The following is a 243,793-nucleotide window of genomic DNA, read 5'->3' as shown; positions in this document are numbered from 1 at the left end:
TATACTGGTGTCATAAAAAATAAGTGTCCATGCTATTTATACTTTGAGAAATCAGAAGGAAACAAAGGAATACGTGTTTGTATATAAAACCTCTCTCTCTCTATATATATAAACTTTGTGTAGCACAATAAAAGGACATAATACTCATATCAATCTACGATTGACAGGAAATATCTGAGAAATTCAGTTAAAGATAGAGGTTTTACACAACTATGTCAAAGAAATCTGAAAGCGAATCTGAAGTCCAGTGGCACTTGCCACTTCTTTCTATTTACATTGCCAATAAATGCGACTCCCTGGAGCCGGGCACTTCTAATTGGCTCTCTCTCTCTCTTCTATTTGGTGTGTGTTTTCTCCTTGAAACAATGAACGTGTTTTTCCCTGGCTTCTTCCCCTCCCGCCACCACCGCTCTGCTTCACCTCAGGGCTGCCTGTCCCCTCCCCTCCCCCCCGCGCCACCTTTCCCGCGAGGGCGGCCCAGGAGCCGGGCTGAGGCGCGGGCCCAGCGGCGGGATGACACAGAGAGCCGGGCGGGCTCCCCTCCGTCAGAACTCTGGCACTTCCCAACGGCTTCATTCCACACAGCCACGCACAACGAGAGAGCGAGAGCCTGCACAGCACACGGCGTAGGAGCTCCGAGCAGCAGCTCAGCCAAAGGAGGGGGAGGGAAAAAAGGGGGTACGGCAGCGAGAGCAAGACCTAACCTGGATCAAACCACCAGCGGAAGCGGCAACTGTGATTCTATCTACCAGCGAGCAGACCCCCGCCCCCTCCTACCCCGGGACTCCTCGCGGCACCCTGACCGCGAGCGCCGCCGGCTCCCGAACTATAAACTGACAGTTCCAACGGCTTCCACCCGCACTGCGGCCGGAGTCCTGCCGCACGCGCGCAGTCCCGCGGGCAGATCACTTTATTGATTGGGGGGGGGGGGAGAAGGGGGCGCGCATACAACCGTCCTCTCCCTCCCCCTCCCCACCACTCATCACTACGGATTCCGTTCCGTTTCCTTCCAGGCTCGCCGGCGCGTGGGAAGCGGACGGTTCCTTCCCATCCCAGCCCCCCCCCCAGCCAGGAGTTGGACTAACCCCTACCACCCCGTAGGGACCCGTTGGACAGAGAGGGAGCCGGAGAGTGAAGGAAAGCGGCGGCGGCTGCTGCAGATGCGGCCGCTGTGAAAACTTTCTTAAAGAAACAGTAACGCTCAGCTGCTCACCGCTGTGCACTTTACGCTTATTTCTTTTTCTTATCCTTATTATTACGTTTTTTCTCTACTAAAGGGATGAATTCTCCCTTCCTTTCTCCTAACACAAAAATCACTTTCTGTTTTAAAAAGGTGATTCTATACAAATTTGAACGTCTGAGGGAATAAAGAGCTGTTTTATTTTCTTTTTCTCTTTACGATTTTTTTTTATGGGAAGGGTTTGGACGTTGGAGAATTCTGTTACTATAAAATAATTGTTCTCTGTTTTAAAAGGGTCTCCCCTCCCCATTACTGGAAAGGGAGCTCAGGTGTAAAAAAAAAAAAAAAATGTCAGAAAGTGGTTTTTAGTTTACCTTCCTCCTCTTTAAGAGAGCCTGGCAATACACAGTAGCTCCCCTGACCTATGATGAAACTTCGGGGTTTATAAGATACATTTGAGCAAAACAAAAAACAAAAAAACCCAAAAACCTGAGGGAATATAAACTCATCTGGCTGGGCAATTCTCCAGTCCTATTGATTCTGCCCTATAACTGACCCTGCGAGAGCCCTCTCTCGCACTGCGCATGCTCCAAGCTGGACAGCTCCTGAGAGGGAAATTTAAAAACGGTTTGAAGACAGACTGCAGTTAAATTACAAAGAGAGAGATCCCCCATAGTAGAAGAGAACAACACATCTACTCCAGGTATATTAGGATTTGTATTCCTATTATTTTCTTTGTAGTTTACATTTATTGTGTGTTTCAAAATCATAAAAAAGGTAATCCATAAGCTTCACAATTAGAAGTTTCATATTTATTTTAGATCATTTAGGTAGTGCTTATAATGCACACGTTGAATCAGTTTTATGAAACCTGTCAGGTTTTTACAGTTTGATTTAAAATAATGTTGCACAGACAGTTACTTATTAGTGCAAGCCATGAATGATTACATTTGTAAGACTGTTTATCAACTTTCTAAGTTTAAGTTAGGCTTTTAGTAGAGAGAAAATAAATCTTTATTTGTATGTTCCTATATACATCTGAACCCAAAAGTTTTGCTCTGTTTTTATTTTAAATTATTTTAGAAAATATATTTTTCCAAAGTTCTGACGTGTTCTTTTCTAATGCATTTTTTATTTCTCAGTTTTTCCATGAATACTCCATTATTTGTTGTCTTTCCTTATTAGTGTCTACATCATATTGGATTATGGTGAAATGTAACATTTAATAACAATATGAAAATCAGATTTTACTACATTTTACATGAATTTTGTTCATTTCTGACTTAGTAGTGCTGAAATGTTGGATAGCAGTTTTATACTTAAAATATGTTTTCTCTTCTTCTCAAAGGAGATGATAGAGAGTGACATCTCAGCCATAATGTCAGGAATTATTCGAAATTCAGGCCAAAATCATCACCCTTCCAGTCAGGAGTACAGGTGAGCAATTTTATTCTATTTAAGGACATTAACCACTATAATTTTAACAGTGTAGATAAATATTTCTAGGAGAAGAATTAATTGATGTTCTTCTCACAGTTATTAAAAAATATTATAATTAAAGTTCTTTTGATGAATGATGGTCTTAATGCCATTTCATGGCTCTTAAATCTGCAGCATCTGAGGTAATGTTTTTCAAAACTTTCAGGGGTCCCCAAACAAGATAAGGTTCGGTTTTCAACTAGAGTTTTAAAACCACTTTTAAAGTTTCTATTAGCAGTTTTTTTTTCATCATGGTTTGACAAAATACTGTATATAAAACATTTATTTTGTTTGATTTGAATTTTTACACAGTTGGGTGATACACTCACTTATCAAATAACAATTAGGAATATTCTAATAAAACTGCTTATTACACAAAGTCTGTTATAAAACAAATTGACTAGTTACTTTCTTATCAATTGATCAATAGTGGGCATGGGATTTTTGTTAACTTCCACAGTTGTATTTTGATACCTATGTGTTAAGTATATCAGGTACTATGATACGCATTAGTTGCAAATATATGGTACATGTGTCAAAATACATTGCCAATCTCTTTAAATAAGTGGCTAATGACCCACAGACACAGTGGCTGTTTTTGTTATTGCTGAATAGCTTAGATAAAAGCAGACATGTCAGGTATTTCAGGGATAGCAAGCAGTTATTGAAACTGCAAACTTCTCATTATACTTCTTCAATGCCTAAACAAGCAAGTTATGCTTTGTAGAAGCCATCGTGCAGGAAAATTTGTCAAACCCTTTTTCCCTCCCTAATAAAGCGCTTTCCATGCTAGCAATTTTCTAAGCTTTGTTTGTAAAGAAAGGATTCAGTTGTTAATGAAGGGTGTATGTATGACCTCTGTCCTTAATGACAGTTCTCCCTTAGAGCTCTGTGAAATATAGCACCTTAACAAAGATATTGAGGAGGAGAGTCCTTTTTCTTTTTTATTCAAAGCAATAGGAAAATATAGTATTTCTGTTTTATTGTTATTAAGTACTGTTTTACACTATAGCTCAAGAGGTCCAACAGTTTTTACAGTAAATACGTTAAGTAATTTCTTAACTTTTTATTCATTCGGTTTATTTATATTTTAAGACAAATTAAGCATTCTATAAACATGGGAACCAAGAGCTGAAGCACTATCACTAGCATTTGTATTACTTCATGAGAAAACACTTTGAATTATGGAAAAAGAAATCTTTCAGACTGCATGATTTTAAGAAAAGAATAGACCTGTCAAATTCTATCAGCTCTATTTACTCCCCTGCTGTCATCACAGCCCAGGACTGGAACCCACAGTCCTGAGTTCTCAATGGGGAGCATCAAGGCTCCTTATAACGGGATTGGCCTCCAATTAGTGAGAGGGAGGTGGCTGCAGACCATTTCTCTTTTTCCTGCATTAGAATTTTTCCATTGTACAGTTGTACTTTGTTGAGAAGGAACTAGGCTTCTCAGAAAGTCTAGAAAGGAAATAGTTCAAAGGGTTTTCATATTACATGAAAAGATTTAAATGAAGCCATCTATTAAATGTATATTATGAATCTTGAGATACTACTACTTATTTCAAAAAGTGATTTTCATTTGATTTTCATTTTCATTAAGGACTTTATTAGCCTTCAAATCATAGGACCTGAGCTGTGAAAAAGTGATACATTTTGTGATACATATTGGTGATATTTAGCTCACACCTTATTTAACATGTTTAAATTAATCACTTTTTGCTATAATATGCTAATCTGAATTGGAAGCTTTAATAAAAAATTGTGTTAATGGGGTGCAATTAATTTATTTGATATTTTATTCAATTCATTAAAGGAGATGGGTGAAACAATTGAGCTAATTTTTTAATACAAGAGATTATAGCCTTTCTTCAAATTCCAACTTCTATAAAAATTTGTAGAAAGTTTGATGTAATAATAGCTTTGCTGATTCAGCTAGGTAAAGTACCTGTTTTGTTGGCATACCTTTACTCTTTCCTCCCTAGTAAGAGAGGATATAATGACTCAAATAAATGAAGAGTATCTGTGCACAAAACAGTAATCTAATCTAATAGTAATAGTCTGTTTTAAATTATAAGCACATTAATAGTAGCTAATACTTTATTATTCAAGAAATAAATCAAGAATCAAAAATAAAGTAGAACCAAATTAGATTGCAGTAATATTTATAAGTCCTACATGACAAAATTTAGTATCATCACTATGACCAATCATACTGTCGCTACTGGCCACTAAAGCCTTCATTTCTTACATTTAATCATAGGTCATGTGTGATTACATATTTTTTTGTACATTTTTTCTTTTTGCAATTAAAAAGTTATTACTGATCTTAACCATTGAAATCAGTTCATCTTCTTGTTGCATGAACTCCAACATGGTCTGTGTTTCGTGGTCTGCATCAGAGGGTATACAGGAGTGCCTTCAAAGTTGTTATAAAGTCCAATGTTTATTGTTGCACAATGGACTCATTATTTATCAAATCTGTTCAGCATCTCAAATTTCTTTAGTGCCGAAATTACCCAAATTCCGGGTAATTTCTGCATGAAAGGGATTAGACTCCTAATGTGGAACCTTGCATTATGGAGCTGTAATTTGGGTTACTCTTCTGCATTGCTTTATACTTGTCTACATTAAATTTCATTTGCCATTTGTATGCCCAGTCTCCCAGTTTTGCAATGTCTTCTTGTCCTTTCTCACAATCTTCTTGTGATTTAACAACCTCTGAATAATTTTGCGTCATCGGCAAATTTGATCACCTCACTTGTTGCTCCCATTTCCAGGTCATTTATACATATATTAAAAAGCAGTGGTCTTAGAACAGAGCCCTGGTGCAATTCACTATTCACCTTTGTCCATTGGGAAAATTTACCATTTAGCCCTACTCTTTGTTTTCTATCTTTTAACCAGTTGGCAATCCACAAAAGGACTCTGCCCCCCATCCCATGACTTTTTAATTTCCTAAGAAGTCTCTTGTGAGGGACTTTGTCAAATGCTTTCTGGGAATCCAGATACACTATATCAACCGGATCAACTTTATCCACATGTTTATTTATACCCTAAAAAAAATGTAGCAAATTTGTGAGGCAAGACTTCCCTTGGCTAATTCCATGTTGGTTTTTTCCCATTAAACTATGCTTATCTGTATGTTCAGCAATTTTATTCTTTATGATAGTTTCTACCATTTTGTCTGGCACGACATCAGATTCAGTGGTCTGCAGTTTCCTGGATCACACCTTGATCTCTTTTTTTAAAAATTGGCATTATATTGGCAACCCTTCAGTCTTCAGGTACCATAGATAATATTACTGATAGTTTACAAATTTCCAATGGCAGATCCAATGGTATTCTTTCAGTATTCTGGGATGTATACCATCTGGTCCAGGTGATTTGCTACTTGTTTGTTTGTCAATTTGCCCTTCAAGTAATAACTTTTTAATTACAAAAAGAAAAAATGTACAAAATAATTTAACATGATCTATGATTAAATGTAAGGCAATGAAGGCTTTAGTGGCCGGTAGTGCCTAGTATGATTGGTCATAGTAAAGATACTGAATTTTGTCATGTAGGACTTATAAGCTAATATTTTAATAATATTCTTCTGTGCTTTAATGGATACAGATGATTCGTTACTTAGATGTGCTCCTGAACTGGATCTACATTTTTATTGCAAAATTTATTTCAGTAGTATGCATATCAGAGAGTTTTGATGTAATTCTGAAATTGTTTAATTTTTTCCCTCTAAATTGTTGCTTGTATGGGATGGAACTACAGGATAGGGTATATCAGCATTAGAGACCATATAAATTCAATTGACCTAACCAGCATTTTCTTGTGTAATCTCATATAAAAGGCTCATGATTATTTATTGTCTAGAATAAAATAATTTCCAACAACTAACCACGAGAAAGCAGGCAACTTGATAACGCAAATAGATAATATAATCAATAATTATTTAGCATTTCCTGTGCTGAATATCAGTAATATGGGCACCCGTGACCACACTTGCTCGTCCCCCTCCATTCACTTCTCAATAATTTCCAGCAGACATTAGTTGGGTTAAATAAGGCCGCAGCTTTATTGATACACAGGCCCGAGCCATCATTTGACAATATACAATGCATCCTGGTTTCAGCATCTAGCTACCCCCCCGACCATCCGCTGCTCTCCGGCAGGATGGTCGCTACCAGCCGTCCGGCTCGCTGATCCAGCCTCACACCCCCGGTTCGGACTCCCGCCACCTGCCTGCAAGGAGCCGAACCCGGGTGGGCTCCTGCCGCCAACCTGCAAGGAGCCAGACCCAGAGTCTCCCGCCACCTTGCCAGCAAGGAGCCCCCATCGCTGACAACAGCCCCCAGTTGTCAACCTCCGTCCCGTACCAGCTGAAACCCCCATAGTCTAACAACAACAAACATTATGGCTCGGGCCAACCGCCATAGACACGGGTATCTCATGCCCCGTGCCCCCCCAAAGATGCGGCCTCTAACTAACGCGGGAACAATTCCTCTAGGACCTCCTGAATTGAAATCAGAAAGAGGTCCATCCCCAGAAAGGAAAGGTGAACACCATCCTTCCGGAACAACCCCGTGACCTTCCCCCAAGACCACTCGTGCCGGATATGCCGGCCACCCAGCCGGGCCAACCAGGACCCAATCTGCTGGTTGGCCTTCGACCGACTCATGCGCCACATAACCTGGTCCCCCACCGCCGGTCTCACGATGATGTCCGACCAACACAACACGGTGGTCGGCAACAGAATAGAAACGGTCATCAAGTCCTTCCGGACTATATTAATAAAGTGCTTCCCTGGCATTGTACCCCAATCGTTGCCCCCCAGATGGACCACCAGGGCCCGCGGCGGCCCCAGCCGCTCGCGTTCCCTGCGAACACATGGGATCAACTCGTCCCAGCCCATGCCCCGCCGCCCCAACCAATACACCCGCACCCCTCTGCATGTCAAGTCCAAGTGTGGCCCGTAAGGTCGTCCGCAGGCATGTCTGTAGGCCCAGTGCACATACGAATGCCCCAAGATCCATACGGACGTCCCTTCGGCCGCCGCACCTGCAAGGAAACAAGCGTTAGTCTACCACCAGGAGCACCCGTGCCCCGGGCGAATATACCCCTGGAACGCCTGCGAGCGCCACCTCCCAATCCGCTGGATTACCCCCTCCGCCAGCCCCGCATGCGCTGCCGCATTTGCCGCCCCGATCCTAAAGGAATGAGTCCCAAAACCTCGCGCATCCAGCCCCACAGCTAACAACGCCCGGCGCAATAACGCCTCAAACTGATACCGAGTGAGCGGCCGCCGATCCCTATGCACCAGAAACGCCGCCGGAGCGAGCGGCCACACCTGGCAATAACTAACCGCGTTCGCCACCGGACAAGTCCGTAACCCGGGGACCGCCGTAAGCGCCACCGCCATCCTCCTGCCTTGCTGGTCCATTTTAGACCGCGGGATCCGAATCACCACCGATCTGCTGGTTACCACCACATGACAAGCCAGCAGACCCGGACAGTCCTCACTTCCCGCCGATCTGGCCACCAACTCGCTAACCCGAAAGGCGCCAAAAAAGGCGAACACGAACGCCACTCGGAATAGTGACGTTTCGTACCCCGATGAACACAGACCCGACAGCACATCCCATAGCTGCAATAAAATGTCGTGCATAATAGGTAAGCGGCTGTCCCTGGGGCGCCCCGCCATGCGCAACCAGCCTGCTAGCATCCGCCGTACCACAAAGCGACCCGAAGGGAAACCCCACCCGTGGGCCCGCATAAAAAATGAGAAGCCCGCCAACTGCCTCCCCACCGCCGCCCTAGAGCGACCCTCGCTCCTGGCCCTCACCACATAATGCGCCAACGCCACGTCCGATACCGGTCCCCCCGGCCACCCCAAGGCCGAAAAGAACTCCGCCACCTTTCTGGCACCCCCTACGTAACCTGACCATGTAGATGGGGCTAGCGAGGCCCGCAGCAGTTCCCATGCTTCAGGGCACCGAACCTCCATAGGGAAGGCGGCACAGGAGCTCCGCACAGGTCCGCCTCCGGCGCCAGCTCTCGAAACAACTCCCACTTGAAACGAGAAAGGGAGTCAGCCACACTATTGTCCAAATGGTCACGTTAATCAACATACAACGCAATACAAGTTCCCGCAACAATTCGGACACCAGCAAACACCGAGCCGCCCTCTTGTTGATGACCTCCACGACTCCCTGATTATCGTACCAGAACACCACCCGCGTGCCCCTCAGCCGCTCCCCCCAGACGTGCAGGGCCACCATGATAGGAAACAATACCAGGAACGTAATATTACTGGTGACCCCCGCTGACGCCCAGTCCTCCGGCCACCGTGCCGCACACCATGCACCCTGAAAGTACGCTCCAAACCCCACCGATCCCGCCGCATCCGTCCACAACTCAAGATTGTGATTGGCCAATGGACTCGATTGCCAAATTGCTTCCCCGTTGAACTTCTGGAGAAACGTGTCCCACAGCCTCAAATCCGCGCGCATCGGCGCCGTTATCCGTATCCGATAATGCCACCGACAAACCCCGGACATCGCGTGCGACAAACGCCGTAAGAACGCCCTTCCCATCGGGATCACCCGACACGCGAAGTTAAGACTCCCCACCAAAGATTGCAGTTCCACCAGCATCAACTTGGGCCTTTCCTGTGCTGCCTTCACTGCCCCGCGCAGCCTCTCCACCTTATCCCGAGGCAACCGCAACACCATCTCCACCGAGTCCAGTTCTATCCCCAGGAACACCAGCTTGGTCCGAGGCCCCTCTGTCTTCTCCGCTGAGAGCGGAATCCCGAACTCCTCCGCCACCAACTGAAAACAACCCAGACTCTTCTGGCACGCCCCACAAAGAGGAAGTCGTCCAGATAGTGCACGATATTCGCCGAACCCGACCGCTGCGCCACTACCCAATGGAGGAAAGTACTGAACGCCTCAAATACGTGCACGCAATCGAGCAGCCCATAGGCATGCACTTATCAAAGTAAAACTCACTTTGAAAGCGAAAGCCCAGCAGATGAAAACTCTCCGGATGCACCGGCAGCAACCGAAACGCCGCCTCCACATCCGCCTTGGCCATCAAGGCCCCACGGCCACACCGCCGCACCACCTGCACCGCCGAGTCGAAGGAAGCGTACCGAACCGCACACAACTCCTGGGGAATCCCGTCATTCACCGAACGCCCCTCGGGAAACGAAAGGTTGTGGATAAGCCAAAACTTTCCCACCTCCTTCTTAGGGATCACCACCAACGGGGAAAGCACCAAATTAGGAAACGGAGACACCGCGAACGGCCCCGCGATCCGACCCAACTCAACCTCCCCCCGTAATTTGTCCCGCACCACCTGCACCAGCCGCCGTACCGAGGGACAATTGACCCCCCTGCCCGCAATACCCCCCTCCGAACACGGAATCCGGAAACCCGCCGTGAACCCCCCCAACAACAGCTCCGCCACCTGCCCCACCGGATACGACCGAAGCCATGGAAGCATAGCCGCAACCCGCACAGGCGTGACGGCTAGCCGCAACCACCTATTTTCCGGGGCCTTTAGCGGCGGGGGCAGCTCCAGCGCCCTCAGCCGGCCGCTTCCCGCAGCGCACGGCGGGGTGATTCGCTCCGCAGAGAGAACAGGCATGCCGGAACTTGCAGTCGGGGAAGATGCAAGTGGCTCGATTATACCGCCAGCAAACATCTCTGCGTCCCGCACCCATTTTGGCCGCTCCCCCCGCGGGCGTCCCACTCCGAAATGGCCGCGTTCCCCCTCCCACCCCCGCCGACACCCCCAGTCCGGAGGCCCCCGGCGACACCTTGGCAGCCATTTGTGTTAACCACAGCCCCACGTCCTGTGAACCCCAGGACATAAACCTGTTCTCCTCCATACGATCGCGAAAACGCTCGTCGTAGTTTAACCACGACCAGCCCTCGTACATTTTACTTGCCGCCAGTATCCCGTCCGCGTAAGCTAATAGAGGCCCGTACTGCGTCGGATCCCTATGTCCCACTACGCTGGCCAAACGCAGGAACGAGTGCATCCAATTATGGATCGTACGCGCCACCTTCTGCGGACCACCCCCCGCCCGCTCACTCTTCTTTCGCCGCTTCTTCCCCTTCCGGCGCCCCCGGTGCCCCTCCAGTAACTGAAAAATATCTATGAACTGGCGTCGCCTAATCCACCGCCGCAACGACCGTGGCATCTCCTCCCACAGCTCCGTAAGGGCCACTAGCGCGGGAGCGCCGGGCACCGCCGACCCCTTTTCCTTAACGGCCGCCGCCGCCGCCTCCACAGAGGAGGAAGACGAAGATGACGACGAAGAGGAGCTGGACGACGAGGAGTCCGAAGAGCTCCCCCTGTCCCGTCTCCGGCGCTTCCGGCCCTTGCCCCTCCTACCCCCCCCCTCTCCTTGGCCCCCTCCGCCGCCGCATCCGACCCCCGCACACCGCCGACACCCCGGACGGCCCCCGCTACCCCTCCGACCCTCACCGCGCCAGGATCCGCCCCTTCCGCCCCCGCTGTCACACCCCACACCGGGCGCGGGAAGATGATTGACTCACCTGCCGCCACAGGGTCACCCAGCCCTGCTCCTGTCCCCGGATTCTGTGCCGCCTGGCCCGGCCGACCGGCGCCACGTTCCTCCAAGCCTCGTGACTGGACAAACCCGCCTCCGCGAGGTCCTCCTCCGTAGCAGCCTCCTGCAACGACAGTACAGCAAGCGACGGGGAAGGCGCCCAACCCGCCCCATCACCCCACTCCTCCGCCGGACTGCCACCTACCCCCCCCCCCTCCCCCTGCCGAGAGGCCCGACCCCATCAGGACACCCCTGACCACCCCAAACACACGGGGTCCGCCTCACCGGCCCCCAGCCTGCTCCGTCCACCCCTCCCCCCCCACCGCCCGCAACACACCCCCGCCGGGCTACCGCCCGCCTCTCTCTGCCCAACCTGCAGTTGCCGCGGCTCGAACCTCTGAGTCGGCCGCCCCTCCCCTCTCCTTCTGACACCCCCGGGTCCCTCGCCCCCGACCTACCCCTGGCTCCCCGCTGCCCGCAGCTCCCTTCACAAGCCGCTCCCGGCTCGCACGCCGCCCGGGCACGCCTGCCCCAGCCCCCGGCCTCTCGGCTCTCCGCTCCCCACAGCCCCCCTCACTCCCGCATCTCTAGCCCCTCCCGGCCTGCCCAGGCCCCCCCGCAGCACTTCCCCCACGCCCCCTCACGCCGTCCCCCCTCTGGCCCCCGCGCCTCCGCCTGGCACGCCAACGACTCAGACCGCCCCGCCTCCTTGCCCCGGCCGTGCGCCCGTGCACGCGAGACCCTCGACCCCAGTCCCCGGCCCTGCCTCTCAGGCTCAGCCTCGCGCCGCGGCCCCGAGCTCCCACGTGCGTCAACGGCGCCACCCCCCAGCTCCCCCGAGCTCCCAGCCAGCTCCCCCAAGTCTCCCCAGGCCTCTGCCGAGTCCACCCTCCTGCTCACCCGATCCAGTGCCGCCATGCCACGCCTATAAACCGCCATGCCGACAGACTCCTCCTCCGACTCCGCGCTGGCCTCCTCCGCGATTCCAGGTACCCACGCCGCCTCCTCAGACTCCGCGCCGCTCGGGTCCTCGTCCGCTCGCTCTCGGGCCGCCATGGCACTCCCGATCCGCCGACTCACACGGAAACCGCGCCAAAAACGCCGCCCGATCCGCGCCCCGCACTGCTCCCACAGAACAAAACCCAGCCGCTCTTCGTTGCGCCGCCGCGCGAATTCGCTCGTCGAGCGCGCGCCCCCAAGATCCCCCATCCCGTCCCCTCACGTGACCCCACCCCGGCCAACCCTGGCCTATCGTTGCCCTGGCAACGCGCCCTGGTGGCCAATCGCCTGCCCCTCTCCGGCGTCCCTTCCTAACCCCCCCCCCCCCCAGCTGACCGCGCGCCGACCCGGACCCTTGCTGCACCCCCGCCTACCCCCCCCCCCTTTCCCCCTCTTTCCTATCTCGCGGAGGGCACGGGCCCCACATTACCTTGCCGGTCGAGCTTCCATAACTAGTAATTAGAGCTGGAGTAATGGGACATGAATTATCTTCTTGTGATTGTGGAAGATAATCCACTCAATTAAATGTTAATTTTGTTAAATATTATTCCAAAGTTCTAGGTGGGGTACATCAAAATATTTGTAATAAAACAAATAAGTCAGACTAATTGAATGACAAAACGCTTGCCACAAAATATGCAATAAAATATGCTTTCCATGCTACTTTTAATAAGCCAAGAGAGATTCAAATGTAGTCTTTTCCTATCTCCTCAAGCCCATGATTTATCACCAGATTAATATAATGCCACAAACGCTTGCGTGAAAAGAAATGCTTTTAGTTATTTCCTGAAAGCCAACTTTCAATGCATTAGGAAGTGAATTCCATATTTGAGGACCAGTGACCATAAAGGTTCTAGCTGGAGTTTCACATAATCAACCCATTTATATTGAAAGTATAAAAATGTGGGTATTACTTTATTATTCATAGTAATTTAGTAAAGAAACACGGAGGAGGTAATTTCTAGGGACATGATCAGGGATGAACTTGGAGAGAGAAAGGGGTGAATTGAGGAGACTGCCCTGGGCCCACACTACTGCACATCTACAACTTGTTTGCCACTCATCCAAAACAAAGCTCTTCCTTGTTGTATTGCTACCCCATGGTAATGCTTGTAGCCTCTTCCAACTTCACTCCTCTGGGCATGATCCTGTCCCTAACCTCTACCCCAGGCACAATTTCCTCCCACCAGCAGGAGGAGTTGGAGAGCAGCACTTCTTACCTGCAGTTGCCTCCTTTGCTGAAGTCTAAATCATGCAGGGCCATAAGCTTTCGCAGGACACACTGGTCCTGCACAGTTCAAACTTCAAATTGAAGCCAGCATAGGAGGAAGCAGCCCAGATAGTAAGGGCTGCTATTTGGCAGGAATGGATTATGCCTGGGTGTTGGGGAGAAGGAGCGGAAGAGATGATGATTGTGTAGGGAAAGGGGAGAGAGGAAGATTGTGCTGGGGGGGGGGGGGACCCAGTCCCCAGTCCCCAGTCCCCAGTCCCATCTTAGGATCAGACCTGGTCTTAATCATGAAATATTTATAGCAATGACATGTACGAAGAGAAAGTCAGACATATCGATAGGTGGTGCTAAATAGTTTTCTACTTCTTTGGTTTATGTTACCATTAAAAATGCTACACCTGGCAGAGGTAAGGATGCTGCGGAGGCAGCATTTTTAGACTTTGGAGCAAGGGGAAGAGGGAATCCCACTCATTGAATAGCAGTGATAGCTTTGGGTGGAATTTAAGGTACACATATACAGGATTCTGAAGAAATCCATGGCCTGTAGCCCCTTCCTAATGAGATTTGTTGCTACTAGGGCTGGGATTATGTAAGGAGACAGGTGGAACCTAATCTGACAAAATTCCTGGCAGCCATGAATAAGGGCCTGGCACTTCACTCTCTGTCATCAGTACCAGTAAGTGAGGATTGGACAGGTTCCAGCTAGCCTGGAGGCTCAGATATAGAGGAAGATAAGCCATGCCAACAGCAAAAAAATTACATCTCCAAAAATGTTATAGTCAATATTTTGAGCCTCCTTTAATGTCTTCTTTTCATTTTTAAATGGGGGGAGGGACAACATTGTAATTATCTACAAAGGAAGGCATGAGAGAATAAGGAAATGACATCACATAGTTTCACAAAAAGAAGAAAGTAGCACTCAGAATTGGCACTTCAATAATTAAAGTTGCCTGTCCATAATTTCAGTTATTTTTGGACATGTAAGCAAGAAGAAATGATAGTTGGTCTGATCAACAGAGTGCCAGGCTCCATGGTCAAGCAGCAGTGTTTCCTCTTCCCTTTTGAAGTTCAGATGCCAAGTGAAAGTATGGAAATTAATTGCAGATCAGTCCATGTATGAGAAGACACGTATTGTATGTTTTTATGTATGTTCAGCTTGGAGAAGAGATAGCTGAGGGATATGATAGAGGTCTTTAAGATCATGAGAGGTCTTGAACGAGTAGATGTGAATCGGTTAATTACACTTTCAGATAATGGAGGGACTAGGGGGCATTCCATGAAGTTAGCAAGTAACACATTTAAGACTAATCGGAGAAAATTCTTTTTCACTCAATGCACAATAAAGCTCTGGAATTTGTTGCCAGAGGAGGTGGTTAGTGCAGTTAGTGTAGCTGGGTTCAAAAAAGGTTTGGATAAGTTCTTGGAGGAGAAGTCCATTAATGGCTATTAATCAAGTTTACTTAGGGAATAGCCACTGCTATTAATTGCATCAGTAGCATGGGATCTTCTTAGTGTTTGGGTTCTTGCCAGGTTCTTGTGGCCTGGATTGGCCACTGTTGGAAACAGGATGCTGGGCTTGATGGACCCTTGGTCTGACCCAGCATGGCATGTTCTTATGTTCTTAAACACATACAAGAGTCAAGCTGGGATGAAAGCTGCTATAAGACTATGATAATGTATTATAATTAATGCCTCCCTTGCATATGGTCCTGTGCATATAGAGGGGTAGATTTTAAAAGAAGCGCATGCGCTCACACATGGATGCACCAATTTTATAACATGCGCGTGCATATTATAAAATCCGGGTGCTGTGCGCATGTGCGGGCGGCGCACTCAGGGGGGCCCTAATATTACAAACATACGCGCGGCGACGAGATTGAGCCTCTCCCAGTTCCCTCCCAGTCTGCGCCATTTGGACTGGGACAGCGGCCATTAGGCCCTGTCTTGCATGTGCTGGCAGCCGGCCGGCATGTGTAACTTACTTCTGCTCCAAAGGAGCAGGTAGATTATAAAACAAAAAAAAATTAGGGTAGGGATTAGGGGGAGGAGAGGGGAAAAGGTAGGAAGGGTAGTTAGAGGGATAGGAAAGTTCCATCCTAGTCTGTTCCTTAATTGGAGTGGACTGGGAGGGAACTGGGAAATAGTTGGATAGCATCGCCGCACATATTTAAAACCCCCCCCCCCCCCCCCCCAACGTGCGGGAGTGGGCACCTGCGCGAGTCAACACAAAATTGGGTATGCATGTGCGCGTGGGCAGATTTTATAACATGTGCATGTCGGTGCGCGCATGTTATAAAATCAGTGTGTCCATGTGCACGTGCTGGGAACCACACGCACATGGACGCTCACGCGTTTTTAAAAAAATCTACCCCATAATTCTCATCACTTCCTTGGACATCCCTTGTGTTTATCCTACGCTTCTTGAATTCAGATACTGTGTTTGTCGCCACCACTTCCACTGGGAGGCTGTCCCATGCATCCACCACCCTTCTCTGTAAAAGAAACATTTCCTAAGATTACTCCTGCGTTTACTTCCTGTCAACTTCATTGCATGACTCCTCATTCTAGAGCCTCCTTTATGTTGAAAAAGGCTCACTACCTGTGCATGGAAACCTTTGAGATATTTGAATATCTTTATCATATCTCCCCTATCTTGCCTTTCCTCTAGGATATATATGTTTAGATCTTTATCCCCATATGCTTTAGAACAAAGACCTTCCTTTTCCTGCTGACCATTTTTCTCCCTATGCAGCCAAGCATCTTTCTGGCTTTTACTGTGGCTTTAGCCACCTGTATGGTCACCTTAACATCATAAGATACAATTACCTCCTGTTTTCTGGTAGTGTGACACTTCTGTTTACCTATATTCCCACTTCTGCCTATGACCAGAACATGTCTTATGCTTTTCAACACCTTTGTAACTTGTCCCACATTATGTATGCACAATACAGTGTGAGTTCTTCTGCTGACTCTTAGTTTTCCTCTTTATTTTCCTGACTTCCTTCACTCTCCTGGTCACGTATATTGCTTATACCCTGAAGCTTAACACTCCAGATCCTGCTCTTTGTACTTAGAAGAATTTCACTTTCAATACTGTATCTTTCCCTTGGGTTTTTGCATCCTAAATGCATTACTCTACATTTTGTTTTAGCATTGATTCTTATCTGCCAGATCTTTGACTATTCCTTGAACTTCACTAGATCCCTCCTCATGTATTCCACATCTTCCAGGCTGTCCACCCTGTTACAGATTTTGGTATCATTGGCAAAAGACACATTTTTCCCAACAATCCTTCCATTATGTCGCTCACAAAAATGTTGAAAAGAACTGGTCCAAGGACCGATCCCTGAGGCACACTGCTACCGTAGTAACAACCCTCTCCTCAGAGACAACTCCATTTACCACTACCCTTTGTCACCTCCCACTCAACCAGTTTCTAACCCAGACAGTCACTCTAGGATCTATACCAAGGACACACAATTTATGTCTTCTGTGCAGAACCGTGTCAAAGGTCTTGCTGAAATCCATGTACGCTACGTCTAGTGCTCTCCCTTGATCCAATTCTCTGGTTATCCAAAGAAATTGATCAGATTTGCCTGACAAGATTTACCTCTGCTAAAATTATGCTGCCTTGGATCTTGCAATCTATTGGATTCCAAAAATTGCACTCTCTTCTGTTTTAGCAGCAATTCCATTAATTTGCTCACCACAGAGGTTAGACTAACTGTTCTATAGTTCCCAGCCTCCTCCTTCCACTTTTATGTGCAAGCATTTTATATCCTGCAGATATCTGTGGCTTCTTAAAAAATTAATATGAAGTAGTAAAACCTAATTTTAGAAGGCTAATACTAGCGTTCAGGGCTCCACCGTTAATCACTACTGTAGACCTGCTTTTTTATTTGGCTGTATGGGGCTTCCTGCTTCCTGTGGTGCTCAGCTTTTTAGGGCCTGTGGCAGGATGGGCATGGGCATGGGCATGGCAATGACTGACTATTTTATCAGCACAGCAGGGGCCTTTGACTGGCATAGGACAGAGCTGTTTACTATTGATTAAAAGAATGAAACACAGAATATTTGCAGATAAGGACCATGAGATCCATCTGGTTTGCCCAGTGCAACTCTTGTTGAATTTGTCCTAGGCCTCAGTTGATCTCCATCTTCCCATCATTGTCGGTGTCAAAATCTGTATTTGTCAGAGATTTCATCACCTTCACCGCTCAAGTGGACCATTTAAATTCCAGTCAAGTTTAGGTCATTGTGAATTAATTTAACTGGATTATATCAACTCTTGGGCAGGTTTTAAAATTTCATTTGTAATTATTTTATTTATTTAGACATTTTATATACCATTGTTCCATGTAAATATCACAACGGTTTACAATAACAACATTCATAGGTATAAATCAGCAAATATTGACGGGTTACATAGGAGGTATTCATAAACAGGCATTAACATCTATCAATTCAATTGTTCAAATACATATTAATTAAAGATCAAGGACATAAGATGTGCAGTACAGAAACAAATAAAATAAATTTCACATATTATGTGCGTTGTATTGAGAGTCTTTCAATCTCTTGTTAATGTGTTTCTCATGGATCAAACATTATCTCTTGTCCTACTTGTTATTGTAGATCTCTACATTCAGATGTTTTAAATTAGGTTGTATGCATTTTTGAATAGCCATGGTTTTAGTTCTATCATTATATTAGCATTAATACAATTGTTTCTTGATCCTCAAATTCTTTGACTTACAAACTGTTGATAAGATTAAATATTTATAAATGTCTTACATTAGTTATGGGTCTAACATTAGTCAGGTTTCTTGTGAAACATTTAAAAGAATATTATAACATAACTGACTAGAAGGTAACTACGTTTTTTTTCACTGGTGTAATACAGCATTATAATCCTTTCTGAGGAAGAAATAACTTTTCCAAGGAGTGGAGTTGTGCTTGATTCTGTGGTCAATCAGAGATCTACAGAAGGAGCACATAATTTGATTTGAGATTCAATGCCAAGAAGTGCAAAGTCATGCATATGGGGAGTGGAAATCCGAATGAACTGTACTCGATGGGGGGGGAAAGGCTGATGAGCACGGAGCAGGAGAGGGACCTTGGGGTGATAGTGTCTAATGATGTGAAGACAGCGAAACAATGCGACAAGGCGATAGCAAAAGCCAGAAGAATGCTGGGCTGCATAGAGAGAGGAATATCGAGTAAGAAAAGGGAAGTGATTATTCCCTTGTACAGGTCCTTGGTGAGGCCTCACCTGGAGTACTGTGTTCAGTTCTGGAGACCGTATCTACAAAAAGACAAAGACAAGATGGAAGCGGTACAGAGAAGGGCGACCAGGAAGGTGGAGGATCTTCATAGGATGACGTACGAGGAGAGATTGAAGAATCTAAATATGTACACCCTGGAGGAGAGGAGGAGCAGAGGTGATATGATACAGACTTTCAGATACTTGAAAGGTTTTAATGATCCAAAAACAACGACAAACCTCTTCCGTAGGAAAATAATCAGCAGAACCAGGGGTCACGATTTGAGGCTCCAGGGAGGAAGATTCAGAACCAATGTCAGGAAGTATTTCTTCACGGAGAGGGTGGTGGATGCCTGGAATGCCCTTCCGGAGGAAGTGGTGAAGACCAGAACTGTGAAAGACTTCAAAGGGGCGTGGGATAAACACTGCGGATCCATAAAGTCAAGAGGCCACCAATGAAGAGTGGGTGACTCGCCAGAATGATGGCTATTGACACAATACCCTTACTAAATAAACATACACATGCTTACTGTGACTCCTACATCGCTCTAAGCTTCAACAGCAAGAGGTAATGGAAAAAAGGATTTGCACTCATAAAGAGGGGAGTAGCTGGCTTGTTACGGCGGTTACTACCCCAAACCAAATATGCCTGATACTTCACTTTCAATGCATATACAGCATAGCTCTCTGCTTCAATGACAGGGGAGAAGAATAACTGATACTTCACACATCCAGCAGAGCTCTCTGCTACAACGGCAAAGGAGAAGAAAAAGGGTTCGCACTCAAAACGCGGGGAGTAGCTGGCTTGTTACGGCAGTTACTACCCCAAACCAAATGTGCCTGATACTTCACTTTCCATGCATATCCAGCATGGTTCTCTCCTGCATCGGCATGGGAGAAAGACTGATACATCACGCATTTCCAGCATAGCTCTCTGCTTCAAGGGCAGGGGGGGAAAAAAAAACAAAAAACCTGATGCTTCACGCATATCCTGCATAGCTTCAACGACAGGGGTGAAGAAAAAAAAGGATTCACAATCACAAAGCGAGGAGTAGCTGGCTTGTTACGGCGGTTACTACCCCAACCAAATGTGCCTGATACTTCACTTTCAATGCATATCCAGCATGGCTCTCTGCTTCTACAGCAGGGGAGAAGAAAAAAAAAAAAAAAAAAACCAACAAGAGCTGTACAACATAGTCTAGGTAAAACAAATAAGCATGGGTGTAGCTTGCTTATCGCGGCGGTTACTGCCCCTACTACCCCTAACTAATCAAGCTAGATATTTCACTTGCATGCAGCTCCATCACTGCTCTCTACATTAATGGTGGGGGTGGAAGGGGAATAGAACAAGGAGCTAAGAGTAACAGATAAGAATGAGAGAAAAAATGTGTGAGGCTTGCTGGGCAGACTGGATGGGCCATTCGGTCTTCTTCTGCCGTCATTTCTATGTTTCTATGTTTCTATGTTTCTATGTAGAATGGGGCTGGAGTACTAGCTCAGAGGTATCAAACATCATAGGAAAAGTATTTTAAACATGTTTTATAAGATTTTTTCTTCAACAAGATATATTTTATATAGCATTAAATCATAACATCTGTGGGAGAGCATTTCAATATAGCTTCCTCTTTTGCCGTATTGGAATTACATTATACAAATCAAAATGAACAGATATGACATTTTATAGTTCATTGCATGATTGTGGTCATAACTTTTACCAGGGATCACTCTCTTACCGTATAATTATTGAATTGTTTATTCAGTTAATATAACTAACTTTTCATATATTTACTTAACATATGTTGGCAGGAAATGTAGAGTAGGTACAGAGCTTAGGCAAAATTACATGTCCAATCCATATTTTCAAACCGCTCAATAAATCACTTATTTCTAATGGGGCCTAGTTCAGACCTCTCAGTCTAATTGTATCTTTCTGTTTTGGATGAGTTACACAACTGGATATGAATAAGATTGTACGTGCTATTTGCTGCTTTAGTAGACTGCTCTTTTCATCCTTCAAATAGTGATCTGAAGTAGATCTGAAGTAGATTGGGATTTATCTACTATTTGATTGCAGACTGAGAAAGCAGAATCTTAATTGTATGCAGGTGGGAAGAGATAGCTACTCAGTGCTGATTACTCCTTTAAAATCCATTTACCCACCTAGACTGTGATTTATAGAAGTTACTTGTAGGTTAGACTTTTAACTGAAAGAACATAAGAGAGTATTGCTACTTGCTGTCTGTACATGTGAAGTATGAAGGTACTGATTTTTTGTCTTAGATTTAAACAAGTTTTAAAAATTGACAGTATTTGTAATTTAGCTTTGCAAATATAGGGACTCATTTTCCAATATCGCATTGGTATCGCATGTGATACCAAAAAGGGGTGTACCTTATGCTAATAAGCATGTGTATCGCAAATTGCGATATCAGCTATGCGAAAAGCTATCGCAAGTTGCACTATTAGCCCAATTATTGCCAGTATATATCGCTGTTCACGATGTTTCCGGACAGGCCTGTTTCAGTAGGGGGGGGGGAAGAGAGAGAGAGAGACTTGCTATAGTGCCTCCTCCCTAGACAGGTATTTGTATCCCTATGGGAGGCCCACCTAGTAACTCGAAGTGAGGGTTAAGTATTAGTGTAGGGGGTAGGGGCCACTTTGACATTCAACGTGAGATGTACGAACAGAACAGTGGTCTCTTGTGAAGATTTGCTGGCCTTCGGAGTGAGGAAACTCACTCCAAGATGAGATTTGGGCAAGGTTCTCTCAACCTAGCTTGATGTTACCCAGGTAGAGAGTCCCTCAAGCTAGGTTGAGAGAACCTTGCCCAAATCTCATCTTGGAGTGAGTTTTCTCACTCCGAAGGCCAGCAAATTCGCGCCACCGCAGCATCAGTTGCACACTTAAGTAAGGTTCCATTGATTGAGATCTGCAAAGTGGCAACATGATCGTCAATTCATACTTTCACATCGCATTATTGCCTCCAACAGCAGGCGACCTCTGATGCGGCACTAGGCACAGCAGTCATCTCATCACTAAAAAGAACATGAGTGTCTACCACTTCAAAGGTTGATGTCCTAACATAACAACAATAAATATACATGGCTAATTCAGCCCTGCTATCGACGGGAAAAAGCAAGTTTGCTTACCCTAAACGGTGTTTCCGTAGATAGCAGGATGAATTAGCCATGCTGACCCACCCACCTCCTTAGACAGTCTCAAAGAGTCAGACACACCTTCTGAACTTACCTCTCGCTTGACTACAAAGAAACTGAAGAGGTGAGGGAACCGCGCTGGAAGACGACCGCGCAGACGCACAGAGTTCAAAACTCTGTGATCAACTAAGAGAAACTCCGCCTACCCGGGATCGTGGCGCTTCCCAAACAGCATGGCTAATTCATCCTGCTATCTACGGAAACACCGTTTACGGTAAGCAAACTTGCTTATCTCCCCTCAACCATCTCTTCTCCAAGCTGAATAGCCCTAACCTCTTTAGCCTTTCCTTAGAGGTGAGCTGTTCCATCCCCTTTATCATGTTGGTCACCCTTCTCTGTACCTTCTCCAGTGCAACTATATCTTTTTTGAGATGTGGTGACCAGAACTGTACACAGTACTCAAGGTGCGGTCTCACCATGGAGCAATACAGAGGTATTATGACATTTTCCATTTTATTCACCATTGCCTTCCTAATAATTCCTAACATTGTGTGCTTTTTTGACGGCCGCAGCACACCGAGCTGACAATTTCAATGTATTATCCACTATAATGCCTAGATCTTTTTCCTAGGTGGTAACTCCTAATATGGAACCTAATATTGTGTAACTACAGCATGGTTCACAGAATCTCACGATTGGGATACGGCAATACCGGGCTATAACGTGTTAAGGAAGGACAGAGCAGATAGGAAAGGGGGAGGCGTGGCTCTTTACATCAGAAACAATATCCAAGCATCTGAGTTGCAAGGAAGATGGGGCAATGAAGAAGCACTATGGGCCAGCCTAAAAAAAGATGGGACATCCATTTTTATTGGAGTGGTTTACAGGCCTCCAAACCAAAAGGAAGAGCTGGACAGAGATCTAGTTGAAGACATCCAAAAGATGGGAAAGAAAGGAGAAGTGGTGATTGTTGGAGACTTCAATTTGCCGGATGTAGACTGGAGAATCCCATCTGCAGAATCAACAATAGTAGAGAAATAGTGGATGCTCTGCAAGGAGCTTTGTTCAAACAAATGGTAATGGAACCCACAAGAGAGGGAGCTATACTCGATTTAGTGCTCACTAATGCAGATAATGTCTCTGATGTGCAGGCGGGCACCCATCTCAGCACCAGTGATCATCAAACGGTATGGTTTAATATCACAAAAAGGATATGGAAAAGAAGCACACGAACCCAAGTTTTGCAGTTCAAAAACACGGACTTTGATGAAATGGGGAAATATCTGGAGGAAGAACTTGTAGGCTGGGAGAACGAGAGATATGTGGAACAACAGTGGACCAAACTAAAAGCAGCAATTACCAAGGCAACTAATCTTTATGTTAGAAAAGTAAAGAAAAGCAAAAGAAAAATGAAACTTATCTGGTTCTCCAAGGAGGTGGCTGACAAAATAAAGGCTAAAAGAACAGCATTCAACAAATATAAAGGATCCCAAAAGGAGGTGCACAAAGCAGAATATCTGGTAGCACTGAGGGAGACAAAGAAAGTAATCAAGACAGCAAAAAGTCAAGCGGAAGAAAGGATTGCCAAAGAGATTAAGAGAGGTGACAAAACATTTTTCAGATACATCAGTGAAAGGAGAAAAGTTCAAAGTGGTATAGTGAAATTGAAAGGTGAAAAGGATCAATGTGTGGAGAGAGACGAAGAAATGGCAGAAATATTAAACAAATACTTCAGTTCTGTTTTCACTAAAGAAGACCCTGGAGAAGGACCGTTGCTAGTTAACAAACTAGAGGGGAATGGAGTAGATGTAACTCCATTTACAGTAGAGAATGTATGGGAAGAGCTGAGGAAACTGAAAGTGGACAAAGCCATGGGGCCTGATGAGGTTCATCCCAGGATACTGAGGGAGCTCAGAGATGTGCTGGCGGGTCCGCCGTGTGACCTGTTCAATAGATCCCTAGAAACGGGAGTGGTGCCGAGTGACTGGAGAAGAGCGGTGGTGATCCCGCTTCACAAGAGTGGAAACTGTGGTAATTACAGACCGGTTAGCCTCACCTCGGTGGTGGGAAACGTAATGGAGTCGCTGTTAAAAGAAGGAATAGTGAGCTATCTATAGTCGGAAGAATTGCTGGACCAGAGGCAGCATGGATTCACCAGGGAAAGATCCTGTCAGACAAATCTGATAGAGTTTTTTGACTGGGTAACCAAGGAATTGGATCAAGGAAGAGCGCTCAATGTCATCTACTTGGATTTCAGCAAAACGTTTGATACGGTTCCGCACAGGAGACTGGTGAATAAAATAAGAAGCTTAGGAGTGAGTGCCAAGGTGGTGACCTGGATTGCAAACTGGTTGACGGACAGAAGTCAATGTGTGATGGTAAATGGAACTTACTCTGAAGAGAGAGCGGTGTTGAGCGGAGTACCGCAAGGGTCGGTATTGGGACCGGTCCTGTTCAATATCTTTGTGAGCGATATCGCGGACGGGATAGAAGGTAAGGTTTGTCTTTTTGCGGATGACACCAAGATCTGCAACAGAGTGGACACGCCAGAAGGAGTGGAGAGAATGAAACGGAATTTAAGGAAACTGGAAGAGTGGTCGAAGATATGGCAGCTGAGATTCAATGCCAAGAAGTGCAGAGTCATGCATATGGGGGTGTGGAAATCCGGAAGAACTGTATTCGATGGGGGGAGAAGGGCTGATGTGCACGGGGCAGGAGAGAGACCTTGGGGTGATAGTGTCTAATGATCTGAAGTCGGCGAAACAATGTGACAAGGCGATAGCTAAAGCCAGAAGAATGCTGGGCTGCATAGAGAGAGGAATATCAAGTAAGAAAAGGGAAGTGATTATCCCCTTGTACAGGTCCTTGGTGAGGCCTCACCTGGAGTACTGTGTTCAGTTCTGGAGACCGTATCTCCGAAGGGACAGAGATAGGATGGAGGCGGTCCAGAGAAGGGCGACCAAAAAGGTGGAGGGTCTTCATCAAATGACTTATGAAGAGAGATTGAAGAATCTAAATATGTACACTCTGGAGGAAAGTAGGAGCAGAGGTGATATGATACAGACTTTCAGATACTTGAAAGGTTTTAATGATCCAAAGACAACGACAAACCTTTTCCGTTGCAAAAAAATCAGCAGAACCAGGGGTCACGATTTAAAACTCCAGGGAGGAAGACTCAGAACCAATGTCAGGAAGTATTTCTTCACGGAGAGGGTGGTGGATGCCTGGAACGCCCTTCCGGAGGAAGTGGTGAAGACCAAAACTGTGAAGGATTTTAAAAGGGGCATGGGATAAATACTGTGGATCCATAAAGTCTAGAGGATGTGAATGAAGACAAGAGGCATGGGGGTGGCTTGAGGGAATGTTGGCTACTACCTGGAGATGAATATCCTTATTAAAAAATGCGACTCCAACATTGTTCTATGCTTCAATGGAAAGAAGAAATGTGGAAAAAAGGATTTGCAACCACATAAAAGCAGGGGAGTAGCTTGCTTGTTACGGCGGTTACTACCCCAAACCAAAAAAATACCTGATACTTCACTTTCAACGCAAATCCAGCATAGCCCTCTGCTTCAACGGCAGGGGAGGAAATTTTGTCAATTCACGCATATCCAGCATAGCCCTCTGCTTCAACGGCAGGGGAGCAAGTCTGATATTTCACTTTCAATGCAAATCCAGCATAGCTCTCTGCTTCAATGGCAGGAGAGGAAATTGTTGTCAATTCACACATATCCAGCATGGCCCTATGCTTCAACAGCAGGGGAGGAAATTGTTGTCAATTCACGCATATCCAGCATGGCCCTTTGCTTCAAAGGCAGGGGAGCAATTCACGCATATCCAGCATAGCCCTCTGCTTCAACGGCAGGGGAGCAATTCACACATATCCAGCATAGCCCTCTGCTTCAATGGCAGGGGAGCAATTCACCCATATCCAGCATAGCCCTCTGCTTCAACGGCAGGGGAGCAATTCACGCATATCCAGCATAGCCCTCTGCTTCCACGGCAGGGGAGCAAGTCTGATATTTCACTTTCAAAGCAAAGCCAGCATAGCTCTCTGCTTCAACGGCAGAGGAGGAAGTTTTGACAATTCACGCATATCCAGCATAGCCCTCTGCTTCCACGGCAGGGGAGCAAGTCTGATATTTCACTTTCAAAGCAAAGCCAGCATAGCTCTCTGCTTCAACGGCAGAGGAGGAAGTTTTGACAATTCACGCATATCCAGCATAGCTCTCTGCTTCAACGGCAGAGGAGGAAGTTTTGACAATTCACGCATATCCAGCATAGCCCTCTGCTTCAACGGCAGGGGAGCAAGACTGATATTTCACTTTCAATGCATAGCCAGCATGGCTCTCTGCTTCAACGGCAGGGGGGAATGAAGAAAGGTGGATCTATATTCAGGAAACAATCAACAAGGACTGAATTACATAGTCTGAATAAACACATAAGCATGGGTGTAGGTTGCTTATAGTGGTGGTTAATACGCCTAACTAAATTAAGCTATTTCACTTAGATGCAGGACCAACACTGCTCTCTACATTAATGGCGGGGGTGGAAGGGAAATAGAATAAAAAAAAAAAAAGGTTACTAAGAACCAAGAGAAACAGATAAGTATGTGAAAGAAAAAAAAGTGCGAAAGCTTGCTGGGCAGACTGGATGGGCCGTTTGGTCTTCTTCTGCCGTCATTTCTATGTTTCCCAAAGCTATACTTACCAATCCTCTTCAACCACCATTAATTTGATCTTCACTCAAGAATTGAAAGATTTGAGATTCATGCACCATTAGGCGTGTGCTTCCGGTCCTCCTCTACTGCAAAGGGTGCAGGGCCTCTGGAAGCTGCAGCTGTGGAGTTGAAAGTCTGGATCGCTCGCTGTGACTTGTGGAGTCCGCTCCCGGGGGATGCTGGGAGCAGTATGTAGATGAGCCTTCCAGTCCTCTTCTACTGAAAGGGTGAGGAGCCTCTGGAAGCTGGGGCTGTGGAGTTGAAAGCCTGGAACGCTCGCTGTGACCTCTGGAATCCTCTCCCGGGGGATGCTGGGAGAAGTAATGCAGATGAACCTTCCGGTTCTCTTCTATTGCAAAGGGTGTGGGGCCTCTGGAAGCTGGGGCTGTGGAGTCGAAAGCCTGGATCATTCGCTGTGACCTGTGGAGTCCTCTCCCGGGGGATGCTGGGAGCAGTATGCAGATGAGACTTCCGGTCCTCTTCTACTGCAAAGGGTGCGGGGCCTCTAGAATCCTTTTCTAATAACCCTCAAACATAATTCCTCCATCCCTGCTGATTCTCTTATGGATCAAAATGCAATGACCATAACTTTCAAACAACTCCACGCAGTCACATGGATATCTATGATAATTTTTATAACCCGCACATATCAGATACACTTCCATTATAAAATATGCATTTGTCTGTGTTATGAGCATGGATGGTGCTTGGGAGTGGACATTATTAGAAAGGGAATGGTGAATAAAATGGAAAATGTCAATGCCTCTGTACCGCTCCATGGTGAGACCGCATCTTGAATACTGTGTACAATTCTGGTCGCCGCATCTCAAAAAAGATATAGTTGCGATGGAGAAGGTACAGAGAAGGGCGACTAAAATGATAAAGGGAATGGAACAACTCCCCTATGAGGAAAGACTAAAGAGGTTATGACTTTTCAGCTTGGAGAAGAGACAGCTGAGTGGGGGATATGATAGAGGTGTTTAAAATCATGAGAGATCTAGAACGGGTAAATGTGAATCGGTTATTTACTCTTTCAGATAATAGAAAGACTAGGGGGCACTCCATGAAGTTAGCATATGGCACATTTAAAACTAATCGGAGAAAGTTCTTTTTCACGCAACGCACAATTAAACTCTGGAATTTGTTGCCAGAGGATGTGGTTATTGCAGTTAGTGTTGCTGTGTTTAAAAAAGGATTGGATAAGTTCTTGGAGGAGAAGTCCATTACCTGCTATTAATTAAGTTGACTTAGAAAATAGCCACTGCTATTACTAGCAACAGTAACATGGAATAGACACAGTTTTTGGGTACTTGCCAGTGGCCTGTATTGGCCACTGTTGGAAACAAAATGCTGGGCTTGATGGACCCTTGGTCTGACCCATTATGGCATGTTCTTATGAGCTTAAGTCCTTGGGCCAAGGCACAACCCTGGGGCAAGGCTTCAAGGAATGCACCATGGGTAAGTGGACGCATCCGGGCATGGGCTGAACAAGCTTGGAGACTTGGAACACTCAAACGTCCGCTGAACCTACACATACAGGAGTGAGACTCAGCAACGCTGGTTTCTGGGGTAGCCCTTCAGCCACTCTGAAAGCCCTTTCAGACTTGCCGCTTGGAATGGCTTGAGTGTCAGGACAGATGGGGGTCAAGGACAGTAGATGACTCTGGTGAAGAGGATATGATAAAGACACTGAAGACGGAGGAGACGAAGGATCTGAAGGTGTCTGGCACCACTGCGTGCCCTACACATCCCAAAGGCTGGTCGCAGATCATGACAATAGCAGTGCAGGCACTGGGCTCAGGATCAAGGTGGAAGCTGGAACAAGACTCCGAACACCGGGGACTGGACACAGGAATGCAGATTCAGGTTCAGCAACATAGACACAGACTTTAAAACCAAGGGTGGACTTTTGGAAAGTAGATCCAGCAGGAAGACTCTGGACAGGACGAAGACTGGAACACCAGGAACTTCACTGAAAACTTGTACAGGACTCAAGAAGCAGGAACAGGCTGAAGACAAGGAACACTGGAGCAGTATTTGACAAGAGATCAGGGCCATGAAGACCATTGATGATTACAGGAACAAGGAAGACCTTGCGAAGACAACAAAGGACAAAATGAAGAGCCCTTTTATAGGGATGGCTGTAAGACGAGGCAAGATGTCATCAGAAGGGGTCACAGGGTTTTTCCTGACATAGGCCCTGCAAATTGGAAACTGAGGTGCGCGTGTGTGCCTAGGGACGCTGAGGCAGGAAGTCAGCGGCATCCAGGCCGCGAAGAAGAGCTACACTGGATTACTAGGAGTGGCAGCCAGTTTAGTGGTGTCGGCAACTGACTGCTGCGAAGAGCAGGGACATTGGCAGCAGCTCTTCACTTCGAAAACCACAGGCAGCATCCAGGAGGTCGGTGGCACTTCAGGCCGCATAGAGGCAAGACATCGGGGTGAGTGTGTCGCTCGCGGGCCTGTCAAGCAAGCGGAATCACAATAGTCTGCTTCTGTGTAAACACAAGTAATGTTTTGAAAGCGAGTATTTTAATGCATCGAATACACATTTTTCCTATAAGCCCAACTATTTTATACAGAAAAAAAAAGTAGGACTTGCTCACATAAAACCCAATTTGCACAAGAAAGTCGGTATTTTTAAAAATATGTACAAGTAATTACCAGTTTTTTTGATTCCTCTACCAATTCGCCCAGTCCTTCACCAGGTCATCACAACCCTCTTGGTTTTTCATCCTGAACTTACCTCTGTTCACCCAGACTTCCATCCCAGTCAATAGTACAATAAATAAATTTGCTACCAATTATGTAAGATAATTAGCAAGTGTAAAATTATGTATGTTGCTAAATGCATGCACGCAGGTGTTTTATAAAATAACAACTTATTCGTGTAACTCTTGGTCCCGCCCCAGAGTGCTTTTAGACTGCCTCTTATAGAATTGTGCAAATGCAGGCTACTTACATTATATATGCTAATTTTTAGACTGCTATGTTTTTGATGTTTTGGTATATGTGCATTTTGATTTATTGTTGCCGGTTGTATGAACTAAATGGATCGTTTTTTATTTTATTTATTATTTGGTTTGATTTATTCTATTTGAGATTTTGTATGAGTTGATTATGTTAGGATAAATTGTTTTTGGTCATTTTGGTCACAGATTATTTTATAATTATACTTTATAATTATAACTAGGATAGTGTATTACAATTACATATGTAACTCCTTTGAAAATTACCTCCTTAGGGCATGATTTTCAAAAGTAGATACACACTTAAAATTGGGTATTATATATGTAAATACACTTTACACATGGATTTTTGAAAATTGCTACACTATGGGGCAGATTTTCAAAGGGGTACGCGCGTAAGATATGCGCATACCCCCCCGAAAACCTGCCCCCAAGTTCCGCCTGCGCGCGCCGTGCAAGCCCCGGGGCTTTCCTGGGGGGGGCGTGTCGCCGCACCGCGTCATCCGGTGGTGGGGTTGCGGGTGTGGTTCCGGCCCGGGGGCGTTTCAGGGGCGTGGCTGAGGCCTCCGAAACTGCTCCCTGGCCAGGGAATCGCGCAGCCGGAGCGCGCGAATTACGCCTGCCTCGGGCAGGTGTAACTCTTCAAACAAAGGTAGGACGGGGTTTAGATAGGGCTGGGGGGGTTAGGTAGGGGAAGGAAGGTGCGGGGGTGGGGGGGTGGAAGGAAAGTTCCCTCTGAGGCCGCTCCGATTTCGGAGCGGCCTCGGAGGGAACGGAGGCAGGCTGTGTGGCTTGGCGCGTGCAGGCTGCCGATTTTGCACAGCCTTGCGCGCGCCTACCCCGGATTTTAAAAGATACGTGCTATCTGTTAAAATCCGGCGTGCTCTTGTGTGCGCCTGGTGAGCGAACAAAAGTATGCGCGGGCGTACTTTTTTAAAATCTACCCCTATATTCCATTGAATTGTCAATAGGTTTTACCCGTGTTAAATAAATTTAACAGAGGCTTTTGAAATTTGCTACGATAGTATATTATAGTTACATGCATAACTTCTTTGAAAATTCACCTGTTAGCGCGTAGATTAACACCCTTAAGTTACACCCTGCAAAAAGCAGGTTTAACTTTGTATAGATGAGTTTCTGCATGTAATGTTGCATAATTTTCAAAGCAAATATGCACATCAGTTTACCCGCAATGTTACAAAATTATCTACAATAAACTTGATTTAGCCTTTAGAAGTTTTGAAAAAAACAAGTAGACCACTGAATATGTCAGAAAGCGGAAAGAGTAGTCTTAAATTCACATTGTGTAGGATCTCATAACTATAAAATCTAACCCTAACATTAAACAGATATTAAAGCTAAACAATACATACCCTGGCCTTTTCATTTTAATTATGTAAAATATATATATTTATTAGAGATGTGCTTCGGGTCTAAATATTGTGTCGGGCTTCATTTCAGGGCCCCCCCGCGGGAATTTCTTTTTTCCTGCGGTTCAGGTTTTTTTTTTTCGGGGGCCCCGATTTTTGGGTTAGTGCGCACTAACTCCAGATAGAGCGCACTAACTCTGCCACAATTGCACATCCCTAATATTTATACAGTATTTTTTTTTTTTTATAATTTTTTGTTTATGGAATTTTTAAATGTGTACACATTCTAAACAAAGAAAACAAGTAATGCAATATAGGAAAACACAGTTCCATAAGTATTACAACACAAAAAAACCAAATCTGCTTACTTTTACATATACCTGTACATATAATCAAATATATATTTTTTAAATGAGAGGTTCAGTCTTCCCAATTTGGACAGAGTCCAAACAGTTTCAGACGGCTGCGACCACTAATGCTCACCTTTTTCTTTGCTGCCTTGTCATCTCTGGGAAGAATGGCGGTCTCCGCCATCCCCCGCCGACCAGATGGCATTCCCGGGACAGTGTGGGCGCTCCCGACCGCCATCTTGTTTCAGAAATTACCTAGTTGCACGCGCGGACGGGCCACCTGTGTACACGTCATGGCGGGAACCTTGGCGTCCCCTCCGGATGACATCATCCATCTGTTGTACTTAAGCTGGCTGGCCCTTTGGTTTGACGAGTTAGCAAGGAGTTCCCTTGTTGCTGAATTCCACTCCATCCTTGGACTTCCGGTTCCAGACTCTACACTTGGCGTGAGACGCTATGGGTACCCGCTCCTCGGGGGCCCTTCCTCGTCTCTGGCTGTCCGCTCCTTGGAGGGCCTTCTTGCCTTGGACTCCTATCTGGCCTGCTCCCCGGGACCTCTCCTGGAACTACCTTCCTGTGAGTACCCTTCTTCTACGGACTTCAACTATACCAAGCCTCATTGTGGGATCCTCTTCGGTGTGCTGCAAGCCACTACCGGATCTGCTTGTCTGAGGTAATTCTACACTACTGAGAGACTTCCTGGCGTACCCCGCTCTGCGGGCCACTACCGGATCTTCACATCGGAGGTATCGCCCTGGGGTATACCCCTCTGCTCAGAACTATACTTATACTGCACTCCCACTCCGCGGGCTGTGCCTTTCTCCTCTCTTGAATAAAGACTCTTTTCCTTAGCTGTGTCTGATACCACTGAGACCGTGCCTACTGACAGTGAGGCTCACAGGGCTCCTCCCTGTGGGCGGAGTCACCTCTCACCTCAGCCCAGGGTTCACACTTTTACAAATTATAACAGATTGCTAACTCCATGGACCCGGCTCAGGTCTCAGCCCTCCAGGCCATCCCTGGCCTGGCCCAACGGATCTCAGAGCAACAAAAGGTATTAGAGACTTTGGCTAATGCCATCAATCAGTTAAGCTCTCGGCTGGACTCTGCCTCGACGCCTGTCAAGCCCACTTCCGCTTTACATGCGCTGTCTGTATGGCTCTCTGTGCCCTTGCCTGCACCGACTCGTTTTACAGGTGATCCCATGTTATGTAGGGGCTTTCTGAATCAATGCTGTATGCACTTTTCGATGCAACCTACCTACTTCCCGGATGTAGTGTCCAAAACTATGTACATCTTGTCCCTTTTGGACGGGAACGCCCTGGCCTGGGCATACCCTGTGGGAACAAATGGATCCAATTCTCAATGATTTGACAGGATTCCTTGCTCTATTTTGTTCTGTATTTGACGATCCTGCTTGCAAGACTGTCACTGGATCTGCACTCCTTCATTTACATTAAGGTACCAGACCTTTGACTAAATATGTGATTGAGTTTAAAACTCTGTCCTCGGAACTATATTGGGATCTGGGTTGCCTACGTGCTATATTCCTGGAAGGTCTCAATTCACGCATCAAAGACGAATTAGCTGCACGTGAGCTTCCCGAGACTCTGGACTCTCTCATTGACCTTGCTGGTCGCGTTGACCGTCGCCTGCGCGAGCGATCCCAGGAGAATAAGGGGCCCAAGAAGACGTCCTCGGGACTCCCGTGCTCTCGTCCAACACCGGTCACCCAGACTACTCCCATGCCCAGTATCGAGGAAGAGGAACCCATGCAAATGGGCCGCAGTCACCTATCTGCTAAAGAGAGATGTCACTGGCAAAGATCAGGCCTCTGCATGAACTGCGGTCAGCCAGGGCACGCTGTGCCCTCTTGTCCTATCTGTCCGGGAAACTCTCAGACCTAGGATCCGCTGGAGGACTCCTCCTAGGTCTCACCTCTCCATCTCCTCCACTGACACTTCCAGTCTCCATTAACTCAGATACCCTTGAATTCCACACTTTAGCTCTGGTAGATGCTGGTGCCAGTGGGAACTTTATACTCAGACAACTCGTGGAGCACCTATGAATCCCCACCATTTGGACACCTACACCTCTGCTATTGTCATCAATTCATGGCGAGCCATTACCTGGTGAAGTCACCTATTCCACTCAACCTATCCGACTCCGCACTGGATCTCTGCACATGGAGACCATTTCCTTCTTGGTCTTAGATAAGGCAATACACCCTGTGGTACTCAGACTGCCATGGTTACAAATACACACTCCCCAATTCGATTGGAGCACCCTGCAACTGTCCCAATGGGGCAATCTATGCCATGGAAATTGCCTAGAGACTGTGATTCCTATGCCTTGCCTGACCACCACCACATCTCTTCCGGGTCTACCTCTTCAGTACTCCTCTTATCGAGACATATTCTCTAAAAAAGCGGCGGACACTTTACCACCTCACCGATCTTTTGACTGCACCATAAAAGTTACTACCCAACACCGAACCCCACAGAGGAAGGGTGTACCCACTTTCTCTGACGGAGACCAAGGCAATGTCTGATTCTATTCAAGAGAACTTGGCGAAGGGCTTCATTTGGCCTTCTAAGTCTCCTGCTGGAGCCGGATTCTTTTTTGTGGGAAAGAAGGATCGATCCCTTCGCCCATGCATAGACTACGCGGCTTAAATGAGATCACTATGAAGGTCTGCTACCCATTACCATTGATCTCTGAACTCTTTGATAGGCTCCAAGGGGCCAAAATATTCACTAAGCTGGACCTCATAGGGGCGTACAACTTGGTCTGGATATGTTAGGGCGACAAATGAAAGACCGCATTTAATACCCGCGTCGGCCATTTTGAATATTTAGTCATGCCCTTTGGCCTTTGCAACGCCCCGGCCGTTTTCCAAAACATGATGAATGAAATCTTCAGGTACATGCTTTACAGCTGTGTAGTAGTATCACTAGATGACATACTGGTCTTCTCTCAATATCTCCAGAGCCATCAACTGGACGTCGTTAACGTCCTGCAGAGATTAAGAGACAACCACCTATATGCCAAATTGGAAAAATGCTCCTTTCACCAGGAGTCTGTCCCCTTTTTAGGCTATGTGGTATCCAGCAAAGGGTTCTAGATGGATCTGTAAAAAAAAAAAAAAAAAAAAAAAAAGTATTTGGGACTGGCCACAACCCATTGGTCTTAAGGCTCTGCGAAGATTCCTAGGGTTCACTAACTACTACAGATCATTCATTCACCATTATTCTACATTAACCGCGCCTCTTGCGCCCGTCAGTCGCAGACGGCTGCGCCCTCTATTGCTCACCTTTTTTCTGCCTGATTCAGTTCTTTTCAAGAAGATGGCTGCCTAGTCTTCTCCATGCTGACCCCTCCGGCGTCCTCGGTCCGGCATGGGCGATTGCGTTTGCCATCTTTCTCCCAGAGTCACCTAGGGCACGTGTGCTCGCACGCAGCCCCGTCCTTTACGTGCATCATAGCGGGAACCTCGGGGGCATCCCCACCGCATGACGTCACAAGCTCTGGTATTTAATCTCCATTCATGATTCCGAATAAGAGTTAGCAAGGAATCCTCCATGCTGATCTCTCTATGGTACCAGACGGTCCCGCTCTGTGTACTCTCGCTCCAGGATGACTTAGGTACCTGCTCCACCGGGGCCTTGCCTCGCTCCTCTACACCCTTCGGGGTTATCTACTACCAACAAGGACACCTAAGGTGCCCGCTCCTCGGGGGCCTTGCTTTGCTCCTAACTACCCTCTGGGGTTGCCTACCATCTACAAGGACGCCTAAGGTACCCGCTCCTCAGGGGCCTTATTTCGTCCCGGACCTCCACTCCTCGGGGTTCTCGTCTCCTACAACTGCCAGCATCAGAGTGAGTACTACCGCTCCAGTTCTGTCTCTTCATTGTCTCACCTCTCTCTCCATAGATCCTCGGCCTACCCCGCATCGTGGACCACTATCGGATCTACTCTCATTGGCCTTCCATTGTGGCCTGGGTTCTCTGCCTACCCTGCATCGCAGACCACTACCGGACCCATCTTCCTCTCAGGACCTGGTGAGATTGTGAAGCTGCCTTCTCCACTCTGCAGCCCTCAGATGGAACATTGCCATTAGACATCTCCTCTGCTGGCTGGGATCATTACCCGTTCCTCGGGTTACCATCTACATTGCAGTATAATAAAAACTAACTTCTCTGTGTCCATCTCTGCTCAGGAGCTAGCCTATCACTGGAAGTTCCCGCAGGGCTCCACCCTGTGGGAGGTGCCATCTCTTGCAGCAACCAAAGGCCCACGCTTCAATGTCCAAAGTACAACAGATTGCTAACTCCATGGACCCGGCTCAGCTCGCCGCCTTGAAGGCCATTCCTGGCCTGGCCCAGCGGATGACAGAGCAACAGAAATCTCTGGAGACACTAGCCGCCGCTTTCAACCAGTTGGATGCCTGACGGTTCCAGACGCCTGACAGTTCCAGAGAAAAATTCTTCTCCTCAAGTGGTTGCAGTCTGCACCACTGTACCGCTTCCAGCTCCTTCACGGTTCTCTGGTGATGCCCAGATGTGCATGGGTTTTATTAATCAGTGCTGTATGCACTTCTCGTTGCAACCGAACTACTTTCCCACTGCTGTTTCCAAGACTACCTATATCCTATTGCTACTCGATGGAAGAGCCCTGGCTTGGGCTTCACCTCTCTGGGAACGCAGCGACCCTGTTTTAAATGATCTGACTGACTTCTTGAACCTGTTCAAATCGGTGTTTGATGCTCCAGGACGTCAGACTATCGCAGGGTCTACTCTTCTTCACCTTCAACAAGGAAGTAAGCCTTTACCAGACTATGTTATTGAATTCAAGACACTAGCATCTGAGCTCCATTGGGACTTGGGATGTCTTCGTGCTATATTTTTAGAGGGCCTCAACTCCCGTATAAAAGATGAGCTAGCAGCTCGTGATTTACCAGACACCCTGGAATCTCTCATTGATTTGGCTGGTAGAGTTGATTGCAGGATAAGAGATCGGACTCAAGAGGCAAAGTGTCTAAGAAGCACTCTACGGGAGGTAGTCGCCCTTGAGTCATGCACACGACTTCAACCCAATCTTCTGTGCCCAGTGAAGAAGAAGAAGAACCTATGCAGCTAGGACGCAGTCACCTGACCTCTAAAGAGAGACATTTTCGCAGACGCTCAGGTCTCTGTATGTACTGCGGCCAATCTGGCCATGGTGTCTAGACCTGCCCTATCTGTCCGGGAAAAGGCCAGACCTAGGATCTGCTGGAGGACTCCTCCTAGGTCTAACTGCACCTTCTCCTCCATTATCTTTTCCCGTCTCTCTCATCTCTGGGAACCTTGAATTTTCAACACTCCGCACTCGTGGACTAAGGTGCGGGAGGAAACTTTATGCTAAAGAGAATTGCAGACCATCTGCGAATTCCTACTACAACAATAGCTACCCCCTTACTGCTGTCTTCTATACATGGAGAACCACTTCCAGGGGAGGTCTCACTTACCACGCAACCCATATGCCATATGCCTTCGCACAGGGGCCCTACACACAGAGAACATCTTTCTTCTCCTTGAGAAGGCCATTCACCCCGTGGTACTCGGCCTACCATGGCTACAGAAACACACACCTCAGTTCAATTGGACCACCATGGAGCTTTCTGAGTAGGGCCCTGGCTGCCATGATCGTTGTCTAGCCAAGGTTTCACCACTACCTTTCACTCTTTACCTGGTCTACCACTGCAATATGCATCCTTTCAGGACGTCTTCTCCAAGCAAGCAGCAGATGTATTACCTCGCACAGGACCTTTGATTGTGTAATAAATCTCAAACCTAACTCAGAGCCTCCCAAGGGAAGGGTATACCCCCTCTCAATAACAGAGACTGAGGCCATGTCAGCCTATATCCAGGAGAACCTGAAAAAAGGGTTCATTAGACCTTCTAAGTCTCCGGCTGGCGCGGGGTTCTTTTTTGTTGGGAAAAAGGACGGATCCCTTTGCCCTTGTATCGATTACAGAGGTCTCAATGAAATTACCATCAAGGATCGCTACCCTCTACCGTTGATAACCGAGCTGTTCGACAGACTCCAGGGGGCCAAGGTGTTTACTAAGCTGGACTTAAAAGGGGCCTACAACTTGGTCCAAATCCATCACGGGGATGAATGGAAAACAGCTTTTAACACCCGTGACGGACACTTTGAATACCTAGTCATGCCCTTTGGATTGTGCAATGTACCAGCAGTGTTTCAGAATATGACGAATGATATTCTGCGAGATTTACTGTACCAGTGCGAGGTGGTATATTTAGTTGACATCCTGATTTTCTCTCAGGACCTCCAGACACACCAGGCAGATGTGATAAAGGTACTATAAGGGCTACATGACAATCGCCTATATGTGAAGCTCGAGAAGTGCGCTTTCCACCAGGAATCAGTGCCCTTTCTAGGGTACATCGTTTCCAAGAACGGCTTTCAGATGACCCTCAAAAGCTGAAAAGCAGTCAAGAGTGGCCTCAACCCACTGGCCTAAAGACATTGCGCCGTTTCCTAGGCTTCACAAACTATTACCATACCTTCATCAAGCACTATTCCACCCTAACAGCACTACTCACAGCCATGACCAAAAAAGGGGCTGATCCATCTCGATGGTCTGCTGAGGCTGTAGCGGCCTTTCAAACTCTCAAAGAAGCCTTCCTAACCAAGCTTGTCTTCATCATCCCAATCCTTAGCATCCTTTCATTGTCGAGGTTGATGCCTCCGAAGTCGGCATAGGAGCAGTACTAAGCCAATACAGCAATGCCAATGTCCTCCATCCTTGCTCTTTCTAGCTATAAAATTGGCTTTTGAGAAATGGCGTCCATTGTTGGAAGGTGCGCAGCACCAAATAACGGTGTATACCGATCATAAAAATTTGGAATATCTACGACATGCCCAACGCCTTAACCACCGGCAAGCGAGGAGGTCGTTGTTTTTCAACCGCTTTGACTTCCTACTAAAATATCGTCCTGCAGAAAAGAATGTTAGAGCAGATGCCCCTTTCGTGCTCCTCTACGGTGGATGTACCCGACAAACCTCGTCACATCATCAGTCCGGAGGAGGTGGTGTTAGCAGCCACTCACGCCGTCCCCACTGGGAAAACTGTGGTGCCGCTGGGAATGAGAGAGAAATTACTAAAGTAGGCCCATGACTCCCGACTGGCCGACCATCCCGGGCAAGGTCATACATTAGCCATGCTTCAATGTTTCTATTGGTGGCCTTCCATGAAGACAGATGTCCAAGCCTACGTGGCCTCCTGCGCGAGACAAAAACCTCCTGCCGGACATCCCTGGGGTCTCCTCCAACCTCTCCCTGTGCCAGAGGAACCTTGGACACACATTGCGACCGACTTCGTGGTGGACTTACCCCCTTCTACCGGAAACAATACAATCTGGGTGACCGTTGATCGATTCTCGAAAATGGCACATTTTGTGGCCCTGCCAGGATTACCATCTGCTGCTGAATTGGCTAAATTATTCGGGAAGCACATCTTTCGCCTCCACGGCATGCCCAAACACATTTTGTCTGATAGAGGCGACCAGTTTACCGCAAACATCTAGAGAGCTCTGTGTCGGAAGTTCGACATCGCGTTAGATCTGACCTTGGCCTATCACCCGCAGTCCAATGGCCAAACAGAGTGAATGAATCAGATGCTCAAACAATTATTACGCTCTTATGTGAATACTAGACAAAGTGACTGGGAAGAATTATTCCCTTGGGCCAAATTCGCCCCAAACTCACGTCCTGCTGCCGCCACGGGATCAACACCTTTTGAAGTGGTGTATGGTTGCCAACCATTACCTCTGTTACCTCTGCCATTCTGTCACGTCTCCAGCAGCTCAAGTCACTGCAATAGAATTGCAACAGTTGTGGAAACAGACTAAGGATCTTCTCCTTAAGGCAGGAGAAAGGGCCAAAAAGACTTACGATGCTCACCATGGGAAGGCACCTCAATTTCAACCTGGGGATAAGGTATGGCTTAGTACAAAGTTCCTCCACTTAAAGCTGCCCTCTGCGTGTTTCGCTCCGCTGTACGTCAGACCTTTTGGTGTCCTCTGACGCCTTGAGAATTTGACTTACAGTTTGAAGCTACCGCCATCCATGAAGATTCATAATGCCTTTCACATGGCACTATTGAGACCTCTCGTCTTGTCTGAATTTTCCAACAAAGCCCCGAAACCAGCACCGCTCGATACAGAAGAAGATATTGCGTATACTGTTGATGACATACTGGACGTACGGAAGAGAAGTAAACGTTGGGAGTACCTTATCTCCTGGAAGGGATACGGACTGGAGGAGAACTCCTGGGAGCCCTTGGCTAATATCCTGGATAAAGACATGATCTGTCACTTCCATCAGTCTCATCCTCTTAAGCCGAAACCCCCTGGGGAGGGGTGTCCTTGGAAGGGGGGGTACTGTTATGCCCGGTCACAGACGGCTGCGCCCTCTATTGCTCACCTTTTTTCTGCCTGATTCAGTTCCTTTTGGGAAGATGGCTGCCTCTGCTTCTCCACGCCAACCCCTCCGGCATCCCCGGTCTGGCATGGGCGATTGCGGTTGCCATCTTTCTCCCGGAGTCACCTAGGGCACGCGCGCAGCCGCATCCTTTACATGCGTCATGGTGGGAACCTCGGGGGCGACCCCACCACATTGTGGCCTGGGTTCTCGGCCTACCCTGCTTCGCGGACCACTACTGGACCCATCTCCCTCTTGGGACCTGGTGAGATTGTGAAGTTGCCTTCCCCACTCTGCAGCCCTCAGACGGAACATTGCCATCAGACATTTCCTCTGCTGGCTGGGATCATTACCCGTTCCTCAGGTTACCATCTACGTTGCAGTATAATAAAAACAATGAGTTACTGGCAATTAAATTGGTATTAGAGGAATGGCGTCGATGGCTCGAGGGTGCACAACATCAAATCACGGTTTACACCGACCACAAAAACCACCGAATATTTACGTCATGCGTAACGCCTGAATCACAGCAGGCCCGCTGGTCTCTATTTTTTAATCGCTTCGATTTCCTTTTGCGATACCATCCCGTGGACAAGAACACCCGTGCTGACGCAATCTCCTGTTCCTTTTCCATGGAAGATGTTCCTGATACTCCGCGTCATATCATTGACCCCACAAGAGTACTCCTCTCTGCTACCCACACGGTTCCGGCCAGGAAGACTGTGGTTCCCCAAGCACTCAGGAAAAAGATCCTCAGATGGGCGCATGACTCTCTGCTCGCAGGTCATCCTGGACAAGCCAGAATACTTTCCACTCTGCAAAGATTCTGTTAGAGACTCCGTGAGGAGTTAGCAATCTGTTAGGAAAACTCTGTATTAGTTAGACTGCAGAGATAGCAATCTGTTCTTATTGGCTCCTAAAGGAGGAGTCAGCAATCTTGTAGTGTCTCAGATATCGTCTTGCTAAAGAGTAGCAATCTGTAATGAATCTGATATAGTTGTAGGTGGATCCCTGGGCCTGTGGCAGATGACTACGCCCCCGGGAGGATATCCCAAGAGGGACCACCGGCTAGGCTTGAGTATGGAGACAAACACACATTAGTTCTTTTATTAAACAGGGTTTTTGAAACCACCAGAGGTGGCAATAGTAAGCTGATATGCCTGGCAGGGCTGTAGTCCCTCAGGTACTGGAACAGCGATCCAGGATGGCTGAGCTGTTGAGAAACTGTAGAAAGTGAGGAGGCAGAATAGGCAGAGTTCATGAACAGAACTAGATGACAAAACTCACATAAGGTCTCAAGGAAGCTCAGGAGCTGGAAAGGTTTAGGCCCTTGAGGAGCGAGTACCTGGTTCCAGGGAAAGCTCTGAGAGAGCGATGGTAACTCACAAATGTTTGTAGCAGCTATAGCTTCCAGGCAGTAGAGAATCTTCAGAGTGTCCAGGAACATGGGCCCTCGAGGAGCGAGTGCCGGTTCCTATCTGTAATCTGAAAGTAAAAAAAAGAGCGAGGCCCCCGAGGAGCGGGTACCCCTGGTAAGTCCGAGGAGGCAGAGTAGCTAGGTTAGCCGAAGTGAGTCCTTGCTAACTCACTTTGTTAGTGATAACAAAGACCTTTAAATAATGGAAGTGGTTGATGTCATCTCAGGGGAACGCCCCTGAGGTTCGCGCTCTTGCTGGTACTTCAATCAGAGCGCGCGCGCCCTAGGTCTTCAGGCAACATGGCGGATCTGCAACGTCGAGCCGGTCCGGGGACGCCGGAGGGAGACGGCATGGGGACGCCGCGGCAGCCAGCAGTCCATCAAACCCGAAGGGAGTCGCCACTGAGGTAAAGAGGGCGGAGTGAGGATGTCGAGCTGCGACGGTCGCAACAGTTTCTACTGGTGGCCCACCATGAAGAAAGATGTCCAGACCTACGTAGAGTCGTGTCCTACATGTGCTCAACAAAACACACCGGTTGGTCGTCCCTGGGGACTTTTTCAGCCACTTCCCGCACCTGGCGAACCGTGGACGCATAGAGCCACGGATTTCATTGTTGACACCTGTATCCAACAGCAACAATACCATCTGGGTCATTGTGGACCGCTTTTCAAAGATGGCTCATTTCGTGGCACTACCCAGGTTACCTTCAGCTCCAGAATTAACGAAGCTTTTCATCCGCCACGTCTTTTGCCTCCATGGCCTGCCAAGACACATCCTCTCCGACCAAGGGGTCCAATTTACAGCAAAATTCTGGAGATCCCTATGCAAAAAATGTGATATCTCACATCAGCTTACCATCCGCAGGCCAATGGACAGACAGAGAGGACGAACCGTACGCTAAAACAGTTTCTCCGGGCATACATTAACTCCAGACAGAGTGACTGGTCCGAGTTGCTTTCCTGCTCCGAATTTGCGTTAAATTCACACCAGTCTGTTTCAACCGGATCTTCACCTCTCCAAATCATCTACGGACATCAACCCTTGCCTCCTCTTCCAATGCCTTTGTTGGTGTTGCCTCCTGCAGCACAGGCTTTGGCACAAGAACTGCACAAACTCTGGGAGCATACCAAACAACTCATCCAAAAGGCTGGGCCAAAGGCTAAGAAGTTCTATGACGCTCTCCACTGAGCAGCTCAGCAGCTGCATCCCGAAGACAAGATGTGGCTCAGCACCTGCTTCATCAGCTTAAAGCTGCCTTCCGCTCGATTTGCGCCCAGATACATTGGACCTTTTTCAGTACTTCGCCGCCTGGGTCCAGTCACCTACAGCCTTCAGTTGCCCTCTTCACTTAGAATCCACAACGCCTTCCACATCTCCCTTTTAAAGCCACTCATCCTCTCAGAATTCTCGAAGAAAACACCTGAACCCCAACCTCTTACAGCAGAAGAGGACATCACTTATCAGGTTGAGGATATACTGGATGTAAGAAAATGTGGAAGGCGCTGGGAGTATCTCATCTCATGGGAAGGATTTGGTTCCAAGGAGAATAGTAGGGAGCCTGCAAGCAACATCCTCGACAAGGAGTTGTTCAGACAATTCCATATTTCTCATCCTAGGAAATCAAAACCCCTGGGGAGGGGCCCTAAGAAGTGGGGTACCGTTACACCTGGTCGCAGATGGCTGCGACCACAAATGCTCACCTCTTTCTTTGCTGCCTTGTCATCTCTGGGAAGAATGGCAGTCTCCGCCATCCCCCGCCGAACAGCCTGGCATTCCCGGAACGGCGTGGGCGCTGCCAACCGCCATCTTGTTTCAGGAATTACCTAGTCATGCGCACGGGCACCTTTGTACACTTCATGGCGGGAACCTTGGGGGCATCCTCTCCGGATGATGTCATCCATCTGTTGCACTTAAGCTGGCTGGCCCTTCGGTTTGACGAGTTAGCAAGGAATTCCCTTGTTGCTGAATTCCGCTCCATCCTTGGACTCTACATTTGACGTGAGATGCTCTGGGTACCCGCTGCTCGGGGGCCCTTCCTCATCTCTGGCTATCCGCTCCTCGGAGGGCCTTCTTGCTTGGACTCCTATCTGTCCCGCTCCCCGGGACCTCTCCTGGAACTACCTCCTGTGAGTACCCTTCTACTACGGACTTCAACTATACCAAGCCTCATTGTGGGATCCTCTTCGGTGTACCCCGCTCTGCGGGCCACTATCGGATCTTCACATCGGAGGTATCACCCTGGGGTATACCCCTCTGCTCAGAACTATACTTATACTGTACCTCCCACTCCGCAGGCTGTGCCTTTCTCCTCTCTTAAATAAAGACTCTTTTCCTTAGCTGGTCCGATACCACTGAGACTGCGCCTACTGACGGTGAGGCTCACAGGGCTCCTCCCTGTGGGCAGAGACACCTCTCACCTCGGCCCAGGGTTCACACTCTTACAAATTATAACACCTAGCAAAGGTCAGGTGGTAGGGGATTAAACAACCCTCCCCATCCATGTTATACAGCTTCTCAAAAGTAAAGGTGAAACTGTCCTCAGCTTATGGCTCAGAACTTAGGAGTGAATTTCAAGGGAGTTATGCATATAAAAGTAACATATCATAGCAATTTTCAAAAGCCCGTTTACATACATAAAACCTTTTGAAAATTCAGTCCTATGGAGTTAAAGGAGAAATGATTGATTAGAGTTCCAGATGGATCTTTATCTTTTGATTCTTTGTTGTGCCAACTTCAGTGTAAGTAGCTTAAACAAAAATGGATAGGTCTATAATACTTTTGAATATTGTTCTGAAAGGGTACACATGTTGTTTAGTTTAGTGGGAAGAATGAATTTTAATCTTCATGCCACATAGAATCTGAAGTTTTGAGATCTGTAGATAAAAGTGTGTATTTCACATGGATGGGTAGTCCTGAAGGCAGACTGGAGAAATAGTTTCCAGGCAGAAATGCAAGAAGCTCCTGGTGAGGCAGTGTATCCTGTGACTTGCTCTATTTGTTTTAGTAAAAGTGTCAGGCTGAGACTGGCAAGAAGCAGCTAAAATAAACTTACAGCTCACCCTGATGCTAGAGTACTAAACTATAGTGGCAGGCCATCACTAACATGGAATACTATGTCCAGTGTAGTTTGCCAGGAACTGTGTTTTGCTTTTTTATTTTTCTACATCCAAGGAACGTGTTTAATCACGGTCTAAAACAGGCTTGACTTTTAAATAAATTCAGTGGATTGGCAGCTCTACATATTTCTGCTAAAAGGTGGGTTGGTAAGCTGTCTTTCATGCAGTCATATCCCTGTGTAAACACTTTAGATTTATTAGCTAAGAGTTTGTCAGCACCTGGATCAGGTTACTGTACCTCAAGCAAATGTGAAAAAAAAAAAGTAACCACTGGAACTCAGAGGAAGCACTGCAATGAACCCTGGCCAAATCACAAAATTTGTTTGCAAATTGTTTCTCAAACTCATTCATTGTGTGACTGAAATGGAAATGAGTTTAGTCAAATGCAGAGCTCTAGGGAGAGGGTGTGTTTTTTAAAAAAGACTTTAGGGAGTAATTAAATCAGTTTTTATGTCAGTACCATATGCGCAACACCTATAAATACGTTTTATTTTAAAACTAAAGCATTTTCAGGACGCTCCCTCTCCTGCATGCCTTGTTTGGCTGTTCGGCACAAAATCTGTGTGGACACAGACTGATCTAGACTTGGAAACACACAGATATGAAATTAGTTTGTGAGAACAGGAACCTTGAATGAATTTCCTGTCCTTAACAGAGCTGAAAGAAAACAGTAACTACATGTGTCTTAGCGGGATTAAAATGGAAAGGGGGTAATTTTCAAAAGGATTTACATGCATAAATGTAACATATTAGCAATTTTCAAAAGCCTATTTACATGTGTAAAACCCAGTTTTAAGCGTGTAAATCCTTTTGAAAGTTACCCCCAAAGTGTACATGGGTTTGAAGCAGACTTTATTTACAGCATTAAGATGTTACTATAACTCTGCTGGCACTGAAAGAAATGCTGACTATTTTTAATGAATAAAGCACATTTTGACTTGTAGAAACTGCCTGATTATTGCATGTATGCTTACTAGCCTTTTCTGAATATATTGCCAACAAAATATCAGCGCACAAAGAGTTTTTTAAAATGTAAAGAAAAGAGTAGAGGAACTTGCCAAGAGAAGAGTAACTTTAATTGGTAAAGAGCAGGGGCCAGAAAGCTATCGAAGTTTAGATGTTCTGTAATGCTATTTATGGGTAATATAATGTATTTTTTGGCATGTAATGGAAGGGGAGTGGAATGATATTTTAGAACTAATTTTTTATCTGATTCCTCTTACAGTTTAAATGTACACATGAACCACAAATTTTTCAACTATTTCAGATTCGTAAGAAAGAAGCCAGAACTCAGTGGCACAGTGTTCAAGTTAAAGTTTAGGGGCATATTGACAGCAATGTTATTGTATTGTATGTCATTATACCAGGGCAATTATTTATTTTTCCACATCCCAACAGAGTACAATAAAAGGTGTGGTTTTGTAAAGGAAAAAAATTGCTTTAGAAAAACTGAAGTCTCGATTTCGTAAAATAATCAGAATGTAAATGGGGAAAGCATTTCCATCTTTTGCCCATGCTGAGGAGCAGAAACAGAGCATGTGACAGATTCATTTCTTGACAGGAGGCGTGTGCAGTGGGTTCTGACCCAGCCGCCCAGATGACCCCATTAGTTGTTGAAGGGGCTGACTTGTCTGGAAGGACTGGCAGGCACTGGAGTGCCAGATGGCATCTCTTTATGTGCTGTGTGTCGGCTGTCATTCAGCCAGATTAATGTGAAGTTTGTAAAGGAAGGGAAAAAAAAAAACAATTAAGCAGGAGACCAAAAACAATGGGGTGGAGTGGGGGGGGGGGCGTGCCACGTGCCACCGGGTAACAGTCGTTTGAAACTCAATGGGCTTATCAGCTTACAATAGATGGGCCAACTGTTGCAAACAATTTGGGCCTGCCCATTTTTCAAATTGTTTAATGCTCTTGTTTACCTACAATTCTGCCAATAGCAGTAGCAGGAAAGTGGTCACCTGATGTCCTTTCTTGTACTTAAGTCCCTAGCCCAGCAAAATAACCGAATAGTGTTAGTGACCATGGCAACACTAATTATTGCCCTATAACTACACTACAGGAGCAGGGAGCATTGATCGGCTTTACCAAGCATTCTGGTTTGATTAGTGTTCAGGAGAGTCCTATGCTAAAGAAACCTGGAATAATGAGTCGGCTCTGATACATACTTCTGAAAACTTTGAAAAGACACTGGCGGTTGCATTTGCCTGGACTCCTCCACACTGGTATTTTGGCTTGTGGTTAAGCCGGTTTAGCCTCTTGTAAAAGAGGAAACAGTATGAAAGATACTTCAGCGAAGACCAGATTTTCTGAACTACTTCAGCTCTCAACATTTTATGTGGCTTACTCATTAACACTACTGTCTAGCTTTATTTTCACCAAGTGTATTTTAAATTAATTTCTGTTTGTAAGGTGCAGCTTGTGGCTAGCGAACCTAAAAGAGGTAATGTACTTTCAAAACACATACACTTAATGGTAGCCTTTAACTTTGAAGTAGATAAATACATGCACAGAGACTTTTATTTTTGTTAATTGCACTTTTTTTTTTTTTCCAAAGTAGCAGTTTAAGATCGAATTGAAAATACACCTTAGATAGTTTCTCATGCAAATCTCATGTTCCACTGAAAAGGATGTGCTAGTCTGTATACCATCTCACACTTCTAATAACTGAATTTTCAGTGTTTCATACATAACAGTATAGATTATTCGAAATAATACCTGTGATTAAGCAGTGCAATGCTTATTCTATTTAGTATTTGTTTCACTGGATCATAGAAATGTTCTCAGCAGGTAACAACAAAAAACATACCACATTTAGGTGTACATTACAGTTTACAGGAGAATTAAATAATTCAAAGTAAAAACACCAATATTATCACAGTTATCATCCTAAACATAAAATAAGCTACATCTAGCAAGAATCAACATTAAATTCAATGCTTTTGTGGGCAATATATAGCTTTTTGTGATTTGCCAAACCTGATACAGAAATTTCCACCTGTCCTTTTTAAATGCTGTATTCAGTTCAGAATAGTACTCTTTCTACATTTGAAGCCGTGGCGATTGGTGCTACTTCTCACAAGTGTTATCCTTGTGCTGATTCAGCTTCTTTTTATGTCTGCTAAAATCTGTGAAATTCAACGGTCATTTTTATCTTGAAGTGCACCCCTGAAAGTCCTCTCCATGCTTCAGTGTAACTATGTTAGCAAAAAAAAAAACCCACCTCACACATGACGTAACATTCATTGAATACTGTAAGTCCATATGGATTGTGATGTTACAAATGATCTCTCACATTCTGTATGAACCAATTGAGATCATTTATGAGATTATTCCAAACATGCCTACTCCCAAGGGAGTCACAGAAAAGCATTTAAAGCAGTTCAAAACTAATATGAAACAAGTAGCAGAAGTGTCCTTGGCTTGTATCTTGCACAATTTTGAAGCAGTTAACTCACTTTTTAAAACTATATTATATAACCAAATACTTAAGTTCTGATAGAAAGACATGAACTGCTCATTAAAATGTGCTACTTACGGTATAATGTTTTGTATTCTGTAATGTCATGGGAATGAACATGGCATAAAGCTTCTCTCTTTTTTAGGCCAATATACTAATCCACAAGTGGGTTCAATGAAATGGGCCAGTAAAGTTCCAAAAAGTGTGAACTTTACTGGACCATTTAAATAAACTGCAAATTGTTGGTATGGCAATGTTTTGCAATAAAGTTAGCATGAAATCACAGGTTGTAAATGGGCCGCTAAAGTGCACCTGCCTGAGGTGTTTAGTAAAAAAAAATAAATTTTGGGTTTTGTGAAATTTTTCACAAATGCATTTAATTCTACTGCAAAATCACTAGTGATCTAATTTGTATGAATTTTTCAGCCATTAGCAAGTTTGCTTAATTTCTTGTAAATGGCTTTGCAAATGCAAAGTTATGCATAGAAAAACAGCCAACAGCTGTTTTTCTGTGTGAAATTGCATTTGTAAAGCTATTCGCATTTTAGTATACTGTATCTGCCTCTGTCTCTTCAGAACTTGGCCCTGGATCACTAAGTTATGATTATTAATGCAGGAAAATGAAAACTGTTATTCCTCCCTCCACCACATATTTATTATTTTTGTATGGCAGGTTGTTTTATTGTGAGCATGAATCAACATTATGAGAATTCTATAGCAACTATTTTATAGCAAAATGCTTCAATTTATTATTATAAAACTACAGACTTAGAAATCTGCTTTACAATAAGTTTCAGATTGGGCAGAATTACAAGTAGCAATGTGATATGATATCGCACCTGCTCCAGAATCTCTTTATGCTGGTAACTCCATTCAGATCCCAAGTTTTTTGACACTTTTTACTCACTCATTATATATCATGACCTACAGAATCCTGACTTCTGACCCCTCCCACTTAAGTGAAGATGATCTTCCTGGTGATTTACAATCCCTCTCATGGCTGACATCTGTTGATGTTCCTCGCTTACAGCAGATGGCCAGTGGAAGAATGGACTTTAGCATCAGTTCCCAGAATTCAGTGCTCCAGCAGACAGGTAACTTCACAACAATAAATGAGTTTTATACATTCGCTGTATGAAAAGTTGTAGAGGGAATAAACCTAAATGAAGTTGCTGCCTTCCATCCGTTTCCTTTCTAGTACTTGGTATACATTTTGATTGGTGGATCTTTGTTGGATGGGTTAATTAGCTGCTTCATTTACCTTTACCACTTTAATTTAAGAAAAACAGAGTTCAGATTAATCTAGTACTGCATATGCAGGTACATTATGCAAGTATTGTATATATGTAAGCAAAGTAGATGCCCATGCATAATATGCCTATAGGCCCCTCTTCCCAGTGGCACTAAAGGCTTAAAGATAGATTTTTAAAGGGCCATGCATGCCCATAAATGAGCGCATCTCATCGCACACAAAAATATGCACTATTTTATAACCTAAGGCACGCATGTCTAGAGCTGTATGCACAAAGATATGTGCGCCACTTTGCAACTGCTGCTTTTTAGGCACAGGAGTTCATTGGGGGTGGGGGGAGAAAGAGAGAGAGCACCTCTTTATAAGGTATCCTGGGATTCATGAGGGGTCGCTGGAAGGCTGGAGCCAGCTGGATGGGCCGTCGCGGCGAGACCCTCTCCCGAGATCTTTCTTGGAAGCATAGATCTAATCGGATTGCCAGATGAATTAATTCTTCTAAATTTTCTGGAATGTCACGGCCTGCCAATTCATCTTTAATGGATTCAGAGAGTCCCTTGCCGAAATATGGCCATGAGGCTATCCTCTCCCCAATGGAGTTCTGCTGCCAATGTACGGAACTGAACTGCATATTCTCCTACAGATCGAGTTCCTTGTCGGATTTGGAGTAATTCTGCCGCTGCCGAAGAGGAGCAACCAGGTTCATCAAATATGAGACGGAAGTCCCTCAAGAAATGGTCCAAGTTGTTTAGTAGCGAATCCTCTTGCTCCCAAAAAGGAGAAGCCCATGCCAAGGCTGGTCCCTCCAAGAGAGATAGAATATACGTGACCTTGGTTTTGTCAGTGGAAAATAATGCAGGCTGAAGTGAGAAATGCATGCGACATTGGTTGATGAATCCTCGATATAGTTGAGGGTCTCCATTAAATTGTGGTGGTGGTGCTAGACGTAAGACAGGAGTAGGTGTGGGAGGGGCCGGAGTCGTGACTGAGAGGGCGTCCATTCTAGCCACCAATCTCTCCAGAACACCCATAACTTGATTAAGTTCCCCCTGATGCTGCTGGATGTGAGAAGCTAACCCGGGAATAGCCTATAGTGCTGTTAAATCCACGGGATCCATGGCCTCAGCTAACTGTTACAATTGTGTGAATCCTTGATGGACAACAGTCTTACCTTAGGCCGTGATGGAAAAGTCGAGGTATCTGGCACAGGAATGTCCCAAACTAGACTCAGTTCAGTAGATAGGAGAGGCAGTCCAATTCCAAATCAGATCGTAGACAGGCGGTAAGCAAGGCAAGTCCAATTCTGGTACAGGTTGTAGGCAGGCAACAAAGGATATTCAGAGGACAGACTGGGGTCGTGGCAGGCAGCAGACAGAGCAAGTCCAATTCCGGTCCGGGTCATAGTCAGGCGGCAAACAGGATAGCCAGAGGACAGACCGGGGTCGTAGCAGGCAGCAGACAAGAGCAAGTCCAATTCCGGTCCGGGTCATAGGCAGGCACAGACAGAATATCCAGAGAACACCAAGATTAGGGCAGGCAGCAGGCAAGGAATATCACAGGCAGCCCAGGTCAGGCAAAGAGGCAACAATCCAAACGAAGCACCAGCACAAGCAAGCCTGTAGCCGAGGCAATGCTGTGCTGGGCTTCGGGCTTTAAATAAGAAAAGTTCCCGTGCAATTGCAGGGCTTCCGGGAACTGACGTGTTTAAAGGGGGCGGGGCCTGAGCCCAAATCGCGTCAAGGAGCACTGTTGCCGACTGCCGCTGCTTTGCGGTGAAACTGAGGAGGACCCGGGGCCATGCCGACCTTGCACGGTAACAGATGTGAATTAGCGGCCCAATGGAAAAAAACCTCTATCCCTACTAAAGATAGGGTACTTCTGCGCCTAGGCCACACTTGCTCTTTGTTCCAGTTGACGGTGCTGAAGAATCATAATATGTCTAATTTTCAGAGGACATGGAGTCCTTATTTGACATTGAAGCAGGAATAGAATAGTCGGGAGCTTTACTCTTGGAGCATAAGGGTCCAGAGTCTGGATAAATGGGACGATATCTATAACCCCACAATCAACTATATATATTAGGGCAGTCAATTAGCACATGTTAAGCTTCTCATATTATGTGTAAAGATAACACTTGAGCTTGATGTATAATTTATATTTTCAGTAAACAACCAGGGGTGGATAACAGGGGGAGGGGAATATTACATATTATACTCCAGCGAGTGGGGATCAAGCGTCAACATTGCATATCATGAGGATGGAAAGAAATGAGGGATCAATACATTGTAATGGATGAACAGTATATCTGAGTTTTGACGTTATGTACCATGTTATGATACTATTTCTATAATATAAAACTGTTATTTACAAAAAAAAAAAAAAGACACAGCAGAATTAGAAAAGGTACAGAGAAGGGTGACCAAAATGGTACAGGGAATGGAAGAGCAAGTTTTCTTACCGTAAACGGTGTTTTCCGTAGACAGCAGATGAATTAGCCATGCTTTCTGGGACGTCCTCCCGTCCTGTAGGTGGCAGAGCTCTCAAAGCAAAGTTCTAAGTCTTGCTACAGTGTGTGCCTGCTTGGCACCTCCCCCTCCTCTGTATAGAATCTCCTCAGTTCGTAATTAAGCAAGTATATAGTGCAAGACTGTCTGGGGAGGCAGGAGGGTCAGCATGGCTAATTCATCTGCTATCTACGGAAAACACCATTTACGGTAAGCAAACTTGCTCTTTTCACGTAGATAAGCAGCTGAATTAGCCATGCTGTCTGGGAGTCCCCAGCTATCAATTTGAGCTGTTTTGATGTTGTTCTTGATGTGGGTGCTCAAATTGCTGAGGTAGAGTGCGGACAGTCTCTTGTGGTGTTTGAGGTACCCACTTGAAAATATGTTTACCCATGGAGGCGTCCGACGAAGTCAGTTTGTCTAAACAGTAGTGAATGGTAAAAGTATGCAGTGAGGACCAAGTGGCCGCCTTGCAAATGTCCAGGATTGGAACCTCATGCAGATGGGCAACAGAAGCTGCTACTGCTCTGATTTGGTGTGCTTTAGGGTTGGACGAAAGTTGTGTCGACTTCGTCTTGTAGCAGAAATGGATGCAATTTGTTATCCAGGTTGACAAAGTTCTTTTGGAGACTGGTACTCCTGGTGCATTCGGATTAAATGATAGAAATAGTTGCGAAGATCTTGAAGGAGAGGTTGTTCATTGTTTATAATATGCCAGCGCTCGCTTACAGTCTAACGTGTGCAAACATCATTGAGCCTCATCCGTGTGAGGACGAGGGTGGAAGGTTGGTAGAGTGATGGATTGATTGAGATGAAATGATGGAACCACCTTGGGAAGGAAAGATGGGTGTGGTCGAAGAACCACTTTGTCGTGATGAAATACTAGGTAAGGTGGGTAATGGACTAGCGCTTGTAGCTCGCTGACACGTCTTGCTGAGGTGAGGGCTGTGAGAAAGAGTACTTTCCACGCCAGGTATCTGGGGTGACAGGTGTCTAATGGTTCAAAAGGGGGAAGCATTAGTTGCTCCAAAACTAAATTTAAATCCCATGGTACAGGTGGTTTTTGAGACTGGTGGGTGGAGTCGTAAAATGCCTTCATAAATCTAGAGATGAGAGGATGAGTGGAAATTGGTGCATTATCGTGTAGTGCATGAAAGGCAGATTTGGCACTGAGGTGGACTCTCAGGGAAGCGACAGCTTCCCTGAGAGTCCACCTCAGTGCCAGAGTATGTGGAGATACGTGAGCAGGGTGTCCGGTGGGCAAGTGAACGGGTCGATATTCGCAGCGGAGCACCATGAAGCATAGTTAAACCCGCTTTCTTCTATAATTTTTCCTGGAGGAAGGTTTTCTGGAGGAAAGTAGGATATCTTCTACTTGAGGTGGGAGGTTTAGGTCTTGAAATAGCAGCCGCTCAACCTCCATGCTGTTAGGTTCCAGCGCAGAATGGAGTGGATGGAGAAGTGTTCCCCTGGCTTGTGTAAGTAGACGAGGGTTGCTTCCTAGTGGCATTGGAGTGTCTGTCGAGAGTTGAACTAGATATGCATACCATGGCTGTCTGGGCCATGCTGGAGCTATGAGAATGAGTTTCGCTTTGTCCCTGATGCATTTCTGTACTGTGCGTGAAATTAGTGGTATAGGGGGAAAAGTGTAAAGTAGGTCGTGTGACCAGTCCATGAGGAATGCATCTTGTGACATCCGACGTGGGCTGGGATAAATGGAACAAAAATGGTGGACTTTCCAATTGTGTTCCGTGGCGAATAGGTCCACTTGTGGCCATCCCCAGGCGTGGAAGATCTGTAATGTCACATTGTTTTGGAGTTCCCATTCGAGGGGATGGAAAGTTCTGCTGAGTTTGTCTGCTTTGGTGTTGTCTATCCCTGGGAGATATGTTGCTTGCAGAATGATGGAGTTGGCTGTTGCCCATTCCCAAATTGATACCGCTTCCTGGCACAGTGTCCAGGAACCTGACCCACCTTCTTTGTTGATGTAGAACATTGCTACCTGGTTGTCGGTGTGAATCATGACAATTTTTCCTTGTAATTGAGGAAGGAAGGCTTGAAGTGCTTTCCGAATCGCGTGAAGTTCTAAGAGGTTTATTTGTTGCTTCCTCTCCCATGCGTTCCAGAGGCCCTGAGTTTCTAGGTGGGTAAGATGGGCTCCCCAGCCTTTCGGGGAGACATCTGTTGTGAGTATTATCTGATGAACCAGAGGTCTTAAGGAAGCTCCCATAGTAAGGGCTGGTGAGTGCAGCCACCAATTCAAATCCTGTTTCATGCTGTTTGTCACTGAAACTGGAGTGGAGAGATGGTTGGAGTATTGTTTCCATTGGGCTTTTAAGCCCCACTGTAATCGTCTCATGTGTAGTCGTGTTTGTGGGACTACATATATCGAAGCCGCCATATGGCCAAGTATGATCAAAATATGATGGGCTTGTGCTTTTAATGAGTGGGACAGATGTTGTGCCAGAGTTGTTAGAGCTATTGCTCTTGGTTGAGGAAGGAAAGCCTTGTCTTTTGTAGAGTCTATGATGGCTTCTATGAATTGTAACACCTGTGTTGGGTGTAGATTTGATTTTTCGTAGTTGACTAGTAGTCCTAATGTGTCTAGACATTGGATTGTCTTTAGAAGATTGTTCTGTAGGATGGAGGGGCTGGGTGCTACTAGAAGCCAGTCGTCCAGGTAAGGGAATATTTGAATACCCTGGCGACATAGATGGGCTACCGCTAGGCATTTTGTAAACACTCTGGGTGCCGATGAGAAGCCAAATGGAAGAACCTTGTATTGGAATTGACGATTCATAAAGGTACCGCCAGGAGGCTCTGTGCATCGGTATGTGTGAATATGCGTCTTTGAGATCTATGGAACACATCCAGTCTCCGGGTTGAATGAAGAGCAGAATAGACTTGAGAGAAGTCATCTTGAATTTCTCTGTTTTGAGATGTTTGTTGAGTGACCAGAGATCTAGGATTGGACGAAGTCCTCCTGATTTCTCTTAGACGGACACGTAAGTGATCCCATGCGCGGTATATAAAAAACTTTTAAATAAATAAACAAATAAATAAATAAATAAAATAAATAAAATGGGGAATAAAAACCAGTGCAGGGATGCAACACCGGGAGTTCCTGTATGTATTGTTGTTGTAGAAGGTTGTTGATCTCTAGGTGTAAGTTTTGAGAATGCTTGTGTTGATTTCTTTCGGGTATCCAATGTGGTAGTATGGGAGGGGTTTTGAAATTTAATGCATTACCCTGTTTTATAATGCTTAATACCCAGCTGTCGGTTGTTATGGATGTCCATGCAGACAAGAACTGAATTAATCTGCCGCCGACTAAGGGAGGTAGCGGTGGTTTCCGATGGTCTAAAAACTCTTAGAAGTCGCAGGCTGTGCCTGATCCTGAGGGGCTTTTGTCTGCCTAGGAGTTCTTTGTCGCTGACGGGATGTTTGAGTTTGCGACGAAGAAGCGTGTGGAGTATAATAGGCTGGCCTGGAAGGTGGATAAGGTCTGAACTGTCACCGTTGATATTGAAATCGCCTGAAGAGGGGTAATATCCTCTATAATATGGGAAGGTAGTTGGAGTGGTCAAAGATTAGACCACCAGCTTTTGTTCTTTTAGTTGCGATACGGTGTCTTTGAAAAGATCTCCGAATAAATTGTCTGGGAGACAAGGGAGATTTGCTAGTTTTTCCTGTACGTCTTCCCTTATCGCACTAGCTCTTAACCAAGCAAGTCTTCTTGCGGTAATTGAATTAGCTGTAGATTTTGATGAAGTTTCAAAGCCTTCATATATTGTGCGTATAAGGTGGCGCAGTCCCTCCTCCATATTGTGGAATTCGGTTGGCAGCTGAGCATCAGATGATTCCTGTAGTTTTGGCTTTAATAATTGTAAGCATTCAAACAGGTATTGGGTTATTGCGAATTGATGCTGTTGAATTCGGGCATTTAACATGCTGATTGAAAGGCTCTTTTTCCGAAGTCGTCCATAAGCTTGTTTCCATGACCTGGAGGCATGTTGGCATGAAGTCGTGTTTTGTGCGCATTTGCATGGCGGATTCTACTACCACTGATGCGTGAGGTCGTTGTAGGATAGGTTGTAGTAAGAAAGATTTTCGCATCCTATACTTTAGCTCAGATTTTTCTGAAGTAACCTGTCCTGTGAGAGGTGTTTCCCAAGTTCTTTTCATGAGGGTGTCAAGTACCTCATGGGAAGGCAGAGATATTGTTCTGATTGGTCTCGAAAACCTTCAGTAGTCCGAGGACCTTGATCTGGTATCTGGTAATTTTCTGGTTTCTATTCCCGGGGTGTTTCCTACCTTGTCCAGGAATTTCGAATATGTAAGATCTTCCGGAGGTGAAATTGGCTCTGGCGGGTTGGATGGGTATCCCGTAGAAGATCCAGGGGAGGATGTTAGTGGCGAAAATGCCGGTGGTGGTGGTGAAGGGAGAGATGGTTCAGTGCCCGGAATACGGTTATCTGAAGGCAGCTGGGGTGTCTCTAATGGTGATTGACCAGTAGGTTGCTCCAGATTAGCCAAAGATGCTAAAAAATGTGCTAAGATCATGGAAATTTCAGACATTGCCTGAGATGCTAGTACCTGTTGTGTGGAAGTAGTCGGCGGTGTTTCCACAGGGGGTGGTACAGGGTGTCCAGCCGGACTGGGTCTATCTTTTGATGATTTATGCAGTTTCTTTGGTAATGATTCCTCTGGTTCAGACTGAATTGACAAAGAAGAGTGTCCTGGAGGAGAGGATGCGAGGTCATCCTCCAAAACTAGGAGTGGGGAAGGTTCCCTTCGCCTTTTATGTCCTGATATATGCTTTTTGGGAAGTTGAGAGGCCTTATGAGTCGCTGGCGTCGAATGCACATGTTTTTTGCGGTGCATTGGCTCTAAACTGCGTCGATGCGTCAAGGAATGCTGAAGCTGCTTCGAGCCCGTAGCATGGCTTGACTTAGGTGTATGAGGTGCGTCGAAGCGCTGGTGCTTCGATGCGCCAGAGCGTAAGGGTTGCATCGATGAGATGATGGTCAACGCACTCGCTCCGGTCGATGCACTCACTCCGCTGGGTGCGTCGCCCGCTCTGGATGATGTTTTGTGTGGAGCAATCGACGCAGCGTGACTCAGCGATGCTGCACGCGGCCGTTCCGACTCTTTCGGGGTGCGCTGTGGCCCTGGGGAGGTTTTGCTGATTCCTCTGAGGGGGCATATCCTACCGTAAATTTTCTCAACTCCTCCATTTTGGCTTTTCTTTGACATTGTGCTCTGGGGGACATGCGTCCGCAGTCAGCACAAGTACTCTGTTCATGCTGGGGCCCCAGACAAATATAACATTTAAGATGCCTGTCTGTGACAAACATTTTTCCACAGTCACAAAATTTGAATCCTGGACGAGGTATTTTTGAAGTGAATTTAAGAACATTTTGAAAAATAGTTAAGCCTAACTACTAAGAAGTAATTAAAACTTCAGAAATCTTCTTTTGAAAAAACAAACTTTTCTCTCAGAGAAAAAAGCTCGAGGAGACCGAGAGCTCCGTGTGCTGTCAGGCTCGCGGAAAAAAAAGGATTGAGGAGACTCTACGCAGAGGAGGGGGAGGTGCCAAGCAGGCACACATTGTAGCAAGACATAGAACTTTGCTTTGAGAGCTCCGCCACCCACAGAACGGGAGGACGTCCCAGACAGCATGGCTAATTCAGCTACTTATCTATGTGAAAATGATAAGGAAAGGCTAAAGGTGTTAGGAGAAGAGACAGAAGAGGGGAGGATATGATAGAGGTCTATAAAATAATGAGTGGAGTGGAATGGGTAAATGCGAATCAGTTGTTTTCTCTTTCAAGAAGTACAAAGACGTGGGGACATTTAGTGAAATTATTAGGTGATACATTTAAGAGAAATGGGAGAAAATATTTTTTAACTCAGCGCATAAACTTAAATTCATTGCTGGAGGATGCGGTGAAAGCTGTTCTTGTTCATACCCCAGATTAGTCCAGACAAGTGGGTTTTGCTCACTACCAGCAGATGGAGGCAGAGAATAAAAACTTTTCAGGCACTGCTACATAACCAAGAGTGCCACCTGCAGTCCCTCAGTATTTCTCTGTCTCAAGCAGATGGTGCAAACCTGCAGAGGTACAATCTGCAGTCTGAGAGAAAAAAAAAAGCATTTTTAAGAGGAGGTGCTGCTTGAGGTGTTAGGCACCGTCATGGGCCATCCCTCAGGTACAGCCGGGCGAGCGGGAGCTTGGTGATCCCTGTTTGGTCTCTGCCTGCTGCATCCAGAGGGATTGATAGCCAGGGGTCTGGCTCCCTTTCTCCTTCCATGGTCTCCTCCTCACTGCCTTTGTCCAGATTCAAGGAAGAATGACTGTTCTCAAGGATTATCTTGTTAAAGAGAGTTGTGCCTTCAGATTGAAGAGAAGAGAAGGACATCAGCTTGAAAGGCTGGAAGGGTGGTGTATGTCTTCAGCGAGAGCTGTTAAGGCCGCGGGAAGAGAGAGTGACAGTCTCTCGTCAGCACCAGGGTCCTTAGCAGTTTGAGGAGGGTGGCTTGCACCGGCGGCAGGGCTCCTTCGATCGCACGCCTCTGCGGGTCTGCTTACCCAAGCCATGCTGCGTTCAGGCCTCGTGCACAGTTCTAATAGCACTGACTTCTCACCGCAGGGGATCCTGCAGGGTATGTGGCTTGCGGTGCAGCTGACTTGATTCCTCCATGCTTTGCATGGACTGTGCCTCGGGGGGGAGGGGGGAACCTCCGCTGAGACAGACAGTAGGAAGAGAGTCACCAGGTCGGCAGGGACTGCTGGAGACATCCCTGAGGAGTTCGGGAATGTGGGTAATTTGGCTTAGGTACCCAGTAAGAAGCATAATGTTTCCAGGGAGCCCAACGACTCCCCTCCTCCTTTATCTATGATAGTCCAATCTGTATCAGGGGACCAGGAACAGGGGTTGGGTGGGGGGAGATTTGGAAGGGAGCATGCAGGCTGAGGATTCCGCAGAGCTGTAAGATTTCTCAGCAGATTTTGTTCTCCTTCACAAGGTCTATTTGGCTAGGAAATGGGCCTGGGGCCAGCAGCAGCACCCCTCTAAGACAGCAAAGATGGCCTCAGCAGGGGAATCTGGAGGCTTGGGATCTGGGGGCTTGCTCAGATGCCTGGGTCTTGAGCATGCTGCAAGAGAGGCCGAGGATGACTTCAATTACCCTTAAGGAGGATTCGGCAGATGATCCAGGGGATAATGGTCTTGTGGATGGTGGTCCATGTGGAAATCCGGAAGCTGATCCTGATGCCGATCCAGAAGCGGTGCCAATGATGGAAGAAGATGACCCGAGGGTGTCCAATTTTTCAGGAAGGAAGAGTTGCGGCCTCTTATTCTGCAGGTCCTGGAGGAATTAGGAAATAAGGTTGCCCAAGAGGAGTCAGATAATGAAGGGATGCACCTGGTTTCTGGATGGACTGCATAGTCCTCTTAGGGCCTTTCCAGTGCCCAAAAAGGTGAAGGTAGTAAATCAGGAGTGGGATTCTCTTGAGGCAGGTCTCAAGGTCGGCAGGGCAATGGCTAAATTATACCTTTTGATGGAAGAGACCAGGACCTATTGATTCCTAAAGTAGTTGCTTTCGTCTCAACGGTGATCAAGATGATGACTTTTCCAGTGGCAGGTTCGGCCACGCTGAGGGATGTACAGGATTGTAAACTGGAGATTCAGTTAAAACGGATATTTGAGGTTTCCGCCTTGAGTCTGCAAGCGGCTATCTTTGGCAGCCTAATGCAGAAGGCCTGTTTATGCTGGGTGCAGAAGGCTCAGGAAAAGGATTCCTCCCAGATAGCCACTTCCACACAGGCAGCCTGGTTGAAGGGCGTGGTAACCTACGTGGTGTACGTGCTGTATGATTTGGTTCGTACGTCAGCCAGAAGTATGGTCTTAGCAGTTATGGCTCACCGGCTATTGTGGTTGCGAAACTGGTCAGCGGATACGTGGTTCAAGACCCAGCTCTGTAATCTCCCCTTTAAGGGGAAGCATTTGTTCGGTGAAGAACTCAACCAGTTGATGAAGAAGCATCTGGGGGAGTTTAAGGGAAACAGGTTGCCAGAGGATAAGAAGAGTGGCAAGAAGACTTTTCTTACCCATCCCCATTTTCGGGATGCAAGGAAATTTCGCTCTGGCAAGAGTTCTTCAACCTCAGGACAAAAGCAAACCTCGGGAAGACAGCAGACTGCCCTACAGGGACTCTTCCAGTTAGGGGACCGGAGGAAAAGTCCTCGCAATGAGGCCAGAGGGGTCCACTCTTCTGTATAGGCTGTAGGAGGAAGATTAGCCCAATTTTACGGGGAGTAGACCAAGATCACGTCAGACCAATGGGTCCTGGAAGTGGTAAAAGACGCTTATGCTTTACAATTTTTGCGCCCAGTTACAGAAGCCTTCCTGGAGTCTCATTGCTCATCTTGAAGCAAGTTAAAGACACACTACATCGGTTGCAAAGGCTAGACGTAATTGTTCCAGTCCCACAAGCAGAGCAAGAAGAGGAGAGGTACTCGATTTATTTTGTGGTCCCCAAGGAGGAGGATACTTTTCGGTCTATTCTAGATCTTCAGAAGGTCAGCTTGGTATTGCAAGTTCCACGTTTTTGTATGGAAGCATTGCAGACAGTGATAGCAGCAGTCCACATGGTAGAGGTTCTGGCGTCATTGGAACTGATAGAAGCCTATCTGCATATCCCCATATGTGTGGAATATCTGACTTTTCTGCGGTTCATGGTATTAGGGAAGCACTTCCAGTTCTGGGCTTTCCCTTTCGGGCTAGCGACAGTGCCACGGACATTCATGAAGGTGATGGTGGTGGCAGCGGTCTTCAGAAGGGAAGAGATTCTAGTTCACCCTTACTTTGATGATTGCTCCTCAGACAGAGGAGTAATGCTATCAGTCAATTAGACAGGTCATAGAAAGGATGCAATCACTGGGTTGTGTGATAAACCTGGCGAAGAGTCATCTAGTATCAACCCAGTCTTTGGAATACCTGGGAGTGCGATTTGACACCTGGATTAGGTGAAGTTAGTGAAGTTGCAGACGCAAGTGACTTATCTATTACACCTCTCGCTGCCCAGGGTCTGGGATTATTTGCAAGTGCTGAGCTCCATGGCATCCATGTTAGATTTGGTGCCGTGGGCATTTTCTCACATACGTCTACTGCAGAGGGTGCTTTTATTGTATAGGGATCCGTTGTCTGAGGAGTATCATCTTCCTTTACCACTGCAGGCGGAGTCCGGAGCCAGTCTCTTGGTGGCTGTCTCACCACAATTTGGAAAAGGGAGTGGACCTGGAGATTCCGGACTGGGAGGTGGAAACCATCGATGCCAGCCTCAAAGGTTGGGGGGCGGTCTGTCAGGGACAGATGGCTCAAGGTCTTTGGGTGCCAGCGGAAGTGTCCTAGTATACCAATCACCTGGAAACGAGGACAGTGCACAGTGTGTTGCTGTCGTTCTTTCCTCAAGTTTGAGGGAAAATGGTAAGGATCTTCTTGGACAACGTGATGACGGTGGCGTACATCAATTGTCAGGGAGGGATGAAGAGTCACGCGGTGGTGGCCCTGGAGGCTCGGGAGTAGTTTGCCTGGGAAGAACTGCATCTGGAAGGAATAACAGTGTCACGTGTTGCAGGAGTCAACAATGTGCAGGCAGACTATCTCAGCAGGCAACAGCTAGACCCGGGGGAATGGGAGTTATCCTCAGAGGCCTTCGACCTCATTTGAGTCAGGTGGGGCAACCCACAGTTGGATCCGATGGCGTCATACGGCAATGTCAAGGGGTGTCAGTTCTTCAGTCACAGGCAGGAGGTTGGGTCCAAGGGGATGGATGCTTTGGTTCGTCCTTGGCTGAACAGAATCCTGCGCTACATGTTTCCTCCATGGCCTCTAGTAGTTCATGTCTTGCGTCGCATAGAAGGCCACCCAGGGAAGGTGATTCTGGTGGCTTCGGAATGGCTGTGCCGTCTGTGGTTCGCGGATCTGGTATATCTCGCAATAGATGGGCATCTCTGATTGGCTCATCTACAATGGTTGCTTTGGTAAGGATCCGGCTTCTTGGATCAGATGGATCACTTTTGTCTCATGGCTTGGCTTTTAAGAGATGACACTTGCGGCTGAAAGGGCATTCTGAGCTGGTTACTGCCACCTTGCTACAGGCTAGGAGGTCTCTAGCATATACCAGGGTGTGGAAGGTATTTGAATTCTGGTGTTTGGAGAAAGGCCTGAATCCATTGTTGGTGGACCATCCTCACATCTTGGCCTTTTTGCAACGGGGTTTGTCAAAGGGATTGGCCTATAATTCACTTCGGGTTCAGGTGACAGCCTTGGGATGCCTTAGAGGCAAGTTGCGGGGGAGGTCATTGGCCTCTCATCTGGATGTCATTCGCTTTCTGAAGGGGGTCAAATATTTGCACAACCTTCAGGTCGGAAGTTATGTCTGGAGTGGAACCTTACTTCTATGGGTGCTGTGTGGTCCTCCTTTTGAGCCTTTGCAGGTGGCATCGGTGAAGGATCTCACCTTGAAGATGGTTTTTCTGGTGGCAATTTGTTCAGCCAGATGGATTTTGGGGCTTCAGGCTTTGTCATGTAGAGATCATTTCTTGAGGATTACAGATGATGGTGTGATGCTGCGTACGATCCTCTCCTTTTTACTGAAGGTAGCCTCCTTGTTCCATGTGAACAAGACGGTGGAGCATCCAGCTTTTCTGAATTGGTTATGGGAGACACCGCCTGTAAGAAAACTTCATTTATTGGATGTTCATCAGATTCTGTTGTGATATCTTAAGATTATGAACAGTTTTCTCACTCAGACCATCTCTTTGTTCTGTTCAGTGGAGCGAAGAAAGGAAGTCAGGTTTCTAAAGATATGATTTTTCACTGGTTGAAGGAGTCTATTTTTTCAGCCTATCTTTGTAAAGACCGTGTGGCCTCAGTAGAGTTGCGAGCGTATTGTACTAGGGCACAAGAAGCCTCCTGGGTGGAGTGTTAGTTGGTGCCACCTCAGGAGATATGTAGAGCTGCGACATGGTCTATGCTTCACACTTTCACCAGACATTACCAACTGGATCTTTGGCCATGGGAGGATGTGACGTTTGGCGAGTCTTCCAAGCAGGTCTTTCGGGGTTCTGCCTAGTGTAGGGGAGCTTGGGTACATCCCACTTGTCTGGACTGATCTGGGGTATGAACAGGAAAGGAAAATTGATTATCTTCTAATTTTCATTCCTGAAATACCACAGATCATTCCAGAGGCCCATCACCTTAGTTCTCAAAGACTGTTGTAGCTGTGATTAGAATCTAATTCAGAGCTTTCCGCGTGTATATATGTTGAACCGATGGAGTTAGGTGGTTTTCAATTCCTTGTTCGGGTGTGAAGGCTCCAGATCACGGGGCTCCAACCCCTGGGTTCTCTGTTCATCCTAGAAGTGAAAGTTTGATTGAGTTGGAGAATTTTTCCTCTACACTGGATACAGGTCAATACTGAGGGACTGCAAGTGGCATTCTCGGTTATGTAGCAGTGGCTGAAAAGTTTTTATTCTCTGCCTTCATCTGCTGGTAGGGATGCAAAACCCACTTGTCTGGACTGATTTGTGGTATTCCAGGAATGAAAATTAGCAGGTAAGAACCAATTTTCCTTTAGAGTAGCTGGGTTTAAAAAGATTTAGACAAGTTCCTGTAAAAAAAAAAGCCCATAAACCACAATTTAGGTGAACTTGGAGAAAGCAGCATGGAATCTATTGACCTTTTGGGATCCTGCCAGATTAGGGTTGCCAACTTTTAACCGTCAAATATCTGATCATTTGGAAATGCTGTTTAATATCTTTCCTAGGGCCAGTTTTTGGGGTGGGTGAGCCAGGCAGTTACCCAGGGTGCCATCAGCCGAGGGGTGCCCTGAGCACCATGGGGTCAGAGGCCCAGCGTGGTCACAGTAAATCCCATCCTACCGCGGCCAAAGATACACCCAGCCCGGTTGTGGCATATTCCATTCCACCGCGGCTGAAGACAGGCCCAACCTGGCCATGACCAAAGACTGAAATCACATAGCTGTGGCAGATCCCATCGCAGCTGAAGAGAGGACTGAAGGGGGATGCCATCTGTTGAGGTAGGGGGGTGCTTTTCACCCATGGTGTCATTTGCCTTAAATCCGGTTCTGATCTTCAGTGATGGGGTTTATGCACATGCAACTTTTATTACCACTCTTCACCATTACAAAACAATAGAAATGTATATTTGATAGCAGTTAAGGACCAATCTAATTTGCTCAATTACTTTCTGCTGCAGTGTCTTAGACCCTAGTTGATTTCTGGCTTTTCCCTTACTTCTTTGCAATTAATGATCCTGTGTTTTCTTTATTATTGTTTTTCTATCACCTCCACTGGGAGGTTATTCTATGCATCCACCATCCTTTCTGTGAAAAAATGTTTTCCTATGTTATTCCTGAGTCTACCCCTTCAGAGCCTCAGATCATTAGTTTTTGAACTTCTTTATTCTGAAAAATGTTTGCTTTTACCAGCCCAGGGACCAAATTACTCTTTTCTAACATTCTTTAGGCCTCTGATTAAATCATGGATTGAAGTCTATGTAAGTGACACAAAATAAATATATCCAACACATTGAATATACAGTAGCTACCAAAGTGCACACTATTTATTGATTTTCGTTTTCAGTTTTTATTATATTTTTCATGGGGATTTATCAGTGTTTATTACAACAAACAAAAAAGGGAGAAAATCAGTGGGAAAAAAATTAGCCTGTTTTTTACACTGATTTTCTCAATTTTTGTTGTAATAAACTGATGAATTCCCAGGAAAAATAAAATTGAAAATGAAGATCCATAAAACCATAAGAACATGCCATATTGGGTCAGACCAAGGGTCCATCAAGCCCAGCATCCTGTCTCCAACAGTGGCCAATCCAGGCCATAAGAACCTGGCAAGTTCCCAAAAACTAAGTCTATCCCATGTTACTGCTGCTAGTAATAGCAGTGGCTATTTTCTAAGTCAACTTAATTAATAGCAGGTAATGGACTTCTCCTCCAAGCACTTATCCAATCCTTTTTTAAACCCAGCTACACTAACTGCACTAAGCACATCCCCTGGCAACAAATTCCAGAGTTTAATTGTGCGTTGAGTGAAAAAGAACTTTCTCCGATTAGTTTTAAATGTGTCACATGCTAACTTCATGGAGTACCCCCTAATCCTTCTATTATCTGAAAGAGTACATAACCGATTCACATTTACCCATTCTAGACCTCTCATGATTTGCTTCTCTAGGCCACCATTTGTTTGAAAAAATCTCGTTCTATGTTTCTGTAACTCTTTTACTATCTTCCCTACAGCCCAAGTTCACATATGCCCTGTTTATTGTAACGTTATGCTTCTTGGTTCATTTAATTTTTACCCCTGTTGACTGTAAACCGATGTGATATTGCTATGAACGTCGGTATATAAAAGTGTTTAAATAAATAAAATAAATAAATACATTTTAAACACCTCTATCATATCCCCCCTCAGCCGTCTCTTCTCCAAGCTGAAAAGTCCTAACCTCTTTAGTCTTTCTTCATAGGGGAACTGTTCCATCCCCTTTATCATTTTGGTCGCCCTTCTCTGTACCTTCTCCAATGCAACTTTATCTTTTTTGAGATACAGCGACCAGAACCGTATACAGTATTCAAGGTGCGGTCTCACCATGGAGCGATACAGAGGCATTATGACATTTTCCGTTTTACTCACCATTCCTTTTCTAATAATTCCCAACATTCTGTTTGCTTTATTGACTGCTGCAGCAAACTGAACTTATGATTTCAATGAGTTATCCACTATGACGCCTAGATCTCTTTCTTGGGTGGTAGCTCCTAATATGTAATCTAACATTGTGTAACTATAGCATGGGTTATTTCTCCCTATTTGCATCACCTTGCATTTATCCACATTAAATTTCATCTGCCATTTGGATGCCCAATTTTCCAGTCTCACAAAGTCTTCTTGCAATGTATCACAATCTGCTTGTGATTTAACTACTCTGAATAATTTTGTATCATCTGCAAATTTGATTACCTCACTCATCTTATTTCTTTCCAGATCATTTATAAATATATTGAAAAGTATGTGTCCCAATACAGATCCCTGAGGCACTTCACTGCCCACTCCCTTCCACTGAGAAAATTGTCCATTTAATCCTACTCTCTGTTTCCTGTCTTTTAGCCAGTTTGTAATCCACAAAAGGACAATGCCACCTATCCCATGACTTTTTACTTTTCCTAGAAGCCTCTCATGAGGAACTTTCTCAAACGCCTTCTGAAAATCCAAATACACTACATCTACCGGTTCACCTTTATCTACATGTTTTTTAACTCTTTCAAAAAAGTGAAGCAGATTTGTGAGGCAAGACTTGCCTTGGGTAAAGCCATGCTGACTTTGTTCCATTAAACCATGTCTTTCTATATGTTCTGTGATTTTGATATTTAGAACACTTTCCACTATTTTGCCTGGCACTGAAGTCAGGCTAACTGGTCTGTGGTTTCCTGGATCGCCCCTGGAGCCCTTTTTAAATATTGGGGTTACATTAGCCACCCTCCAAGTCTTCAGGTACAATGGATGATTTTATTGATAGGTTACAAATTTTTACTAATACGTTTGAGCTCCTTCAGAACCCTGGGGTGTATACCATCCGGTCCAGGTGATTTACTACTCTTCAGTTTGTCAATCAGGCCTACATCATCTTCTAGGTTCACCATGATTTGGTTCAGTCCATCTGAATCATTACCCATGAAAACCTTCTTCGGGACGGGTATCTCCCCAAAATCCTCTTCAGTAAACACTGAAGCAAAGAATTTGTTTAATCTTTCCACGATGGCCTTATCTTCTCTAAGTGCCCCTAACAGTCCAACTGAATCCCTCACAGGCTTTCTGCTTCGGATATATTTTAAAAAGGTTTTACTGTGAGTTTTTGCCTCTACGGCCAACTTCTTTTCAAATTCTCTCTTAGCCTGTCTTATCAATGTCTTACATTTAACTTGCCAATGCTTATGCATTATCCTATTTTCTTCTGTTGGATTCTTCTTCCAATTTTTGAATGAAGAGCTTTTGGCTAAGATAGCTTTTCACGTAGATAAGCAGCTGAATTAGCCATGCTGTCTGGGTACGTCTTCCGTGCCACTAGGTGGCGGAGCTCTCTAAGTCTAGCAAAGTCTTTCAGCTAGGTGCTCCCTCTTGTATCTTTTCTGATCCACCTCAGGCTACTCAGTCAGTTTTTTTCCGCGCAGCAGTTGGCACGCGGAGTTCTGCTCTCCTGTGAGAGAACTTTGTGAAGAGAACAAAAAGAAAGAAAATCAGCATTTAAACATCAAGGTTTGGTCAGAAAACTATTATCAGTCAGAGAATGCCACGTTCTGGCTTTAAATTTTACTTCTGCGGCAAAATTATGTCTGCCACCGATGGCCACAAGGTGTGTTATATTTGTCTGGGGCCATCCCATGATCAGTTAAACTGTGTGGACTGCAGACGCATGTCCCCACGTGCCCAGCGTCAGCGGGCTGCAAAAATGCAGGAGCTACAACTAACTGCTACGGATCCTTATGCCCCGTCTGAGGCCTCGGTGCGATCCTCCCCAGGCCCAAAGAGAAAGAGAGTCACCCCCTCATCAAAGAGGACTTCCTCTGTCGACCCTCCTTCATCAGGACACCCGCAGTTGCTCTCCCGGCTGGGATCAGAGCTCGGAGTGGGTGATGCGTCGTCGGCATCGCGGCTGCATGCCTCACCGATGCATCCACTTCCATAGGATGGTCCGTTGAAACTGCTTCGAAGCATCAACTCATCAAAGTGAAGCCGAGCGGTCGAAGCACCGGCGCAAAGGGGATTCTACGCCGAAGTTTTATGCTGGCGCATCGTCAAAGCATACCATGCATCGACGCACCCTCGACTCACTGACGCACCACCAATGCAGACGAAGCATGTCGGTGCACAACCGACACAGACACCGATCAGTCAATATAAAAAACACCATTCCGGCCATAAGAGGCCTCGGGAAGTGTCACTATCAACAGTGGGGGATCTGGTCAGAGATAATTCACCATTCCATTCATTCACTTCTCCTTCTTCACCGGGAGAGATATCTTCTACTTCTCTGCCATCGGAAGGGCCTCTGGCTCCAGGACAACCTTTGGATATTCCACAACTTCTACCACTGAAACCGCCTCCACAGAAATGGCGGCTACTTCAAGAAGGGCTTCGCCCCAATCCACCTCAACCTGTGCCGACGCCTTCCAGTTCAGGCTTGGCTACACAGGCCATAAGCCAAATCACAACCTTACTGACTCAGTTTTTACAGTCAGTAGAACAATCTGAACTCCCACCAGCAGTACCTGCAGACTCATCACAGCCTGCAGTGGAGCCAGTCATTCCAGGACCAGCACCAAAGGTTCCTTCCACTCAAACACCATCTCCGACACACGATTTAACAGATACGGATACTTCATCCACGGGTTACCCCCTGACCCGGCAGAGGTTCCCCCAGAAGACCTGAAGTATTCGCAGTTTATTGAAAAAGTGGTCAACTCTTGAACGTAGAGACGTGTCGACTTCCTGATCCCCGCCAAGAAATGCTTGGCATATTGAAGATCTTCGACACTCCTACAGAACCTGTGGCTCTCCCGCTGCACCCGGTATTAACAGCTCTGTTAGAAAAATCCTGGGACACGCCACTGACCAGTCCTCCTACATCAAGGAAAATAGATTTAAAATACCGGATGAAAGATTCCTCTTTTCATACATCGGTTCAACTACCTCATAATTCTGTGGTAGTTGAATCCGCAATGCAAAAAGCCAGAAAGTCAAGAATTCATGCTAATACCCCGCCATACTGGGACCAAAAGTCGCTGGATGATTTTGCAAAGAAATCCTTCCAGTCCACAATGTTAAATGCACGCATCCAGAATCATCAATTCTACATAACCCAATACCTGTTTGAGAATCTCCAGGCATTGAAATTGTCCATGCAACAAGCTTCACCGGATGTAGCTCTTCCTCCTCAATATCATAACATCGAAGAAGGACTTCGTCACTTCTTACGATCTATCTATGAGGGATTTGATATTTCCTCAAAATCTTCAGCGAACGCAGTTGCAGCGAGGCGCTTGGCATGGTAGCGATCCAGTGCCATACGGGACGATGTCCATGAAAAATTGGCGAATCTACCCTGTCGTCCCGAAAATTTGTTTGGAGACAAATTTACCGAAATGGTAGCTAAGCTCAAGGAACAAAAGATGGCCGTCCTTTCCTTGACCACTCCTCACGTTCCATCCACATCAAGATGTCCTTATACGTCCTTGACAACCTACAGAAGGGTTCCATTTAAATCTTTAAGCCCTTTTCATACTTTAAGCCTCAAACCTACCAGCAGCCTCGCCAACCTCTCTATCAAGCTCAAGCACCACGTCAGCGTGCAAGAGCTGCCCGTCCACCACGACAGCAGGCGGATCCTCCACCCGCAAAGCCTCAATCCAGTTTTTGAACCTACCTTCGCCACCGTCACAACCCTCTCCGGTGGGAGGCAGATTAACCAAATATCTACCAGCCTGGAATCAAATAACCATGGATCAATGGGTCCTTACAATCATACGCCAGGGTTACACCCTTCACTTTTCTTCCCTCCCAACCCTTCCTCATTGGGTTCCATAGAAGCAATTAACATCTCACAAAGAACCTCTGATGAAAGAACTTCAAATGCTTCTGCACAACAATTGCATTCAGAAATTACCTTCCGAAGGATTCCGTCAGGGATTTTATTCCCAATATTTCCTAATTCCCAAGAAATTGGGAAGTCTGCTTCCAATCTTGGATCTACGATCCCTCAGCAAACAACTCTACAGGGAGAAATTCAAAATGACTTCGCTCAAATCCATCCTTCCCTATCTTCAATCAGGGGATTGGATGTGCTCGCTCGATATGAAGGATGCGTATGCACATATCCCAATGCACCCCAGTTCCTGGCGGTACCTATGCTTCCAAGGGGACAACCAGCACTTTCAATATAAAGTCCTTCCCTTTGGCCTTTCTTCTGCCCCCAGAGTTTTTACCAAATGTCTCACAGTGGCGGTGGCGCACCTTCTTCATCAGGGGGTGCAGATATTCCCTTACCTGGACAATTGGCTTCTAGTAGCACCCAATCGAGATCTACTGCAATCCAATCTCCTCCTCACAATTTCTTGTCTCGACAACCTCAGTCTTCTCATCAATTATGAAAAGTCGAACCTAGAGCCTACTCAGACTTTGCAATTCATAGGCGCCTTCATAGACACAATTCAGGACAAGGCTTTCCTCCCTCCTCCGAGAGCTCTATCCCTATCCTCGCTGGCTACAGATCTACCACACAACACAACCGCAATAGCTCACCAGATACTAACTGTTCTAGGACACATGGCAGCAGCCATATATGTGGTCCCTCACACATGCCTATACATACGTTGTCTGCAGTGGGGCCTGAAGTTACAATGGATCCAATTCCTTCATCCACTGTCTACCCCCAATTACCTTGACAGACAGGATGAGAAAAGACCTCCAATGGTGGCTTTCTCCGTCAACGCCAGACGGGCTCGCCCCTATGACCCCTTTGTCATCAGATAATACTTACCACAGATGCGTCCCCCAAGGGTTGGGGAGCTCATCTGGATCACTTAACGACTCAGGGTCCATGGACTGCGTACAAAAGAACACAGAACATAAACCTCCTAGAACTCAAAGCAGTGAGAAACGCCCTTCGAGCCTTCGAAGAATCTTTATGAGGGAAGATAGTAATGATTCACAGAGACAACCAGGTAACAATGTTCTACATAAACAAGGAAGGAGGGTCCGGTTCTTGGAACCTTTGCAAAGAAACTGTCCTGATCCTGGAATGGTCTCACCAGAGATCGATTTCTCTTCAAGCAACTTATCTGCCCGGCATCCAAAACTCCAGAGCGGACAAACTCAGAATTTTTCATCCCCACGAATGGGAACTAGACCAGGCAATAGTTCAACAAATCTTCTACGTATGGGGTCTCCCTTCTATAGACCTCTTTGCAATAGAGAACAACAGGAAACTGAAAGCCTTTTGTTCAGTCTACCCGAGCCCTCATCGACTCACTCCGGATGCCTTTCTAGCGAATTGGTCTCATGGCCTCCTTTATGCGTTCCCTCTGATTCCGCTCATATCCTGTACGATCCAGAGATGCATAGAGGACCAAGCGGATCTAATTCTAATAGCACCAGCGTGGCCCAGACAGCCCTGGTACAGTTACCCATTGCACCTATCAATTTGCGACCCCATACCCCTGGGAAGCAGCCCCCAGCTACTCACCCAGGACAAGGGATCTCTTCTTCACCCACTTCACTCGTCCCTACACCTCACAGCGTGGAGATTGAACGGGTCGCATACCAACACCTAGACATTTCATCTGATCTTCAGGATATCTTGCTGTCTTCTAAGAAACAGTCCACAAGACTTAATTACAATAGAAAATAGAACAACTACGCTGCCTGGTGTTCCACCCGGAATCTTGAACCTTTATCTTGTTCACCTGAGCAACATCTATCCTACCTCCAGTTGCTCTACACGAGAGGCCTTGCGACATCATCACTTCGAGTCCATTTAAGCGCTATAGCAGCTTACCACAAACCTCTCAACGGAAACCCCATCTCATGTCATGAACTAGTATCCAGATTCATGAAGGGTGTCTTACGCCTACGTCCGCCTTTACAGAAACCACCGGTACCATGGGACATTAATATAATTGAACAACTAATGCTTCCACCCTTTGAACCATTAGACACTTGTCATCTCCGATACTTGTCATGGAAAGTACTCTTTCTAGTAGCTTTAATTTCTGCACGACGGGTTGGTGAACTACAGACCTTAGTCCACTACCCCCCTTATCTTCAATTTTACCATGACAAGGTGACTTTGTGAACTCACCCCAAATTCCTACCAAAGGTGACTTCCAGTTTCCATATCAACCAAACCATAACTTTACCTATTTTTCAGCCAAAACCTCATGCGAATGATAATGAGAAAAACCTCCACATTTTGGACTGTAAACGTGAGCTTGCCTACTATAAGCAGTGCACCCATTCACCTATCAGACCATCTCAACTTTTTATTTCCTTCAATCCGAACGCACAAGGACGTCCAGTAACGAAAAGAACTCTATCCATCTGGATTTCCAATTGCATTCCCTTCTGCTACCAGCAATGCTCACAGACTCTACCTACAACTCTGAAAGCGCACCAAGTATGTGCACTCGCAGCTTCTATGGCTCATCTACATGATGTTCCCATCATAGACATTTGTAAAGCAGCAACATGGTCGTCGCTACACACTTTCACATCCCATTACTGCTTGGATAAACAGGCAAAGGATGATGCAATAATGGGCCGGACTATCCTACAGAAGAGCACATGTTCCTCTTACATACAGCCTTCATAAGACCCGCTGAAAAACACCTGTCTGCCATGAATTTTGGTATTGAGATACACTTAATTAACTCTTCCATGCTCAATACATCAGCTGGGGACTCCCAGACAGCATGGCTAATTCAGCTGCTTATCTACGTGAAAAGAGCAAGTTTTCTTACCGTAAACGGTGTTTTCCGTAAATAGTAGATGAATTAGCCATGCTGACCCACCCGCCTCCCTGGTCAGTTCCAGCATACACTGCACTTGCTTTATTACTGACTGAGGAGCCTGAGGTGGATCAGATAATATACAAGAGGGAGATAATATACAAGAGGGAGCACCTAGCTGAAAGACTTTGCTAGACTTAGAGAGCTCCGCCACCTAGTACCCAGACAGCATGCCTAATTCATCTGCTATCTATGGAAAACACCGTATATGGTAAGCAAACTTGCTCTTCTTTCACCTCCCCTTTTAACCATGCCAGTAATTGTTTTGCCTTCTTTCCACCTTTCTTAATGTGTGGAATACATCTGTACTGTGTTTCTAGGATGGTATTTTTTAACAATGATACTTAATCACTAAACAGAAGCAAACACCTCTCAAATGATTGCTCACACTACAAAGTGTAACACTTTAGAGAGGGAAATAGTCTTATAACTATTTACCACCAAAACGTATCAAAGACTAGACTAGAGACAATATCATAGGCATTTGCTCACGGTAAAACTTTTAATCCGCTGTCTCTCGCCCGCAATGGGCCACAGGCAGTAGTCAGCCTGTGAGCTCAAAAGTTTTTAATCATCTATTGTCTCATGTCTACCCACCCAACACTCCAAAGAATTTTTTTTATTAGTAATTTTATATATGAACCATTAAAGTGCAAATTAGTAAAACAACTTTTTGTCATTAAACCGGCTGATAACCCACAATTAATCAAAAAATACTTAGCCACAAAATGGTCAAACAATCATCGGGAATAATTCAGTAGAATAACTGAATGACTGGAAGGTCATTCAGTTAACCATTAAAGTGCAAATTAGTAAAACAACTTTTTGTCATTAAACCGGCTGATAACCCACAATTAATCAAAAAATACTTAGCCACAAAATGGTCAAACAAGCATCGGGAATAATTCAGTTATTCTACTGAATTATTCCCGATGCTTGTTTGACCATTTTGTGGCTAAGTATTTTTTGATTAATTGTGGGTTATCAGCCGGTTTAATGACAAAAAGTTGTTTTACTAATTTGCACTTTAATGGTCATATATAAAATTACTAATAAAAAAAATTCTTTGGAGTGTTGGGTGGGTAGACATGAGACAATAGATGATTAAAAACTTTTGAGCTCACAGGCTGACTACTGCCTGCGGCCCATTGCGGGCGAGAGACAGCGGATTAAAAGTTTTACCGTGAGCAAATGCCTATGATATTGTCTCTAGTCTAGTCTTTGATACGTTTTGGTGGTAAATAGTTATAAGACTATTTCCCTCTCTAAAGTGTTACACTTTGTAGTGTGAGCAATTTTTTAACAATGACCATGCCTCTTGCACACTTTTTACCTTTGTAGCTGCTCCTTTCAGTTTTTTTCTAATGATTTTTCTCATTTTATCAAAGTTTCCCTTTTGAAAGTTTAGCACGAGAGCCGTGGATTTGCTTACTGTCCCCCTTCCAGTCATTAATCCAAATTTGATCATATTATGATCACTATTGCCAACGGCCCTACCACAGATTATCTCTCTCACTAAATCCTGTGCTCCACTGAGAATTAGATCTAAAATTGCTCCCTCTCTTGTCAGTTCCTGAACCAATTGCTCCATAAAACTGTCATTTATTCCATCCAGGAACTGTATCTCTCTAGCATGTCCCAATGATACATTTACCCAGTCAATATTGGGGTAATTGAAATCTCCCATTACTACCGCACTACCAATTTGGTTAGCTTCCCTAATTTCTCTTAGCATTTCACTGTCCGCCTCACCATCTTGGCCAGGTGGAAGGTAATATACTCCTTTCACTATAATCTTCCCCAACACACAAGGGATTTCTACCCATAAAGATTCGATTGTGCATTTAGTCTCATGTAGGATCTTTATCCTGTTGGAATCTATGCCATCCCGGACATAAAGCGGCGCACCTCCTCCCGGGTGCTCCTCGCTATCATTGCAATATAATTTGTACCCCGGTATAGCACTGTCCCATTGGTTATCCTCCTTCCACCATGTCTCTGAGATGCCAGTTAAGTCTATGCCATCACTCGCAGCTATAGTTACACAATGTTAGGTTCCATATTAGGTGCTACTACCCAAGAAAGAGATCTAGGCGTCATAGTGGATAACACATTGAAATCATCGGTTCAGTGTGCTGCAGCAGTCAAAAAAGCAAACAGAATGTTGGGAATTATTAGAAAGGGAATGGTGAATAAAACGGAAAATGTCATAATGCCTCTATATCGCTCCATGGTGAGACAGCACCTTGAATATTGTGTACAGTTTTGGTCGCCGCATCTCAAAAAGATATAATTGCAATAGAGAAGGGCTACCAAAATGATAAAGGGAATGGAACAGCTCCCCTATGAGGAAAGACTAAAGAGGTTAGGACTTTTCAGCTTGGAGAAGAGACGGCTGAGGGGGGATATGATAGAGGTGTTTAAAATCATGAGAGGTCTAGAACGGGTAGATGTGAATAGTTTTTTTACTCTTTCGGATAATAGAAAGACTAGGGGGCACTCCATGAAGTTAGCATGTGGCACATTTAAAACTAATCGGAGAAAGTTCTTTTTCACTCAACGCACAATTAAATTCTGGAATTTGTTGCCAGAGGATGTGGTTAGTGCAGTTAGTATAGCTGTGTTTAAAAAAGGATTGGATAAGTTCTTGGACGAGAAGTCCAGTACCTGCTATTAATTAAGTTGACTTAGATAATAACCACCGCTATTACTAGCAACGGTAACATGGAATAGACTTAGTTTTTGGGTACTTGCCAGGTTCTTATGGCCTGGATTGGCCACTGTTGGAAACAGGATGCTGGGCTTGATGGACCCTTGGTCTGACCCAGTATGGCATGTTCTTATGTTCTTAATTCTCCCATCTTACTTCTTAGACTTCTGGCATTAGCATACAAACATTTCAAAGTTTGTTTGATAGGGATAAGTTAGAATTTTTTTTAGCTCAGGTGAATTTTTAGTTACAGGCACTTGGAAAAAGTCTGACTAGTACCAACTTTCAACTTCCCTTGCTGCTTCCCAAAGCTGGATTCAATTTGATTATCTCACTTGTATTTCTTTCCAGATCGTTTATAAATATATTGAAAAGTAAAGGTCCCAATACAGATCCCTGAGGCACTCCACTGCCCACTGCCTTCCACTGAGAAAATTGTCCATTTAATCCTACTCTCTGTTTCCTGTCTTTTAGCCAGTTTGCACTCCACGAAAGGACATCGCCACCTATCCCATGACTTTTTATTTTTCGCAGGAGTCTCTCATGGGGGACTTTGTCAAACACCTTCTGAAAATCCAAATACACTATAGCCACCAGCTTAACATTATCCACGTTTATTAACCCCTTCAAAAAAAATGTAGCAGATTTGTGAAGCGAGACTTCCCTTGTGTAAATCCATGCTGACTGTGACCCATTAAACTATTCCTTTCCATATGTTCCGTGATTTTCTTCTTTAGAATAGTTTCTATAATTTTTCCTGGCACTGATGTTGGGCTCTCAGATTTAGTGTTTCCGGATAATCCATGGAACCCTTTTTATAGATCGGCATCACATTGGGCACCCTCCAATTTTCAGATACAATAGATGATTTTAATGATAGGTTACAAATTTCTAGTAATAGTCTTGCAATTTCATTTTGGAGTTCTTTCAGAACTATGGGGTGTAAACCATCTGGTCTAGGCGATTTGCTACTCTTTAGTTTGTCAGTCTGCTCTATTACATCATTCAGGTTCAGTGTGATTTGTTTCAGCTCTTCTGAATCATTACCATTAAATACTGTTTCCAACACAGGTATCTACCCAACATCCTCTTCAGTTAACACCAAAGCAAAGAATTTATATAGTCTTTCTGCTATGGCCTTGTCTTCCCTAAGTGGCCTTTTATGTATGTTTGTATGTATTTATTTATTTAATTGGTTTTATATACTGACATTCAATACAAGATATTGTATTGTAATTCATCGATTTATTCTCTTTCAGGTCACAAGACTACATTACATCACTATGTTCATCCTCTGCCCCAGGCCCCCCCCCCTTCTAAAGGGTATCTCTCTGCCCTCTTTCTACGCAATACACCTCCCCTCCTTTTATAACTTGAAAACTTTTTTAGGCATTTCCCGGGTCTAATGCCTATAACAAATTTCAGCACAGAGCGATTTACTCAAGTTCGTGTACTCGTACTCCCTATATTCCATAGTCTTTCACGTTGTCATTTCCCTTGTTCCCCTTTTTAAGCTACTTTGCTCAATTGTTTTTTTGTAATCTGTACCATTATTCCGAGTTCAAATGTTCTTTGCAATCTTTACTATTACACAGAGTTCAAATGTTCCCTGTAACTATGCTATGTTCAATTTGTACTTTGTTATATTGTTCAATGTAAAGCCCCCCCCCCCCCCCCCTTTTCCTTGGGCATTCTCATTACCGAGTCTGTAACTGTACCATTATACCGAGTTCAAATGTTCCCTGTAACTATACTACGTTCAATTTGTACTTTGTTCTATTGTTCTATGTAAAGCCCCTCCCCCCCTTTTTGGGCATTTCACTGTTTTATGTAAACCGGAGTGATTTGTATTTCATACAAGAACCTTGGTATATACAAATTAAAAATAAATAAATAAATATCACATCAGTTTACAGGGAACAATTGAGGTTCTTTACATTGTAACAAGGTAGTAGTTAAAATGGGAAAAAAAACCCCAAAACATAATAGGGAGAATTAACCTAACACTGAGTGATTATCATTTAGAGTAGGTTCGCTTATTAAGATGAACATTTCTGTTTAAAATAACTTAACATTCTGTATTAAATACCGTTTCTGTCTAGGATAACTTAACATTCTGTATTAAATACTGTTTCTGTCTAAGATAACTTAATATAAATATTAGGATCTTTAGGTTTATAAACATTTCTATGTAGTATATGTTTGGCATGAATATTGGTAGCTTCATGGTTATGATCATAATTCCTTGATCTTTTAATCCCTTGATCTTCTAACGGTCCTGACTGATTCCATCATAGGCTTCCTGCTGCATATATATTTTGCCTCCATGGTAAACTTCTTTTCAAATTCTCTTTTTTTCTGCCTTATTAATGTTTAACACCTAACTTGCCAATACTTATGCTTTTTCCTATTTTCTTCTGATGGATCCTTTTTCCAGTTTTTTAAAAAAGTTCTTTTGGCTAAAATAGCCTCTTTCACCAAACCTTTAACCATGCTGGCAGTCGTTTGGCCTTCCTTACGCATTTTCTAATGGATGGAATACATATAGTCTTGGCTTCCAAGATGGTATTTTTAAAAAATGTCCATGCCAGCTGCATCTTTTAGGTTTTTTTCTGTTTTTCTCATTTTATCAAAGTCTTCCTTTTGGAAGTTAAATGCTAGAGCAGTAGATTTACTTAATGAGGACATTAACTCAAGTTCGATTGCATTATAGTAACTGTTGCTGATTACTATTTCTTCTTGTACCAAATCCTGCATGCCACTAAGAATTAGATCTAAAAGGACTCCGCTCTTGTTAGTTCTTGTACCAGCTGCACTATGAAGAAGTCATTTATTTCATCTAGAAACTTTACATCCCTAGCATGTCCTGATGTGACCTTTATCCCAGGACAAGCAGGATGCTAGTCCTCACATATGGGTGATGTCATTGATGAAGTCCTATCACGGAAAACTTTCTGTCAAAGTTTCTAGAAACTTTTGACTGGCATCCTGAGCCCACTGAGCATGCCCAGCATGCCATGATATTCTCAGCCATAGGGGTCTCCCTTCAGTCTTTGTTTTTCTGCACTGTTTTCAGCATGGCGGAGCAGGAGCCCTGTGTGAAATTCTTCGCACAATTCTGACTAAAAATCAGATTAAAATTTCATTTTTTCTCACTCCCACATCGGGGTCTCTCTTTATCTACTGGCCGGTGAGTAGAATATTTCTTCTGACTATTATCGAGTTCACAAAACATTTAGTCACACATCCATTGACGGTTGTCATTGTGATCATGGCTACAGGTTTTAAAAAATGCCCCAATTGTAATCGAACGATGTCGATTACTGATCCACACCTTGAGTGTGTTCTCTGTTTGGGTCAGTCCCATGATGTCTCATCATGCCCAAAATGTGCGGATATGACCGCAAAAGGTCGGAAAGCATGGCAAGAAAAAATGGAACATTTGTTCCACATCAAATTGCTACCTTCCACATCGACGTCCACCCAGTCATCTCCGGCCGGAGTATCGAAAAGAATAATTCTTAAAAAGCTACGTCTGGAGGGTTCGGGGGACCGGTCGTCACAGACCCCATCTGCAGCATCAACAAAGTCAACATTGGGCCTTGAAAAAGCTACGGAGTAATGTTCTAAACATCGGCATTGGCATTGACATTCTTCGATTCCGGAATCCCTAGTATCTCCGGAAAAGTCAGCAACCAAGCGACCTCGTCTGCAAGAGACACCGAGGCCTTCGACACTGAGGTGTTCTCCACCTCTTGAAGTGCCAGACATCGAGCCTCCACAGGGCCCTGTGGTAGAGCCGATAACGCCCCCACCGCTACCATGTATAGCTGCTCTGCCTGCATCAGCTATTATGGAGGAACTGAACGGGTTTCATCTGCCAGGAGGTGCGAGAAGCGTTCCAGGAACATCGACCATCAACACCGATGCCGATACCCTTGCCGAAGCCGACACTATTGTCGATGCCGGTGCCATCCCTGAGGACAAAACAAGCACCAATACCGGGACTAGCACTAATGCCGATCCCGATGACATTCCCGATGCCAGTACCCACGCCTGGGGCTCCAGGGCAACTGGACATCTCAATCTTTCAAATGCTAATGGACAGACTTGATGCCCTCGTTGGTACAATCCCACCACAACCTCTCCCTACTAAGCCTGCAGGACTACGTGATGTTCCTGGACAAGGCCCACTTGATGAACCTCAGCCAGGACCTTCAGGACTCTTCAGGCCAGTGGTTCCATCACTTACACCAAGGTCTTCTCCTACCTCTCCTTCCAAGCAGGTACCATATGACTCATGGGAGGAGAAAAATACAGATTCTTCATCTGAAAGCTTCATTTATTTATTTATTTAAGTTCTTTTTTTATACCGACGTTCATGGTACAAGTCATATCTCATCAGTTTACATCAAAACGAAGGTTTACATCGAATGAGATAGATTACATCAAACAGAGATGGATTAACCCCAAAACTAATCCGTTAACGAAGAGGAACGAAGAACGAGGGGGTTATAACTAGGAATTAGAAATACAGAAATTGAAATTGAGAAACATATCAACATGATACATTAGCATTTGTTATAGTGTCTGCCGAGCCATCTCCTCCTGAAGGAAGGAAAAAGTCTCCACCAGAAGACTTGTCCTTCACTACCTTCATTAAAGACATGGCAGACACAATTCTTTTTAATTTAGTGTCTGAGGAAGATACAAGGCTACAGACATTAGAAGTCCTACAATTCGTGGATCTACCCAAAGAAGTCCTGGCCATTCCTATCCATGAAGTCCTCCTGGAATTACAACATAGGCTTTGGGAACATCCATGTTCCATTCCACCAATCAATAAGAGAGTACATACACTCTCTTATTGACACTACATATCTTGTACAACATGTCCCTGGGTACCAAAAGTCACAACTACCACACCAATCCGTAGTAGTTGAGTCGGCCCAGAAAAAGTCTAAAAGAGTACACCCTCATTCCTCTGCACCACCAGGAAAGGATCATCTATTCCTGGATTCTCTAGGGAGAAAGTATTCCAAGGAGCTATGTTTAACTCCAGAATAGCGTCTTACCAACTCTATATGATGCAATACCAGAGGAATCTATGGAAGCAAATGCAGGAACTCACTGATTCCCTATCTCAACAATACCAAGATGCAGCTCAAACAATAATCCATAAGGGACTAGAAGCTGGAAAGCATGAAGTCTGTGCGGCTTACGACAGCTTTGAAACCTCTTCAAGGGTTGCAGCTTCAGGGATCAGTGCACGCTGCTGGGCCTGGCTAAAAGCCTTTGACCTCAGGCCTGAGGTACAGGATACGTTGGTGGACTTGCCCTGCGTGGGCGACAACCTGTTTGGGTCAAAGGTACAGGATGCAGTGGCCCAACTTAAAGAACACACAGAGACACTGCGTCAATTATCGGCGGTCCCGCAAGACTCTTCCTCATCAGCATCCTGCCGGTCACCAAGAAAGGACGCCAGAAAACCATATTACAGGCCGCAATCCCAACCCAAACTTACCAGTAGGAGTCGAGTCTCCTTCTTCTACAATCATTGGTTCCAGTTGACAACAGACCAATGGGTACTCTCAATAATATCACAAGGTTACCAACTCAATTTCCTATCGATTTCAAGAGACTCTCCTGCAAGACCCTTTTCACTAAACGAAAATCACATTATTCATCTGCAAGCAGAATTATCCACCCTTCTGAGAACCAGAGCCGTAGAACCGGTACCCCGGACTCCGCAGGGCAGAGGATTCTACTCCTGTTATTTCCTCATTCCAAAGAAAACAGGATGCCTACGTCCCATCCTAGACCTCAGAAATCTCAACAAATTTCTAAGGAAAGAAAGTCAGGATGGCTTCTCTAGGCACCATGCTTCCCCTTCTTCAGACAGGAGATTGGCTTTGTTCTCTGGATTTACAGACGCTTATGCTCACATTCCAATATTCCCTCCTCATCGCCAAATATATGCGTTCCTGGTGGGTCAACAGCATTTCCAATACAGGGGTGTACTGCCATTCGGACTTGGCCTCAGCACCCAGCGTATTCACGAAATGCTTGGCAGTAGTAGCAGCTCAATTACACAGAGAAAGTGTGGCTCATCAGAAGTCAATCTCAACAAGAAGCTCTTGTTTCTCTCAGACGAACAATCACTCTGCTGCACTCAATGGGGTTTCTCATCAATTACCAAAAATCCCATCTCACCTGCTTCAATTCATTGGAGCAGAATTGAACACCATCCTTTCAAGAGCTTTCCTACCCCGAGGATTGGGCAGAAAACACTCTCCTTATTAGCAAACTCGCTACACTCGCAGAAACAAGCGACAGCTCTTTGGTTTCTCACTTTACTAGGTCACATGGCCTCCCACAGTTCATGTCACTCCTGTGGCCAGATTAGCCATGAGAATAACCCAATGGACATTAAGGTCACAATGGATACAAGCCATTCAACCACTGTCATCTCCAATTCAAGTAACCCACCAGCTACGTTCATCTCTCCTTTGGTGGGCAAACAGAAACAACTTGCGCAAGGGCCTACTCTTCCAACAACCAGTCCCACAGATAACTTTAACTACAGATGCATCCACCTTAGGTTGGGGAGCTCACGTAGACAATCTCCAAACTCAGGGTACTTGGACAAAACTCGAAGCAACATTTCAAATCAATTTTCTGGAATTTCGAGCTATACGTTATGCTCTACATGCGTTCAAGGACTGCCTTTCACACAAGACTGTTCTAATTTAAACGGACAACACAGTAGCCATATGGTACCTGAACAAACAGGGAGGTATGGGCTCGTATCTCCTTTGACAAGAAGCAGCACAGATTTGGGACTGGGCCCTGACACATTCCATGTTTCTCTGGGCCACTTATCTAGCGGGCATCCACAATGTAGTTGCAGATCGCCTCAGTCGTCAGTTCCAACCTCACGAATGGTCCCTGGATCCCTTAGTAGTGACCAGGATATTTCAACATTGGGGACAACCAACAATGTAGAGAGTACTTACCTGATAATCTCGTTTTCTTTAGTGTATGCAGATGGACTCAAAACAAGTGGGTATAGTGTGCTCGTGCTAGCAGTTGGAGACGGATCTGACGTCAGCACAGGTACATATACCCCCGCAGGAAGTGCAGCAATTCAGTAATCTTCCTTGCAAAAGCTGTATGGATATATATGTAGCTGACCAATCGATTAAATGAACAGGATTACCCTGACCGATTGATAGTTGCTGGAGACCGCCAGTGTTCTCAACCGGAAGGCGTCGACACCCGACAGGATGGATGGCCTATTATAAGAAACATGGCTTACCGTGAGTCGGTGAATCCCCATGTATGCCGGCAGCCGGGCAGGATGCTGAGTCCATCTGCATACACTAAGGAAAACGAGATTATCAGCTAAGTAATCTCTACATTTCCTAGTGTGTAGCAGATGGACTCAAAACAAGTGGGATGTACAAAAGCTACTCCCGGACTGGGTGTGAGGCTGCCCAAGGTCCGTTCAGGATTGCCCTCGCAAATGCTGTGTCCTCCCTGGCCTGGACATCCAGATGGTAGAATCTGGAGAAGGTATGGAGGGAGGACCACTTTGCCGCTTTACATATCTCTGCAGGCGACAGCATCCCTAGTTTCTCTGCCCAAGAGGCCGCTTGCGCTCTGGTAGAGTGAGCCTTGACCCATAGAGGTGGTGGTTTTCCCGCCTCTACGTAGGCTGCCTTGATAACTTCTTTGATCCAGCGGGCGATGGTTGCCCATGAGGCCGCTTCCCCTTGCTTCTTCCCGCTGTGAAGGACGAACAGGTGGTCTGTCTTTCGTACTGCTTCTGACATTTCCAGGTATCTGGACAGTAGCCTGCCGATGTCGAGATGGCGCAGTATTCGACCTTCTTCCGGACTTCTTCAACCTTCCGTGGTGGGCAAGGATATGGTTTGGTTGAGGTGGAAGTGTGAGACTACTTTGGGTAAGAAGGAAGGAACCGTGCGAAGATGGATAGCCTCTGGAGTGATTCGGAGAAACGGATCACGGCAGGACAGTGCCTGTAGCTCTGAGATACGGCGTGCTGAGCATACGGCCAGCAGGAACACCATTTTCAAGGTCAACAAACGGAGGGACAGGCCTCGAAGGGGTCTGAAGGCAGGTCCCGCTAGGAATTCCAAACTAGGTTGAGGTTCCACAAGGGCACTGGCCACTTCAGTGGTGGGCGAATGTGTTTGACTCCTTTCAGGAAACGTAAAACGTCTGGGTGTGTGGCAGTGCTGTTGCCGTCACTCCGGGGACCGTAGCAGGATAGCGCTGCCACCTGAACCTTGATGGAATTGAGGGACAGACCCTTCTGAAGTCCATCTTGCAGGAAATCCAAATGATAGGGAGTTTAGCGGCATGTGGATTGGTGCCGTGAGATTCGCACCAGGCTTCAAATACTCTCCAGATCCATATATATGTTAGTGATGTGGAGAACTTGCGTGCTCGGAGGAGTGTATCTATTACCGGCCCCGAGTATCCTCTTTTCTTCAGTCTAGCCCTCTCAATGGCCAGACCGTAAGAGAGAATTGAGCTGGATCCTCGTGGAGGATGGGACCTTGCCGCAGCAGGTCCCTGTGTGGAGGCAGTGGCAGTGGATTCCCTGCCAGTAGTCTTCTCATGTCTGCGTACCAGGGTCTTCTTGGCCAGTCCGGGGCCACTAGAAGAACTAGTCCTCTGTGCTGCTGAATCTTGTGTATAATGGCGCCCAGCAGGGGCCATGGAGGAAAAGCATATAGCAGGAACCCCTAGGCCATGGCTGTACCAGGGCATCGATCCCCTGGGCTCGAGGATCCCGCCTGCGGCTGAAATACCTGGGTACTTGAACGTTGGACCTGTCCGCTAGTAGGTCCATGCCCGGTGTCCCCCACTGATCCACAATCATCTGGAAAGCTGTGGGTTACAGCTGCCATTCCCCCGGGTTTAGGCTTTCTCTGCTGAGGAAGTCTGCCGTGGTGTTGTCCTTCCCGGCGATGTGGATGGCGGAGATGTCCTGGAGATTTGCTTCCGCCCAAGTCATCAGGGGGGCTATTTCTGGTTCCGCCCTGTTGGTTGATGTATGCCACCGTGGTGGCGTTGTCCGACATCACTCTGACCGCTCTGTTTCGAAGTCTGTGGGCAAATCGCAGGCATGCTAGCCTGACTGCCCGTGCCTCTAGTCGGTTTATGTTCCACCCCGACTCTTCTCTGTTCCACCGCCCTTGGGCGGTGAGTTCTTCGCAGTGTGCTCCCCATCCGTTCAGGCTGGCATCTGTCGTGAGCAGGGTCCAGGTTGGGGAGGACATTCTTGACCCTCGGCTCATGTGGCCGGGCTGCAACCACCACCGTAGCTGATTCCGCACTCTGGCTGGTAGAGGTAGGTGTACGGTGTAGTTCTGTGATCGTGGGCACCACCGAGATAGGAGGGCGCGTTGTAATGGTCTCATATGAGCCCGCGCCCATGGTATCACCTCCAGAGTGGATGCCATAAGGCCGAGGACCTGTAGGTAATCCCAAGCTATGGGCCGGGTGGCGCTCAGCAGGGCCAGCAGACGATTCCAGAGCTTTGATATCCTCTTGGAGGTCAGACTGACCTTGTCTTCCTGGGTGTCGAATCGGACTCCTAGGTATTCCAGTGACTGAGAAGGCTGTAGGGAACTCTTGTTCAAGTTTACTACCCATCCTAGGCTTTCCAGAAGAGCTATAACTCTGTTGGTTGTTCCTGAGTGACGCCGCCACTACTACTATGACCTTGGTAAAGTTCCGCGGCGCGGTGGCTAACCCGAAGGGTAAAGCTCGGAACTGGAAGTGTTGGTTCAGGATTTTGAAGCGTAGATAGCGCTGGTGATCCCAATTGATTGGGATATGCAAGTAGGCTTCCGACAGATCTAGGGATGTGAGAAACTCCCCTGGCTGTACTGAATTTTTGACAGACCGCAGAGTTTCCATGCGAAAGCTGGGGACCCGTAGGTGCCGGTTGACTGACTTGAGGTCCAGGACTGGCCTGAAAGTGCCCTCCTTCTTGGGCACTATGAAATAAATGGAATAATGCCTAGAATTTATCTCCCCTGCAGGCACTGGGATTATGGCTTTTAGGGACAGGAGCCTCTGCAAGGTAACTTCTAGTGCCGTCCTCTTGAGGGGTGAACAAGGAGATTCCACAAACTTGTCCGGCGGGAGCTGAAGAAAGTCCAGGTAATACCCTTCTCGGATGATGGCGAGGACCCACTGGTCCGAGGTAATCTCGACCCACCTGCGGTAGAAGAGGGTTAGCCTGCCCCCTATGGCTGCTACCCCCGGATGGGTCGGCTGATTGTCATTGTGGGGTACGGCCGGGACCCGAACCCGAGCCGGTTCCCCTCTTGTTGCGCTTAGTCCGAAAGGACTGGTTCCTGGTCTGCGAACGAGGTGCTTGGTAGCGAGTCCTGTAAGGGTTGAAGCGCTGAGAGTTTCTACCTCTGGATGGACTAGGAAAAGGGCGCTGGCTCCTCCTTGACCTGTCTTTTGGTAGACGGGGTAATGGAGAGGCGCCCCATTTATTGGCCAGTTTCTCGAGGTTGCTGCCGAACAGGAGGGATCCCTTAAAGGGCATTCTCGTGAGACGTGACTTGGAGGAGGAGTCGGCCGACCAATTACGTAGCCAGAGCTGTCTCCTGGCTGCCACTGAGGATGACACTCCCTTGGCTGCCGTACGGACTAGGTCGGAGGCTGCGTCAGTGAGGAACGAGAGAGCTGATTTCCATCTCTTCTCCCGGGGTGTTGTCCTAGCCTGTGATAAACAGGAACGCGTCACCACGGTGCAGCAGGTCGCAATTCGTAGGGACATAGCTGCCACCTCAAAGGCGTGTTTCAGAATGGCGTCAATGCGCCGGTCATGTGTATCCTTGAGGGCCGTCCCCCCTTCCACCGGAATGGTGGTGCGCTTCACAATTGAGCTAACTATGGCGTCTACCTGGGGGCACGCCAGCATCTCCTTGGTTGCCGGGTCTAAGGGGTACATGCTAGCCAAGGCTCGACCCCTTTTGAATGAGGCCTCCGGCGCATTCCATTCCAGATCGATTAGCTGCTGTGCTGCTCGTAGGCGGGGAAAATGGTGAGTCGTTTGGCGCAGGCCCTCTAACAGGGGGTTCATTCTAGGTTCCCCTGGGGTGTCATGGCCCGGGAGAGCCAGTTCCGACAGGCATTGTGAAATCAGGCCTGGGAGATCCTCTTTCAGAAAGAAACACCGCATGGTCCGATATGGTTCAATCCCCGAGGGAAGTTCTCCCTCCTCGGGGGGCTCGTCATCTTCCTCAGAGCAATCTGAATCCCCATAAGTGGGGCTTCCGGGTGGTGAGTGGCCGTGCCTAGGCCTTGAGGGTCCAGGGGCCGGGTCATTCGGTACGTATGGACCCATTCGGGGAGCAGACTGCATTGTGACAAAGGCGTGAATCCCCTTGAATAATTCCACCCTGGAGAGCGAAGCCGGATCTGAACTTAGGGGCACCAGGTCTCTCGGGTTCCCTGGCAGCTCACCGCTGCCTGCTAGGTCCGGGGTGTTCCCTGAGGAACTGGCAAGTACGCTGGGCTGCGACCGGTCCTGGCCTGGAACTCCCAGGGCCTCTTCACATTGGGCACATAGGGAGTCTGCTTCCTCACGCTGAGTGGCTCTGAGGTTGCATGCAGAGCAGAGGCTTATGCCTGATTCTGGAGGTGCCGGCTCCGCTGACGCATGGGCTCTCTTACGCTCCATCTCGTCTGTGAACCCAGCTGGAGTCTGCGCTTTGTAACATGCGCGAAAGATGTGCGCCTACCAATCTGCGCTTATCAATGTGCGCCTATTAACGTGCGCCTATGAACGTGCGCTTAGCAACGTGCGCTTAGCAACGTGCGCCTATCAATGTGCGCCTATCCACGTGCGCCTATCCACGTGCGCCTATCCACGTGCGCCTATCCACGTGCACTTAGCAACGGGCGCCTATCAATGTGCAGTTAGCAACGGACGCCTATTGCACGGCAGACGAACCAGGGCAGAAGGCAAGTAGGCAGGCAAAATGGCGACCCCCTTGGCGGGTTGCCACGTAGGCAGACTCTGCTAATCCTCACTTCCTCGGAGACCAATAAGTAAAGATGTACGCCTTACCTTGTTTTCGGCGCTTCCCAGCTGCGAGGGGAGAAGGTAAGTACCGTCACCGCCGTGCTCAAGGAAGTGCACCCGCTGCTTCTAGGCCGCGCCCGAACTCGTCTTGCTCGGGGGCCAAGTCCACGCCGGGACCGAGGCTGCCTCTATGCCGCGCCCGAGCCCTTCTCACTCGGGGGCTAGGTCCATGCCGCGAGTCGGCCACCGGACCGAGGCTCTTACCTCCGAGGTGACCACGGAAATCGCCTCGGGAAACTCAACTGGGGGAGGGACCGAATGGTATCACCGCAGGAGTGCGGGGCTCGTCTTCAAGTAGGTTTCTTCTATGAATTTAGTCGTTAGAATTTGGAAAAACGCTCAGCGAGCTTGAGGTAGCTCCAAACTGCTTTGGAGACGGAAATTACTGAATTGCTGCACTTCCTGCGGGGGTATATGTACCCGTGCTGACGTCAGATCCGTCTCCAACTGCTAGCACGAGCACACTATACCCACTTGTTTTGAGTCCATCTGCTACACGCTAGGAAATAGACCTCTTTGCATCAGACCTGAATCACAAGGTGGACAGGTTCTGCTCTCTCCACAAACAGAAACACCAGCCAGCCAAGGACGCCTTTGCTCGCCCTTGGAACTCAGGTCTTCTATATGCGTATCTTCCGATACCGGTAATAACCAAAGCTCTAGTAAAGCTACAACAGGACGAGGGTTCCATGATACTCATAGCCCCGCATTGGCCTCGACAAATATGGTTTCCCATACTTCTCGACCTCTCGATCTCAGAGCCAATTCGCCTGGGTGTAGCTCCTACTCTCATAACTCAAGATCAGGGCAGGTTGCGCCATCCCAACCTTCAATCCTTTTCTCTAACAGCATGGATGTTGAAAACTTGATCTTACAACCACTCAATCTTTCAACTGTTTCTCAAGTACTTATAGCTTCAAGTAAACCTTCCACGCGAAAGAACTATTCTTCGAAATGGAAAATATTTACTTTGTGGTGCACGCAAAAGGACCTTGACCCTTTTCTCCTGCCCCACATCTTCTTTGCTAGACTACTTATGTCATCTCTAAGACTCTGGTCTCCAGACCTCATCTGTGCGAGTACACTTAAGTGCAATCTCGGCTTACCATAATAAGATGGAAGATGCACCAATATCCATACAACCTTTTGTCAGTAGATTCATGAGAGGTTTAACTCACCTTAAACCACCAATACGGCCACCAGTCACAGAATGGGACCTTAATTTGGTGTTAACAAGGCTCATGCGTTCTCCCTTTGAACCCATGAATTCCTGCGATTTTAAATTTCTTACATGGAAGACTATCTTCCTAATAGCCATTACATCTGCTAGAAGGGTTAGTGAGTTACAAGCACTTGTCACATACTCACCCTACACAAAATTCCTACATGACTGGGTGGTACTCCGTACACACCCAAAATTTCTTCCCAAAATAGTTATGGAATTCCATTTGAATCAATCCATAGTTTTGCCCACATACTTTCCAAGACCTCATTCTCACCAAGGTGAGCTAGCATACTACTTAGACCACACTGCAGTTCACAGGAAATCCACTCAACTCTTTGTTTCTTTTGACCCAAACAAACCGGGTAATCCAGTGGGCAAGCACACTCTCTCCAACTGGTTAGCAGATTGTATAGAGTTCTGTTATGAAAAAGCAGGCCTTCCTCTCCAAGGACAAGTAAAGGCGCATTCAGAAAGAGCAATGTCAACCTCAGTAGCACACTATCATTCAGTGCCAGTTCTCGACATATGTAAAGGTACAACATGGAGTTCTCTTCACACCTTTGCAGCTCATTACTGTTTGGACAAAGAAGGATGACAAGATTCAGCCTACGGACAATCTGTCTTAAAGAACTTGTTTCCAGTATAATCCTAACTCCTTCTACATCCAACCTGCTGTGATTTCAGGCTGCCTCAATTTTTCCAACAATTCTTCACTGTTGGTCCATTACAAACTGATTCAGCCTATAGCTTGCTAATCACTCATATGTGAGGACTAGCATCCTGCTTGTCCTGGGATAAAGCAAAATTGCTTACCTTGTAACAGGTGTTCTCACAGGACAGCAGGATGTTAGTCCTCACATATGGGTGACATCACAGGATGGAGCCCTGTACGGAAACTTTTCTGTCAAAGTTTCTACAAAGCTTTGACTGACACTGGCACACTGAGTGCACTGAGCATGCTCCGCCTGCAATTATCCCTGTGAGCCACTGGTGTCTCCCTCAGTCTTCTTTTTTCCACTCTGCAGTAAGCATAGCGGTTAGGAGCTCTGTGAAAAATTCTAACACTTTTTCCTTACGGAAACACTTAAACTTTTACTTCACAAACACTTTTCCCTGCACAGGTCTCCCTTCGCGTACGTTTATTCGACGCTCGGTAAGTACTGTGCCCTGTTTTTTTGGTTGGTTCCTGTCACCTCCCTGGCCTGCCAACCGACTGTGGCCTTCCCTCTCCCTATGTTTTCAGTTAGCCACACATAGCCTGCGAGTGCCCCTCTGTGACACTCTGCTTGGTTATTGGCGCTAGTGGGACAGGGACTTCCACGGTTTCCGTTGCCGGCAGGGCCCCTGTCTATTTCAGGGCCTTCGAATTCCTTGGTACCTTCGCGCAGTCAATGCCCCCATCGCTTCCGTCTGAACCCCCTTCAGACCGTCCTGGATTCCTAGATGCCATCGGTACCCCTCCCCCCGCGGTACTCTGATGCCATCGTCCCTGCATCATTTCTATCAATGCCATCCTTGTTTTTCGTACATGGCACTGATTTTTCCTTGGGTTTCCTCGGTGCCATCCATATCCGGATGGATGTCATCGTCGCCCAGGCCCATTCCATCGATGGGCATCGATGCCCGGGTCGATTCCATCGATGCTAATGTCAATTCCATGGGTGGTATCTATGCCAACATCAATTCCATCGGTGCCCATGTCAGTGGCATCGATGCCATGGATGCCATTGGTGCCCAAGTCGATCCATGGCCATGCCACTGATGCCGTCGGCGCCCACCTCCATACATCGATGCCCTTGACGCCCACGTCGTTTCTATTGGTGTCTTCGACGTTCCTATTGATGCGGTCATTTTTCCAATGCCAACGATATTTTTTCGATTATTCGATGCCACATCATTCCCATAGATACCTACGCCGATGCCGTCAGTGCTTCCGTCACTGACATCATTGCTCTGCCCAAGTCATCAACGTTTTTTCATGTATATATTTTTGACGATATCCTCGAGGCCGCTTCGGCTGCCATTGACACTGTCAATACCGACATAGCACCGCCACATAATGCCCTCGCCTGAATACAGTGCTCCATGCTTTGGGTTCTTATTAAAGCCCCGTATTAGCCTACGACACTACATAGTGCCAGGAGCAGTGCAGGCACGCTGACAGTCCGTCATCAGTCGCCATCCAAGACAGCGAGGGCATCCATCTCGGCACTGGGGAAGACCAGGCATGCATCATCACCGACACGATGACCGTCCGCCACGGATGCCATCCAGCACATTGGTGCTATCCTTCTCGATGCTGGAGAATGCTCGGGCCGAGCAACATCACCACTGCCATCGACACTGTTCCGCACAGTATTGGCAGTCCTTGGTGCTCCAGAAACACCGGAACGAGTTCCGAAGAATTCTGCACTGGCGTCACGAGACATTGAGCCGCTGCGATGAGGGCCGGGTCAATGAGCTATTAATTGGCTCTCATGTTCCCAAGGCATGCCCCACTGACATCGGTGCGGGATTGTGGCCCTCCACTAATTATGGTGGTAGCACCAGCCACGCTCAGCCTGTCTCCTCTATACCTGCACCACCATACCAGGCATCAGAGTTGAGACGGGCGTCTACTCCCTCGATGACTCCTGAAATCCACGGAGCCAGCATTCTTCACCGGCTCGTCCTTCGGCGATCCACGTCGGATGGTAAGTACCCGCTTCTGCGGCATTCCCATTGAGATGTGTTCTTTAATTCGAGACACATGTTTCGAAACGTTCTAGGTCATGTACCTTCCAAGAACCGTATTAGTGTCACATATCGCTCTGCCAGCTATGTCAGCCACAATACCAAGAGAACCTCTCTCTCTTTTCTTTGGGATTGTATCACGACATCCTCCCATTTTCAGCAACAAGGCTCTGTACTGATTAATGCTCTGGCTTCTGGTTCCTGATTAGGAACCAAAGTTCCAGGTGCATTCGCTGATCTGCTAAACACGAGATCCAGCAAATACTGCCTCAAGTGCAAGTCCACCTCGAAGCCTGACGACAGGTCTCGGTGTCTCCTTGTACAGCACACAGAAATGCAGGTAAGACTTTACCGCTCACGCTCCCGTGGGAGGTTACATGATATCCAGAGAACATCAGCCCCTCCAGTTGGACACCTCCTGGTCTCCTAACTGGCCGGATATCAGAGCAGCCACCCTACTTTGTACCAAGGTTCCCGGTACACTCCCCCAGACGCTACAAAGCGCAGGGGGGGAGGGGGGGTTAGGGAGTTTTAGTTACACTATTCTTTATTTCTCCGCCCATCCTGGACCTCAGAAATACCAACTTTCTTCAGAAGGCACAGGTAAAATGGTATCTCTCGTCACCATGCTTCCATATCGCAGTAAGTACATTACCTCTAATCTTTCTATGTGCTTCATGGTGAGTCTACAATATTACAGTCCTAAGCCTGCCGGTTGCACCAGCTTTGGCAACTGGTGTATTTCATTGAATCACTATCGGGGACTGCTGTTTCTCTATGGAGTGCAACATCATTCACACTTTCCTTGCATGGACAGCTGCATAACCACAGTCAGTCCACGCAAGGAGCTCTAACTTCTACATGACTCACTATAAATTACTACCTGTGATTACTGTCACTGCCATAAATCCCTTATACAACACTTCTGGACACCACTGTCACAATGACCTTCCTGTCCAGCAACCGCGCAAACATTCTAATAAGTTCTTACAGGTCCCTGCGCGCATATTCCATAATCTCAGCCCCTCAATTCTTCATTGTTGGGCCATAGGGTTTTTTCACTATGTACTGTCCTCATAGATCCAAAACTGCTATGGGTTAGATTCAGTGAAATTCCATTATCAGTGGGTCTAAGCTGTTCAACTGCTTTTGTCCCTCATCCATATTGCAGATATAGAACCAATATCTAGTCTGCTCCTGCTAATGCTCGCATTTACTCAGGGTTGTAAAGTTTGACCTAACCTCTTCTCAACCCAATATGCGTCTATTCCGCTCCAGGCACAGTTTCGCATGAACTTCCTGGAGCTTGTAGCCATGAGTTATACCCTTATGCCTTCCAATACTGCCTCTGCAACAAATCTTTGTGCATACAGACAGACAGCATAGGGACAATGGGCTTTCCAACACACAAGCACACACAACCTCTTAGCTGCTCTACAAGGAAGCTGCGCAGCTCTACCCTTGGCCCTTGCTCACTCCATGCATCCTCGGGCCACTTATCTAAGAGATTTACTAAACGCACTAGCAGACCTTCTCCATGTAGATTTCCATCCTCTCGAATGGTCTCGGACTACATGTGTAGCGGGAAAATCTTCTAACGCTAAGATTAACCGAACTTGCCCTCTGCATCCGAATCAAACCATACGGTGCACAGATTCTACTCCCTACACATGTTTCCAATGCGTTCCCATAGACGCCTTTCTTCCATCAAGGGCCTCTTAAATGTGTCTCTTCTGCTGCCTCTCATAACCAGCACTCTTCTAATGTTGAACCGGGACAGGGTTCACAGTTCCTCAGACCCACGCCCTGGTCGAGACCAGTATGCTTCCCATACTTCTCAATCTATCACACCGGTAACCAATTTGCCTTCTCACAAGTCAGTTTCAAATTGTAGACTCACTGATGTTCTCAGGTACTGGTAGCGTCACAAAACCTTCCACACACAAATCCTACCATTCAAAATGGCATGATTTACCACATGACGCATACAAAAGGGTATTACCCTTTTTCTTTTTTCTACACCACTCTTTTCTCTTGCTCCCTCGGATTCTGCTCCCCAGACGTCCTTCACATAGGTACATCTCTGTTCCAATTGGTGTATTGTTTGGGAGTGGAGATACCCGATTAACGGTAAACCCCTTCTGAGTCAGCTTACCATGGATTATCCACTGATCAAGCCGCCTCTATTTTCACTAGTCACGGAATGGAACCTATATCTTATAAGTCTCATACGTTCCCTGTTCAGCCTTTCCATTCCTCTCATTTCACAGTTTGACATGGGAAATTCTTTCCCTCTTAAATGTCATTTCTGCCAACAGGGTCAGTGAGTTACACACATAGAAACATAGAAATGACGGCAGAAGAAGACCGAATGGCCCATCCAGTCTGCCCAGCAAGCTTCACACATTTTTTCTCTCATACTTATCTGTTTCTCTTAGCTCTTTGTTCTATTCCCCTTCCACCCCACCATTAATGTAGAGAGCAGTGATGGAGCTGCATCAAGTGAAATATCTAGCTTGATTAGTTAGGGGTAGTAGGGGTAGTAACCGCCGCGATAAGCAAGTTACACCCATGCTTATTTGTTTTACCTAGACTATGTTGTACAGCCCTTGTTGGTTGTTTTTTCTTCTCCCCTGCCGTTGAAGCAGGGAGCTATGCTGGATATGCGTGAAGTATCAGTTTTTTTCTCCCCTGCCGTTGAAGCAGAGAGCCATGCTGGATATGCATTGAAAGTGAAGTATCAGGCACATTTGGTTTGGGGTAGTAATCGCCGTAACAAGCCAGCTACTCCTCGCTTTGTGATTGCGAATGCTTTTTTTCTTCACCCCTGTCGTTGAAGCTATGCAGGATATGCGTGAAGCATCAGTTTTTGGTTTTTTTTTTCCCCCTGCTGTTGAAGCAGAGAGCTATGCTGGAAATGCGTGATGTATCAGTCTTTCTCCCATGCCGTTGAAGCAGAGAGCCATGCTGGATATGCATGGAAAGTGAAGTATCAGGCACATTTGGTTTGGGGTAGTAACCGCCGTAACAAGCCAGCTACTCCCCGCTTTGTGAGTGCGAACCCTTTTTCTTCTCCCTTGCCGTTGAAGCAGAGAGCTCTGCTGGATGTGTGAAGTATCAGTTATTCTTCTCCCCTGTCGTTGAAGCAGAGAGCTATGCTGTATATGCATTGAAAGTGAAGTATCAGGCATATTTGGTTTGGGGTAGTAACCGCCGTAACAAGCCAGCTACTCCCCTCTTTGTGAGTGCAAATCCTTTTTTCCATTTCCTCTTGCTGTTGAAGCTTAGAGCGATGTTGGAGTCACAGTAAGCATGTGTATGTTTATTGAATAAGGGTATTGTGTCCAGGCAGTAGCCATCATTCTGGCGAGTCACCCACTCTTCATTGGCGGCCTCTTGACTTTATGGATCCACAGTGTTTATCCCACGCCCCTTTGAAGTCTTTCACAGTTCTGGTCTTCACCACTTCCTCCAGAAGGGCATTCCAGGCATCCACCACCCTCTCCATGAAGAAATACTTCCTGACATTGGTTCTGAATCTTCCTCCCTGGAGCCTCAAATCGTGACCCCTGGTTCGGCTGATTTTTTTCCTACGGAAAAGGTTTGTCGTTGTTTTCGGATCATTAAAACCTTTCAAGTATCTGAAAGTCTGTATCATATCACCTCTGCTCCTCCTTTCCTCCAGGGTGTACATATTTAGATTCTTCAATCTCTCCTCGTACGTCATCCGATGAAGATCCTCCACCTTCCTGGTCGCCCTTCTCTGTACCGCTTCCATCTTGTCTTTGTCTTTTTGTAGATACGGTCTCCAGAACTGAACACAGTACTCCAGGTGAGGCCTCACCAAGGACCTGTACAAGGGAATAATCACTTCCCTTTTCTTACTCGATATTCCTCTCTCTATGCAGCCCAGCATTCTTCTGGCTTTTGCTATCGCCTTGTCGCATTGTTTCGCTGTCTTCACATCATTAGACACTATCACCCCAAGGTCCCTCTCCTGCTCCGTGCACATCAGCCTTTCCCCCCCCCATCGAATACAGTTCATTCGGATTTCCACTCCCCATATGCATGACTTTGCACTTCTTGGCATTGAATCTCAGCTGCCATATCTTCGACCACTCTTCCAGTTTCCTTAGATCCCGTCTCATTCTCTCCACTCCTTCCGGCGTGTCCACTCTGTTGCAGATCTTATTGTCATCCGCAAAAAGACAAACCTTACCTTCTATCCCGTCCGCAATGTCGCTCACAAAGATATTGAACAGGACCGGTCCCAACACCGATCCTTGCGGTACACCACTTAAAACCGCTCTCTCTTCAGAGAAGGTTTCATTTACCATCACACATTGTCTTCTGTCCGTCAACCAATTTGCAATCCAGGTTACCACCTCGGCACTCACTCCCAAGCTTCTCGTTTTATTCACCAGTCTCCTGTGCGGAACCGTATCAAAAGCTTTGCTGAAATCCAAGTATATGATATCGAGCGCTCTTCCTTGATCCAATTCCTTGGTTACCCAGTCAAAAAAGTCAATCAGATTTGTCTGACAGGATCTTCCCCTGGTGAATCCATGCTGCCTCTGGTCCATCAATTCTCCAGACTGTAGATAGTTCACTATTCTCTCTTTCAGCAGTGACTCCATTACTTTTCCCACCACCGAAGTGAGGCTAACCGGTCTGTAGTTGCCTGCCTCCTCCCTGTTCCCACTCTTGTGAAGCGGGACCACCACCGCTCTTCTCCAATCACTCGGCACCACTCCCGTTTCTAGGGATCTATTGAACAGGTCACACAGCGGACCCGCCAGAACATCTCTGAGCTCCCTCAATATCCTTGGATGAATCCCATCAGGCCCCATGGCTTTGTCCACTTTCAGGTTCTTTAGTTCTTCCCACACATTTTCTACTTTAAAAGGATTTTCATCTATTCCACTTCCCTCCAGTTTCTTGTTGTGTAGAGATGGTCCTTCTCCAGGGTCTTCTTTAGTGAACACAGAGCTGAAGTATTTGTTTAATATTTCTGCCATTTCTTCGTCTCTCTCCCCACATTGATCATTACCACCTTTCAATTTCACTATACCACTTTGGACCTTTCTCTTTTCGCTGATGTATCTGAAAAATGTTTTGTCACCATTTTTTATCTCCTTGGCAATCCTCTCTTCTGCTTGACTCTTTGCCAACTTGATTAATTTCTTTGTCTCCCTCAGTTGATACAAATATTCTTCTTTGTGCTCCTCCCTTTGGGATCCTTTATATTTCTTGAATGCTGTTCTTTTAGCTTTAATTTTGTCAGCCACCTCCTTTGAGAACCAGATAGGTTTCAGTTTTCTTTTGCTTTTCTTTACATTTCTAACATATAGAGCAGTTGCCTTGGTGATTGCTCCTTTTAGATTAGTCCACTGCTGATCCACATCTCTCTCGTTCTCCCATCCTTTAAGTTCTTCCTCCAGGTAGTTCCCCATTTCCTCAAAGTCTGTGTTTTTGAACTGTAAAACTCGGGTCTTTGTGGTTCTTTTCCCTATTCTTTTATTGATATTAAACCATACTGTTTGATGATCACTGCTGCTGAGGTGGGCGCCCACCTGGACATCTGAGACATTATCTGCATTAGTGAGCACTAAGTCGAGTATAGTTCCTTCTCTCGTGGGTTCCAACACCATTTGTTTGAACAAAGATACTTGCATGGCATCCACTATCGCTCTACTATTTTTAGTTTCTGCAGATGGGATTTTCCAGTCTACATCTGGCATATTAAAGTCACCCACGATCACCACTTCTCCCTTCTTACCTATCTTATGGATGTCTTCAACCAGATCTTTGTCCAGCTCTTCCTTTTGGTTTGGAGGCCTGTAAACCACTCCAATATAAATGGATGCTCCGTCATCTTTTTTTAGGTCGACCCATAGAACTTCTTCAATACCCCAACTTCCTTGTAGCTCAGTTGCTTGGATGTTGTTTCTGACATAAAGAGCCACACCTCCCCCTTTTCTATCCTCTCTGTCCTTCCTTAACAAGTTGTAGCCTGGTATTGTTGTATCCCATTCATGAGATTCTGTGAACCATGTTTCTGTGATAGCAACAATGTCCAATTCTGCGTCAGCCATTAGGGCCTGCAGATCTGGGATTTTATTTCCCAAACTATGAGCATTTGTGGTCATAGCCTTCCAGGTACTCTCTTTACGGTTATTGCATTTTCTGGACTCCTTGTGAGATATTAGTTGAGATTTGTTATTCACTTCACTATTTCTTTTTGTGGTTGTGCCACTGTTGACAGAGTTATCCATCTCAATTAGATTTTTCTTTTGCTTATGGATCTTGAAATACTGCATGCATTGTGTTTTCTCTCTCTTTTCTGGTAATACTGCAATGCTTTTCTCAAGAACTTCTTCATTTTTTATTTTAGAGAAGGCTTGTTCTTTTTGCATTTGGTACATTGTGTGTCTCCTCATCACAGGTCTAATTCTACCAGAGCCCACTGTATTCCTGGTTTTTAAAGAATTTCTTAATGACCTGTTTGAGTGGGGGGGGTATACCTGTTGGCTGCTCTTCTGTCAAGAATGGGTGACTGTGGGTCCTACCTGAGCCTAATGAATCTCCTTTTCTTGACTCCTGGTTTATTTGTGGTATTGGGGAATTATTTTCTGAGTAATGCAATGTGGGTGTAATTCTTTTAATTGAAGCTAATTGATCTTTAATCACAGTCAGCTCCATTTTCAAGGAAGAGAGTTGTGCACAAATTGGGCAAGCTCTAAGTTTCCAGATGCTTTCCCTCAGAATAAAGGTTCCACAGCAGTTACATTGGATAGTCCTCATCTTGGTAATTTGTGAATTGTATTTCCTTGACTGTAACCAATGTACTAATTTATCTCGCTGCCAATGGTAATCTAGGCAGTCTTTATTAGAAACAAGCCCCGGGGTGGGTGGGTAGAGGGGTAGGGTGGGAGGGAGGCAAACAGTTTAGCCTGGGACAAGCTGGGTAAAGCAGGGCACTTCTGGACTGTTGTCTTTGCGTTTTGGTCAATTCTTTTTTAAAAAACAGTCTTTATGCCCCAATTTTTTAGTTTGTGCCAGCTAACCCCAAACTAGAGAGATTTTACCAGTTTAAAAGCTGATAGCTTTGTTTGTGGGTTTTTTTTTTCTTTTCTAACGTTATTCAGCAAACAGCAAAACTTACTAGAATAATAACTTACTATAAGAAATGAAACAGACTATAAAGAAAGTTAAAACACAGACAGGAAATAATCACAGAAGCTTTCTACACAAGCTTTCTACACAAAATGAAACAGACTATAAAGAAAGTTAAAACACAAACAGGAAATAATCACAGAAGCTTTCTACATAAGTTTTCTACACAACTTCAGAGCAATAAGCAAAAATAAGCAAAAATAAGCAGAAAATACTTAGCCACAATGAAGATTTCACAATGCAGTAAACAGTTCCACCAAGAGAAATCCCTCTAGCATGTGCACAGGACAACAACAGTGGACAAACCCTCTCGCTTTGGTGAGAGAGAGGTGTTGGGGAAAAATGGGCAGAGTATATTCTGAGTAAGGTGAGATGCAACGTCTACACCTTGTTACATACTCATCCGACCCCGCTTTCCTCCGTGACCGAGTGGTTTTACGTATTCAACTTCATATCCTTCTTAAGGTAGACGTTGCATCTCACCTTACTCAGAATATACTCTGCCCATTTTTCCCCAACACCTCTCTCTCACCAAAGCGAGAGGGTTTGTCCACTTCTTGGACAGTAATAGTGCACTTGCATTCTATTTAGATCGTACTACATTCCATAGGAATTCCACCTAACTCTTTCCTTCTGTGGCAAGAGTCAAGCTGCGAGTTCCAGTGGGCAAACAGACCTATTCCTCCTAATTGACGGTCTGTATCTCTTTCCTACCAACAAGCAGCCATTTCACTACAACACTGTGTGTAACCACGCTCTGTTGCGTCCGTCCCAGCCTCCCCTCGGCTGCTGCTGCTTGTACATATTTATCAGGCTGCAACCTGGAGCACTCTCCATACCTTCGCAGCTCATTATTGCTTAGATAAGACTAGCCAGCATGCTCCATGTTTGGCCAGTCCGTCTACTCTTATTCTTTTCGGCTTACCTACTCAACATCCTTCCACCAACCCGTTAAGGGTTTCAGGATGCCCTCCGTTCCAAATTCCACCACCATCATTGCGCCTTTCGCGCGTCTTGGGTGCATTTGGTGCACTCTCAGGCATCCTCAGCTTGGTACTCACCCATATGTGAGGACTACCATCCTGCTTGTCCTGTGAGAAAGCAAGTGTTGCTTACCTGTAACAGGTGTTCTCACAGGACAGCAGTATGTTAGTCCTCATGAAACCCACCTGCCACCCCGCGGAATTGGGTCTGTATACGTTTTTACTTTTATTTTAGTTTCACTTGCGCTTTTAGCTATAAGACGAGACTGAGGGAGACACCTGTGGCTCATAGGGATAATTGCAGGCTGAGCGTGCTCAGTGCACTCAGTGTGCCAGTGTCAGTCATAGCTTTTTAGAAACTTTGACAGAAAAGTTTTCCGTACAGGGCTCCATCCTGTGATGTCACCCATATGTGAGGACTAACATCCTGCTGTCCTGTGAGAACACTTGTTACAGGTAAGCAACACTTGCTTTATCCCAGGACAGCAGGATGTAGTCCTCACGAAACCCACCCGCCACCCCGCGGAGTTGGGTCCAATACGTTTTATTATTTTATTTTTGCTAAAGCTTATTGCTACATACGAGACTGAAGGGAGACCCCTGTGGCTGAGAATATCATGGCATGCTGGGCATGCTCAGTGGGCTCAGGATGCCAGTCAAAAGTTTCTAGAAACTTTGACAGAAAATTTTCCGTGATAGGGCTCCATCAATGACATCACCCATATGTGAGGACTACATCCTTCTGTCCTGGGATAACACCTATTACAAGGTAAGCAATTTTGCTTTACCCAGTAATAATGGGATAATTGAAATCACCCATTATTACTGTGGTGCTAAATTTGTTAGCTAACCTAATTTCTCTTAGCATTTCATCATCTTCGGTTCATGTTGGCCAGGTCGATTGCTGATTATCCCCACCGCTATACTCTTCCCCATCACACATGGAATTTCCATCCACAAAGATTCTGCCGCGCATAGGGACGGTAACTTTCAAACTGGCGCATGGGCACAAATACACATGCATATGTGCCCAGGGACGTGACCATTTTATAATTTGTTTGCACATGTGCCACACATTATTAAATAGCCTGGCCACACACACATGTGCAGGCAGTTTTAAGTGTACTTGCGCCTAGCCACATAAATCGGGTTTCTACCGCATCAGGGTATTTTATAACTGGCGCGCATTCACACCATGACCAGTTTTCACCAGTTCATCACCAGTTTGCCCAATCTAGAGTTAGGTCCTCAAAACCCCCCTAGTTTAATAGCTTGCACTCCCCCTAGTTACCCCAGACCCTTTAAATCTATCAGAAATAGCTGTTTGTTTTTTTAAAGTTACACCTCCATAGCAGAAGCAAAGTTATGTATCACTGGACCTGGGCTCATGCAAGAATTTACATGCACATCTCTTGGCCCTGCCCTAGAATGCCCAAACCATGCCCCTTTTTGAAACCAAGTGAGATATGCCTGCTGCAGGAGATGCGCACGCATGTAGGTGACTTTTAAAATACAGCAGGTGCATATCATTACATGCGTGCGCATCTCCCAATTTTGGTGTGTGCCGGGCTTTTAAAATTCACCTCTAAGTTTCCTGCAAGATCTTTATCGTGTTGGACTCTATGCTATCCTTACCATAAATTGCCACATTCCTCCCCCTCACCAAGTTGATCCACCCTATCATTGCAATATAACTTGTTATAGTACTGTTCCATTGGTTATCCTCCTTCACCAGGTCTCTGAGATGTCAATTAAATATCTCTTTTCATTTAATGCTATATATTCTAATTCTCTCATCTTACTTTTTAGACTTCTGGCATAAATTCTGTCCTCATTCCTTATGCAGGTTTTGCTTGCAATTAATTGTATTTATATGTATCCATTTGTATAGTACCACTAAAAGCAGAATAGTTAAATTCTTTCATGAACAGAGAATGTAGGTGAAATTAATGATAGAAAATGGCTGATATAAATGTCTACCTTCTAAAGCTTGTTTCTCATTTGAATGCTTTTAAATAGCTGTGCATCCCTTCACAAGGCCAGAAGGACTGTGCCCATTTTGTCTCTATGGGAAAAACAGCACATCTAACCAACAAAGAGAATCTATGTTTTGGTAAAAAAAAAAAAAGTCCCCTAAGTCAGTGAGAAGTGCTATGTTTCTTAAGGCACAAAGATCTTTTCTACAAAGGAGACCAATGCTCATCAGCAAAGTTTAAATTGGGTTTGTGTTAGACTGAACTGCATCTTGGGATGAATATCTTCTTTTGTATATTCTTCTAGGTCCTATGGTCAATAACATGCAGTCAACTGGAACCTTGATTCATGTGCAAGCCAACATGCAACACGGAATTCTGGGACTTAACCCTCTTTCATCGCATAGAGAAAATGTATGTGTAAATTTCTTTTGAACTTATTTGTTTAGAATCAATTATGCTTATTAAACAAATTCTAAGCTGGTCTTCTTCATTGGGTCAGGTCTCTAGAAAAGGAAGGATAGTTGTTACTGTTAGCTCAAAATGTGCTGAATGATTCAGTCTGGAAATTTCCTGATCATACCACAGATCAGTCCTAACAAGTGGGTTTGCATCCCTACCAGCAGATGGAAGCAGGGAATAAAAACTTTTCAGGCTCTGCTACATAATCGAGAGTGGCACCTGCAATCCTTCAGTATTTCTGTCTCCAGCAGATGGTAGAGGTGCAAACGTGCAGTCTAATTAAAAACAAAAAATAGAAAGGAGAAAAGAGAACAGCTAGTGAAGAATGGTGTTCCCCAAGGTGTTAGGTTCCTTCGTGGGCCATCTCTCGGGTAGAGCAGGGCGATCAGGGGTTTGGAGATCCTTGATCTGGCTTGGCCCTCGTTTTCCAGAGGGTTGCAAAGCCAGGGGTCCTGGCTCCCTCTGAGTTCTTCTCACCTTCAGCTGACAGCCAGAAGCAGGGAAGTATATCTTTTTCGCTGGGCTTCTTTGGTGGTTTCTTAAAAAAAAAAAAAAAAAAAAAGAGCAGGGCTGATCGGGAGTCTGTATGAGTCAGGCGATTGTGGAGTAATAAGGCTGGTAGTGAGGATAAGAAGGGTCGCACGTGACTGGGCAGCAGCACCGGGAATCCGGGACAGTGCTGGCAGGAGCGACTCAGCGATCACAGCTCTCGGGAGGTTATTTTTACCGCTATGACAAAAGCATGGCACCTCCCACGGGAAAGTGTGTCGGGCCTGCGGAGTGAGGCAGTCGCGCCTCAATGGGTCCTCGTTATGTGCTGGCTGTGCTGCTGGAGAGGAATTGGCTTCCGCAGAGGTGTCAGGAAGCAGTTGCTGCACGTGTTCTTCAGGCCCCGTTCAGGAGGCACTGGGGGGGGGGGGTGTCTGGGGGTTGGAGGAGTCAGCAGCCATGTTGACTTCATGTGGCAGGAGGCATGCAGCTGCTAGGGAGTTCAGGGACTCCCCACCCCCGCTGTCTCCACAGATTTTGTCCTGCTACTTCATAAGACCTGTTTGGCTAAGAGGGAAGCAGCGAGTAAGCGTTCATCCACCCAGAAGTTCCAGTGCTTTGCTAAGATGCCTAAAGCAGCTATGCAGGCAAAATCAGAGGGGCTTCTTCAGTGCCTGGGACACCTGTTGGGTGAAGATGAGACTTCTGAGGATTCAGGTCCACAAGGGGACCTGGACGTTGATCCTGTGGACGCACCAACGGGTAGTGGGCCTAATGCGGAGGAGGTTCCTATTGTGGAAGAGGACAATCTTAGGGTAGTGAGATTATTCTGGAAGGAAGAACTGCATCCTCTCATTCCTCTTGTGCTAGAGGAACTGGGGATCAAGGTCACGCAGGAGGATTAGGAAAATGAAGCCCTGTCCTGGATGGGTTGTGTGGGCCACCAAAGGTTTTTCCTTTGCCGAAGAAGGTGAAGAAGTTGGTTGACCGGGAGTGGGATTCTCCTGTGACAGGCCTGAAGGTAGCTAGGGCTATGGCTATATTGTATCCCTTACCGGAGCCCTTGGAGCTTTGGAGACTTCTGAAGGTAGATGCGACGGTTGTTGAGGTGACCAAAACGATGACCATTCCCATAAAAGGGTTGGCAGCACTGAAGGATATCCAGGTTTGGCAGTTGGAGATCTTGTTGGAGAGACTGTTTGAGGTCTCGGCTTTGAGCCTTCATTCTTCAGTCTGTGATAGCCTGATGCAGAGAGCTTGTTTGGCTGGGTGCAGAAGGCACAGGAGAAGATGTCAGGATCTTTGACTGATTCCAACCAGGCAGCTTGGTTGGAGGCAGGTGTGGCCTATGTGGCGGATGCCCTGTACGACATAGTTTGGACATTGGCCAGGAATATGGTTTCTGCGGTAGCAGCATGGAGATGCCTATGGTTGCAGAATTGGGCGACGGATGTGTGCTCTAAAGCACAGCTGTGTAATCTCGCCTTCAAAGGAAAGTTGCTGTTCGGAGAAGATTGGGAACAGCTGATGAAGCATTTGAGGAAGTTGAAAGGGAACAAGTTGCCAGAGCATAAGACGACCAGCAAGAAGAACTTCCTGCTGCAGACTTGCTTTTGAGAAATGAGGAGGTTTTGCTCTAATAGGAGTTCTCCTGTGTCCACACAGAAGCAAGGTGCAGGAAGGCAGCAGTCCTTCCCAAGATAGTTCCAGCCAAGGGGCTGGAGAAGGTAAGACCTCCCAATGAAGTCAGGCTGGTCCACTCTTCTTTGGAAGTTTCGGGGGGAGACTAGCCCTCTTTTACAAGGAGTGGACCAAGATCACGTCTGATCAATGGGTTCTGGAAGTAATAAGAGACAGCTACGTCTTAGAATTTTCATGCCTGATCAGAGAGGCCTATATGATGTCCCACTACACTTCTCGCACCAAGTGAGAAGCGGTATGGGACACGTTGCAGTGCCTGGATGCCATTGTCCTGGTTCCTCTAAAGGAGCAAGGGCTAGGAAGATACTCAGTTTACTTCATGGTTTCCAAGAAGGAAGGGACCTTTCGCCCCATTCTTGATCTGGAGAAGGTCAATGCAGCGCTGCGGGTGCCATGCTTTCATACGGAAATGCTGCAAATAGTGATAGCAGTGGTTTGCAAAGGAGAGTTTCTCACAACATTGGATTTAATGGTTGCTTACCTGAACATTCCTATATGTTCAGACCATCAACAATTTCCGCGCTTTATGGTGCTAGGAGAGCATTTTCAGTTTCGAGTGCTTCCCGTCGGGTTAGTGACAGTACCACGAACTTTCATAAATGTGATGGTGGTGGCGGTGGCCCTCAGAAGGGAAGGGATCCTGGTGCATCTGTACCTGGATGACTGTCTTATCCGAGCGAAGTCTGAGTTGGAGTGTCGTCGTTTGATTTGACACATCATGAAGTTGTTGAGGTCTCTTGGTTGAGTGATAAACATGATAAAGAGCCACCTGGAGCTGTCCCAGTCATTGGAATAACTGGGGGTGTGGTTTGATACCCGCTTATGCAAGTTACAGGCTCAAGTGCTCCGGCTACTGTGTCCTTTGGTACCCAGAGTCTGGGATTATTGGCAGGTCCTGGGTTCTATGGCATCTATACTGAGGTTGGTCCTGTGGGCATTTGCTTACATGCAGCTTCTCCAGAGGGAGCTTTTATCTTGTTGGAATCCGCTTTCGGACGAGTTTCAGCTACTTTTACCATTTCAGGGGAAGTCCAGGTCCAGTCTCTTGTGGTGGCTGTTGCGTCCCAATTTGGAGAGAGGGGTGGAGGAGCTGGAGGCCCCAGACTGGGTGATAGAGACCACAGATGCTAGTCTCAGGGGTTGGGGGGTGGTTTGTCAAGGACAGATGGCCAAGGGCAGTGGTTGCCAAGGGAAGCGACCTGGTTGATCAACCGCTTGGAAACAAGGGTGGTTTGCAGAGCATTACTTGCTTTCCTTCCACAGATTCAGGGACACACAGTGTGAGTATTCTCAGACAATGCAACAATGGTAGCATACATCAATTGTGAGGGCGGGATGAAGAGCCGCCTAGTGGCTCAAGAGGCCCAGATGTTTGTCTGGGCAGAAAAACATCTAGCAGGGCTAGTGGCATCTCACATGGTGGAGTGAATAATGTGCAAGCAGATTACCGCAGCAGGCATCAGCTGGATCTGGAGGAATGGGAGTTGTCAGGGGAGGACTTTGCCCTTATTTGAGACAGGTGGGACAAGCCTCAGTTGGATTTCATGGCATCTCGAGGAAATGCCAAGGTGGACAGGTTTTTCAGTCGCAGGAGGGAGTTCAGCTCTGAAGGGATTGACACCCTAGTTCAATCTTGGCCGACAAGACTTCTACTATATGTATTTTCCCCTTGGCCTCTCGAAGGTTGAGTGTTGCATTGTATTGAGCAACATGCTGGACAAGTGATTCTCATGATGCCAAAGTGGCCGCATCTTTCATGATTAGCAGATCTGGTTCAGCTGGCAATAGATGGTTCCATCTGATTAGGTCACCTGCAGGGGTTGCATCAGGGGCCCGTCTTTTCGGAGCATGTGGTTCGCTTTTGTCTAGCAGCTTGGCTTTTGAAACGTGGTGTTTTCGCTTAAAAGGGTATTTGGAGCCAGCAATTGCTACTTTGCTTCAGGTTAGGAGGCCATCCACTTCTCTGGCATATATCCAAGTGTGGAGAGTATTTGAGTCATGATGTTTGGAGAACGACCTTAATCCTTTGCAGATGAATGTTTCTCAGGTCTTTGCATTTTTGTAAGATGGCTTAGCAAAGGGCCTACAATTTGCTTTTTAGCCTTGGGCTGTTTACGAGGGAAGCTTCAGGGGAGGCCGTTGGTGTCTCATCTGGACATTATACGTTTTCTTAAGGGGGCAAAGCATTTTTGCATCTGCCAGTTTGTAGGATGTGTCCATCATGGAATCTTAACCTGGTTCTTTGGGTGCTCTGTGGATCTCCTTTTGAAATGCTGAGAAGGGCGTGTTTGAAGGATCTTACCTTAAAGACCGTTTTTCTGGTGGCAATTTGTTCAGCTAGGCAGATTTTGAAGCTTCAGGCCTCATCATACAGAGATCCTTTTCTACAGATTTCAGACGATGGGGTATCTCTGCATATGGTTCCTTCCTTTTTGCTGTATCCTCATTTCATCTCACCCAGATGGTAGAGTTGCCAGCCTTTCTGCACCTGACGACAGATACGCCACATGCAAAGGAGCTTCACTTGTTGGATGTTCGTCGGGCTCTGTTGCAATTTCTTAAGATCACTAATAACTTTCGGAGGTCGGATCATCTTTTTGTTCTGTTCAGTGGAGCAAAGAAAGGATGTAAAGCTTCTAAGAGCAAGATTGTGCGATGGTTGAAGGAAGCAATTTTTTCAGCAAATCTCTGTAAGTGTCTATTGGTTCTAGAGGGGTTGCAGCACATTCTACTAGGGCACAGGCAGCCTTCTGAGCGGAGCGTCAGCTGGTATCTCCTCAGGAAATTTATCAGGCAGCGATATGGTCTTGCACACTTTTACCAAACATTACCACCTGGATGTTCAGGCACCCGAAGAAACGACTTTTGGAGAAAGTGTGTTGCGTGTGGGTCTTTCAGGTTCCTACCTAGTGTAGAGGGGCTTGAGTGTATCCCATTTGTCTAGACTGATCTGGGGTATGATCAAGAAAGGAAAATTGGTTCTTATCTGCTGATAGTTGTTCCCGGAATACCACAGATCAGTCCAGAGGCCCAGCCCCTTTGTTTTTTCAAAAGACCTTCCCTTCTTCTGGATGCTGTTAATGCAGTATTTGCAAAGATTGTATATATGTTAAACAGAGTTGGAAGTTTTCATTGCCCTTATTAGAGATGTTGGGGTTCCAGGTTTGTAAGAGGCTCCAACTTTGTTTTTCTGCTTGCCCCAGATGAAAATCATTTGGGTTTGGGCATAGACGTCTTGGCTTGGGTACAGGTCAATACTGAGGGACTGCAGGTGGCATTCTTGGTTATGTAGCAGTGCCTGAAAAGTTGCCTCCATTGCTGATAAGAATGCAAAACCCACTTATCTGGATTGATCTGTGGTATTCCAGGAACGATAATTAATTAGTCCTGGGGGAATTCTGCACTACTGTGGAGCGCAAAATTTGTGCAGAATTCCCCCCCTGCATAGAATTGCCATTTTCTGCTCAGAATTTGGCAATTCTGTGCAGAAAATGGCAGAGGAGACCCTAGCATGCCGCGAATGGAGCACGCGAAGATGAAGGCCCCTGGTGCCGTGGGATGTGCGCCGTTCGCCTATATGAGGAGATTGTGAAGGAGTGTGTATGTGCTGTTCGCCGCGAAAATGAAGGCCCCAGTTTGCCGCAAATGGAGTGTGCTCCACTTGGGGCGAAGATGAAGGTCCCAGTGAGAGTGAATGTGTGTGTGTGTGAGAAAGGGGTGAGAGAGCAGGGAAAAGGGTGTGAGAGAGGGGAGGGGTGTGTAAGAGAACAGGGGGAGGAGTGTGAGGGAGAGGAGAGGAGGGTGTGAGAGAGAGCAGGGGGGTGAGCAGGAGGGGGTGAGAGAGAGCATGGGAGGTGAGGGGGGGATGCTTGAGTGGGTGCCAGAGAGAGGGAGCCTATATGAGGAGATTGTGAAGGAGTGTGTATGTGTGTGAGAGATTGGGAGCTGGTGTGTATGAAAAAGGGATCGTGTGTATGTGAGGGTGCTAGCCTGTGTATTTGTGAGAGACAGCCTGCATGAAGGGGTGCGTGAGAAGAGACATAGATAGCCTGTGTGAGGATGTATGTGTGAGAGAGAAAGAGAGCTTGTGTGGGTGTGTATGCAAGAGAGCGGGACCCTGTATGAGGAGGTGTGTGTGTGAGAAAATGAGGGAGCCTGTATGAGGGCGTGTGTATGTGTACTAGAGAGAGGGAGGGACAGAGAGAGCCTGTGTGAGGGGCAGTACTGAGAATGGGGTCAAACTCTGGGACTGGCGATAGAGTGGAAGGGGTTGAGCCTGAAGGAGAGAGATACTGGCAGGTGGAGGAGTTGGGGCGTGAGAGTGCAAAGTGGCCAGGGGAATAGGGAGAGTGAGTGGAAGGGACACTCATACAGTGAATTTCAAGGGAAATTCTGCTCAAAATATTTAGAGTTCTGCATCTCTAAGTAATAACTTTCTTCTGTATTAATTTAAAATGTAATTAAAGACTGTCATGTAAATTGTGTTATATTGACCAATATAAAGTTTGCAGAAATTTGCAGAATTTTCAATTGTTTTTGTTCAGAATTTTTAATTTTTTTGCGCAGAATTCCCCCAGGAGTAATTTAGCAGGTAAGAACCAAATTTCCTCTTCTGCCTCTCCAAGGTTCAGCAAGGGGACCTGCTTCATCCAGTTGGTCTTCTTTGGATGAGGGAAAATTGACCCAAAAAGAAAGCTTTTTACCAAGTTTCATTGTTCTGTATTAGTGATATGTCTCTTATTTTTTATACAACCAGATGAACCAGTACACTGTGGGTGGGCAGCTGTCTCCCAGTTTGCAATCACAGCAACCTTTGTACCAGTCTCACTCTCCACAAGTATATGCTCTATCCCAGACTGCACAAGAGGTAAAACAGGTCTAACTGCAGCAAACTGGTATTGAAATAAATCATGCTGGAGTCTCATTTTATATATTCATTTTATATATTCTGTTTTTTGTTTTCAGAAGAAAAAAGGATTTGTATGTATTTAAGCAAATTAATCAATATAAATGCATATAAAAAATAATCAAATTTGCAGAAATCAGTTAGAGAAAATAATTCTGAAAAAAACAAAACAGGTCAATACTTGCTTAAGAGAAGCATTGTCAATGTTAAAACTTTGTACCTAACATTGTGTAGTCAAACTGAAAATCCTTTGTTTGTATATTGTTTGAAATCTTAAGTATTGGGCCCAACAACTTCTTATTACTTTAGGTTTAAGTTATCAATCTGTGTCTACAGGAAAAATTGATAAATCAAAGCCTGTGCCCAGAATAGTTCACTAATCAGCCTCATGGATGTGTTATTTATTTATTTTTTTTACATTGGATACTTTTACTATGATAATAATTCACCCATTTTACCATGGGTTAGCAAGTATAATTATTTTGGATTCATCTTCTTAGATGTATTAAAATTCAAGTTGGACTTGTCTAAGATCTTTCTTATAATGCTGCTTTGTGCTGTGTTCGGAGATGTTTTCTGGTTGGAAACAAGCATTATAAAATGATTTATTATGTTGTATTTAAACTTTTATTTGATGGAGACAAAAATTCAATTATTAAACTACAAAGCTCCTACTTTTGCAGTATTAGTCATATTAAAATAATTTTTAAAGGCAGTTGACCCCATGGCTTAGGCTTGAGTGCTGTACAGAGGATCTAGTTTGCATCTTCCTCAGATGGGGCCAGTTGAATTTGTGTACTGCAGTGCTGGTGCTTTCCAAGCCAGGGAGGGAAGACTGCTGCTACCACTGCGGCAACCTTTGCTGGCCAACAAGCAGCACTGAAGGTGCACCTTGGAGGAACCGCCCCGCCAGCTCTTGCTGCAAGAGTTTCCCATAGACACCAGGGCCTATACTGTGAAAAGGGGAGATGGAACATGGAGGCTGAAAAACAAGTGGGGGGGCGGGCAACCCCCCAACCCTCAGTTTAATGATCTTTGCTAATTCTTTGCTTTCATTTCATTGCATTTGCTGCCACATACACTGGGTTTGGAGATTCTTTGGGGTACCTGGAATTTTAAAATCATATAGATGTATTTGAGGCAGCTGCTTTTAGAAGCCAACCCAAAAATTACCTTCTAAAGGAGAAATATAAAATTAGGGTTCAAACTGATAAAACCTCAAAAAAGATCCTTTAAGCCAAATCAGCCTTTAAAATTTTAAAGTAAAGGCTCCTCCATTCTCAAGGCCTGGTACATTGTGTATCCCCAACACTTCATTCAAACCCAACAGTGTTTGAAAGCATTTTTTTTTTTAAATAAATTGAACATTAAAAGAATTTGCAGTTGATTTCCACATTGTTAAAGCTGAATTCAGGAAAAATTAAAAGCTGAAGATCATAAATTTATATGGGGTTTAGGAGTTAATAGGGGTTAATGCCACCCCAATGCATTAGGTGGTTTTTATTTTAGATTAGAATAACCAGATCATATTGCACAGTTTGAGAATATTCTCTTTTTTGCATCAATGACTATCTGATATTTTTATTTTTTTCAGTGTTCATCTGCAGGAATGTATACCCCGGGATATGGGACACAGCCTCAGTATTCTCAGCCACGGCTTGCCCCTCACACTGCTCAAGATTTGCACCCGAAAAACTACCCCAAACCTATCTACTCCTACAGGTTTCTATCAATTTAACCACTTCCATTTGGAGATGACAACAACATTAGCTGCTTTCTTCATGTGAAAAGCCTTTGCTTTTTTAATTCACTGACATTTTATTTATCATTTAAAAATCTGGATGTGTCACACAACAGTTTCCCTGCCCAGAATACATAAATAGAAGGCACAGAGAAAAGTCTCTGGTTGATCTGATAAGAGCTACTTAGTTCTTCATAGTCCTTAACCCTCTGGTGCTAAGATTTGTACCGTGCACTACTGCTAAATCAATGGCTTTCAGAACTTGCAGACTCCAAATGGTTAAACACAACAGCACAATCTAAAATCCAGTCAGTATTGTTACCTCTACTCTATTAATAATGGAATAGCTCAGGAGCTAGCAAAGGTTTGGAGCAAAGTACCAAAAATCCTATACCATGCACCTATAGGATACATCTTATAACATGCACCTATAGGATGATGATGTGCTGAACCCACAAAACGGGTGTCTCTCTTACAGTTCCCCACTCTTTCCTTGCCTATCTCTCTCTCATCACCTCCCTGTCTCTTTGCTTTCATATCTCACATCCCTCCTTCTCTGCCATTGTTCTTGCTTCCTCATTGCATGTTTCTGTCGTTCTCTCCCTGCTTGCATCTCTCTCTCAGAACTCTTACTCACTGCTTGCTTTTCTTTCATAACCTGAGTCTATAATCACATCTCTTGCTCTCTGAGGCTGAGAGACTTCCAGCAGGTAAGACTAAATGTTGCTTTTTAAGAAGGTGCCAGGACAAGATGGCATGCAGTACAGGCTCTGCAGAAGTATCTCTTGGCTGGGCTCCAGGAGTACACCTGCCACCTAATCGTATCCCACACTGGAAGGAGCGGTGGCCTTATGAAGGGGAGAAGCATGCTCAGGCTAGTGCCTCAAGGCTTTGAACAGCAGAGGGCTGGAGGTTGAGCCAAATGTTTTCATGTCCTATAATCTGTCCGGGGGAACCTGATCTCTGGTACAGCAACTGCTGAATTAAACCAGTTGGCTGCCAACAGCACTTAGAAATATAAAGGCCAAAAAAGGAAAGAGAAGTTCTCCCAGGACAAGCAGGATGGTGGTCCTCACAGATGGGTAAACGTAGGAAAATAGATGCCTGAAGAATGTTTTTTTCAAATCTTTATTGGCTGGAGACGCATAAAACAATAAAGGATGCCCAACTCAGGCTGAGTTTCGCCACAACCATGTGGCTGCCTCAGGGGCTAAGAAACAAACATACATAAATATATAATAAATAATTCAAAATCATAAATAAATAAAAACATAAATATAAAATATGACATATAAAATGAATAAATAAATAAAATCAAGATTAGAAACCTCACATAATTAATTAAATAAAAAACAATGAAGCAAAACAGAAAAATACCATTATGTAAAACACACAGGAAGTGAGAGCATATGGGCAACATCAATCTAAGATCAATAAAATAATGTGTATTTCTAAATAATGTGTGACAAACCAATATTCATTTTTATAACACAAAAAACAATGAATGAGTGAAATATGTACTTTAAAAAGATGTAGGGAAATTATGTGAATTGTTTAAAACATAAGAAACATAAGAAAATGCCATACTGGGTCAGACCAAGGGTCCATCAAGCCCAGCATCCTGTTTCCAGCAGTGGCCAATCCAGGCCATAAGAACCTGGCAAGTACCCAAAAACTAAGTCTGTTCCATGTAACCATTGCTAATGGCAGTGGCTATTCTCTAAGGGGCGGATTTTCATACTCCGCGAATAGGACTACTTTTGTTTGCGCTCCAGGCGCAAACAAAAGTACGCTGGATTTTAGTAGATACGCGCGGAGCCGCGCGTATCTGCTAAAAACCTGGATCGGCGCGCGCAAGGCTATCGATTTTGTATAGCCGGCGCGCGCCGAGCCGCGCAGCCTACCCCCGTTCCCTCCGAGGCCGCTCCGAAATCGGAGCGGCCTCGGAGGGAACTTCCTTTTGCCCTCCCCTCACCTTCCCCTCCCTTCCCCTACCTAACCCACCCACCCGGCCCTGTCTAAGCCCCCCCCTTACCTTTGTCGGGGGATTTACGCCTCCCAGAGGGAGGCGTAAATCCCCGCGCGTCAGCGGGCCTCCTGCGCGCCGGGACGCGACCTGGGGGCGGGTCTGGAGGGCGCGGCCACGCCCCCGGGCCATAGCCACGCCCCCGGGCCCGCCCCCGGAACGCTCCCGACACGCCCTGAAAACGCCGTGCGGTTCGGGCCCGCCCCCGACACGCCCCCTCCGAAAACCCCGGGACTTACGTGAGTCCCGGGGCTCTGCGCGCGCCGGTAAGCCTATGTAAAATAGGCTTACCGGCGCGCAGGGCCCTGCTCGCCTAAATCCGCCCGGTTTTGGGCGGATTTAGGCGAGCAGGGCTCTGAAAATCCGCCCCTAAGTGAACTTAATAGCAGGTAATGGACTTCTCCTCCAAGAACTTATCCAATCCTTTTTTAAACAAAGCTATATTAACTGCACTAACCACATCCTCTGGCAACAAATTCCAGAGTTTAATTGTGCGTTGAGTAAAAAAGAACTTTCTCCGATTAGTTTTAAATGTGCCCCATGCTAACTTCATGGAGTGCCCCCTAGTCTTTCTACTATCCGAAAGAGTAAATAACCGATTCACATCTACCCGTTTTAGACCTCTCATGATTTTAAACACCTCTATCATATCCCCCCTCAGTCGTCTCTTCTCCAAGCTGAAAAGTCCTATCCTCTTTAGTCTTTCCTCATAGGGGAGTTGTTCCATTCCCCTTATCATTTTGGTAGCCCTTCTCTGTACCTTCTCCATCGCAATTATATCTTTTTTTGAGATGTGGCGACCAGAATTGTACACAGTATTCAAGGTGCGGTCTCACCATGGAGCGATACAGAGGCATTATGACATTTTCCGTTTTATTCACCATTCCCTTTCTAATAATTCCCAACATTCTGTTTGCTTTTTTGACTGCCGCAGCACACTGTACTGACGATTTCAATGTGTTATCCACTATGACACCTAGATCTCTTTCTTGGGTTGTAGCACCTAATATGGAACTCAACATTGTGTAATTATAGCATGGGTTATTTTTCCCTATATGCATCACCTTGCACTTATCCACATTAAATTTCATCTGCCATTTGGATGCCCAATTTTCCAGTCTCACAAGGTCTTCCTGCAATGTATCACAATCTGCTTGTGATTTAACTACTCTGAACAATTTTGTGTCATCTGCAAATTTGATTATCTCACTCGTCGTATTTCTTTCCAGATCATTTATAAATATATTGAAAAGTAAGGGTCCCAATATAGATCCCTGAGGCACTCCACTGTCCACTCCCTTCCACTGAGAAAATTGCCCATTTAATCCTACTCTCTGTTTCCTGTCTTTTAGCCAGTTTGCAATCCACGAAAGGACATCGCCACCTATCCCATGACTTTTTACTTTTCCTAGAAGCCTCTCATGAGGAGCTTTGTCAAACGCCTTCTGAAAATCCAAGTATACTATATCTACCGGTTCACCTTTATCCACATGTTTATTAACTCCTTCAAAAAAGTGAAGCAGATTTGTGAGGCAAGACTTGCCCTGGGTAAAGCCATGCTGACTTTGTTCCATTAAACCATGTCTTTCTATATGTTCTGTGATTTTGATGTTTAGAACACTTTCCACTATTTTTCCTGGCACTGAAGTCAGGCTAACCGGTCTGTAGTTTCCCGGATCGCCCCTGGAGCCCTTTTTAAATATTGGGGTTACATTTGCTATCCTCCAGTCTTCAGGTACAATGGATGATTTTAATGATAAGTTACAAATTTTTACTAATAGGTCTGAAATTTCATTTTTTCCCTGTACGTACCAGGATCAGTCCAGACGGTGGGTTATGTCCCCCGTCCAGCAGATGGAGTCAAAACAGAGCTCGAGAGTGTCACCTCATATGCTAGCGCACCCTCTGCTGGAGCTCAGTATCTTTCTGACTCCAGCAGATGTGAGTTGGGGAAATCAGGCTTTCCCAGAGTGACAGGTTTTCGACTTTCTTTTTGCTCTCCTTTGAGTTCTTCCTGTCATTTTTTCCTCTTTTAACAAGTTTGGATCAAGTTAGTATTAAAAAAAAAAAAAAAAAGGTTTGTAAGACAATTTTCTGTCAGGTTGATTTTTGAGGAGGCGTGCCTTTCGAGTTCTATTCTGCCTCCTCCTGCTATTCTCTACTTACGCTTTTGGGGTAAGTGTTATTTGGTTTGCGCCTTTGCCTTTCAGCTGTGTCAGCCGGTGGAGCCGGCTCCTGCGCGCGTTCATTTACAGTCCCGCGGCCCGGCACATCTTCCTCGGGCCTGGGCGCGCCGGCTGGGGGGTTTCCCGCCGGTGCCTGGGGACTTGTTGGGCGGGTTGTGAAGGCCACTTCGGCCCCCCCGCGGTGCGATCCTTTTCGGCCCCCCCCGAGGCTTCTCTTTAGTCGCGGCGTTCGATGCCTCGTTTCTCTCGGTGCGAGACCTGCGGCGAGCAGGGGTCTCGTTTCTCGAGGGAGGGGGTTTGCCCGCGCTGCCTTCCCGAGGAGGAAGGCGCCGCGCACGGCTCGGGTGCGCTCCCGACGCCCCCCTCCCCGCTGCCCGGGAAGCGTGGGCCAGCCATTTCCTCGCCAAGGGCGGGAATGGCGGCCATTTTGGAGAGGGATCCTGGCGCGGCAAACGGCCAGGAGGAGGATGCTGCGGCTCGGGGCATCCCTGCAGTGTAGCCCCGAGGAGGGTTTGCCGAATCGTCTGCCTCAGGAGCCCTCTACTTCTGGTGCGCCTCCCGGTCTGCCGTTTTTCTCCCCGGATTTTATTTTAAAAATGCACAGGGCATATTTACAGGGCCTAGCAGATCCGGGGGGTGCTACAGCAGGACCTGCTCCTCCCAAGATCCCTAAGCTAGCATTACCGCCCACCGGGTCTCCGAGTCCGGCTGGGGCAGTCCCAGGAACCTCTGCTTTGCCATTCCCGCCTCGAGCTGTGGGAGCGGCTTCCACCACGGGATTCGACCCCTCGGACCCTCCGGATCCGGCGCACGTGGATGGACAGACGGAAGGAGACGACCCGCGCGCCCTACGAATCTTCCACAAGGAGGAGCTGCAGGATCTGCTTCAACAGACGCTGCAAGAGCTGGATTTGGATCCGCCTCCGGATCCTCCGGCGCCAGTGGCTCCAGCGGTTGCGACGTGCTCCAAAAAAGGGGATCCAGTCCTGGCCGCGCTCAGGCCTCGGGCGAAGGCTTTTCCGGTTCATGAGTCTTTTCTGCAGCTACTTACTGGAGAATGGGACGCCCCTGAGGCGTCTTTGAGGGTCACCCGTGCCATGGAAAAATTGTATCCGTTGCCGGAGGATTTCTTAGATCTCGTCCGGGTTCCTAAGGTGGACTCGGCGGTCTCAGTGGTGACGAAGAGGACGACAATTCCGGTAACTGGCGGTACGGCCCTACGGGACATGCAGGACCGCAAGCTGGAAACGTTCCTCAAAAGAGTGTTTGAAGTCTCGGCCCTAGGCATGCGTGCCGTCATGTGTACTTCGTTGACCCAGAGGGCTAGTCTACTCTGGGTTCAGCAGCTCCTGACGTCCCAGCAGTTGCCTCCGGATGAGGCTGCTCAGGCCGACAGCCTAGAATCTGCCATTGCATACGGGGCGGATGCCCTGTATGACCTCTTCCGTGTGCTGGCCCGGTCCATGGTCTCGGTGGTGGCAGCTCGTAGGCTCCTATGGCTTCGGAATTGGTCTGCGGACGCCTCTTCGAAGTCGAGTTTAGGGTCTCTTCCGTTTCGGGGGAAGTTTCTCTTTGGCAATGATCTGGATGAAATCATCAAATCGCTGGGAGAAAACTCGGTGCATCGTCTACCCGAAGACAGACAGCGACCCTACCGGCCGTTTGCTTCCACCAGGACCAGAGCTAGGGCACAGCGACGTTACAGGTCGTACCGACAGCCGGGACCTCGCGCCGCCCCCAGCAGACCACAGCCTTGGTCGCGTTCCTTTCGCGGGCGGAGGCCCGCGAGAGAGAGCTCGGGGCAGGGGAATCCCCCCGCCAAATCCACCCAATGATGCCAAAGCGGCCCACTCCTCCAGTCCGCCCATCGGGGGCCGACTCACGGAATTCTTCGAGGAGTGGGCAAATATCACCTCAGACCAGTGGGTCCTGGACACCATCCGGCACGGTTACGCCTTGGAGTTTGCCAGCCCGCCACGAGACAAGTTTCTTTTCTCCCCGTGCGGCTCCGAGCTCAAGAGAATGGCGGTCCAACAGACTCTAGACCGACTTCAGGCTATAGAGGCTATTGTGCCCGTCCCCTTCGCCGAGGTGGGCTCGGGGCATTATTCCATCTACTTCGTAGTTCCCAAGGAGGACGGATCGTTCCGCCCTATACTGGATTTAAAGGAGGTCAACCGGTCACTGCGGGTCAGCCGTTTTCGCATGGAGACACTGCGGTCGGTAATTGCCGCAGTGCACCGGGGGGAGTTCCTGGCGTCCTTGGATCTGACGGAGGCGTATCTCCATATTCCCATACGTCCGGACCACCAGCGTTACCTTCGCTTCAAGATTCTCGGACAGCATTTTCAATTTCGGGCCCTGCCCTTCGGACTTGCGACAGCTCCTCGGACCTTCACCAAGCTCATGGTAGTGGTGGCGGCGGCCCTTCGAAAGGAGGGTATCTTAGTGCATCCCTACCTGGACGACTGGCTGGTATGGGCAAAGTCCTTCTCCCATGGTCAGGCCTCGGTTGCCAGAGTCTTGGAGGTCCTTCGCTCCCTGGGCTGGGTCGTGAACCTTCTCAAGAGTTCCCTCGTGCCATCTCAACGCTTGGATTTCCTGGGCGCGACCTTTGACACTCAACAGGGCATGGTATTTCTGCGTTCCGACAAGGCCCTCTCCTTAAGGGACCACATACGTCATTTCGCGGCCTTGTCGGAGCCCACCGCTTGGAATTATCTGCAGCTCCTGGGAGTGATGGCTTCCACGATCGACATGGTGCCTTGGGCATTTGCACACCTGCGTCCCCTGCAGGCGTCCCTGCTTTCTCGTTGGAAACCGGTCTCACAGGAGTATCAAGTGATTCTGCCCCTTCCTCCGGCGGCGCGGGACAGCCTAAAGTGGTGGTTGGTTCCGGCTCACCTGGCTCGCGGCGTTTCGCTCGAAGTTCCAACTTGGGTGGTGGTGACCACGGATGCCAGTCTCGTGGGCTGGGGCGCCGTCTGCGATCGCAGCGCCACACAGGGACTGTGGGCCCCGGAGGAGACTCGGTGGCCGATCAATCGGCTGGAGACCAGGGCAGTACGTCTAGCGCTCCAGCGCTTCCTCCCTCTGGTTCGGAACAGGGAGGTGCGGATTCTTTCCGACAACACGACCACCGTGGCTTACATCAATCGTCAGGGCGGAACGAGGAGCGATCACGTCTCCGCCGAAACCACGCTACTGATGGCATGGGCGGAACTCCATCTCGTGCGGCTCGCGGCCTCTCACATAGCCGGGGTGGACAACATCCAAGCAGATTATCTGTCGGCAGCGGCTGGACCCCGGCGAGTGGTCTCTCTCCGACGCCGCGATGAAACTCCTAGTTCAACGCTGGGGGATGCCGTGGCTGGATCTGATGGCGACGGCTTCCAACGCCAAGGCCCCGCGCTTCTTCAGTCGCAGAAGGGAGCGCGGCGCGGAGGGAGTAGATGCTCTAGTACTGCCGTGGCCAGAGGACCAGTTGCTCTATGTTTTTCCACCCTGGCCCCTAGTGGGCAAAGTCATTCGCAGGATAGAGAATCACATGGGCCTCGTGATTCTAGTGGCTCCGGAATGGGCCCGACGTCCCTGGTTCGCGGACCTGCTACTCCTGGCGGTGGACAGACCGATTCGGCTGGGTCACCTTCCCCGGCTCCTGCACCAGGGTCCGGTATTTTTCGACCAGGCAGAACTCTTTTGTCTTGCGGCATGGCTTTTGAGCGGCGCCGCCTCCGCCGCAGAGGCTACCCGGAGGCGGTGATCTCGACGATGCTTAAGGCTCGCAAGCCTTCCACTTCCGTGGCCTATGTTCGAGTGTGGAAAGTCTTCGAGTCCTGGTGTGCCGGTCATGAGGCCCGGCCCACGGAGGCGACGGTTTCACTAATCCTTCAGTTCTTACAGGACGGGCTGGATAAAGGCCTCGCTTATAATTCTCTCCGAGTACAAGTGGCGGCCTTGAATGTCTTGGTACGGAACACGACTTCGCTTCTTCTACATCCGGACATCGCCCGGTTTCTGAAGGGGGTTCAGCATTTCCGGCCTCCGGTCAGGGATCCCTGCCCGTCGTGGAATCTTAATCTAGTACTCCGGGCACTGGCGGGTGCTCCATTCGAACCTCTCCAAGGGTCTACCCTTAAAGATCTCACTATGAAGACAGTCTTCCTCTTAGCGATATGCTCCGCCCGGCGTATCTCGGAGCTTCAAGCGCTATCCTGCAGGGAGCCCTACCTGCGTATTTCGGATGCCGGGATCTCTCTTCGTACAGTGCCATCCTTTCTGCCGAAGGTGGTGTCGCCTTTTCATTTGAATCAGACGGTTGAGCTCCCGGCATTCTCGCCAGAGGATTCTCGGGCTCTTCGACACCTGGACGTGAAGCGAGTGCTCCTCCACTACTTAGAGGTTACCAATGACTTCCGGGTTTCCGACCATCTGTTTGTTCTCTGGTCAGGACCTAAGAAGGGTTCCGCCGCGTCGAAGACGACCATTGCCCGCTGGATCAAGGATGCCATCTCGGCGGCCTACATTGGTTCTGGTCGGGACCCACCCAGGGGCGTTCGAGCCCACTCTACTCGCTCGCAAGCAGCATCCTGGGCGGAGTCTCGTTCCGTCTCTCCTCAGGAGATCTGTCGGGCGGCGACATGGAAGTCGCTGCATACGTTTGCCAGGCATTATCGGTTGCACCTGGCTCCTTCGGGATCTGGTCACTTTGGCAATCAGGTTCTCCGAGCAGGGCTTTCAGGGGCCCACCCGGTCTAGGGAAGCTTTGGTACATCCCACCGTCTGGACTGATCCTGGTACGTACAGGGAAAAGAAAATTATTCCTTACCTGCTAATTTTCGTTCCTGTAGTACCATGGATCAGTCCAGATGCCCACCACTCTGGGATTTCAAGCTCCTGCTCGGGTTTCGACTGTATGGCTGTCTTGTTTGCTGTTTTTCCCTCATCTATTTTTCTTTCGGGGTTACAGCTCCTCACAAGTTGACTGTTACGACCTGAGTTGCAGGTCGTCTCTGTTATTGTTCTTGATGTTTTACTTACGTCAGGTTTCTTGATCCAACTTGTTTTTTACCTTGCTATTTTCAGCTTTGTTATTCATGATACTGAGCTCCAGCAGAGGGTGCGCTAGCATATGAGGTGACACTCTCGAGCTCTGTTCTGACTCCATCTGCTGGACGGGGGACATAACCCACCGTCTGGACTGATCCATGGTACTACAGGAACGAAAATTAGCAGGTAAGGAATAATTTTCTTTTAGTTCCTTCAGAACTCTGGGGTGTATACCATCCAGTCCAGGTGATTTACTACTCTTCAGTTTGTCAATCAGGCCTACCACATCTTCTAGGTTCACCGTGATTTGATTCAGTCCATCTGAATCATTACCCATGAAAACCTTCTCCATTACGGGTACCTCCCCAACATCCTCTTCAGTAAACACCGAAGCAAAGAAATCATTTAATCTTTCCGCGATGGCCTTATCTTCTCTAAGTGCCCCTTTAACCCCTCGATCATCTAACAGTCCAACTGACTCTCTCACAGGCTTTCTGCTTCGGATATATTTTTAAAAGTTTTTACTGTGAGTTTTTGCCTCTACAGCCAACTTCTTTTCAAATTCTCTCTTAGCCTGTCTTATCAATGTCTTACATTTAACTTGCCAATGTTTTTTAATGTTTTGTATTTTTCGGTTACTTGTAAGGGCTCTGCCCAAAAGTTTGTGTTTTTTGTGAACCGATACGATGTGCGAACGGCTATCGGTATAGAAGAGACTTTAAATAAATAAATAAATTAAATTAATTTATGCTTTATCCTATTTTCTTCTGTTGGATCCTTCTTCCAATTTTTGAATGAAGATCTTTTGGCTAAAATAGCTTCTTTCACCTCCCCTTTTAACCATGCCGGTAATTGTTTTGCCTTCTTTCCACCTTTCTTAATGTGTGGAATACATCTGGCCTGTGCTTCTAGAATGGTATTTTTTAACAATGACCACGCCTCTTGGACATTTTTTACTTTTGTAGCTGCTCCTTTCAGTTTTTTCTAACAATTTTTCTCATTTTATCAAAGTTTCCCTTTTGAAAGTTTAGCACGAGAGCCTTGGATTTGCACACTGTTCCTTTTCCAGTCATTAAATCAAATTTGATCATATTATGATCACTATTGCCAAGCGGCCCCACCACCGTTACCTCTCTCACCAAGTCCTGTGCTCCACTTAGAATTAGATCTAAAATTGCTCCCTCTCTCGTCGGTTCCTGAACCAATTGCTCCATAAAGCTATCATTTATTCCATCCAGGAACGTTATCTCTCTAGCGTGACCCGATGATACATTTACCCAGTCTATATTGGGGTAATTGAAGTCTCCCATTATTACTGCACTACCAATTTGGTTAGCTTCTCTAATTTCTCTTAGCATTTCACTGTCCATCTCACCATCTTGACCAGGTGGACGGTAGTATATCCCTATCACTATAGTCTTCCTTGACACACAAGGGATTTCTACCCATAAAGATTCATAAAAAATCTACCCATAAAGATTCATAAAAAATCATTGAAAAAACATTAAGACCTATGTATATCTTTAGAAAAAATAAAATGTATTTAAGAGTATACCTTATAAATCACTGTCAAATTTGTAGCAAATTTATCAGTCTCCAACCAATAAAGATTTGAAAAAGACATTCTTCAGGCATCTATTTTCCTATGTTTGCTCACGGCTTTTCTAGATCGCCTACCTTGTTGCTTTTTGGGCCCCTCACAGATGGGTGACATCATGAGATGTCAAAGTTTCTAGAAACTTTGACTGGCACACTGAACATGCCCAGCATGCCACTAACCCCGCAGCCATGCGGGATCCCCCTTCAGTCTCTTTTTTTCCGCGGTGCTGTTGCCTAGCGGTTTGTGGAGCTCTTCATTATTTTTCCCTTCACGGAAGAAATAACCATTTTTGTAGGTTTTTTCCCGCCTCGGGGTCCCCTGTCGCAATTCTATTCCTCTGGTGATCAGTAGGTACTTTTTTGCGTTGTTGCAGTCAGTACCCGAGCATCTACCTCTGGTGGCTGCCGGCCTCTGACTGTGCGGCATCTTTTTTTCAATGGTGACTGGTTTTCGGAAGTGTCCCCAGTGTCTGTGGACTATGTCCATCACAGACCCGCATGACATTTGCTTCCTCTGCCTGGGGCCTTCCCATAATGTCAGTCAGTGTTCCAGGTGTGCTCAAATGACCCCCAGAGGTTGGCGCGCCCGCCTGGACAAGATGGTGCACTTGCTTGGTTCCAAAAAATCGGCTCCATTGAGTCCATGAGTTGAGTTGTGGGGATCGATCTGACTCAGGACCTTCTCCTTCAGCGCCCCGTTGCGATGATCAAGGTGCGGGAGCTCGCTCCTCACCGGCATTGGGCCACTCCAAGACCTCTGTGTCATCTTCCTCGGCGCCGGAGAAGGACCGGGCCGAGCACCATGGGAAGTACCGGCACCGGTGGTCAACACCGATGCTGGCCGAACCCCCTCCGAAGCAGTCCCAAAGTGAGAAGACCCTGTCTTCCTCCAAAGCCAGGAGCCCAGGGCGTTCCCCACTGGTTTCAGTGTTGGGCACCGAGCCTACCTCCTCCACTCAGATTGGTATTCACCACACCTGCATTTAGGGAGGAGTTGGACCATGTGTTTCAACAGGCAGTGCTTAATGCCCTCCAGGGTCTCCAGCAGTCACCGACGCTGGCTCCCATACCGGCGCTGGAACCAGCGCCCTCCATGTAGCACCTTTGCTGGAAAGGCTGGATGTACTTGCTCGGTGCCTTACTGATGCAGCTGGTTCCCGGAGACCCTCCAGTGCCCTGTCTGCCACTGGTCCCTCCCTCTGATACGATTCCTCCTTTCGGCCACAGATTAAGCAAGTCATCTCAAATGGTTTCTACAGATTACAAGTGCTTTCTGGTCTTAAAAAGATCACTACATCCTCCTGAGTTCTGCACAGTGTTTCAAGTGTCAATCTCTCCTATTCTTGACTATTGTAATAGCTTTTACAGAGGGCTTACCTAAGACCAGCACTCGCCCTCTTCAGAATCTTCTGAACTCAGCTACCCGTGTTCTAGCAGGCCTGAGGTGCCAGGATCATATCACCCCCACATTGATAGATCTTCACTGGCTCCCCATTGAAGAGCATATCAAATATAAACTAGGCATGCTAATTTTCAAACTGCTCAATGACCACTCTTGTCACTGTGCAAATGCTATTCTGAAATTTTATCAACCCACTCGACTACTATGTTCCTCTTAGTGTGGCCTTCTAGAAATTCCATCTTCAAAAACCGCCTGTCTCCACATCACTCGTGAACATGCATTTTCAGTGGCAGGTCTAACCCTCTGGAACTCATTTCCAGTAGACATCAGGCAATGCGATTCTCTTAAGACCTTTAGAAAACTAATTAAAACCTTTCTTTTCAAATTAGCTATTTTTAGTTAGTTCTTTATTTCTGGTCTGGTTTTATTTATTGCTCCCAATACTGTCTCTGTTTTATGAAGTTTTATCTGATTTTATTATGTTTATTTGCTATTTGCCTTTTATGTTATGCTAGAATTGTTTTATTTATTATTTATTGCCCCCTTATACTGGTTTTGTTTTATGATGTTTACATTTGATTTTATTATTATTTTATGATTTACTTGTCATTTGCCTTTTATGATATGTTGGAATTGTTTTATGAATATTGTCTTGTACATCGCCTAGGCCTTTTAGAGTTAGGCGATTCACAAATTCTGAATAAATGTAAATGAATAAATGATCCCAATACCGGGTTCCTCGGAGGAGGCAGCGGCGGTGGCTCCGCACCTGCCGCCACAGGCAGTGCCATCGATGCTGGATCCCATTCCCGGGCCCCAGTTTCCATCGACGGTCCCGGTGCCCTTGATGCCTGCGTACCCATTTGTTGGTGCCCCCTCACCGACCACTGATGCCTGCACCCTGTGACCCGGGGTTTGGCCTCCCTCCTCGACCCAGACAGTTTAGTGGGGAAGAGTAGGCCCCTTATGACCACTGGGAGGATGCCTTCTCTGAGCATTCCTCGGAGGCCTCCGATGATCTTCCGTTTGAACTTTCGCCTCCAGACGAAAGGCGATGCTCGCCCCCCTGAGGACTTATCTTTCACGAGTTTTGTTCGGGCAGTGGCGGAGACCATTCCCTTCCAACTCTTAACGGAAGAGGACGCCCGCCATAAGATGTTGGAGGTCCTCAATTTGTGGACGTCCCTAAGGAAGTGGTGGCTGTTCCGGTGCATGAGGTCCACCTAGAGCTCCTCTACCGATTATCGGAGCACCCAGGCTCCGTGGCTACGATCAAACAGAAGACAGATGCCATTTATTTAGTGCAATAGGGTCTAGGGTTCCAGAAGAGCTAGCTCCCACACCAGTCTGTGGGGGTGGAATCAGCTCAGAAAAAGGCCAAGAGGGCTGCACTCACTCCTCTGCCCCTCTGGGAAAGGACCAAAGAACCATAGATGCCCTAGGCCGGAAAGCCTTCCAAGGGGCTATGCGCATTGCCCGCATAGCGGCATACCAGATGTACATGAACCAGTACAACCAAAACCTCTGGAAGCAGGTCCAGTAGTTCGCTGAAGGTCTCCCGCAACAGTTCCAAGAGGGTTTGGAATCCATTCCACAGAAAGGATTTGAGGCCAGTAAGCATGAAGTGAGAGCAGCCTACGACGTCTTTGAGACGGTGGCAAGGGTCTCAGCGGCCGGTATTAGTGCCTGACGCTGGGCTTGCTGAAAGCCTCGGACCTCAGCCAGGAGGTCCAGGAAAAGCTTGCCGACCTCCCCTGTACAGGAGAAAACCTGTTTGGGGACAAAATCTGAGCTGCATTGGCCAATTAAAAGATCATCATAAAGCCCTGCGTCAGTTGTCTGCTACCACCTCGGGCACCTCGCAGGGACTCCAGGAAGTCATTCTACAGGCAACGAAGAAACTACTCTCTGGCCTCATGCGCTCGACCAGCTTAGGCTACCCAAAAGAGCCACCCCCGCCAAGAGCGGGTACCTCAGGCTCAGCCAGTGCCCAGCTTGGTCCTGCAGCTGGGTTTTGACTGGCACAGGGAGAGCAGCAGCCTACCCCCGGTGCCTGTGCCGTCCGACCCACTGGTCGGGGGCAGACTCTGCCTATTCGCAGAAAGCTGGACTCCCATTACCACTGATCGATGCGTGTTATCCATTGTAAAATGGGGCTACCGCCTGAATCTTCTCAGTATCCCACCAGACTCCCCTCTCGTTCTACACGTTCCAGGACTGCCTATCCAACAGGGTCGTCTTGATACAGACTGCCAACCAAGTGGCCATGTGGTACATGGACAAACAGGGGGGGGGGGGCCCACAGCTCTTATCTCCTCTGTCAGGAAGCAGCGCAGATTTGGACCTGGGTCTTGACACGTTCCATGCTCCAGTGAACAGTTCAGCTGGCAGGAATGGAGAACGTCATGGCAGACCACCTCAGTCAGTCATTCCACCCCCATGAGTGGTCCCTCATCCCCTCCCTGGTGGACAAGATCTCCGCCGGTGTGGTCACCCGGACGTGGATTTCTTCGTCTTCGCAAAACCACAAGGTGAGTTGCTTCTGCTCCCTGCGCGGGGAGGGAGGGAAACCAGCCGTGGATACCTTCACCCACTCCTGGAGTGCGGGTCACCTGTATGCATACCCTCCAATTCCTCTTATAGGCAAGACTCTCGTGAAGCTACAACCGGACCAAGGTTCCATGATCCTCATAGCCGCATGCTGGCCACGACAGGTCTGGTTCCCAATCCTCCGTGACCTGTCTGTCCATGAGCCCATCCGACTGGGCACCTCACCCAACATCATCAAGCAGGATCAGGGCAGGCTATGCCACCCGAACCTCAGGTCATTGGCCCTCGTGGCCTGGATGTTGAAAGGCTAGTGCTGCGGTCCCTCGACCTTTCGGACAATGTCTCACAAGTCCTGGTAGCTTCTCATAAGCCTTTCATGCGGATGTCCTACCAGGTGAAGTAGAGGAGGTTCTTGTCCTGGTGTGCGGAGCAGGTCCCACACCTAGGCTTTTGGACTACCTCTGGCATCTCTCGGATTCTGGGTTGCAGACTACCTCAATCAGAGTACATCTGAGTGCCATCATCGCCTACCACTGCGGAGTGGGTGACACTCTGATCTTGGTGCAGCCCTTAGTGGGGCGCTTCATGAGAGGCTTACTTCAATTGAAGCCTCCACTGTGTCCTCCAGTTGTGGCCTGGGACCTTAACATGGTGCTGGTGTGGCTCATGCGGACTCCATTTGAGCCTCTACGCTCCTGCGAGTTGAAACACCTCACCTGGAAGGTCATCTTCCTGGTGGCAATTACTTCCACTCGCAGAGTCAGTGAGCTGCAGGCCTTGGTTACCTATCCGCCTTATACGAGGTTCTTCCATGACAGGGTGGTGTTGCGCCCTCACCCTACGTTCCTGCCTAAGGTGATGACTGACTTCCATCTGAATCAGTCTATTGTGTTGCCCACCTTTTTCCCGAGGCCACATTCTCACTAAGGTGAGCGTGCTCTGCACACCTTGGACTGCAGACATGCTCTCGCTTTTTATCTAGAGCGCACTGCAGCCCACAGGTAGTCCACCCAACTCTTCATCTCCTTTGACAAAAATAGACTTGGAGTTGTGGTGGGCAAGCAGACTTTGTCCAGTTGGTTGGTGGATTGTATCACTTTCTGCTGTGAGCAAGCAGGCCTTCTGTTCGGAGGCCGAGTGAAAGCGCACTCAATGAGGGCCATGGCAGCATCAGTGGCCCAGTTCCGGGCAGTCCCTATTGCTGAAATCTGCAAAGCCGTGATGTAGATTTCCCTCCACATCTTCCAAGCCCATTACTGTCTGGACAAGGATGGTCGACAGGACAGTGTCTTCAGCCAGTCTGTCCTCCATAACCTGTTCCAAGTGTGAGAGCCCAACTCTTCCTATCTAGGGCCCAGTATGTGGTTCAGACTGCCCCAGTTGTTGCCAGCAGCACCCCTGTTGTTGTGCCTTTTGCACATTATTTGGTGTTTGTTGGCCTTGTCTGTTCCGAGGGCTTCCTACAGCTTATATTCACCCATCTGTGAGGACTACCATCCTGCTTGTCCTGGAAGAAAGCAGAGTTGCTTACCTGTAAAAGATGTTCTCCCAGGACAGCAGAATGTTAGTCCTCAGGAAATCCACCTGCTACTCCACGGCGTTGGGTTTGTCTGTGTTTTATTATTTTATTTTTTGCTCATCTTTTTATGCTTTATTTTTATTTATTTATCTCATAGGAGACTGAAGGGGGACCCCACATGGCTGTGGGGTTAGTGGCATGCTGGGCATGCTCAGTGTGCCAGTCAAAGCCATGACGTAGATTTCCCTCCACATCCAGTAATGGGCTTGGAAGATGTGGAAAAGCATTCTGTGCTGGGCTCCATCTGATGATGTCACCCATCTGTGAGAACAAACATCCTGCTGTCCTGGGAGAACACCTGTTACAGGAAGCAAATCTGCTTTATAAATGGGTGTGAGTGGATGATTAAATAAACAGGAGTATGCAAACCCGTCCTTGGGATCTCCCCAGCCAGTCAGGTTTCAGGATCTTTCTCTAATGAATATACATGAGATTTGCATGCACTACCTTCGATTTATGCAAATATTTCTCATGCATATTCATTAGGGATATCCTGAAAACCCAGACCGGGGGGGGGGGGGAGAACCTGAGGATTGGTTTGAGCACCCTTAAGATAATGAGCTCAAACATAGCTACCAGACCTAAAATGGCCACAAAGCCAGGCCCTTCCGCTTAAAAAAACACAAAACTAAGTCATACATTTCCAAATTACCATCAGCATTTTAATTCTACCATGGGACCTTTACCAGAGTTCTTCCACTGAACTAAAATGCTGGTTATGGGAAGTTTGGAATGCCTGTTATCTGTCATTATAACAGAGGAAACAATGACATGCATTTTATAAAGTGGAATGATCAGACCTATAGAATATATTGTCTTTTTCTTTTCATCTCTATTTACAAAATCACCCTACTAGTATAACTCAGTGAATAGATGTATAACAATAGAAAGCTCTTCAGCTTGTTCTTTCATTTACATAAGTTTGAACCTGATGGGGACTCTGCTACCCAGGTTTAAAAAAAAAAACTATCCTCATTTCCTATGTCCTACTTGCAGTTGCCTGATTGCAATGGCTTTAAAGAACAGTAAAAATGGCAGCTTGCCTGTGAGTGAAATCTACAGTTTCATGAAGGAGCACTTTCCATATTTCAAGGTAAGGATTTTGACTAACTTTAAAGATTGAAATGAATAACAATACTCAGCACAATTAGTGCTTGATTTTAAAAACCATTTACAGGCTTAAAATTGGGTTTTACACATGTAAATGCACTTTACCCATGTAAGTGGCCTTTTGAAAATTGCTACAATATATGCCATTGAATTGTCCATAGGATTTTCACATATGCTTGTAAATGGCTTTTTAAAATTGCTACGATGGTATGCTATATTTACATGTGTAATTCCTTTGAAAATTCACCTGATAATGAATATGATAGTCATAATTCCTGTGAAGAATGTGCCCTGGTCTGATCATGCACTTATTAGTTTTTCTTTATCAGGTCTTGATGAAATTAGCTCACTTAGCCCTCCTTCCATTTACTCCAAAAGGATATGGTTTGATATTGCTAAATTTAAGGAAGCTCTGGTTCCATTTCCTGCATTTCTTGAGTCTCTGGATCTTGAGAGTTATTTAGAAATATGGTTCAATCATACTACTTCTACCCTTGATTCCATTGCCCCCATTAAACAGTTTAGTAGTGGGAAGAAGAAGAGTAAACCTTGGTTAACACCTTCTTTGGTCATGCTCAGACAATTGTTGAGACGAAGTGAGAGAAAATGCATAAACAACCATCTTCAGAGAATGCCACCCACTTTCAATCATTATTAGTTAAATATCAATTAGAAACTTTGAATGCTAAGAAAGTATTTATTCTAAAAAGATTAAGGAATTAGAAAATAGCCCCAAGGCTCTTTTTCTTTTGGTACATAACCTGACCAAAGATCATAGGTCAAGTAAATTCAGAGTTGAATCGTTGTCTGCTGAGATGTTCCTGAAACATTTTTCATTTAAAGCTGAAAATATTTCTCTGATGTTTAAGGATGTAGTTCCCTGGTTTTCTTGTGAATCTTCTGATTTCAATGCTGTCTGGTCAACGTTTGAAAACATGTCATCTATAGAAATTGCCAATAAAGTATCTCAACTGAATAATACCTGCTGTCCAGAATCTAATATTTCTATTTCAAACTTTAAAGCAATTGCAGACTTGTTAAAGCATCTATTACTTCTGTTGTCAACTCTTCGCTTGCCTTGGGTGTTATGTCAGACAGGCTTAAAATTGCGTCTGCCAAACCTTTAATTAAAAAGGCACAGTTGGATGCTAGCAATGTTTCAAATTATAGGCCAATTTCCTCTTTACCATTTTTAGCGAAGGTTATTGAAGGCGTAGTTTTGAAGCAATTTGTAGATTTTCTTGAGGACAATGAAATTTTGAATCCTCATCAATTTGGCTTTCGGAGGAATATGAGTACTGAATTAATGCTTGTATCCATGATCGATACTATTAAACGTGGGATGGATGGTTGTCAACAATTTCTCCTAGTTTCTCTTGATATATCGTCAGCATTCAACACAGTCGACCACGATATATTATTATTTCGTCTTCGTGAGTGCGGAATCTCAGGGACTGTTTTAGCTTGGTTTAATGATTATTTGAGTAATCGTTTTCAATTCTTTAAATTTAATAATCAACATACTTGTTTGCAACCACTGGTCTCTGGGGTCCCGCAAGGGTTGGCATTGTCAGCAATGCTGTTCAATCTATATCTTGCTCCTATTGCAAAATTATTAACTACCATCACGGATGGCTTTAAGATATATGCTGACGATATTCAGTTTTTTATTAAAATTCAAACATCATGGCAAAAAACTTTGGACCACCTTCATCTCTGCATGACTTCCATCAAGAAATGGTTGCATCAAAATAAATTATCCCTTAATACCAACAAAACTGAATTTCTCTTAATTCATCATCCTCATTCTGTTCCATCAAATAATATTCTATCTTTTGAAAATCATACTTTTTCTCTGAATAAGCCTGTTAGGAGTCTGGGAGGTATTCTAGATGAAACTCTTTCATTTAAGCCTCAAATTAAAACAATTGTTAAAACAGGATTCTTTAAACTTCGTCTAATCTCCAGTTTACGGTATTTACTGTTTTCAAATGATTTCCATTCAGTGATTCGTGCCATACTGTTTCCTCATTTGGATTACTGTAACGGTCTTTCCCTGTCCGTCCCAGGATCAGTCCAGACTCCTGGGTTTTGCCCCCCCCTCTAGCAGATGGAGACAGAAGTTTATAAACAAAAACTCCGCCTATAACTAGGCTGGTGCCACCTACAGTCTGGCAGTATTCTTCTGTCTCCTAGCAGGTGGAGAGGGTGCAAAACCTACAGTCTGTTAGGGCCTCAGTTAGGGGTTTCAGTGTTTTAAAAAAAAATATATATATATATAGAAGAAAGTCACTAGCAGGTAGGTGTGTTGCTGAAGGGGAAGGACCGCAGAGGCTTGCCTGCTGGTCCCAGTCCCCACCTCCCAGGGGACGGTAGGGTCCTGAGGGGACTGTTCCCCCTGGTAGAGGCTGCCGAGGAGTGGGGGAGCCCCACGTACCGGCACTGACAGGCCTGGGGGTGACACCGGGGGTCCCGGCTCACTCCCCCCAGCCGGCTCCGGATCCGAGGTAAAGTTTTTAGTTAAAAAAAAGAAAAAAAAAAAAAAAAGAGTAACTCTGTGTTCTGTTTTTGTGTGTGTGTGTGCGGCTGGTAGGGCTGACTTACTTCCGCGCGGTGACTGGGGCTTGGCGATCCGGGGAGGTTTCGGGGAAGCTTTCTTTTTCTTCTTCGGGCTCCCTTCCCGTTCCGCGGCGTTTTTCATGCCCCGGCAGGCTGCTTGCAGGGCCTGCGGGTCCGCGGCCACGCAGCTGTCGCGAGACAGCCTGTGCTCCGGGTGCGTGGGCGGCGGAGAAGGGGGGTCGGCGTCAGCTCCAGGGACCCAGAGGGGTAGATCATCGCGCGCTGGGGCTTCCTTTTTCTTGTCGGCGTTTTTGGAGCGGTCGTCTTCGGCACAGCCGGGGGCGGCCACCATTTTGTCCGCATTTTCGGCGGGAATGGCGGCCATTTTCTCGGCACGGACAGCCGAGATAAGCGCGGGACGGCGTGGCAACGGAGAGTTTGTGGATCCGCCGCGTTTGTCCCCCCAGCAGGGCCCCGCGGGGGGGGGGGGGGGGGACACAGGCCAGCAGGGCATATAACACACAGTGAAGATTCCCCTGGGGAAGGGGGTGATGAGGAGGGGTCTTCGGACTCCTCCTTTAACTCTCAGTTTATTTTGCTGATGCATAAGGCTTTTAAAGCCAGGCGCCCAGCCAGGAAAAGACGGCAGGGGTCCCCTGAGACCGGGGCTCCAGCGGAGAAAGTACCGAAGCCCGGCCTGGGGGAGGGGGGGCCGGCTCGCACCCGACCCTTCGCTCCCGGGGGCGAGGTTTCTCAGAACTCCTCGTCAGAGGGGCTAGAAGAGCCAGAGGAGGATCTGGAGTTTTCATCCCAGCCCCCGAGGGGGGTTGAGGGTGATGGAGAGCCGGGAACTAAAGGTTCCGGGGTACCCCATGGAGCGGAGGGGGATGACCCGAAGGTGGTCCGGTTATTCCATAAGGAGGAGTTAGGACCCCTCATTCCGGAGATCCTGGGGAGCTGGGGATTCCGCTTCCCCAGGTTGAGTCTCGTCTTGGACAGACGGATCCGGTCGTCCTGGGGCTCCGGGGCCCGTCTTCGGCGTTCCCGCTACACTTTTCGGCCTCGGATTTACTCTTTAAGGAGTGGGATACTCCGGATTTGGGCCTAAAAGTGTCAAAGCCATGGATAAGTTATATCCACTGCCGGAGGACGTTCTGGAGCTCTTGCGCCTGCCAGGATTGATTCAGCGGTGGCAGCGGTAACGAAAAAGCCCAACCATCCCGGTGATAGGAGGTACGGCGCTTAAGGATTTCAGGATAGGTTTCGGCATTGGGAATCCGTGCAGCGATTTGTAGTAATTTTTCGTTGAGAGCAGCCTTCGCTGGGCGCAGCAGCTCTTGGCCAATGAGTCCCTGTCACCGGACGAGGTGAGGCAGGCAAGTCGGTTAGAAGCAGTCATCGCCTACAGTGCCGATGCTTTTTATGATCTCCTGGCGCACTTCTGCAAGGACCAATGGTCTCCGCTGTGGCGGCACAGCGACTGCTATGGCTCCGCCATTGGGCGGCGGATGGCACCCTCCAAGGCTAGATTGGGCTCCCCTTCCTTTCAAGGGGAAAGTTGCTGTTTGGCAAGGAGTTGGAGGGACCTTATTGAATCCTTGGGGGAGAATAAGGTGCACCGTCTCCCGGAGGATAGACAACCGTTATCGGGGGGCTCCAGCCTCCCATTCTCGTTTTCGCGGCGGACGTAGACCACGGGCGGCTCAAGGATCAAACTCGTCGTTCCGCCACAGTGGCTACCCGCCATCAATCGTATTCTCAGTCCTTTCGCGGGCGCCGTTCGGCCGTCCGGGAGCCGTCAAACTGCGCAGGGCGGTAAGCCAGCACAATGATGTGAGGTCGGTCCATTCCCCCGTTCCCAAAATTGGCGGAAGATTAAGCCAGTTTTATGAGGAATGGACCAGAATCACGTCGGATCAGTGGGTGCTAGAGGTGATAAGACAAGGCTACGCGTTAGATTTTTCTTACCGCCCACCTCAGTGCTTCCTGGTGTCTCCTTGCAGTTTTTCAGAAAAGCGTCAGGCAGTAAGAGCAACTCTGGCTCGGCTGCGCGAGCTCGGGGCCGTAGTGCCGGTCCCCTCCTGGCGAGCTCCGGCAGGGCCGTTATTCCATTTATTTCGTAGTAACCAAGAAGGAGGGAACGTTTCGTCCCATTCTCGATCTGAAGAGTGTCAACAAGTATCTACGGGTACCCCCGCGTTTTCGGATGGAAACCTTACGGTCCGTAATCGCGTCAGTAAGGAAGGGGGAGTTTTTGGCTTCTCTGGATCTCAAGGAGGCGTATCTTCACATTGCTATTCGGCAGGAGCACCAACGGTTTCTCCGGTTTGCGGTGATGGGGCAACATTATCAGTTTTAGGCGTTGCCTTTTGGCTTGGCAACGGCTTCGCGCACGTTCACCAAGATTATGGTGGTGGTGGCAGCGAGACTCCGCGAAGAGGGGCTGTTGGTGCATCCATACTTGGACGATTGGCTGATTCGGGCCAAGTCGAGAGAACTTTGTCATCTGGCGGTCCAGCGAGTTCTACACCTGTTACGCTCGCTGGGTTGGGTGGTCAATGTAGCCAAGAGCCATCTGGTGCCGTCTCAATCCCTGGAATATTTGGGAGCTTTGTTCGACACGTGTCAAGGCACGGTGTCACTCACGCAGGATCGCATAATAAAGTTGCAGGCTCAGATCTGACGGTTGTTACGCAAACCAGTACCAGTCGTATGGGATTATTTACAGGTATTGGGCTCTAGGAACTCCACACTAGAGTTAGTCCCATGGGCGTTCGCTCATATAGAAACATAGAAACATAGAAATGACGGCAGAAGAAGACCAAATGCCCATCCAGTCTGCCCAGCAAGCTTCACTCATTTTTTCTCTCATACTTATCTGTTTCTCTTAGCTCTTGGTTCTATTTCCTTCCACCCCCACCATTAATGTAGAGAGCGGTGATGGAGCTGCATCCAAGTGAAATATCTAGCTTGATTAGTTAGAGGTAGTAGGGATAGTAACCGCCGCAATAAGCAAGCTACACCCATGCTTATTTGTTTTTACCCAGATTATGTTATACGGCCCTTATTGGTTGTTTATCTTCTCCCCTGCCGTTGAAGCAGGGAGCTATGCTGGATATGCGTGAAGTATCAGTTTTTTTCTTCTCCCCTGCCGTTGAAGCAGAGAGCTATGCTGGATATGCATCGAAAGTGAAGTATCAGGCACATTTGGTTTGGGGTAGTAAACCGCCGTAACAAGCCAGCTACTCCCCGCTTTGTGAGTGTGAATCCTTTTTCTTCTCCCCTGGCCGTTGAAGTTATGCTGGATATGCGTGAAGTATCAGTTTTTCTTTTCCCCTGCCGTTGAAGTAGAGAGCTATGCTGGAAATTCATGATGTATCAGTCTTTCTGTCCCATGCCGTTGAAGCAGAGAGCCATGCTGGATATGCGTCGAGAGTGAAGTATCAGGTACATTTGGTTTGGGGTAGTAACCGCCGTAACAAGCCAGCTACTCCCCGCTTTGTGAGTGCGAACCCTTTTTTCTTTTCCCCTGCCGTTGAAGCAGAGAGCTCTGCTGGATGTGTGAAGTAACAGTTTTTCTCTCTCCTCTCCTGCCGTTGAAGCAGAGAAACTATGCTGGATATTGCATTGAAAGTGAAGTATAAGAATGGAGTGATCAAGCTAGTTGAAAGGCATCAGGAATAGAGGAAGGTGGAGGTAGTAATTTGGTTATTTGGGTTTGGGGTAGTAACCGCCGTAACAAGCCAGCTACTCCCGTCTTTGTGAGTGCAAATCCTTTTTTCCACATTTCCTCTTGCTGTTGAAGCTTAGAGTGATGTTGGAGTCACAGTAACCATGTGTATGTTTATTGAATAAGGGTATTGTCTCCAGGCAGTAGCCATCATTCTGGCGACTCACCTATGCGTCCCTTGCAGTCAGCGTTGCTCTCCCGCTGGCGCCCCGTCTCGGAGGAATATTTCCTCAGGTTGCCATTGACCCAGGACGCCAGAGACAGCTTGCCGTGGTGGCTCTGCCAGGCCAATTTGAGTCGAGGGGTTTCGTTGGAAACTCCATCGTGGACGGTGTTACCACGGACGCCAGCCTGCTCAGTTGGGGAGCGGTCCTGTCTCGGGCAGGCAGTTCAGGAACATGGACGGCTCGGGATGCGTCGTGGTCCATCAATCGTTGGAAACTTGAGCGGTGCGGCTGGCTCTGTTGAGGTTTCTCCCGCTCATCCGCGGTCGGTCGGTCAGGATTCTGTCGGACAATGCGACCACGGTAGCTTACATCAATCGACATGGGGGAACCAAGAGTCAGCCGGTGGCGGCCGAAGCTCGGTCGTTGATGATATGGGCGGAGGCCCACCTGAGCAGTATTGCGGCCTCCCACATAGCCGGGGTAGAAAACGTCCAGGCGGATTTTCTCAGTCGCCATTGGTTGGATCCCGGAGAGTGGGAGCTCGCGAGCGAAGCTTTCCAGCTCATCTGCGATCGGTGGGGCACACCAGCGGTGGATCTGATGGCTACGTTCAAGAATACGAAAGCTCCCCGGTTTTTTGCTCGCCGGCAGGAAACGTCAGTGGAAGGAGTAGACGCGCTGGTGGTGCCGTGGCCGACGGATGTGTTGCTCTACGTGTTTCCTCCGTGGCCGCTCATAGGACGGGTACTGCGTCGAATAGAGAAGCACCCGGCGGACGTGATCATGGTCGCCCCAGAATGGCCAAGGAGGCCATGGTTCGCGGATCTGTTCAATCTAGCAGTCGAGGAGCCGCTTCGTTTCCCGTTTCTTCCGGACCTCATGCATCAGGGGCCCGTTTGTTTCGACCTGGTGCATCGCTTTTGTCTAGCGGCATGGCTTTTGAGAAGCAGCGGTTGAGATCTAAGGGGTACGCTGAAACGGTGGTTTCTACACTTTTGCGTTCCAGAAAGAAGTCTACATCCATGTCTTATGTGCAGGTGTGGAGACTTTTTGAGTCTTGGTGTTTGGAGCGCAGAGTAGGCCTACCCGAGCGGCTATCCCGGACATACTGCTGTTTCTCCAGGACGGGTTATCCAAGGGGCTTTCCTGTAGTTCATTGCGGGTGCAGGTAGCGGTGTTAGGCTCCTTCCGAGGTCTAGTGCATGGAGTTTCGGTGGCGGCGCACGCGGATGTGGTGTGGTTCCTTCGGGGGGCAAAGCATTTGCGCCCTTTGTTTCGACAGCCGTGTCCGTCTTGGAATTTGAATGTTGTCCTTAAAGCGTTGTGTGCCGCACCTTTTGAGCCCTTTCGCAGTGTCACGCTTAAGGATTTAACTCTAAAGGTGGTATCCTTGGTGGCCATGGTCTCGGCACAGCGGATTTCTGAGCTTCAGGCTCTGTCGTGTCGGGAGCCTTTTTTGCGCATTTCTGATTCGGGTGTCTCGTTGCGGACGGTACCGTCTTTTTTACCCAAGGTGGTCTCTTCGTTTCACGTGAATCAGACGGTAGAGTTGCCTTCTTTTGGGCAGGTGCAGTCTTCGGACCCTATGGCTAAGGATCTTCGTAAGTTAGATGTGCGGCGCGTGCTGCTACATTATTTGGAGGTCACCAATGCCTTCCGGGTTTCTGACCACCTATTTGTTCTTTATGGTGGTCCCAGGCGGGGGAAGGCGGCCTCCAAGACTACGATTGTGCGGTGGTTGAAAGAAACCATTCGGTCGGCGTATCTGTTACAAGGGAGGCCATTGCCCTTGGGACTGAAAGCCCACTCTATGCGTGCTCAGGCTGCTTCCTGGGCGGAATGCCACCATATACCTGCAGAGGAGATCTGTAGGGCGGCCACATGGAAATCAATCCACACTTTTGCCCGGCACTATCGTTTGGACGTAAAAGCGCCAGCGGCGACGGAGTTTGGAGAAGGGGTGCTTAGATCTGGCCTCTCCGGCTCCCACCCTAAGTAAAGTAAGCTCTGGTACATCCCAGGAGTCTGGACTGATCCTGGTACGTACAGGGAAAAGAAAATTAGGTTCTTACCTTTTGCTAATTTTCATTCCTGTAGTACCGAGGATCGGCCCAAAAGTCCCGCCCAGTGTTCTGCCGGGAGAGGTTGTGTGGTCTGTGTGTGTCTTACTTAAAATCAGGAAGATTTATTTTTGGTTACCTCGAGTTCGGTGCCCGTTGGGTGGAGTTATGCTTAGTTGTTTGCATAGTTTTGAGGTCATTTTAAGCGTTCTTCACGTTTACGTGTTGGGAGTTGTTCCTGCTGCTTTGACACCAGCCTAGTTATAGGCGGAGTTTTTGTTTATAAACTTCTGTCTCCATCTGCTAGAGGGGAGGCAAAACCCAGGAGTCTGGACTGATCCTCGGTACTACAGGAAAACGAAAATTGCAAAAGGTAAGAACCTATTTTCTTTTTGATAGGTTTACCAAAGCGTTCAGCTTTAATCCGCTTCAGTTACTGCTCAATGCAGCCGCTTGGTTATTGTCAAACTCCAAATGGAATGATCATATTTCTCCTGTTTTAGCCAGTCTCAATTGGTTACCTGTTTCTGAACGCATTAGTTATAAGATAGCCATGACAATCTTTAAACTCTTGAGCACTGATTTTCCAACTTGGGCTAACTCTCTGCTTTCGTATTTATAAACCTACGCGAAGCTTAAGATCTTCTTAAAACTGTTTACTCGAGGTACCATCTGTCCATATTAGCGCATCTATCTACTACCAGAGAGACAATCCTTTTCGATAGCTGCCCAGCGGTTTGGAATCTCCTTTCTTTGAGCTCCGTGCCATTGATAATTAAAAAAAATTCAGATGTTCGTTGAAAGACTTCTTGCTTCATCGTGCTTATGATATCTGTTAACCATATATTCAGCTGTCTTAATCTAATTACTCCTTCTTATAGAAGTCTGGTGATTATGGCTTATAGAGTAAGTGCAACTCTGTTTGATTTTGAATATGACTGATGATTGTGGATATTGACAAATGTTTTCAACAATTGCTTATATGTTTGAATATGGGCAATGTTTTGTTGACACTGTTCAATGTTCTCAATAATTTTCTATATGAAATTCATGTTATGTTTTTGTTATGGTTATGTTTTATGTTTCTCAATTATTTTATGTATGTGTTTATTGTAAATCGCCTTGACCATTTGTGAAAGGCGATGAATAAATTTTAATAAAAATGAAAAAAAAAGAAAAATGTTGAGATTACTACCTGATAATCTCCTTTTCCTTAGTGTAGACAGATGGACTCAGTACAAATGGGATAGTATCCGAGTGCTAGCAGTTGGAGACGGATCTGACGTCAGCACGGGGTATATAGCCCCACAGGAAGCGTAGCTATTCAGTATCTTCCTTGCAAAAGCTGTTATAGATGTGTGTACTGACGCTCAGTGAAAAAGTGAAAACAGGATTCCCCTGACCGATTGATAGGATCTGGAGACCGCCAGCAGACCGAACCGGAAGGCGTTGATACCTGGTATAGTGCATCCTCGTATAGCAAGAGAGGACCTGGCTTACCTTGCATCGGGGAAACCCCATGTACGCAGGCAGCGTGGGCGGGATGCTGAGTCCATCTGTCTACACTAAGGAAAAGGAGATTATCAGGTAGTAATCTCAACATTTCCTGGCGTGTAGCCAGATGGACTCAGTACAAATGGGATGTACCCAAAGCTTTACTTCCCACCTGGGTGGGAGGCTGCCTGAGGACCATGTATAACCATTACCGCCCTGGCAAATGCGGAGTCCTCCCTGGCCTGGACATCCAGACGGTAGAAATCTGGAAAAGGTATGGAGGGAGGACCATGGTCGCTGCTTTTACATATTTCCGCAGACGATAGCATCTTGGATTCCGCCCAGGATGCCGCTTGAGCTCTGGTAGAAATGAGCCTTGACTTTGTAGAGGCGGAGACTTCCTCCCGCCTCCACGTAAGCTGCTCGGATAACTTCTTTAATCCAGCGGGCGATGGTGGGCCGAGAGGCCAGCTTCACCTTGTCTCTTACCGCTGTGCAAGACGAACAGATGGTCCGTCTTTCGTAACTCGTGTCACTTCCAGATATCTGGGCAGCAATCTGCCAATGTCGAGATGGCGTAATAAACGCCCTTCTTCAGATTTCTTCAAACCCGCCGTGGTAGGCAAGGAATGGTTTGGTTAAGATGAAACTGTGAAACCACCTTAGGTAGAAAGGAGGGAACTGTACGAAGAAGGATAGCCTCCGGAGTGATTCTGAGAAAGGGATTACGGCAGGACAGCGCTTGTAGCTCTGAAACACGGCGTGCTGAACAGATAGCCAGCAAGAACGCCAACTTCAAATGTGAGCGAACCGGAGAGATAGACCCCGAAGGGGTCGGAAAGGGTGGATCCTGCGAGGAAATCCAATACGAGGTTGAGGTTCCATAAGGGCACAGGCCACTTCAGTGGCGGCCAAATATGCTTGACTCCTTGCAGGAAGCGAGAAACATCTGGGTGCTTGGCGATGGTCTTGCCATCCCTCCTGGGACCATAGCAAGACAGTGCAGCCACCTGAACCTTGATGGAGCTGAGGGAGAGACCCTTCTGAAGTTCATCCTGCAGGAAATCCAACACAATAGGGATTGTGGTCGTATGTGGATTGTGCTGTGAGTGTCGCACCGTGCTTCGAATACTCTCCAGATGCGAACGTAGGTGAGGGATGTGGAAAAACGTGCGAGCTCGGAGGAGTGTAATCAATCACGGGCTCCGAGTAACCTCTTTTCTTCAGTCTAGCCCTCTCAATGGCCAGACCGTAAGAGAGAATTGAGCCGGATCCTCGTGAAGAACGGGACCTTGACGTAGCAGGTCCCGGAGAGGAGGCAGGGGAAGAGGCTCCCCTGCCAGTAGTCTTCTCCTGTCCGCGTACCAGGGTCTTCTTGGCCAGTCTGGCGCCACTAGAAGAACTAGGCCCCGGTGTCTCTGAATCTTGCAGATGACTGCGCCTAGCAGAGGCCACGGAGGAAAGGCGTACAGGAGAGTCCCTGGAGGCCATGGCTGAACCAGGGCATCGATTCCGTGTGAGAACGGGTCACGCTTGCGGCTGAAGTATCTGGGTACTTGAGTGTTGGACTTGTCCGCCAGTAAATCCATGTCCGGAATCCCCAATGATCCACAATCATCTGGAAGGCCGTGGGCGACAGCTGCCACTCTCCCCGGATTTAGGCTTTCTCTGCTGAGGAAGTCCGCTGTGGTATTGTCTTTCCCGGCAATGTGGACAGCGGAGATGTCCTGAAGATTCACCTCTGCCCAAGTCATCAGAGGGGCGATCTCCAGAGATACCTGTCGGCTTCTGGTTCCGCCCTGACGGTTGATGTATGCCACCGTGGTGGCGTTGTCGGACATCACTCTGACTGCTCTGTTCTTCAGTCTGTGAGAAAATTGAAGGCATGCCAACCGGACTGCTCGGGCCTCTAGACGGTTGATGTTCCACGCTGACTCTTCTCTGTTCCACCGCCCTTGTGCGGTGAGTTCTTCGCAGTGTGCTCCCCAGCCGCTCAGGCTGGCATCTGTGGTGAGCAAGATCCACGTGGGTGAGGACATCTTCGACCCCCTGCTCATGTGGTTGGACTGCAACCACCACTGCAACTGGGTCCGCACTCTGGCTGGCAGAGGTAGGTGCGTGGAATAGTTCCGTAGACGGGGGCTCCAGCGAGAGAGCAGGGCGTGCTGTAGAGGTCTCATATGAGCCCTCGCCCAAGGTACCACTTCCAGGGTGGATGCCATGAGACCAAGAACCTGTAGATAATCCCAGGCTATGGGCCGACTGGCTGTCATCAAATACTGGATACGCTGCTGAAGTTTCATCTTTCTCTTGGTTGTGAGACTGACTGGGTCTGCCCGGGTGTCGAACTGTACTCCCAGGTATTCCAGTGACTGGGAAGGCTGTTGGCAGCTCTTGCTGAGGTTGATTACCCAGCCCAAGCTTTCCAGAAGGGCGATCACCCTGTCGGTTGTCCAAAGGCTCTCCTCTCGTGATTTCGCCCTGATCAGCCAGTCGTCTAGGTAGGGATGGACCAGAATTCCTTCCCTCCTGAGCGCCGCTGCTACCACTACGACCACCTTGGTGAATGTCCGTGGAGACGTGGCCAACCCGAAGGGCAGAGCCCGAAACTGGAAGTGGCGTCCCAGAACCTTGAAGCGTAGGTAGCGCTGATGATCCGGGTGGATCGGGATATGCAGGTATGCCTCTGACAGGTCTAATGCCGTGAGGAATTCTCCGGGCTGTACTGTGGCCTTGACGGAGCGCAGACTCTCCATGCGAAACCTTGGGACCCGTAAGTGTCGATTGACTGACTTGAGGTCCAGGACAGGCCGAAAGGTAACCCCTTTCTTGGGTACCATGAAATAAATGGAATAGTGTCCAGAATTCATTTCCCAGGCAGGTACTGGGATGATGGCTTTCAAGGACAGGAGCCTCGCCAAGGTAGCTTCCAATGCTGCCTTCTTGTGTACGGGACATGAAGATTCCACAAACTTGTCCGGAGGGAGATGATGAAAGTCCAGATAATATCCTTCCCTGACAACGGTGAGGACCCACTGGTCCGACATGATCTCGACCCATCTGGGGTAGAAGAGGGTCAACCTGCCCCCTATGGCTCCATCCCCCGGATGAATCGGCGAATTCTCATTGTGGGGCGCGGCCGGGCCCCGAGCCCGGACCAGCCCCCCTCTTGCGCTGCCTGGTTCGAAAGGACTGATTCCTGGCCTGAGAACGAGGTGCCTGATATCGACCCCTGAAAGGAACAAAGCGCTGTGAACTCCTGCCCCTGGAGGACCTTGGAAAGGTGCGCTGGCCCCTTCTGGACCGATCTTCCGGCAGTCTAGGCACAGGGGAGGCACCCCAAGTACTGGCCAGTCTATCAAGGTCACTGTCAAACAGCAAGGAGCCCTTAAAAGGCAATCTGGTGAGGCGTGTCTTGGAAGGCGCATCAGCTGACCATTTCCGGATCCAGAGCTGCCTCCTGGTGGCTACGGAGGACGAAATCCCCTTAGCTGTGGTCCTGACCAAATCTGATGCTGCATCCGTTAGGAATGAAAGAGCAGATTCCATGTCAGCCGCTGGAGCGTTGTTTCTGACCTGTGACAAACAAGCACGTGTCACCACTGTGCAGCAGGCCGCAATCCGTAAAGAAAGAGCTGTAACCTCAAAGGTCTGTTTTAGAATGGCATCCATCCGCCGGTCATGAGGTTCCTTGAGGGCCATCCCCCCTTCAACAGGAATGGTAGTGCGCTTGACCACCGCGCTAATCAAGGCGTCCACCTGAGGGCATGCCAGCAGGTCCTGGAGAGCCGGTGCCAATGGGTACATGCCCCTTAGGGCCCGGCCCCCTTTAAAAGAAGCCGCCGGAGCCGCCCATTCCAAATCGATCAATTGTTGTGCCGCTTGCAAGAATGGAAAATGGCGGGCTGTAGGACGAAGACCTTCCAGCAGGGGGTTCTGCGCAGAGGGTACCGAAGCGCTGGGACCTGTATATCCAACTCCGCCAGGCATTGAGACACCAGGTCGGAGAGGTCCTCCTTAGGGAAGAACCGCCTCATGGTTCTATATGGCGCAATCCCCGGGGGGAGGTCCCCCTCGTCCGGGAGCTCTGACTCGTCCGGTGAAACCTCCTGGTCTGATTGATCTGGACTATCCAACAGCGGGAGGTCCCGCTCACGATAAGAGTGCGAGGGACCAGGAACAGGATCCGCAGGAGCCACCACTGCAGCAGCAGCCGCAGCAGCCGCAGTTGCAGCCACCGCAGGGACTGCAACTGGACAGCCGAAGCCACAGGGCCTGGACGAGAAGCCGTTTGCATCTGTACGAAGGCATGGATTCCCTTAAAGAGATCCACCCAGGAAATTGAAGCCGCCTCGAATCGCCGGGGTACAAGATCCCCCGGGAGTCCTGATTGGTCGAGACCGCTCCCTAAATCTGGGGTAGCCCCTGGGGAACTGTCAACAAATCGTGGCTGAGACTGGTCCTGGCCTGAGGGTCGCACGGTCTCCTCACATTGAGTACATAGGGAGTCTGGCTCATCACTGCGCGTGGCCCGAAGTTGGCAGGCAGAGCAGAGGCCAAGGGCAGTAATGCCTGAAGCAGGCGGCGCCGCCGCTGAAGACGCTGCTGTGTTCTGATCCATGGAACAACCGGCGCTCAAGAATAGTATGCGGCAGCAAAGGGTGCTAATACAACAGGCGCTTAATAATAGTATGCGGCAGCAAAAGGCGCTTAATACAACAGGCGCTCAATAATAGTGTGCGGCAGCAAAAGGCGCTTAATACAACAGGCGCTCAATAAAAGTATGCGGCGGCAAAAGGCGCTTAATACAACATAGGCGGCCAAGAGACCCGCGCAATGGTATGCAATAGGCACTTATCAATATGCAGTTAGCAATATACGCTTAATAGCATTCCATAGGTCTTCAGCAATATGCAACCAGCAATATACGCTCAATGGCATGCAGTAGGCTTTCAGCAATATGCAATCAGTAATATACGCTCAATGGCATTCAATAGGCGTTCAGCAATACGCATTCAGTAATATACGCGCAATGGCCTTCAATAGACTTTCAGTAATACGCAGTCAGCAATATACGCTCAATGGTCTTCAATAGGCTTTCAGTAATTTGCAGCCAGCAATATACGCTCAATGGCATGTAATAGGCTTTCAGCAATATGCAATTAGCAATAAACGCTCAATGGCCTTCAATAGGCTTTCAGTAATATGCAGTCAGCAATATACGCTCAATGGCCTTCAATAGGCTTTCAGTAATATGTAGTCAGCAATATACGCTCAATGGCATGCAATAGGCTTTCAGCAATATGCAAGTAGCAATATACGCTCAATGGCCTTCAATAGGCTTTCAGTAATATGCAGTCAGCAATATACGCTCAATGGCCTTCAATAGGCTCTCAGCAATATGCGGCTAGCGATATACGCTCAGTGGCATCCACAGTAACCAAGGAGGAAGAAAGCCGCGCCTATCACGGGCGCGGAATACCTGAACAAGGCCCCAAAATGGCGTCCTCCACGGCGTGCCACGCCGCCAATCCTCTGCGCATTGGAGACCCGTAGGAAGAGATGTACACCGTACCAGCTTCGGCGCTTCCCGGTTGGAACGCAGGCGGTCTCCGGCCGCGGGGGGAGGGACCTCCTCACCGCCGCAATTGAGGATATGCACCCGCTACCTCGTCCACGCCGGGACTGAGGGCCTCGTATGCCGCACCCGAACCTTGCCCGGGGGCTGTGTCACTGCCGCGCTTCGGCAGGACCGAGGACTTCCACCGCCGTGGGAGCACGGCAATCACCCCGGGAGCTCAACTGGGGGAGGAACCCTCGGGTATCTACCGCAGGAGTGCGGGGCTCTAAGGTTAAAGAGAGGAAAAACAACGTAGAATCTAGAATGATAAAAAAAAAGAGAAAAATTAAAGTAGTCTTGGAAAGCACGCTCAACTAGCGTGCAGGCACTCCAAACTGCTTTGGAGACGGAAATTACTGAATAGCTACGCTTCCTGTGGGGCTATATACCCCGTGCTGACGTCAGATCCGTCTCCAACTGCTAGCATGCGGATACTATCCCATTTGTACTGAGTCCATCTGGCTACACGCCAGGAAAATTAACTTAAAAATTATTCAAGATAGAGCTGTTTGAATAGTTTCTTTTATTGGTTTTAGACAGCACCTGATGGCTGGAAGAATTCTGTCAGACATAATCTATCATTGAACAAATGCTTTGAGAAAGTTGAGAATAAAACGAGTGGATCCTCACGGAAAGGTTGTCTTTGGGCTCTAAACCCTGCAAAAATTGATAAAATGGAAGAAGAAATGCAAAAATGGAAGAGAAAGGACTTGCAAGCAATTCGCAGAAGCATGGCTAATCCAGGTAGGACAGGGATTTATGCAGGGTCGGGGCTAGGTTTTCCATTAAGCATGTGCCTAAGAGTACCTACACTATACAGAGCTCCGAGTATGGTTGAGGACCTCACACACATTCAGGTTAATACAATACAGTACGCTCAGCTGAGTGCACTGTTTAACCCATGGCTGGATGCGCGTTTTGGACGAGCGTCCACAACCCCTTATTCCATAAGGGGTTTAGCGCATCCAAAATCTGCATCCAACCTCCCCCCCCCCCCCCGAAACTAATAGCGCTTGTCACATGCAAATGCATGTTGATGAGGCTATTCACGCCAGATAAAAAAAAAAAAAAAAGAAAATGTGTGTGCCTGATCCGCACATTTTAACACTCAGAAATTAACACCAGCCCAAAGCAGGTGTTAATTTCTGAGCAGCCCAAAAAAGTGTACAGGAAAGCAGAAAATACTGCTTTTTTGTACATCCTACGACCTAATATTATGGCGATATTAAGTCGGAGGAGCCAAAAGGTTAAAAAAAAAAAAAGTAAAAAAAAAGTGTGCCAGCGGTCAGGTTAGGAAAAGGAATGCTCATTTAATAAGCATCCATTTTTTATTTTTTTTTAATATTTTATTTATGATTTTTCAAATTACAAATAAGTAATTATTTACAATTCAATTATCATTGAGATGAAACTTCAAATTTCAACTATCTAGATATCATTCAATTGTTATTATTACAAACAATTTGTTAACTATCCAAAACTCCAATTAACATATAGTCCAGTTGAAATATAAAGGTTAACTATTCCGAAATATCTTTTATATCCTCAAGGAATCATAATATAAACCTGAGACTACAGGACAGAAATCAAGAGGAGAATAATGAAAAAGAAAAACTTTACATTGATTAGATTAGCACAAATCAGCTGATTCCAATTTTACCTGAACACTAGGTATCCACAGGGGAGGAGGTTACTGGTTCTCGTGACTCTACAAATAAACGTAGCTGTTCTATCTGAGTAAATATAAAGGACTCAGTTCCTCTCTTTATAGAACGACGACACGGATACTTCAGCAAAAAAAGAGAACCCCAAAGAAATTACTCTTGGTCTTAACTCAAGAAACTCACGTCTTTTATTACGTGTAATAGGGGCTAAATCAGGGAAGATTTTTACATCTTGTCCACAATATGAAGTAGGAAACTTCTGAAAGTATACTTTCATTAACTTACTTATGTCAGAGGTAGTAATAAATGAAACAATTAAAGTTTCTCTATCTAACACTTGCAAGGAAGAATTCTCCAAAAAACTTGTTAAATTTGCTGGAATAGATGGAGTAACAGCTGGGGTTCTTTTTTTCACAAAAAAAACAAGAATTTATAGACAACATATTGTTATTTCCATCAGAGAATCCAAGAACCTCAGCTAAATACCTTTTAAAAGAAACAAAGGGAATTTCACCAGCGATTTTAGGAAAATTTACAACCCGTACATTTAAATATCTAATATTATTTTCCAATATTTCTAACCTTCTAGAGCAGACTAATTGATCTTTTACCAAGCTATTATTCAAACTTTGTAAAGATTTTATATTAATTTCAGCCTGCTCTATTCTGTTAGTTACTTCACTTGTTTGCTTCTATACACCCTGAAATTGTTGTTGTTAATTTGAAGAAACTGAGTCTAATTTTCCCTCTAGTCTATCAATAGTGGCACTTAGACCATTCACCAAGTCCCATATTGCACCAAGTGTTACCGTCTCTGGCCTAGTTGCCTTAGGCCTTGCTTCCTCTGGATATTCAGTGTGGAGGGTTTCTTGATGTTGGTTTACAGAAGATCCAGTTTCCTCCTCCTCCTCTGAATCCAGCACGGAGATAGCTCCCTCAGATTATAGGAGTCAATCCTCCTCCGGGGTAGATGGTATAACAGCTACTCCGTTTGCGCCGCGTTGAGCTTGAGGCGGGCGTGAATCAGGACTTAGAGAGGCCTCATCCAAGGGAGCCACCTGTTCTCCTACCATGGGGCTTCCAACGGTTTTCACTGGTACTCTCCTTTTCCAGCTGAATCATAAAGCGGTCTATTTCTAATTGGAGAAGGGGAGGCAAGGGATCGGAGGGAAAGACCCTTACCTTCCCCTTTCTTTTAGGTGGCATAATTCAAAAAACAAGGATCCGACCGTTTAACTTGTGCTGTAGACCAATAGTCCAAGTCTCAGGAAAAAGGAGAAGATAGCAAAGCTTCCCCTCAAAATCCGGCAAATCCGGACAAAGCCGGCTAAGCCGTGCGCACCCCTTAGGCGCGCACGACTTGGCAGTGCGCCGGCGGCAGTGCGCTGCTGCCACGCCACTTTTGAGGCGTGCTTCGGCTCCTCCCTCTCACTTCCGGGCTTGGGGGAGGTAGGTGACCCGGCCGCTTGGAGCCCAGTGATTCTGTCTCCTCGATGTTCCTTACAGCCACGCCACTTTTGAGGCGTGCTTCGGCTCCTCCCTCTCACTTCCGGGCTTGGGGGAGGTAGGTGACCCGGCCGCTTGGAGCCCAGCGATTCTGTCTCCTCCTGCATCCATTTTTTAATCAGTGGCTGTGCACAGGTTAGGAAAATGGACGCTCGTAAAACTGAGTGTCCGTTTTCCTAATCCGCTGACAAGGAGGTGCTAGGGGCGCACAAGTGTCCTTAGCGCCTCCTTTTTAGCGTGACTCCTCATTTAAATATTGCATTGCGAGCATTAGGAAGCGTTTTCCGCGCATCTTTATTATATCGGCCTGACTAAAATCTTATTAGTGCAATCCTATCCTCTTGCCTTCCACCGGTGAGAGTTAAAATGCTGAAGATCCTGGGACTAGGGCTGCATGGGATGGTATTACAATCATGTATGGTGTATAGTATTCAATGTACTGCCAGACTTCCTTGAACCAGATTGAGATTATCTGGTTATACCCAATAGGAACCAGAAGGCCAGTTTTTTTGCATCAAATGTGAATTTTTAGTGAAAATCGTTTAAAACAATTCTTTAAGAACATAAGAACATAAGAAAATGCCATACTGGGTCAGACCAAGGGTCCATCAAGCCCAGCATCCTGTTTCCAACAGTGGCCAATCCAGGCCATAAGAACCTGGCAAGTACCCAAAAACTAAGTCTATTCCATGTTACCATTGCTAATGGCAGTGGCTATTCTCTAAGTGAACTTAATAGCAGGTAATGGACTTCTCCTCCAAGAACTTATCCAATCCTTTTTTAAACACAGCTATACTAACTGCACGAACCACATTCTCTGGCAACAATTCCAGAGTTTAATTGTGCGTTGAGTAAAAAAGAACTTTCTCCGATTAGTTTTAAATGTGCCCCATGCTAACTTTATGGAGTGTCCCCTAGTCTTTCTACTATCCGAAAGAGTAAATAACCGATTCACATCTACCCGTTCTAGACCTCTCATGATTTTAAACACCTCTATCATATCCCCCCTCAGTCGTCTCTTCTCCAAGCTGAAAAGTCCTAACCTCTTTAGTCTTTCCTCATAGGGGAGTTGTTCCATTCCCCTTATCATTTTGGTAGCCCTTCTCTGTACCTTCTCCATCGCAATTATATCTTTTTGAGATGCGGCGTCCAGAATTGTACACAGTATTCAAGGTGCGGTCTCACCATGGAGCGATACAGAGGCATTATGACATTTTCCGTTTATTCATCATTCCTTTTCTAATAATTCCCAACATTCTGTTTGCTTTTTTGACTGCCCGCAGCACACTGAACCGACGATTTCAATGTGTTATCCACTATGACACCTAGATCTCTTTCTTGGGTTGTAGCACCTAATATGGAACCCAACATCGTGTAATTATAGCATGGGTTATTTTTCCCTATATGCATCACCTTGCACTTATCCACATTAAATTTCATCTGCCATTTGGATGCCCAATTTTCCAGTCTCACAAGGTCTTCCTGCAATTTATCACAATCTGCTTGTGATTTAACTACTCTGAACAATTTTGTGTCATCTGCAAATTTGATTATCTCACTCGTCGTATTTCTTTCCAGATCATTTATAAATATATTGAACAGTAAGGGTCCCAATACAGATCCCTGAGGCACTCCACTGTCCACTCCCTTCCACTGAGAAAATTGCCCATTTAATCCTACTCTCTTTATTCTGCCTTTCAATTGTATGTGAAGCAGAAGCGGGCAGATTATGTTACAACTAATGGGAATCATTTTGATGCCTCTCCGATTTTATCTTGGTACAATGCTAAGGCAGATTCTATCTGCTAAGGCAGATGTTATCACTTATCTTGCTTGGAGGAGAAAATCCTTGGATACACATATTACATCTTGAAGCCACGTTGACCAAATACAGGCAATCTCTTTTTGCTAAAAATATTGCAGGTAACAGGGAAGTCTATTTTGCCACTCAAAGGGGCCGATGCAATATAAATCACGGAAAGCGGGTGCTGAAAAGCAAGGAGGGTGCCATGCAATATCCAAATTAGGGGGGTCACGCTAGCAAGGAGGCGCTAGGGTCGCTTGCGAAACCTTAGCGCCTCCTTGCTAGCACAACCCCGCCGCGGCTGCCGGTTATGAAGACCGACACTGGTAAACTCGGCATCAGTTTTCATAACCTGCCGTCTGCCAGTAATGAAATCAGATGCCAAGTTTACCGGCATCGGTCTTCATAACTCGGCGGTCTGCCGAATTTATTTATTTATTTATTTACTTAAAAAATCATTTTTTTTCTGGTTTTCTGTACTTCTTTTACCTGTGCTCAGCTATTAACGTCTGTCACCGAAACATCCAAGGCATCGGCATCATCTTCCTTGGTGCCGGGGAAGGACCGGACCGAGCACCGAGGGAAGCAGTCACCGGCACAGACGCGATTCCACGCCCGGTGCCGACTGCGAAGAGGACATGGGTAGAGGAGTTTCCAACCTCCTCTGCACCCGAGACACCAAGGCGATCCCCGGATATTGGTGCCAGGTACTGAGCTCCACAGCTCCCTGTGGAGGTGCCAGTATCGCCTAGCCTGCCTCCCCCTGCAGCTGCATTACCCATACCAGCTTCCAGGGAGGAGCTGGACATACTTGTCCGACAGGAGGTCCTCGATGCCCTCCAGAATCTTCATCCATCGACGCCAGTCCCCATACTGGCACCGAAACCGGAGCCATCGTTCTTAACGCTGTTGCTCGACCGCCTGGACACACTCATCAGGGCCCTTCCAATACAGCCTGGGCCATCGGTGCCAAGACGACCTCCTGAGTCTCCGAGACCCCCGATACCCATTCCTGGGTCTTCGGACGCCGAAGGCATGGATTCTAGCTCTGGAGAAGGACCGTCGCTAGTTAACAAACTAGAGGGGAATGGAGAAGATGTAACTCCATTTACAGTAGAGAATGTATGGGAAGAGTTGAGGAAACTGAAAGTGGACAAAGCCATGGGGCCTGATGAGGTTCATCCCAGGATACTAAGGGAGCTCAGAGATGTGCTGACGGGTCCGCCGTGTGACCTGTTCAATAGATCCCTAGAAACGGGAGTGGTGCCGAGTGACTGGAGAAGAGCGGTGGTGATCCCACTTCACAAGAGTGGAAACAGAAAAGAGGCTGGTAATTACAGACCGGTTAGCCTCACTTCGGTGGTGGGAAAAGTAATGGAGTCGCTGTTAAAAGAAGGAATAGTGAGCTATCTACAGTCGGAAGAATTGCTGGACCAGAGGCAGCATGGATTCACCAGGGGAAGATCCTGTCAGACAAATCTGATAGAATTTTTTGACTGGGTAACCAAGGAATTGGATCAAGGAAGAGCGCTCAATGTCATCTACTTGGTCTTCAGCAAAACTTTTGATATGGTTCCACACAGGAGACTGGTGAATAAAATAAGAAGCTGGTGCCAAGGTGGTGACCTGGATTGCGAACTGGTTGACGGACAGAAGACAATGTGTGGAGAGATCCAAGATGGCGTGCTAGTGGGTGGTTGTGTTGCGTCTCTCTCCTACTATTACCTTGTTTGATTTCCTAATGCCACACTCGGGGCGAAAACGGAGGGCCCGCGAAAGGCTGAATTCAGAAGCCTTGTCGTCTGGCCAGATACGTGGACCGATGGACGCACACATCACAAGCAGGAATGGAGAGCCTGGGGCTGAATCGCAGGAGGGTAGCCGTGGAGACGCTTTAACAGCCGGCGCCCTCCATGATTCAATAACATCGTTATCGCCGGCTGAAAGGACTGCCCCTGAGAACCCTGCGGCAAGTAGAACAGCTAACCTGACCCGGACGGAATTGTTTCCGGAAGACGCCAGGGAGGGAGATTCGCAAAGGTCGGAGGGATAGCCGGCTAGAGCGTCTCAACCAGGAGCCTGCGAGTTCGACGGTGGAGAAACACACGAAGGAGAATTACATGCACTAGAGGAGCTGGAATCATGGCATAACGGAGAAGAATTAGAAGAAGGGGACTTTGAGTCTGAAATAATAGCAACATCTCTGGTAAGACCTGAAGTATTTACTTTGGAGGCAATTTGGTTGGCTATTGAATCTATGAATAAGAATATGACCGCACAGATCAGCCCTATTGTAAAGAAAGTGGGGCAGTTACAGAAGCAAGTTAAAAAATGTAAGGAGAAGCAAACTGAAGTGAAACATGAAATTGATGCTTTGAAATTGGAATCAGGAGAAATGAAAAGATATTGTCAAAATTTGGTAAAAGACAATTTATATCTATTAAGAAAACTGGAAAATATGGAAAACAACCAAAGAAATAAAAACTTAAGAATAATAAATTTCCCTAAGAAACTAATAGGTACACCAAATGAGATGTGGTCAAAATATGCCTTAGAGGTTTTAAAAATATCACAGGCTACACTACCCCCTTTGTCAAAGATTTACTACCTCCCTTCTAAGAAAAAGATTCCTATAGAAGGTGGAGAAATGCAGCAGTTGTCTTCATTAAATATATCTCAGATCTTGGAATCATCTGCTGAAGAAGTGATTCAAACAGCTACACTGATAATAACCTTCTTATTAGATTCAGACCGAGATTGGGTTCTCAAAATGTATTTCAGGAACCAGCAGCAATTATTTCTTGGTATGAATGTTCAAATATTTCCGGACTTGGCTAAGGACACTCAATTAAGGAGGAAGAAATTTCTTGAATTAAAGTCTAGAGTATTACAGTCTGGAGCGTTATTTTTCCTTAAGTTTCCCTGTAAATGTGTTATAAAATTTAAAGACCTGACTTATACTTTTTTTCAACCCGATCAGTTAAGTAAATTTCTTTCTGAAAAATTGCCTAATGAAATGGTTGCCAGCTCTAGTCCAGAACATGTAACCTAATATGTGTGTTTCTGTTCTTTGGAAATGTTACTACTCCTTCCATAGCAGTTTTCATAAATGGAATAGTCCGTTTTGCTATTTCCTAAACTAAAGACGTCTCTTGAGTAGGGTCTCCCACTATAAATTGAGGGCTATGGTTATTATGATATATTGTTTAAATGATTGAGTATTACCTATGGTTTAAATATTGTTTTCCTTTCAAATGTATACGCTTGTATCTTTGAAAATCTTTAATAAATAGAAAATTAAAAAAAAAAAGAAGACAATGTGTGATGGTAAATGGAACTTACTCTGAAGAGAGAGCGGTGTTGAGCGGAGTGCCGCAAGGGTCGGTGTTGGGACCGGTCCTGTTCAATATCTTTGTGAGCAACATTGCGACGGGATAGAAGATAAGGTTTGTCTTTTTGCGGATGACACTAAGATCTGCAACAGAGTGGACACGCCGGAAGGAGTGGAGAGAATGAGACGGGATTTAAGGAAACTGGAAGAGTGGTCGAAGATATGGCAGCTGAGATTCAATGCCAAGAAGTGCAGAGTCATGCATATGGGGTGTGGAAATCCGGAAGAACTGTATTCGATGGGGGGAGAAGGGCTGATGTGCACAGGGCAGGAGAGAGACCTTGGGGTGATAGTGTCTAATGATCTGAAGTCGGCGAAACAATGTGACAAGGCGATAGCTAAAGCCAGAAGAATGCTGGGCTGCATAGAGAGAGGAATATCGAGTAAGGAAAGGGAAGTGATTATCCCCTTGTACAGGTCCTTGGTGAGGCCTCACCTGGAGTACTGTGTTCAGTTCTGGAGACCGTATCTCCGAAGGGACAGAGACAGGATGGAGGCAGTCCAGAGAAACACGACCAAAAAGGTGGAGGGTCTTCATCAAATGACTTATGAGGAGAGATTGAAGAATCTAAATATATACACTCTGGAGGAAAGGAGGAGTAGGGGTGATATGATACAGACTTTCAGATACTTGAAAGGTTTTAATGATCCAAAGACAACGACAAACCTTTTCCGTTTCAAAAAAATCAGCAGAACCAGGGGTCACGATTTAAAACTCCAGGGAGGAAGACTCAGAACCAATGTCAGGAAGTATTTCTTCACGGAGAGGGTGGTAAGGATACCTGGAACGCCCTTCCGGAGGAAGTGGTGAAGACCAAAACTGTGAAGGATTTCAAAGGGGCGTGGGATAAATACTGTGGATCCATAAAGTCTAGAGGATGTGAATGAAGAGAAGAGGCATGGGGGTGGCTTGAGGGAATGATGGCTACTACCTGGAGATGAATATCCTTATTCAATAATGTGACTCCAACATTGTTCTATGCTTCAACGGCGAGAGGAAATGTGGAAAAAAGGATTTGCAACCACATAAAAGCAGGGGAGTAGCTTGCTTGTTACGGTGGTTACTCCCCCAAACCAAAAATACCTGATACTTCACTTTCAACGCAAATCCAGCATAACTCTCTGCTTCAACGGCAGGGGAGGAAGTTTGACACTTCACGCATATCCAGCATAGCCCTCTGCTTCAACGGCAGGGGAGCAAGACTGATACTTCACTTTCAGTGCATAGCCAGCATGGCTCTCTGCTTCAACGGCAGGGGGGAATGAAGAAAGGTGGATCTATATTCAGGCAACAATCAACAAGGACTGAATTATATAGTCTGAATAAACAGATAAGCATGGGTGTAGCTTGCTTATTGCGGTGGTTAATACCCCTAACTAAATTAAGCTATTTCACTTAGATGCAGTTCCAACACTGCTCTCTACATTAATGGCAGGGGTGGAAGGGAAATAGAATAAAAAAGGTTACTAAGAGCCAAGAGAAACAGATAAGTATGTGAGAGAAAAAAAAATGCGAAAGCTTGCTGGGCAGACTGGATGGGCCGTTTGGTCTTCTTCTGCCATCATTTCTATGTTTCTGCCTCCGCTTCCACCTATGACGGAACCGGTTCCTGGTCTGTCGGAACTCTTGGGATTGAGGCACCCATGGTTCCCTTCAATGTCATCGATGCCGTCTAAGACTCCATATCTGTGCCACTGCATCCTCCATCAAAACCATCGAGGCCTCCACCGGTGCCTGCACCTTCTGGAGCATCAAGCCTTTTCCCTCCCTTGGGATCTCAGCCAGAGACCCCGTATGATCCATGGGAGGATGTTGACTCCGACACTTATACAGAAGACATACTCTCAGAGCCATCTCCTCCAGAAGAAAGGAGACTGTCTCCTCCAGAAGACCTTTCCTTTGCTAATTTCATTAAGGAAATGTCAGAGACCATTCCTTTTGACTTGGTCACCGAGGAGGACACACGTCATAAAACATTGGAAGTCCTTCAATTTGTAGATGCCCCCAAAGAAATCATGGCCATTCCCGTCCACGAAGTACTCTTGGATCTGCAACATCACCTTTGGGAGCATCTGTGCACTGTCCAACCAGTTAACAGAAAGACAGTTGCCACGTATCTGGTCCAGCATACTCCAGGGTTTCAAAAACCACAGCTACCCCACCAATCAGTGGTAGTGGAGTCTATGCAGAAGAAGTCCAAAAGAATGTGCTCCCATTCTTCAGCTTTCCCTGGGAAGGACCAGAAATTCTTGGATGGTCTGGGTAGAAAGGTCTTTCAGGACTCTATGTTAGTTTCATGCATAGCTACCTATCAATTGTACACGACACAATAACAAAGGAACCTGTGGAAGCAAGTCCAAGGAATAGGAGATTCTCTACCTCAACAACTGCAAGAACAGCTCACTATCATTTTTCAGAAAGGCCTCAAGGCAGGAAAACATGAGGTCAGAGCTGCATATGATTCCTTTGAGACAGCATCTCGCTTATCAGCAACAGGAATCAGTGCCAGAAGATGGGCCTGGCTTAAGGCATCTGTCTTGCGAACAGGACAAATTTGCTGATCTCCTGTGTACTGGCGATAATCTTTTCGGCGACAAGATTCAGGATGCAGTGGCTCAATTAAAAGATCATCATGAGACGCTGCGCCAACTTTCCACAGTAACAGCTGACTCTCCCTCCTCTGTTCGAAAACCGCAAGAAGGGACCCTAGAAGACCTTTTTATCGCTCACGCAAGTACTACCCATCTACATCTCGCGTGAGACCATCCAAACCTCCTCAGAGAGGACAACCACGGCAGGCCAAGACATCTAGATCTCAGCCAGCCCTGCAAACGGGCCCAGCCTCTGGATTTTGAAATCTGTCCAGAGAACAGCAACCACTCCCCCTCAATCCAAGGTCAGAATTGCCTGTAGGAGGTCGGCTTCATCACTTTATCAACAACTGGTGCCGCATTACAACTGACCAATGGGTACTATCCATCATAACCCAGGGATACCATCTAAATTTCCACATGGTACCCCTGGATTCACCACCCAAATCCACTGTGGATCCAAAGAGATCACACAAATCTTCTAAAGTCAGAACTATCCACCCTACTGAGCGCCAGGGCTGTGGAAACCTTTCCTCTGGCACAACAGGGCAGAGAGTTCTACTCCCGCTATTTTCTAATTCCAAAGAAATCAGGCGGCCTCCGACCCATCCTAAACCTCCGGAATCTCAACTAATTTCTACAAAAGGAAAACTTCAGAATGGTGTCCCTTGGCACCATGCTTCCCTTTCTAAAACAAAAGGACTGGCTCTGTTCTCTGGATCTTCAAGACGCTTATGCACACATTCCCATATCACCACATCACCACAAATACCTGCACTTTCTAGTGGAACATCAACATTTTCAGTACCGGGTTCTGCCCTTTGGCCTGGCCTCGGCATCCCATGTATTTACAAAGTGCCTAGCAGTAGCTGCGGCCCATCTATGCAAAAAGAGCATACATGTGTTTCCTTACCTGGACGACTGGCTAATCAATGATATTCATAGCCCCGTATTGGCCTCGACAAGTATGGTTTCCCATGCTTCTCGACCTCTCCATCCGAGAACCAATTCGCCTGGGCTCAGCGTCCAATCTCATAACAGAACCACGGCATGTTACGCCACCGAATCTTCAGATCCTGTCCCTCACAGCCTAGAAGTTGAAAGCCTGATCCTTCAACCACTCAATCTTTCAACTAAGGTTTCTCAAGTACTTGTAGCTTTATGAAAGCCTTCCATACAAAAATCCTATCTTTCTAAGTGGAAAAGATTTACCACATGGTACACGCAAAAAGGTATCGACCCCTTTTCCTGCCCCACTTTATCTCCGTTAGACTATCTCTGGCACCTTTCAGACTCTGGTCTCCAGACTTCCTCGGTACTGGTACACCTTAGTGCCATCTTGGCATTCCACAAGGGAGTAGGGGATGCCTCGATAACAGTGCAACCCCTTGAGTCAGTTTATGAGGGGCCTGTTACAAATTAAGCCCCCCTCTATGTCCACCAGTTACCGAATGGGACCTAAATATAGTACTTACAAGGCTCATGCGTTCCCCGTTTGAGCCTTTGCACTCCTGTGATGTTAAATTTTTTACATGGAAAGTTCTTTTCCTAGTAGCCATTACATCTGCTTGAAGAGTGAGTTACAAGCACTTGTCACATACTCACCCTATACGAGGTTCCTCCATGACAGAGTGGTCCTCCATACTCACCCTAAATTCCTTCCCAAGGTGGTAACGGACTTTCACTTGAATCAATCTATAGTCTTGCCCACCTTTTTCCCAAGGCCTCACTCTCACCAGGGTGAGAGAGTTTTATACACCTTGGACTGTAAATGTGCACTTGCATTTTACCTAGACCGCACTGCAGTCCATAGAAAATCCACCCAACTCTTTGGTTCTTTCGACAAAAATAAACCAGGAGTTGCAGTGGGCAAACAAACTCTCTCCATAGCAGACTGTATCGTATTCTGCTATGAAAAAGCGGGCCTTCCTCTCCAGGGTCGAGTGAAGGCGCACTCACTGGCACACTATCGTTCTGTACTGATTGCTGAAATCTGTAAAGCTGCAACATGGAGCTCTCTTCACACATTTGCAGCACATTATTGCCTGGACAAGGAAGGACATCAAGACTCTGCCTTTGGCCAATCCTTCTTGAAGAACTTATTTCCAGTATGATCCAACTCCTTCCACATCCTCCTGCTGTGATTTTCAGGCTGCCTCATTTTTCCCAACAGTACACCAGTGTTGTGCCTATTGCACAAGTTGTATGCTGTTGGTCCAACTAAATATGAGTCAGCCTGTAGCTTGCTAATCACCCACATGTGAGGACTACCATCCTGGTTGTCCTGGGAGAAAGCAGAGTTGCTTACCTGTAGCAGGTGTTCACCCGTAGAGTTGGGTTTGCTTACGTTTTCTTATTTTATTTTTCGCTCGTACTTTTTACTACAAATGAGCCTGAAGGGGGACTCCTGCTGGATGCAGGGTTAGTGGCATGCTGAGCATGCTCAGTGTGCCAAAGTTCTAGAAACTTTGACAAAAGTGTTCCGTGATATGGCTCCATCCTGATGATGTCACCCCATATGTGCTGTCCTGTGAGAACACCTGTTACAGGTAAGAAACTGCTTTCTGAGATGCAGCAACCAGAATTGTACACAGTTTTCAAGGTGCGGTCTCACCATGGAGCGATACAGAGGCATTATGACATTTTCCGTTGTATTCGCCATTCCTTTTCTAATAATTCCTAACATTCTGTTTCCTTTTTTGACTGCCACAGCACACAACTGACGATTTCAATGTTTTATCCACTATGACGCCTAGATCTCTTTCTTGGGTGGTGAGCTCCAAATATGGAACATAGCATCGTGTTACTATAGCATGGGTTATTTTTCTCTGTATGCATCACCTTGCACTTATCCAAATTAAATTTCATCTGCCATTTGGATGCCCAATTTTCCAGTCTCACAAGGTCTTCCTGCAATTTATCACAATCTGCTTGTGATTTAACTACTCTGAACAATTTTGTATCATCTGCAAATTTGATTACCTCACTTATCGTATTTCTTTCCAGATCATTTATAAATATATTGAAAAGAACGGGTCCCAATACAGATTCTCTGAGGCACTCCACTGCCCATTCCCTTCCACTGAGAAAATTGTCCATTTAATCCTACTCTCTGTTTCCTGTCTTTTAACCAGTTTGTAATCCACGAAAGGACATCACCACCTATCCCATGACTTTTTACTTTTCCTAGACGCCTCTCATGAGGAACTTTGTTAAATGCCTTCTGAAAATCCAAATACACTACAACTACTGGTTCACATTTATCTACCAGCTAACTTCAGACCCATTGCAAACCAGCTATCTACCCAGCTATCTTCAGACCCATTGCAAACCTGCCCCTGATCTCCAAATTGATGGAAAAAGCCGTAAATAAACAACTTTCCGATTATCTCGAGGAATACAACATTCTCTCCCCTGCACAATATGGTTTTCGAAAATCACTAAGCACAGAGTCACTTTTGCTTTCTCTCACTGATAATTTACTTTTGAACCTGGAGAAAAAAACAATCATTCTTACTGGTCCTACTAGACCTATCCTCAGCTTTCGACACGGTAAATCACTCACAACTCCTAGAACAACTATCAAACATAGGAATTAAAGGCACAGCTCTCAGTTGGTTCAAATCATTCCTATCAAACAGGTTTTACCAGGTCAGAATTAATAACAAGGATTCTAACCCCATCCTATCAGACCAAGGTGTACCTCAAGGTTCTTCCCTCTCTCCCACCCTGTTCAACGTCTACCTCCTCCCCCTCTGCCATCTGCTATCACAGCTCAAACTTACTCATTACCTCTATGCAGACGACATCCAGATCCTCATCCCTATCACAGAATCTATTCAAAAAACCTTCGCCTACTGGGAGAATTGTCTTCAACCAATTAAACAAGTACTCTCCAGCCTGAACCTGATTCTAAACTCCAGCAAAACAGAGTTGCTACTGATTTCACACAACCCGAACACCCACACACCTAACCTGACACAAACCACATCTTTAAACATTGAGCTCTCTGCTGATGTCAGGAATCTAGGAGCATGGCTGGACAATCAACTTAACCTAAAAAAATTCATAAACACAACAACCAGGGACTGCTTCTTTAAACTACAGGTCCTAAAGAAACTAAAGCCACTCCTTCACTTCAATGACTTTCGCCTCGTTCTTCAATCCATTATTTTTTCGAAACTTGATTACTGCAACTCAATCTTACTTGGCCTCCCCTCCAACAGCATCAAACCCCTACAGATAGTACAAAATGCCGCAGCCAGAATCCTAACTAACACGAAGAGAAGAGACCATATTACCCCCATCTTGAGCAACCTCCACTGGCTACCCATCAAACAGAGAATCCTATATAAAACATTAACCATCATTCATAAAGCAATTCATAACGTCGCACCTATATCTCTACAAACCCAACTTCGTCCACACTTATCTTCCAGACCCATCAGAAGCACCTACAAAGGCACGTTAGCCGCAGCTCCTGCCAAATCAACACTAAGAAAAAGAGCACTCTCCACTGCGGGACCACACCAATGGAATGCGCTCCCACCAGACCTTCGACTCGAACCCAATCTACTAGAGTTCAAAAAAAGGTTAAAAACCTGGCTCTTCAGGCAAGCTTTCCAATAGGCACCTCCTCCTGACTTTCAGATCCAACCATTGCAGGGTGTCACCAACACCTTGCCACGTAATTTTCATACCGTACTTGCTTATTCGCAATTCTAACAGTCATTATTCACCTTTATATAACCGTCTACTGCAGACCATATTCGCTACTAAAGTTCTTTGTAAAAAAGGTTAAATCTGTTAAATGCTATTGTTACATTCTATGTTACTTGTAATAATGTTCAATGGTTTATTGTTATTGTTCCATGTTCTATGTAAAAAAACCCAGGTCTAACTTCCCAGACCAGGGCAACCTCTTTCGTTACTTGTAAACCGGACTGATTTGTATTGCATACAGGAATTCCGGTATATAAAAATTTAAAATAAATATAAATTAAAATAAATGTTTATTAACCCCTTTAAAAAAGTGAAGCAGATTTGTGAGGCAAGACTTGCCTTGAGTAAAGCCATGCTGATTTTGTTCCATTAAACCATGTCTTTCTATATGTTTTGTGATTTTGATCTTTAGAACACTTTCCACTATTTTTCCTGTCACTGAAGTTAGGCTAACTGGTCTGTAGTTTCCCGGATAGCCCCATGAGCCCTTTTTAAATACTGGGGTTACATTAGCCACCCCCCAGTCTTCAGGTACAATGAATGATTTTAATGATAGGTTACACATTTTTATTAATAGATCTGAATTTTTTAGTTCCTTCAGAACCTTGGGATATATACCACCCGGTCCAGGTGATTTACTACTCTTCAGTTTGTCAATCAGACCTACCACATCTTCTTGGTTTACTGTAATTTTGTTCAGTCCATCTGAATCATTACCCATGAAAACCTTCTCCAGAACAGGTATCTCCCCAACATCCTCTTCAGTAAACACCAAAACAAAGAAATTGTTTAATCTTTCCGCAATGGCCTTATCTTCTCTAAGTGCTCCTTTAACCCCTTGATCATCTAAAGGTCCAACTGACTCCCTCGCAGGCTTTCTGCTTCAGCTATATTTAAAAAGGTTTTGACTGTGTTTGCCTCTATGGCCAACTTCTTTTCAAATTCTCTTTTAGCCTTTCTTATCAATGTCTTACATTTAACTTGCCAACGTTTATGCTTTATCCTATTTTCTTCTGTTGGATCCATCTTCCAATTTTTGAATGAAGATCTTTTGGCTAAAATAGCTTCTTTCACCTCACCTTTTAACCATGCCAGTAATCGTTTTACCTTCCACATTTCTTAATGTGTGGAATACATCTGGACTGTGCTTTTAGGATGGTATTTTTTAACAATGACCACGCCTCTTGCACACTTTTTACTTTTGTAGCTGCTCCTTTCAGTTTTTTTCTATTTTTCTCATTTTATCAAAGTTTCCCTTTTGAAAGTTTAGCACTAGAGCCGAGGATTTGCTTACTGTTCCCCCTTCCAGTCATTAATTCATATTGGGGTGGATTTTCATACTCCGCGAATAGGCCTACTTTTGTTTGCGCTCCAGGCGCAAACAAAAGTACGCTGGATTTTAGTAGATACGTGCGGAGCCGCGCGTATCTGCTAAAAACCTGGATCGGCGCGCGCAAGGCTATCGATTTTGTATAGCTGGCGTGCGCCGAGCCGCGCAGCCTACCCCCGTTCCCTCCGAGGCCGCTCCGAAATCAGAGCGGCCTCGGAGGGAACTTCCTTTTGCCCTCCCCTCACCTTCCCCTCCCTTCCCCTACCTAACCCACCCACCCGGCCCTGTCTAAGCCCCCCCCTTACCTTTGTCGGGGGATTTACGCCTCCCGGAGGGAGGCGTAAATCCCCGCGCGTCAGCGGGCCTCCTGCGCGCCGGGACGCGACCTGGGGGCGGGTCCAGAGGGTGCGGCCACGCCCCCGGGCCGCCCCGGGCCGTAGCCACGCCCCCGGGCCCGCCCCCGGAACGCTCCAGACACGCCCCGAAAACGCCACGCAGTTCGGGCCCGCCCCCGACACGCCCCCCGACATCGTGGCATACAAGGCGTTCAAACGCCCCTATCATGACATCCCCCACCCCCGGGGGGGTCCATTTTGATTTCACATATACCACAGAGGAATCAAGGGATGGAGGAGAATTCTCAAAAAAGAGTTTGAGTTTCAGAGATCGAAAGAACCGATGTAAATGAACCAGGATGTCAAACGCATCCCCCTTCTGGGTAGGGACAAACGAAAGTCCCTGATGTAATACATTTAATTCAGTAGTGGTTAAGTGGCGGGATGATAAGTTAAAAACTGTGTCCTTTATTGCCACAATTCGGCCTGAGTCCGAGGTGGGCGGACCGATCGTTGTTGTTGACTGGTCTGTAGCGCTGGAGGAGCCGCTAGCTGGCGAGACTGTCGTGAATCTTGCTTCGGTCGCGGCTGGCCTGAATCTAAAAAAGATGCCGCTATAGAGGCATATCTGGAAGAAGATGATGACAATGTAGAGTCGTCTGGTACAGTGACCGAAGTTTGTGCGGTACGTGGAGCACGTCCCGGAACTGCAGCAGATGTTGTCCCGCGGGCTCGACGATTCTGTCCCCGGGTGCGTGGGCCCCGGCATTCCTCTCCTGAAGATTCCCCTGAGGAGGTACTGTCGGCAAAGGTGATCTTTTTTAGATTCAGGCCAGCCGCGACCGAAGCAAGATTCACGACAGTCTCGCCAGCGAGCGGCTCCTCCAGCGCTACAGACCAGTCAACAACAACGATCGGTCCGCCCACCTCGGACTCAGGCCGAATTGTGGCAATAAAGGACACAGTTTTTAACTTATCATCCCGCCACTTAACCACTACTGAATTAAATGTATTACATCAGGGACTTTCGTTTGTCCCTACCCAGAAGGGGGATGCGTTTGACATCCTGGTTCATTTACATCGGTTCTTTCGATCTCTGAAACTCAAACTCTTTTTTGAGAATTCTCCTCCATTCCTTGATTCCTCTGTGGTACATGTGAAATCAAAATGGACCCCCCCGGGGGTGGGGGATGTCATGATAGGGGCGTTTGAACGCCTTGTATGCCACGATGTATCATTGATTTGTTCACAAAATCAATATATCAGACATAACCTGACAAAAGAGGAGGCTAGCGCTCTTACGGCCCTTGCTCGAGATCCCTCGATTGTTATCAAACCAGCGGACAAGGGAGGGGGGATAGTGGTACTTAATAAAACAGATTATATGGCAGAAGTTCTCAGACAACTGAGTGACACTGCCTTTTATGTACCTTTAACTACTGATCCCACAAATTCATTACATCACCACATTCATTCAATAGTCCAGTCAGCCCTAGAGGCACACATTATCACCGCCAAGGAGGCCAAGTTTTTGACTCCATCATACCCGGTAATGCCTCTATTTTACATCCTCCCAAAAGTACACAAGTCCCTTGAAAAACCGCCGGGACGCCCGATTGTATCCGGGATTGGGTCCTTACTGGAGCCTTTATCACAGTTCGTTGATATTTTTCTGAAACCTATGGTACCCCAGATAAGCTCCTATGTGAGGGATTCCTCTCACTTTATGACCATATTATCAGCACTACAGGTCCCTCAATTTACGATCTTTCTCATTACACTTGATGTGGTATCCCTGTACTCTAATATCCCTCAAAGTGAGGCCCTGACAGTGATTGAGAAATATTTGAACACACGTCCGCCACCACAGCGGATTACCACTTCTTTTCTAGTGCAACTTGCTGAACTAGCATTAACCAAAAATTTTTTCCGGTTTGAGGACACGTTTTATCAGCAAGTAAAGGGGACTGCAATGGGGGCCACTATGGCTCCGAGCTTAGCGTGCCTGTACATGGCTGAATATGAAACGTCAAATATATACTCGTCTACATGGTATCATTTCATCCATGTATGGCTACGCTACATCGATGATATTTTCATTATCTGGACAGGCACGGATATCCAGTTTTTTATGTTTCTGGATTGGATCAATACAGTTAATGCTCACATCCAATTTAATTACAGTATTCACCCTTCCTGCATATCGTTTTTAGACATCAATGTCTTATGGGTGGTGGACCACTTTGAAACAACCCTTTTTCGTAAACATACAGACCGCAATACCTTGCTGGCTTATAAAAGTTGCCATCCAAGGGCACTGAGGGATAATATCCCCACGGGGCAATTTTTGAGACTTCGCCGGCTATGTTCAACACGTCAGGAATTCCTTTCTCAATCCAATGGGCTGGTTGACCGCTTCATTGAAAGGGGCTACCCGATGCGTGTGATTAAAAGGGCTTTTAAGCGTGCGTTGTATACACAACGAGATTGGCTGTTTACACCTTCCACGTCATCGGATGACGTCTCTTACAACTGCATTCTTCCTTTTTCCACTGTGGGGAGGGCTGTAGCTAAGATGGTGAAGCGTCATTGGTTATCTTTGTCCCTGAACAGTTTAATGCATGGTCCCCCACGATTTACCTTCAAACGTGCCACCAATCTTAGAGATCGCCTGGTGCACACAGCCCCAGTGGCACAATTTCCAGTGAAATCGAGCGGTCAGCATATTCCTTGCGGTCACTGTACAATGTGCAGTCACACGCAACCGGCCACCACATTCGCACACCCTTTGACTGGACGTGTGTTCAAACTTTACTCTCAGTCGAACTGTTGCACAAAAGGAGTCATTTATGTCATACGATGCCCCTGTCCACTGCTGTACGTGGGGAAAACATCTCGAATGATAAAGACACGGATTATAGAACATTGTTCTAATATAAGATCCTCCAGGATTGATGAACCTTTAGTGTCCCACTGGCTCCAGACTGAACATTCCATTGATTCTCTCTCCTTCTCGGTATTGGAGGTGGTCCCGCCCCCTTCGCGGGGGGGTGACTTCTCCGGTATGCTTGGTAGGAGGGAGCAACGATGGATCTATACCCTCAACACAGTAGCCCCTTCTGGGCTCAACAAAGATATTGAATGGTATCTGTTTTATTAACAATATTTAGAAGTGTCCGTCTACAGGTGTCTGTCCGCTGATTGCAATACCTCGCGAGAGTTGCCCTTCGCGCCTTTTTCGGCTCTTTAAATGTTTGTGCAGATCAGAGGGCGAGTGCGCTCCTGAGAAGACTTGAATGGGTATGTGTACCTTTAATTATATCACTTGTTTGGCAGTGTTTGCTCCTCTCCTCACTATTTTATTCTATATTATATTACAGATATGAATAATTTCTTTGGGTCCCTCCCGATGCAGCCTCCGCGAAACACGGGACCGTGTCGGGGGACTTATAACACATACGTTTGCTATTACTTATATGGAGTTGCCGCATTAAATGATTGATGAACTTGACTTATGTTTAATAAATTTCTTATACTTAGTGAATGGGACTTTGATCTCTTTACTTGCACTATTGACTTGCTGGATTTACTTACGTGCAAGGTGCTTCTGCAACATTTCTGGGTAATTGTTGTCAGTTGTTGTCAACAACCTATAAGAGAACTATACAAGAACTAGACAAGTTCAATTCTAAAAACTCTTTGAACCCCTATTCAATACCCATAGAACAACACAAAGAATTCCATAGAACATCACAAAGAATTCCCCAAAGAATTCTTCAACTTTAACTCCTTGGCAGCCCAAAAGTACAAAATGCAATTCCCAACCTCCTGACAGTCTTAAAAGCTATACACAACCCCACACAGAAGTTATCTGCCTCTGCCTATATTAGGCTATGTATATTGTATTTCTTTGTTTAACCCCATATATTCATTTCCAAGTTATTCTTCCTGTTCTCTGTAAGACATTTGCTTGTCACTGTTATTGTTCAAAATGTAAACCGAATTGATCAGTAATTCTGTTATTGGAAAGTCGGTATAGAAAAGTTCTAAATAAATAAATAAATAAAATAATTGGTAATATACTACATCAAATGTTCAACGTAATCCTGTTATTCCTGTTATAATTTGTATAATTTGTTATATTTATTACAATGTTACAATTTATTATTTTTATTACAATGTTATAATGTAAAATAGGGCTGTTACTACCCTATTCTTTGAGTTATCTGGAAACCGATGTGATATCTCGATCGAACGTCGGTATATAAAATAAATAAATAAATAAATAAATAAATAAATAATTGAAATCTCCCATTATTTCTGTACTACCTATTTGGTTAGCTTCCCTAATTTCTCTTAGCATTTCAATTTCCGTCTCACCATCTTGGCCAGGTGGACGGTAGTTTACTCCTATCACTGTACTCTTCCCCAACACACAAGGGATTTCTACCCATAAAGATTTGATTGTGCATTTAGTCTCATGCAGGATCTTTATCCTGTTGGAATCTATGCCATCCCGGACATAAAGTGCCACCCCGCCTCCCAGATGCTCCGCTCTGTTCATTGTGATAAAATTTGTACCGCGGTATAGCACTGTCCCATTGGTTGTCCACTTTCCACCATGTCTCTGAGATGCCAATTAAGTCTATGTCATCATTCACTGCTATACACTCTAATTCTCCCATCTTAATTCTTAGACTTCTGGCATTCACATACAAACATTTCAAAGTATATTTTTTGTTTGTATTTTCATTCTGCTTTTTAACTGATAGGAATACATTGGAATTTTTTTTAGCTCAGGTGAGTTTTTAGTTACAGGCACTTGGACTACTTTTCTTATTATTGGAACTTTATTGTTGGGATGCCCTGATTCTAATGCATCATTAGTATCCTTTGAAGATACCTCCTCCAAACCATGCGCTGCTGAGCACATGGTCGACTTTCCCCTTTGTTCTAGTTTAAAAACTGCTCCATCTCCTTTTTATTTTTATTTTTAATTTTTTATCATCTTTTTAACAATATACAAATGAAATTGTATCGGAAATTTCAGAGATACAAAAAAAAAAAAAAAAGTCTTAAGGATCTCAAATCCTTTATGACTCACAATATCCTTACAACCATTACCAAAACATTCTCTTATTACATAGGAAATCGGGAGAGAAAAAAAAAACTTTAAGTGGAGTACATTTAAAAGAAACAATTACAAATAACTGCCCTTAAATTACACCTTAATTATTATCAACCCCTTGATTCTCATCAGATGATCTCCTGCCAGACAAGAAAACCCTTAACTGATCAGGTAAAAAGAAAAGATAAGTATTTCTGGCCAGTTTCATAATACATTTACAAGGGTAGCGTAATTTAAAGCCACCCCCCAATGCTAGGGTCTCAGGTCTCATCTGTAAAAATTATCTTCTACGTTGCTGCATAGACTTTGCTAAGTCTGGGTATACTCGAACAAGACCCCCACAATATGATTCATTTATATTTTTAAAATAATTCTTCATAATCATTGATACAGCAGATTCATCAAAGAAGGAAACAAAGAGTACAGCACGATCTATAATTTCTACATTAGAATTTTCTAAGTAATCGGTCAGATTTTGAAAATCTGATCCTTGAGCCGGGAATATTAAAGGAGTACTGCTTCTTTTAGGCAAAAAGAAAAGTTTCTTAACTGCTGGTATCTCTGCTTGTGGGATCTTTAACACCTCCATTACGAATTTCTTGAAAGATAATAATGGGGTTTCCCCCAGTACAATTGGGAAATTCAAGAATCTCAGATTTAAATGCCTCATGTAATTTTCAATAGACTCCAGTCTTCTTAATGATGAAATTATTTCTGAAACAATTGTGGCATTCGCATTCTGAAGGCTTTTTATATACTCATTTATTTTCTTTAAAGAATTATCTTGTTCATTAAATTTCTCATGTGTGTCCCATTCTAGAACCCCAACTTTAGCGGCAATATCGTCAAGTTTTTGGATTTGGTTGTCTAACTTGGATGACATCATCATGAGTTCCCAGATATTATCAAGGGTTATAATTGCTGGTTTAATAAATTGCTGGGAGAGAGATCTTCTTACCCCGAGACCGGTGTCCTCTCGAAGCTGTCCCGTTGTTCTGGGGAAGTCTGCTGCCATCTCTCCTCCTCCTCTCGGCGCTTCAGACGTTCGGGGTTTCAGGTTTCCTCCTGATTCTCCTACCGCTCGGTCGGCTTCTGGGCCACCCAGCTGAATCCGCCTGATGATATCATCAGTGTGCATCTGAACTCCTCCGTCGGCTGTTAGGGGCAAGGCTCTCACCGGCGTTCTGGGGTCCGGAGGGCTCAGTGAAAGTTCCCCAGGAGAATATGGCTCTCCTCTCACCCCTTCTCCAGCGGGGACGAACACCCTCGATTCCGGTGGATTAACGGTGAACTCTGATATTAATCACTGTCCGGCAGCATTGTCCTGGTCGGGTGGGAAGACCCGGACTTTGCCTTTTCTCTTCTGAGGCATATTTAATAAGAAATATCACTGTAAAGCTTGGTTTTAGAAATCTGAGATCTGGAGCAAACGGAGATACACCTGCTCAGGGCGCCATCTTGTTTTCTCTCCCTTTTACCCAGCTCTCCATCTTCTTTTTAAAGGTTAGCGCCAGCAATTTGGTTCCACCCTGGTTAAGGTGGAGCCCATCCCTTTGGAAAAGACTCCCCCTTCCCCAAAAGGTTTCCCAGTTCCTTAAAAAACTGAATCCCTCTTCCTTGCACCATTGTCTCATCCACACATTGAGACTCCAGAGCTCTGCCTGCCTCCGGGGACCCGTGCGTGGAACAGGAAGCATTTCAGAGAATGCTACTCTGGAGATTCTGGATTTCAGCTTTCTACCTAAGAGCCTAAATTTGGCTTCCAGAACCTCCTTCCCTCATTTTCCTATGTTGTTGGTGTCCATATGTACCATGACAGCTGGCTCCTCCCCAGCACTGTCTAAAATCCTATCTAGGTGACGCGTGAGGTCTGCCACCTTCGCACCAGGTAGGCATGTTACCAGGCGATCCTCATGCCCACCAGCCACTCGGCTGTCTATATTCCTAATAATCAAATCACCAGCTATGACGGACGACCTAATCCTTCCCTCCTGGGCAGTAGCCCTGGGGGAGACATCCTCAGTGCAAAAGGACAATGCACCACCTGGAGAGCAGGTCCTTGCTACAGGATCCTTTCCTGCTGCACCAGGTTGATGATCTCCGATCATGAGAACTTCTTCCTCCAAGGCAGCACAAGGGCTGTCAGTCTGAAGTTGGGACTTGGCTACTATGTCCCTGAAGGTCTCATCTATATACCTCTTTTTCTGCCTCAGCTCCTCCAGGTCTGCTACTGTAGCCTCCAGAGATCTGACTCGTTCTCTGAGAGACAGGAGCTCTTTGCATCGGATGCACACGTACAACTTCTCACCGGTGGATACAAAATCATACATGTGACACTCAATGCAAAAGACTGGGAGGCCCCCTTCTTGCTGCTGGCCTGCTGCCTTCATCTCAAATTTGTTCAGTTCCTAGTTAAGTTTTAGGTTGCTATCGGAGTAGGAATGTGTCTAATTAGTGTCCTTAAATGTATTCGTGTATTCACTATATGTCTGGTAGTGGCCTACAGGGGAATGATTAAACTCTCAATAAGGTGAGGGGAATTCGTGAAGTGAAGTTCAAAGGCTTTTTTTTTAGTGTGAAAGTGGCACCTGCCTATAAATTTAAGAATGAGATGGGGTGGGTGGGAGAGGGGTGGGAAGATTGGGAAATCAAACACACTAACCTCTACTTATTATCTGCCTTACTATTAAAAGCACAAACACTAAATAATATACCCCAATAGTTAACGTCTCCCAAGCAAAACTTACTGATTCCTTTCAGCCACCAGCAAGGTGATCCTCTCCTCTCAGTGCTCCCAACGGCTATGAATAAGGCGGTTATTACTGTTATCCCCAACCGAGGAAAGATCCAGCCTTGGTGTCATCCTACTGCTCTATCTCTTTGCTAAACTTTGATCAGAAATTATTGGCAAAGATTTTAGCAGACCGATTGGCAGCAATTCTCCCAGTGTACATTGGGAGGGGCCAAGTGGGATTTGTAAGAGGGAGATATGCTGTCGTTAATGTTCGTACATTAACAGCTATTCCCTGTACATACCCGGATCTGTCCAGAACATGGGTTATGCCTCCCTTCCAGCAGGTGGAGAGACAGAAAAAGTTGAAAGGCACCCTCACTTAACCTAGTGTGCCTCCTGCATCCCTTCAGTATTTCTTTGTCTCCAGCAGATGGAGGTGGTGCAAACCCTGCAGTCTTGCCCTGTTTCTGGGGTTTAGGTTATCCCTTAAAATTAACCAAGAGTGAGATAGCTATAAGTTGTGAATCAAGCAAGTTTAAAAAAAAAAAAAAGAAGAGAGAAGTTCTTCTGCAGAGGGAAGTTTTCCCAATCCTCCCAGAGGGTTGTTAGATCCTGTGGGGTCATCCTCTCTGGTAGCAGGTTATTGGAGCTGGAGTTGGTAACCCCATGGGGCACCAGCCAGGTAAGGACCTGGGGAAAAGTTTACTGGTGGTCCAGTCCCTCTCTTAACCCGAGGTGTTTCTGAGCATTTTGTGGGAAAAAAAAAATCCAAATTTTTGAAAAATTTCTTTTTTGGTCTGCTGCACTCCAGGACTCCTCCCCATCAGAATTGCCATGTTTTTGACAAATTTCGCCATGTTTTTCACTTGTTTTGGGCCATTCCCCCCCCCCCCCCCCCCCACGATGCCGCAGCTATCTTTGTGTGTGGCATGTGGAGAATAATCCGCGCGGCTTTCTAGGGCCGGTATTTGCTCCCGCTGCCTACCTGGTGGGGAAGGCAGTTCTTTTTCAGGGTCTGCAGCATCAGCCAAGCCTCGAGGGGCTCAAAAACAATCCGCTCCGCGGGAGCTTCAGGCTGATTCTTTCCCCCTCAGTGTAGGGATGGCAGCCATCTTAAACACCTTTGCTGCAGCTCAGGCAAGGGTTATGGGGGAGGGAGAGCTTCCCCCAGCACTGTCACTGGTTCCTGCCAATTCTGAGGATACTTCAGATCAGGACCAGGATTCTTTACATGAGTATCCTGTGTTCCAGGAGGACAGGATGCTGATTCTGATTCCTTTTCTTTGGATTTTGTCCTCCTTATGCATAAAGCATTTTTGGCTTCCCGGTCTACGCAAGGTGGTGCTTTGCCGATGAGACATGCGCAGGGACCGTCCCCCAAGATAGCCAAGTGCACGGATTTGCCCGCGTCTCTGTGGATCTTGAAGTTAAAAGGCGCTGTGGCTTTGGGAGGCTCAGCCGCTCCGGGGGTCCCGGGCAGTATGGCTGTAGATGCAGGGGTCTCTCCTTCCCCACCCGCCGGGGGGGGGGGGGGGAGATTGGATGATGACCAGGGGAAACAGTCCATCTTGGATGGAGATGTCCCTAAGGTGATCCGTCTGTTCCAGAGAGAAGAATTGGAACCCCTTATTCTGGCTGTGCTTTCTGAGCTCGGAGTGGAATTTCCCCCGCATGCTCTGCCACAGGACACAGTGGATCCAGTCCTGGCAGGATTGCGAACGCCAACCTGGGGTTTTCCTTTCCACCCCATGCTTCTACAGCTGATGACTAGGGAGTGGGATGCTCCGGATGCTGGTTTGCAAGTTGGGCGAGTCATGAATAAACTGTATCCATTATTGGATGAGTTTCTGGAGCTCCTGCAGTCCCCTAAGGTAGACGCTTCAGTTTCAGCTGTTGTCAAGCGGACCACTATTCCGGTCGCAGGCTCAGCAGCTCTCAAGGATCTTCAGGACTGCAAGCTGGAAGTACTGCTTAAATGCATTTTTGAGATGTCGGCCCTGGGTATCCGGGCGGCGGTGTGTAGCAGTTATATGCTGCGTGCAAGCCTGTGCTGGGTACAGCAATTGCTGATATCCAGAGATCTTCCTCCGGGTGAGTCAGAGCAGGTGCAGCATTTGGAAGCTGCGTTGGCATATGGGGCGGATGTGCTGTATGACCTGCTCCACATTTCCTCTCACACCATGTCGTCAGCAGTGTCAGCAAGGCAGCTTTTGTGGCTTCACAACTGGTCAGCGGATGTTTCATCCATGGCTCAGCTTGGTGCTATTCCATTTAAAGGTGGTTTTTTTAATTCGAGGATGATTTGGAGAGGTTGATAAAGTCCCTGGGGGAGAACAAAGTCCACAAGTTGCCAGAGGACAGACCAAAACCCTCCAGAGAGTTTCCATCATCCCGCTCTTGTTTTCAGGGGCAGCGGAGGTTTCTGCAGAACAGGCAGCAAGCAGCCGGACAGCAGCAGCTGTTGGCCAGGAACCAAACCTGGTCCTCGTCCTTTCGGGGGCGCAGAACCTCCCGAGAGGGTGGTACTTCCTCCTCTCTCGCCTCTAAGACTACACAATGAGATGGGGCCGGCCCATCCCTCGGGTAGGGGGTCGCCTGTCCCGGTTTTACGAGGCTTGGGCCAGAATTACTTCCGATCAGTGGGTGCTAGGCATAATAGAATGAGGCTATGCTTTGGAATTTGCTCGGCCTCTCAGAGACTTCTACTTAATATCTCCATATGGTCCACAGGTCAAATGGCAGATTGTTCGTCAGACTCTTGAACGTCTCCTGGCTCTGGGAGTGGTAAAACCGGTCTCCCCAGAACACTGGAGGAAAGGAAGGTACTCCATTTACTTTGTAGTTCCAAAGAAAGAGGGATCCTTCCTGCCAATTTTGGACCTCAAGAAGGTAAAAAAGTCTCTCAAGGTGCCACACTTTCGCATTGAGTCTCTGCGTTCAGTCATCACAGCGGTATGCAAGGGAGAATTCCTGGCCTCTCTGTATCTGATGGAGGCATACTTGCACGTTCCCATCCGCGAAGATCATCAAAAGTTCCTTTGCTTTATGGTCCTGGGAATGCATTACCAATTCTGTGCTCTGCCTTTCGGTCTTGTGACCGCACCCTGTACATTCACCAAGGTCATGGTGGTTGTGGTGGTGTCCCTCCGGAAACAAGGCCTACTCATTCATCCCTACCTGGACGATTGGCTCATCAGGGCCAAGTCAAGGGATTGCTGTGTGGAAGCGATCCACAAGGTGACCACTCTCTTGGAATCCCTCGGCTGGGTAACCAATCAGACCAAGAGCAACCTTGTTCCCTCTCAGACATTAGAATTTCTTGGAGCCAGGTTTGACACTGCAGTCGGGAAAGTTTTTCTTCCGACGGACTGAAGGAACAAACTGATGGGGGCAAGTTCGTCGCTTGTTGGTCCTTCCACTTCCCAAGGCCTGGGACTACCTTCAAGTTCTAGGTTCAATGGCATCCACAAATGATTCTTTGGGCATTTGCTCATATGAGACCGTACGAGCATTACTTTTCCGGTGGGATCCCAAGTCGGAGAATTTCCATTTCCCTCTACCACTCACCGATTGTGCCAAGTCCAGTCTTGGGTAGTGGCTTTGCTCGCACAACCTGTCTCAAGGAGTGGATCTGGAAGTCCAGAGCTGGACAGTGGTGACTACAGATGCCAGCCTCTCAGGCTGGGGAGCTGTCTGCCGGTATCTTTCAGTACAAGGCAGCTGGTCTCCGGAGGAGTCCAGATGGTCGATCAATCGCCTGGAGACCAGAGCGGTTTGCTTGGCCTTGCAACACTTTCTTCCATACTTACACCAACAGGCGGTTCGGGTCCTCTCCAACAATGCGACAACAGTGGCCTATATCAACCATCAAGGAGGCACCAGAAGTCAAGCTACTTATGGCTTGGGCAGAGCAAACTCTTGCGATGCTGGCAGCTTCCCACATCGCCGGAAGGACAACATACAAATGGACTTCCTCAGTCGGAGGCGCATAGATCCCGGAGAGTGGGAACTCTCGTACGGAGCAATGGATCTCATTTCTCGAAGATGGGGGACTCCCCACATGGATTTGATGGCAACGCGGGACAATGCCAAAGCTCCTCGCTTCTTCAGTCTCAAGAGAGATCACAGTGCAGAGGGGGTCGATGCGCTAGTACTTCCCTGGCCAACCTCCATTCTCCTGTGTTTCCTCCTTGGTCTCTGGTGGGCAAGGTGCTTCGCAGGAGAGAGGTCCACCCAGGGAGGGTAATCCTAGTGGCTCCTAAGTGGTCCCGACATCCGTGATTTGTGGACCTTGTCAATCTGGCTGTGGACAGCCCTTTACGACTTGGGCATCTTCCACAACTTCTCCATCAAGGGCCTATATATTTCGACCAGGCAGCTCGCTTCTGTCTAGTGGCTTGGCTTTTGAAAGGAGGAGATTGAGAAGAAGGGCTATTCTGAGGAGGTCATCACTACATTGCTACGAGCCAGGAAAACGACTACCTCCCTCTCATACATTAGAGTATGGAGAGTTTTTGAGACGTGATGTCGTGAGAGAGAGATTCTTCCCTTCAACTCCCTCTGGGTACAGGTGGCGGCCCTAGCCACTCTGGTTTGTAGCTCGGTGGTGGCACATCCTAGATGTGGTGCGTATTCTCAGAGGAGTAAGACATTTGAAGCCCCCGGTATGTCTGTCGTGGAGTCTTATTTTGGTTCTTCTCGTCTTGTGTGATCCGCCGATTGAACCCCTTAAAATGATAACGTTGAAGGACCTTACTTTGAAAACGGTTTTTGGTGGCTATCTGCTCAGCTCGCCGAATTTCTGAGTTGCAGGCTCTCTCCTGTAGGCAACCCTTTTTGAGGATCTCTGACTCGGGAGTTTCGCCTTGTACGGTTCCGTCCTTTTTACCCAAAGTGGTCTCATCTTTTCATTTAAGCCAATCAGTTGAGCTTCCGGCTTTTCCTGATTTGTTGAATGATGTACAACATGCATGAGAGCTTTGTCGGCTAGATGTTCTGCGTTCCTTGGAAGTCACTAATTCTTTCAGACTCTCAGATCATTTGTTTTTCCTATGGAGTGGTCCCAGGAAAGGTCATAAGGTGTCTAAGATGATGATTGCACGATGGTTGAAAGAAGCCATATCATCTGCATACATTTGTAAAGGGAGACCTGTTCTAGATGGCCCATTCTATTTGTTCTCAAGCAACTTCGTGGGCCGAATGCCAGTTGGTATCACCTCAGATTTGCAGAGCGGCTACTTGGAAGACGCTCCACACATTTGCTCACCACTACTGCTTGGACGTTCAGGTGCCAGGAGATTTTGGCAGTGGCGTACTGCGCGCAGGACTCATGAGGTCCCACCCGGTTTAGGAAAGCTTTGGTACATCCCATGGTCTGGACTGATCCGGGTACGTACAGGGAAAAGAAAATTGGTTCTTACCTGATAATTTTACATAAGAACATGCCATACTGGGTCAGACCAAGGGTCCATCAAGTCCAGCATCCTGTTTCCAACAGTAGCCAATCCAGGCCATAAGAACCTGGCAAGTACCCAAAAACTAAGTTTATTCCATGTTACTGTTGCTAGTAATACCAGTGGCTATTTTCTAAGTCAACTTTTTCGTTCCTGTAGTACCACGGATCAGTCCAGACACCCATCCAAAGACTAGGAGTGGGTGACAGGGGGATCTGTAATGTTGTGCCTCACAGCCGCCCGCGAACGCAACCCCCTACCTGACTCACGGCGTCGGGGTCACTGCGGCAGCATCGGGGAGGTCGCTGGAGTCCAACTTCGTTCACCCCCGCACCTCGGAGCGGGCCCCCACAGTGGTTGCCGGCGGGGGAGGCGCCCCAGGCCTTCCCTCGCTGCGTCGGGCCCCTCTGCTCTGCTCCCAGAACCAAGATGGCCGCCCTGCCCTTAGGCACGAGGCCACGCCTCCTCACAGAATTTAAAGGGGCCTCGTCCTCCAAATTGACTTCACCTGTTCCTGATGGGCTAGGCACAGGGAAGTATATAAGCAGACTCCCTCCACTCACTCCTCGACTTGGTAACGAGTCTGCTCGCTCCGGTGAGTCTCCTGGTGCCTTTGGTTCCTGGTTCCTTCTTCTTCTCGGTGATTCCTCAGTGTGTGACTTCGGACTGGCAAGCGGTGATTCCTTGGTGACTTCGGACTGGCAAGCGGTGATCCCTCGGTGTGTGACTTCGGACTGGCACGCGGTGATTCCTCGGTGTATGACTCTGGACTGGCAAGCGGCGATCCTCTGGTACTCGACCTCGGACTTCCTCCGGACCACCCACCTCCAAGGGCCCACCTAAGTCCCAGCGGCCTGGGTCCCTACGGGCTCCTCCCAGGGGGGGCCACAGGCTTCCAGTGGCGAAGATCCAGTTGGCCCTTGCTCCGACTTCACGCCTCATCGCCCTATCAGAGACCAACCTAAGTCTCTGGCAGCGAGGACCCAGCCAGTTCCAACTTCTGTTCCGCCTCGCCACCCGACGGGGGAACCTGAGGAACCATCTCCTAAGGTCATATCAACCTCCCGTCGGTCCAAGGGTTCACATCCCTCCTGGTCATAACATGTAAAGTCCGCGTGCACATATTCAGGTTATGTTATTGCAGCATACTAAGAAAGAAAGCTACGGTTACATGTTTATATGTTCATTCTTAAAAGTTCTTGCTTGATTCATAGCTAGTCTAATTCTGCTTTGATATTCTATATACTGAAGGGATGCTGGAGGCACACTAGCTTAAGTGAGGGTGCCTTTCAAGTTTTTCTCTGTCTCCACCTGCTGGTAGGGATGCATAACCCATGGTCTGGACTGATCTGTGGTACTACAGGAACAAAAATTATCAGGTAAGAACCAATTTTCTTTTTTCCCTTTGTACCACTAAGAATTTGCCTTTTCTAGTGGTTAGTTTCAACGCAGAAAAGGTGTTTGACAGGGTGGAATGGCAGTACTTATTTGCTGTGTTGCAACACATGGGGCTGGCTGGCTTCTTTCTTCAAGGGAAACATCTATTATAATGACCCAGTGGCGTCCATTACAGTCAATGGGGAGATGTCTTACATTTTTGCTATAAACCATGGTACAAGGCAAGATTGTCCCCTTTTGTCTTTGTTATTCCTGTTATCTATGGAACTGTTATTGTTGGCCATTCAAAATTCTGGGGAAATTCAGGGATTTTCAATTGGTTCTTCTGTTTTCAAATATGTTGCTTTTGCAAATGATCTTTTAGTATTCTTTTGTAATCCAGTGTCATCTCTGCCACAACTTCTCTGGATTTTTAAGATTTTTGGTGAATTTTCTGGTTTTACTTTGAATAAAGATAAGTCTGAAGCTCTGGTTTCCCACATACCCTTCGGGAGCAGTGGGGGATACTTTCCCCCTGAAATGGGCAGAAGGTTCCTTTCATTATCTGGGAATTAGTGTCTCTCTGAATTTGAATCACCTCTATAATCTTAATATCTCTCCGCTACTCACTCTGACTAAGGATAAACTCAGACTATGGCATACTTTACCGCTATCTCTGGAGGGTAGAGTACATCTGTTCAAGATGATTCTATTCCCTAAGTGGCTTTATGTTTTGCAGACTCTGCCTCTTTATTAGGGAAGGACACAAGCACTCTTGACAGAATGCTTTCGTGGATTTTATGGGTGGGAAAAAAAGCTTGAGTTGCATTGGCTCGATTGAAATCCCCTTGGTCACGAAGGGGCATGGGTCTCCCCGATATGAAAGGATACAACTTGGCATGTCTTTTACGATTGATGAGAGATTGGCTATATGGAACCACTCTTTTTACTACACCTGATAGTGATAAGTTAGCACAAAGTGAAATTATGTGCTACTATGTTCTACATGCTTCCCCTAGTCATCTTCCTCGTTTTTTAGTCTCTAATTTGTTGGACTCTCCTCTTCAATGGGCATGGAGGACTCTGTTGAGAAAACTGCAATTGTCACCAAATCGCATGCCCTTACTGCCCATAAAGGGGAATCTAGTCTTTCAGCCTGTTCTACATGCTAAGCAATTTTCTTTTTGGTCTGAGTGGGGTATCACCCATCTTCATCAGGTTTTAATGGGAGAGGATATTATTTTATCATTACCGGAATTACAAACTCAATTTGGGTTAAGGGCTGTTGACTTCTTTCCTTACATGCAGCTGCACCATTATGTTCGGTCCTTCCATGTGGAGGATTTGACTTTGGCTGCAGTGAATACATTGGATGACTTTTTACATTATGACCGACAGAAAGTCTCTATATCCAAGTTATACAAGGAATGGCAAGCTTTGGAAAACAGTGAATGGGTTTCTGCTCTTTTGGGAAGGTGGCGTTCAGATGGGGCATTTGTGGTATCATGTAAATTCTATGTTTCTTGCTTTGGGGAGGAAAAACAAGTAACTGTGAATAGTTATCTACAGGAAATGCAGTTTAAGTTCCTTCACAGAGTGTTTTTTTCTCAAATTTCAGCTTTTAAAGCCCATCTTGTTCTCTCAAACTTATGTTCTAAATGCTCTTTAGAGAGGGGCTCTCTTGCACACGCATTTTGGCATTGTTCAGTCATCTCTCAGTTTTAGCAAAGAATTCTCAAATATATTGACACTTTGTTAGGGGTTTCTTTCCCTATGTTCCCAGAACATATTTTGTTTCAAGTGGATCTGGCTAAGTATGTATGGGGAGATGCTCAAAGGATCCTTGTTAGGAATTTTTAGCACAAGGTAAATGCTCTATATTATTAGTCTGGAAGGAATCTCATGCGTTTTCCTTTTGGCAGTGGCGAAATGCCATTCATAATATGATGGTGATGGAATCTCTAGCAGCCCATTCCTCTTTTAATGTTAAGATGAAATTCCTTAAAGTTTGGGATCCATACTTACACAGTCTCACTAGTAGAGTAAGAAGCTATGTTATTTGAGGCAATTATGTGGTGAGCTGCCCATTATATAACACTGGGGTTGGGAGGTGGGGGACCAGGGGGGAGGAATGTTGAAGGGTTGGGAGGGTTATACCCTATTGTATTCTGAATGGGCTTCATGTACCAGAGTATGACATCATGCCTATTATATATGTTATGTTTGAGTTTTGTTATTTGGGGGGGGGGGGGGGGGGGGGGTTGAAAATTGAAAATCTTTATGTTTCTGTATTGTGTATGTTCTTAAGGTGTTAATAAAAATATTTCACTAAAACAATTCTTTCATAGAGGTCAAGTTGTTATTGCTGCTAATAGTAGCTCATATATTACATATACTAATCCTGGTCCTGTAGGTACTACTTGAGTTGCTACTTCAGGAGTGAATTGAGAGTTGCTTATATTGTGCAATTGTAAATGCATTTATTCAACTTCTTAAAGTGTATACCTCATCTGTGATACTACACTCAATATTTTCACCTGTCTGAAAGTGAAAATTACATAATGTGATTGATAAATGTGCCTCTGACACCAGGTACACATTCAAATCCTGAAGCTTGGTAGAAAGTTTTATAAAGGTTACGTCTGTTTGAATAGTAATACCACATTGAATTTCTTATTTACTAGCAATTAGACCCCTCCAATATCAATATTTGAGGTCCTTGCAAAAAAAAAGAAAAAAAGTTGGACATCTACAGGAACTTCTGTGCATTGCAGTGCCCCTTAATTTTGCACATATTTCAACTCTCATTCATGCTTCAAAACTTTGCCAGCGCAAGCCTGGAAAAAATAACTTACAATAACCCAAGATTTGTAGTATCTTCTTATTATAAAATGACTTTTCCAACCTTCTTTTTCTTTTTCTTGTCAGATGAATTGGACAAACTCATCACAGACAGACCTGAAACCTGTAGACTACCCTCCAAGCAAGCAGATCCTGAAGGTCCCACAATGACCCATATGGCAAGTGGTCAAGGAAGAATCACCATCGCTCAGCTGCAGCCCCAGCCAATTATGACATTATCATTACAGTCTATACCACTGCATCACCATATCCAGATCCAGGCCCATATGGCTCCAGGCTCCCCAGCTCCTGCCCAAACCCCTCCACTACACACTCTCCCCGATATCAGTCATAGTCCTCTTCATCAGCACACAATGAACAGGGCAACCACGGATTTCCTGAACATGAGCACAGATATGAATACAGAAGTAGATTGTCTGGATCCAAGCATAATGGACTTTGCACTGCAAGGTAAGGATGATGGTAGCAACTCATGTTCCTCTTCTTCAAGTCAGGCTAGTCCACACAAGTGGATTATGCACTCCTACCAGCAGATGGAGACGGAGATCATAAGCTCGCTGTCACCCCTCATATAGCGCTGCGCTGACATCAGCCTGCCAGTAATCTCAGTCTCCAGCAAAATGGTGGACATGCATTCCATTCTGTGGACTGCGGCCTGGATAGGTCGGGTGACCATGAAGAGAGGCTAGCAGGTGGCTCCTGGTGTGAAAGGATGTTTTTCCCTTTCTCAGTTGAGCATGACCCAGTGGAATATGGGCCTCTTAACTCCCTCAGTTCAACAGAACCTGATCCTGTCGGTTGAGACAGCTCCTGAGGTAACAATATGGATTCACTCCCTCACTGGAGTAAATTTGAGGTTCGAGGGGGCGCTACTGGTAGGTGAATGCTTGTTGTTTCTCTCCCTCCTGCTGATTTCCATAGAGAAAAGGAGTTGTTTAAAAAAAAAACTGCAGTTCTATTTTATGCTCCTGAGGTGACAGATGGCTTTCCCTTCCTCAGTGGTGCAGGAATCCCTGCCTCCTCCGAAGATGGCCAGTGTTTGGGGATCTCCAGAGGTTGAGCTTACTCCCTCTGTACAGCCGGTGAAGGCCTCAGGCTTTCAGAGTAACTTGGTTGTCTTCCTCTGCTCTCCACTTCCCACCATTGTTTTTCAGTAAAGTTTATTTTAAAAATTAAATAAATAAAACCTGTAAAGACTCCCTCCCTTTCTCTCTCATTTTGCTCAGTGGCTGTGTACCATGGTAGCGAGGTTAAGGGACTGGCTGTGGGGGATATTATGGATGCTTACTGGTTGAAAGCTTTCTTTTCCTGATTCTGGGGGCCACAGGAGTGGTTCCAGAAATTAAATATGGCACCGGTCTAACTATAAGCACAGAAGACACACTGCGCTGAGCACCATGTAGTGATGTGGAGAGTGCAGATTGGGCTGCTTCTAGCAGTGTCCGCGCCTGTGTGATGGATGAGAGAGATTTGTTTTGCCCATGATTTCATGGCTGCAGACAATCCAAGATTGGGGAGAATACCGCAATTTATGTTGCATTGTCTGCTACCTCAGTAGCTATCTTGCAGCTATGGGGGGAAATGAGATGGAGGGCAGGGTTGCTCCTCCCCTCCCCCTTTGGTCCTGGCCCTGGTGTCAAGTATGTCAAGCTGGGCCTTAGGTTACCTAAGTGATGGTAGCCTTTAGTCAGGTCCTCTTCCAGGACAGAAGTGTCAAGGGGTCTGTTCCAGAGTTACCTCCCTGCTGAAATCAAGGGGGAGAGCTGCTGTCATTACTAAGGGCCTTAGTAATGACAGCAGTACCAACCAAATGATCTATTTAGATGGCTCAATAAGTTATTTATGGTAGTGGGTTCTTCCCATGCCTTTGGTTTGAGGATTTGGATTAATTACTGCTTTAAGAAAACTGCCCCATGTTAACTAGTAACTGGAATAAAAAGGCACAAAGAGAAAAAAATGTAATTGTTAGCCCAGAGGGTAGTAACTGCTGATTCTTGCTGGTTGCAGGTTACCACCATGACTTCTGTTACAGATACTGATTGTTACAGCAGGCAGGTTACCCCCATGTGTTATGGGAAAGACAGAAACTGCCACAGTGGACAGATTACACTATTGTCTGTTGTTGGATTAGGAATTGAGTATATTTATGGTTGAAGGCCTATAGAGGAATTTAAGGGTCTGCAGATTGTGGATTTAGGTGTTGGTTGCATGAGCTCAAAGGCCCTAGAGTTCTTGTGCTACAGATGGATGGATGTTTGATTCCCACTGGTTTCAACATGTAGACTGTTATGGTGTAACAGTAGGCCCTCATTCAACAAAAAATAAATAAATAATCTAAATAATAATAATGACAGGGCTCTTCCTCCTTAGTCCACCTACTTGAGGATCCCTCTGGTGAGCAGATTTTGTCTCTGTACTTCCTTAGATTTTTTCTATCTCATTGCAGTCCAGGAAGGAGGTAGGAATAGATCTGCTGATTCCAGTCCTCAAAGACAATGCAAGGAGTTCTGGATGAGGACCTTGGTTTTTGTTTCCAAGGTGAGCCCAGCTTTGAATGGGTCACTGGTTTGGGAATACGCTTCTCTTGCCTCAGATAAGAACATGCCATACTGGGTCAGACCAAGGGTCCATCAAGCCCAGCATCCTGTTTCCAACAGTGGCCAAACCAGGCCATAAGAACCTGGCAAGTACCCAAAAACTAAGTCTATTCCATGTTACCGTTGCTAATGGCAGTGGCTAGTCTTAGGTGGTTAGTGTTTTTTAAGGGGGATCTGCTTTTGTAAGGGCCTTTCTTAGAGTTCTGACCCTAGGTCTCATGGAAGTTTGTTCTTCACAATTTAATCCAGGTAGTGTCTCAGCACTTCCTGATGTCTGAGGTACTAGGCTGACATCTCTTTCCAGTTCATGTTTTGTCCCTTGGTCACATGGCAGCCTGAGAACCATTGCAAGGGATTGCGTTGCAGTGCAAGGAAGAATTTTAGGTATGCCCTGCTTGAAAAATGTGCTGATTACATCAATGTCCTTCAAGAGAATGTGCGGGCTTCTCAGTTTCTGACTCTTGAGGAATCTAGTTTTTCTCCTGGGAGCTCAATTTGGGACAGATCTGAACCAGGGCTTCCATCTAGAGCAGTGACTCTAGATGCTGATGGATCCCATAAGGAGTTGCAGAAGGTGATACATGGGTGTAGATTTATCTTTAGTTTCTGGATGCTAGGGTGGCAGCACTGAACTTGGTTCCAGGTCAAGATGCTTCAAATGGTCTTGTTCTCTTGGTGATGTTTTCCAGTCCCATAATTACTTGGTGTTGTTACCTTTCACAGGACACTTAGCCAGAGATTGCATTAATGGCTTTGCGTGAGCATATGGTCCGAGGGAAGACGTTAGTGCCATGCATCTGGACAGCGGTGACTGAAGAGAAGAATCTATATGTTGTGAATAAGGTGTTTTAGTGGACCCTTGAGCCGGCCTGCGGGAGACTGGAGGAAGATGGACTATAATCTCTTCTAGGGACAGGCCGGGAGGCGGATACCAGGCAGGCGGTGGGCGAGGAGCTTCACCCTGTAAGCCGGTACTCTCCCGGGAGGAGCCCGTAGGAGCCCAGCCGCTAGGACTTAGGCGGTTCACCCTGGAAACTGGTACTTCCCCGGGAGGAGCCCGTGGGAGCCCGGCCGCTGGGACTTAGGCGATCGGAGTCTGGATCCAAAGCAGGGCAGGTACTGGAACTGAAGCAAGACAGGTACTGGAACCGGACTGGAACTGAAGCAAGACAGGTTACTGGAAGCAAGCAGGAACTGAGGCAAGACTTGTGTACAGGAGCGCAGCGAGTCTCAGGCAAGAACGGAGCTGCTTGGGCAAGCACACTCCGGGGCTCGGAACAACTGGGAACCGCAATGATCCCTGTTGTAAGGCAAGGTTCTGGGATCCGCGGCGGCCTTACATAGGCCACAGCGTCTGATGTCAGGCGGAGTCTTCTGTGGCGGGAAAAGGCCTTCATAAGCGCGGCTCATGCGCGCGCCTAGGAAGGAGGCGTCCCAGAGGGGTTTCTCGGTAGCATCTGTCCCACGGGAACGCCGCGAAACAGGCCATAGACTCCCCAAGGCAGAACGGGACCATGGAGGTGAGGGCCGGATCGCGACACTCGCGACCGGGACCGTAACAGTACCTCCCCTCTTACGCCCCCGGGTTTACCTGGGTGGTCTTGATGGAACCTCTTTAGTAACTCCTTGTCAAGGATGTTGCGGGCGGGTTCCCATTTGTTGTCCTCAGGACCACAGCCCTCCCAGGCAAGTAGGTACTCCCACCGGCGTTGATGGAATCTTACATCGAGGATCTCCCGGACTTGGTAGGTGGTATCTCTTGGCACCGATGGGTCCGGGGAATCAGGAGCCCGGGGATGGTACCTGGAAAGGATGAGAGGCTTCAAAAGTGACACATGGAAGTCGTTGTGTACATGCATAGAGGAGGGTAAGCGCAAGCAATAGGAGACTGCTCCTACTCGCTCAGCAATGCGAAATGGTCCACAAAATCTGGGGGCAAGTCTTCGGGAAGGAATCCGCAGTTGCAGATTCTTCATACTCAGCCAGGTGCGATCCCCTGGGAGGAAAACGGGCGCTGGCTGGTGATGGGTGTCTGCCCATCTCTTGGCGGACCGGGCGGCCTTATGCATCTTCCTTTGGATGGATGACCACAAGGCAAGTAGCTGGCGGGCAGAGAGTTGCACTGCTGGTAGTGCACTAGGATCTGGCGAGGGCAAGGGTGGCCGAAGTTGCTTCTCATAAAATGCTAAGAAGGGGGAACTTCCAGTAGCGGAGTGTGTATGGTTGTTATGAAAATTCCGCCCATGGGAGTAACTTGGCCCAGTTATCTTGTCTTTCATTTACGAATGACTGTAGGAAAGTCTTTAAGGTCCGGTTTGTTCGTTCTGTCTGCCTGTTACTCTGGGGGTGGAAGGCAGACGAAAGACTGAGTTGTACATTGAAGCGCTTACATAAAGCCTTCCAATAGCAGGCGGTGAATTGTGGACCTCGGTCTGATACTATGTCCTGAGGAAGACCATGGAGTCGAAACACATGTTGAACGAACAGATCAGCCAACTCTGGAGCTGAAGGTAACTTCGGTAGAGGGACAAAGTGTGCCGTTTTGGAGAACCGGTCCACCGTCACCCAAATGACCGTGTTTCCGTCAGATGCTGGGAAGTCCACCACAAAATCAGCTTCTGTAATGCACAGGTAGGGCAGGAATCCTCGGAGACACACGTCTTGTCTTACCGTCGGCCACCAGTAGTACCGGTTTAAAAGGTCTAGGGTTCTGGTACGACCCGCATGACCTCCCGTGAGGAATTAATGAGCCCAGGCCAAAACAGCCCTATGAGAGCGACGTGGGACGACGATCTTTTCCTCCGAGGTTACCGAGGTTGTTGCTAGGCACACCTTCTTGGGATCCAGGATGTACTGTGGCGTCTCCGGAGTCTCCTCAACCTCAGTGGAGCGGGATAGGGCGTCCGCTCGTACTTTCTTAGAGCCAGGACGATATCATAGAGTGAAGTTAAACCGGTCAAAAAACAAGGACCAGCGAGCTTGCCTTGGATTCAGGCGCTGGGCTTGGCTCAGGAACGCTAGGTTTTTATGGTCGGTATATATGGTGATCGGATGGTTGGCCCCCTCCAACCACTGTCTCCACTCTTCCAGAGCGAGTTTTACCGCCAACAACTCCTTATCGCCAATACAGTAGTTGCTCTCGGCCGGGGAAAACTTCCGTGAGAAGTAAGAACAGGGGAGAAGTTGTCCTGTATCTGCATGCTGGCTCAACACTGCTCCAACCTCCACCACAAACGGTCGACTAGGGTCAGGGTGGCGGAGGCAGGTGTCTAGCAGGAAGGATTTCTTAAGATTCTCAAAAGCTTGGCAGGTGGAGTCAGGCCAATCCATCGCACTGGCTCCTTTCCGAGTGAGCGCAGTTAATGGAGCCACAATGCACGAGTAGTTTGGAATAAAGTGCCTATAGAAATTCGTGAAGCCAAGGAAGCATTGTAACGCCTTAAGGCCCCTTGGCTGAGGCCAATTCTTGATTGCAGCGACTTTCTCCGGGTCCATTTGGAAGCCGTCTGCCGAGACAATGTAACCCAGGAATGGCAGGGGGGTCCTTTCGAAAGAGCACTTCTCCAGCTTGGCATGCAGGCTGTGCTCCCTGAGTATCTGGAGTACTTGGCGAACATGCTGGCGATGCGCAGGCAGGTCACGGGAAAAGATCAAAACATCGTCGAGGTAGTCGATAACGCAGGTATTCAATAGATCGCGTAGCACCTCGTTCATCAGGTGCTGGAAGACCGCTGGGGCGTTACAAAGACCAAAAGGCATTACGAGATACTCGTAATGCCCGTCTCTGGTATTGAACGCGGTCTTCCACTCATCTCCGGGGCGGATTCTAACCAAATTGTAGGCCCCGCGCAAGTCCAGTTTCGTAAAGACTCTTGCGCCTTGAAGCCTATCAAGAAGTTCCGGAATTAACGGGAGTGGGTAGCGGTCCCACTTAGTAATAGCGTTGAGTCTTCTGTAGTCGATACACGGCCTCAAGGAGCCGTCTTTCTTACTAACAAAGAAGAATCCCGCCCCGGCGGGCGACTTTGACGGGCGGACAATCTCAGTCGGAATTTTCAGCCCCACGAGTGGTCCCAACCCTGTAGTTGCGGATAGTTTATTCCGGAAGTGGGGGCGTCCAAACATCGACCTATTCGCGTCTCTGCAAAATCGCAAAGAGGACAACTTCTGCTCTCTCCATCGCAGTTGCAACGTTCCACCTCAGGATGCTTTCGCCCTGTCCTGGAGGGAAGGTCTCCTTTATGCCTACCCACCACTTCCTCTCATCAGCAAGACTCTCGTGAAGCTACGCATGGACAGGGGTCTAATGATTCTCATAGCCCCCTACTGGCCATGTCAGGCTTGGTTTCCATTCCTTCGGGATCTCGCACTGTGTCCACAGAGTCCTCTAGGCTCGGACCCGGCCCTGATATCTCAGAGGAACGGCCAATTGCGCCACCCCAACCTTCAGGCCTTGGCACTGACAGCTTGGATGTTGAAATGTTGATTCTCCAGCCTCTCAATCTTTCGGAATCTGTATCTTAGGTCCTCGTAGCTTCACAAAAGCCTTCTACGAGAAAGTCTTTATCATTCAAAATGGAAAAGATTCTCGTTGAGGTGCACTTTAAAGGGGTTAGATCCTTTTGCCTGCCCCACGAATCAGTTTTTAGACTACCTCTGGCATCTCTCGTAGTTTGGTTTACGAACCTCCTCTATCAGAGTGCATGTCTGTGCGGTGGCCGCCTTCCATAAGGGTACAGGGGATGTCTCTATCTCAACACAGCCCCTGGTGGTGCGCTTTCTGAAGGGATTGCTTCACCTGAAGCCTCCTCTCTGTCCACTGGCCCCGTCTTGGGACCTTAATGTGGTTTTAGCGCAACTCATGAAACTTCCATTTGAGCCTCTGCATTCCTGTGAGCTGAAACATATCACTTGGAAGGTCCTTTTCCTTCTGGCATTAACGTCTGCTCTCAGGATCAGTGAGCTACAGGCGCTGGTTACATACTCCCCTTACACGAAATTTCTTCATGATGTCCTTCGCACATCCTGAATTTCTACCGAAAGTGGTATCTGAATTTCATTTAAATCAATCCATAGTGCTGCCTACTTTCTTTCCGAAGCCCCACTCAGTTTCTGCTGAGCGGGCTCTGCATTCCTTGGACTGTAAACGTGCACATGCCTTTTATTTGGAACGCACTGCAGGCCATAGGAAATCCACCCAGCTTTTTGTGTCCTTTGATAACCTTAAGCTGGGAATGCCGTTTGGAAAGCAGACCCTGTCCTCCTGGTTAGCGGACTGTTATCTCCTTCTGCTATCAGCAAGCAGGCCTTCTGCTTCAGGAACGAGTTAAAGCGCACTCCATTAGAGCAATGGCAACGTCGGTTGCACACCTTCGTTCAGTACCTCTCATTGATATCTGTAAAGTTGCAACTTGGAGTTCTATTCATACCTTTGCAGCACACTATCGCATAGACAAGGCTGGTACACAAGATTCTATCTTTGGCCAGTCTGTTCTACGCAATCTATTCTCAGCGTAATATCCAACTTCCTTCTACACCTGCTGGGATAATCAGGCTGCCCGATAACCAAAGAATCACCCCTGTTGTTGTGCCTGTTGCACGTCTTTGGGTGTTTTCGGCACATGTGCGGGCATCCTCAGCTTATTTACTCACATATGAGGACTACCATCCTGCTTGTCCTGTGAGAAAGCAGAGTTGCTTACCTGTAACAGGTGTTCTCAAAGGACAGCAGGATGTTAGTCTTCACAAAACCCATCCACCACCCCGCGGAGTTGGGTATGCTTGCGATTTATTATGTTATTTTTCGCACGCTCTTTTTTGCTATACATCAGACTGAAGGGAGACCCCTGCTGGATGCAGGGTTATTGCCATACTGGGCATGCCCAGTAGGTGCCAGTCAAAGTTCTAGAAACTTTGACAAAAATATTCCGTGGTTGGCTCCATCAGATGATGTCACCCACATGTGAGGACTAACATCCTGCTGTCCTGTGAGAACACCTGTTACAGGTAAGCAACTCTGCTTTACTTTGGCTGAATATGCTTCAGAGTCTATGAGTGGGTTGGAAGATTTCCCTCCTCCTTTGTCCCCAGCAGTTCAGAGCCCAGCAAACAGGAGGGAGTCTAATTCTGATGAGGCAGGGGACTTCCTCAGGGACGAGTCTTGAGGACTCTGCAATGTTTTCCTCTGAATTTGTGCTGCTTATGCATACTTGGCTAGGAAAACAGTGGGGTGCCAGTCAGCTTGGCCTCAGGGATCCCTTGGACCACGTCTTGTTAAAAGATCTAGGAGTTTGAGGGATCAGATTTCTAGGTGGACTCAGAGTCCTGGGTATGGCAGTGCATCCAGTTAGTTTGGATGAAGGCTCCGAGGAGTCAGAAGTAGGACCACCAATAACTGTCTCTCCTGACACTACTGCTGCTGCTAATACTAGCTTGGTTGTGGCGGAGCCAGATGAAGGGCTGGGCCAGGTCCCTGTTGCTGAAGAGGATGACCCAAAAGTGGTGAGTGTCTTCTGCAAGGAGGAACTGTGGCCCCTGATCCCCCATGTTCTAGAGGAGCTGGGGATCGAGGTTCCCCAACAGGAGTCTGATCAGGAAGGGGTGGACCCAGTCATGGATGGCCTAAGAGGTCCAGCAAAAGCTTTTCCCTTTCATAAATCTGTGGTTAGTAGTTAGGGAGAGATAGGCCTGAAGGTTTGCCAGGCAATGGCAAAATTGTACCCGTTGCCTGCAGACACACTTGAGCTTTTGGCGCTTCCAAAGAAAGATGCAGTGTCAGCGGTCACTAAGAAGACCACTATTCTAGTGACTAGTTCAGTGGCACTGAAGGATATGCAAGACAGAAAATTGGAAATTCATCTCAAAAAGATTTTTGAGGTGCCTGCGTTAGGCATAAGTGCTGCTGTTTGCAGTAGCTTTATACAGAAGGCTAGCCTGAGCTGGGTGCAACAATTGCTGATACAAGGCCGCCGTCTACATCTGAGGCTAAGCATGTGGACTGTCTGGAGGTGGCAGGGGCTTATGTCGCTGATGCCTTGTATGACCTCATCAGAACTTCTTTGAGAATTATGATGTCAGTAGTCTTGGCCAGGTGTGTCCTTTGGTTAAGGAACTGGTCAGTGGATGTTTGGTCCAAGTCACATTTAGGAGCATTGCCTTTCAAAGGAAAAGTATTTGGAAAGGACTTGGAAGAGCTAGTCAAGCATCTCAGTGAGGCCAAGGGGCATAGGTTGCCAGAGGATAAGCCAAAAGGAGGCAAGGATTCCTTTTTGGGGCGTTCCCGATTACGACCAAATAGAAAGTTTTGTCAGAGTAGGCTTCCAGTGAGAGCCCAGAGACAAGGAGTCGAAAGGCAACAATCCTGGGGCCAGTCCTTTCGAGAGGGTGGAACACCAAATCGAGATGGCCTTATCTAGGGATCTGGGGGAGCTAAATCCTTGCAATGAAGCGAGGCCAGTCCACTCCTCTGTTCCTCTTATCGGAGGACATCTGACTGTTTTACGAGGAGTGGTCAAAATCATGACAGATCAGTAGTCCTAAGTGTGATAAGAGATGGTTACGCATTAGAATTCTCTCGGCTGTTATGAGACTTGTTCATGGTCACCCCTTACACCCCACCCCATTCAACAAAAGGAAGGTGGTCTAAGAAACTGCAAATTGTTTACAGAGGCTGGGAGCCATCGTTCTTGTGCTTACGGGGGAGCGAAGAACAGGAAGATATTCCATATTTTTTGTGATACCAAAAAAGGAAGGGTCCTTCCGTTCGATTTTGGATTTAAAAAACATGAATGTGGCTCTCAGGGTTGTTTTTCATGGAAACCCTGTGCTCAGTCATCGCAGCAGCGCACAAAGAAGAGTTTCTGGCTTCCCTAGATTTGACTGAGGCATACCTGCCCATAGTAATTCACAGAGATTACCAACGATTCCTGAGGTTCGTGATCCTCAGGAGGCATTATCAGTTTTGTGCCCTTTCTTTCGGATTGGCAACAGCTCCAAAAGTGATGGTAGTTGTGGCAGTGGTGCTCAGAAAGAAGGGCATACTGGTTCACCCATATCTGGACAACTGGCTCATTGTTAAACTTCTACCATCCTCTTCTTCAACTCCCAGTTAGAACCATCCTTGTTTTATTGTAACTGCTTTTTCTGCGCACTTGTTATAATTTGTTATATTTTGCAAATGTATACTCTAATGTTATAGTTATGTACGTTTATAATTTATTGATCACCCCTTGTTTTATGTAAACCGACATGATACGAACTCCGTGAATGCCGGTATAGAAAAAACTCAAATAAATAAATATAAATAAATTCGGGTAAAGTCGGAAATCCTTTGCAGACAGGCTGCGTCTCAGGTCCTGCAGCAGTTGAGGTCACAAGACTGGTTGGTGAATTTGGTGAAGAGTCATCTCACTCCTTCTCAAGTTTGGGAGTTCTTAGGAGCGTGCTTCGATACCAGGATAGGGAAGGTTTTTCTCACCAAGGGTTGTACTCTCAAACCGCAGACACAGGTTCGCAGGCTGTTGAATGCTACGGTGCCTAGGGTCTGGGACTATCTTCAGGTTCTAGGCTCTATTGCGTTGATGGAATTAGTTCCTTGGGCCTTTGCACATGTGCGGCCTCTGCAGAAGTCTCTTCTTTCCTGGTGGGATCCATTGTCGGAGCAGTTTCATCTTCTGCTGTCTCTCGAGGAGGCTGCCAAGTCCAGTCTTTCACGATGGCTTGGTTGGGCCCATCTGAGTTGCAGAGTGGACGTGGATGTTCTGGACTGGGTGGTAGATACCACTGATGCCAGGCTTGCCTGATGGGGTGCGATCTGCTAGGGTCAGTCACCCAAGCGGCAATGATCCAAGGATGAGGCATCCTGGTCTATCAATCATTTAGAAATGAGGGTGGTGCATTTCACGTTGCTTGCCTTTCTGCCTCTGTTACGTTATTACCTGGTGCACATCTTGGTGGACAACGAGACCACCGTGGCTTATATCAATCGACAAGGGAAAACCAAGAGTCGGGTGGTGGCCCAGGAGTTGTTTCTCTAGGCGGAACTTTGGTGCTAGCGGCATCCCACATAACTGGAGTGGACAATGTTCAAGCAGATTTTCTCAGTCGCCAGAGGCTAGATCCCTGGGAGTGGGAGCTGTCAGAGGAGGCAATGGCTCTTCTATGTTGCAGGTGGGGCATTCCCCACCTGGACTTGATGGTGTCTCAATGGACTGCCAAGGTGCCTCACTTCTACATTCACAGACGACAACACGGGGCAGAGAGAGTTGATGCCTTGGGCAAGTTGCTACGGCAGATAGAAAATCATACAGAGAGATGATCCAGGTGGTGCCAGAGTGACTACGGTGGCCGTGGTTTGCGGACCTGATCAATCTGGAAGTAGACGGTCCATTGTGACTCGCGCATCTACCAAGGCTTCTTTGTCAGGGTCCAATATTTTTGGATCAGGCTGATCGCTTTTGTCTTGCGGCTTGACTTTTGAGAGGAAACATTTGAGGAAGGAAGGATATCCGGAGGATGTCATTTCCACCTTGCTGTAGGCTAGAAGGCTGATCACTTCCTTGACTTATGCGATGATCTGGAGAGTCTTCGAGGCCTGGTGTATGGATCAGGGAGTAAGACCTGCTCAGGCATCAGTAGCACACATCTTAATCTTTTTGCAGAAAGGTTGATGAAAGGCGTGGCCTTTAACTCTCTCAAGGTGCAGGTGGCAGCCTTGAGCTGTCTTCGTAGTAAGGCGCATGGAATGTCCTTGGCCGGTCATTTGGATGTGGTACGATTTCTTCGGGGGGGGAAGCAAAACATTTGCTCCTCCAGTGCTGAAAATATGTCCTTCCTGGAATCTTAACTTGGTCCTAAGAGGGATGAATGTAGTACTCTTTGAACCTTTAAGGAAGGCAACTATAAAGGATCTCACTCTGAAGGTAGTTTTTCTAGTGGCAATTTGTTCAGCCCAAAGAATTTCTGAGCTTCAAGCATTGTCATGTAGAGATCCCTTTTTGAAGATCTCAGACTCCGGGAACTTGTTGCATATAATGTCCTCTTTTCTCCTGAAGGTTGTATTGGTGTTCCATTTGAGTCAGACGGTGGAGTTTCCAGCTTTCCCAAATTTGGATGTGTCAATGCCACACACAAGGGATCTGCAGCTTTTGGATGTAACATGAACTCAGTTACTTTTACCACAAAATCACCAATAGCATCCAGGTGTCTAACCATCTCTTTGTGCTATGGTGTGAGGCGAAGGTGGGGCAGAAAGCCTCAAAACCCATGATTGCGTGGTGGTTGAAGGAAGCTATAGGTTTGGCTTACATCTATAAGTGGAGTCCTGTCCCAGTGGGATTGAGGGCTCACTGTACTTGGTCACAGACGGCTTCTTGGGCTGAGTGCCAGCAGGTGTCACCGCAGGAGATTTGTCGGGCGGCCACTTGTAAGTCGTTACACACGTTCGCCAGACATTATCGTTTGGATGTCCATGCTCCAGAGGCCATGGGCTTTGGTGAGAGTGTTCTTCAAACGGGACTCTTGCAGTCCCACCCTAGTTAGGGAAGCTTGGGTACATCCCAGGATTCTGGACTGATCTGGGTATGAACAGGAAAGGAAAATTGGTTCTTACCTACTAATTTTCTTTCTTGGAATACCAAGGATCAGTCCAGAGTTCCACACCCTGGTTGTGGAGGAGAGTCCACTCGGACTCCTTTAGTATATGTGCTGCAGAGTTGCTCAGGATTGTTTTCCTGTTTTGTGGTTGGAAAGAAAGGATTTTTCCATTGCGAGGTTCTGCCTTTTCTACTGCTTGTTGTGGGAGATTGTTCAATTACATTAGGGTTCTTATGGTATGTATCTTGGCTTGGGTATGTTGTGTCCCGCGGCCGTGGCAGGCCACGACCGCGGTCCCCTACCTCGTCCGCGGCGGCGACCTGCCGCGGCCACCTCAGGGGAAACCCCTGACTGGGCGCTCGGTGCCCCGGTGCGGGTCCCCGGCCTGACCGTCGGAGGGAGAGCCGTCCTGCTCTGCCCCCGCGCCGTTCCTGCAGCCGTTCCTCCGTGGAGGAAATCAAAGATGGCCACCGCCATCTTTAGGTGCGAGGCCGCACCCCCTTCACAAATTTAAAGGGACCTGATCCCTTTAACAAGCCTCACCTGTCCTGGATCAGCCTGAGCAGAGGAAGTATAAAAGGGAGCTTCCTCTGCTCGTTTTCTGACTTGGCAATGTCCTCCAGCGCTGTCTAGTCTGCTTGCTTCGGTGAGTTCCTAAGCTTTGGATCCCTGTTCCTGTTTTCGTCTGGTCTTCTCGGTTCCTGACTTCGGATTGGCTTACGGTGATTCTCTGGTGGGCGACTCGGATTGGCAAGCAGTGATTCTCTGGCGTGACCTCGGACTGGCAAGTGGTGATCCCTCGGTGTGTGACCTCGGACTGGTAAGCGACTACTCTCTGGCACCTGATCTCGGACCCCTCCTGGACTCCGTCTCCAAGGGCCCGCCTAAGTCCTAGCGGTCCGGGTCCCTACGGGCTCCTCCTGGGGGGACCGCGGACTTCCAGGGCGAAGCTCCAGTCAGCCCTTGCACCGATACCGCGACTCCTCGGGGTCCACCTAAGTCCCAGCGGTCTGGGTCCCTACGGGCTCCTCCTGGGGGGACCACAGACTTCCAGGGGTGAAGACACAGCTCCTCTTCTAGCCTCGTCGTCTGCCTGCAGTTGTCTCCGTCTCCAGAGCCGGCCGAGGGTCAACTGCGCTCCTCTTCTGTTCTGCCTCGCCACCCGACAAGAGAATCTACGGATCCTCCACAAGGTATACCATCCTCTCATCGGCCCAAGGGTCCACAAGCCTGAGCATAACAGGGTACAGGTCAATACTGAGGGGCTGCAGGTGGCATACTAGATTATATAGCAGTAAAACTGTGTCTCCATCTGCTGAAAAGGAGGCAAAATCCAGGAGTCTGGACTGACCCATGGTATTCCAGCAATAAAAAATAGCAGGTAAGGACCAATTTTCCTTTATGTAAACTAGCTTCATTATGGAGTGGTGATTATGGGCATTGGAAGAAATTTGATATCGTACAAGTATTTTCAGATGTTTATATTCATTTCTTATCTGCTAACTTGATAGAAATTCAATTTAAAATTTTACATCATATTCATATTACTCGAAAAATGGGAATCTGACTTTTATCTAAAATGCAATTATCAAAGTGGTACCTTTTGCCATATGTTCATGGAATGTCACAAACATTCAGTCTTTTTGGAGACAAATTTTTGTTGATCTAGATTGGCTTGCTGGAATGTTCTATAGATTGGTCTAGAAAATTAGTGAATTTACATCTATTTGATAGGAACCACATCTTACCAGTTAGGGGAAGAAAATTTTGAAGTGTTTCCTCTCATACTGGCAAAACAACTCGTCTTGATGTTTTGGAAGAGTGAAGAATTGCCTTCCTTTCATCTATGTATTTGTTACAACATGCATCCTTAGACTCACTGAGACAGAATTATACAATCCTAAGAATTTTTTCATACAACATGGCTATTTTCAGTTGTGGGAATGTGTTCACAGAATAGGTTGAATTGCGTGCCTTATTATAAATGTCAGTCTTGCTTTCTTGTTTAATGTTGGTCAATTTAATGTATTATTTTAGATGTTCATGCTAGCACGTTTGAGTGTTGCTTGGTATGTATGTGGTATGTTTATGGGGAATCAACAAAAGAAGGTGGCGAGTCTCATGGAAGCTTTGTACTCTGTTTAATGGTTTGTAACAATATCATCAGATTTTATTGCTTTCATTGTTATCTTTGTACCATGTTTCTCACTTCAATAAATATATTGGGGGAAAAAAACCTGCAAGCTTTCAGGTGTCCATAATCCCAAAAATTTACACCTTTAAGCAATCAATCTTATAAAAGTATCTTCTCTTTCCAGCTACTTTGTTGGTTTTAACTCAATTTTACTTTTTCCCCAACTGCTGAAAATGTGTGCGTCTCACTTTTAGAGGTTAAAACACTTCAGCAGTCAAAACAAAATATACACTTCTTCAGATTCATCATCTTATTAACTAAAATCTTGTAATTGTAATTCATAGTTAAAACATTGTTAGTGTGCACTTTGACACCCTACAAAGTGAAGTATTGATTCATTCTGTTACAATAAAGATCACTGTAGTCTGCACGGATAGCATGGCTTGAGCTCTCAAAAACTACAACCGTATTTTTCGCTCCATAAGACTCACCTGACCATAAGATGCACCTAGGGTTCAGAGGGGGAAAATTAAAAAACAATGGTATGCTAAACCGGCTCCGTTCCCGGGCGTCTGTGCATCTTATGGAGTGGTCGTTTCCAGCATTAAAATTAAGGGTGTGCAATTTTTTTTCGTCCCCGTTTCGTTTTTGGGTCTGGAGAGGGTCATTTCGGTCCACTCCCCGGATCAGAAAACTTTTATCATGCTATTTCGTAAAAAAAAACAAACCAAAACAAAAAACCCCACCGCAACCCTTCAAATTGAATTAACTACAACCCCCCCACCCTCCTGACCCCACCAAGACTTGCCAAAAATCTCTGGTGGTCCAGCGGGGGTCCCTGGAGCAATCTCCCGCTCTTGGGCCGTCGACTGCCAGTAATCAAAATGGCACCGGTGGCCCTTTCCCCCCATACTATGTGACAGGGGCTACCGGTGCCATTGGTCGGCCCCTGTCACATGGTAGGAGCAATGGATAGCCCACGCCATTTTTTAAGATGGCGCCAGCCGTCCATTGCTCCTACCATGTGACAGAGGCCAACCAATGGCATCAGTAGCCCCTGTAACTTGCAGGCCGATATAGAATGGTGCGCTCCACTGAGCGCACAGTTTAGCCCTTTTGGCTGCACGTTTTTGACGTGCTATTATCCCTTATACTGTAAGGAGTAATAGCGTGTGGAAAACACACGGCCAACCCTCACGAAACTAATAGCGCTCATCACATGCAAATGTATGTTGATGAGCCTATTAGTCACCCAAAATGGCCGCACATTTTACTCTCAGAAATTAACGCCAAAGGCAGGCGTTAATTTCAGATGGCACCGGGCAAGTGTACAGAAAAGCAGAAAAAACTGCTTTTCTGTACACCCTCTGACTTAATATCATAGCATTATTAAGTCGGAGACCCCAAAATTAAAAAAAAACAAAACTTCTTTAAAAAAAAAAAAAATTCTGCCCACGGCCCGCGGGTTGGAAAACGGACGCTCAATTTTGCTGGTGTCCGTTTTCTGAACCCTTGGCTGTTAGCGGGTTCGACTACCAACGCCAGTAAAATTAAGCGTCAGTTGTCAGACCCGCTGACTGCCGCCGCTTCCGCTAATGAGGCGCTAGGGATGTGCTAGTGTCCATAGCGCCTCATTAGCGCGGGCCATAATTTAAATAAAGAATCGCACACCCAGGAGAGGTGCCTGGGCATACGTCGGGAGAGTGGGCGCTCGACTCGGAGCGCCGGCTCTCCCATGGAGTTTACTGAATTGGCCTGATAGTAAGGGCAAAGGGCCACCGGCGCCATTTTGATTACTGGCAGCCAAATACCCGAGAGGGGGAGATCACTCTCGGGACCCCCGCTGGATCACCAGGAACTTTTGGCAAGTCTTGGGGGGATCAGGAGGGTTGGGGTTTATAGTTAAAAAAAAAAATTTTATATTCGCTTCATAAGATGCACAGACATTTTCCCCCCACTTTTGGGGAAAAAAAATTGTGTCTTATGGAGTGAAAAATATGGTATTTGTCCAAGTTCTTGCATGCAATACCTCTCATACACTTTTATATTGAGCAACAGTCTTAGCTGTCAGGAATATATAGCGCTTAATCTTAGGCACTGGTAAACGAATATACTTTTTAGTTTCTGAGACAAACTGCAAGTGAATAGAAAACTTAACTTGACAAAATTTTTTTTTTTTTTTTTTTTTTTTTTAAGGAAATATATGGGAAGAAATGAAAGATGACAGTTTCAATTTGGATACCCTTGCTGCCTTCAGCAACTCTCCTCTCCAGCTCTCAGACTGTGATCTTGGGACAGCAAGCCTTACCCCCGTTTCAAGCGGTAGTGACCAGTCCTTCTCAGACTTGCAGGTGTCTGGCCTCTATACCACTTACACCACTCTGGATAATGTGTCATCATCCCAGTATCTGAATGCCCAAGGTAATAAACCCATCGCCCTGCTTTAAATTCAAGCACTTTCAGAAACCTCAGAGCTTGATTTTACTGGAAGCTAGCTTTGAAAGAGAAAAACTGTCAAACAAGCAAAAAGACAGCATCAACAGTGTTCCATTTGAAGCAACAGTGTTGTGATTTCAGACAGCTCAAAGCAATGATGGCAGGACTACTCAGATCATCATCTTCCATACAGTCAGCAAAAACAAATTACGACACCTGCTTTACCAGGTGAAATTTCACTTAAGTTTTACAACTGCTGATCACTGCTGGTAATGCAATACTACAACATATTCAAACAGCCCTCAGAAGAGAAACGAGGTGCTGAGGTAAGATTTGCCTCTGACTACAGAGTAGCCTTTTCATCTCACTGCTTAATCCATAAAAACAGAATCACGCGTCTTAGAAGTTCTGTTCCTTTTTCTATCGCTTCCTTGTCCACGAAAGAAATGACTGCTAGGATCAGATGAAGAGAACATTCAAGTCCTCATGATTGGGACACATTTTTAGCAGAACACTAACTCACCTTTGTTACTCCTGCATCTGTACTAATTTATTTATAAGAAAAAAAAAAAAAAGTTGAGCCTTGTGAAATTTTTTTTTTTTTATATAAAGCTCCCATTTATGGGCTCTTAGGCCTGATCATTTTGAATGGTCCTGAAATCTATCACTGCATACAGATTGTAGAATGACAGATTTTATATCTTAGGTTAAATATCAGAATAGTTTTCTGTGTATTGTGCTTTTTGATTATTGTGCTAGGCAGTATTACTATTTGTAAATTTATTTATATTTATTATTGTCAAGAAAAAAGGAAATTACGTAAACTAAGCAATGTTTACAATGTGCTTTTTGAAAGCTGCAGTAACCCTTTTTGAAAATCCAGCAACCAAATTATTCAAACACACAGCTGCAAACTTCAGTGTTAAAATTGGCACCTTTGACTAGTCTAACAGCGTAAATGTAGTACAACAATTACACAGGTACAACATCCCAGGCCTATTCTTATTAAAGATCAGTTATCAAAAAAGAAATAGGAGATGGTGAGATAACACAGATCCATTTTATAACAAGCTAGTCAAGAATAGGATTATTTTTACACTTCTCAGTAATGGTAAGGAACCAAGCTTCCTGCCATAGCTTATTGCTAGAACATTTTTTGTTTTATTAAGTTTGCATACAAAGATTCTTTTACAAAATTTGAATAACTTTGTTTGACACTGAAGACTGAGCTGTTAACATTGGAGATTAACTACTGCACAACTCTCCAGCATGGATACTGAATTGTCTTCCTTCCTGGTTATCCAGATAGGAATACATCTGTGATCGATGTTTGGGGACATTGAAGGATCTGATATTTGCACTGCTTTGCTACTAGTACAACTCAAGTTAAGAGAAACACGTCTACCGCAACTTTTAATACGAGCAATTTGTGAAGTTTACTATGAAGAAACGAGTCACTTGAAAAGCAGTATTAGATTTGCTGAACATTTCTTTATATATGTTGCTGTGTTGCAATTTCCCAATATGCACATTTTACATAGTCCTTCATTCATTAGAATCAATGTCCTTATGAAACTAAGGCTGATCTGTGTAGCAAAATAAACAACTGGGGGTGGGGGATGGGGGATGAGAATGCAGGGAAAACCCACAATGATCCCTGGCCATACAGTAGGATGATTTAATGCCAAAACCTTTTGTACATGGACAATGTGAACAAATAAAATATGACTAGGGGCCCCATACTTATTAAAACAAATATATATATATAACCAAAAGATAAATGTTTTTATACCTACATAAATAGTTAAGGAAATTACAAGAGCATTCACACGCTTACAGAAGACATGGACTCTGTTGCACTGAAAAAATAAGCAGTGCATGAAGCCTCATCTTTATTTAAAGAGGTGCTCTCATATTGAATTTTACATAAGAGCCTGATTCACTAAAGCTTTTCTCCCATTCTGTGTCTATGGGGAAAAAGCGTAGTAAATCACGCCCTGTGTTTGGGGTTAAAGCATATAAAATCATATTGCTCCTATTCTTCCAATTCCTTTTTTTCTTTTTTTTTTTAAATTTCAGAGAAGATATTTGCATTTAAAGTTTTAGAAAAAGTTCCTGTTAGTCATGCCCACCTTTGCAATCTAAGTGACTCAGGTGTTGCTGCTGTACTGACCCTTTTCGGGCTACCATGCAGGCATCACACTGATACACACAAGGCATGAACATGACACAGAGCTGAAAAATGGACTGAGGTAAGGAGCCTTAAAACATATGCTGTGTCTATATGGTCAACCTTACAATTCCAAAAGTTGTAAAAATAATAAAATGTACTGGGACAAAAAAATAGGAAAAATTTGGAATAAGGCCAAGAGAAGAAATAATAAATGAAGAAACAGGTAAGTTGATATTTGAAAGACTCTATATAGCATTGCTGCTTTAACCTCAGAGTAGCAGAGCCTTCCAGTAGTAACACAACACCAGAATGAGCAATACCATACAGGCTGGCTTATATTTAGAAAAAAGAAACTCAATGCAGTGATAAGTGTCCCACATTTGATATAACCTAATATTGCTTATGATGAATAAAATGTTTTTTTAATAAGATTTTCATGCTTAACACCAGTTAAACTATAAATACGCATAGCATTTCATACAGGTTATTTTGCATAATTACTACTTTAAGGCTCGCCTATATATTTCAAACTATTAAAAATTAACTTTCATGCACAGAGACCATGCGGAACATAATACCATTGTAAAGCTATAAAAATATTCCTATTAATTGTTCACAGAACATTTTATGGTTTATGTCTTTTTCATATTTGTAAAATGTATGGCACTCCTTAATCATAAGGTGATTATGAAAAAGATTAACACATTGTTTGTTAATGTGTATTACATGAAAAGGGTGTGCTGCAGCTTATAACAGGTTATACAATTTGCCTCATTTTATAATACCACTTAACTGTTTCAAACTTTTTGTTGTCATTCTAAGACAACTTAACAGAATAGTGTAGAATTTCTGTGTAGAAATTTCTCCCAAATAGAAATAAATATTTAAAATCAAGCAATTCTTTTCAGTTCCAGTTTTGTGTTAATCATCAGTAGGATCTGATGTAAGTGAAATGCTATTGTTGAACTGATTTTCAGGATGTGAATCAAGATTACTATATCAATCCACTTGCTAGGGATGAACTATTATTTAAAAATGTTTATCTATCGATTTTTATATACTGTCGTTCGGTTTCGCCATCACAACGGTTTACAAAGTTACGAAGTTTAACAGTGTTTTCAAAAATGGTTCATGTGGTTGCTAATATAGGGGCAGGTTTTTAAAAAGTATGCACGTGCGTACTTTTATTCACGCAACCGGCGCAAACAAAAGTACACCAGATTTTAAAAGATACGTGCATAGCCGTGCGTATCTTTTAAAATCCAGGGTCGGCGTGTGCAAGGCTACGCAAAATCGGCAGTCTGCGCGCACCAAGCTGCGCAGCCTGCCTCCATTCCCTCCGAGGCCGCTCTGAAATCAGAGCGGCCTCGGAGGGAACTTTCTTTCCGGCGCCCCCCACCTTCCCTTTCCTTCCCCTAACTAACCCGCCCCCCGGCCCTAACTAATTCCCCCCCCCACCATGTTCCGGTCCGGGGGCTGGTCCGGAGGCCGCGTCCACGCCCCCTGCTCATGTGGTTGGACCGCAACCACCACCGTAACTGTGTCCGGACTCTGGCAGGCAGAGGAAGGTGCGTGGAATAGCTCCGTAGACGGGGGCTCCAGCGAGAGAGCAGGGAGTGTTGTAAAGTTCTCATATGGGCCCTCGCCCAAGGCACCACTTCCAGGGTGGATGCCATGAGACCAAGAACTTGCAGATAATCCCAGGCTATGGGCCGAATGGCTCCCATCAAATACTGGATACGCTGCTGAAGTTTCAACTTTCTCTTGGTAGTGAGACTGACCGTGTCTGCCCGGGTGTCGAACTGTACTCCCAGGTATTCCAGTGACTGGGAAGGCTGTAGGCAGCTCTTGCTGAGGTTGATCACCCATCCCAAGCTTTCCAGAAGGGCGATTACTCTGTCGGTCGTCCGAAGGCTCTCCTCTCGAGATTTCGCCCGGATCAGCCAGTCGTCTAGGTATGGATGGACCAGAATTCCTTCCCTCCTGAGTGCCACTGCTACCACTACGACCACCTTGGTGAATGTCCGTGGTGACGTGGCCAACCCGAAGGGCAGAGCCCGGAATTGGAAGTGGCGTCTCAGAACCTTGAAGTGTAGGTAGCGCTGATGATCCGGATGGATCGGGATATGCAGGTATGCCTCTGACAGGTTTACTGCTGTGAGGAATTCCCCTGGCTGTACTGCAGCCTTGACGGAGCGCAGAGTCTCCATGCAAAACCTCGGTACCCGCAAGTATCGATTGACTGACTTGAGGTCCAGCACAGGCCGAAAGGTGCCCCCTTTCTTGGGTACCATGAAATAAATGGAATAGTGTCCAGAATTCACTTCCCAGGCAGGTACTGGGAGGATGGCTTTCAAGGACAGGAGCCTCGCCAGGGTAGTTTCCAATGCTGCCTTCTTGTGTACGGGACATGAAGATTCCACAAACTTGTCCGGAGGGAGATGATGAAAGTCCAGATAATATCCCTCCCGGATAATGGCGAGGACCCACTGGTCCGACGTAATCTCGACCCATCTGGGGTAGAAGAGGGTTAACCTGCCCCCTATGGCTCCGTCCCCCAGATGAATCGGCGGATTCTCATTGGGAGGCGCGGCCGGGACCCGAGCCCGGGCCCGCTCCCCTCTTGTGCTGCTTGGTCCGAAAGGACTGATTCCTGGCCTGAGGGCGCGATGCCTGGTAGTGACCCGTGTAAGGAACAAAGCGCTGGGAACTCCTGCCCCTGGAGGGCCTTGGAAAGGCGCGTTGGCCCCTTCTGAACCGATCTTCCGGTAGTCTGGGCACTGGAGAGGCACCCCATGTACTGGCCAGTTTATCAAGGTCGCTGCCAAATAGGAAAGAGCCCTTAAAAGGCAATCTGGTGAGGCGTGTCTTGGAAGGCACGTCAGCTGACCATCTCCGGATCCAAAGCTGCCTCCTGGCAGCTACAGAGGATGAAATCCCCTTAGCTGTTGTCCGTACCAGGTCAGATGCAGCATCCGTGAGAAACGAAAGAGCTGACTCCATGTCTGCCGCTGGAGCGTTGTTTCTAACCTGTGACAAACAGGCACGCGTCACCACTGTGCAACAAGTTGCGATCCGCAAAGATAGAGCTGCCACCTCAAAGGTCTGTTTCAGAATGGCGTCCAGTCGCCGGTCATGAGGTCCCCCCTTCAACTGGAATGGTAGTGCGCTTGATCACAGCGCTAATCAAGGCGTCCACCTGAGGGCACGCCAGCAGGTCCTGAATAGCCGGTGCCAATGGGTACATGCTCGTCAGAGCCCGGCCCCCTTTGAAAGAAGCCGCTGGTGCCGCCCATTCTAAATCTATCAGTTGTTGGGCCGCTTGTAAGAATGGAAAATGGCGGGCTGTAGGACGAAGACCTTCCAACAGGGGGTTCTGCGCGGAGGGCACCGAAGCGCTGGGACCTGTAATATCCAATTCTGCCAGACACTGAGCCACTAGGTCAGAGAGATCCTCTTTAGGGAAGAACTGCCTCATGGTTCTATATGGCTCAATCCCTGGGGGAAGGTCCCCCTCGTCCGGGAGTTCGGACTCGTCCGGTGAGACCTCCTGGTCTGACTGATCCGGACTGTCCAGTGGCGGGAGGTCCCGCTCGCGATAAGGGCGTGAGGGTCCAGGAACAGGATCCGCAGGAGCCGCCACCGCAGCAGCCGCCGCAGTCGCAGCCACCGCAGGAACCACAGGAACAGCAGGAACCACAGGGCCTGGACGGGAAGCCGTTTGCATCTGTACGAAGACATGGATCCCCTTAAAGAGATCCACCCAGGAAATTGAAGCAGCCTCTAATCGCCGGGGTACAAGATCCCCCGGGATTCCTGATTGGTCGAGACTGCCCCCTAAATCCGGGGTAGCCCCTGGGGAACTGTCAACAAATTGTGGCTGAGACCGGTCCTGGCCTAAGGGTCCCACGGCCTCCTCACACTGGGCACATAGGGAGTCTGGCTCTTCACTGCGCGTGGCCCTAAGCTGGCATGCAGAGCAGAGGCCAAGGGCTTTAATGCCTGAAGCAGGCGGCGCCGTTGCTGAAGACGCTGCTGCGTTCTGATCCATTGAAAAATATGCGCTGAATGCGTAATACAACAGGCGCACAATAATAATAATATGCGGCAGCAATGGGCGATTAATACAACAGGCGCACAATAATAACAATATGCGGCAGCAATGGGCGCGTAATACAACAGGCGCACAATAATAATAATATGCGGCAGCAATAGGCGCTTAATACAACAGGCGCACAATAACAATAATATGCAGCAGCAATATGCGCAATATGTTCTCAGCAATAGGCGGCCAAGAAAACAGCCCAAATGTATGCAATAGGCACTCAGCAATATGCCGTTAGCAATACACGCACTATGGCTCTCAATAGGCTTTCAGCAATATGCAGTTAGCAATATACGCTCAATAGCATTCAATAGGCGTTCAGCAATATGCGGTTAGCAATATACTCTCAATAGCATTCAATAGGCGTTCAGCAATATGCGGTAGCAATACTCGCTCAATAGCTTTCAATAGGCGTTCAGCAATATGCGGTTAGCAATACACGCTCAATAGCATTCAATAGGCTTTCAGCAATATGCGGTTAGCAATATGCGCTCAATAGCATTCAATATGCTCTCAGCAACAGGCGGTGTAGCAATACCTTTCAGTAACCGGCGGTTAGCAATACACGCTCAGTGGAAATGCTCACAACAATAAGGCCATATACGCACAAGGAGGAATAAACCTGCGCCTATTACCGGCGCCCTACCTGAACAAGGCCCACAAAATGGCGCCCTCCTTGGCGTGCCACGCCGCCGATCCTCTGTTCCTTCGGAGACCCGAAAAACGAGATGTACGCCTCACCTGAATCTCGGCGCTTCTCGGCTGGAACCCAGGCGGTCTCCGGCTGCGGGGAGAGCGGGCAACTACCTTCACCACCGCGTTTGAGGATATGCACCCGCTGCCTCGTCCATGCCGGGACCGAGGCGCCTCGTAAGCCTCACCCGAACCTCGCCCGGGGGCTGTGTCCCTGCCGCGATTCGGCCACTGGACCGAGGACTTAACCTCCGGGGGGATCACGGGAATCACCCCGGGCAGCTCAACTGGGGGAGTGACCTTCGGGTATCACCGCAGGAGCGCGGGGCTCGATATTTTTACAGAAAGTAGAATCTAGAATTATAAGAAAAGAGAAAAAAATTAAAGTAGTCTTGGAAAGCACGCTCGACTAGCGTGCAGGCACTCCAAACTGCTATGGAGACGGAAATTACTGAGTTGCTACGCTTCCTGTGGGGATATATATACCCCCGTGCTGACGTCAGATCCGTCTCCAACTGCTAGCACGCGGATACTATCCCATTCGTTCTGAGTCCATCTGGCTACACGCCAGGAAAGCCAGGTTTTGATGCCTTTTTTGAAGTTGGGTAAAGAGGGTTCAAGGCGGAGGGACATGGGTAGTGAGTTCCATAGGGTAGGGCCAGCGATGGTAAAAGCTCTTTCTCTTGTGGTGGAGAGGTGAGCAGTTTTGAGGGGAGGGGTGTGTAGGGTGCCTGCAAGGGTGGCTCTGGATGGACGATTGGAGGTACGGAAACATGGCATTTCCTGGAGCTAAGCAGGGTTGTTTTTGTAGAGCGCATTATGAAGAACTGTGAGGGTTTTGTATTTTATGCAGAAAGGGATGGGAAGCCAGTACAGATTTTTTAAGACTGGGGAGATGTGTTCTCTTTTGCGTGTGTCTGTGATGATTCTTGCCATGGAGTTCTGTAGGATTTGTAGTGGTTTAATTGTGGAATAGGGGAAGTCTAGGAGAAGGGAAATGCAGTAATCCAATTTAGATAAGATGGTAGACTGCAAAACTAGACTGAAATCCTGAGCGCAGAGCAGGGGTTTGAGTTTTTTGAGGATGTGGAGTTTGTAGAAGCCTCCTTTTAGCAGAGATTTAATATGGGGTTGGAAATTGAGGTGTTGATCCAATACAACACACCTAGGTCTCTTACAAATGGCAGGAGGGGGTGGATAGTGGTGGGTAGCTTGGGTGTAACCTGTGAGATGATTTCAGGATTGTTGGATATGAGGAGGATTTCCGTTTTGGCTGTGTTAAGTGCAAGTTGGAGGTTGGCTAAAAGGACGATGATGTAAAATAAGCAGGATTCCCAGAAGTTCAGGGTAGAGATGTGAATCGGAACTGGAATCGGTTCGGTTCCGGTTCCGATTCAAATCTTACAATTTTTATAGTCCGGCACGATTGGTTTTTTGTTTATCGGCTGCACCCGAGCCGATAAACAAAAAACCCACCCCGCCCTTTAAAAATGACCCCTTTGCTTCCCAACCCCCCCCCAAAACCGTTTTAAAATTACCTGGTGGTCCAGTGGGGGCGCAGGGAGCGATCTCCCGCTCTTGGGCCGTTGGCTGCCACTAATAAAAATGGCACCGATGGCCCTTTGCCCTTACCATGTGACAGGGTATCCGTGCCATTGGCCGGCCCCTGTCACATGCTAGGAGCACTGGATGGCTGGCGCCCCCCCAGGATCCCCAGAGCAGGCCCAGCCAGAGTATAGCGATAAGAGTATACTACGATCCACCTGACCAAAATGATGAGATGGATGATGAAATGCTAAGAGAAATCATGGAAGCTAATCAATTTGACTGTGCAGTAATAATGGGACATTTCAATTACCCCGATATTGACTGGGTAAATGTAACATCAGTTAATGTAGCTGGGTTTAAAAAAGGTTTGGATAAGTTCTTGGAGGAGATTCCATTAACTACTATTAATCAAGTTGATTTAGGGAATAGCCACTGCTATTACTGGCATCAGTAGCATGGGATCTACTTAGTGTTTGGGTACTTGCCAGGTACTTGTAACCTGGATTGGCCACTGTTGGAAACAGGATGCTGGGCTTGATGGACCCTTGGTCTGCCCCAGTAAGGCAAAGTTCTTGTGAGACTACTTGGTCATGCACTCAGATTCTGGTGGCAAACTAATTTAGTATTGGAGAGCATGGCAGAGTGGCCAAAGAGAGGACAACATTACAGTTGGGGCTAAAAACAGTCAAATTCCTGTTCATGTACGTACCCAGATCAGTCCAGACAGTGGGGTTGAGCCTCCTTTCCAGCAGGTGGAGACAGACTAAAACTTGCAGGTTGCCCTATATCAGGACAGAGCCTATCCTCTCACCCTTCAGTATTTGTCTGTCTCCCAGCAGGTGCAGCATCTCCCCTTCGGTTCTCTGCTGTAGGCTAGTCAGCCTCTTTATTCTCTTTAGGTTCAAGCAAGTACTTCTTTTGGTTCTTGTTTTTAAAAATTATAGAAAGTGAATCTCTGAAGGAAATTTTGCCTTCTTTAGTGCCTTTTTGTGTGGGAGACATCCGTCTCCCAGCTCTTGCCCGGCTCAGGGGGGCTTGTCCCCTTTTGCAGAAGGGGGTTCCCTGCTTAGTCCTGAGTCCGTGTACGCTTCCAGGTGTAGGGACCGACGCTCTCTGGGCCTCGTTCCCCCTCTGGCTGCCGAGAGGGTTTTGAACCCGCTGCTGCGCTCAGTAAAAAAAAAAAAAAAAAAAAAAGGAGTTTCAAAGTTTTAATTTTCAATAAGTTGCAGGTACTCACCTATCTCTAACTTATTTGCAGCAGTTGACCAGCTTTAACTTTTTCTGGTCAGTATAGGATTAGAACCGGCAGTCAGAGAAGCAGAAGGCAGCAGGTTCCCGCCTGCTCTCTCCTGCTGTGCAGGCTGTCAATCAAGCTTTGTTTTTTCAGCTTTTTTTTTCCTCAGTCTGAGGTTTCTATGTCCCGGCTGACAGCCTGTGTTTCTTGTGGGCTGTCCTCCTCACATTTTTCGCGGCAGGGCCTCTGCACTGCTTGTCTGCCGGGAGGGGAAGGTCCCTCCTCAGCAGGACAAGCAAATTTAGCCCAGTGCTCCACTCCTCCCGGCATGGCTAGGCCTTTCCCAGGTCGGCAGAGCCCGGGAACGGCCGCTTTCAGTGCTCCCTGGGGCTGGGGGGCTGGATTTTTTTGATTTAACTACCGATTTGGCCACCGCGGGTTCCCAGGAGGGGGGTCCTGACCTTCCCTCTCCCCCCCCTCTCCCCCCCCTCCCCCGGTAAATCCAGGGTCCCTTTTTCCATGGATTTCGTCCTCCTCATGCACAAATCTTATTTAGCTAGCCTGCATGAGATGGATGAAAGCCCCCCCCCCATCTAAAATCCCTCGCTCAGCGCCGTTGACCTCAGGACTGGCTGCGGAGCCTCAGGGACCAGTTCGGGTGCGGGTGATCCCGGGGGTGCCCCCCCCCTCCTCCCCTCCCCCGGTGTCTCCTGGGTCCTCAGACCCCGCTGCTTCCTCGGATTCGGCAGATGCCCCCCCCCTAGAGGGGGATGACCCCAGAGCCCTTCGTCTTTTCGTAAGGAGGAGCTAGAGCCCCTCCTCCCTTTTGTTTTGGAGGAACTGGGTCTGGAAAGTCCCTCCGTGGATAATCTCATGGCCTCACTTCCTAAGGATATGAACCCGGTTTTGGGAGTGCTCCGGGCTCCGGCCTCGGCCTTTCTCTTCCACCCCATGCTTAAGCTCCTTATCCTACAGGAATGGGAGGCTCCTGAGGGTTCGCTCCGGGTGGGGCGTGCGATGGATAAGCTCTATCCCCTCCCGGAAGAGGGCTTGGAGCTGTTGCGATATCCATCGGTGGATTCTTATGTTTCTGCAGTGGCCAAGCACACCACGATTCCGGTTCAAGGTTCCACGGCCCTAAAGATTCGCAAGATTGCAAGCTGGAGGCTCACCTGAAGCGCATCTTTGACGTCCTGGCCCTCGGGGTTCGGGCGTCTTGCTGTAGCAGCCTCATGATGCGGGCAGGCCTCCAGTGGGTCCAACAGTTAATCTGCGCCCGGGACCTTCTGCCAGGTGAGGCAGAACAGGCCGAATGTCTGGAGGCGGTAATCGCTTACGTGTCGGACGCCCTCTATGATTTGGTCCGTGTCCAGGCAAAGGCGATGGTTTCAGCAGTGGCTGCCCGGAGGCTCCTTTGGCTTCGCCACTGGTCGGCTGATCAGTCCTCGAAGACCCGGCTGGGCACGCTTCCCTTCAAAGGTAAGATGCTCTTTGGCAAGGACCTCGACAAGCTTATGGACTCCTTGGCTGACAACAAGGTCCATAAACTTCCAGAGGACCGCCCTAAGGCTTCTCGGTCCTTTGCGGCCTCTTGCTTTCGCTTCAGGGGTCAGCATTGCTTCGCTTCTCGAGGGCGGGGCAGTACTCCTAGGGGGTCTTCTCGTGCGCAGTCCTGGTCGCAGTCCTTTCATGGCAGGCGGCCCTTTCGCGAGGGCCAGCCCATGCGTACCACCGCTAAACCTGCCACACAATGAAGTTCCGCCGGCCCATCCCTCGGTCCCTTACCTCGGCGGACGCCTCTCCCTGTTTTTCGAGGAATGGGTCAAAATCACTTCGGATCAGTGGGTCCTCGACATTATCAGAGACGGGTAAGCTTTCGACCTCGTCAGGGAACTTCCAGATCTCTTTCTGTTTTCACCATGCGGCCGGGCCAAGAGGGACGCGGTGGTCCACTCTCTCCAAGCTTCTGGATCTGGGGAAGGAGGTCCCAGTGCCAGAAAGGGAAATTGGCACCGGCCAGTATTCTATTTACTTCACCGTGCCCAAAAAGGACGGGTCCTTCCGCCCAATCCTGGACCTCAAGAGGGTCAATCGGGCCCTCAAGATCCCCCACTTTCGCATGGAAACCCTGCGGGCGGTCATTGCGGCGGTCCGTCCAGGAGAGTTCCTTGCTTCCCTCGATCTCGCGGAAGCATATTTTCATATCCCCATCCACTGCGACTACCAGATGTTTCTCCGATTCCACATTCTCAACCAGAACTTCCAGTTTCGAGCTCTCCCCTTCGGCCTTGCGACCGCTCCTCGCACCTTCACGAAGGTAATGGTAGTAGTGGTTGCGGCCTTGCGCCGGGAAGGGATTCTCGTCCATCCCTATCTGGACGATTGGCTCATCAGGGCCAAGTCGGAGACCTCTTGCCGGCGGGCGGTGGATCAAGTCCTGGAGCTCCTTGCCTCTCTCTGGTGGATAGTGAACTTTTCCAAGAGCAAGCTTCAGCCCTCCCAGGAGTTGGAATTTCTGGGAGCACACTTCGACACCCGAGTAGGCAAGGTTTTCTTACCTCGGGCGCGAGCCCTCAAACTGATCGGTCAGGTTCAGAATTTGATTGCGCTATCTTCACCGACGGCCCGGGATTATCTCCAAGTCCTGGGCTCCATGGCTTCTACCATCGATCTGGTCCCCTGGGCTTTTGCTCATATGCGTCCATTACAGAAAGCTTTTCTGTCTCGTTGGCAACCAGTGTCGGAGCAGTTCCACGTAGTCCTTCCCTTCTTGGAGCTACTGCCGAAAAATTACAGTGGTGGCTGTCCCTTCCTCATCTCCTACAAGGGATGCCTCTTCAAGCTCCACAGTGGACGATAGTAACCACGGACGCCAGCTTGTTGGGCTGGGGTGCGGTCTGCCTATCTCAGTCCACCCAGGGGACATGGTCCCCGACTCAGTCGCGCTGCCACATCAATCGACTGGAAACTTTGGCGGTCTGCCTGGCCCTTCAGGAGTTCCTTCCTCTGATCCGTGACAAGGCGGTACGAGTCCTGTCCGACAACTCCACCACAGTCGCCTACATCAATCGCCAAGGGGGCACTCGCAGTCCCCTGGTAGCCTTAGAAGCTAGCTGCCTACTCGCTTGGGCGGAGCGTCACCTACAGTGCCTTGCGGCCTCTCACATCGCCGGAAAAGACAATGTTCAAGCCGACTTCCTCAGCCAGCAGTCGCTCGATCCGGGAGAATGGGAACTCTCGGACGCGGCCATGGCTCTGATAGTGGACAGGTGGGGTCCTCCTCATCTCGACCTCATGGCGACTCTGCGCAATGCCAAAGCCAAATGGTTCTTCAGCCGCTGGAGGGAACACGGCGCAGAGGGCGTGGACACTCTGGCTCTCCCCTTGGCCGGCGGACGTGCTTCTGTACTTGTTCCCCCCGTGGCCTCTGGTAGGGAAAGTTCTCAGGAGAATCGAACTCCACCGGGTTCCGGTGATTCTCGTCGCTCCCGAGTGCCGCGAAGGCCGTGGTTCGCGGATCTCATCAATCTAGCGGTGGACGGGCCCCTGCGCCTCAGTCATCTCCCTCGTCTCCTCCGGCAGGGGCCTGTATTTTTTGACCAGGCCGATCGCTTCTGTCTAGCGGCCTGGCTTTTGAACGGCGTCGCCTGAGGCGCAAAGGTTATACGGAGGAGGTCATCTCCACCCTGCTGCGAGCCCGGAAGCAGTCGACTTCTCTGGCCTATGTGCGCATCTGGAAGGTCTTTGAGTCCGCATGTACGGAGGCGGGCGTCCTGGCGCGCTCCGCCTCGATTCCTTTGGTTCTTTCTTTCCTTCAGAAGGGTCTCTCTAAGGGTCTCTCCTTCAGTTCCTTACGCGTTCAAGTCTCTGCGCTTGGCTCTCTCCTGGGTCGGGTGGATGGTCATGCCTTGGCTGCTCACCCGGACGTCATTCGTTTCCTGAGGGGCGTTAGACACCTCCGCCCTCCCTCTCGGGCCACGTGTCCATCTTGGAGTCTCAACCTCGCCCTTCGTGCTCTCTGGGTGGCTCCCTTTGAGCCTCTTTGCCACGCTACGCTCAAGGATCTTACTCTTAAGACTGTCTTTCTAGTCTCTATCTCCTCTACTCGTCGTATTTCCGAGCTTCAGGCGCTGTCCTGTCGGGAGCCCTTCTTGCGTTTTTCTGATTCTGGGGTCTCTCTCAGAATGGTTCCTTCCTTCTTGCCTAAGGTTGTCTCCGCTTTTCACGTCAACCAGTCGGTGGAACTCCCCGCGTTTTCTCCGGAGGAGATTGCGGGTACGGCTGGGGGCGACCTTCATCGGCTGGATGTCAAGCGAGTCTTGCTACATTATCTTCAAGTCACCAATGACTTTCGCGTTTCGGACCATCTCTTCGTCCTTTGGAGTGGTCCCAACCGGGGTAAACAGGCTTCTAAGACCACGATTGCGCGGTGGTTGAAGGAAGCCATTTCCTCGGCATATCTTTGTCAGGGTCGTCCACTTCCTGAGGGTCTGAAAACCCATTCTCTGCGTTCTCAGGCTACTTCTTGGGCGGAGAGTCAGTCTGTCTCTCCGCAGGAAATTTGCAGGGCTGCCACTTGGACGTCTCTGCATACTTTTGCTCGGCACTGATGAAGTAGCTGGGGGAGTTGAAGAGAAACAAGTTGCTGGAGGACAAGAAGAGAAGCATGAAGAAGTTTCTTCCCTGACATCATTTTCGGGATACAAAGATGGTTTAGTTCTGGCAAGAGTGCTTTAGGCTCCGGACAAAAGTAGACCTTGGGAAGGCAGCAGTCCTGTTGTGATACCTGCACACCCTCTAGGGAATCTTCCAGTTAGGGAACCGGAAGAGGAAAATCCTCGCAATGAGATCATGGGGGTCCACTCTTCCTTAGAGGCTGTCGGGGCAAGATTATCCTGCTTTTATGGGGAGTGGACCAAGAGCATGCTGGAGCAGAGTCTTGGAGGTGATAAAGGACTGTTACACCTTAGAACTTTTGCGGGAGTCGGAGAAGCATTCCTGAAGTTTCATTGCTCATCTTGGAAGTGATTGGCAGTCCGGGTCATGCTACTTTGGCTGCAAAGGCTGGACGCTATTGTTCCAGTTTTGCTTGTGGAGAGGGACGGGGAGGTACTCAATTTCATGGCTCCCAAGAAGGAAGGCACCTTTTGGCCTATTCTGGATCTTCAGAAGGTCAATCTGTCATTGCGGGTTCTGCGCTTTCATATGGAGTCATTGCGAATGGTGATAGCAGTGGTCACTGGAACTGACAGAAGCCTACCTGCATATCCCCATATGAGCAGAACATCAGATGTTTCTGAGGTTCATGGTGTTAGGGCAGCACTTCCAGTTCCGAGTTCTCCCTTTTGGGTTGGCGAAAGCACTGTGGACTTTCACAAAGGTGATGGTGGTGGTAACAGCGGCTCTCAGAAGGGAGGGGATTCTAGTCTATCCTTACCTGGATGACTGGCTCATTCAAGCAAAGTTGGAGGAGGAAGGCTCAATTGATTTGACAGGTCATGGGAAAGGTTGCAATCATTGGGTTGGGTGATATACCTGGCAAAGAACCATCTAATGCCCGTTCAAGTGCTTGGAATACCTAAGTGCATTATCTGACACCCGGATTTTCTGGGTGTTCCTGACTTCAGACAGGATTGCGAAGTTGCATGCACAAGTAACTCGTCTATTACCCCTTGCGGTGCCCAGGGTCTGGGATTATTTGCAGGCATTAGGCTCCATGGTGACCACAAAAGATTTGGTGCTGTGGCATTTGATCACATGCATCTGCTGCAGAGTGCTTTTATCCCATTGAGATCCATTGTCGGAGTATCATCTTCCCTTAACTCTGCAGGAGGAATCCAGATCCAGTCTCTGTGGTGGCTGTCTCACCACAATTTGGAAAAGGATGTGGACCTGGAGATTCCAGACTGGGTGGTGGTGACCACTGATGCCAGCCTCAAAAGTTGGGGGGGGGGGGGGGCGCGGGGGTAGACTGTCAGGGTTGGTGGGTGCCAGTGGAAGCAGCCTGGTCTATCAATCACATGGAAATGAAGGCGGTGCGCAGAGCGTTGTCATTCTTTCCTCAGGTTCATGGGAAGATGGTGATGGATCTTCTCGGACAATGCAACAGCGGTGGCATACATCAGTCGTCAGGGAGGGATGAAGAGTCGCACGGTAACCCTGGAGGCTCAGATGTTTGCCTGGGCAGAACTGCATCTGGAAGGAAAGCAAATGTTGCTTACCTGTAACAGGTGTTCTCATAGGACAGCAGGATGTTAGTCCTCACATATGGGTGACATCACAGGATGGAGCCCTATATGGAAACTTTTCTGTCAAAGTTTCTACAAAGCTTTGATTGACACTGGCACACTTAGTGTACTGAGCATGCTCAGCCTGCAATTATCCCTGTGAGCCACAGGTGTCTCCCTCAGTCTCGTCTTATAGCTAAAGGCGCAAGCAAAACTAAAATAAAAGTAAAAATGTATACAGACCCAACTCCGCGGGGTGGCGGGTGGGTTTTGTGAGGACTAACATCCTGCTGTCCTGTGAGAACAACTGTTACAGGTAAGCAAAATTTGCTTTCTCACAGGACAAGTAGGATGGTAGTCTTCACATATGGGTGAGTACTGAGCTGAGGATGCCCGAGAGTGCACCCAAGACGCGCGAAAGGCGCAATGACGGGGGTGGAATTTGGAACAGAGGGCATCCTGAAACCCTTAACAGGTTGGTGGAAGGATGTTGGGTAGTTAAGCCGAAAAGAATAAGAGTAGACGGACTGGCCAAACATGCGGCATGCCGGCTAGTCGTATCTAAGCAATTATGGGCTGCGAAGGTATGGAGAGAACTCCAGGTTCCAGCCTGATAAATATGTACAAGCAGCAGCGACCGAGGGGAAGCTATTAAGGCTGGGACGGACGCAACAGAGTGTGGTTACACACAGTGTTGCAGTGAAATGCCTGCTTGTTGGTAGGAAAAAGATACAGACCGTCAATTAGGAGGAATAGGTCTGTTTGCCCCCTGGAACTCGCAGTTTGTCTCTTGCCAAGAAGGAAAGAGAGTTAGGTGAAATTCCTATGGAATGTAGTGCGATCTAAACAGAATGCAAGTGCACTATTACTGTCCAAGAAGTGGAAAAAACCCTCTCGCTCTGGTGAGAGAGAGGTGTTGGAAAAAATGGGCAGAGTATATCCTGAGTAAGGTGAGATGCAATGTCTACCTTAAGAAAGATATGAAGTTGAATGTGTAAAAACCACTCGGTGACGGAGGAACGCAGGGTCGGATGAGTATGTAACAAAGTGTGTAACTCACTGACCCTGTTGGCAGAAATGACATTTATGAGGGAAAGTATTTCCCAAGTCAAACTGTGAAATGACAGGAATGGAAAGGCTCGAACGGAGAACGTATGAGACTTATGAGGATAAGATATATGTTCCATTCCGTGACAAGTGAAAATAGAGGCGGCTTGATCAGTGGATAATCCATGGTAAGCTGACTCAGAAGGGGTTTACCATAAATCGGGTATCCCCACTCCCAAACGATACACCAATTGGAACAGAGGTGTACCTAGGTGGAGGATGTCTGGGGAGCAAGAGAAAAGAGTGGTGTAGAAAAAGATAAAAGGGTAATACCCTTTTGCATGCGTCATGTGGTAAATCATGCCATTTTGAATGGTAGGATTTATGTGTGGAAGGTTTTGTGACGCTACCTGTATCTGAGAACATCAGTGAGTCTACGATTTGAAACTGACTTGTGAGAAGGCGAATTGGTTACTGGTGTGATAGATTGAGAAGTATGGGAAGCATACTGGTCTCGACCAGGACGTGGGTCTGAGGAACTGTGAACCCCGTCTCGGTTCAATATTAGAAGAGTGCTGGCTATGAGAGGCAGCAGAAGAGACACATTTAAGAGGCCCTTGATGGAAGAAAGGCATGTATGGGAACGCATTGGAAACATGTGTAGGGAGTAGAATTTGTACACCGTATGGTTCGATTCGGGCGCAGAGGGCAAGCTCGGTTGACCTCAGCGTTAGAAGATTTTTCCCGCTACACATGTAGTCCGAGACCATTCGAGAGGATGGAAACCTACATGGAGAAGGTCTGCTAATGCGTTCAGTAAATCTCTTAGATAAGTGGCCCGAGGATGCATAGAGTGAGCAAGGGCCAAGGGTAGAGCTGCGCAGCTTCTTTGGAGAACAGCTAAGAGGTTGTGCGTGCTTGTGTGTTGGAAAGCACATTGTCCCTATGCTGTCTGTCTGTATGCACAAAGATTTGTTGCAGAGGCAGTATTGGAAGGCATAAGGGTATAACTCATGGCTACAAGGTCCAGGAAGTTTATGTGAAACTGTGCCTGGAGCGGAATAGACGCATATTGGGTTGAGACGATTTTGGGTCAAACTTACAACCCTGAGTAAATGCGAGCATGAGCAGGATCAGACTAGGTTTTGGTTCTAGATCTGCAATATAGATGAGGGACGAAAGTGGTTGAACAGCTTAGACCCGCTGATAATAGAATTTCACTGAATGTAACCCATAGTAGTTTTGGATCTATGAGGAAAAAGTGCATAGTGAAAAAACTCCATAGCCCGACAATGAAGAATTGAGGGGCTGAGGTTATGGAAAAATGCGTGCAGGAACACGTAGGAATTTATTAGAATGTCTGCGCGGTTGCTGGACAGGAAGGTCATTGTGACTGTGGTGTCCATAAGTGTTGTATAAGGGATTTATGGCAGTGACAGTAATCCCAGTTAGTAAATGTATAGTGAGTCATGAAGAAGCTCCTTGCGTGGACTGACTGTGGTTATGGAGCTGTCCATGCAAGGAAAGCGTGAATGATGTTGCACTCCGCAGAGAAAACAGCAGTCACCGATAGTGATTCAATAAATACCCCAGTTGCTGAAGCTGGTGCAACCGGCAGAGCTTGGGATTGTAATATTGTTGACTCACCATGAAGCACATAGAAAGATTAGAGGTAATGTACTTACTGCGATATGGAAGCATGGTAACGAGAGACACCATTTTACCTGTGCCTTCTGAAGAAAGTTGGTATTTCTGAGGTCCAGGATGGGCGGAGGAGAGTAACTACTTCTGTTGAAAGAAAGAATAGTGTAATTAAAGCTCCCCAACCCCCCCCCCCCTTCTGCATTTTGTAGCATCTGTGGGGAGTGTACCGGGAACTTTAGTACAAGGTGGGGTGGCCGCTCTGATATCCGGCCAGTTTGGAGACCAGGAGGTGTCCAACTGGAGGGGCTTATGTAATCTGGATATTTCATAACAAAATTGTATACAATCTGCAAGCCAACTTTTCCAGGTTTGTTTGATCAAAAGAAACAAAGAGCTGGGTGGATTTCCGATGGGCTGTAGTGTGATCTAAGTAGTATGCAAGCGCACGCTTACAGTCCAAGGTGGATAAAGCCCTCTCTCCTTGGTGAGAGTGCGATTTTGGGAAGAAAGTAGGCAAGATAATGATTGATTCAAGTGGAATTCCGTAACTACCTTGGGAAGAAATTTTGGGTGTGTACGGAGTACCACTCGATCAAGTAAGATTTTTGTGTAGGGTGAGTATGTGACAAGTGCTTGTAACTCGCTAACCCTTCTAGCAGATGTGATGGCTATTAAGAAAATAGTCTTCCAAGTGAGAAATTTAACATCACAGGAATCCTTAGGTTCAAAAGGAGAACGCATGAGCCTTGTTAAGACCACATTTAGGTCCCATTCTGTGACCGGTGGTCGGTGTGGAGGTTTAAGTTGAATTAAACCTCTCATAAACCTACTAATGAGGGGTTGCACTGATATTGGTGCATCTCCGACGGTATTGTGATAAGCTGAGATTTCACTTAAATGCACTCTTACAGATGAGGTCTGAAGGCCAGAGTCTGAGAGATGCCACAGTCAGTCTAATAAAGATGATGTAGTGCAGGAAAAAGGGTCAATACTGTTTTGTGTGCACCACGTGGTAAAACGTTTCCATTTAGCATGATAGCTCTTTCGTATGGAGGGTTTACATGAAGCTACAAGCACTTGAGAGACATTAGTTGAAAGATTGAGAGGTTGTAGAATCAAGCTTTCAACATCCATGCTGTGAGGGATAGGGATTGAAAGTTGGGATAATGCAACCTGCCCTGATCCTGAGTTATGAGAGTGGGTGCTGTGCCCAGGCAAATTGGGTCTCTGATCGAAAGATCGAGGAGTATGGCAAACCACACTTGTCGAGGCAATATGGGGCTATGAGTATCATGGACCCTTTGTCCTGTTGTAGCTTCACTAGAGTTTTGATTATTAGCGGTATCGGGCGATACGCGTGTAGAAGGCCTGAGTTCCAGTGGCGAGCAAAGACGTCCCTGGGTAAGCGGTTTCTCTGCTTGTACAGGGAGCAAAAATTGTCCACTTTGTAATTCATTTGCGATGCAAAGAGGTCTACTGTTGGATAACCCAACGTTGAAAGATCTTGGTCGCCACTTTTGGATCCAAAGACCACTCGTGAGGTTGGAAGTGTCGACTGAGGCGATCCGCCACTACATTGTGGATGCCTGCCAGATAAGTGGCCTGGAGAAATATTGAGTGTGTTAGGGCCCAGTCCCAAATCTTTGCTGCTTCTTGACAAAGGAGATACGAGCCCGTACCTCCCTGTTTGTTGATGTACCACATGGCTACTGTGTTGTCTGTTTGTATCAGAACAGTCTTGTGTGAAAGGCAGTCCTTGAACACATGCAGCGCATAGCGTATAGCTCGAAGTTCTAGGAAGTTTATCTGAAATGTAGCTTCGAGTCTTCTCCAAGTACCTTGAGTCTGCAGATGACCAATGTGTGCTCCCCAGCCAAAGGTGGATGCATCTGTAGTTAATGTTACTTGCATAATCAGTTGCTGAAAAGGTAGGCCGGTGAGCAAGTTGTCCTCGTTCATCCACCATAGGAGCGAGGACCGTAGTTGTTGAGTTACTTGAATTGGATAAGACAGCGGTTGAATGGCTTGTATCCACTGCCTTCTGAGTGTCGACTGAGTGACTCTCATCGCTAATCTTGCCATAGGAGTGACGTGAACTGTGGAGGCCATGTGACCTAGAAGTGTGAGGCATTGATGAGCTGTTATTTGAGTGTGTGTGTGTGGAGAGAGCCTGCTAATGAGGCGAGAGTCTGTGCACGGTTTTTTGGAAGGAAAGCCTTTGATGTTATGGCGTTTAATTCTGCTCTGATGAATTGTAAAAGGTGAGATGGTGTGAAGTGGGATTTCTGGTAATTGATGAGGAATCCCAACGAATGGATTAGAGTTATTGTGAGCTTGAGAGGGTTGAGAGCTCCTTGTCTTGTTTGGCTTCTGATGAGCCAATCGTCTAGGTAAGGGAACACGTGCACACCTTTCTTGTGCAAGTGGGCAGATGCCACTGCCAGGCACTTTGTGAACACTCGAGGTGCTGAAGCGAGACTGAATGGTAGCACCCTGTACTGGAAATGTTGATTTCCTACCAGGAATCGCAGATACGTGCGATGAGGAGGGAATATTGGAATGTGAGCGTAAGCGTCTTGAAGATCCAGAGACAGAGCCAATCTCCTTTTTGAAGTAGAGGTAGCATGGTGCCCAATGACACCATCCTGAATTTTTCTTTTTCAGGTATTTGTTGCGTTTCCGGAGGTCCAATATGGGACATAGGCCTCCTGTTTTCTTTGGAATGAGGAAATAACGGGAGTAGAATCCTCTGCCCTGCTGAGGCCGGGGAACTGGTTCCACAGCCCTGGCTCTCAGAAGGGTGGATAATTCTTCTTGCAGGAGTGTGGATTGATAATTTATTGTCCAAGACGAGGTGGGTGGAGTATCGTTTGGTACAGTGAGAAAGTTCAGGTGTTACCCTTGAGATGTTATGGAGAGTACCCATTGGTCTGTGATGATGTGTGACCAATTGTGTTGGAAGAAAGTGATCTGACCTCCTACTGGAAAATTTGGGGTCGGATTGGTAGACAGGCTGCTGTTCTCTGATGTGATTTCAAAATCTGGAAGTTGACCCTGTTGTGGGGGGGGGGGGTTGAGCTCCAGGTGCTCTTGGTTGTCGGGTCTGTGTTCTTTGAGCTGGCCTAGATGACCTTCCACGGGCAGGAGATGGATAGTAACGTCTTGGCCTGTAGTATGGCCGTTTAGATTCTTTCCTTGGGAGTTTTTGTGATGAAGGCGCAGAGTAAAGCTGTCTCAAGGTTTCAGAATGCTCTTTTAACTGAGAAACTGCTTCTTTTACTTTATCTCCAAAGAGATTGCCCCCTATGCAAGGGAGATCAGCGAGTTTCTCCTGTACTTCTGGTCTCAGGTCGGAGGCCTTGAGCCAGGCCCAATCTGCGGGCACTTATAACTGTGACCAACATTCTTGATGCAGTCTCGAAACTATCATAAACTGCACGAACTTCATGTTTCCCAGCTTCTGGGCCCTTATGGATTATGGAAATGAAAGAATCTTGGAATTGCTGGGGGAGAGTTTCAGAGAGTTCTTGGATTTGTTTCCATAAATTACGCTGATATTGCGTCGTATATAGTTGGTAGGACGCAATTCTGGAGACCAACATGGATCCCTGAAACATTTTTCTGCCTATGTTATCCAAGAATCTATTATCCTTTCCAGGTGGATTAGATGAATGAGGCTTTATTTGTTTGGATTTCTTTTGAGCTGACTCAACTACTACTGATTGATGAGGTAATTGAGTTTTTTGGAAGCCTGGGATGTGTTGGACTAGATATGTAGCATCAGTCCTTTTATTCACCAGTGGTATGGTACAGGGATGCTCCCATAGCCTGTGTTGCAAGTCAACAAGGACTTCGTGAACTGGAATTGCCAGCACCTCTTTAGGTGGGTCCACGAACTGTAACACTTCCAGAGTTTTTTGTCTGGTGTCCTCTTCAGATTCAAGCTGGAAGGGGATGGTGTCAACCATATCCTTGATGAAATTGGAGAAGGAAAGATCCTCTGGAGGGGAAGGTTCTGAGAGGACTTCCTCTGAAGAAGTATCAGTATTGGGATCGTCCCAGGTATCCGGTGAATGTGGATGAGGAGGCGTCGATGGAATGGGTACGGTACAGTTGGCATCGACGGTTTCTCCAGGGGTTTCGACGGAAACAGTGGAAAAAACGATGGACGTGGACGTGTGATTCCCGATGGACCTGGGAGTGGTTCAGGCATCGGTATTTCCTTTACTATTTCCTCTTCCCTCGGTGCTGGCATCGGTATCTCTGGTGATTTTACCGGAATGGCACCGATGAGCGTGTCCAATTTTGCTAAAATTGGCGCAAAAAAGGATATGTCTGGCATCTGCATCGGTGGAACCGTGGCATCGGTATAGGCACCGGTGATGGAAGAGAAACCGTACCGGCGATGGTGCTGGCCTCGATGGCGGAGTCGTTGCTGGCATCGGAGGCATATTGAAGAGCGCGTCTCTAACTGCCTGGCGGATGTAACTGTCTAGTTCCGCTCGCATAGCTGGTGAAACCAGGGCAGCTATGGGGGGAGGCAGTGAAGGCGATTCCGGTACCTCCGCAGGGTCCTGGGGAGGTACGGTTCCTGCACAGATATCGGTGGGGATCGCCTTAGAGTGGAAGACCTCGGTGGAGCGTCTTCTCTTCGAGGTTTCTTCGGCGCTGATCCGGGATCCGTCGATGGAGCTCTGGTTATCGGATAGATTTCGGGATCGTGAGGTCTCCGATGCCAATGCTTCTGCCTATGCTCGACGCCCTTCTTGATGACTGATGTAGATTTTATCGAAGACTTTGAAGGGGTTGGTGACGGCTGATCCCCTGCTTCATCCGGTCTCCATTTTTTAAGGACGACCTTTCTTATCGCTCCAGCCGGAGACGACTGTGTGGACGTCGATGGCATTAATTGGAGGTGGAACAAATGCTCCATTTTCTCGGCACATCTTGGGCACTTCGAGACGTCGTGTCCCTCACCGAGGCAGAGTACACACTCTAAGTGTGGGTCCGTAATGGACATGGTGCGGCAACAATTTGGGCACTTTTTGAAACCCGTAGCTATTATGAGAGTCGGACAGCCGTCGATGACTTTCAGGCACGGTTTAACAGTTTCGGAACCAACGGAAAAAATTGAAAGACTTACCGCGATGGAAAAAAAAAAAGGGAGACCCCTACGGTGTCGAAAGTTTTTTCCGAGTTTTGATAAACTTTTTCGTATGGTGAAATTCATCACATAGGACTCCTAGAACCGCGAGGCTAACGGCTTCGCGGAAAAAAGAAGACTGAAGGGAGACCCCTGTGGCTCGAGGGATCATGGCATGCTGGGTATGCTCAGTAGGCTCAGGATGCCAGTCAAAAGTTTCTAGAAACTTTGACAGAAAGTTTTCCGGGATAGGGCTCTGTCAGTGACGTCACCCATATGTGAGGACTAGCATCCTGCTTGTCCTGGGATAAAGTCCTTAACCGTAGCTCTATTTAGTGGTTTAAACTGAGCCTCACACAATCCTTTAAGGATTAGATTCAGATTCCAAGATGTACAAATGTTCTGCACCTGAGGACACAAGTCCTTAACTCCCTGAAGGAATTGTATAATATCCAGATGTGCAGACAGAGGATGCCCTTGCACCTTACCCCGGAAGACAACCCAATTTCAATACCTGGACTCTCAGAGGACAGTCCCTCAACCAGAAACTTTCTGTAGAAAAGCCTAAATGTGTGACACCATAGCCTGAACACACTGAGGTTGCACTGTGTCAATAGTACTCGAAGAACTTCCAAATTTGCACATACATCAAGGATGTAGAAAGTCGCCTAGCCTGAAATAAGTTAGCGAAACCCAATTGATGGCGAAACCGAATGACGGTATACAAAACACGTTAAATAAATAAATAACCGCTTTGGAACATCCCCTCTGTCTCAGCCGTCGCATCTCAGAAGTGAAGCCATGAGACAGAAGTGAGCCGTCTGATCTGAAAATATTGGGCCCTGGTGGAAAAGAGTCGACCAATGTCCGAACCTCATGGACCAGTCTATGGCCATGTTGATCATATCTGGAAAGCATGGATAATGTGGCCACTCTGGAGCTACCAGGATCACGTTGCCTGGGTGTTTCTCTATCTGCCGTAATCCCTTGTTCACCAGAGGCCATGGAGGGAAGACAAAAAAGAATCCATCGAGTCCACAGCAGCACCAGAGCTCTGATTCCTTCTGTACTGTGTTCTGTTCAGTGGCTGTAAAACAGCAATACTTTGGTGTTCTCTTTGGTCGGGATACCTCCATCATGATAATGAGACACATCACTGCCTCCAACAGTTCCCATTCCCCAGAGTTTAACTTCCTCTGACTGAGAAAATCTACCTGAACTTTGTTCACTCTGGTGATGTGAGATGCTGCCAGCTGCTCCAAGTGCTGTTCTGCCCAGAGAATCAACTCCCGGGCCTCTCAAGCCACTGCCTGACTTGATTCCATCTTGATGGTTGATATAGGCCACCGTCTTCATATTGCCTGACAGGATCCATACTAGTTGGCCGCATAACCTTGGCAGGCAAGCAAGATACGCAAAATAAACCACTCTCATCTCTAACTGATTGATAGACCATGACGCTTCCTGTTTACCTTACTTTAAGTAAACAGAGGATCCTACAAAATCCCTATAGCTCCATGTAAGCTAAAATTATAGTAGCTAATACCAACTGTTTAATTCCCTCCCACCCTCCTCCTCTACCCACCCACCCCAGTGTATATATAGTCTGACTGGAATACATAACTGTTAACACGATAATTTGCTAATTTTTTAGGTGTTCGCTATCAAATCAAATGAGCAAAAGGAGGACTAACCAATGACAACTGAGGAGCCTTTATCTTGAAGCAAATATCTGGAAATTTAGGACTTGCCCCATTTGTTCAGAACTCTCTGCCCTGAAAAAGGATTTGGCTCACCTTAAAGCTGAATTAGCTTCAATAAAGTATTAGAAACCACCAACAAATCCTCACCCACTTTACAGAATTCAGGAATCGTTTCACCATTACCACAGAAAATTCAAAAGCCCAGAAAAAAGTGATTTTCAGTGGGTTCAGGTAGAATAAGACCTGTGACCCAAAGACACTCATTCTTCACAATTGTGCAGCCACACATGTCCACCCCCCCCCCCCACTCCACACACACTTACACAGACAGTACAGGAACTCAAGAACAAATGGATTACAGTGGGTTCTGGTAGAATAAGACCTGTGAGGCAGAGACACATACTCTCTCAAGTGACAAGAACAAAATGCCTTCTCTGTCTTAAATAATGAAGAAGTTCTAGTGATGGAGATTGAAGTGGTATCTGAAAAGAAAGAAGAAATCTAGTGCATGCAGGAATTCAATTATACAACCAATAAACATAAGAAAAAGTTCATTGTGCTGGGTGACTCAATCATCAGAGGCACTAATATGGGAACTCTTTTCGAGGATCATCGGCTATAGAAATGCTTTTCAGATAGTCAATGCAATCCAAGAAGAAAGTAAGGACTCTGAAGTTGATATTATCATCCATCTGGGAACCAATGCCCTTGCTAGAAACAACATCCAAGTGGTTCAGAGAGATTTCCAGTCTCTGGCGAAGTAGATTAGTCACATGGCAAAGACTATTGCCTTTACAGAAGTGTTACTTGTTCATGGAAAGGGGAAAGAGACTAAGCCATATAGATAAACTTCAATGCATGGCTCAAAACTTGGTGTAAGGAACAAAGTTTTGGATATATTAGAGGCTGGGGCCATGTAAGGAATAGTAAAAGGCTCTATGTCAAAGATGGCTTACATCTGTCTGTGGCAGGAAAAAGGATCCTAAGAGATAAATCCAAATCCTATGCCATAAGGCATTTATACTAGACGACAGGGGTAGCAGAAGGAAACTGGAATGTCACCCCTAAATCTAAAGGAAATGGGTGATGGGGATAACAAAAGTCAGCTGAATAAGGAACAAAAGAAATCCAAGAAGAGCAGTAACCTGAAGGAGAGAAGGTGGAAAGCCATGAGCACAAATGCTTGTAGTCTGGGCGATAAAATCCCAGACCTGCAAGCCCTAATAGTGGAGGTGGATTTGGACATTGTTGCTGTTATGGAGACATGGTTCACAAAGTCTCATGATTGAGATACAGCCATACCAAGCTATAACTTGTTAAGGAAGGACAGAAAAGGGGGAAAAGTATGTCTTTATGTCAAAAACAATATCCAAGCAACTGAATTGCAAGGAAAATGAGGTAGAGAAGAAGCATTATGGGCAGTCCTAAAAAAAAAAAAAAAAAAAAAGAAGATGGTGCATCCATTATTTTTTATAGACCTCTGACTCAAACAGAAAAACTAGACAGATATCTGATTGAAGACATCCAAAAGGTGGGAAAGAAGGGAGAAGAGTTAATTGTTTGAGATTTTAATCTGCCTAATGTAGACTGGAGAATCCCTTCTGTGGAATCTAACAGAAGAAGAGAGATAGTAGATGACCTGCAAGGCTCTGCTCAAACAAATGGTAATGGAACCCACGAGAGAGGGAGTTATACTTGGACTTAGTGTTCACCTCAGCACCAGTGATCATCAAACAGTATGGTTTGATATTGCAAATAGGATATGGAGAAGTCACACTAAGACTCAAGGTTTGAATTTCAAAAATACGGACTATGTTGAAATGGGGAAGTACCTGGAGGTAGAACTAGAAGCCTGAGAGAAAATGAGAGAGGTGGGACAACAGTGGACCAAACTAAAAGAAGCAATTACAAAGGCAACAAATCTATATGTATACCCTGGAGAAGATGACGTACAGAGAAGATATGATATGGACCTTCAGATATCTGAAAGGTTTTAATGATGCACAATCGACAAACCTTCTCTGTTGGAAAGAAATCAGTAGAACCAGGGGTCACGAAATGAAACTCCAGGGAGGATGACAAAACCAACGTCAGAAAATATTTCTTCATGGAGAGGGTGATGGATGCCTGGAATGCCCTTCCGGAGGATGTGGTGAAGACAAACAATGAAAGATTTCAAAGGGGCATGGGATAAAAACTGTGGATCCCTAAAGGCTAGAGAATAGAAATGAAGAAATGAGTACATGGGAGTAACTTGCTGGTGTGGCAGTTACTACCCTTAACCAATAAGCCTTCATACTGTTGATGCAACTACATCATTGCTCTCTGCTTCAACAGCAGAGGGAAAAGAGGAAAAGGGGAATTAGATTCAGACAGCAACCAACAAGGATATTGAAATTTGCAGTCTGGGAAAACAAATAAGCATAGGGATAACTTGCTGATGCGGCTGTTACTACCCTTAAACAATAAGCCTGAAACTCTTGATGCAACTCCAACATTGCTGTCTGCTTCAACGGCAAGAGGTAACTGGGAATTAGATGCAAACAACAACCAATAAAGGCCTGGGGTTTGACGGTTTGGGAAACTAAGTATGGGGGGTAACTTGTATGATGTGGCAGATGCCACTCCGATGCTACCATTATGGGGAAGACCTGTATGGCGCGGCTGTTACTACCATAAGCTTGCTGGGCAGGACTGGATGCATTTGGTCCTTTTTCTACCGTCATTTTTAAATGTCCCAGATCCTGGGCACTGAAAGCTCTAGCAGAAAGCTTTATCTGACACTGTAATTTCAGCAATCTCTCTTCATGAGAAACACGTTCGCCTCCAGCATTTCAGACTGAGCTCCCAGATACTCCAGAGATGAAAGAGGACTAAATGGCTCATTGCTAGGTTCACCACCGAGAGATTTCAAGTGCATTGGTAACTTTTGAAATGATTGTCAAAAGAGGTCGTCTGATTTTGCACAAATGAGCCAGTTGTCCAGATATGGATGCACCACACACACCACTCCTTTGCAATGTGGCCACCACCACCACCATCACCCTTGGTGAAGGTACATGGAGTGTCACACCAGCCTAAGAGAAGGGCTCAAAACCAAAAATGTTCCCTTAGGACCCATGAACCTCAGGAATCTTAGTGTTCCCAGCCTGATGGCTATGTGTAGATAGCCTCGTCAAAGCAAGAGATGCCAAGAACTCTCCCCTACGTACTGCAGTATGACATCTCAGAACTGGACCTCAAAGAGTTTCCATGTGGGAATGGGAAACCTTGAAAGCTGCATTTACCTTCTTTAAATCCAGTGTCTCTTGAATTGGATACAGGGGGAAAGAAACATGACACTTAACTTAAAATTGACCTCCGGTCACACTAATTGTGTTCAGAGTCTGAGCCAACAAACTCAGCAAGACATCTCTGTGAACAAAGAAAAAATCTGAGCAGAGTCTGAAGCAGCTCTCAATCATATGAATTTCTTCCTCTTCTAGAGGTGAGAAAGCCAATTCCCCATCGGAATTTTCCGATGACTCATGATCCACAATTCTTTAAACATTACCAGGGACAGCTTCCCTGTGGCATTTGCCCATTGTGACTGACAAATGGAAGGCCCAAGCACTTGATCCCTACATAGTAGGTTGCTTTACCTTTGCAGGGCAATCCCTGTGAAAGGTCTACAGGTCCTGGAAGCATTCCACCCAGGAGGAGGAGGATGGATCTATACCAGAGCCCATAGTGCCAAACTTGCTCTCTCCAACCTCCTTCTCTTGGGGAAACTTCTGCCCTTGGGAACAAGGGATGAGCAGAACTGACTGTTGCCTCACCTCCCACTCACTCTCCTCCAGAGATCCTAGGCTGAAGGGATGTCCCAACATGGGCAAACTCTGTAACAGTCAAATTGCTTTGAGCAGCTAAATAGCTGCTGACACAAACGGAGAGTGAGGACTGAATTGCCATCAGATGGTAAGCCTCACAAATAGCAAGGTGCTTGGATCTGTTTGTCCCCGGCGCCTAGTTCTCCTGAACTTTGACTCTAGGTGGCCTTCTGTGCGCATACCAATGCCCAGGGGAGTACATGCACACCTCTCCAGGATGCACACAAATACATGTTCAAGACTAGGTCGCGGTCATATGTGCACATACATGCTCAGGTTTAGGTTGCAGTCTTATGCGCACAAGTACCCACACAAATACACTCCCCAGTCTAGGTCGCGGCCTTACCTGCAAAAGTACCTGAACAAATACGCGCTTGTCTGGGTCGCAGATGTACACGTTCAAATCTAGGCCATGGCCTTATGTGCACAGGTCCCTGCACATGCAACCACCATGCGGTGAGAATGCATGCACACCTACATTTGAGGGAAAAGAACCGCTGCTGCGGCCTACCACACAGGTAAGCAAAGCCTGCCTGCATCTTCAGTGCGTTTAGGCCTGGATGCATTCAACATCCAGCACCGAAAATCATAGAAGGCCTGAAGAGTTTTTCAACAGCTCAGGCCTCTTGACTAGCCAAGAATCCATGGAGACTGGGCCAAGAGCCAGTATCCCCTGCTGCCTGTTCTGCTAAACCAGCAGAAGACCTCTACCAGAACCAGAGACTTTTCCTTGGTGCCTCTCTGCACCTCCACAGGATAGGGAACTGCTGCCAATAGTTGTGGAGGGGATTCCCTTGGCTCTCCCGCTGATGCTACTAGGGAATAAAAAATGGCCACTGTTTCTGTGCTGATGGAGAAAACCTCAGCTTTTGACCCCATCACCTGCAAGGCACGTTCTACTGGTGCGGCCATGCTTGACGCAGTCCCCCCCCCCCCCCCCCCGAACGCCATGTTGCTTTTGCTGCACGTGCACGCTGTTCCTCCTTGCACCCGCAGCATTACCAGCAATGGAACAGTCCCTCAGTACCATAGCGCCAGTACCTGGTCTCCTCTGCAGGCAGAGAAGCTGCTGAAAAACCCTATCGCTGAGCTCCCCAAGCTGCTAAGGTAGCTCCTCTCCTGGAACCCAATGCTGCACATATTCCTCTAAGTAATTCCTTGTTCTCTCTTTTTTTTTCTTTACTTTCTGAGAACAAATAAAGATACATTGAAACTACTACTTTCCTTTGGTGCAGAGGTTCCCATTACAGCAGCACTGGCCACATTGCAGATTAAAAGAGAGCCAGACCACTGGCTATATCAGTCTCCTTTTGCTAAACTTTAGCAATTCAGCCCAGGACAAATCGTATAAAAGTGATTTATGTAATTGTTTTTTATAGCAAGTATTGCTTACCTGTAACAGGTGTTCTCACAGGACAGCAGGATGTTAGTCCTCACATATGGGTGACATCACAGGATGGAGCCCTGTACGGAAAACTTTTCTGTCAAAGTTTCTACAAAGCTTTGACTGACACTGGCACACTGAGTGCACTGAGCATGCTCAGCCTGCAATTATCACTGTGAGCCACAGGTGTCTCCCTCAGTCTCGTCTTATAGCTAAAAGCGCAAGTGAAACTAAAATAAACGTAAAAACGTATACAGGCCCAACTCCGCGGTGTGGCGGGTGGGTTTCATGAGGACTAACATCCTGATGTCCTGTGAGAACACCTGTTACAGGTAAGCAACACTTGCTTTCTCACAGGACAAGTAGGATGGTAGTCCTCACATATGGGTGAGTACCAAGCTGAGGATGCCCGAGAGTGCACCAAATGCACCCAAGACGCGCGAACAATGATGGGGGTGGAATTTGGAACAGAGGGCATCTTGAAACCCTTAACGGGTTGGTGGAAGGATGCTGGGTAGTTAAACCGAAGAGAATAAGAGTAGATGGACTGGCCAAACATGGAGCATGCCAGCTAGTCGTATCTAAGCAATAATGGGCTGCGAAGGTATGGAGAGAACTCCAGGTTGCAGCCTGATAAATATGTATAAGCAGCAGCGGCCGAGGGGAAGCTATTAAGGTTAAGACGGACGCAACAGAGTGTGGTTACATACAGTGTTGTAGTGAAATGCCTGCTTGTTGGTAGGAAAAAGAGAAACAGACCGTCAATTAGGAGGAATAGGTCTGTTTGCCCACTGGAACTCGCAGCTTGACTCTTGCCATAGAAGGAAAGAGTTAGGTGGAATTCCTATGGAATGTAGTGCGATCTAGATAGAATGCAGATGCACTATTACTGTCCAAGAAGTGGAAAAAAAGCTCTCTGGTGAGAGAGAGGTATTGGGAAAAATGGGCAGAGTATAGTCTAAGTAAGGTGAGATGCAACGTCCACCTTAAGAAAGATAGGAAGTTGAATACGTAAAAACTACTCTGTCACGGAGGAACGCAGGTTCGGATGAGTATGTAACAAAGTGTTTAACTCACTGACCCTGTTGGCAGAAATGGCATTTATGAGGGAAAGAATTTCCCACGTCAAACTGTGAAATGAGAGGAATGGAAAGGCTCGAACAGAGAACATATGAGACTTTTTTTTTTTTTAAAGTATCTTTATTAATTTTTGCAGAATAAAAACATGAAACATAATCTGTCAGTATTATTCAAAACCAAGTTCATATCCCTTCCCCATCCCATCCCTAAAATGTCTTCCCCCCCCTCCCCATGTCCATCCATCTCTATGATCCACAAGTAGAGAGCAATTTAATCCCTTTGTGGCCCAGCCAAAGGCACATATGAGTTAGTGGTATATATGCCCAATATTGGTCTTGTTCAGCCGTCCTGAAGGTTCACAGAAGTTCCCTCATTGAGAGTTAGGAGTGTATCTTGATTCCAAGGGTCTCGAAGGGGCCCAATACGAGGAGTAAGATAATTTGTAAAGGCCTTCCAGGACTGGGGGACAAGTACAGATCTCTTAGGCATAGCTGGTGTGAGAATAGCATGCTCCATAGAGCACAAGCGAACAATTTTAAGAACATAAGAAATCACCATGCTGGGTCAGACCAAGGGTCCATCAAGCCCAGCATTCTGTTTATAACAGAGGCCAAAACCAGGCCACAAGAACCTGGCAATTACCCAAACACTAAGAAGATCCCATGCTACTGATGCAATTAATAGCAGTGGCTATTCCCTAAGTAAACTTGATTAATAGCCATTAATGGACTTCTCCTCCAAGAACTTATCCAAACCTTTTTTGAACCCAGCTACACTAACTGCACTAACCACATCCTCTGGCAACAAATTCCAGAGCTTTATTGTGAGTTGAGAGAAAAAGAATTTTCTCCAATTAGTCTTAAATGTGCTTTTTGCTAACTTCATGGAATGCCCCCTAGTCCTTCTATTATTCGAAAGTGTAAATAACAGAGTCACATCTACTCGTTCAAGACCTCTCATGATCATAAAGACCTCTATCATATCCCCCCTCAGCTGTCTCTTCTCCAAGCTGAACAGCTCTAACCTCTTCAGCCTTACCTCATAGGGGAGCTGTTCCATCCCCTTTATCATTTTGGTTGCCCTTCTCTGTACCTTCTCCATTGCAACTATATCTTTTTTGAGATGTGGCGACCAGAATTGTACACAGTATTCAAGGTGCGGTCTCACCATGGAGCGATATAGAGGCATTATGACAATTTCCGTTCTATTAACCATTCCCTTCCTAATAATTCCTAACATTCTATTTGCTTTTTTGACTGCTGCAGCACACTGAGCCGACGATTTTAAAGTATTATCCACTATGATGCCTAGATCTTTTTCCTGGGTGGTAGCTCCTAATATGGAACCTAACATCGTGTAACTACAGCAAGGGTTATTTTTCCCCATATGCAACACCTTGCACTTGTCCACATTAAATTTCATCTGCCATTTGGATGCCCAATCTTCCAGTCTTGCAAGGTCCTCCTGTAATGTATCACAGTCTGCTTGTGATTTAACTACTCTGAATAATTTTGTATCATCCGCAAATGGTCATAACTGGGGTTCCCAGGGCTTAACTAGGGTTCTCAGCGGTTAACCACTGACCTAAAAAAATTTGTTTCCCACCACTCCAGCCTTGGAGATAAACAAACTTTCTGAGGCAGGGAGTGGCCTTGGTATGGAGTTGTCTACTCTGAAAAGCCAAAGGTTGGGATCTGGTGGCAATGGTTTTTTCAGCATATTTGAACAAGTGTGGCACACGCTCTTCCAGAAAAGGGAAATTTTCTCACAGTCCCAAAAACAATGAAAATAAATTCCGATACTATTTTTACATTTAGGGCAGGAAGGGGACTGCATTAGTTTCATTTGGTGGGCTCGTTGGGGGGGTTATAAAGCTTTGCCAAAGAAATTTGTAATTTGTTTCTTGCATTATAACATTTTCAGTTAACAGTGGTAAATCCATAAAACATTTCACGAATTCTGCATATGTTAAAGAAAAAAGGTCCCATTCTGTCCACCTTGTATATAGTGGGCGAAGAAACTGTGGGTTGCTCAACCGCAATATTGTTTGGTAATAGTTGGAAACTTTGGTTTTGTTTCATGTCCCCACTTGGATAATGGCTCTGATTTTCTGTATTTCTGGAGTTTCTGCCAGAAACGGCTTCTTGGAGTTAATAAAGTGAGTTACTTGTATATATGCAAAGAAATCTGCGACAGGTAGTGTATACCGTTGCTGAAGTGTGGAAAAAGGAAGTATGCTCCTGGTCGTCGTGTCATATATGTCATAGATATAGGTAAGGCCTAATTGGTTCCAGCGTTGAAAGACCCCACTCCCCTTCCCCGGAGGAAACAAATCATTATTTGTTTGGAAACAAATATTATTTTAAACAAATATTATTATTTTATTAATCATTGACTAATTCCAGAAGAAGAGACCACATCTCTCCCATTCTAATAAATCTACACTGGCTACCAATACAATACAGAATCCTACACAAGTCCTTCACTATCATCCATAAATCCATCCACTCCCTAGCCCCCCTCAACCTCCAAATCCCCCTCAGACTTCATTCATCATCCAGACCCATCAGAGAAGCATACAAAGGATCACTGACTGTTCCCTCAATTAAAGCGACACACCATATTACACTCAGAGACCGGGCCTTCTCTACAGCGGGCCCTGCTCTTTGGAATTCCTTACCACCTGATCTCAGACTTGAACCTTGCCTGCTAACTTTCAGAAAAAGGCTTAAGACTTGGCTATTTAAACAAGCCTTTCCCGAGTCTAATATCCAAGGAGAGATCCTATGGCAAGCGAGCCCTACAGATTCTACCACCCATTGAGAGACCTAACAAGACAATATTAATATTAACGACAAAGAGACATTACAGCACAATGTAAATAATCTACTTCTGTAAAGTTTATATTCATTCCTATCTATTCTTTTCTCCTTCATCCCCCAGTTTCAATGACCTTGTTATATTGTAACTTTTTTGCTTCTTCTGCACTGGTTAAAAGAACAAAGTTTTTCACACCCCTGTTATTTGTAAACCGGCATGATATGATTGTATCATGAATGCCGGTATAGAAAAGCCTTAAATAAATAAAAATAAAATAAAATAAATTATCAGTGATGTTGATAAGCGAGGTTAAAGTATTTGGCACTTGTCCCATTTTACAAAACAGTTTCCAGGCCTGGCGGCATGTACGCAATAGTTCCTGTGTTTTTAGATGTTGTGGGACCATGTGATTTGGGAGTTGAATTAAGGGATTTAGGGATTGCACACCATACCACTCCAGTAGGTAGGGATAAGGGGTAAATGAGGATGTGGCAAACAGCCAATCTTTAACATAGCGAATGCCACATGCTAGATTGTATAACTCCAAATTCGGACATCCCAAGCTTCCCTTTTCTTTAGAGGTCATTAAAGTTTGCATGGGAATTCGGGCTCGCTTTCCCCGCCACAAGAAAGACCGCAAAGCTATTTGTAACTTATGGTGGTCTATTTTAGAAATCCAGAGAGGGGCCAATTGGAGAAGGTAGAGCCACTTGGGCAGCAAAACCATTTTGAAAAGCTGTATACGACCGATTAGTGAGAGTGGTAAGGGCGACCACTTCCGCAGAGTGGCCAGCATGGTCTCCATCAAGGGCTGTATGTTTACAGTATAGAATCTACCTACTCTGTGTGGAATGCAGAGACCCAGGTATTTTAAGTTATCCGTCACCCATTTGAGGGGAAATTTCCCTTGCCAGGACCTCTGTAGAGTGCCGGTAATATCCAAAGCCTCGATTTTTCACAATTGATCCGAAGACCTGCAAAAACGCCAAACTGTCTCTGGATTTCAAGAACCTCCGAAAGCGAGGATTGAGGCTTGGTAAGGAAGACCATCAAATCGTCCGCAAAAGCTGCGATTTTAAAGATATGGTGCGGTCCACCAAAGCCCCTCACCATCCTACTCTCATCGATTTTCCGCAGTATGGGATCAAAGGACAAGATATGTAATAGCAGGGATAACGGACATCCCTGGCGGACCCCTCTCAATCTTTATTTCTCTGGACATACATCCATTAACTAAAATGCGGGAGGTCAGGTCTGTGTAGAGAAGGGAAATAAAGTGTAAGAAATCCCATAACGTTGCAAGACCGAAAAAAGATCGCGCCACTCCACTCGGTCAAAGGCTTTTTCTGAATTGAAGCCTATGACCAGAGCTGGGCTATCTTGGTGTTGACAGATATTCATGGCAGTTAACAGTTTAATGATGTTCGCGTTTGGTTTGCAGTCTCTAACAAATCCTGTTTGGTGCGTAGATGTCAAATGCGGAAAAAAGACTTTCAGTCTTTCTGCTAAGGTTTTAGCTAATATTTTAAAATCGCAATTGAGCAACAAAATGGACCGGTATGATGAAGGATGTTGTGAGTCTTTGCCAGGCTTCGGGAGGACGATGATGTGGGCTGCATTAAAAGGAGTAGTAAAGCTGTGGCTTGTAAGCCCTTCCTGGAAATAATTTGTCAGTGTGTGGCCTATGTATGGTGAGAGAATTTTATAAAAATCGTATGTTAGCCCATATGGGCCCGGAGACTTACCCGATTGTGCTGCTGTGATTACTTGCGTGATTTCATATATCTGGAGAGGTCTGTTTAGAAACGCTAGTTGTGAAGCTGAGAGTGTGAGGAGATTGAGAGTTTGGAAGAATGCCTCCTCTTCTGCTTCATCCCCTTGTGGGTCAGTAGTGTATAACGTACTGTAGAAGTGTCTGAAAACTTCGCTGATCTCTGTATCGGAAGTGGTAATCCCCCCTGAGGAGGTTTTCAGATTAGCTACAAAGGACTTTGGCAGCTGTGCTTTAGTCAGTCTGGCTAGTAAGCGACCTGGTTTGTTTCCAAATTGGAAAAAAGCCTGTTGGTCTTTCCAAAGATAAACCTTGGCTCTTGTATCTAATAGGGTATTCAATCTGCCCAGCATGCTATAGAACTCAGCTCGTGTGCTTTCAGAATTTTGCTGGATCAATGCCTCTTTCGCTTCTTTTAGCAGGGATTCCAAATATAAATTGAATGGTTTATCTGTTTATTTCAAGAATGGACATAGGAAATGATTTCTCCCCTCAGTACCGCTTTTGCAGCCTCCCAATAAAGACGTGGTGTGCCTATATGCTGTTGGTTGTGTATTTCATAGTCTTTCCATTTATCTTTTAAAAACTGGGGGAATTGAGCATCATCTTTGAGAAACAAGGGGAAACGCCACAAACGAGTAGAGTGATTGGAGGGAGAAGAGTGCAATTGTATGGAGATCAGAGTATGGTCTGATATAGCCAAGGTTTTTATAGTAGCAGTAGTTACTTCGAAAAAACCATGCTTAGAGATTAGTATGTAATCAATATGCAAAAGTGTATTGTGAGACCTCGAGATGTGGGTATAATCTCCTTCAGTCGGGTGGCACGTTCTCCATACATCAAGTAGATCGAGATTATGACAGAGGTATGCTATCCCTTTTTTGCACTTACCAGAAGGTTTCGTGGGAAAGGGACATTTATCCAGGGATATATCGTGGACACAATTAAAGTCCCCTAACATGTAGATTGTGCCTTGGGCATGGATATAGAGCAGGTTGCACAAGTTCACAAAAAAGTCACGGTCGTAATCATTTGGGCCATATGCTGTGGAAATTGTGACCGGTTTGGCATTCCAGAGACCTAACAGAATAAAGTAACGGCCCTCTGTGTCAGATATGGATTTAAGCACCTGAAAATTAGTAGCCTTGTTGATTAAAATAGCTACTCCCCCTTTCCTGTGCTTTGCCTCAGAAAAAAGACATGTTCCCACCCATTCCCTCTGGAGTTTCGTGTTTTCCAGTGCTGTTAAGTGTGTCTCCTGAATACATGCTATATCTGCTTGCAAACGTTTAAGATGTGATAAAACCTTTTTTCACTTCACGGGAGTTCCCAAGCCATTGACATTCCAAGATATGAGTTAGGTATTAGAGAGTAATAGAGATTGGGAGTCTGTGTAAAGGGTGCAAGATATCTGTGAGAGGGAAAGCCCCCAGCCTGGCCACCCCTCTATCCCATTCTCATTTGGCTTCATAACATTTTTGTTAAGAGTACACCTGAGTTCAGTGAGATTAAATATTTTGAGGGTAGCAGTACCTGTCTAGACCACAGAGAAAAAGTTGTGTACAGAGCAAGATATACAATTCCCCCCCCCACAAAAACATTTGTTCCCCAATCCCTTCCCCCCTCCCCCCTGTTCCAACATTACCATCCCTTCCCCTACCCATAAGCAAAACCTGAAATTGCAATGTCTCCATTAATAGGAGATGTGGAGATCCTTTAATGTGTCCAGGGTCCTCACTCCGCAGAAGTCTGTAAGTGAAAGGGAACCCAACATAAAAAACCCCCCAACATCCTTTATGGTCAACGAAAGACAAAGTCTCCATGTTTTATTTTCTTTTTCTCCTTTCTTGCCATGAACAACGGTACAAAGCCAGGACCAAGAAGGTGAGAGGGTCTACCCCAGGACAGGAGCCTTTTAGCCGTTGTTTCTGGCGGAGCCCAAGGTGGTGTCCAACAGGTCTTAAGTATGAGCGATCGTACTGCTGAATTTCCATAAGCTCGGTATGAGGCTCCAGGAATATAAGAGTCTAGGGAGGGTTGAGGAGCGTTAAGCAGATGCGGTTACTCCCAAGCTTCTCCAGTTCCGTGGCCTTCAGCCAGTGGGTAATTTAATGGCCCCTGGTAAAGCATTCGTTCTGTCCTGTCGTTTGTTCGCGTGCCGGCAATTGTACAGAAGATTATCTCCACTGTTCGTGTCGGGGTAATAATGCAGCCGACTTCCGCCAAACATGGGTTTATATATAAAAAGAAAAACTGTAATGAATTACTTACAGCCAGCAAATAATCTGTGGTGTATTTATTTCGGGTTCCCCCGTGTTTTGCTCCAACAAGATGAAAACGTTTGAAAAACGAGAGATTAAAACTCCTTAAACTTCAACTTAGTTAAGCTATGTACCTGATCTGCCCGCTCTCGTATTCTCAAATCATTTGTTCATGTCTTCAAAAAACTTTTGGGCTGAGGTTGGCATGTCAAAGATATGTGCCTGATCGCCGTGCCAGATTTTCAAATGTGCCGGGAATAGCAGGGAAAACTTGACTCCACGATTACGTAGAGAGGAGCATATTGCCGCAAAGCTTCTCCGAGTTTCAGAAACCGTTGTCAAAAAGTCCTGAACGATGCGAATCGGGTTTCCCTGAAAGTTTAGCTCCCCCTTTGATCTGGAAGCTCTCCAGATCTCAGTTTTATGGGCCGAGTTGAGGATTTTGACGATTACCAATCTCGGGCAGGTGTTGGTGCCTCTTTTCGACCCCAGCCGGTCCGCACGCTCCACGGTGAGTTTGCCTTGTAGGTGAGGGAGTTCTAACGATGCAGGAATCCATTCTTCTAAGGTAGAGCAGAAAACTTTATCTTCCATGCCTTCCGGGATTCCAAGGAAACGAAGATTATCTCTACGAGCCCTGTTTTCGAAATCGTCTAATTTATTTTGAAGGGCCTGTATTTTTTTTTCACTGTCGGCCATTTTGTTCTCCATGTGCGTCGCGTCGTCCTCGAGAAGCGAAATCCGATTTTCAGCTTGGTCCAGGCGGGGGTGCAAATCTTGTAATGACTCCTTTACTTCCCCCAACTGTGTGGTAATTTGGGTAAGTTTGTCATCAAGAGCTTCTCGGATTGCTTCTTTTATGTCCGTGATCGTTAGCATGGGCTGCAGAGACTCGCCATCCCCCGTGGCCGCCATCTTTGGGTCAGAAGCCTTTGGTTTCTCCTTTTCTCACTTTCCTCCTTTGGTTGCCATCATTGGTGTAAGTTTGTGCATATATGGTATGATGGACATTTGCGCTATGCCCTCGTTGTGTTTTGCACCCGGTTGGAGCTTATTGCAGGCTGTGATGGAACGCAATATATGGAGTGGGCCCTGGAGCTGGTGAGAGACGCGTCCTCCCAGCTCACCACATCATGTGATCTCCAAACGTATGAGACTTATAAGGATAAGATATAGGTTCCATTCCGTGACTAGTGAAAATAGAGGCAGCTTGATCAGTAAGGGGTTTACCGTTAATCGGGTATCCCCACTCCCAAACGATACACCAATTGGAACAGAGGTGTACCTATGTGAAGGATGTCTGGGGAGCAGAAATCCGAGGGAGCAAGAGAAGAGAGTGGTGTAGAAAAAAGAAAAGGGGAATACCCTTTTTGAAAATGCGTCATGTGGTAATCATGACATGTTGAATGGTAGGATTTATGTGTGGAAGGTTTTGTGACGCTTCCAGTACTTGAGAACATCAGTGAGTCTACGATTTCAGACTGAACTTGTGAGAAGGCGAATTGGCTACTGGTGTGAGTAGATTGAGAAGTATGGGAAGCATACTGGTCTCGGCCAGGACGTAAGTCTGAGGAACAGTGAACCCTGTCCAGGTTCAGCATTAGAAGAGTGCTGGCTATGAGAGGCAGCAGAAGAGACACATTTAAGAGGCCCTTGATGGAAGAAAGGCGCCTATGGGAACGCATTGGAAACGTGTAGACAGTAGAATCTGTACACTGTATTGTTCGATTCAGACGCAGAGGGCAAGTTCGGTTGATCTCAGTGTTAGAAGATCTTTCCCGCTACACATGTAGTCCGAGACCATTCGAGAAGATGGAAACCTACATGGAGAAGGTCTGCTAGTGCGTTCAGTAAATCTCTTAGACAAGCGGCCCGAGGATACATGGAGTGAGCAAGGGCCAAGGGTAGAGCTGCACAGCTTCCTTGCAGAGCAGCTAAGAGGTTGTGCGTGCTTGTGTGTTGGAAAGCACATTGTCCCTATGCTGTCTGTCTGCATGCACAAAGATTTGTTGCAGAGGCAGTATTGGAAGGCATAAGGGTATAACGCATGGCTACAAGCTCCAGGAAGTTCATGTGAAACTGTGGCTGGAGTGGAGTAGACGCATATTGGGTTGAGAAGCTTTTAGGTCAAACTTTACAACCCTGAGTAAATGCGAGCACGAGCAGGATCAGACTAGGTTTTGGTTCTAGATTTGCAATATAGATGAGGGACGAAAGCGGTTGAACAGCTTAGACCCACTAATAATGGAATTTCACTGAATCTAACCCATAGCAGTTTTGGATCTATGAGGAAAGTGCATAGTGAAAAAAACCCCATGGCCTGACAATGAAGAATTGGGCTGAGGTTATGGAAAAATGCGCACAGGGACATGTAAGAATTTATTAGAATGTCTGCATGTATGCTGGACAGGAAGGTCATTATGACTGTGGTGTCCAGAAGTGTTGTATAAGGGATTTATGGCAGTGACAGTAATCCCAGTTAGTAAATGTATAGTGAGTCTTGAAGAAGTTAGAGCTCCTTGCATGGACTAACTGTGGTTATGCAGCTGTATATGCAAGGAAAAGCGTGAATGATGTTGCACTCCGCAGAGAAACAGCATTCACCGATAGTGATTCACGGGTGGATTTTAAATGCCCTGCCCACGTAAATCCGGCCGGATTTACGCGAGCAGGGCCCTCGCGCGCCTATTTTGCATAGGCCGCCGGCGCCCGCAGAGCCCCGGGACGCGCGTAAGTCCCGGGGGCTTTTTAAAAGGGGCGTGTCGGGGGCGTCGCCAAATGACGTGGCGTTTTGGGGGCATGAAGCGGCGTTTGGGGGCGGGCCTGGGGGCGTGGCCGCGCCCTCTGGAGCAGCCCCCGGGTTGGGTCTTGGCGCGCCAGCAGCCCGCTGGCGCATGCGCGGATTTACGTATGCCTCCGGTAGGCGTAAATCCATGGATAAAGGGGGGGGGGTTTCGATAGGGGCGGGGGGGGTGGGTTAGGTAGGGGAGGGAGGGGAAGGTGAGGGGAGGGTGAAAGAAAGTTCCTTCCGAGGCTGCTCCGAAGCCTCGGAGGGAATGGCGGCAGGCTGTGCGGCTCGGCGCGCGCAGGCTGCCCAAAATCGGCAGCCTTGCGCGCGCCAATCCCGGATTTTATAAGATACACGCGGCTATGCGCGTATCTTATAAAATCCAGCATACTTTTGTTTGCTCCTGGTGCGCAAACAAAAGTACACGATCGCGCTATTTTTTAAAATCTACCCCTCAATGAATACCCCAGTTGCTGAAGCTGGTGCAACCGGCAGAGCTTGGGATTGTAATATTGTTGACTCACCATGAAGCACATAGAAAGATTAGAGGTAATGAACTTACTGCGATATGGAAGCATGGTAACGAGAGATAGCAAATGTTGCTTACCTGATGTAACAGGTGTTCTCACAGGACAGCAGGATGTTAGTCCTCACAAATGGGTGACATCGAGGATGGAGCCCAACCACGGAAAACTTCTGTCAAAGTTTCAGGAACTTTGACTGGCCCCTACTGGGCATGCCCCAGCACGGCACTAACCCTGCAGCCAGCAGGGGTCTCCCTTCAGTCTTGTTTCAAAGCTACAGGCAGTGCCGAAAAATAAAATAAAAACGAACCCAACACCGTGGGGTGGCGGGCGGGTTTCGTGAGGACTAACATCCTGCTGTCCTGTGAGAACACCTGTTACATCAGGTAAGCAACATTTGCTTTCTCACAGGACAAGCAGGATGATTGTCCTCACAAATGGGCGAGTACCGAGCTGAGGATGTCCGAACATGCACCAAATGTACCCAACCGCGTGCAACAGGCACAACAACTGGGGTGAAATTTGGTAGAGGGCATCCGCACCCTACCGGGAGGTGGAAGGGTGTTGGTACATCATGCTGGAAAAAGGTTACGCAAGACAGACTGGCTGAAGATGGAATCCTGTCTTCCAGCTTTGTCCAAGCAATAATGGGCTGCAAATGTATGGAGGGAACTCCAGGAGGCAGCCTTGCAGATGTCAGGAAGCGGCACCGATCGAAGGTGTGCTACTGAAGTCGCCATGGCCCTCACAGAGTGTGCTTTGACACGGTCTTGGAAAGGAATGCCAGCTTGCTGCTAGCAAAAGGAGATGCAGTCCGCCAACCAGGAGGAAAGAGCCTGCTTACCCACAGGTTGACCTAACTTGTTAGGATGGAAAGAGACGAATAATTGAGTGCTCTTCCTGTGGGCAACTGTACGGTCTAGATAGAAAGCTAGAGCACGTTTACAGTCGAGGGTATGCAGAGTCTGTTCCCCGGAGTTGGAGTGGGGCCTGGGAAAGAAGATAGGTAGTATGATGGATTGATTAATATGAAACTCCGAAACTACCTTAGGTAAGAGAATTTAGGGTGAGTGCGGAGTACCGCCCGGTCCTGCAGGAGTTTAGTGTAAGGCGGATAGGTAACTAGGGCCTGTAATTCACTAACCCTGCGCGCTGAAGTGATAGCCAAAAGGAATAACACTTTCCATGTGAGATATTTTAGGTCACAGGAGTGAAGCGGTTCGAAAGGAGGTTTCATAAGGCGACCAAGAACCAGATTAAGGTTCCAAGATGGGGCCGGAGGACGTAAAGGTGGCTTCAAATGGAGCAATCCTTTAAGAAAGCGTGTTACAAGGGGTTGTACTGAAATAGGGACACCCCCGATACCTTTATGGAAGGCAGCTACCGCACTGACATGGATTCTAATGGAAGAGGTCTTTAGACCTGATTCTGATCGATGCCAGAGATAGTCCAAGAATTTAGAAATTGGACAGTTAAGGGGATCAAGGGACTGAGAAGTGCACCATGATGTATTCCTTTTCCATTTGTAGGAATAAAATTTTCTTGTGGAAGGCTTTCGTGAAGCGATCAGGACACGAGAAAACTGGAATCCGAAAGGTTAAATGGCTGAAGGACTAACCTTTCAACATCCATGCCGTCAGGGACAAGGCTTGGAGGTTGGGATGGAGGAGGCATCCATCGTTTTGAGTGATCAGATGCGGGTCCTTTCCCAGAGGAATGTGCCTGCGGATGGAGAGATCCTGAAGTATGGGAAACCACCAGGATTCATAGTTCCCCTGTCCTGACGTAGCTTCACAAGAGTCTTCAACAGAAGTGGAGGGAATGCATAAAGCAGACCGGTTGTCCACGTGAGGGAGAATGCATCCCTGGGCCGAGAGTGCTGGCTCCGAATGAGAGAGCAGTAATTGTCCACTTTGTGATTCTGAGGGGACGCAAAGAGGTCTATATGGGATAACCCCATTTCTGGAAAAGAGAGGTCGCTACGAAGGGATTGAGTGACCACTCGTGTGGTTGGAAGACACGGTTCAGCTGGTCTGCCAATACATTGTCTGCTCCTGGCAAGTAGGTGGCCCTGAGGTACATGGAGCGGGAGAGGGCTTCTGCCCAAATCTGCGCAGCTTCCTGACACAAAAGAAAGGAACCTGTGTCCCCCTGCTTGTTTATGTACCACATGGCCACCTGGTTGTCCGTCTGAATCAAGATGACATGGGTCGATAGGCAATCTTGAAAAGTCCTGAGAGCATATCGTATTGCTCGAAGTTCCAGGAAGTTTATCTGGTGTTTGGCTTCCTCTGGAGACCAGAATCCTTGGGTTTGTAAATTGTTTACATGGGCTCCCCAACCGACGTTGGACGCATCGGTTGTGAGAATTATTTGAGGATCTGGTAGGTGAAAAGGCAAGCCCCTTAGGAGGTTGGATTTATTTGTCTACCAGGCAAGAGACAGACGGAGTGCATCGGTGATGCGAACAATGGAGGACAGAGGCTGAACAGCTTGGATCCATTGTGATCTCAGAGTCCATTGCATGACTCTCATGGCCAGGCGGGCCATGGGAGTCACATGAACTGAGGAGGCCATGTGTCCCAGCAGAATGAGGAATTGGCGAGCTGTTGCTGTGCGTTGAGACTGCAACTGGCAAGCTAGAGACACAAGGATTTGGACTCGTTGATAAGGAAGGAAGGCTTTTGCTTGTAAGGTGTCCAAGTCTGCCCCAATGAAGGATAAGGTCTGAGATGGGACTAAGCAGGATTTCTCGTAATTGACAAGAAACCCTAGAGAAAGCAGAGTTTGAATTGTCAGGGTCAGGGTCAGGGAGGACCGAGCGATTTGCTGGGTTGGGGCCCTGATTAACCAATCGTCCAGGTAGGGGTAGACGTGGACACCTTCCTTCCTGAGAAAAGCTGCAACCACCACGAGGCATTTGGTAAAAACTCGTGGTGCGGATGCCAGGCCGAAAGGGAGCACTCGGTATTGGTAGTGATTTCGGCCTACTAAAAATCAGAGGTATTTGCGATGAGATTGAGTTATCGCAATGTGAGTATAGGCGTCTTTTAGGTCTAGAGAGCATAGCCAGTCCCCTCTTTGCAGCAGAGGGAGAAGCGATCCCAGGGTTACCATCTTGAACTTCTCTCTGTAAAGGTATTTGTTGACAGCCCGTAGGTCCAGGATTGGTCGAAGACCTCCTAACTTTTTTGGGATCAGAAAGTACCTGGAATAGAACCCTAGTCCTTGTTGTGAGGGAGGAACGGGTTCTATAGCGTTTGACTGGAGGAGAAGGGAAACTTCCTGCTCTAGAAGAACGGAGTGATCGGTGAATCTCCACACCTGCAGGGGTGGGGAGTCCGAAGGGAGAGTCAGGAAGTTGAGGTGGTAACCCTGTGCAATTATCGCTATCACCCATTGATCTGTGGTGATGTGATGCCATTTTTCTAGAAAGTGGCTTAACCGACCCCCTACTGGTATGGTAGGAAGAGGGATGTGGCATCTGCTCTCTAATTGAAAGTCAAAAACCTGATGCAGGGCCAGGTTGTGGAGCTGCTGCGGGCTTTTGTTTACGAGACTGGCGAGGCTGAGATTTATGATAAGGCCTCGCAGACCTAGACTTGGCTAGTGGGGGATAATACTTCCGTGGACAGAAGAATGACTTTTTTGGGTCCTTCTTAAACGGCTGTTTAGAAGGTAAGTCAGAAGGAATGGATGAGAGCTGTTTAAGTGTCTCATGATGATCCTTCAATTCAGCAACAATTTGCTGAATTTGCTCACCAAACAAATTGTCCCCTAGACAGGGCAAGTCAGAGAGCCTGTCCTGAACTTCCGGGCGAAGGTCAGACGACTTAAGCCAAGCCCAGCGTCTGGCGGAGATGGCCGTAGCAGAAAGTCTAGTGGAAACATCAAAAACGTCATAAGCTGTTCTTATCTCATGCTTCCCAGCTTCAAACCCTTTATTTAGTAGGGATTGAAGTTGTGGCTGGAACTGTTCTGGTAAGGCATCTGAGTACTCCTGTATCTGTTTAAGGATGACCCTATTGTATTGGGTCATATATAGCTGATAAGAGGCTATTCTGGAAATCAGCATGGCTCCTTGGTATACTTTCCTACCTATACTATCTAGGAATTTATTTTCCTTAGTAGGAGGTATGGAAGAATGTGGCTTTATTCTTTTAGCTTTCTTTTGAGCTGATTCTACCACAACAGAGTGGTGGTCTAGCTGTGGTTTCTGAAAGCCAGGTACTGACTGTACAAGATAGGTAGAGTCAGCTTTTTTGTTTACTGGAGCAACAGATCCAGGAGATTCCCAATTCTTTTTTAGAAGGTCCAGAAAAACCCGATGAATTGGAATAGAGGTGATGATTTTAGGGGCATCCAAGAATTGGAGCAACTCCATCATCTGGTGCCTGTCATCTTGCTCCATTGAAGTTGAAAAGGGACCAACTCCGACATTTCCTTCACAAAATTTATGAAAGAGAGGTCCTCAGGGGGAGAACGCTTTCTACTTTCCGCAGGAGAGGGTGGTGAAGGCAAATCATCGGTGTCTGTAGAGGTATCATCACCCCAGGTGTCATAAGGATCAGGTTGCTGACCTGTAGAACCATGAGGGGGCTGAATACCTGAAGACCCCGGTTGAGGCTCCGAGAAACTCGAAGGAATTACCGGGGGCATCGAGAATGTCCTCGATGGAATCGGTGTTGGCATCGGTGCCCGTGCCGGCATCGAAGGAATCGGTGTCGGCATCGAAGGAATCGGTGCAGTCATCGCAGATCTCGGTGGAGCTGATGTGCGTATCGCCCCCGAGGAATGTATCGGTTGTGAGGGACGACATGGCACCGATGGAACTACCCCCGAAGGGGGAATTCGGTACGGTGTTTCTCCACCTGATGAGAAAGCTGTTGGTGACCCGGGTATTGCCAGTGGAAGGGCAGTCATAAGCGCTTCCATCCGGGCAAGCAGCAGTGCCAGTGCCGCTGGAATCGGGTCGGTGACCGATTCCACTCTCGGTGCCGGAGGAGTCTGGAACCGTAGCATCGCTTTGTCGATGGCCTCCTGGACCAGCCGGTCCAGTTCTACCCGGAGACCTGGGGTAACAAGACCCGGCTCTACGGGAGAGGGAGGCTGAGGCTGAGCCAGAGGGACCACTGTCGCCGGTGGAATCGCGGCTCCCAAACCCCAAAGGGGTGAGGGTTGCCTCAGTGTCTGCGAGACAGGAGTGGACGGTGCCACTTCTGGTCGAGACTTCTTCGGAGGAGGCTCGGACAGTACTGAGGTCGATGACTTCGATTCCTCGACGGTCCGAGACTTATGACGTCGATGGCGATGTTTCTCTTTCCGATCCCCTCGATCTTCGGGGGAAGGGACAGGAGTCGATGGCCGTGAAGACGTCGATGGCGGACGGTCACCGAGAGGCTGTCGATGATGATGAGACTTCAACGATGCCGGTTCCGATGACGTCGATGCAATCGATGGCGTTGGAGTGTGAGCATGGAAAAGGAGTCCCATCTTCTCCATTCTGGCTTTGCGACCTTTTGGTGTCATTAGTGCACATTTGGTGCAAGTCAGGACAT

General features: G+C 46.9%; 1 protein-coding gene across 1 annotated transcript; it reads left to right on the top strand.

The window, feature by feature from the left end:
- Positions 1-422: 422 nt before the first annotated feature.
- Positions 423-199,283, top strand: FOXN4 (forkhead box N4). Its single transcript, XM_029571604.1, has 10 exons — positions 423-1,883; positions 2,529-2,617; positions 48,705-48,868; positions 101,441-101,547; positions 108,542-108,652; positions 110,286-110,413; positions 127,820-127,916; positions 144,100-144,307; positions 178,528-178,911; positions 195,982-199,283. Exons 2-10 carry the CDS (start codon positions 2,532-2,534, stop codon positions 196,230-196,232), a joined length of 1,536 nt encoding a protein of 511 aa, XP_029427464.1. The 5' UTR covers positions 423-1,883; positions 2,529-2,531; the 3' UTR covers positions 196,233-199,283.
- The last annotated feature ends 44,510 nt before the right edge of the window (positions 199,284-243,793 follow it).

This window comes from Rhinatrema bivittatum, chromosome 11 (assembly GCF_901001135.1).
Source record: "Rhinatrema bivittatum chromosome 11, aRhiBiv1.1, whole genome shotgun sequence".
NCBI classification, from domain to species: domain Eukaryota; kingdom Metazoa; phylum Chordata; class Amphibia; order Gymnophiona; family Rhinatrematidae; genus Rhinatrema; species Rhinatrema bivittatum.
This window is presented reverse-complemented; position numbering and strand designations above follow the sequence as displayed.

Excerpts from the sequence above, each read along its gene's own strand:
- FOXN4 (XM_029571604.1), top strand. The coding sequence starts at position 2,532 with ATGATAGAGAGTGACATCTCAGCCATAATGTCAGGAATTATTCGAAAT. Across the intron at positions 2,618-48,704 it reads CCTTCCAGTCAGGAGTACAG|AATCCTGACTTCTGACCCCT; the intron begins GTGAGCAATTTT and ends CATGACCTACAG. Across the intron at positions 101,548-108,541 it reads TTTCATCGCATAGAGAAAAT|ATGAACCAGTACACTGTGGG; the intron begins GTATGTGTAAAT and ends TTATACAACCAG.